Source organism: Miniopterus natalensis, chromosome 22 (assembly GCF_054644295.1).
Source record: "Miniopterus natalensis isolate mMinNat1 chromosome 22, mMinNat1.hap1, whole genome shotgun sequence".
Classification (NCBI taxonomy): domain Eukaryota; kingdom Metazoa; phylum Chordata; class Mammalia; order Chiroptera; family Miniopteridae; genus Miniopterus; species Miniopterus natalensis.
Genome location: NC_142102.1, coordinates 5,163,837 through 5,389,255, shown reverse-complemented (window position 1 = coordinate 5,389,255; position 225,419 = coordinate 5,163,837). Strand labels below are relative to the sequence as shown.

The 225,419-nt window shown below is 43.3% G+C and overlaps 2 protein-coding genes across 3 annotated transcripts; one reads left to right on the top strand and one right to left on the bottom strand.

The window, feature by feature from the left end:
* The first annotated feature begins 14,787 nt into the window (after window positions 1–14,787).
* AKAP13 (A-kinase anchoring protein 13) lies at window positions 14,788–216,574 on the top strand. Of its 2 annotated transcripts, XM_016209595.2 has the most exons (38): window positions 14,788–14,881; window positions 60,746–60,789; window positions 77,627–77,774; window positions 87,525–87,821; window positions 96,320–96,503; window positions 106,105–106,303; window positions 108,828–111,951; window positions 115,475–115,611; window positions 145,739–145,814; window positions 149,841–149,977; window positions 153,281–153,648; window positions 155,852–155,905; window positions 159,901–159,966; window positions 161,784–161,976; window positions 164,459–164,567; window positions 170,096–170,135; window positions 171,002–171,134; window positions 177,376–177,544; window positions 184,802–184,869; window positions 186,528–186,594; window positions 190,405–190,540; window positions 192,154–192,266; window positions 192,856–193,008; window positions 193,602–193,852; window positions 196,149–196,274; window positions 196,394–196,511; window positions 197,249–197,497; window positions 200,554–200,630; window positions 201,203–201,384; window positions 201,508–201,590; window positions 203,776–203,970; window positions 204,610–204,771; window positions 205,203–205,273; window positions 205,744–205,788; window positions 208,215–208,265; window positions 208,994–209,443; window positions 211,038–211,371; window positions 212,117–216,574. In XM_016209595.2, exons 2-38 carry the CDS (start codon window positions 60,757–60,759, stop codon window positions 212,164–212,166), a joined length of 8,448 nt encoding a protein of 2,815 aa, XP_016065081.2. In that variant the 5' UTR covers window positions 14,788–14,881; window positions 60,746–60,756; the 3' UTR covers window positions 212,167–216,574. The 2 variants fall into 2 exon arrangements, with proteins under 2 accessions (XP_016065081.2, XP_016065086.2); XM_016209600.2 differs by lacking the exons at window positions 14,788–14,881; window positions 60,746–60,789; window positions 77,627–77,774; ... (5 more) ...; window positions 155,852–155,905; window positions 159,901–159,966 and adding an exon at window positions 138,871–139,657.
* Window positions 216,575–222,432: 5,858 nt separating this feature from the next.
* On the bottom strand, window positions 222,433–224,313 carry KLHL25 (kelch like family member 25). Its single transcript, XM_087829242.1, has one exon. The coding sequence runs from the start codon at window positions 224,310–224,312 to the stop codon at window positions 222,543–222,545; it is 1,770 nt and encodes a 589-aa protein (XP_087685368.1). The 5' UTR covers window position 224,313; the 3' UTR covers window positions 222,433–222,542.
* Between the last annotated feature and the right edge of the window lie 1,106 nt (window positions 224,314–225,419).

The window sequence follows — 225,419 nt, the reverse complement described above, 5'->3', positions numbered from 1 at the left end:
CCGGGGCATTTGCATGAGAAGACAAAGGCTTTGTTTCCGAGAGGGGGCAGAGCCCAGGACAACTTGGGGCAGGGGTGACGACTCCAAAGGCAGGCAAACAAAGGGGGTCTCTATTTACACGCAGAAGAAATTGGGGTGAGGCCGAAATAAACATGATATCGGCAAACAAGCAGGCCCGATGAGTCATGAGATAGGTGACAGGGAAAGGCCCAGAGTCCTTCCTGCTAATGTGGGGATGTGGTTCGGCCGTGTTCATGGTAAAAACATTGAACTCAGGATTAAAAGGCTCGGATCAGGTGCCCAGATTCAGCCTCTATTTGTTATGCGACTCTGAACAAAACCAAGTCTCGGTAAACTTCACTTTCCTCATCTGGTAAGTGGGTTTAATAATACCTACCACGTAGTGATGTTGGGATACCAGTAAGGCAGCGATTTTCAACCCTTTTCACCCCATGACACACATAAACTAATTACTAAAAATCTGCGGCACTCCACAAAATATGTATTTTTTGAGTATCTGACCAAAAAAATAGGTATAATTTTTATTTTTATTTATTTTTATTTTTTATTTGACAGTCCAAGGGAAAAGAGGTCAGTGCCTCTGACTAAGTAGTCAGGTATTGCATGTTTTAAAAATTCTTGCGGCACAGCGGTTGAAAATCTCTGCAGTAAGATAATACGAGGCACATAAAAGGGTTTCTTCATCCCTGGCCAAGCACTTTAAAAAAATGTCAAAACGGTCGATGGTGTTTGTCTGTGCTAGGAAATGCCCAGTTATATTCTGGATGGCAGTTCTCCTCACTCGCTGGGTGGCTTCTCCTAGAAGAGGCCTATCGGTTTTATAAACGCAAGCAAACAAAATACTTCACCTGGGAACAGACGATCCTCATGGATTTTCTTGAGATTTTTTTTTTCCAGTAACCGAGCTCGGTTTCAGAGAAAGCAGCCCCGGGGAACCTGTTTGGGAAGCGCAGAGGAGAGGCCTTGCTTTCCCCATGACTTGCCTTCTGTGACACATCCCTCACCATCCCAGGGCGGCCCTGGCTGGGAGTCAGAGCGGAGGGAAGCCTCTTCCATGGTGTGGATTTGAAAACCAGCTCAGAGCACAAGAGAACAGCTCGGCCAGACAGTGAAAAAACGTTTCACTCAAACCTTGGGGCTGGGGTGTTGGAGGCAGCAGAGGGCACCGCCTCTGAGTCATTCAAGACCAGACTCTGCATCCCGGATTTAGTGACAAATTTTCTCATTTGCATTATTAATCTGGCTGAACTCTTCCCTGGCCCTTTCAGAAAGCCAGAGACATTTCATAACAGAATGAAGCAATCTCATTTTGGCATTTCTCTAGTCCACTAAGACCACGTCCTTCAGCCAGGAACCAAGTTACACATTCGCGAAATTAGAAAAGACTAGAACTTGGGAGAGGTTTGGGGAACATCAGTTAGAACCCATGGAAGCTGAGATCCAGAAATGAAGTGACACGTCCATGGGAAGCAGTGAGTGGAACCAGAACTTGGGTGTCTTCGCTCCCAGCCCAGATCTACGGAACTCCACCCTCGCAGCCTCCCAGACCACAGCCTTGAGAATCCAGATGCTTCCATTTGTCGGCCACAGTGCACGGAGAGGGTGGATCTAGGTCATAAATGCAATCTGCTAGCCAAACAACCTCGCTCCGCTGCCAAGGCCATTGACTCCGCAACCTCCTACCAAGACAAGCTGCATGACGTCGTCATCTGTCTGAAGAAGCTTCCCGTTGTCATTACATTCATTAGGATTGCATCAAGGACCCACTATGTCACCCGTCTGGTTCTCTTCCTCACCAAGTCTTCCCCAAGCAGGCTCTCTCCCTCTCACCTATAATTCCTTCCAAACTGTCCTGGAGCGTAAAGGAGCTGGGTAAGATGCCAAGACTTTGTTGACGATGCTCTATATCCCAGTTTAACTTTTATTTGACATCCGAAGAAAATTTTAAAAAGAAAAGAAATACTGCTATGTGCCAGGCGCCTGCCTTTTGGTGTCCCACTTAATCCTCACAACAGCCCTGTGAGTTAATTCATCCACAATTTGCAGCAGGGGAAGCGGAGATAACTTTCTCCAGATCACACACTTAGCAAGAGGTAAAGCCACTGCTCAGTCTCCCTGTCTCCTGTGGCACCGGGTCCATCCCGCTGAAGATTAACGAACACGGGTCGTTTATGTACATTATAAACTGTGTATATATTACTTTATGCCTAACAGACGTATATATAAAAGGTCTGTTTCTAAGCAATGCCTTGAAAAAGAAACTGCACTTTGGATACTCAGAAAATAACGTGAACATGCACACAGGCCTCTGTGTCACTGAGTGTTTCTGCGAAACTCCTACAGGAGAAAGTTTTGAACATGGAAATCACCGTAAAAGTAAAGGCAGAAGATTCTTCATCCTGCTCTGCTAGGATCGCATCTGGATTTACCCTGAGCTCCAGTCCATTCCGGGCCACAGAAACCTGCCCTCTGTGAGGGACAGAAATACAGCATCCCGACGTCATCAAACTCCAAACTAGCTGACAACAGTGGCAGGTTACTGTTTAGCAAGTGACTGCTGTGTGCTAGACACTCGTATGCCTTTGGAGTTAATTACTTCCCAGCAGGCATAGGAGAGAATTACCACCCTTAGCATCATCTTTATATTTAGCTGGCTAAATTCCACCCAGCAAGGGAGAGACAGAGCCGTGCCCATAACTGCCATGCTAGGACTTTGGTCAGCTGCATTGAAAAGCGCAGAGGAAGGTTCTGTTCAGAAGCTAAGGGAGGCTCGGGAGAGTGAAACGGCAGAGCAGTCACAGACGGGAGCCTGGCCTCCAGCGCCCTCTGTCCTCAGCCCTGCAGGTGACAGACCCACTACGTAAGCTCCAGGAAGAGGTGGCACCGTGAGTTGTTCCACCCCGACATGGGACAGCTGAGGGGGCGCCCGTTCTCGTTCAGTGCAACCCTATCCAGAGAAAGGCAGCCTTGCCACTGTGTAAGAATTGCCAGAAAGGTCACACTTAGATAAAACCATGATGGCAGGGATGGTCCCCACCTTGCGTGGATGAGAGTTTCAATTCTTCTTCCAACCGGTCAGTCTGGGGAGATGATTTGAATTTGTTTTTGTTACCAGGGCCAATAGGAGCAGGTAATAACACCGACTTTCGATTGACTTCATTCAGTTGCCCAAGAGCCTCTGGACTTATCTCGCCTCCTCCCCACAAGGCCTCCCTGGTATGCGGCTGGGAGGGAGGCACCGCCCCACGCCAGCAGATCTTTCTTTCCACTCCTGGGCTTCTGCTGGGGCCTCTGCTCCCTGCTAACCTCTGCCCTGAAGAACCTTCCTGACTTCACACCCAGCTCTGGTCATGTCTCCGTGGTCCACCTTGGCATTTGGCAAACAGGCTGTTATTTTATTCGCGAGTGTTTCAAATGGCCTGTTTTGCATGTTTTTATTTCCCTTAGTTAGGTCAGAAGCTTCCCAAGAACAGGATCGTATCTTTTATTTATTTGGCTTCCCACCCAGAACACATATCATCCTCTTTATGTGCAACACGTCAGTGCACCTTTGTTGACTGACTTTTATTTCCCCTGCCCAGCCTCCAGCAGGAGGCAAAGCATGCATGGGCAAAAAGCAGAGGCCTGGGTTTGCCGGCCTTCCAAAATATAGATATTCTCTCGGGGAATTTTCATGTGACTTTCTTGACTGCCAGTCAAATATCACTCAGGCATTAATTACTTTTGAAAACAGAACTAAGGCTCATTGAAGACTTCCGGGGCCAGCTTCCTCACGTACATTATTGCAATTAATCCTCACAACAACCATAAATAGCAATAAATGTTTTTCTCATTACAGAGCTGAGATGTTGGGGAATTTTCCCAAGGCCTTCTGGGTTCAAAACCCACTCATTCCAAAGGCTGATTTCCCGAGCAACTGCACAGCCTCCAGTTCTGCCCAGGGTCCCCTTGCCTGTCCCTTTCATTTCTTTTCTTTGTATGTGACAGGTTTTTCTGCAAGCTGCATAATATGGACTCCAAGGGAGACTGATAGTAAACTCACAGGAAAATGGACCAGAATAGAGGAAAAAAGAAGAACATTTTCTGAGCCCCCACTGTATGCCAGGCTGTATTAGGCTAGCTTCCTTCTACAAGGTCTTTTATTTACACTTCTTAATAACCTCATTATACAAATGACAAAACCAAGGCTCAGGAAGTCACATGACTCGCTCAGGGTTGCACAGCAAGTAAACGGTGGGGCCAGGATTCAGCCCCGCGACCATCTAACACCAAAGCACAAGCATGGAACTTCCTAGAAAAATAGTGACATTCTACTAAAGCAGTAGGCTCTGTTTTTTAGAATTTAGCACTGTGGCCTTAGCATGCTGTCAGGCCCAGTGGGTAATATGTCGGTATGAATGGGCCATGACTCTAAAAGCCATGCATTTTTGACATTGGTGACGTCAGGCACTTATGATGTGGAGCCCACAGAGGAAACACAAGGGGTCACGGGCCAAAACTACACATCCAGCCATCTTCCAGGGGCCGATTGCCCATCACTACACTGTTCACACCTTCTGTAAGGTGACAGGGGACCCTAGAAACCACCAGTCCCACTGAACAAGCTTAAACTCTGCAGACCATCTCCTTCAGAGAAATCTATGCTTAACCATCCTTTGGGCATGGAGCACACTGAGTCAGCATTGCACACAATGGGTTAAAAAATTCCTTTTCGAGCAGAGAGGTAGTGGAAACTCATTGCTTTCTCCATCCCGCAGTCAGTTTCCATCTGGCCACACCCCTAATTTCCTTTGAGCCCCACCCTCCCCTGCTGTTGGTAGACTGACTCTCCTCTGATGCCCAGGGTAGGTCAGTGACCAGATGCAGCCAGTCAGAGCCACGTGTTCCCTTTCCGATCACAGTAATGTGTCCAGATGACATTGCGACCCAATGAGATGCAATGAGACTTTTGCTTGGACTGTAGGTAGAAGCGCGGGCACTGTCTTTCCTTCTGTGTTTGAGCCTGGCAGGAGGTTGGCCTGGAGCTGCCAGCAGCCTTTTTATGTCTGTGTGAAGCTAGAAAATAAACTCGCCACAGAGGAAAGCAGAGAGACTGCCATGGACTGAATGTTTGTGTCCCCCAAATTCGTATGTTGAAGCCCTAACCCCTATGTCTATGCTATATATATATATATATTTTTTAGAAACAGACTTTTTAAAAATATATATATCTTTATTGATTCCAGAGAGAGGAAGGGAGAGGGAGAGAGAGAGAGTTGAAACATCAATGATGAGAGAGCCATTGATCGGCTGCCTCCTGCACACCCCCGACTGGGGATCGAGCCCCCAATCCGGGCATGTGCCCTGACTGGGAATCGAACCCTGATCGCCTGGACCCTAGGTCGATGCTCAACCGCTGGGCCACTCCTGGCCGGGCTGTCTGTGCTGTTTTTGATACAGCAGCCCAGATGGAGTAAAACCAATGTAAAACGAAGCAGCTTGTATCCTAATGACCTTGTTTGACCCCTGAATCCAGCCTGGTCTGTACTTTTCAATTCCCTGATGTAGTAAGTGCCCACTTTTCGCTTAAGTCAGTTTGAGTCTATTGTGGTATCACTTGCAAGAGAAAACATCCTGACACACCATGGCTTTTCAAAAAAAGCCACTGTCCCTGGAGCCTTTGGGGCCTGCCTCCGAGTTAGTGAGTCTGACAAAACTTAAGCTTTTTCATGCCTTTGCTTAACTGTCTCCTTTGTAAGGTCTTTCCTGACCCATGTATTTTCAACTGTGATTTCCTCCAGCCCAGTTATCCTTGCCCCTCTCCCCTGCTCTATTTTTCACTTGTCGCCATCAAATCCACTAGCTATTTTTTTTATTCGTTTTGTTCACTATCTGTGTCCCATATCTGAAAAGCAAGTCCCAAGGGCAGGGATTTTTTGGCCTGCTTCATTGGTTACTGCGTCCCCATTGCCTACGCAGGGCCTGGCACACGGTAGGAGCTCAGTTCAATGCGCAAATGGATTATTTGGACAAGAAGGGATTCCAGATACACTAAAATCTTCCCAGGTCGTTCATGAGAAACGAGTAATTCAGAATGGCTTAAGTAAAGGGGGGAAATTCAAGACAGAGATGGGCCAGGTGCTGACAAGCCTAAGTAAAGCGTTTATCCCGAGAGCTGCAGGAGCCCTTGGAAGGTTGTGAGCAGAGAAGGTCTGGGTTTCTTGACAGCGGCTGCCAGGAACCCCCATGAGGGCTGCTCATCTCCATTCTTGGGACTTTCCCTGGATGCATTTGGCCCCAGAGCAGCAGCTGCAATTACTGCCGGCTAGAAAACAGGGTCTCTCTGGGATGGAATTCAGGCGACTGTAATTACAGATAATGGGCCTCAATTTGCCTGTCAGGAATTTGCACAGTTGGCTCTATCACTGGAATTTAAATATTTTACGTCCTGCTTGTGCAACAAAGACAGCAGAAGCAGCAGAAGAGGCCCGTTTCCTATCAACTCAGAAGTTGACCTTGGAAATGGTCCTGGCCCTACCTTGAGGAGCAGGCTTTCCCTGAGCCAGCCCATTCTCTCCGTCACCCTGCCACTCCCCAGAAAGGTTTAGAGCCACTTTTCTCAGGTACCAGGCCTGGGAGCTAAGGAAGGGGGGCCTGCAGTTACCGTGACACGATGCCATACTCCTGGGGTCCATGGCTAGTGGGAAGACCCCACTCCAGGAGAGCGCACAGCAAACTGCCACAATCTCAGAGGAGTGAAAATATATTTTTTTAACCTTCACTCGATATTTTTTCCATTGCTTTTCAGAAAAGAGTGGAAGGGAGAGAGAGAAACATCGATGTCAGAGAGACACATTGATTAGCCGCCTCCTGCACACGCCCAGACCAGGGCTGGGGATCGAGCCTGCCCTTGACCGGAATCGAACCCGAGACCCTTCAGTCCAAGGGCCGATGCTCTAACCACTGAGCCAAACCAGCCAGGGCTCAGAGGAATGAAATTTAAACTGGCAGCCCACTGTGTAAAGCCACGTTCTCACTGTCTCAAAGGGCCTCTTAATAAAAGAGCTGTAACGAATTATATTTGTCATTTATGAAATGCTTTCTGAGGTGCCAGCCTCTTTATATAGAATATTTCCAGTCATCATGACAGCCCTACAAGGTGAATATTATTATTGCTAGTCCACAGACTAGGAATCAGGGGTTCAAAGAGGTTAAATAACTTGCCTACCATCACATAATTCTTCAGAGATGCAGTGACATCTGCCTTTCTCCTGTACCTGGCTTCCTTCCTTTTGAACCAAATTCAGGATGAGCCTCTCCAAGGGCTTGGGGGAAATATACGCAGGGCGGAAGAGGGTTGGGGGGACGTTTATTTCTTTTACTTTTTTTATTCCTTTCTCCTGCCTCCTGCCCTCCTTCCTTTCCTTCCTCCCTTCCTCTTTTCAATTAAGAAAAACGACACAGTAAATAACAAAGCCAGCAGAGCCCTAGACTTGGCCTCCTGTCATCTTCTAAATCCCAGTTCCACCCATGCACAATTATGACCGCTGACAATAAAACCCCGACGCAGTGTGAATCAGCAGAGAGAAAATGCGAAAGAGGGCAGGGCCGGGCCTTGGCGCTCAGAGTTGGCCCCAAAGTTGTGAGTCAGAGAAATCTCCAAATAACCTTGGGCCAAGTTAATCCCAGGGCTTGCCAAGGCACAGCTGGTTTCACAGATTCCAGAGGACCGGAATGGGCTGCCCGAGAGAGATGAACTGGGCAGGCCACTGGGATTGTGGTCAGTGACTAAACATCCTTGGTGTCACTAGGGCAGGAGAGAGTCCTACGGTCGCACAGGTAAAAGAGTGTGTACTGAGCCCTGCTCTCCACTCTACCCAGGCCCTCGGTAAAAGTGTGTACAACTCATCCAAAATGGAAGCCTAGGTGTATTTATATTATTATACAACATCTGCCACGTGAACTAGCCCAAAATGAAACGTCAACACAATGACAGCGTGCTGTACTGAAAACAATAGCGTGGCTTTGTAGAGACTTAAGCAAAATGAACACAGGGTTGTCCCAAGTTTGTCCTTGGTCCAGGTCCTGTGCATCATCTCCACGGCCACCTCTCTCTCTCTGGATCTGAACTTTGTGAGTAAATTTGGGGTGGGGGAAATCAGAGGGTGTCAGGACCACCTTGTGCTTTAGACAGACCTAGGCTCCTATAGGTCTCAGGAATATGTGTTTCTTTCTTTCAAAAGCCAGAGACTAGGAATTGTTCTCCTTACTCAGGCTCCCCTTGAGAAAGAAGACGTTGTGCATCCATGCTATGTGGACAGAGAGAGGATTTTATTTTCATTTTTTTTTTTTCATTTTTAAAAAATACATCTTTATTGATTTCAGGGAGAGGGAGGGAGAGAGAGAGAAACATCAATGATGAGAGAGTCATGGATCGGCTGCCTCCTGCAGGCCCCCCTGCTGGGGATCGAGCCCGAAACCCGGGCCTGTGCCCTGACCAGGAATCGAACCCCGATCACCTGGATCCTAGGCCGATGCTCAACCACTGAGCTGCTCCCAGCCGGGCAAGAGGGAGGATTTTAGAATCATGAAGATCTGTGAACGAATCCTAACCCTGCTCCCTCCTGGATGCATGGGCTTTACGCAGATTATTCATCAGTAGCAGTGGAGAAATCAGGACAGATCCCGGCAAGGTGTTGAGAGCATTAAATGAGAAAATACACGTTAAAGTGTGCAGGACAGTGTCTGGCTCGGGGTTAATTACATCTGGGTCACCCCATCTCCTGGACCGACCCGGACTTCCTTCTCTATTACCAAGTTCTTTTGAGAGCCCTAGAATCTTCTCTTCTTCCTAACACAGGACTTATTGTTCCAGAAACGGAATGGGCGATTCCTTGATTCTTTTATGCAACCAAAAGGGCAGGCACATTTCTCTGGGTTAGGGACTGAACCCGGACCTGGGGAATATATAAATGAGTGTGGGTCTCGGTTTAGAGAGGGAAAAAAACAATAGGACTATTGTTGTAAGATCTATTAGGGCAAAAATAGTGTTGTGCAAGCCCCAGGAAGAGTATCTAAGTGGGGTGCTCAGGAGATTCTCAAGGGGGGTGTGTGCTGGTAAGTGAGGCATGGTGGGGAGGGAAGTAGGGGCGCCAAGAGCCTGAAAGGCAAATAGGAGTAGCCCAGGTGACAGGGGAAGGTGGGGACCGGCCCTGCCCACGGACAGGCACAGAGTGTAAAGTCACCACTGGCTCTGGCCCAAAGGACCAGAGGGATTGTTGGGGTGGGAGGCGGGGGAACCCAAGCAGAGGCTGGAGAGGTGCTCAGAGGTCAGAGGGAACGAAGCTATGCAATTTGGGCTTTCACATGAAGTGTACGGAGTCTTTGAAGCAGCCAAAGCAGGAAGGTAACATGATCAGATTTGCTTTTGAAAATTGCCATGAAAATTTATGTCCGCAGATGGCCTTGTTTTTATGAACTCATGACACTACCCAACCCCTACCCCCACCCCCAAGGAAAAGAGAAAGTTACATCTTCAAAAATTAAAATTGTCGAAGACCTCATGCTGGGTGGGATTTAGGATTTGTTTGTTGGGGGTGGGGGAGATTGGACGTGAATAGAAATATTGACCCTAGGGCTCAATCATTTGGCCGCCTTTTTATCCCCAAAGTCAAATCTACGGTTCTCACAATGTGCACTGGAGTTTTGAGATTTTTACCTAATCTGGAGACAACGATTTTCACTCTGGCAAACAGATTCTCAGAGGCCTCTCGGGCATGAGAGAGCTGAGGGCTGTAACCCAGCCCTGAAATTTATTAGCAGAAGCGGTGTGGGACTATAAAGTCTTGCTGTTAAGGCACCTCAGTGCTTGCCTTCTATTTCTGGCTCTAACTAAAGCTGTCAGCTTCTCACTTTCAAAAGCATGTAGTTCATTTAATTAAAAAGATATTACGATTGTGAAAAGTCCACAGACGTGCCCTGAAAATCTGATGACCTCATTTTTTGGTAGCTCCACAACATTTGTGAACATTTGTTTTTAATCACGGACACTTCTTTTGATCAAATTTACTGTCAGGGTTTTGGAGTTTCAAGGGCAGTTTGTCCTACCAATCAGGATCCATTTATCCGAGGCTCTGGTTCTAACCTAAATACAACACGCCCGCATATAATAAAAATCCCACTAACCCCAGCAACAGGCAAGATCTGGAAAGCAGACTTGGAAAGTGGATTAAAGAGAAAAGCCCAAACTTTCTGTGTTGCTCTCCTGTATTGCCCAGAAGGCTTTTCTAACATGTCATTTGCCTTGGCAGATAAAGTGTCACATACTAAGCAGGTGATAAGTGGCATAACTCTATGGGAGCATTTGGGAAAGCAAGTCAGGGACAAATGACAAGTTGGAATGTGTAACTGTCAGCACGGACAAGCCAAGGGCCCAACACAAAAGTTATTTTGAAGGCTCCTCTCTGACTTGGCAACCCTGCAGAAGCGAGACAGGTCTGGGCTTACTTTTAAAATCAGTCTCCGTGTGTGTGTGTGTGTGTGTGTGTGTGTGTGTGTGTTTTATACAGTTGCTGTCTTTCTGTCGCTGAATAAAGTAGGAAACCAGGAGGTAGCGTTGTACTTAAAATGAAAAGAGAGAGACGAAGATCTTCGAGAGAAAAGCAAAGGAAAGCAAAGCAGGTTTCCAAATAGACCTGATATCCACTTTAAAAGACTTGCTAAAATTACCCCAGCTAAAGAGTGTCTAGTGTCACAAGCTTTGTTCCTAATGTATGCTGAGGCCGAGGCCTCCCCTTGTGCAGCTCCAGTCCCTGCTCAGCCGGGAATTATACACCCACTGGGGTCTGCAGGTCAAGATTTAAGTGCATTAACAGAGGGCCTCCTCAAGCTAATGTGACAGAGACCCATCAAAGAGAAGCGAGAAGGGGGACAGAAAACAAAATTAAATAGCTCTTTCATAAACTTCGATGAAGTTTCACAAATAGAGACACAGATGCGAAATTTGAAAAACATTCTTTGATACCTTAGTCGTGGATGAATAGGTTTCTACCTTTAGGCAATTTCGGCATTTGCAAGGCACTCACTTTGCGTGAGGGGACACAAATGTGGGGACAGAGGAGAGGGAGGAGGGGAGGTGCAGGGTCAGCTTTTAGCCTGTATCCCCCAAGGTTTTCTAAGTTCCAAGGGTCTTCGTTTGGAGCTATTTTTGACAGTGAGAGCAGCTCTCAAGTAAAAGTGAGACCCAGAACTGTCTTCCTGAGATGAACCTGACTCTACCCAGGTTGGGAGCTTCATGGTGGTGGGGTTCTTGAGCTGGCTTTTGGGACCTGGCAAAAAAGCCAGGACAGATACAGTGGAAGGATATTCTGGGTACAGGTGAGCGTAGTAATGGGGGGGGGACAGAAGCCAGGGGACATGTTCTGCTGTGTGACACTAGAGAGTCGAAAGCGCTTGGCATCAGCCTGGATGTTTGGGGCCAGGCCGAGGACCATGCCACAGGTGCCTTACAGGCTCAGCCCATGTCGTAACCTTTCCTGCAGGACAGAACATAGAAAAAAGAATGAATTTGGGAGGGAAGGTGACTGAGATGGGCGTCTGCAGATTTCGCCCTCCCAGCATTCTCCCACCTGCTTCTGTCCACAGTACTTCAGTTTCCCTCAATGAGATACCAATGTGCTTTCCAAGAGAAACAGGCTTCATGATCAAACAAGCTCGAGAAATATGGGATTAAACAAAGCTAAACAGTTGTTTTTGATGCAGTGCTTCTCAGGGCCTTACTATGTAGTGATACTGTGCACACTGAGGGCAGGAATAGAGAATATAAAGCATTTCTTGTATTCCCTTAAACAGACAATGCTTTTCTAAGGAATAGATATGGAAACTGATGTTTCAAGGAAATCACTTTGAAAGACATTAGTCTACTAAGGGTCAAATGGACCCTTGTGTCGTGATGTGATCGAAAGGATATAACGCCACCTATGATGTATTCTTGCAAAAAAATTTACCCTGATTCTACCAGGGAGGGACCAATCAGACAAAACAATTGACTTAGACTAAGTCAGTGCCATGGGAGATGAAAAGAAAAAGAAAAGAAAAAACAATAAGGAGCCAGGCTGGCGTGGCTCAGCTGTTGAGCATCAACCTAGGATCCAGGAGATCGCAGTTCGATTCCCGGTCAGGGCACAGGCCCGGGTTGCGGGCTCGATCCCCAGCAGGGGGCGTGCAAGAGGCAGCCGATCAATGATTCTCATTATTGATGTTTCTCTCTCTCTCTATTTCCCTCTCCCTTCCTCTCTCTGAAATCTATAAAGATATATTTAAAAATAAACAAAAGAAAAGAAAAAACAATAAGGAAACCTTTCTAAATTGAAGGAATCTAAAGAGACATTATTAATAAATGCAACACATGAGCCTTGATAAGATCTTCTGGGGGAAAAATAGGCATAGCCCTAAAGATCCTTGTTGGGACAAATGCTGAAGTTTGCATATGAACTGTACATTGCATAATAAAAAGTAGGAAAAACCAAGATCCTGACTCAATTATATTCTAATGGACCAGCTCTTCCCTGAAGTGCTTTGGTATCTGGGAATTAACATACGGTAAGACCCCCCCCCAAAATTACAAGTGCTATGTTCGTTCCATTAAAAAAAAAAAGCTATTTTAAGCTGTGCTGAAACTATAGTTATTGGTAACTGTTATGTGCAAATAAGGACTTCTGTTTTTTAATATTGCAAACTCCATATAATCTTGGGGGAAAATATTGTATTAGAGATGAAAACAGAATGTTTTAAAAATCTCCCAAGAAAACCTGAGTTTAGGGCTCACATGAGTTGTTGGAATCCATTTCCATTAAATAGTGTTTAGGGCTCAGAAAACATGGTGTTTCTCTAACTCTAGCTTCAAAAACCCACTATTATAAATAATTGGGGATAATTATGAGAGCAGCTGAATAAACTGGAAAAGGCTGGGCATAAAGAGAAAAGCAATCGGATGAAATGTGCAGTTCTTGAGCCAGCCCATAAATCTCCTTGGAATCAGAATAACAGACCTCATCTTCTACACTGGAACCAACGCTTAAAGTAAACACCAAACGAAACCTAACAAAATTAAAATAATGTTACCCCAAAAAGTGACTCTTTTTTTTTTGCAGTGACTGGGAGGAAATCTCTGGACTCTTACATCCTAAAAATAAATCCCCTTGACACTCGACTAAGAAATATGGCAATAACTTATTTTTGAGGATAGGGTGGTTCCTTAATCCTGAGGCTTTTGTGATTCCCTTCCTTCCACCAATGCAGCAGCCCCTAACTCTCCTACCATTGGAACTATAATGACTTTAGAAGCTTGCCAGGATCAGGGTTTCCCAAATGGAAGTCGTGTTTAAAAATGGAAATAAAAATACCTGTGTAGCTCAGCTGGTGTGGTTCAGTGGTTGAGTGTGGACCCATGAACCTGGAGGTCATCGTTAGGATTCCCCCTCAGGGCACATGCCTGGGTTGTGGGCTGGATCCCCAGTAGGGGGCGTGCTGGAGACAGACTACTGGTGATTCTCATCATTGATGTTTCTCCTCCCTTCCTCTCTCTGAAAGAAATAAAAACATTAAAAAAATACATGTATAAAATGTGTAAAGTGCTCTAATCTTAGGTATACAGCTGGATGAATTTTCACGTCTATACCTTTGTTATCCACCATTCAGATAAAAATACAGAACGCATCCAGCACCCTGCTGTTTTTCCCCAAAAACCCTTCTCCCTCTCAACCATTGTACATCAATAACTATCAGTTTGCGCATTCTTGAACTGCATAGAAAGTGTTTCCACTTTTCTTTAATACTTTTCTTTAAGCAGACTCATTTTTTACAACTTTCTATTTGATCTAAGAGAGAACGTCTACGCAATAGTGGTTTGACGCGATAGGCATTTCCCCCGGCCCATCTCCCATCCGCATTAAAATAAACACACAACTATAAAAACGAATTCGTTTCTTCCTGTACCAACAGACCACATTTTGTTTCTCAAATGTCCACCAGATGATTTCTGAGGTCCTTTGCAACTCGAAGATTGTATGATTTTGTGGCTACTGAGTAGCCAAAAGTTCCTGAAATACATTGTCAAAATCCTGATGCGGCCATAGATCCCATCCATCATCCATGCATCCATCCATGCATCCATCCATGCATCCATGCATGCATGCATGCATCCATGCATCCATCCATGTAAAACACTTGTTGAATATCTAGCAATGACTCTCCTAGACACTGGACACACAAAAGACTTTACCCCTTCTGATTGTAAGTGGAGGGAAATAGAAAAGTAAACCATTTCAGTATGCGTGGGGAGCGCCACAGGGCAGGTTAGCACGAGCACACAGAGGAAAGGTGGTTTCCGGAGCTGGGGCGGAGAGGCGAGGGCGGCTGGGCATCTTCCAGGGCAGCTCTGCCAGCCGCCCCACTTCCATCACTTCGCCGCGGCGCACCACAGCCTTGCAACCTCAGCTTCCCTTAGCAACCCGAGCGCATCGCCCAGCCGCAGCTGTCTTCCTATTGGTCGTGTGGAGCTTGACGGACAGCAGTGCTGTGCAATCCCAGCTCGCAATCCTTGGCTCCGCGCTTAATCGTTCCTGCCCCTCCCGGGGAGCCCGCCCACCCGCGAGCTCCTGGCGGCGCATGCGCCCGCCGAGGCTGTGAGCTGGGCCAGCGCGCGGCCGGAGCAGCTGAGCGGAGTCGCCGTGAGACCGCGCGTCGTGCTTCTCGCCTCAGCCGCCGCAGCCTCCAGCCGTCGCCGTCGCCGCCGGGAGAGCGGCCGCGCGTTGTTTTTCTCCGCGGCGAAGGTGCGGAGCTGCCCCGACTCGGTCGGTGGGGGAGCCCCGGGCGCCGCACGGTGAGAGCGCAACTTAGTTGGCGGAGTTGGGGAAGTTTTGTGATTTGAGGAGGGGTCGGGCGGGAGCGCGGGCCGCCCCCTGCGGCTGCGGTTCGGCTCGCGGGACGGGAGGGGGCGGAGGGGGAGGGGGCGGCGGGACGCGAGGGGGGGGCGCGCGCGGGCTGGCGGGCGGGATGAATGGGCAGCGGAGCGCCCCCCGCCCGGCCCGCGGCCCCCTCCTCCCGCCCGCATTGTCTGCTCCGCTGCCGCGGCGCCGGGCCGCAGCCCGACCTCGGGGGCCGCCCAGTTCCCGGGGCGGGGGGCGCGGCCGCCTCACGGCGCCGTGCGTGCCCCCTCCGGGCCCCCCGCCCTGGAGGCCTGGACCCCAGCCCCGCGCTCCTCGGCTCGGCTCCGCAAGGGGCGGGGAGCGTCGGCTGCACCGCGGGTCCCTCTCGCCCGACCGAACCCGCTTTCCGGTGCCGCGGCCGCCTGCGGGGGGCGCTTTTGGCCCCTGCTCCCGGGGGCGCGGTCGGGGACCCGCGGCCCGAGGGGACCCGCAGTGGGCGCGACTCTGAACTGACTTCCAGCGCAGCCCTCCTTGAGACCAACCCAAACTTTTTATTATTTGTAAACACGGTTTACGGACACTTTTTTAAAAAAAAGACGCCGGCCAGTGTGCGAAGACTTTTAAAGCCACACGGGGAGAGAACCCTCAGTGTTTTTACCTCAGGAGAAAGGATACACAGGTTTTGTTTGTTTCTTAATTAATTTCTTTCTGGTAACTAGTTCTTAGAGCAGAATGATTACATCATACTTGCCCTGCTGTGAATTTAGGACTCCCAGGGGGAGTTGGAGTGTACTTCTGATGAGCTTTGTGCGCTCAGTGAAGCTGTTTTGAGAGTTTATTGCCTCAGGAAAAGGCAACGTGCCCTTTTTTTTTCTTTTTCTTTTTCCGCTTTATTTTCAGAAGCAGCCGCTTACTCTGTTTTTCTAAAACATTGAGTTGCCCAGATGAGGACAAGTGCTGCTGTTTTTGAACGATGATTTAAAAAAATTTTATTTTATTTTATTTTTGCAAGTTTGTAAAGGAGGTAGGATCAGTTGAGACCAATCACTGTTGCAGTTCTTGTGTTTCCTCCTGGCCTCTCGGGGATTTGCAGGCGGCATTAAGAGCGAGCCTTGTCAAGTTTTGAGTGCGTGATTCTTCTGAAAATGGTTCATTTAGCTTATCATGTGAGAATAATTTATTGAGATCCTCCAGCTGGAACTGGCTGAAACGTTGATCAAATTCCTAGTGAAAGGAAATGAGTAGGACGTGTGAATGTCAGTTGTTACATCCCTTTGCTGTCTGCTAAATGAAAAAGAAGAAATGGAGAAAGTGTGTGTGTGTGTGTGGCAATTGCTTTGATTGATTTCTCATGCTAAGAGGAGTCTAGAGAAGTGTTCTGGGTTTTTCTGGTTGATTGGCCTCATTTTGCTTTAAAAAGGCCAACTTTCTTCACCTGTGGGAGCGAAAGAAAAATCTCCTTATGTCTTAAGCATGGTGCTTCTTTCTTTAATGCTTATATCAAGTGTAATGCATATATCAACAAATAAGCGTTGTACTTTTAAACTACAACAGTAAACTGCAACAAAGTGGTCACTTTTTTCCTTCTTGGTTGTGTGTTCCTGTGTAGTGGGATGGTGGGGCAGGAGATTGACAGGGTTGGACGGGGTTGCCAGGGAGGAACGAAATGTAAACACACTCTTACAACACAATGTGACAAGTAGGCCAGTTGCTTTCCTTTCTGAGCTGTGATAGCTCGTCGTTCGTTCATACTTTTCTTTTAGGGTTTCTCACACGTAATTTATTTGCCTGACTAATGGTGACTACATTATATGCAGTATAAGTGGACTCCTCCTCTAGTCTGACTCCTTGAGGCTTGTGATGGGCCTTATTTTTGTACCCTCTTTTCCAGGAAGGAGTCTTAAAACAGTGCAGGTGTTCAAGTATGTGTTTGAATTGGGTGATGTGCTTCGTGCTCGCTGGTGGTTGTGCACATAGAACCACTAACCCTGGGAACTTGTCCAAAATGACAGTTCCCTTGCAGATCTCTGATGGAATTTAGTTTACTTTAGAAGGGTTTCCAACTTTTCTTTTTAATCTGTTAATTCTTGAAAAGAAGTGAGGTTGAAATAGTGCGCTACGGGTTTCAAAAAGTGGTTCTGGTTCAGAAATTATCTCCCTTTTTTGGTGAAACGATTAAGACTGCTGGACAAATTTATTCACACTCTGCCTATTTCTCTGTTGCGAAATGGGGAGGTAGCATAGTTTAGAAGAACACATTCTGTGAAGCTAGGTAAATTTGAGTTTAAATCCCCACACTTTCATTGATTATTGTAGCCTTGAGCAGGACACTTACCTTCTCAGAGCTTGGGTTTCCTACCATGGAAGGTGTGGTAGTATACTAACAGTGTTTTTAGGGATAAATGAAATTGTGTACCCAACATTAAGTAGGTGCCTATTACCTGGTCACTGTAATGATGAGAATTTTAATATATTTTATATGACTTAAAAACGCATTTTTAAAAATCTATTGCTTCTGAGTATAGGAGTTTAGCTGTTTCTTTCATAAATAAGGAATCCTTCTGAGAACTGAGTCTTAATCAAATACAATATTTTAAAAATGCTAGTTGAACTGAATGTTAATAGAAACAGCTTTTACTTTCGCAATCACTTGTTAGTCTTTTTGAGTGGGACTTGCAGAGTGGCTTGGCAGGGTAGAACTCTGCATTTATAGTGTTTAGGAAATGGATTGTTTTCAGTTTTTATTTACACAGTTACAGCTTTCCTTCCTTATTTTACCTTAGTTTTGAAATATGGATTTGGAACTGCATTTCTCAAACTTGCTTAAGATGGAACCGTACTAGAGGTTAATATAGTGCTAGTACAATTCAGAGACATGAACAAATCACTCACTTCCCCTTCAAGATAACATTTTTTTTGAAGGTGTCACCATTTACGGAAGGAAGCAGTGATTTAAATCAGTTCTACCAGCTTAGTTTAGAATAGTCACAATACCAAATGTAATAGATACATTCTAGACATATTAACCTGTAATGGGCATTTGTGTATATTGAAGCTCACTTTTCCATTAGTTTTCTTATAAAATAAGGATTTTATATCTTATTTTGTATCCTAAATAAGGATTTAAAAAAACACACATAAGGATATCAGTTGGTTTTCTTATAAAGTGAGGATTTTAACCATGAAGGATTATAATAAACTTTAAAAATTACATTTGATCAGACTCACAGATTGAAGGGAAAAACATCATTGACAAAGCTAGATGAACACACTTGGAGTTTTGATAATCCCCTTTTTGAAAGTTAACATTTAAGTGCACTTGAGTGGCCTTGGTTCTTTCTGACGGGGATAGGCATCCATTTGGAGGCAGTGCTCCTCAGTCACTCACTGGGCTGTCTTACCTTCTGTAAATGGGGAGAGAGGAAGCAGCTGCTAGTGGAAGTTTGTTTCACTCCCACGTTCTCCCACGTGTGGTCTTGTAGTCCTCGGGCTCATCGGGATGTGAAGAGTAGAAGATGGTGGGGAAGGTGGATATCAGTGTGTCTGTGTGATGTGGGTATGAGGATGTGTGAAGGAAAAGGTCTGAGGGATTTACGATTTATTTCACTCTGTACACTCTTCTGTTAGAAATCAGTCCTTTTCAGCTTTGACTTCTGACTGTACCAGATACCATATTTGGCCTCAGCCTCTGGCCGGCTATTCCCGAACGGTTAGGAATTAAGAGAGTATGTCACACTGTAATTAATATGTCTTTTAGATAACTAAAGATTTCAAGTTAGGGACGTGCACCTAGGAGTTACGTAAAAAATTCCACAGAACCCAAGAGAATTCTCTGGTGATGACTACTAAAAGCGCATGATACGGAGCCACATATCTGACTTCCGATCCAGACTTTATTGGCTGTGTGTCCTTGAACCAACCACTTCATCTACCTCAGACTTAGTATCCTTAATTACAAAATAAAAACAAATTTAATAATTATCTTATCTGCTACGTACTACTGTTGTAAAATCACATGGGATAAAGCGCTGTACAAATACTGTCATTTTTTAACATTATTGGTTGGCTTCTGGTTTGGATTAACTTCAAATCATAGTCTAAAAGGGGAAAACATCCAGCTAACTTTTTTGGCCTTTCTTTATAAAAGGTAATTAAAATATTATGCAATTTCTGTTGCTAATCTTCTTGCTTGGGAAAATGGATACTTTTTACTTCTGGCTCTTTGCATATTTCCTTTTACAGTATTTATCATTAAAATGTTTTTCTAAACTCTAAACAAATTTTAGTTCACAGTGCTTGCTGTTAGACCCAAGTTACTGTGAAATCACAGGAACTGACTGGATACCAATGCTTGAAGTCAGGTGAAACCACAGTAAACAGTGAGTGAAAGAATGTTAGACTATTTCAGAAGAGTACAAAAGAAGATAGTGTCATCTGCGCTTTACTCATTTCCTTAAGTTATTATTTTTTACATTGGTTTACTCACATCAGGGGAGTGTGCATCTTCTGTGCCAGATGTTATATTTTGTGTCTTACCTACATTTCTTATTTAATTTAAAAAAAACTATGAGGCAAGTGTTAGTAACCCATTTTAGGATGAGGGAACAGACCCAGAAGTGATTTGACTGGTCACGTAGCTATTAAACTATGGTGCTAAAATTTGAACTGAGGTTATTTTGACTCCAAAGGCAGTCAATGCTTCTCACATCATTGATCCTCTCAGCTTGAAAGAGTACCTTTTATAAACAAGTCAACTTTATTGAGATATTATTTATATGCTCATTATAAGTATATAGTGTTTGATGAGTTTTGTCAAATGTATCCGTGCATGTAACGGCACAATTAAGACAGAGGACATTTCTATCACTCCAGGAAGTTTCCCCCCATAGCCCTCATCCCGTTGCCTACCTCACCATGGGCAACCACTATTCTGCTTTCTATCACGGTAGTTTTGTCTACATTAGGCGTCCGCAAACTGTGGGCCACAGGCCAAATCTGGCCTACTGCCTGTTTTTATAAATAAAGTTTTATTGGGACACAGTAGTGCTTACTTGTTTATATGTTGTGTGTGGCTGTTTTGGTGGGACAGTGACAGAGTAGGGTAGTCACAAGATACCTGTGGTCCACAACTGCTGAAAATATGAACTGCCTGGCCTTTTATAGTAAAAGTTTGCTGACCCTTGCAACAATCACATCTAAGAAAATTAAGAATTCTATAATGTTTAGTGCATATGCAACTTTCCCTTTTGTCCAATTATCTTTTTATAGTTGATTAAAAATTTTTTTTTAACCAGGGTAAAATTAAGTTTCACTGAGTACATTGTTATTTTTATTTTTAATTTTTTAAAATATATTTATTGATTTCAGAGAGAGGAAAGGAGAGGGAGAGAGAGAGAAACAACAATGATGAGAGTCATTGATCGGCTGCCTCCTGCACTCCCCCGACTGGGGATCGAGCCTGAAACCTGGGCATGTGCCCTGACTGGGAATCGAACCCCAATCGCCTGGATCCTAGGTTGACACTCAACCACTGATCCACACCCGGCCGGGCCATTGTTATTTCTTTAGTCTTTATTTTGTCTCTATTTTATGTTTGCTGGTGCTGTTGTAAGTGATCCTTTTATAATTTCAATTTCCTAACTGTTCAATGCTAGTATACAGAAATAGGATCGGATTTTGTATGCTGACCTTGTATCTTACAATCTTGCTAAACTCACTTTTAGTTCTAAAAGCCTTTTCCTAGATTCTTTGGGATTTTCTACATAGATAGTAATGTCTTCAGCAAATTCAGGTAGTTTCATTTCTTTCTTTGCAGTTTGTGTGCCTTTTATTTTTTTCTTTATTGAACTGGCTAGGACCCCCAGTATGATGCTGCATAGAAGTTTTGAGAGGACATTCTTTACTAATATTAGGGGGAAAACATTCAGTGTTTCACCATTAATATGTTATTTATAGTTAGTTTGCTTGTTTTTGTAGATGTTCTTTATCAATTTGAGGAAGTTCTGTTCTATTTCTAGTTTGTTGAGAGTTTTTACCATGAATGGATATTGAATGTTGCTAAAGGCTTTTCCTACTTCTATCAAGATGCTCGTATGTGAGACTTTAAGTGAAGATATTAGTAGGTATTTGGGTATGCAAACCTGGAGTTTGGGATGAAGCCTGGACTGGATTGTAAGAATTAGAAAATTGTAGAGAAGGGAGGGTGGGCTGGAGGTTATTGTGGGAATTAGGGATATGTAAAGCTCCTAGCACAAGGAGGGGCACATGGCATGGTAGCAAGTAATAATAATGACAGTGGTGAACAACAACAACTAGGTATAACTGTGAAGGATTAGGTATGAATGAGGGAAGGTAGTAGTGACCTCAAACAATATCTTGTATCTTATAGCAGTTAGGAGTCCACACATGCTGAAAACTTTTCTGAGCATGATAAAAATATTATTAGTGAAATGTGTTGTACATTTCCAGTCTCTAAGGCATCTGATTTTTATTTTTTTAAAATTTATCTTTATTGTTGAAAGTATTACAGGTGTCCCCTTTTTCCCCTCTGCCCTGTACCCTCCCCAAGGATTTATTTTTTTATATTGTTTTTTAGAGATAGTGGGAGGGAGGAGGGAGAGAAAGAGAGAAACATCCATGTGAGAAACACTTCAGTTGGTTGCCTCCCGTACATGCCACGACCGGGGCCGGGGATTGAACCTGCAACCCAGGTACATGCCCTTGACCGGGAATCAAACCTGTGACCCTTCAGTACGCAGGCCAGTGCCCTATCCACTGAGCCACACGGGCCAGGGCCAGGCTATCTGATTTTTAATGTGATGCAGGGTTGCCTCACATGCGTGTACTTCACACACATGATACACACAAGATAACCTGGAAGGAGCCTATTACTAAGTATTAAGTTATGTTTGAGGTATGAGATGGTAGGTAGGGTATTTTTTGATCTTCCAAATATTCTGCAATGTATATATATTCCTTTAACCTTATTTTTAATAAAAGGAGTTAGTATTTTTAGATAGTTTGTTTAGTTGGTGAGTTTCTGGGCTGATGAGTTTCATTTGCTTGTGGTGGTTAACACAGCTTTCTGTAAACTATGGTCTTTTGAAAATTGGAGCCCTGATCACAGGAGAACCAGGTTAAGAGTATGGGTGGTTTTGTTATGTCCATTAAAAGCTCCTGGGAAAATTTTAGGACATGTTCTCCCCGCCAGGGTAGATGTGACATTTTGTTCAAAGGGGACATCATTTTGCATTTTGATTGTGGTGGGCTGATCATTTCAGTTAAAGTGAACTGAACATGAATATTTTTCTAAATCTGAATTATACTGTCAGCATCAACTTAGATTTTTAGGTGCATTCCTTTTCCCAGGTGATGACTATGCTAAAGGTGGCAGATATGACAGCAGCTTTTTGCAGATTTCACATTTTCTGTAAATTACAAGCCACTTCTAAAAACACTTAGTGTAATTTGAAATGGTATGTGTAAACAACTCACCTACCTGGTCTTGCCAGTTGACTTCTGCCCTGTCTAAAGTAGATAGGTTTCTGGAGTGGGGAAAGGGCGGTCCACTGTGGCATTGCATAGAAGTAATTTGTTACCTTTTAAAAGCTGGAAGAAAGTGTTTTTTTGCCTCTTGGATACTTTGTGCTCAGAATAACAAGGAACTCTGGATGTGACCTTGCAGTTTGCAAGTTATTTAGGGGAAAAAGGGGGCAACAAGAGCTGAGAAGACGACTTCTGATTGTTTATTTGGTCCCATGAGGCCTTGGAGCCTGGCTGAGGAGCGCTCTCTGAGAATTAAGGATATATGTGAGTCAGTGGACAGGAATGACCAAGGTTTTGCCTGGGCCCTTCTGCTGAAATGGTGCTGTATGTATGCTTAGAGCATAGGATAGTGTGTATTTAAAAGACTCCCAGTCTAGAGGGATCTTTTGAGGCAGGCTGTTTCCTAAAAGGTGCTCTCTAAAAAGTGAAGTCACTATAAAGGGAAGAAGAAACTTGCGCTGGGTGTCTGCCTGCACATGGTGTGTTCATTTACAGTCTCTTAATTCCTTACAATAACTCTATAAAATAGGTACCCCCCCCACCTTTTTTATGAGGAAACTGGGGTTCAGAGATTTTAGTTTGCTCCTCTCAGGTTAGTTAATTATAACTTTCATCCAGGACTTTGTGACTGTCAACATACTCTAGTTTTATTGTGTATGCCTTAAGTCACATTTCCCCCCCGCTGATACAGTTATATCCAAAACAGCCAGTTTAAAATTCCAGCTTGTTCTTATTGTAAATAGAAAAATCATTGTGGTTTGCCCTTAAAGTTTTCCTAGAATTCTTAAAAACCTGCAGGGCTTTTGTGTTTGTGGCTTGAAAGTGGCAGAAGCTTGCCAGTATAGAATTGTATTTTCACATGAGGGAGCTTTGCGGATCAACATTAATAATTAACATTTACACACATCCTCGAAGTGCTTTTGCAAACAGTTAATTAGTTCATGTTTAACCTATTTTGGAAGTTGAAAAACCAGATTTTTGGGTTCATTTCAGCAGTACTGAAGTGTTAGGGGATAAGGAGTGGGTCGTCAGTGAGAAAATGCAGATATGCACCATGCAGTATTAAATATCTTTCTTCAGCCCCCAGCTTTGTGCCTAATTTAGCTCACATCAAGCATGTGTTTTTTTGGGGGGAGGGGCGTGCATCTGCTTAATGCAAAGGGAATGGAATTGTGTGGACTGAAAGACACTGGGTTCAGGATAGTTGGGGAAAGACGTGGGTGATTCAGTGAACCGTGTTGCAGCTTTCTTTCCTGTGGTCCCTTAAATGCAAATTGCCCTTCATTAATTCCTGTGGGGCTTTTGAGGCTCAGGAAGTGACTGGCAAATGAACAGATACATGCTAATTTCTGGGGAATTTTTTTCTTTCTTTTTCACTCCTTAGGAGATAATAGTAACTGTAGCTGAATCCTTTGCTAGTTCCCTCACCACCACTTGCCACCTGATTCCCCTGCGCCCCCAACACAGTGGCTTTTACTTGGCAAAGTTGTATAGTTGGATTTGGAAGGAGACGCTGGTCCCAGTTCAGCCCCGTTTCTGTCACAGAGCTAGCTGCGTGACCTTGAGCAGGTGGCCGCGTTCCTTCTGCCCTCGAGTTCGTTTGTTCTGTGAAATAATGTGTTAATGACTCACTTTTCGGTGAGTGCTTAGAGGGGTGGCTGGAGAAGGTTGTAAAATTGATGATTTTGGACATGAAATGGGCCACAGGAAATTTTCAGTGAGGATTCCTCAAAGTTGCAGTGACTTCTTCCTTCCTACTTTGGTTGGAATAATTGATTTATTTTCTTCCTGTTGTTGCCAACCACATCACTACAGACATCTTTCTTTTTCTAATACAGAGCAATAAATAGAACCATTTAATAAATATTGAGTCTGGGCGACTTCCTAAGACAGGACACGCAGGTTCCTTTTCATCATTGTGTGTAGTCCGGCCATTCAGAGCAACCTGTTCGTGGATCTTTGTCTGATTGACCTTGCTGGAGAAATCTTAGTAAGTGATGGCACAAGGAGAGGAATTCTGAGAGCTTGGCGTGTATATTTAATTAAGTTTTTATCATGAATGGGGATCTTTTTATTTTAGAGAGAGAGGAAGGGAGAGAGAAACATGGATTTGTTGCAAATTAGTAAGATTGTGCCATTCTCTGTATACGTATTTTTTAAAAAGTTTCATTGAGACATAATTCATACATGATAAAATCTACTCCTGCTTAACTTTAATATATTTATTCTAGTTGTCTTGAAAGTCACTACCAAACTATTATCTTCTTACTCATGATTTTTATATGGCATATTTACCCCAGTGTATAATACTGTAAACCATGAAATGTCTCTAAATCATGGCCTGGTATGTTTCCAGGACATGGAACAGACAACTTCAGCGTAGAGCAAATGACTGCTGAGTAGCCTTTTTTCCTTTCAGCAGAATCATTACATGAATAGGACCATAAACCTATATTAAGCACTTTTGTATGAAATCTGAGGTTTCTGTCAAAGTAGACATGGAAAATTAAACAAAGCTGCACAAATAACTGATCTGTGCAGTTTTGGGGTTATTCTCGCATATGTTAGGGTTTTTTTTAAATAATACTAGTACAAGAATGTTATGATTTATAAAAAAATTATTTTTGGTTTTATGTGGATAGTTTTTTCACCTCCCCCCATAGATTTTAATGATTTCTTTTTTGCCCCCTGAGGATCTGTTTTTCTTCTTAAAATGCATTCCCGTTTATTTTGATTTTTGTGAAGAAAATAGTTTCAGGTAATTGAATACCTTTATAAATTTTGTACTTCCTTAATAATTCATTTGGCAGCGTATATAAAAAGTGTTGCTTCCTAATTCAGATCATCATCTTGAAAGCTTTCATTTGAAGCCCCAAGAACAATTGGTCCACTGTTTTTCATGGCCTCATTTGTATACATTATGTCCTAAGCTCATGGATTCTCTGAAATACCACACTCCCCCCCCCCCCCGCCCCCTCCCCCAGCCCTGTGGTAAAGTACTATTTTGGCTGCTTTGCCAAAAGTGCTTATGGCAGCCTGAAGATTACCACTTTAATAGTTCACTAGGATGTTTGCCCATAATGGAGAATTTTCTTTCCTGAGTCCAAATAAGAGTAATGGTTCATCCGCGTCATACCTCAGGACCCAAATACTAAAGGAAATTCAGAGGAAATACTAAAACTGTTCTCTCCCTTGAACCCTGATGCCTGTTGAAATCCACAGGGGCAAGTTCATATATATATATGTATATAAATATATATATGATTGTTATTATTTTTGGTTTTTTAATCCTCACCTGAGGATATTTTTTCCATTGCTTTTCAGAGAGAATGGAAGGGAGAGAGAAACGTCGATGTGAGAGAAACACATCAGTTGGTTGCCTCCCGCACGCACCCCAACCAGGTCAAGGGATCGAGCCTGCAACTGAGGTACGTTCCCTTGGCTGGAATCGAATCCAGAACCCTTCAGTCTGAGGGCTGACGCTCTAACCACTGAGCCAAAATGACAATTATTTTTAACCCTCACCCAAGGAGAGGGAGAGGGAGAGGGAGAGGGAGGGAGAGAGGGAAACATCAGTGTGAGAGGAAACATCGATTGGTTGCCTCCCATATTTGCCTTGACTGGGGCTCGAACCTGCAATCTGGGTATGTGCCCTGACCGAGAACCGAACCCGAGACCCTTAGGTGTAAGGGATGACGCTCGAACCAAGTCACACCAGCCCGGGCATTGGTCATATTTTTAATAATAGTAATGTGTAGTCCCTCTAGAAATTCAGAAATTACACCTAAACAACAACAAAAAGTGCATATATGCATAAATGACACTACTTGAAAATTTTTGGGGGTACAATTTCGTGTTATTATTTCCAAACTTGAAAATATGTAGAGGGTGTGTGTGTGTGTATGTGTGCGCACACATATGTATATGCCATATGTGATCATATCCTATATACTCTTGACTATGAGATTATAAAACATTTCATGACTATACTTTTATATGCTATAAGTAACCTAAGTAATCATTATTATTATTTTAAAATATATCTTTATTGATTTCAGAGAGAAGGGAGAGGGAGAGACATTGATGAGAGTCATTGATCGGCTGCCTCCTACACTCCCCCTGCTGGGGATCGAACCCACAACCGGGGCATGTGCCCTGATGGGGAATTGAACCGCAACCTCCTGGATCCTAGTTCGATGCTCAACCGCTGAGCCACGTGGGCCAGGCACCTACATAATTATTTTAATGGCTTTATAGTGTTTCATTTCATGGATTTAGGTTCACCATTAGTTGACTGATTTTCCTCTTACGTGCGGATAAGGTTGATGATGTTAAATGTACATTAAGTGGCAAAGTTCCTTTTTTAACTGTCATCCATTTTATTCTGTCATTATTCTTGCAGAAGCGCAGCTGTGGCCATATCACTGCCCTGTGTAAAAACATCAGTAGTTCCTCACTGCCCACAGAATGCAATCTGAGTAAGGCTGCCACAGTTTGGTCCTGACATGCCTTTAAAACTGTTTTTTTCCTAACATGTGCTTTTGCCCACTCATGCATTTGAGAAATATCTATTGATCCCTTTGCATTGCCAGTGCTGAGGTTGGACTCTGGGGACACACTGAATGTTCCTTCCCTTCCCTGTATGTCCAAATTTGACGTAGCTTTTGATATGAGCTCTGAAGGATATTTCCTGTATAAACCCTCCTTTATTCTTACAGTTGTATGTAATCTCTTTTTCTTATTTCTCAAACATTTTGGCATGCTGCTTTCTATCTTTTATTATAAATTTTATTTCTTGTCTTCCTTTGCTGGGCTAGTGTCACACCTCTCCCAGCCCCTACTCCCCTGCACATGGTAGGGACTCAGTAGTATTTCATGACTGAATGGTTAGATTGTGGCTGTGTTGAAAAGCCAGTCAGTGAGTTATTTACTTTTGTTGGGCAAATTGTTAGGTACCTTTGAAGTTCTGCTTTCCTTGGTTGCACTTGCCTCCTTCCGGCTATTGTCTTCGTGTTTGTACATTCTTAGTAACCTTACGTAGGGTTATATAGCAGGGCTTTATGTGGCAATGGCCTTTTGAAATAATTGTATCTAGAATGCTCTATGCTGTGACACACTGGTGAGTCTGCTTTGCCATTGTGTAAGGTCTGTTTTGTGTTTCCTTAAAGTGTTACCATAGGGTTTCTTAATGTGACACAGGATGAGTCTAGGTGAGAGAGAAACATCAGTCAGTTGCCTCCGGTATGTAAGCTGACTGGGGATCGAACCCGAAACCTGGGTACGTGTCCTGACCTGGAATTGAACCCACCACCTTTTGGTGTACGGGACGGCGCTGCAACCAACTGAGCCACCCGGCCGGGTCCCAATTCAAACTTTTTGTCTTGGTGTTTTGCTGTCTCTACTGATACTCTCCTGAAAGATACGTGCCCTGATTCAGTCAAATTAAGTGCCCAGTCTTTGAACTGGGTGGTTAAAAACACCCAGATTATAGTCTGGTTTGGCTGCCAGCTAACTGTTAATTTTGGCTGGGAACTTTGTATCCACAGAACATGAGGGATTGACAACAATCTGATTTATCTTGATTGTACAGGGGACCAGTTTAGTTATTTGAATTCTAACATAGTGTGGATGCAAAAATTGGAGACAAAATTCTGGTAGAGTTGGGACAGGCTGAAGGAAACTTCAGATTTATTGAGTGCTTACTGTATGTTGGATGCTGTTTACTTTATTCACTATCCTATGAGGGAAATTTTATCTCCATGTTTCAGTTAAGCAATCTGAGGTCTAAATAAGCTAGGATGCTTATATAGGCTGTATTGCTCATAAGAAAGGACCCAGAACATTGGCCAAAATCATTCTCACTCTAGATCCAAGGTTCTTTTGTTGTGAATTGCAAGCATTTCTAGGTTTTGCTAACAGAGTAGCCTTTAAGAAAGAATGAAGGATGGTTAGGATGTCTCTGGAAGGAAGGATTGTATGCTGCTGCTGCTACTATTTACAGAATAATTTAAAAATACAAAGGAGGGTGACTGGATGAACTGTTGTTCTGGATCTTCCATTAAGACCTGTACTCTTTAATAGTGAAGTAATTCCCTTTGTTTGTTAGTGTGCTGTACATCCTGAAGTGAAGGGACCTGACTGAAATCCCCACAGCATTGTGTGGCTTTGTGAGCGTGGGTTCAAATCTTGCTCCCTCTTAACCAGTTTTTGTGATGTTGGACTAGATAGATACTTAGCCTTTTTTGAGCTGCAGTTCTCTTGTATGTAAAATGGAAAAAACAATACCTACCGTGTATAGCATGTTGATAGATTTCACCTGTAGTTGTAGCTGTTACTGGAAAGAATATTTTAAAGCGTAGATCATGGTATGGGATGGGGCATTGGGAGGTAAAAGAAGACCTGCACAGCAAGTATTGACCTTCCCAGTGTATGTTCCTATAAAGAAATCAGTTCTCGTATCTTCCTGCTTTAGGATACATGAGTTATTTAGTGCACTAATAAGTTATTTGCATCTCCCTTTGCTGTGTTTTGTAAGTGCAATTAAATTTCATAATCAACATTTTGTATAAACAGAGCGTAGAAACTTTTAGGGGAAAGTATGTAAGCATGAGGCTAACTTGATTTGTTTCTAGGACACATTATTTTGGGACTCTGTTCAGTAAACATTAGAAACAGCATATTATGGGCTAGGCCCTGAAAGAACCAATTATTGTTGTATCATATAGTTATTTTGTTTTTAATTTTTTTGAGGAGCCACCATACTGTTTTCCATAGCAGCTGCACCATTTTTATATTTTCATCAGCAGTGCATAAGTATTCCAATTTCTTCGCATTCTCCAATAGTTATTATTATTTTAATGGTAGTCATCCTAATGGATATAAGGTGGTATCTCATTGTGATTTTGATTTACATTTCTCTGATGATTAGTGATAAATTGAGCATCTTTTCATGTGTTTATTGGCCATTTATATATCTTCTTTGGAGGAGCGCCCGTTGAGATTCTTCACTCATTTTTAAATTGGGTTGTTTATATTTTTGTTGTTGGGTTGAAGGTGAGCAGAACTTCAGAACTGACCCTTACTGGAAGTCTGTAGGCTTAATCTCTTAGAGATTAGTAGTAGTTAATGTGTACATGTAGCTCAGGCTTGGGGAGATTTATAGGATGGTTTTTAGTTCAGAGGCCACTGCTTGCATTAGTCACCCTTCTTGATTTCATTCAGGGATGCAAAACTCTTAGATCCTCTGAAAGTGTTGTTTTGGATCAGAAAGACGTTTTCCCATTGGGAGAAAAGGAACTGGGAATGGAGTTGAAGTCAGGTAACAGTGAGGAACAGGAGCAAAGCACTGCCTGTCTGATCCCAGGCCCTTGGGTTGCCGAGAAGACAGCGCGTGTGGAGGCACAAACTGAGAAAAGGGGCAGCCACTCGACCCAGGCACGGTGCTCGGGAACACACGTTGCTGTGGTTTCACCTCTGGGCGGAGGATGGCAGTGTGTGGTCAGGCCCTCTCATTCGGGGTCACTTTCTGCTCGGTGGGTTCGCTGACCAAGAGAATGTCACAAGTGTTCTTATTTTCAGGGTCCCACATGCTTAAGCAACTTGACTTTCTACTACTTAGATAGTTTAAAATTGTCTTTGCAATTTCTTTTTGAAATCATAAGAGTAGCTTTATTTACATTACACATTATACCTCTTTATTAAAGAATATATTTTTATTATACTTTATTATAATTATTAAACTGTCATTGTTTTCTCTTTCATTTTTACCACCTCAATGGAAATGGAAATACAGGCACCTATTTTAGCCCAAATTGGGGGTGTAATTCCTTTTTTATATTTTGATCTTGATGAACTCAAGGTTTATTTCCAGACTTCTGACTTTCTTACTGTGCCTTCACAACCAGCCTTCATTTCACTCAGCACTGCTGTGGCCAGTGTGTAATTGGAACTTGTCTTTCAGATTTGTATTATGTAAATAGACTTTGACAGGGGCCTAATTTAAACTGTTGTAAAGATTGCCTTTCATTTGTAAAACTGTATTTTGTGGTAGAATTGAATTGCTAATGTGTGGAGCTTTAAAATGAGGGGAAAACAAAACGAGAACTTGTGAATAGTTGCACAGTAAAAATATAGAAGAGAAATATGATCATTTTGCATTTCCTTTCTCTGAAATAGTAGCTTTTATTCCAATCCTAATTAACAAAAAAGATTCCCATACATAAATAAAAATATTGTAGTGAGGTGTAGCTGGTGATAGAATGATGATAGGAAATAGACTATTAATATAAATGTTACAGGTACAGAGTTTTCTTTTATTTAGCAATTTGGAAAGAGTTAGGGAGCTGCAAAGTTGGATAAGTTGGTAGACTACATGTTTTGTTAATTCTGACATCAAAATGCTTCTCTTGGTGTGGATGCATTTCTAAGATGAATGGTTAATTTGTTCTTGGTTCTTTTCAGTGTCTGTCTTTGAACAAATGACAAATTGAAAAAGATGTCCTAACTGTGAGACTGCTGGCATCTGCTTGAGACTTTTTCTTTTTTTAGCTTTCCCATTGTGTTCGGGAAGTATGTGACTGGATGTGACTAAAATGGTCTGGGACCTTGGTTGTATCATGTGGAACGGCAGCTTTATGATGGGGGAAAACCTACGGAACAGCAGCTTTATGATGGGGGAAAACCTACAGAATGGCAGCTTTATGATGGGGGAAAACCTACTGTAATCTCAGAGCCTGACAGTGTTGTGTGAGTTTTTTTTGTTAAATTCTCCGGGGTTGGAGTGTTGTGTTTGTTAAATTTTAGTTTCAGGTTTGGGCTGGTTAAGAGTTAGTTAATTTTTCTTCGCTTAGTCTCCTGAGAAATTTCAGAGAGAAATGAGTTTTTAAAGTGAGACATAAGCATATTGAGTATTAGCTTTTAAGACGTGACAGGAGGTTCAGCACTGTAGAATAGCATGTGTAGCTCTTTTCCTGAGCTTAGAATTCACGGATCGAGGCAGATTTATAAACATAAAAATGAGCCAGTATGGTAAATGTCATTAGAAAGACTTGAACAAAAAGATTTGAACAAAGTTAGGTAGAAACAGATGATAGAGCAACTGTATCTGCCATGAGGAGTTGGGGAGGAAAGGACTTTCTAGAACCTTGAGAGCATTAATAAAGGATGGGCTGGGATTACCCTTCTGTAAGCTCAGAGCTCATGGACTGCCCATTTATGTAAGTGGACACTTAAAAATCAGTCTAAGCGACGCTCATTGCGCAGTTTATGTTTAGCACTGTACTAGGTGCTTGGGGAACGAGTTAAAAAAAGAAATACCTTAGTAATTTTTGAGGGGTGCTTCGTGAGCAGCTTCAATAATGTTTGGTTCGAGATTCAGCTATGCTCCCAGGTACTATGGCAGGCTGGTACCTTTTTCTTCATTCTGTGTGTCTTTTTCCCCTCCCTGCTGTTCAGCCACTTTGGAAATCACCCATCTCATTAATTTAAAGTCATACCTTATACCTCTCTCCCGTGGTATCCAGGGGCATGACTGATAGCCACAATAATTTTGGGAACTCCAGTGATTAATGAGTATGTCCAAGGTGCTTAATTTCTCTTACAGCTAACTAGTTTTTAGCGGAGGCAAAAGGAAATTTGATAGAAGTTGGGTAATTTGCTTTAACTTGCTGGACATGTGAAGTATCAAATTACATCAGTTATGATCATGGGAATGTTGGTGTATGTTTGAATGTTTGAGGTAGAGTGTCACGGTCATTCTGCCAAAAATGAACCCTTCTGAAAACCAGTATGTTCACTCTACTCCATCCCCACCAAGGCCACAGTTTCCTGCTCCGTTAAAAGATAGTACATTTTGGGCATCCTACGCACATGCTCCCTGAAAATTGTATTGTAACATGAAAGATGGTCTGTCCACAAAGGGTTATATACTTATAGAATTGACATTTGTTATCTGTCATGGAGTTTGATATGTTAGAGTCATAGAGATGTTTCAGTATGAAATAAGGGATTTTAGTCACCAGTTTAACTGTCTTCCTCGGTTCCTTATCAAAAGAGAATTGATGCTTAACTTGAACAACTGATTTTTGCATTAAGTTTTCCTTCTAAGCTCGCTAACTTAGAAACAAAAGGTATTTTTTTCTTGCTTTTTATCCTGTGCTGATTGTTTGATATTAAATTCTAGATTGCTATTAGAAATACTAATATGTTCTTCCTCGGTAGGGGCCAAGCTTTTTTGAATGCATACCAGGTGAGCTTCCAGTGGTTTTTGGACTTTGAGATTCCATGCTTTTCAGATAACTTCACTCACATAAAATAGCTAGCCTCTTGACCTCCAAAATGTACCTCTGGTTCCTAAATTTTGCCCTCAGCAAAATTTTCTGGCATTATGTTCTGGTGAAATAAGGTATGCCTCTTCTATACCCCAGTTAGGGTATGAGTTTTTTTTGTTTTTTTGTTTTTAAATCCTCACCCAAGGATATGTTCATTGATTCCCTCCCTCCCTCCCTCCCTCCCTCCCTCCCTCCCTCCCTCCCTCCCTCCCTCCCGTCATTTTTTTCTTCTTTTTTTTCTAAGAGAGAAACTGTGGCACATGAATGAAGTATTGTTATTAGCTACTAGAGCTGGAATTTGAATTCAGTTGTGTCTTGGTTCAAAAGATCTTGTATGACATTTATTTTATGACCACAGAAGAGATTCTGTTTCTCTTGTGTAGAGTGGTCTAATGACCACCGTTCTTTTTCTACCTTATTATTTACTTTCATACTCCTTAGGCCCTTGATCTGTGTTTTCCCTTCTTCCCTAGTGAATTTTCTTGAGTTCTTGATTTTCTTGCATTTCTAACTGAGGATCATGTGCTACTTCTAGAGTTTCCCCAGATGATCTTCTCTTCCTTTCTCCCTCACAAGACTAATGGTCCATCTGGGAGTTGTTTTTCAGGTCAGGGAACAGGAAAGCATGGGAGGTAATTCCCTAAGCTGTTTCTTAATATTTTGTTTTTATTGGACTAAGTTACTTTACTGGTTGACCATCTACTAGAGTACTCTTGCTGACATGATTTGGTGCTAGGTGCCCAGGAAAATAGTAACCTTCCTTCTTGCCCTCAGGAAATTTAGGGTCTAGTTTGGAAGTTAAAGCATGCACAATTGGCATTGTGATAAGTGCCACAAGGTCATAGATTTTTCTAACCAACCAGCCAGCAAGCCAACCAACCAACTAACCAAAACCAAACAAACTACTCTTTGTTTAGAGGAGGAAGAGAGCAAAAATTTATATAGTTACTGCAGGGAGGCTGTGGTTCTCAGTCCTGGCACAGAATCAGAATGTCCTGGGGAGGTGTTAATTCACTGGGTCTGGGGTGGGGCAGGAATCTGGAATTCTGATATACACCATAATTTATGCCATCAAGGAGATTCTTTTATTTTCTTAGTTCTCAGAAACAGGTTTGTTTCTATCTTCTGAATAAACCTTTGCATTTTCCCTAGACTTTATCCTGTACTTTTACTGTATAGTGGGGATAGTTGAACTTGGGGTGCCTTTTGTCTAGCTAGATCTGTGAATGTAGTCTATGATTGACTTAAGTAGAATTTCCAATGTGGAAGGAAATTGTCTTTCTAGGACTGGAAATTGTAGGATTTAGTAAAGTAGACTTCATTTATATGTATATCTTTTGGGGTAAATTTGTGTATTTAATAGCAAAGCACCACCGTATTCTGTAAAGTTGCATTAATTTTAAGTCTTTTGATTTAAATTTGTATTTTGGAGGCAGACTGGGGTAAAGTTTATTTTAATTACATGTTTTAATTATTGTAGAAAGTCACTTAGAATCTTTTCTTGGCAGTGTTTTTTTGGTTCATAGTTTCAACTTACCTACATTATTAAAGTAGTAAACTTTCTTTAGTTTGTTAACATTTGTCACTAAAAATTATCTTTCATAAGCAGTTTGAAACGAATAGAAGTTGTACACTCTATTCTTTGTATAGAACATTCTGAAACTTTCTCTCCATTATAGAGGGAGATTTGTGTGTGACTCAGAATCCTTCCCATCAGGGGAGATGAGTCACATGCATGTTAGTGGATTTGTTTCTTAAAAATTTTCATTTGTGTTTCACTGAACGAGGCTGTCTCATTTCCAGCTGTAGTTTCATTGTCCTGAAGTTCCTGGTCGTTCCTATTCATGTGCGTGGAGTGGTGCTGTGGGTCCATGTAGTGTTTCTGTGTTTCATCCTGTTTTAATGTGTCAGTTACTGTTTGTCCAGCCCCCTTTACTCCTGTTCTAATAATTTCATGGAACAACTAGCGTTTAAATACTTGCTCTATACCAGGCATCAGGCTTGGTGGCTTTACACTTCTTAGCTTAATATTTGTAATAAGAAGTATGTGAGTGGTACTTTCGTTACATGTTTTGCATATGAGAAAGTGGAAGTTTTGAGGGTTTAAATACTTGCCTTAGATCTTAGACTGTTAAAAACTGTTTAGGGGGTAACATGCTTTTGTTATATATTGTGGTCAGGTCAGAGAGGAGGAAATGTTGAGTGAAATACACGGGCGGATGGTTGGAAACTTTTGGGTGACTTTTCTGGAGTGACGCATATTCATAACTTTCCCTGCACCAAAAGGTGACACAGCACAATATCACCCCTGTCTTAAGTTCTTTTGTACTTAAATTTATGTCGCATTTTTTACTGCTACAGCAGAAATATTCTTCTTTGGTTACATCTGGATCAGCTGATGGACTGGAGCAGATGATTTCTAAGAATTTTTCTAGGTCTAAGATTTTATGATTTTTTTGTTGTCATCTGACAGTAGTAATGACTGAAATAATAGCTGAGCACTTGAGAAGAAATTTCAGAAGTTCTTCAGTTGATAGAAATACTTCTTTTTTAGTAATGACTTCTGAATGTCATTGGGAGGCAGTTTAGATGAGGGGCTCTTTCCAGCTCTTTCTGGGATCCTGTATTTGTGAGTATTGCATGTTACATACCAGATTAGTTATCATTTCTTCATTTTCAGTGGAATATGTACTTAAGCTTAAGAACAACAAAAAACAGCTTTCTCTTTTAGCTTTCTCAACTCATTCTAACCTCATTCCTAGCTTTGCCTAACTTTATAGTTTATTTTGGCTGCAAAACACTGCCCACTTTTTATCTGTTATAAAAATGTATTTTTCCTTCTGTGAGGGGAAAAAATGCAAGCTAACACATACTTATTTTGGATTATCTTCTCCCCCATTATTTTCCTAACCCCTTGAGCTCTGTTCATGCCTCTGCCAGTCTTTAAAAAAAAAGTTGGTTGAGTTTGAGGGTAGCTGAAGTGTAGGAGTGGTTTGTGAAATGTGGGAGATTTCTACTGAATTCTCTTTCAGGGCATCATTCAGTAGCAGCTTACTGGTGATAACAGAGATTACTGTTGATGTCTTTACTATTCTGGGAAAGTTGTAGGTTAGGGAGTCTGTTAGGAGTTTACTCCAGTGTAGAAACCAGGAAAAACTTTACTTTGTTGTCTGTAAAAGACCTAGGTGAATGTAAGTCTCATTATACAACTAGATTTTCATTCACTTTGCTTTGCAAAATTGGACTTTATTAAGCTATTAGAAGGTTAAAAAAAAGAGATCTGTGATCCTATCAGTGTTGCCACAGACTGATCGCTGTTATTTAGAATCATATTATTCTAAAGGAGCAGAAGACCACTGAAATAGGCTCTGGGCAGATTTCTGACAGTCCTCCCCCCCCCCCCCCTTCTCTCTTTCTTTCTCTCTTTCTTTCTTTCTTGAGGGTGGGGGGAGATTGATGTGAGAGAGAAACATGGATCAGTTGTCTTCCACATGTGCCCTGACTGGGAATTGAATCTGCAACCTTTTGGTGTATGGGATAATGCTCCAGCCAACGAGCCACCCGGCCGGGGCAGCTTTGTTTCTCATGGTTGAAAGAATTCGGCATCATATTTTTATAAGGTAGTGTTGGCGGGGTTATCTCATCCCCCTGCCACTGTGATAAATAAAATTTGACAACTATATAAAAGAGGGCGTAATTACCTATAATTCCTTTACCTAGAGAACCATTTTTGTTTCATTCTAACCATTTCACTCTTATACACAGTTTAAAAATATATAGTTGAGAAGATCAGATTTATATACAATTTTCTGTGTGTTTTTTTCATTGAATAATGTGGTCTTATTGTACAGTTTTATTTTGTTTTAATTTTCCTTTTTTAAAAAAAATTTTAAGTATGTCTTTATTGATTTCAGGGAGAGAAACATCAATGATGAGTCATTGATTGGCTGCCTCCTGCGCGCCCCCTGCTGGGGATCGAGCCCGCAACCCCGGGATGTGCCCTGACCGGGAGTTGAACCCTGATCTCCTGGATCATAGGTTGATGCTCAACTGCTGAGCCACACCACCTGGGCACCTTACACAGTTTTTTATTATTTTAAGGGGTAGCATAATTCTATTATTTGGAGCTATCGATTTTAACTAATTCTCTATTAGTAGACATTCAGTTTTTTTCCAAAACAAGTTTTCCCCTCAGTTCTATCATTATTTGCCTAATGTTAATGTAAAATTATTTGGTTGGAGTTTGTACATTTTCAAGTTTCTTTGCATAGATTGTTAAATTTGTTAAAGTTTATCCAAAATGCTTATACTACTTTATCTTTTATGTCCATCGTCTGAGTATGGACTGTTTTACCACATCTTCGTCAGCACTTTCATTTTCCTACCCTTTCTTGATTTAAAGACGGAAAAATAAAATGAGATTATACCTGTTTTAGAAATGCTATGACTACCTAGTCGGTTCATAAGCTCCTTGGCCTTTGTTTGGTCTGAACTCAGTTCTGGTGACTTTTTGATCACCCCTCTATATTACTAGCTAAACTTCCTAAACACAGGAATGTTTGTGTTAGACCCGGTCTGGAGTGGTTTTATTAAAACCAGGGTGTCACTAAATAGTTAAGCAATCATTTGGAAATTCCCTGTGAAGGGAAAGGAACACCCAGCAGAGCTCTCCATGCTTACGGTGTTCTGTGGCCGTCCTTCATGTATTTAGCAATTACTGTGGCCCAACCAGTTTGTGGCTCCAGAAGAACCAGTACAGAGCTCTCTAACCTTCTCTTCATCAAAGCAAACACCATGGCCATCTGTGGCCTTTTCTTTTGACATGACCAGCAGATTCTCAGCTAGCTTATGGGTTGCAGACTTGTTTATACAACTTTAGCTTCATATTTATTGGGCATATTTCTGTTTTGTAGCTGAAACATTTTCTTTTTTTAATTTTTAATTTTTAAAAATATGTTTTTATTGATTTCAGACAGAGGAAGGGAGAGGGAGAGAGAGAAACATCAATGATAAGAGAGTCACTGACTGGCTGCGTCCTGCATTCCTTCGACTGGGGTTCGAGCCTGCCACCTGGGCATGTGCCCTGACTAGGAATCGAACCATGACCACCTGGTTCATAGGTCGACACTCAACCACTGAACCACACCAGCCAGGCAAAACGTTTTCTTAATATAAATTTCTCTTTTTCTGGAATTTATTTATGTCCCGTAAATGCTCCTGTTACTGTTACTGACCATATTGTAAACTCATGGATCCTACCCAGGAGGGACCTGACTGATACTGAAGAGAGAGCTGATGCAAAGTCTTAAACAGGCAGTTGTCATACAGATAAAAGAACTTGCTGCTTCTGATTCATAGGGAGAAATTGTTCCGTCTGGTATTGAATGGGTAGATCTTTTCTTTAACTTTAAGTTTACCTTGAGGTTAATCAGGTACCGAAAAGGGAGGGGAGATGCAAAGCAGTCACGAAGATGTCGTCAGGGTGCCTCAAAGCTCTCTCACACTTTCCTGTTTCCTAGGAAAACTTTCTCAGAGCCATTCCATTTTGCCATGTATACAATTTGAAGAAATTTAGTTGTCTCTTCCTAGCCTCTGACAAAGTAATCATGGCCATTGAAAAGCCAAGGAGTAAGTCTGGGGATGGCTTAGTGTGATGAAAATTTTAAAAAAATCTAGAATGGTTTAAACAGTGCAAGTGGATTTCACTAACAGGGTTGATACAGCAGTTATAAGAGCTATATATTCTTCTTTTAAATTTTTGAGTATATTTAATGAAAAATTTTAACTTGAGATGTGTGACACATGTCCAAATTATCAGAAATTCAAATTAGGTGAATATCAGGTTCCTAGGGTGGTTGTAACAAAATACCACAAAACTGGGTGGTTTAGAACAACAATAATGTATTGTCTCATGGTCCAAAACTTAGGTGTCAGTAGGACTGTTTCTCCCTCTTAAACTTGTAGGGGAAGATGCTTCCTTGCCTCAGCTAGCTTCTGGTGTTCCTTAGCTTGTAGACGCATCACGCCAATCTTTCCCTTTGTTGTCATGTGCCATCTTCTCTGGATACAAATCTTCTATCAGATACTTCATTTGCAAGTATTTTCACCTAGTTTCTGGCCTGCCTTTAGTTTTAGCTCTTATGTTTATGTCTTTGATACATTTTTGGGTTAATTTTTACGTGTGCTGTGACGTAAGCGGTTGTTTTTTTTCTTTAATTTATTTATTTTTATTAATGTGGGTATCCACTCGTTCTAGCATTTGTTGCAAAGACTCGGAAAAGTCCTTTTCTGTGAAGCTGTGTCACTACGGCCTCTCAGTCTCGGATGTGCTAATGAGCAGAAGCCTCTGAGATGGGAGAGCGGGAAGGGCTTTGTCCTGGGGCTTAGCCTTGTTGTAGGGGGGTCTTGTACCACAGTTTGCTTTGCTTCGTTCTGATTCTGTTAGGAAGACATTCACAGAGTCTTTGTAAACAATGAATTTTAGCCAGCTTGGCTTTAGTTAAGAAATCACTGTTATCTTCTCCTGAGGGTGATTATGAAATCTTATTTTAACACACAATTTGGGTCAGATAAGCCTAGGATAGGGTAAGCTGACTTGAACATTTGTTAAAAATAGTTCTAACGCAAGAATGATGAAGCCCTTCTGAAAACATTTTCTTTTCTTACTCTAAACAGTTATTTCTAACCATGAAAGTAAATGATGTTTATTAGAGAAACTTTTCAAAATGCCCAAGGTGTACAGGAAACTGTTTCTCCCCCATTGCTGCCATCCTGATTTTGGCCCAGCAGTAATTTCAATTCTGTGTGGTTGGTATATGGACTCTGGACAGCATATTCCCTTGGAACAATATTTGGATTCACTGATGGATTCAGGCCTGTTTTCTGCACGAAGAGAAAAGGTTAGAGCAAACATTGGATGAGTGGCTGTTGTAAGCCAGGCCTTACACTTTGCAAAGCTGTACGAAGTATTAAAATTATCTTAAAACACTATTTAAAAACTTTCCCTTTCTTCAGACTCTCTCTTTTATAGGCTTGGATTAATTAATTTGCCCAGTGTCGTTCAGCTAGTGAGCGATAACCTGAAAATCAGCGGGAAAACTTACGCACCTTTTGGTTGATATTGTTACTCTGTGTTTTCTTTCATGGTTTGAAAGGCTGTAGAAGAAGAAAGGATCAGGTAGGTCTCCTTTTCTTTCTTTTCTGCCTCATGTGGCCTCTCTTTTATTCTGAATCAAAATTAGAAGTTCTAGGATCACCTTATGTCTTGCTCAAATTAGGGCTTGTTTCTCTTCTCCTTTCTGTGCTGTGCTTTCAGCTTTGAGAGCCTTAGTTTTAACTTTGGTGTTTGTTAGCTGAATAGAATAAAGAAGAGAGCTGGGGTCTTAACAACCAGATGTCCTTCAGTTGGATCCATTTCCTCAGCAATTTAAATTTTTTTTTTTTTTTAAAAATATCTTTATTGATTTATGAGAGAGGAAAGGAGAGGGAGAGAAGGAGATAGAAACATCAATGATGAGAGAGTCATTGATTGGCTGCAGCCCACAACCCGGGCATGTGCCCTGACCGGGAATCGAACCCCGATCGCCTGGATCCTAGGTCGATGCTCAACTGCTGAGCCATGCCTGGCCGGGCAGCAATTTTAATTTATTGAGCACTGACTATAATAACTAGCTGTGCATTACTAGGCAAGCCACTCAGTCTCTTCATTGCTGAAATGGACCGGCACTCCACAAAGATCCCTCTGGTAGACCAGCATTCCTCATTTCTTGGTAGTGGAACCCTGGTGTTATGGTCAGAAGTATCTGCCATGGGGACCAGTATTTAAAAACCTCTGTTTTCTAAGTACCCTTAAATCATCAAACTATTTGCATTAGTTAATAGGTAAGAAGCATCAATTGTCAAGTACTTTCCTTTTCATGTAAGCAGAGTGTGTGCGTGCGCGCGCGTGCAGGACATTTGTGATTCTGGTGCCTAGCTTGCTTCCTCTCCTTTAGGAGGTGTTTTGACCATGAGGGCCTTGACAGCCAGAACTTCCCATCCACGCCTCCACTTTATCAAGCATCATGACTTGCTCTAATCTGTTGCTTATGCTGTTGCCATAGCATCCTGTCTGGAAACAGAAAGGTGGATGATATGTTTGCACAGGAACCCAGATTCCCCGCCCCCCATTGACATTTGCCAGCAGAAATTTTTTTCTTAATGATTCATGCTAAGGCTTGGGGGTATAATGAGTGCAAAGGGAGGTGGAATGTTTGGACTCTGGACAGTTATAAGAAGAGATCTTTATATTAACCTAACCTACTCTGTTAATCACTAAACTATTTTGTTCAGTGATTCAGGGCTTTCCACTTAAGCCAACGACTTGTTATATAAATTGTATTTATTCCTGATGAGTGTTTGGTTTGGGCTGAACCCTTGGAACTCAGGCTAGAGTGGAGCTCCTTACTGCTACACCAAGTGCATTAAAACAGACAAGCAAAACAGAAAACAACCAAAAGTCACAGGTTCCAGTGATCATCTTAACATATTTGGATCAGTTAATCAGCGTGCATAATGATAAAAGGTGGCCTAGGAGGTGTGGAAAAGAAACCCTAAAGGAAGTAACAAGTGAATTATTTTCATCTCTCTTACTCTAATAGTGCCAGTGAACCTTTGACTTGGTTGCAGAAGAAATCCACACAGGAGTAAGAAGTTATTTATAGAGCAAGATTTTAGATGTGCATTGATTGTTATTTTTGCTTTTCACTTGTTCAGAAAAATTGGAAAGAGAAGCTGTTAGTGGTTGAGTGAAATACTGACAAACAAAATGTAATCCTTTTAGGATATCTAGGAGGGACTACAGAATCAGTTTTAATCTTTTTCAGAATACGGGGCCACCTAAATTACAATTCAGTTAAAACTCAGTAAAACTCTGTGAGGTTAACACCGGGATTTCTGCAATACTTCCTGGTGAGTGATCTTGCTCTCGGTGGCCTTCTGCTTTCATTGTTGGATCGCTTACTTCCTGGAGCCTTTCTCTCCCAGCTGCTGTGTGCCCTGGGGTATTCTTTTACCACAGAAGTTAACTCTTCATATGGTACAGTCATCATAGCTGTTTCGAAAACTGTTTTTACAGCTGAGGACATTAAGGTAGAGAGAATTTGCACAAGGTCATGTGTATTGTTTTTCCATTTAATGTCTTGTTTTCTCCTATAATATGAAAGACTTTATTTCCCCCCCCCCTAAAATATATGAGACTTTAAATGACCTCTTCTTTTTCCTCATCTTCCGTATGCTTACTCAATCAAAGAGCCCTTGTCCTCTGATCTTGGTAGGTCCTTGGGATATTATCTAATCGAACAGTTCTTTGGAATGAACCTCCTTGGGGTGTCATTTTTAAAAAGGTGGTAGATCATTTTAAGGAACATTCACTTAGCACGGTTTGTGGGCCTTGCTTTGAGACCCCTGGGATACTGAGGAAAGTGGTGATGGCACTGGACACTGAAAGAGCTTACAGCGACAGTTGTAGGCTGTGATGGCATCCTTGGCCCAGAGAAAACTGCCTGTGTTCTGATTTTGAAGACAGAAACGGAAACTAATACATCTTAGGATTTTTATTGATCACTGAAGGAAGAAGTTTTTATTTAGGATATTCTGTGTCCTGAAATACATTCAGTTTTGTTTTCTTCTCTGCTGGTCTTATTATGGAAGTAGTTTATATAGCAGTGTGCTCTGTTGAGAATTCACTTAATTGCATCTTCCTTTGGGCTCCCATAGACTGTTATTTACCTTTATTATAGCCTTTACCTATGGCTGACTTGGGGAGAAAGATCATTAATGAAATTCAATCAATTAATGAAATTAAGCCAGGGATGCAGAGAGCCAGAGGTTATTGGTGTTTGTCTCGTCGTAATAGCACTGTACCTGACGGTTTTCCTCCTGAGTATTTTGACTTAGTTGTAGAAGTGCCATGATTGGTGAGCAGCGTGCTATTGCTAGAGTTGTGATGGGATCCTGCACCCCAGGTACGTGCCCTTGACCAGGAATCGAACCCGCGACCCCTTGGTCTGAGGGCTGACACTCTTTAACCACTGAGCCAAACCGGCCAGGTCGCATTTTTCTTTTAATCCTTCATATTCAGCTACTCTCTTTTGCTAGGTTCTTTGTACCTGAAAGATTCTTCTCTTTGTTACTTGTTTCTTAGTTCCCAGCCCAAACATTCACTTTCTTGGAAAACTTTTCCTTGACTTCCCCAAACAGGTAGAATTCCTGTTACTTGTTTTTGTAATACCACGTACCCCATCTTTGTAATGTTGTTGCTCCTTTCTCTTTATTCATGTGATTGTTTAATTTTGTCCCTTGCTAGACTGGAAGCCCTCTGAGATTATAGATAAACCTTCAGAGGACTCAGCATTGTCTCCACTGCACCTGGTATGTCTCCTAGCATGTGGTAGGAATTTTATGATTATATGTTTAAGGAATATGTGAGCTTCAGGTAATTTGAGGTCACAGAAGTACCATTCTCATATGTATAAAGTACAAAGTTGTGTGATGTGCATAGAAGTAACCATAATTCTGTAATCAAGACAGAGAAATGGAGCTGCAGAATAGTGTAGACTGGTGACATTGAACTTCTGTGTTGGATAATGTTAGTGTAGACTGTGCAAGTTGGTCTTACCCTTGGAAATGCAAGTCAGGTAAATGAGGTTCCTTTTTTGTTTTGGAGCAAAGTCAGTGCCAAATCAGTGTGGGAAGACTTGAGCCTAGTTTCCTGACTTCATTGGGTTTGGTGTGCTTGTCGACGGGGCTTTATGTTCTTGATCCTGCTTTCTGCTCTGTAAGGCAGGAACGGGGAAAGGGTAAGCCAGAGCAAGGGACTCTTAGTCAGGAAATGACAGAAATTTTGTTTTACTTTTTAAAATAATAAGAACTCTTCAATAAAATGGAAAAGGGTATGGTCCTGGGTTTGATTCTTAATTCTCTTTTAAAAACAGCTTTGTTGAGATATAATTCAAATACCATATAATTTACCCATTTTTTTTTTTTTTTTAATATTTATCTTTATTGATTTCAGAGAGAGGAAAGGAGAGGGAGAGAGAGAGATAGAAACATCAATGATGAGAGAGTCATTGATCGAGCCCGCAACCCGGGCATGTGCCCTGACCGGGAATCGAACCCCGATCGCCTGGATCCCAGGTCGACGCTCAACCGCTGAGCCACACCCAGCCAGGCTAATTTACCCATTTTAAGCATACAGTTTAATGGCTTTTAGTACATTCAGAGTTGTGTAACAGTCCCTACGTTGATTTTAGAACATTATCATCACCCCTGCACCCAAGTCATCATCTTAACCAAGCATTTAATAACTATTTTATCTTGAATTAACTCACCGAAGCTCTCTGAAGCTCAGTTCACTTTTTTTTCATTTGGCCTTTTAACAGCCATCAAGAAATTGAGCTAGATTATCCCCTTCTTTGACCCAAGAACCTTAATTTATCTTGTTGACAGAGGAGAGATGGCCGGCTAGCAAAAGTCACAGGCCTTTCTACATATGCTAATACGACAGGTTTCTTCTGTCTTCTCTCTGATCACTTGGGTGTTTTGATGTAAGTCGGGGGTGTTTTGATGTAGAAGTATTGGATTCATTTGTATCCATAATAAATTTCATCTTGATGCATTTAGCTTCCCATGTATATCCTTTCAGGGATTTTGGATCTTTAGTCTAGCTTTCAGTATATTAGTATTCTTAATCCCAGATAGTCTGTATATTTAATCATTTTTGTCATTAGATATTTCAAGACCTTGGTATGAAATAGCAAGAGGTGGGTGGGAGAGTTGCATTTGCCTCTGATAGAAAGCTTGTTTCTTAAAGGTATTCGTCAGTTACTCTTTTTGCTTTGTTGAAACCATTAGAGGGTTGGGTGTGGCAATAGTGGGATTTGGGGCATATGTTCTTCCTCCTGGATTGCTTCCCCAGATTCCTAGAACAACAACATACTTTAACCTAGAAGCAGTTCTGTGGCTTTGGAAGCACAGACAAAAGCGTGTGCTGGGGGAGAGACAACTTTGGTAACACTGAAATCCAAATTTTAGTCATATACCTGCGGCCAAATGTCCTCTTAACCCAAATTTATTCACTTTGTTCACAATAGTATCATGGGAGATTTGGAAAGTGTTTGTTCAAATTTATACACACCGTCAAGCCAGTGGATGAAAAAAGTTACTAAGGAAAAAAGAACTCTGCTTTCTTATTGCACACACATCTTCTATCTCTTTTATTCTTGGCCTGGGACAAACTCCTTTAAGTCAGACTCTGAAACTTTCTCCATGTTTTAGGCTGTTAATTTTTTTTGGCTGTTATTTATTCTACTTCATGTAGTCTGAAGTTCATTCTCATTGGTAGAAAAAAAGGAAATGAAATAGATATGGAATTCTTCGGTGTACTTCTTTTTGTATACACCACCCTGAGCAGTAGTCTTAGATCTTTCTGTATTTGTCTTGCCTGACACATGGAAAAATAGAAAAGTCCTTTTTATAGTCCACGGCATTATTCTAAGCCTTCAGGTCATTTTTGGAGTAAAGAATCATACCCTTCTGCCTGTTCACTCTAAACTATGATACATTCTTGTAAGCAAAATCAGAAGTGTTTAATTGTTTGGCCATTCGGATACATACACTGACCATTTTAGTGAAACGTGCCTTTCTGCTTTGGGTTGGAGATGACTGTTAATGAGGTGTTAGAGATGAAAACTAATCCTGACCATTCCTTCTTAATCAGAATCCAAATAATAAGGACTGCACTGCCTCCAAGTCTGTACAAAACTCACTTCCCCCACTTTCTGTTTTCTTACGGCTCCAGTTAGCAGCTTTCTGCTCCCACAGTGAGTACAGTCATCTCATGTTAAGTTATTGGCTACGAACTTTACCTGAGCTTATGAACCTTCCCTGAAAGTTCCACGAGGTTATGGCTCTGGAGAGGTATTTCTCAGTTCATTCAATACTTACAACAATAGCTGTAATTCATTATCTGCGGTGTGCCAGGCACTGACTGTAGCTAAGCATTCTACTTACATTTATTGCTTAATCCGACCCAAAGTGTTGTAAGCCAAAACGATCTGCTTTTTTTTTGACTGACCAGGAACCTGGAGGTTAGAGAAGTTAAATGAATTGCTCCAGACCTCATAGAAATCATCTATATCAACATTTTTATCAATCTTTTAAATTATCTAAAACAGCAAGAGACGCACTTAGAATTCTAATCCAGGTCTGTTTGACCTTGAAAGTGAGTGATTTTTCTCACTGCTATTGAGGGCCTGCTGTGGTGTGGTACTGTGCCAGGTGCGTTAGACAATATAAAGTTGAAGAAAATACATTTTTGGCTTTTAAAGGCTTTAAAGATAAGAGTGAGTTGGGGGGAGGGGAGAGGTAGGTGGGGAGCCATTCAGAGTATTTTAGAAAGAGGGACCTGTCACTCTTTTGGGAAGCGGTGGGTTGAATCTGTTCCTCTGTGTTCATTCAGAGCCATAATAGAAGTAGGTGGAGGAGATTTTCTGTCTCAGCGCCATGGTGTCTAGTTATAGTCCTTGACTCCTTGCAGTGATCTGTATGTCACTCTCTACTTGGACACAGCTGTTTCCTCAGGCCTTGTCCATGGCAGACATCCGTTGCGTGGTAACAGACAAAATGATTTGCTTTTATATTAGGTATTTCCATTTGCTATGTCTGTCTTCACATGGAGAACTGTAGCCCTGGGTGGAGGATGACTTTGAGTTGTGACTATGTCGCTTAATTGTAGTGAATGTCCTGTTTGACCTTTCTAAGTCAACTGTCATGAAAAGTGATTTGAATGTTTGTCAAATAGAAGTAGGTCCCTTCAAGGGGTGAGGCATCTGCCTTAAGCGGTTATGAAAAAACCCACTAACCTTTAAGTATCCCTTAAAAGTAAGTCTTCTCTTTATCCTGACTTTTAAGAATATGTGCTCAATATGGAAAGTCTGAACTGTATAGAATTTAACTCATTATGGAAAATTTAGAACTTGAAGTAGAAAATAAAAATTACCCATAATCTCACCTTCCAGAAATAATCACTGAATTATCTGTACATGAACTGGGCAGCCAACCTGTGGCTTAAACTGAATGGAGATTGGGGCTGCCATCTAAGAGCTAAAAGTTTGCCATGTGAGTTTAATTAATTGCTTAAACAAACAAAAATTAAGATTCTTTGGAGAAATGGAACAGTCCAGAGTCACTCCAGTATCTGGGATTCCATCTAAAATTAATCAAAATATGAAGAAACGGGAAACTGTGGCCCATTCTGAAGAAAAAGCTGATCAGTGGCCATTGCTCCCCGGGTGACAAGCGTGGGATTGAGCGGATGAGGGTTTGAAAGCAGCCCGCGTTTCTGGACGCAGGAGGGGTCTGCTTGTAAAGAAAGCTCCAAAATCTCCGCACAGAAGTGAGAATGTGAAACAAGAAAAATTACCTGAAATAAAAATTCTACAGGATATGCTTATCAGAACAGAGATGACAGGGAAAAAAATCACTGAGCTTTTAGATCAATAAGAATTATCTGATCTGAAGAGCAGAGGGAAGAGATTGAAACAACAAGGAACAGAACCCTAGAGACCCGGGGGACAATTTTAAAAAGGTTTATAATACACATGTGATTGAAGTTTTAGAAGGAGAAGAGAGGGTGAGTGGAACAGAAAAAAGTCTTTGAAGGAGTAGGGATAAATATTTTCTAAATGTAATGAACGAATTAAGTAGAAATCATTACTGTTTGACCTTGTTTATAAGGAGCAAACGGATGAGCATAGAGCCTCGGGAGAATTGAGGCTCGAGTGTCCTCCTTTCCCCCAAACGTCCGGCCTTAACAACCTGACTGATTTCCATCCCTGTAGTGTTTCTTTCTGGGTCTTCCAGATCACACTGTTATGAGATCGGGAGATTAGGTTGCAGCCGAGACTAAATTGCACAAAATGGTAGAATATGATGGTGGTTTGAAATGTGCCAAGGCTGGCTCCTTTTGGCGGTCTGCGGCGAACACTGGCTTTTTGTGTGCGCTGCTTTTTCCCCTTTGCCTTTCTTCTTTGCTTTCCTTTCCTGCTACCCTCTTCTTGTTTCTGAGAAAGGGCAACAAGGAAACTGATGCATCTGAGCTGGACTGTCCGCATCAAAGGCAGTGAGTCCTGTTGATACCAGAGTCAGCTTTGGCAGAGAGCAACCTCTGGGGAGGCTTTTGTTGGGTCTTTGCTTTTCTTTCCTAGATGATGATGTTGGTGGCAATGCTGGGAGTCTCTTGGCAATGAGTCCTTGTGAATGTGCCTTGGATGAAACGTGGAAACCAGAGTCCTCTGATTCTGACATTAACCTTTCAGAAATGCGTGCTCACACACAGCTAGCACACACCGGTGAGGCCATACTGATTGTTAAAGTTTGAAATACTGCCCTAAGCCCCTGTTTCCTCTTTGCTTAGCCCTCCCCCAAGAAGGTGCCATCCCATACAAAGACCCTGTGATCCAGCAACCAAAGGGTTAAAGTCTGGCGTGAGGGCTGGATGCTTCTGTTAGGCTTTATCAGACCAGAGAGTTCCCTGGTCACAAATATCCAGACATCTTTCTCGCTAGTCCTTTTGTTCCTGTGCCCATCCATGTTTGTGCCCCAGTGTGTGTCCTACATAGGGGTTAGGAACCCAGTTACTGATTTCGGGAGGTAGTACAGTCCAGGATTAACAAAGCCAGAGCTCTGGGGTCAAATTTCAGAGTTTACCACTCTTGAGCAGGGCGTCCTTACACGAGTTCATTGAACCCCAGTGTCCATTTTCTTGTAGAAGAGGGAAAGTATCTACTCAGGAGTTTGGGAAGCTTTTAAAAAAATCTCTGTAGAGTAATAAGCCTTCCACATGATTATTTATTCCTTTGATTTCCATTTGGTTTCAGCATTATCGGGTAATCTAGGTCATATCTAATTTTGTGCATTTTGTTGGCCATTCTGTTGTAAGGAATGAATTTTACAGAGGGAATTGAAAGCTGGTAGTTTCTTACTCATGTTTCACAGAGAGAAGACCGAAGTTCAGAGGCCCAGTTGGGTTGCCCAAGATTGTATGTATAGTAAGTGGTGAGGCTGTTGTCAGCCCATATCTAAATGTTAACTAAGGAGTGTCTCCTTGGAGACTTCATAACTGAGTTTTTAGATCCCCCAACTCTGTGGTATACTTTCTTCTCTTATCTGCATTCTTTATTTGTTCCATGGTCTGATCTGGGGTAGTGATCAGCGTCTGATGGAAGGTTGTGTGTGTCTTTAGTCTGTCCATCTTGCTTTGTAACTGCTTTGTTTTGTGACTTTCTGTTTAGCTTTATAGCAAACTTCAAGACTGCGAATTTCCTGTGGGAAAAGCCAGTGTCCTTTTCAGTATGTACAGTGAAGTGATAGGCTGGTCTACTCCTTGTTACAGTTTGTGAAATTTAATATAGTATTGATAAAGTATTCCCTTTCACTGCAATTTTGAACATGAAAGACTCTGTGTTCACTCTCTTTAAGCTTGGGTATTGGTTTTGAAGCTTTATTATTACAGATTTTTGTAGACTTTAGGGGGAAAACATTCTCAGAAGTTCCTGTTGCTTCTGTAACAGCAACTAAATTTCTGGGGCAGCAGATTTCAGCTGGTGGGTGTTGGCCTGTGTTTGTGCAGAAGGGAGTCCAGTCCATTCCCAGCTGATTCTCAAGCTTGTAAATATTTCCATTTGGATGTGGGTAGGAACATGCTGGTCTGCTGAGTTGCTTTACTTGTTGTGTAACTATGCAGCTGACTTTTTCTATAAGCCATTTTCTATTAGTATGGAAAAACAGTATTTCTGTGTGTGGAATTGTGACAGGATAGAGATGGGAGGAACTTGCGCGCTTACCTAGTCCAACTCCTTCCATTGGCAACGTAAGAAATAGAGGTCAGGAGTCTTGCTGCAGGTTACGTGAGGCAGCACTGTAGTAGTTAGAGGATAAGAGCATGGATTTTTGAGTCAGATCTGGGTTTAAATTTTGGCCCACTGTTCATAAGCTCTGTGACCCTAGACAGGTAATTTTAACCGTGAGTCTCTTTATTTGTAAAATGGATTCGCGTGAGGATTAGTGAGGTAACTGGAACAGAGTAAGTGCCAGTGAAGATGATGTTGGTAGTTATGTCTTTGTAGTTGGTAAGCTATAAGATGTCAGAACTATAGAATTAGGGTGTTCACTTTTTGGGTGAAATACTGAGAAGAACATGTATTGAGGTGAAACGAGGCTACAACTTACCTGTCAGTGAGTTACATGTACATTGTGTGGTTTTTGAAATGTATGAAATTCGAAAGCCAGTGAGTATGTATATTTCCAGTGTGTGCTTAAGGAGGAGAGAGTGAGGGGCAGAGATATTTCTTAAAATGCCTTTGACTTTCAGAAATGAATTTTAGATGCCAGGAAGCAGCTTGTAACAAGAGGATGAGATCAGTTGGTATAATTGGAACTTGCTGCTAATCCTTTCACTCTGTTCTCTGAACATTTACAGTGTCCCTATTTCTGTACAAACAGATGAGATAGAAAATGACCAGGTCTCTCCATAGAAATGTCATGTGCCAGGCTGGGGAGGGTGGAGCCCAGGGTGAGGAGAGTGGAATAGAGCAGCAGTCGGTCTTCAGCCTTCATCTTTGCTTAGCGGTTTCCTATAGTAGGTACTGGGGCAGTTGGGTTCTATTTAAATGCTTCTGAGGTGCTTTTAGATTGTGATCTTTCGTGTGGCTGTACCACCATTTGGGAAGGGGAACAGAGGGAAAGAAAGAGGAATCAGGAATATATTTTTAAAACTCTGAGAAAAGTCGACCTATGAGCTTTCACCTCACGGGGTGGGCACTGAGACTGGGTTGGCTTGTGGTTTTTGCCGTTCTGCTTCCTGCTGATGGCGAGCCAGCCACAGAGACAACTGTTTTGAGCCAAAGTTTGATAGTTGGAAACACCTTTTTCATCTTAGAGGGAGAATTGGTATTGCTGAGGTTTTCACTTTAAACTTCCAAAGTAGTGGTTATTTGAGTTAGATCTGTTTTTTAAGGGCTCTGCTCTGGCTGCAGGTAAGGAGTAAGGATTTTGCTTCCTAGTTTTCCATCTTGCATGACTAATTTTTTTTTCTTGTTGGGTTTTCTAAGTCACGTGTGACTGTTTGCTGGGCTACTGTCAGTAAGACAAAGCTTGTAGAGCATCTACTCTGTCACCGCGCACCATATTAGTATTAGTGCTGCACAGATTTGTTTGAACTACAGCAGTTCTTAGAGGCGAGTGATTATTTAACTGAGTTTCAGACAGAGGAGAAAGGCCCTATAGCTAGCAGGGGGTTGGACTTCAGCTTCCCCCTCCCATATTGCCCACCTACAATGGCCACAGCAGTCCATCCTTTCCTCAGTTGGCATTGGATGGTCAAGGTGTGATTCTTTGCTTTGGCCGGCTTAGCTTTTTGGAGCAACTTTAGTTCTTCTGTCTTTTAGATCAGTCTGAATTTTGGCCGACTTCTAACTATGACTGTTCTAGCACTGAGCCAACTGTTTGCTGGAGAGAGAGAGGGAGGGAGGAAGGGTGGGTGGGTGTATGTGGCTGCTGTGGGGCCTATTTAATTTAAGTGGGGAGTCAGAAAGCCAAGATCTCAGAGCTCTCTGGAGAGTTGATTTGGACTATTTATAGTTTGTTGTTCTGTCCACAATATTGGTCTAGAGCACACACTCGAATATTTGTTGAATTGAACGATATTCCCCTTTGTTGCCTTCTATATATCCTTCGTTGGCATGCTCTATATCTCTTTTCATCCCTGCCCATGTTGAACTGCTCTCTGAGGACACAGGCGGCTGCTTCTCACTTCTACCCTCACTCCCAGTTAACGTAACCTGCAAAGCAGCATTTTTACTTTTAGGACAGTATGCCTGAAAATCTTCAGTCTTTTTTTTCCCTAAATTAAATTTTTTTTTTATTGTAAAGATTCTCAGGAAAAGTCACCAATTGAACTGCTCATTATGAACAAATTATTAGTACTTGAGGCATTCTATTACAATATCGATTTTATGAAATACCTATGTTAGGTATTTTTTGAATTTTGAAGTGTTGTGATTTAAAGGCAAGGGTTTTGTGTAGTAGATGCCTGACTTTCTCTCCCTTAAATATGTTAAATATTTAAAGTCTCATGTGTATGATAATAGTGTCTGTTTCTGCATTTACAAAAAAATGATAATCATTATGCATTTCTGTTATGTGCCATTTATCTCCTCACACACAGCTAGAAATAGTAAAATTCTAGCACTGAGCCAAAGTGTTTTAAAGCAACAAGTTTGTATTTCTTATAACTTTATTTTTTAACTTAGTTCAACTGGGGAAATTAATTTTCCATCTGTGCAATGTTTGATAAGTTATGAACATATGTGGTCCTCTAAAAGTTTCCTATTAAGAGGAATTCAGAACATTTGAAATTCAGGGAATAATCTCTAAAGTTTCTTGAGTATCTGTTCTTTCTAATTCCAGAACAAGTGTACTACCACCCAAACTTAGACTGACAGTAATTTTTAAATAACTTGATGAAAAGCTGCTTTTTTAATCATTCTTTTAAAATCATTCTTAATGAATTGATCGAGGTAGGAGAAACTGCAGAACATGATTTTTTAAAACCTGGTAGTTGATTTTAAACTCAGTTGAGTACTAATCTTACCCATTATCTTAGTATTGTCAAACACTTGTTATGTTTGTTTTACAAAGTAGTGTGTCTGAATTGAAAATGAATTATCTATTAATAGCCAACAGAATAAGCCCTCACTCTTGTAAATTAGCATTTTCAAAATGCATAAAATCTTCTCCACGGTAGACGTTAGGAGTGCAGCATGTTCAGGTTTCTGTAGCAACAGCCTACGTGTTACTTGCCGGAGCGGTCACTTCAAGAGTCGAGTGACAAAGACAGGCCTGAGTGTGGTGCGTGCAGATCTTGGGTGGGGAGACGTATCCCTTTACCATGTAGTGAGAGGTCGAGAAATAGTTCGATTAGTTCATTGAGGACAATGCCTTAAAATCCTTAAGACAAAATATCTATTTTAACAATTTAAAACATGGAAAGGTTTCTGTTGTCTATTTCTAACACCTCTTCTCCCTGCCGCTTAGGGGAATAATCTGATAGTGCTTTTGTCATGTAATGTGTCCAGGAAGGTGGGCTGTGTGTCACTGGATGATTCCTAACAGAGTAGCCACGCCAGGCCCTGGACTTGGCCAGGTAAGGCTAGCCAGCTCAGTAATGTCTGCATTTGTGTGAGGCCGACTTGCTTATATTTAGTCCAGATGATTTATAGTTAACTTGGTTGATCTGTTGGGCTGCTTGCTGTTTGGACAGTGACGGCTGGAAGAATGAAGGAAGTCTAAAGGCTTGAACCGGGCTGCCTCTTTGCCGGGCATCTATTTTAACCCCCTCTGAAGTTAATTCACATAAAGCCCAGCTATGTACAAGTTTTTCTAAATTTAAAGTCTCTTATTATTACCATAGGGATAAGAGTGTTGGCACTTTCTGAAATTATGGTCTTGCTCTCCTGTGTCTGGACCTCCTTGCAGCTTAAGTTCCGTTTCCTTTGGATACAGGATACAGCTGGTGGCAGAATTCTCACCTGTGGAATAGCCAGCCATTCGGAGTTTTCTTCTCCATCTAGATGGGTCTTTGCAAAGCAGCATAAGCCATTTTTTTGCAGGAAACCACAAGCCTCTGTTAAACACCGAAAGAGAACTGAAATAACATGTGCATGTGTTCCTCTTCCCAGAGGCACCAACCTTCGTATTTGAGCCTAAGTATAGTGTTAAGCAGCTCTGCCTTTCCCTTTGCTTTGAGGTTGTCCAGTCAGATGCTGCTGAGTTTTCCCCCACTCTGGTTCCTGTTACATCTCTCTGGCCCATTAAGTACATCGATCAGGCTGGATTTCTTAACACTTAGTAGGATCCAGTCTACCTTTAATGAGCTGCTAGATTACACTTCTGGGACTAGACTGACTTTAGATGTTTTGATTTTTGTTCTTATAGCTATAGCTGTGGATCCTTCACCATCAAATGGTGCAGAAAAGCTGATTATTTTCCATTTCTGATGTTCATACCAGTCAAGTAGGACTTTAGTGTTTATTGTGCTCAGCACTGTGCCAGATGCTACGGCAGGAGCAGCACTGGTGTGGAATGCTGGAGGCAACATCTGCAATGTGGTAGACTAGCATAAACAAGTAAGGAGAAAAGGCAAGCACAGAAATAAAAGAGAAAAATACAAGACATTATGTGATTTATTGAGGATTGTGTGGGTTAGATGATCAGCAATAATTCTAATATCAAAATCAGCAAAGGTGGAGGGCATGGCACTGTCATGAATCGAGGGGTGAGGACAGGACTGAGCGTGGTGCATGCAGATCATGTGCAGGAGCTGAGTGGGAGGTGTGGGGAGGGGAAAGGAGTGCTAATGAGGCTGTACAGATAATGCACTGAACGCTGTGCAGGAACAGCAGAAGGGGAAGTGGGGGAGCTTGGGTGGCTTCTGAAGGCTCACCAGAGTTACAGGGCATGTTTAATAGAGCGCCATCTCTGTTGGGGGTGGTCTACATTTCCCTCATCAATAGCCTTTATTTAGAATTAGGAATCGGCACAGGGATTAGGATGGTGCAGGAGATGTGGGACTTGAATGTGATAGAAGGTTAGTGCTCATACCAGGATTAAGAACAGGAACTTAATTTTTGAGTATTTTCATATTGCCTACCACTGTGTTAAATGGTTTATAGACATCTTTTATTCTTATTTTCCCCCATTTTATGGATGGGAATAAAGCTTAACAGTTAAGTAACTTGTCCAAATAATGCAAACTCGAATCCAAGTCTGTTTCCCTCTCTGAATTGCAATGCCATTCTCATTTTTATCTTCACGTTTTTCTATTAAGGCTTGTTAGGAATTCTGAAATTCTAGAAGTTTGTGTGATTACAAGCTAGATGAGGACTGTGCAATCTTCTGTTCCTTGAGGATCTTTCTTATTCATCAAAGTGGCTCATAGAGACTTGGTGTAAAAGAAATATGATTAAATTTTTTACAAGGGAGATGTAGTGAGCTTAACCTCTTGCTGGCCACTGGCAGTCCTAGTGTGCACGCATGTGTCTATGGATGCAGGGTCTGGGCTTAGGAGCCCCAGGGTGCAGGGCTCCACCTTTAAGCCTAGGAGGTTGGAAGCCCTAGAAAAACCTAAGATGTGTTAAATGTGTTCCCCAAACTGATCACAATTTATTTTTAAGCTTTCCTCTTCCTGTCTTGACTCATGGCAGATCTTAGTGCCATCCCTTAGAACTTCCTAAAGAAAAGAGGTCAGTACCTCAAGAGAACCTTTCTCAAAGGTTGCTTACTACTGTATTGGCAGAGGGAAGCTACAGAATGGAAATGGCCCGGAGGAAGGTTGAGTCAGTGGTGCAGAGGCGCATGGAGAGATTTTCTCAAGATGATAAGGCCCTGGCACTCAAGTCTGCAAGCAGAGGCAGGCAGACTGGCAGTGATTCCTGCTTGCGGAAGACGGGTGGTGTGGGCTGCTTCTGAGACCCCTTGTAATTGTACAGCTCTGGGCCGACAGGGTTGGCTGGGGTGTAGGATCAGGACCCCCGGGCCTGTGGGAGCTGATGGGGAAGCCAGCCCTCACTTGCTGTGCCTCTGGGAGGCCGTGGTGGGGTCCCGCCTGGCCTTACTGGCTGTAACACAACAGGTATTTGCTCTGTCTGGGTTTGAGTTTAGGCTACGTGATTACAAACTTCTCCCAGTGCTACCTTTTGTGAATCTTTGAACCTCCTGTTGTGAATGAACAAAAATTCGAGCTGGGCTTTAAAAAAAAGGGGGGGAGAAAGAAAAGACGAAGCAGGGATTTGTTGATGCCATAGCTGTTGTGTGGCTGTAATTTCTTGAGGGTAGGTCTGTGCCTCTGTGGTTTGTGTATTTTCTTCTGTCTCCCTTTTTTGGCTTCTAAGGCCAAGCAGCTTTGAGGTTGTGAACCTGCAGGAGCGTCTCTCCCGACTCCTCTCCCATCGTCTCCTGCTCGCACTTCTCATTCGTCTGCAGAGATCTTAACAACCTGCTGCTGTGTTGGCTCTGGACGGGCTGTTCCTTCTGCACTATGCTTCTGCGTCCACTTGGTGAAACTTGCCTCAGGGTTGGCCTCCTCCAGGAAGCTGTCTGGGCCTCCACCTTCTAGAGAGTTTATTGCTCCTTCCTGATTCCTGTAAACTTTTTGTTATATTTATCATACTACAATATACTTATCTGTTGACATGCGTATGTCCCTTATTAAGTTGGTAGTTGCCATGTAGTATTTATCCCCAAAGTCCAGCAGCTGGTTGTATACATGTAATATTCTTGGGGCTCAGAAATATGAGATTAGCTAGTGTGCCAGGTGAATATTATACACATATATAAAGAAAAGGAGACTTTGAGCACTGAGAAGGTTATGGTGAACTCTCCTGTTTCAAATAGGCTCTAAAGTGAGTGTAAGAAAATCAGAGTTCTGATTTTTAAATTAAATGAAATTTCTTTAAGTATATTAATTATGGAAAGAGTTCTGATTTTTTATTCCATGATAATTATTTTAATTATGTGTGTGTGTATGTTTGCCCTAAATTTAGGACCGTTCTGCCTTTTGGGTAATCCAGCACTGATAAAGAATAAATAGTGAATGTGGGGGTTAGTGTTTTTGTTGTTTGGTTATTATTTTAATTTGCTGTGGTCTTTTATTTTACTGTGAGTGTTGCCCTGTGTTGGACTCTCCATTCTCTTCATGTCCTATCTACCTGCCGTAGGCTCCTCTCCCTGTCTCACCCCAGTTGTGACCAGTGCTTTTCTTTTTACTTGGTGATTAAGGAGCACTATGTCTTGTGATCCTGGGACAGAGCAAAGCTAACTGCCATAAGAGACATATTATGGTTCTCAGCACTGTTGTTTTCCTAAAGTGAGGGCCATGATTCCAAAGCAAAAGCATCACCAGGTCTGCTCTTCTGCTTTGGACTCTGTTGGGGGGGCGGGCAGGAGAAGAATCGCCAGTATTTAACGGGGCCTCCAGATGATGCTCATGTGCACTAAGGTTTGAGAATCACTGCTTACAGCTCAGTTATTAATGAGTACAGTTTTAAACAGAAGGAGTCATACATTTATGAGGCTCCTATAAGATTTTCTCAGTTCCTTATTTAGGAAATATTTGCTACCTGTAGTATTTTACATTTTTTGTAGAACCTGACATCCTCACCAGAAAAGGCCTATTTGCTCCTGTACCCTGCTTTTCCCATTGTTCAGAATTCCCTGTTTTCACCCCAACCACTGCATAACATGTTTACATCCACCAGCCCAGACTTCTTAGGAATGAACGAAAGAGTCTTTTTGGAAACTTCCCTGTTGTGAATGACAAAAATCATGTCCACTGAAGGTGATCGGTTTGTCAGACCTGGAACAGCTGGTTCTTAGGAAATGGGCCGAGATTACCAAGCTAACAGGTTCAAGAGAGTTTAGTTTGCAGTATAATTACCTGATACAGTGTTGGGAACCTATGATTCTGACAACCTTGGACATTTCATTAATTGTGGAGTCCCTGTTAAAGGCTTCTGTAGTGTAATATGTGCGAATGGCTGAAGAATAGTGAGTTTGGTTTATGTTAACATGCATCTGGGAGACATTTTTTTGTTTTAATTGCCTTTTTAAAATTAGCTTTAGGGACCATTAATTGTAGATTTCTTCAGTTTGCCCATGTAGGGAAAAAAATGTTCTTTTTACTCATTTTCAGTTCAGTTGTGATACATTAATGGCAGAGGACTTAAAACAGATGTGCTGTGTATAATGTCTTCTTCCTGATTACAAAAGTAGTATCTGTTCATTGTTTGAATAGTTGTGATTAAGAAACCGATAATTTAGGCCTGGCTGGGTGTGGCTCAGTGGTTGAGCATTGACCTAGGATCCAGGCGATCGGGGTTCAATTCCTGGTCAGGGCACATGCCCGGATTGCGGGCTCGATTAATGACTCTCTCATCATTGATGTTTTTATCTCTCTCTCCCTCTCCTTTCCTCTCTCTGGAATCAATAAAGATATATTAAAAAAAAAAAAGAAAAAAAAAGAAACTGATAATTTAGGAATGAAAATTCCCTGTAATTCCCAGAAAAATGCATACTTAACATATTGGAATTTGTTCCTCCAGATTCTTTTCTATGATTATTTTGTTATATATTTGAATTGTAATTTACCCACCAATGTATTTAAGACAGAGATACATCTCTGGTGTACCTGAATCCTTTCATTTAACTGTGAGGGTTTGCAGTGTATTTTACTTGGTAGTCGCCACTGAGACCCAGAAACTCTCCAAGGAAGAAGAAGCTGTCGCTTCTACTCTGTGCCTGGCAGTGTGCTGAAGTGTTTCACTTGGATGATCTCTTAATTTTTCTGCCCACTCCACAGTGTAGGCAGTAGTTACTATGCTCTTTCTACACATAAGGAGACAGTCTTACTTATCTGTGTCATTCCTAGACCAAGCTCTCTGAAGCATCTGTACCCTCAGTGTCTTGAGGGGTGTGACTCCTGGCGCCTTGTAGATGCACAGTGATGGATGAATTAACAAAGCCAGGGAGAGTCCATAAGGTTTGTAGAATGAGGGCTAGAGGGGCAAGTCAGTTTGTAGATTATCTTTAGCAGGAGATCCTCTTTTGATTTGGGGAAAAAGCATATGCTTTCAAACTGGGCTTGAATCTGGGCTCTCCCACCTACTGACTTGGGGATAAAATAATTTAATCATTGAAAGACTCCATTTTCTCACCAATGAAATCAGGAAAATATCTTTTTCTGGGGATTAAATGTGATATTGAATATAAAGCTCTATAAATGTTAGTCCTCTCTTTCCCTGTGTTTGGCAGCATTGAAGAAGCCTAAATGCAATCTGAATTTACCAATCTGTTGGTTCTGGTCATTGAGGGGTGTGGCGCCTGGCACATTGCTTCTGGTCATTGCCTTGATGAATTTTGACAGATTCTTTCAACAGCCTGTGTTGCCGGCGTAACAATGATCTGTCCCTTTGACCAGTGTGGGAGGACAGACTCTTTGCCATTCCTCTTTAATCCTGATACCAGAACAACTTGCATGGGTTCTGGCTTTGAAATATGTTTAGTGAGTTTATAATTCCAAACTGTTCAGATGGCATCAGCCCCTTCTTAGTAAAGCCATATGAGTTTCACCACCTCTTTTATACAAATGCAGTGGGAGCCACTCACATAAGTTGATGTTTGTGGTCCTTACATAGTCAGCTTACATTTCTTGGCAAATCAAGAAACATCAGAGGACTTGTAAGTCACTAGTATGTCTCCATAGGTTTCTCCAGTCCTTACGGATTACCAAGGTTTTAAGCCATGTTTCAGTTTCCACTGATACTTCTGGTTGTGACGACAAGAACACTTAAGTTAGTTCAGGCAAACTGGTTCATAAATTTATAGGTTCTTTGAATTCTTTGTTCCAGGCAAGTCTGAACAGGACCTGGAAAGCTGATTAAAAGGCCAGTGAGCACAGCGAGCTTAATTTTAAATTAAATGGATATTTAATGCGCAGAGAAAGTACTCAACTGCTTCAGTTTCTCTTTTTAATCCATGCTTGCTGTTGGAATCTGATGGGCTGGAAATCTTTTTCTGCTGCAAGAGTTGGTTATTGTTATGTTTCTCAAGCTCTGTGTTCGTTGTGGATTTTTGCAGGTGATTTTAGCACCTAAGGGTACAAAATTGTTAAGCGAAGGCAAGCAAGAAGGAAAGAGTGCCCTGAGTGTGTGGGATGGACCAGAGAATGAACTAGGGTGCGCATGAAGGTGGTCAGTCAGTGTGAGGGGGCCACCTGGTTGTTAGCATCCTTCTGCCTTTGTCCAGCAGAACACATTGAAGCCTGCATCCTGCTACTAGTTGGAGATGAGTGGGTTTAGAAGACCGGTTATAGATTCCCCTCTCTGAGTATGTTAACTGCTTTTTAGGTGAGTCTTAATCTCAGACGCATCCCAATCCAATAGGCAGATCCGTGAAGATTTTAATATTGAGAGGATTTTGTTCTTTAAATTATGTGCTGTTACTAAGGCATTGCTCTTTATTCTAAATATTTGGTCACCGATAACCACTTATTCTGTTTGGATTTCAGTTAATTCTCAGTGAGATTTTGTGACCTGATAGAACAAAAAATGTGAGGTTTTATCTATTTTTTGCACGTCTGTATGACATTTCTGTACTCTTCATATTGCTGATTAGTATGTGCTTCAATGTAATCACTTACCTATTATGGATGGGTAAGACTTCTTTAGACCAAATTATAATGAAATTGCTTTGGTCTGCTTCTTTGACTGTTACGAAGATGGGATCAGTTTATTCTCAAATTTAGGGTGTTTGGCAAAGGACCTGCCCTTCTGAAGTCCACAATTCTGGACCATAATATTTTAGCTTAGATGAATCACCAAGTTAAACTTTTAAGATCATGCTATTCTTAATGTTATACAATGTTGGAAACCTTCTTTAAAGTTCTTCGTAAGATGGGACTGGTGGGACTGGGAGGAGCCTCTGGTTAGGCAGAATTGTGTGAATTTGGGGGATTCTGCAAGAGTGTAACTAAACATACACTGTTTTTGCTGTAGTGATATCAACTAATATTCTGTTGGTTGTTGAAACTTCTTTTATGACAGTGGAGCCTTTTGTCTTTATTTTTCAATTGGAAAATCTTTCTCCCCACATGAAAATATTGAATCTGGGCTACAAGGAGTTTTGCAATCTCTGACCTTCTTGGCTTCCCAAACCTTTAAGGAAAGCTGGGTGGGTATCCAGGAATCTGATTGTGCTCAGATAGCCACGCTTGGCATCTAGGACTTTAGGTGGTTTTTATATTTTTGGCAATAACTTTTAATTTTATTCTAATTCTCTTTTTTTCTTTTTCAGTGTCCTGTGTCATGAAACTTAATCCACAGCAAGCTCCATTGTATGTGAGTAAATCATGAAATTTCTTTTCATTTTGTATTTATCTATCCTGTTTACTTGTTATAATAAACCCCAAAATGCTGTTGTATTATTATCAGAGGAATTTTTAACCATCTACACATGAATTTATCGGCTTAATGCACTTTGGAAATTGAATTGATTTAGTAAATTGTAAATGACTAATACGTGCATGTTTGTGAGCTGAGTACAAATAATACCTAAGACTGTGAGCTAAACTACTCAGGATGATAAGATGCACATGTAAAACAGTTGCATTGCTCTGCAAAATGGTTTTGTGGCTTCTTTAAGTACATTTCTGTAAGGGCAGTGTGATCTTCCTACTGCCCCTGTAAGTACCCTGTGTTGCCACTAGGTGGCGCTCTGTCATCGGCGAGAGTGCTGTTCACTCTAGGAGTCAATGAAAAGCTGATGTACCATCTCCCTAAAGTGAGGGACTTATAAGATGAAATGGATAAATGAATGAATCTGAAAGTAAATTCTAGGTGACTCTTTTTTGTTTTGTTTTGTTAGTCATCGTGTGACTGAGTGCTCTGAATTGGGGTGGTGAAGAGTGCCTGTTTAGTGAGGCGCCAGCTAAGAGGCATGGATAGTTAGAGCTGTGAGAGACCAGTGGATTTTGGGTTGCTGTAGTCTGGAGAGTTCAAAAAAACAGATTCATACATTATGTGGCCTTTTGTGGCTGGCTTTTTTCACTTAGCATAATGTTTTAAAGCTCATATTAGGGCATGTATTACTTGTTCCTTTTTATTGACTAGTAATATTCCATTGTATGGATATACCACATTTTATCCATTCATCGATCGATGGATGGGCATTTGGGTTGTGTCCAATTTGTGGCTAGTATGAATAATGATGCTTTGAACAGCAATTTTTTGGTGTAGGTATAAGTTTTCATTCCTCTTGGGTATATACTTAAGCATCTAATTGCTTCATTACATGATAACTTTAACATTTTGAGGAATTGCCAGTTTTCTACAGCAACTGCACCATTTTACATTTCCCCGAGTAATGTTGAAGGTTTCAGTTTCTCTATATTCATGACAACGCTTGCTGTTACCTGACTTTTTTATGGTAGCTATCCCAGTGGGTATAAAATGGTATTTCATTGTGGTTTTGATTTGCATTTCCCCAATGGCTGATGATTTAGAGCATCTTTACATGTGCTTATTGGCCATTTATATATCTCTGGAGAAGTGTCTACTCAGACCCTTTTCTATTTTTAAATGGGGTTATATGTCTTTTTATTAGTAAGTTGTAAGTGTTCTGTTGTTTTATTTTTTAATCCTCACCTGAGGATATATATATATTTTAATCCTCACCTATTGCTTTTTCAGAGAGAGTGGAAAGGAGGGGGGGGGTGGAGAGGGAGGGATAGAAACATCAATGATGAGAGAGTCATTGACCAGCTAGCTGCCTCCTGCACGCTCCCTGCTGGGGATCGAGCCCGCAACCCAGGCATGTGCCTGACCGGGAATCAAACCGCGATCCCCTGGATCATAAGTTGATGCTCAACCATTGAGCCACGCTGGCCGGGCCTGAGGAATATTCTTAATAAAGTCAGTGCTTTAAGTATGATTGTGTGTTCAGTTGGGAGGCTCTACTGAAGAATTTCTAAATTTCAGATTTCAAGTATGTCTGTCAGCAATAACACTTAATGGGGCAATTTGTTTTCTGTTTTTTACAAGGAGAGTGAATATACTTCATTCTGCATGAACTAAGTCAGGTCACAGGGACTTAGGCTGTTTTGGTGAAGGAAAGTACTCACACGACAGTTCATTGGCGAGGGCGTCAATTTTCTGCTCTTGGAAGAGTAAGTCGTACACAAAAGGACAAGAAGAGTGTGTTTAAGTTTTTCTTTCAGTTTATGTTTAGGATCTCCTAGGGGTGCGTATCGTCAGCAGATGAGAAGAAGCTGTTAGTAAATAAGGAAAAACACTGGATCCTGAGAAATACAAAAAAACACAAGTCCCACAGAACTTAATGATAGAGACTTGCACGATTAAAGTCCTTTTTAAAAATAAGTAACCGAAGTTTAACCTTCCGTTTTATGTTTTTAAAATTTTTTAATGTTTTACTTGAAATAAGTTCAGATTTACAGAAAAGTTGCAGGAATACAACTCACCTCTGTTTATCTCTTACTAACATTTAGTCACATTAGCTTATCTTTCTCTGTATTACATATTTTTTGAATTGCTTGAAAGTTGCAGACAGCATACCCTATTCGCCTAAATATTTCAGCATATATTTCCTAAGAACTAGGACACTTTCTTTCATAACCTCCTCCCAGGACTCACTCCAGGATTACACACTGTATTTAAGTCTGTTTAGTCTCTTAATCAGGAATAGTTCTTCTGCTTCTCTGTCTTTCATCATATTGACATTTTGGAAAATGATTGTTTAGTTACTTTGTAGCAGTTTGGGTTTGTGTGATGTTTTCTCCTGATTTGGGCAGGAATGCTCCATAAATGGTGTCCTTATTGGTGTATCATGTTTAGGAGAACACGTGCTATATTCTTGTCCAGTTACTGGAGATGCAAACTTTGGCCCGTTGGTTATTGTGGTATTGAGTTTTCATAATTTAATTTATCTGTTCCCGAGGAATTGGGTATTTAAAGAAGATGGTGTAATTATTCACTTTCCCCCTTTAATGTTGTTTCTGGTTTAGGAGTACCTTTTGCATATTGGAATTTCCTAACATGGGGCACACTTCTTCTAAGGTGTGCCCTTGAATATAAGGAAAAGGGTTGACATCAGCAGAGAGCACATTGTGAGTAATTCATTGCCTGAGGTTGAACAGAGTATTGTCTCTGCCCTTGTGGATACACACAGGGTTTTTCAACAAGTGTAATTTTCAACTAAGCTGTTGCAGCCATATTTAATACGGACCATAGTAGCCACTCTGTGAACATTTGTTGAGTGAATGAATGAAATACAATTTAGATAAGGCTATAAAATTTTAGTTGCTGATTTGTTTCCCAAGTTTCTTTATTAATTTACCGCATGTGGGCTATGCATAGTTAGTGATGCCATCTTTGTGATTGAAGGTGTTGCTAACAAGGAAATAAATGTGATAACACTTTCTTTTTGTGCATGTATAACTTTTCTTTTATAGTTGTAAGGAAATCTGTACAGCAGATCTGATAGATTTTTTACTGTAGACATGTATTCTGGTGGGATAACTGTCTTACCTAGCAAATTGAAAAGGCATACTAGAAATAGTGCCTGTTATCTATCCTGAATTACTAGTTTTAATGAAACTTACGGTTTGAGTCACTTGTTTAAGTAAACTACCCATAAGAAACCACGTGACTGCTAATATGTTTTTATGAATACAGTACATGGGCCCTTTGGCTTCATGGCTCTTCTCACTGTCAAGATAAAAGCAAAGACTTTTCCCAGAATGGGTAGGGGATAAGGGATGCTGTCAGATGATAAAAGAAAAAGTCAGGCAGGTGAAACAAATGCTGGTATTTATTTATAAAACAAACAAAATAGGCCCTACCACCACCCACACACTAAACTCTACCAACCTAGCAACCTAACAACTGGGCACTAGTAACAGTAAACAAATCCTCCCCCAGAGTAACAGCTGAAAAGGAACTAGATTTTTAAACTTCCGAAGAGTAGGAGGAGGGAAAGGGTCTTTGGATGCCTCTTATCTTAGGCCCCAGGCTTATTCTAGAAGAGATCTGTGGAGGCCAGGCCTGAATCTCTGCAAGGTATAGTCTGTGTCAAGAATAGAGACCTGAATTAATCTCATAGTTCACATGCCAAGGGAAGTCACTTTCTTTTTCCTGTCGTCATTGTACTCTCAAAAAAGTTATGATGATGCACCCAAGTGAATGTCCCACAGTCAGGTCTCTGTGTAGAAGTGAACTCTGTGGGAGAGGTCAAGACTAGAGAAAAATGTGATGAGTCATAGGAATCATTGTTATTTTCAGTGTGGTTGAACCCAGTCTTCTGGAACAGTGAAGAAACTGAATTACAGAGAGATTGAGGGATTAACCTAAAGTTTCATGGGGGTTGTGATAGATCTGGTCAGGTAGCAGAATCTGCAAAGAATTAGCTTAGCCAGTGTTATAAGAGGCAGGCCATTAGTTGCCTTGAATTTATTTATTTATTTCAATATATCTTTATTGATTTCAGAGAGAGGAAGGGAGAAGAACAGAGAGATAGAAACATCAATGATGAAGAGTCATTGATCGGCTGCAGCCCGCAACCCGGGCATGTGCCCTGACCGGGAATTGAACCCCGATCGCCTGGATCCTAGGTCGATGCTCAACCACTGAGCCACACCTGGCTGGGCAGTTGACTTGAGTTTAAAATGTAAAGTACGTGTGTGGAGAAGTTATAGTATAAGAGTCAATAAATGCACTAAGTAACAGGAAACACTAGTAGCAAAGGGAAGGCCAGAAGAACAGAGAAAGATTTGAAAGCTAGCATTGGAGTTCTCCTTTTCAGAGGAGTGAAGAGGTAATGTCTTTGTTGTTGTTACCTGAGGATATTTTTTCCATTGCTTTTCAGAGAGAGTGGGGGTGGGAAAACATAGAGCTACATATGGCCTGACCAGGGGTGGGGAGCGAACCAGAAACCCAGGTATGTGCCCTTTACCAGCAATGGAATCAAACCCTTCCATGCCCAGGCTGACGCTCTAACCATTGAGCCACACCGGCCAGAGCAACAGGAAATGTCTTTATGGGCTGTAGACACATCGGAGACACATTCCAGCTATTACTTGGAATCCCTCTTAAGTGGAAAAAGGAATCAAAATAAAACACGTAGTGTGTGTGCGCGTATGAGTTTTTAAAATTTTTCTTTGCTTGATTCCTTCACCTTTTTCACCCAGCCCCCTAAGCCCCTCCCCTCTCACAGCTGTCCGTCTGTTCTCTGTATCTATAAGTATGTTTCTGTTTGTTAGTTTATTTTGTGCATTAGAGTCCATATATAAGTGAAATCATAGGTACTTGTCTTTCTCTGACTGACTTCACTTAGCATAATATTCTCCAGGTCTATCCTTGCTGTCTCACAGGGTAAGGTTTCCTTTTCTTTGTTTTACGGCTGAGTGGTAGTCCATGGTGTGAATGTCCCACAGACTTTTTATCCATCAGCTTCTGATGGGCACTTGGGCTGCCTCCAGATCTCAGCTACTGTAAATAACGCTGCAGTGAACATAGGGGCACATGTAGTCTTTCAAATTAGTGTTTCTGGTCTCTATGGCTGTATTTCCAAAAGTGGATTTGTTGGGTTTAAGCCACTAACTTTTGGGGCAATTTGTTATGTTAAGCAATTGATAACACAAAATATGTTATACACTGTGTGTGGGCATGTGTATGTGCATTTGTGTAGAGAGAAGAACCACATCTGTATCAGTTTTTATATCTGCCTCTATATATGACTGATGTTTGTCAAGGCCCTGTAACAGTGAAGTCTTTTTCTTGTAAATCCCAGTTCCTGCAGCTCTTTGATACTTTCCTGTATTAGAATAATGTTTTTTTACTGGTTTCAAAGTGTTCCCATGGGCATCGGGCACTTTATGGCTAATAATACTCCAGAGTGGGTGGCTGTGGCTGACACTGACCAAGAAGGTTTATATTGCTGGTGGTTCGCTTACTAAAATGACCATAAGACTAGATTTTAAAAGGGAAAACTTGGCGTGCATCCGTCAGGTTCTTCAGTTATAAACTTATTTTTTTGTGTCCCCAAGATTTGTAATCTATTGAACACATCTCTAGGTCTCCCTGTGGAAAGCCAAAAGGCATTTTCCTGTACAGATTAAATATTTTTTAAAACCAGAGAGATACTCAGATGTAAGATGTAAATTCTGCTGCAGGGTTATATACGGAATAATTATCATTACCTGCCATATGTCTGGTATAAAACCCACATTTATTAGTTTCAAGGAGAGAACCATTCCAATTACAAAACAAATTTCCAGACCCCCCCCCCCCCCCAATCTGGTTTATTGTACCCTTCCTTTTCCTTAGCACTGAATGTTATTGCACGTATCTGCTCCTGGGAGGAGGCAGAAATATCCTGGCCATCAAGGAACATCAGAAGAAAGAATATCTTTTTTTCTTTACTTAAAATGTACAAAACAAAGCAATATCTAATGGTTATGATGATTTCTGTTAGAATGGGGATCATTTCTTATGATAATGATGTTCTCTGTTTTCCCAAGGATGGGAAAGTAGGTGAGGGGACTGGAATTGGTTGAGAACCTCCTCTGGCAGGGTGGGCACTTAGTACACATTTCCCTGATTTAATCTTCACAACAGACATACAAGATTTGGTAAACATTTTCACTTTACAGCCAGGGAAGTGAGAACTCAAAGGAGTAACAACTTGTCTAAAGTTGCACAGCTCTGGTGAATCTCTAGGGGTCCAATCCCATGCGTGGTGTCAAAGTCCATGGAATGAAGGGAAATCAGAGGAGCATATCCATTTGACTCACGTGTAGACCTTGAGAAAAGCTTGTGAGACTGATTTCTTGCCACCACTTGGATTCATGTTGACTCTGGGCTTATGTTTCCAGCCTCAGTGAAGACTTGGCCTCTGAGGTGGATTTATGTGCTCTGTGTATGCTAATCCCTCAAGACAGATTTCAGAGCCCAAACATACCAGAAGATGAGAGTGAGGATGGGCTCAGAAAGAAGAGATTTAAAAACTTCCCTCAATTAAAAAAAATTGTTTTTGAATAAGTAGAGTTAATATAAATAATCAAATTTTTGAAGGTGACTTTAGCTGACCCCCGCTTACTGTTCTCAGGTGCTTTGTTGTTGGTCATGGTAACATTTTCTTATCCCCCTGGGAAATGTGTTTCCATAGCCGGAGTTGAAATAACCTGGCTGTGCCTCTTTGTTTGGCTGTTAGGCTGTATATTGCTTACACAAAGAGAGCTTTATCAGCCTTCTGATCTCTTAAATGAATTACCTGCCATCGCCTTAACAATACATGTCTGATGGGTCAGCTCCAACATTTTGTAGACTGGTGGCCCTTTCCAGCCAGATCTGAGGACTGTGTTTAAATAAGGACACTTTATCACTAGTGCCAGAAGAAATAAGGAAGTCAAGTGTTCCTCAATCTAACTCTTGATGGTTTTACAGAACAAGAACTTCAGTTTCCTTCTGTTGGACTTTTTACTTAGTCTCCAGAAACTTGCTTGGAAGTTGATAAGCTTTGGATTTGCAGGTAGCATTCTCTTATTTTTCCTTAGCATTTTCAGAGCCGATGAAGATCCATAGATCCGTGACTTCAGGGCCTGTCTAGAGGATGCTTTTGCAATAACTTGGTGTTCCTCAAACGTCGGAAAAACTGTGGGGAGGGGGGCTGGAGTTAAAATTTTGATTTGGTTCTAGGGAAGAGAAGTGTTGCTATCCAAGGAAGACCAAAATGTAACGCTCTGTACCTTTAATTCATTCAGTAAGTATTTGTGAAGCACCCATTAAGCGAATGGAGGCTCTGGTCTTAGAGGGATAGATTCTTTCACGGGGGCTGCGATGCAGGAGTTAAGTGACAGCACAAGCAGTACCTGTTTAAGAGCTAGATGAGTCATATCTGCAGTGACAGTTCATAGCAGAGTGAGAGATGTGATATTGGTAGAGATGACTGGGAAGCCTTCAGGAAAGATGGGGCCTCTATTGATCTGGATAGATAGACTGTGGAGAGAGCAAAGATCAGAGTGAAAGAAGGAAATACAGTCTTTGAAGTCAGCAGGGACCTGTGTTACCAAGGGTGTGGTGAGGGATCTGGCTTGACTGGAGAGGACAGTTCACACGGGAGAATACTTGGAGATGAGATTATATAGATAGAGCTGCTCTGGTCAGATAGTAGTCACTAGCTGCATGTGACTTTAAATCAATTAAAATGAAATAAAATAAAAACAGTTCCTTCATTGCAGTATGCTTAGTTGCCACACGTAGCTAGTGGCTGCCATTCAGACGGTGCAGGTATATACTATTTCCATCACTGCAGAAAGTTCCGTTGGCCAGCACTGATGTGGGGAATATGGGGTTTTACATAGCAAGACGAGGAGCAGCTGGAGAGCTTCTGACTGGGCAGATGGTGGCGTGGTGAAAGTAGTACCCAAGGAACATTGACAGAGGTGTCGAGGGTAGAGGAAGAGCAGCGAGGGACCGTCAGGTGAGTAGATCTGTTACTTCACTGTCACAGCACACTGAGTGGGATGTGAGAATGATGAAGCTGTTCCATAGCAAGAACCTAGGATGACTGGAAGCATCCCAGAGGCACAGGGATGACCACTGGGGATTTTAATGTGCGAGGCAGGAGGAGAATGGTGGGCCATCAGTGAGTGGGGAGTATTTAGGAGAAAGAGCTGCCTGGGAAGCCTGAGGGAGAGCAGCCCCATCTTGACAGCGACCTTAGAGGGTGGTAGTGAGGGTTAAATGAAGTGTAATATGTAAAGCACATTGCAGATGACAGCTGGAAACTTAAAAAATGTCTATTTGTTGAAGAGACACATCTCCTTTATTTTGACACAGTGAGAAAGCATATAAACATCATATTGTGTGGCTCCCTCTTCCAGCTTCTGCATGTATTCCTCTTGTGCTGGCAGCTCTTTCCTGTTCTCTCAGAACCAGGAGAGAAACTACCATTTACCGAGTACCTTCCGTGTAAGGGGACTTAGGTGTTGTATCCTCACCCTTGCATGGCCTGTATTATAAAGGAACAGAGCTAGAAGAGGCAGGGATTGGGACACAAAACTCCTGGTCTTTCTATCTAATCTCTACAAGAAGGATGGTTTCTCTATCAGTTCCTCAAACTGGTACCACCCTCCCTTGACCTGGTAACTTGAAGCCTGCTGTTTATATCACAGTGACATTTAGGGCTTGTCTTTAGCACAGAATCCCACTTGCTGTTCCTTTTTCAGATGTAAGATATAGATCCTATAAAAATTGTGTACTCACAGCAATAATTGGTGTGTGGGGTGACCTGGACTGACTTCTGGCTAGATTGTTCTGGAACACTGGTTTTCAGATTTGGTCCCTAACCAGCAGCATAGCGTGAGCATCAGTAGGAACTTGTTAGAAATGAAACATTTCATGCCCCACCAAGATCTGCTGAATGAGTTCCTGGGGATGGGGCCCAACAAGCCATTTGTAATAAGCCCTTCAGATGATTCTGATGCACCCTAAAGTTTAAATATGAACCAAGTGAACAAAAAGGGTAGTTTTAAAAGTCCCTTTCTTATGAATTAAATTGGAACAGTTTGGGTAGATATAGGACTTTCAGCATGGCTATTAACCCATCGGCAGTGGGTGACCAAAGATACATGGGAAAGTATACATGTTAAGTGGAATGTTATCTCAGAAGGACAGATATGTGACTTTTTTTAAGGGCTAGATTGCCAAGTAAATCATTACTAGGTTATTGACTGGAAATAATATCAAGATGTGTACACTACCACTGGACTAGCTACCTCTTATTGGGAGCGGTAAGATTTTCAGTTAAGGGAGTTAATGCTTCATGTTATTTTTCACACTATTTTTCTACAATTCAAGATTTCTCATAAGTTCTTACATTATCAGGAATAATTAAAGCCAGACCTGCCTTGTAGTTGGTTTAGCAGAGCAAGTCATGATGCAAATGGAACTGCCTAGAGTGCCAGGGTTTTGGAATGAGGTGGCAGATAGGCTTTTGTAACTTAATTTCAGACAGCATAAGTAAAAACAACATTTCGAAGCCAGCGTTTGGGAGTTCAAGACCCTGTAGCTGCTGGCCTTCAGCCGTGTGAAACAGGCTTCACATCTCTTCTCCCTCAAACACTGTAACCGATCCCTCCCTCCCTCCCCCTCCCTCCCTCCCCCTCCCCTCCCCCTCCCTCCCTCCCCCTCCCCTCCCCCTCCCTTCCCCCCTCCCTCCCCCCTCCCTTCCCCCCTCCCTTCCCCCCTCCCTCCCCCCTCCCTCTCTCTCTCCCTCTCCCTCTCTCTCTCCCTCTCTCTCTCTCTCTCTCCCCCCCCCCCCACACACACACACACAGAGAAAGAGAGAGTGCTGTTCATCTTACAGGATTCATTTCCTGTCACTTTCTGTCACTTGTCTCTCTGGAGCCAGTCCTGAACCTTCAACGTCCTGTGGAACCTATCACTGCTCCTACCACGCTCCAAGTACTCTGCACAGAGTTTATTGTAAAACCTCAAGCACTTCACATCAGCACGCTTTTGTTTACATGCCTTTTCCCATTTATTTTACAATGTGTATCTTGAGGGCAGAGACTTTATATTTGAATGGTTTTAATTGCCTTCATTTTAATTTCAGCTTCTATCATAGTACCTTACACATATCAGGTGCTGAGTGTTTTTGATTAAATAGAATTAAAGATGCTGTTGAGGAAGGAGTTTTGCCCCATGCATGGATGGTTATAAATAAATGTCTCATTGGCCAAAGATGAGATCTTTTTGGGTAAGATTTATGACTCCAAAGGGAAGGCCACTGTAAATCATCAGTTAGGAGATGAAACCACACCGGGGCTTTATGACCTGGAGCCAGTGACAGAAATATCATTTTGCTTTGACCCCTGAGACAGAGACTCTAGGAAAACTTTAGGCTGATACTTGGTGAAAAACTGAATTTCAATCCAAATCATTTAATACTTCTCAGTTGTGTATGGGCTGTTTACTTAGAATTTTCTATGTTTGCTTCATTGTATATTAATCTCATTTTATTTCTCTGTGAATTAGGAGGAATTGTTTTCTTATTTTACAGATGGGGGAGTGAAGACAGCAAGATTTATAAAGTTCTAGTCTGTTCAGTATAAGACTAAAGATTTTCATTGCCCTCTTTGGAATTTGCTGTGTCATCTGAGATGAGACTGTTCGGGAGATTCATAAAGTCAGCCACTGAATCTGTAATTCAGAAATCTATAAATAGCTCCGTCCAAATAGAACATTAGGAATATCTATCATTAGGGATGTAGAAGTTACATTTTTCTGCAAGGTACACTAATTTATTGGTTGATTACTGGACGGGTGATTGTAAGGTCCCTGTTCTTAGTATAGAGAATGTCATCTGTACTCTCAAGAGTTTTGTTTGTTTGTTTACTCTTTTTTAAACTAAGAAAGAGCTATTGGCTCTTGTGCATCCTCGGAGTCCTTCACAGAGCTCTGTGTTTGGATTAACTGCTGACCCCATCAGATACACGGAGCATCTGGCAGCTAGGGTGGAATTCTCAGCTGTCTCTCTTTGTTATGTCCACAGAAGGAAATGTGAGTTTTATCTTTCTACTCAGGCAATGTTACATTCCTTTTTAGGTCCATGAGACCCACCAATCTGATTGTGGGCTCATTTCCTACCATTCTTGTCATCTTGCACTAGTTGCAGGCCAGGGATGAGCTTACCCTACTCTCACGAATATGAATTCCTTTTCGGTCACTTCCTGCATCCCTAAATTCTACTTTAAGTAAAGCTTATTAGGTTTTGCCGACATACATTGTCTAGTTTGTCCTATCTTGTGTGGTTAAGGGATCCTGGCAGCATAATATTAAGAAGCGATTGCTGTGGTGTTTCTCTTAGCCAATAGCTTCCCTCCACAAATCCCCATTTCCGGATCTCTTTGAAATTGGTTATTTTATCCTTGACACAGGATGTGCGTATGATTATATGTTATCCATATTTTACTAAGTGTTAGAATTAAAAGTGGATCATCTCCTTCACCATGAGCCAAAAATGGGCTGCATTTCTAGTAAGTTCCCCAGGGGCAGGGCGTGATGCTGCTGGTTCGTGGATGTCACTGTGAAAACCTATGTAGAGAAAAGTTCAGAGGCTTGCAAGTCCAGTGGGTGTGGGTTTAAGTTTCTGCGCTAGTACTAACCTAGCTATGGGAGCCCAAGATTCTTCATCTGTAAAATTCAGCAGAGTACTACCTATATTATAAGGTTTTTGTGAGGATTAACTCTGGTATTAAAATGACAACAATATCTAGCATTTATTGAATACTTACTAAGTACCAGGTACTTTGAGAACTGCTTCACTCATTCACTCTTCAGCCCTTAAATATTGTCCCCACATAACAGTCAGTGTTCCTGCCCTTTCCTGTCCATATTTAAGAAGGCCGGGTAGGGTGTAAAGCACCTTAGATAGGTTTTCATAAAGCTAGTTTCTTTTTTAAAAATTGACACTTTGAAAGGAAAACTTTAAAAAAAACTGGATATTTATGGGAAATGGTTTTATCAGTAATGTTGGATAGGAAAGATGTTCCTGTTCTCTGAAATGATAGAATAGTTCTCCTAATTACCTTCAGGGTTTTTAAGTATTGTGGATTGTTTAATGCCGAAATAGCTATTTGTTATCAATTGGAAAGATTAGTCAGCTTTAAGAAAGCTCTATAATCTACCTTTAAAACGAATCATTTTTTTAAAACTCTTTCTACACGCCCTATAGGACTGCTTTTTAGAGTTTTATAAAGCCAGTTTTGCCATCTACTGAAAATTCTTCACCCATAATTGAATAAATCCCTAAAATAGTAGACTTTGTTACTTTATTTGGCTTTCTTTGAGAAGTAACATGTTTTACACAAAGAGATTTTAAGGAAAGTACAGACATGGGAATTCTGAAATGTGGGATATTTTTATTTACCTGGGAATAGATGGCAACATTTATTTTGTGCCTGTTGTTTGCTAGATACTTGACATACCTTGTTAAAATACCAGTACTTACTTTATGTGGTTGTTGAGGGATTCAGTGGTAACCCTAATCTGTATAAGACATTGAAAACAGGACATACAGTTAGCACTTGATGAAAGAGCCATTATTATTGTTACATGCACTTCAGATATGTGAGTATAATAGAGTTTCTACCCTTACAGGGCTTAGAGTCTAGCCATAGCCAAAAAGCATTAGGGATAGTTCCTAAAACAGTCCCAGAGCTGGTAATAAGTGAACCTTGCATTTGCAGTCTCCCTTCTTAATCTTGTGTAGCTGACAGTGTCGTCCTTGCCAGCTTCGAATCTCTCTTTTCTGTGGCCTGACATCATAGCTTGTGGCACCTGGGTTGGGCATGAGATCTGAGCGATGTGGTTCAGCTTGGCCTGCTGGGCTCCCCTCCTTAGGCATTGCCCGTTTACTTGCCCCAACTGGGCAGGCTCAAGGACACCTTGATGAACATGCAGTGGGGGGGAGTGGCATAGTATGTTGGGTCAGGAAAGGAGGCCTTTCACCGGAGGAAGGGGACCAGGTGTCTACTCAGGAAGGAAAGACATTGTCTTGTTGCATGGTTTACTCTCACCGTCACCACCAGTCGGGGAGAGGAGGGTGTGACAGGTGAAGGGAGCAGCGTGGCCGGCAGTGAGACAGGCAGTAAGAGTGAGGCTTAAGCACCTTGGTATGTTCTTGAACCGGCAGTGCTGCGCTGTGTCACAGTGAGAGTGAGGGAGTGAGGCGGCTCCGTGAGGGAGAGGAGGCTGGAGCGGTCAGCAAGGGCTGGGTTGTGGAGGGACTTGTTTGCCACAAATTGAAGGGACATGACCAGCAGTTAGGATGTTATCCTGTTGGCCATTCAAGTGTCTCAGGGGAGTGTCCCGATCACATTGTATTTTAGAGACTCTTCCATTGTTTCCTAGCGTGTGGAGGGCTTCCTAGTGAAATCGGGGCTCCTAGAAGCCTGGAGACCCTATTTCATGGGCGATGTTTCGAGGAGAGCCAAGGGGACTGAGTGGGTGAGATGGGTGAGAACAGAGGTCAAGCTGATAGATTTTAGTTGCAGATTGTCCCCATTTCAACCAGCTGCCCTCTGGGAGGGGACAGAGGAAAGAGAGGTTGATTTATTTAATCAGTTTCAATTCTTTCATTAAATTTCTACCAAGAATTAATAAAAAATCATATATTCTCTGCATTTTAACCAAATATCCAGTCCCGGTAGCAAAGGGAAGACTCTCTCTTTAAGTGTTGACCTAATTATTCCAGCAGTTCCAGAGAGTTGGGAAACGTTTGTGGGAGGGAGAGGCTGAGTGTTTTTTTTTTTTAAGCCACCAGCCAACACCCTCCTACCAATTGAGCTTTGCTTAAACAAGAGTAGACTTTGAGAAGCAGGGTGGTACATTGAAACAAAAAGCTTCGACTCTTAGGATTTTTAACAATTCTCTTCTTTTTAAGGAAGCTTCCTGTTGAGGGAACTGTACGTTAAATGATTTCCAAATTTTTGTAATTTAGTTCCTTTTCCAGCTGAAATTTCAAGATTCTTCCTGGTTAGGGAGCGAGGTCTGTAAAGCCGCAGAGAACCCAACAGATTTACTGAGCGCCACCTGCTGGTTTTATTTTAATGGTCCAAATAGGTGGTGCTGGAAATCTTTTAGGATTTGCATATATCTTAGTGTTACAAAATTACGAAGCTAGAAGACAGTATGAATTTTGGTTACTGTTAGTAGTAGTATTTAAAATAATCATTTTGTGTTAGCGTTGGGAAAGGTACTTACCTTGGGTTTGCTCTTGTGGCAAGCCCTGCACTTTTATGCCTCATAAACAGTGATCCCCTTGATTGGACTCTGCCTTCGCTGACCTGGTCTCCATGATGGTTAAAAGGGGGCAGGGGGCCTCTTATTTGTAGCATTTGTCGGTTTCAGTGGTGTCAATACTCCCATGATGGTTGGTTTTGGGCTGTCAGTGCTACATCGCTGAATGCACCTTAAATGAGGAAAGATGGGAAAACTGAGACCCTAGCTACCATTTAAAACCCTGTTTTTATTGGCAAATAAGTGATTGATCAGTGGCATTTGGGACTACAGTGCTGTATTTTGGACACTTACAAAACGGCGCCTCATATAGATTTTCTTTTCTAATTCTGTGTCGTCTGTCAGAGGCATAGATGCATTTTCTTTTGGGGTTGGGTCAAATTAAAATTTTAATCAAGAATGTCTTGAAAGTTTCCCTTGTTAATAAGTTTATCTATGTAGTTAGAAACATAACTGGACAGTCAGATTGATTTATCTATTTATTCTGTGGGGCTGGTCCGTTCTTTGGGCAGCAAAATCATTTACCCAAGGGTATCCTGCAAGGAGGTGTCATCAAGGCAACTATGTCAGCAAAAACTCTTACTTAGACCTGTTTTTTGTTTTTATTTTTTGATCACCACTCCACTTGCTTTATCTTTCAAGGCCATCTCAGGTAATACTAGGTGCCTGGCACTTGTGCAGTAAAATGGGACTTACGTGGTGGAAATGCAGAGTAAGAGTTTCTGTTACTTGCTCTCAGTGACTTTGTCAGAGTGCAGACAGTACTCCTCCGGGGAAAACAGGTACTTTAATTCCAAGCGCCTTTGGAATCTGAATTTCACGTGACTTTAAAAGTGATTGAAGCTTCCGTGTTCCATTCTATTTCATATTTTGGGTAGTTTGACTTAATGTAAACCGAAAAACTATTAAACAAAGGTGTGAAAGCAATTTGAAACTTACTTTCCTTTGTCTTGGGAATGAAAAAAGAGGTTGTTATTGAGAGCTTTGTAAAAGGATTCCGACGCCCATTAGCCATCTTCCCTGTCCCCAGTTAGAAGACGGCAGGCCCCAGAGAGGAAATCCTTGATCTAGAAAAGGAAGATACATTCTTAGAATGCCAGGTTAGATACCGAAGTGGAGAAAACATTTCTTTTCTGTAAAAGTCCACATTGTAAATCTTTTAGGTTTGAGGGCTTTACAATCTCTGTGGCAACCACTCAGCACTGCTGTGCCTGCCCATTCTAGTGCAAAGATAGCTATAGACAATGTATAAGCCAGTGGGTGTGACTGTGTTTCAATAAAGCTTTATTTATTCACACTGAAATTCGAATGTCATATAATGTTCACATGTTGAAGCTATTTCTCTTTTATTTTTTTTTCCAAACATTCAAAAATAAATTTTTTTCTCAGCTGTGAGCCGTACAAAAACAAGCAGAGGGCTGGATTTGGCCCATGGGTCATAGTTGATCAACCTGTGCTCTAAAGGAGGAAGCTTTAGAACTTTCACTTCCATCTTTACGTCAGGTTGTAATGGTATTTCAGCACCTTGAGAAATTGACTCATCTCACGTGCTGCAGACATTTTAACTGGTTGTGGTTTATTATGGCACAGGATATTAAACATTTTACCAGCCTCAGCGTTTCAAAAGTGTTTCCAAGTCTAAAGCATAACTGTAGTGACTGAAGTCGGTGCTATTCCTTTTAACTTTGGAACTTTCCAGTTCAGCTTTTATGGTAAGTTATAGCTTCTGTGTAGTTCATTCTGATTTCTGACATTGCTGCATTCAACAGACCTGAGCACCTACCGTGTGCAGGGCTTCAGGATATATTTTGAACTCTGTTTCCACAGTCAGCCTATTGAAGCATTTCTGGTAATAGCCTTGATCCTAAGTTTGACTTTAAGATTTTTGTTTTCAGTGTTTGGTAGAACACTGCCTGCAGCTCATTGTGCTGCTGGGCCGAGTTAGTTGTGGCCACAGGGTGGCACAGTTCCCTTGTTGGTATGACTTTCTTGTTGCCAAAATGGAAAGGGAAAAACATATTGTAAGTAATGAGAATTCTCTCCCCTACTTAATGCTAGAATGGCATGGCCTTCTCTAAATTGGTTTTCCATAGTGTACTGTTAGGATTTATACAATACTGAACTGCAGTACTTTAAATCTCAATGCTTTAAAATCTTTTTTAGGTCATTTTGTATTCTCATTGCCTAGAATGCTTACTGGTATATAAGTGCTCAGTCAGTGTTTGTATTAGTTTAAATCTCCTAGAATGGGGCACAGTTTAGATGATACACTTGATTTTCCCTTAAATGTGGTGTTTGTAAAGATAGACTCCCAAGAGGAAGCTCTCTCATGTCCTTGCCCCACCTTTCCCTTTCCTAGGGCGATTGTGTTGTCACCGTGCTGCTGACTGAAGACGACAAAGTTGAGGAAGATGCAGTGCTGTACTTGGTATTTTCGGGTTCGTCCCTCCACCACTGTGCAAGTACCCGGAGGATCAGTTCTCATACGCTGGAGACCATTACTCCTGGTGAGTGGAATCTTTACTAGTTCGCAAACGTTTTTATTCTGTTTCATTAGTATGGCATGACGGGAAGAGTGTATCAGGGTGATAGAACTATGGTCACATCTTTATTTATAAATACATTTTAAAATTAAGTATTTTGGTCATATCTTGCTTGTTTCACAAAAGTCTGAACCTAACTAGAAATAAATGAAATAAAATGGTGTCATAAATTGAAAGATAAAAATCAGGGTCAGCAAAAATGTTAATTTACTGGAATGTTGAGATTCGGGGAACACTAAAGCATGCATGGAAGGCGAAAACCCTCATGTGGTTACTGTGGTGTGACTGCATATTTGATCTTGACATCAGAGTGGCAAAGCTGAGGTAGAACAGTCAGTAACACATTCCTCAGTATCTGTGGGGGGGAAAGACTTAAAAAAATCTCTATAAAAGCTAAAGCTTCCCCAGATTAACAAGTTATAGTTCATGGTGGAATGAGTACTTTTTCACTGTTGCCTTTATAAGTTTAACAGAGTTAAAAGGAAAATACTTATTAAATTTTTTTTTAACAAAGTCATTAAGTTATTGCTCTATCCACATAAATGGCTGATAAAGTAATGACTGTCTCTTGACCTGCCCTAACATCTGAAGATGCACTGATCTGTGTTTGCAGCTGAGCGTCTTTCCTTCATTGGCCTTGCTTCACAGTTAGCAGTTGGCCAGTTTTTATCAGAGTACAGAAGCGAGCACATTTACAGGGACCCCTAAAAAGTGCTGAGAATTGAACTATTTTCCTTTCGAGAATAAAATGAGTTTAATTTTTATTGAGACATTTCTTTTTACTAGTGTTTATATGTAACTTCAGTTTCACTTTATTAAAATAAATGGTGTAAAAAATTATTCAATATTTGGTCTTGCCAGTATTGGATCAGATTGCTAGTTTTTCGTTGCTGTGCCATTTTATATAAATTAACTTCATGTCTAATACCTACCAAATCATGGAAATTACAACACATTCAAGAACTGGGATTGTGACAGTTGAAGTCCATATTTATCCTTCTACTGGGCAAAATTATTTTTAAAAATACAGGATTTAAAGATTCTTGATCATCCTATAAATATTTCCCCCCAGATTTTTAGGGTTAGGAAATTTAACAAGGACGTCAGGATAGATACTGATTTCTTTTCTAAAGAGCGTTCAGTATCCGCCTTTGTGACTTAAAGCTGCGCTCATCTCCTTCCTGCGATGTACCCGTGTCTGAAAGGCTGATGTGGGGATTGAGGGCTGCACTCTGGCAGGTGTCTGCAGTATCACCATTACCCAGCATTTATGATGTGGGGGTGACCGGGAGGAACAGCTCCTCAACTGGGTAGGAAAGGAATGGAGGTGATTTTTATAAAATTACTCATTCCTGAGTTATAAATACTTTAGGAGTTAAAGTTTGGGGGAGGGGGGAGTGTGTGTGTGTGAGTGTATTGAGAGCGAGCCCGAGCAGGAAAGCATCATCTAGAAGGCAAAGGCAACTAGCTATGAGAGAAAGGACAAATGTGGCGGATGTAGCCCCAGGCCCTAGCTGTGATCCTCAGTCACAAGTGCCAGCAGAGTCCAGCCTCTGGTGGAGGCGGATATGCCCCGCAGCGCCTTCACCGTCTCTGACGGTACTTCTCTTAGGGTTGGCTGCGGGAGCTTCATCTCCTTGGACTTACAAACCTGTTGTACTTGTGTGATAGCCTAGAGCTCTCGGCTTGTACCTGATCCTGTATTCTGTCCCCAGCCCACCTTTTCTGATCCAGTTCCAATGTTTTCCTTTTCCTTTGGTTCTAACACCTCTTTCATGTGTCTCAGTACCAGTCTTTTCCAGCAGTTCCCATATCTGGTGTCCTTTTGTTTTGGGGACTCTGAGTACCCATGTGCTGCCAGTCAGCCGGAATGGATACAGTACTCTGTTCCTTTTCTGTAATTTGATCCAAATCCTTGGAAGTAGTTCCTGACCCATTTGCCTTGGGCCTGGAATCCTAGTACCTGCTTTCACTTTCTATTAATCAGCTCTCCCCCCCTTATAGTGTGATCTCACCCACTTCATCTATCCTCTGTTATACTACAGTGCCCAACAGCTTGTCCCCTTTGCCCCTCAGTTGGCCTGAACATGCTGCTACACACCTAAGTTCAGTCAGGCTGCTGCCATGAGATGCTTCATCACAGCAGAGGTGACAAAGGATTAGAGTCCTTGAAAGACCCTCTTGTACCAGCAAGCCAGGTGAACAGCAAGGCAGCATGTTCACGTGTGCCTTTGATATGTGCCAATGTCCGCAAGGGTACCAGGGAGGTCCCTAGTTGGTGAATTAGAGCTCTGTTAACTGGGTAAGCCAAAGACATCTCTGAATGGACTCTCGTGTTATGGGCATTAAGTATGTGATTTTTCTGTTTACTTGTCTTTTTAAGCTGCTACACCTGCTGCAGTAATTTGTGAAAGGGTAGGGATGGGGCATTTGGGGGTTAAGTGAATTTTGAATTTCTCATTCATATCGTGGCATTAATATTTTAGTCTAGACTTAAACTGCCTGAGTCTGTTTTTATGGACGTCTAGGACTTGGTTCTTACCTTTCTTCAGTCTTTTTTCAGATAACACTTCTTCAGTGAAGCCTTTCCTGTCTGTCTTGTAAATATACAACTGCCCCCTCTCTATTCCCTGTCCCCTTCTCGGCTTTATTTTTCTTCACGTGCTATCAACTTTTAACACATTGCCTATTTTATTTACCTTATTTTCTACCTCCTGAAGCATCACCTTCATGAGGCATGGATTTTTGTCTGTTTTGTTCACTGGCGTATGCTTAGGAGGCTTGTTCTAGGAGCCCTGGCCAGGTGATGGCACAGTGTTCTCACTGTGTCCAGGTTCACCTAGGTTCTCAGAAGTCACTCTTCTAGAAAGGTGGTGCATGTGTGCGGGCACACAGACATCCACTCTTTTTCACAATGCACAGGAGTCTCTGCCTTCTTGAATTGAATTCTCAGCTTGGGCAGGAGTCTGTGCCCCCTTTCCAGAGCTACTTTTGATCACTTCTGTGCGTCAGCTGTATTGATAGCCTCGGATTTCCTGTCTGCTGAGGGCAGTGTCCGATTAGTCAAGATTCTTCATGGAAAGCCTTTACTTTGCGCATCCCAGTTACTGGACAGATGTGCAGTCTGTTTGCAGCTGCTGCTGCTGAGGGGTGTCTCTGCGTGCTTTCTGCTCACGTGTGGGCCTCGCTCTGCGATTCCTTTTCAGTTTGGCTGACTGTGGGCAGAAAAAGAGCTTTGTGCCTTGTCCTTGCTCTTAATGTCATGTTTCATACACACTGCTGGTTCTGATTTTTCTTTGAGTTTTCTGCGTGTTTTGCTGTCAGTGTTTTGTAATATTTTAGTTTTTACTAAAACCAGATGATAGATTGACCTTCCAAAAGACAGCTAGCTACTCCTTGATGTTAGTCTGTAACCTTTTATTCGGAGGGGAATGAGACATCCCTCAATTGTCTCCTTAAAAAAAACGCCTCTTTGACTTCAGATATTGAGATTATTTCTTCTATTTTCTCACTATTTTGCTTGCTTTCTGGTGAGAAGTTCATAATGAATTGTGTGTGTTTAATTATAAAGAAATTGTAAAGGCTTTAAAAGTAATCTTTTCTTGACTTACTGCCACTGAAAGGCTGTGGACATGATATTCATCCTCCTTTTTTTAATAAATTATCTTAAGCGTAGTAACCTATTAGGGGACAGTTAGGTGGAGACTTGGCTTGTCTGCTTCATCTGCCTTTGAATTGTTTGAATGCTCTTTTACAGTGAGCATGCTACTTTTAACTTATATAGTAATTTAAAATAAAAACATCTTGAAGACTTTTTGAAAACAATGCTCTTTCTTTTGAAAATAAGGCCTCCTTTGTACTAATAATGAACTCTAGCCAAAGACAAGTTTTATTTTAAAAGATCACATTCAAAGTACCTGTGAATTGGCTGGTTTAAGAATATAATGTGCCATAAGTGCAGCCTGAAATGGAAATGCATCTCCAAAAACAAAAGGTGTCATCTTTGCTGTAAATGAAAATACCTCCATTTTCTTCTCTTCATATAAAAGGATCCAACTCAGATCCCACTTTAACTAAACAGTAACTTTCCTCTACAGATGAAGCTGAGATTTTTTTTTTTTTTTGAAAGACCAGTATAGGACTGGTGAGTATAAAGAAATCTGAGTGTCCTTGGGAGAAAATTCTTGGGGAGATATGGAACACTGTCTGATTGTGTTCACGTCTATTAATTAAATGTGAATTTAGACCAAGCAAACGATAATTTAGAATGGAAAGTAAGACGGGGATATTTAGTGGATGCTGCATACTATTTCTGTGAAAGGCCTTGGGCAGAAATCTTTTTTCAGCATGTCTATGAATTACTTTTAGAATCCACAGCAAGGGATCTGTTTGACAGGAAAATTGCAGACATTCAGTGACCCCAAATTTGACTCAGCTCTTTTGTATTTTCCTTTTCTTTCTCATCAGAGGGAAGGTACTATATAAAGTAGATTTTTCATTTGAAAAATAAAAACTATATTTACCATGATCAGAAGTCCTTTGGGGCTTAATTAAAAAAAAGAACAGCGCTTACCGCCTAGGTCTCAGCAGGTAGTCCCAGTTATATCACAGTGTCTCAGTTTTTCTGATCCAAGCTCTGTTTCTAGCAGCAGAGGCCCAAAAGTTGCCAAATTGAGTAACACATTCGAAAAGAAGTTGTAGGCTTTAAACTGGCCTAATCAAGAGAATTATTATACCCTTCCTCTTTGCCAAAGTAATGTTAATTTATTTACTGGACTTTCTCTAACAATCTCCCTATTCTAAAATACTCTTACTATGAGACCGACTTCTAGACAGATGTGATTTTATATTTTAAGTGTCCCAGTGCTAGTCAGTATATATAGTGGCTATCCTGGAGAAACACAGTGAGAACAAGTTGAAGGGAAAATAGAGCTCTTGTCTACTGTTTCAGTTGTAATGCTTATGTGGAAGTTGTGTATTTCATCACCTTGGAGCTAAGGATGCAGCACTGGAATCCTAGCACATGCATCACACTGAGGGCAGTAATCCCCCCAAGGACGAAAATTGGCTCTTGGTGGGGGGCAAAAATTTACTTTTTATATATAAAGCACAGACATACATCCACAAGTATATGGTATAATTATGGTATTAAAATTTTATGGGATGGGGCAAATAGAAAAGTCTAAAATGCTTTTTTTGGGGATGACACTGAATAATAAAAGGTTAAGAAACACTGCTTTAGAGTAACAGGCTGGAACATAGTGGATCAGATTTTTACCATTAATTAGTCAAAATGTTCATGATGACATTTGTGTGCTTGCTGTCCCCCTCCTGCTTAAATACTCATGTACATACAGAGACGTTTACACATACACCGAATGTGCACATCTATCGTTAGGCCACCAAAAACTTGCTGTGGGTGCATACCTCTGCACATAGTTCTATCTCCTGGTAGAGTCTGGGTCTGAAGACTTAAATTTTCCTTTAACGCTATTTAGCCACTTCAAAGAGAAGAAAAAGACACCAAATTTTTATTCTTGGATGCCAAAGTAGTAAAATACATTTTATATTTTCCACTATTGCTGCTTATGCAATCTTTCTGTTAGAGGATGGTAGGAGCGGACTGGGCTTGTCTGGCCCAGCAGGCACTTCCAGGGTTCCTTTTCAGAGAGCCGGTCAAACAAAGTCTCAATTGTTTCATCCTCAGAAGAGAAGGCCCGGATGGGATGTGTGCCACTTTTAGCTTAATAGGAAATGAAGTAATTCTTGGGTCGTGCTTCAGCAGTATGTTTATCTGTAGCTCTGTTTCGTTTCCATGGGGACGGGTGCTTCATGGAGTGATAAGAAGCCTGTGGAAAAACTTGCCCAACCTCATGAGCATACACCTCCTGACCTGTAGGCTAAAAAAAGGTTTGGATTAGATGCTTTGAAGAGGACCATCAGCAGTTAAATTTTTGTTTCTCACCAAGGTGCTCCTTGTGTTTTTGTTTATTCTGCATTCTTCCCCCTTCCTTTAATTTTTTCAGTCCTGTGGTGCCAAAGGCAACATTCAGCTCAGAAGCTTCATTGGGCCATGCGCAGAAGCTCTTTCTAGTGTATTGGGGCTCTGTTTTCCTTGAGTATGCTGAACAGGAGCATTTAGTAGCCGATAATAATAACAGTTTTAGATCCCTGTTTTATGCTTGGCAATGGTATGCTTTTGTGTATAAGCAAATGGGTTTCATGGTTGAATGACTTTTTAAGGAAAACCCAGACTCTGCAATGGAGGGTGAGATTCAGACCTAATATTTTCTGACTCTACAGCTACTTGCCAGCATACTTCAGGGCCCTTTACATTTATTTCATTCAATTAGGAACAGATCTCTCCCACCCCATAATTTACTGTATATTTCTGTTGTAAATGAAGACCTCATTGTGGGGTGAATTCAGGACCTAATTTAAAAAATGGAATTGAAGTTTAGGTCTTGTTTCTTTATCAGTTTATCTCTCTTCTTTCCCTCTCTAAATTCCCTGGGTGTACTTCTTTTAGAAGAGGCTCGGCCAGTTTTTCAGAACTTCCCTTTTTAAAAAGACTGGTGATTTTTATTTTCCTTTGTTACCAGAAAATTGAGTGGAAGAAAAACACCGTGGAACTGGCTGAACACCTTGCTACTCTTCTGTCCATTGCAGCGTCTGTTTTCACATAAAAAGAAGTTAAATGGTGGTTATTATAGGGAATTGGATGTGACTCCCCATCTCACGTCTTTGCAGTGTGGATGTAGATGTCGTTAATACCTTGCATTTTTGTGTGCACAAAGGCAGTCAGAAGACTAATGCCCCCGCAGATAGTCACGTCTCCAGCTAATTTATGGTAGCAAAGGTCTTATGTGTGCATATGCAGTGATTTTAGTTTCATTACTGGGCCTATGTTATATAACTTTGTTTTTAAAATGTTGATTTTTCTCTCTCTAGATGCTGTATCTGAAAGGTTATAAGGATTAAAAAATAATCTTAAGAACCACTTGAGCCTAATAGAAAACATTAATGTGAGAGAGGCACCCTGCCAGCCTTGCAGTGGTTGATTTTCAGACTGGAGGGTGGGGTACTCTGTTCTTGATCAGTAGTAACTCTTCCAATTCACTCTAAATTTAATGGAGACTAATCCAGGAAACCCTCAGTTCTCCGTCCCTCTTTTAATTCTCAGTTTTTCTTTTGAAAAAGAAGCCTATAATCATATCAAACAAATTCCAGATTTATGGCACAGTTCACTTAAGATGATTCATAGTTTCTCCTTTAGATTGTGAGTTCATGTCTGAAGGGGAAATATTGGGCTACCTGCCTACTCCGTGTATCTATTTACTGATCTAATTTAATTGGAAATGAAATGAAGCTATGTATGTTGTTTTGGGAAATAGTATTAAGGAATTTAAGAGGATTCTTTTAAATTATAGCTCCTCACTTACAAGGCTATGAGACTATCTAGACTTAAAAGCGTTAGAGAGCTTGTTGTGTACCTCAGGCCACATAGCTAATAAGTAAGAAAATGAGTTGAAACCCAGGTCTGTCCTCTCACTAAGCATCTAGATGTAACCAAGTTAATATCTTCCTGCAACTGTGTTGTAGTAATTATTTCATCCCTTCGGCTTACCCTCTGCTTCCATTTTTATGTTTTTGAAACTGCCCTACTCCTGGAATTTCTTACTAGCATTCTCTCCCTTCTCATCTGCCTGGTAAAACCCACAGGCTTTTCCAGTTGGACCAACGGTAGAGCCTGTAGAGTCTGCTCCCTCACGCCATAAATGAAGAAATTGAGGCCTGGAGAAGCAGAGATGATCTGAGGCCACATAACTTAGAAGCCTTAGGGCCCTTCAAAGGCGGATTAAGATTTTTTTCTAATTTTATTGCATATATTAATTGCATGAATTCAAAATAAATGAGTCGAAATGCATACACGCAAAGGGGTGCTTCAGTTTCTTATAGCCGTCATAGAAAGACTTCAGCTCGGAAGGCATTGGGAGTATCTGGGAGAGATGTGTTTATAGGGAGACTGATTTTGGTGGTTCATGAACCTGTTATCCTTGCCCAGTAGTTATACTGGCCCCTCATTCCAACTATTGGGCCCCTTTCAGGAGGCACAAAGCTGTCACCCTTTCTCCTTTGTTTATAAGCAATGTGGTATAAAACTCTTGCATCAGGATACAATAAGGCGACCTTTGGCATCAGACTTGAATTTGAATAATGGATTCTGCTTCTTAATCTGTGTAACCTTGAGACTCAGTTCTCTCATCCATAATGTGAGAACAAAACATACCTCCTGAATTTGTTGTGTAGAGAAAATGCCTGGTATGTAGTAGGTACTTGGTTAGTAAATACTACCGCTCTAAAATTACACAGCAGTGAGAGATTTCTTTTGTTACAAGGTAAAGGGCTTGAGGAGGTCAAAGTATGTGGAAAATCAATTTTCTTATTCTCATTGGAAACATGGAAAAAAAAATTACTCTTTTTTCTTGCAAAGATAGCAGAAAGCTTAGTTTGTTCTGTCCAAGTCTGAAACCTCGGCCTGTGTCCACAGTAGGAAGCCAGAGTCAGGGGCCACATAGAGGGTTTCCCTGGGCCTCACTCCCTGGTGGAAAAGCAGGCCTCGCGTGGGAATGGATCCGGGGGAGCCGTGGGTGCACAGGGGCCTGCGGTTAATCAGGCAAAGCAACAAGAACATCAGTTCCATCTTTATTTTGTTCTCATCAGAAAGATATTACATGCAAGAAGAATGAAGATATTAGGAGCCGAGTTTTAGTTGAGATCAGTGTTTGAAAGCTGAGGAAAAACTCTTTAACAAATACATTCCGCATATTGCAAATACTTAATTTTGTGAAGATAAAAATCCACAAGAAAGTCTGATTCCCCAAGAAGCCTCACGTGCAGAAACAGCCTTGTCAAACCTTTCTGGTTTTACTCCAGCGGAGCTCTTTGGGGTGGCGTGCAGGTTGCTGCCTCAGGTCACACGGTGCATGAGGTGTCTGCCCGCCTGTGCCTTGGGCACCACTGTTGGGGGCATGCCTGCTTTTCCTTAGCCGGGCTTGCAGCCCTGGCACTGTGTCATCTGTGTGTGAACCAGGCAGTTTCATCGAAGGCCTCATTACCTTACAGATACCTGAGAGCAGACATTACTTTCTAGGCCTTGACTTGCTAATAATAAAAGAATAAAATAAAGTAGTTCTATACTTTTCAAGGTGCCTTGTTTGATCAATTGTATTGTGATTATAAGGTAAGTGCTGAGGAATCTGTAAAATTCCTCCTGTGTATGAGTGACCTTTTCCGTGTTGGGTTTTCTGATATAATTCAGTTCAGTGGGCCTTCGACTTCCCACTGTACCAGGCCTTACAAGATCCTTGAGCTGTCATGCTTTCCTTCATTCAAATTGACCAGCTGCAGGTCAGTGTATATTGAGACACTCAGACTGTTCAGTGCCAGACACTGCAAGCATGGAGACAGCTGAGATACAGAGGTGTCCGCTGTTTGGTAAGGCAACTGCTTTGTATTTGTAAACATTAGAGCTGGAAATGGAGTTTTAAGAAGTTTGGGAGATTGCTGTCAGAGCTCAGAGCTCAGGGGAAGGAGGGGCTTCTTCCAGGAAGGGGAACTTGAATATCATGCAAGAGCAGTGAGAACTCACACGTGTCCCTTTCAGTAGGAAGACTCTGATACCGTTGTCTTTGTCCCATCTGTTTTCTCTAGGTCATGATTGCTGTGAGACGGTGAAGGTGCTGCTGTGTGCTTCCAAAGAGGGCCTTCCAGTGTTTGTGGTGGCCGAAGAAGACTTTCAGTTCATCCAGGATGAGGCTTATGATGCAGCTCAGTTCTTGGCAACCAGTGCTGGGAATCAGCAAGCACTGAACTTCACCCGCTTTCTTGATCGGTCAGGACCCCCGTCTGCAGATGTGAATTCCCTTGATGAGAAGGTTGCCCTGGCATTCAGACACCTGAAGCTGCCGGCAGAGTGGAATGTGTTGGGGACAAATCAGACTTTGCATGGTAAGAACTTAAATTACACAAAACACACACTGAGTTTGGAACTTACAGGTTTTAATGGGGCTGCTTTTATATGGTCATTGGCATCAAGTCTTCCACAGTGGCTGAAAAAAAACCTCACAATTGCTGTAGCCAAGGGGCCTTGATGGCATCTCTGCTGGGTTTTCAGCTGAGCTGGTAAACCTGTTCCTGTGGTGAAATGACTGCTGTTGCCATTTTCACTTCTCATTTATTGTAGAGAGGGAGCAGCACAGCACCTTTCCGTGGGTCCCGATTTCAGGCTTGGCCTCTCAAGTGGAGAAAGTGATCCACCCTTCACGAAGAGAGCAGTAGAGTAGCTTTTTGTACGTTTTTTGGTATTTAATGATCAGACAGGGTTTTTATTACTGTATTCTGAAGTTCTCTAGAGATTTCATGGAGTCTGAGGAAAAGAAACTTGGGGGTGGGGTGTGGGGGGAGCGTGAGGGCAAGCTGAGCTCTGAGAAACCCCATAGCTTTTTTTCTTTGTGTTTCTTGTTATTTGATGTTTGTTTGTTTATTATTATTATTGTTTTTAACCCCACACTTTTTAAACCAGATTATTTTCACTCTTACTTACTGGCTTTCCATGTGAGAGTTCATTGAAGGGCTCCACTTTTTAAAAAACACTGATGTAATAGGGATCTATATATATTTCTCTGAGTCAGATAGGGGTTTTCCCACATAATTATTCTTGTGGCAAATGACATCTTCTAGATGTCATGGTTTCATTTATATATATATGTGTGTGTGTGTGTGTGTATTTATTTATGTATTTAAAAATATGGGTTTTTTTGTTTGCTTTTTAAAAATATATCTTTTTCTTTATTGATTTCATAGAGAGGAAGAGAGAGCGAGAGAGAGAAACATGAGGGATGAGAGTCATCGGCTGCCTCCTACATGCCCCCTACTGGGGATCAAGCCCGCAGCCTGAACATGTGCCCTGACTGAGAATTGAACCATGATATGGTTCATGGATCGACACTCAACCACTGAGCCATGCCAGCTGTGCTATTTACATATTTAAATGAAGCAGTACATACCTGGGGTCCAATAAATAACATCCTCTTTTCCTCCTGCGTTTAAATTCAGTTGAAAGATTTAGGAGTTAAATGGCTAGAGGGGAAAATATTTTTTCTAGTACTGATGAAAGCTAGATTGGAAGATTGACATTACACCTCCTGCCGGAAGGGTTTGCTGTCCTTACTGTATCTCTGAAAGAGCTGGACAGTCACAGGACTGCCCTTCAGGGTCTGCCCAGCTGTGGTTACTGTGTTATTTAGGGAGAACATACCAGAAGTCAGCCTGTCTGCTGGTAGCAGATCCTGAGGGGGATGCCCAGAGGGTACTGAGCCAGGGGCATGCCCAGTTCCTGCTTTCGCAGACCCATCAAATAAACATATTTTTCCCCTATGGAAGATTGGTGAAGGGGCATTTGCCAGCTTTGCCTCTCTTATAGCCACTGAATTTCACAGTTAAACCTGTGATCAGCAGCAGGAATGCCATCCCCTAGCATCAAGGGCTTACTATAAATATACTCCCAGGGCAATCCTGCCCAGGTAGAATACAAAGGAAAGTGAAGACTCTAAAATCAAATCAGGAAGAAAGCATTTTTCCATTTCTTTTTCTTACTAATATAGTGTCCAAGAACCCTCTATAGTGCCAAGACCTAGAAAGCAGACTATTTGCCATTATATAGGGCATGAGCACCTTTCCAGAAACCAAATGTTGGGGCTTCATACCTACAGTCCTACTGTTTCTGTGGTGGTGTGGGAATGCCTGTTCTGATTGCCATTCTTGAATCACTGTCAAGATGGGTTGCAGTAGTTATTTGTGGAGCTTATGACATTTTTATTTATTTGTTTGTTTAAAGAAGGCACAGGAGTTAGATAGTTTGTTCATGTTACTATGTTAAGAAGAAATGCAATTCACCCTGAACAACATGGTTTTCAGCTGCACAGGCCCACTTACACACATATTTCAGTCCACAGTTGGGAATCCACGTATGCAGAGGGCTGACTTAAGTTACATGCTGATTTTTCACTGTGTGGGCAGTGCCCGTAACCCCCTCATTGTTTAAAGGTCAATGTATTAGAAAAAGTACAGGTCTGAAACTTGAGGCGTATCATTTCCCCTCTCTGGGCCTTAGCTTCCTTGTCTTTAATAGGGAACTGGCCAGCTTTAATATTTTTGTGGACTTTCCATGTGCTTTCCAAGCAGTGCTAGTACAGGCTAAATCAAATATTAACACTTAAGGAAATGCATTAAAACCCTGATAAGGTACCATTACACACCTATGAGAACAGCTAAGATTAAAAATACCAAGTGCTGGCAAGTGTGCAGAACATCTTGTATATTACTGTGGGAGTGTAGAACGTTATTGCTACTGTAGAAGAGAGTTTGGCAGTTTCTTATAAAGTTAAATGTATGTTTACTATATGACCCAGCAATCTCACTTCTGGCTATTCATCCTAGAGAAATAAAAATCTTACATTCACTCAAAAAAAAAAATCTTCCCACAAATATGCCTATGGCAGCGTTATTTATAACCACAAGAGACTGGAACTAACCCAGATCTCTCTCTCTGACTATGTAAATAAGTCGTGGTACATCCACATAATTGATTATTACTCAGCAGTAAAAACTACTGACATGTGCAACAACTCGGATGCTTTTGGAATGCATTGTTCTAAGTAAAAAAGTTAGTTTCTAAGGGGTATTTACTGTATGATTTCATTTATGAGACATTCTGGAAAGGGCAAAATTATAGGCACAGAAACCAGATGAGTAGTTGCCAAGTATAGGAGGAGGGGAGGGTCTGACAGCAGAAGGGTTTCATGAGGGAATTCTTTGAGTGTTGGAGTGGTTCTGCATTGCGGTGGTGGTGGTTGTAAGAACCTGTGCAGGTGTTCCAAACCATAGGACTGTACACCCCACAAAAGTGAATTTGTACATACATTAAAAATAATTAAAAGAACGAAAGAAAGTTAACAGGTTAGGGGTGTACTTTGCCAGGAGAAATGCATGGAAGGGTCTTGATAAGACTTGCCTTTGAGCCCGGCCGGGCGTGGCTCAGCGGTTGAGCGTTGACCTGGGGTCCAGGTGATCAGGGTTCGATTCCCAGTCAGGGCACAGGCCCGGGTTGCGGGCTAGATCAATGACTCTCTCATCATTGATGTTTCTGTCTCTCTCCCTTTCCTTTCCTCTCTCTGAAATCAATAAAGTATATTTAAAAAAAAACACCAAAAAAAAACTTGCCTTTGAGTCAACACCTGGGATCAGGAATCTGATTTTCAAGATCGAGATTCATATTCTGCAGTTTTAACTGTTCAGTTAGTTGTGGATTAGAATCTGCAAACACTGAGTATTTTAAGGGCCGAGTAGCTTCAGTTGAGGGGCCCACGCTTGCTGTTGAGGGATGAATGTAGGGGAGCATTCTGCTCGAATCGAGCTGTACGCCAGATACTTTTAAAAAGGCATTTAAAGACGAAGGCACAAAGTAGGCTTGTTGCCTGGGATAACGAAACAGGTAAACAGGGCACTTGTTACATAACAGGACTACTTGCTGTCGAAAGTGAGGATGTGTACTGGTGTTCCAGCCTAATGCTTGTACAAAGGAGTTGTGTAGGATTTATGCTTAATCCTCATACTAATTGTTTGGATGGAGAGCTTTTAAACATTTTTTTTCAGGTCAGTGACTCCTTTGAAAATAGCTCTCAGATTTCTCCTACTGAAAAAATACATAGAGGCCTGCAGAAATTTACATATAATTTCAGGGATTCATGGCCTTCTTGCACCACAGGAATGAACATGAAATTAAGAACTTCTGGTTTAGATTTGATATTGTAAAATGGAAAGAACATAGGCAGTGGAGTCAGTTTGTTTATATCCTGGCTTCATTGCGAGATTTTGCAGAAACTAATCTGTTTCTCAATTTCTTCATGTATAAAATAGAGGAAAATATACTTGGATAGTGTGTGCTAGTTAGCAAAGCTGTTCATTTTGACTAAACCAGGACCAATATCCAGTCACCTTTTAGAGACAAAACTTTGAGCTCTGACGAGGGAAAGTAACATGTCTTATAAAAGGAAAGAGCAGGACTGCATAAAAAGGAAAGGCACTTGGAAGCATAATGAGACTGTTTTTCTTTTGCTTTAACTTACTTCTAAAGTTAATCCTCACTTTAAGCATGAGCAAGAGGGAGTTTGTCCATTTCAGTTCTTCCAAGTGCTCTTTAATCTCTAGTCACATAAAGCAGCCTATACACTGTTCTTTTTGCCTTAAATGCAAGTAAGGATTCATATGGGTGGAGGGTGGATGGTGGGGTAAGGATGCCTCCCCTCTGAGCTACCAGGTCTCATGTAGTTGTAGCTTTTTCGTGCCTTGGTGGCTGGTGAAAATGATAGATTAAGATGTTTTTTCTCCTGAAAGAATCTTGTACAGTAGAAATCAACATACCTCTCAGTTAACAGAGTTGGCCCATTGAAGACTCTAAGCAAGGAGGAGAAACATGCCAGGGGAACTTGCATTCTTATTTGATCATGGTATCGTAAAACTAAGTGACACTCGGGGTGGAAATTCTCCCCACAAAGAGAAATTGAGGTGGGGAGGGAAGGATGAGGTAGGACTAAGAAAGACTTTGCTGAACAGCGCCTGTGCGTTCTCAGTTCAGTGTATCTGATGTTGGTTAATAGAACCTCAATCGTAATAATTTCCTGCTTTAGTTTCACAATTGTTTGATAGGTTTTCATGGAAATTTGTGTGTTTTTTCAGCTGTCATAGCTACTAAAAAAGAAAATATAAACTATGAAAAGACTGCTAAGGGGAATTTTTCTTCATAGAGGCTTACTATCTTGACTACAAGACAAGCAGTGTCCAGTAATGGCAGGACTTTAGCTCCACAAGGTTTTGTTGCCTGTCAAACCTTGATTCTGTCACAAGATTACAAGTGTCATTTTCCTGAAAGCCCATGTCTCATACCGGCCTTTTGTTGTCCTTCCCCACAGGGTGTGAGATCTCCTGCGCCATACGGGACTTAGGAGTATTTGAGAGGCAGTACAGGATAGTAGAAAGAGTGGTCTTTTGGAGTGGAATTTTGGAGTCTCAGAGAGATTAAAAAATTACTGTGGGTGGGTCGATGGGGTAAGAAAAGTACACATAGTCTTTGATCACTATGTTGTTCACAGAACTTAAAACGTTTTGCTTAGTCAGAAGATCTGACAACTCGAAGCAGCAGCCATCTAGCATCTCATCAAGGCTGAATGCCCACCGAGCACTTCCGCCTTCTCTGCAGATCTGGGAGAATGTATGGGAGCTGCTTCCAGCATATTAGTAGACAGCAAGTGGGGCTTTAGACATGTCCTACTACCTTCTCTGTGGGTAGGAGCTGGGGCTGTGTAGGGATTTTTCCAATTGAGTGCGGATGGTTAACCAGGAAAACCAGCCAGCCAACATATGGCCTGTGAAATAACATTACAGCATAAAGGAAATGGGAAAGTATCATGAGTATTCAAATGGAAGGCTCTCTGAGGATAATGTTCTTTAAGACACTGAGGGAAAATTTAGAAGAGATTTTCCATTTGTCCTTTAAAAGATGGAAGGAGACAGACCTGTAATGAAATTAGAGAAGGAAGCAGCATGGAGGAAAATAGGCTTAATGAGCACGTCAGTCAGGTTTCAACCAGAGAATCACAACCCGTAGGAGGAAGAAATAGGTATTAAGATTTATTACAGGGAATGGCTTGCACGATTGTAGGGGCCGACTAAGCAAGCCCAAAATTTGTAGGGCAAGAATAGAAGATCATGGGCAAGCTCAGGTTCACCAGGGTGAGGCGCAGCTGTCATCCTCAGTAGGAAGAGGGGACCCTGAGCAGTATGGACAGACACAAGGCCTCCTCCACAGGCGGGACTTCTCTCTCCAGGGGAAACCTCAGCCCTGCTTCTGAAGCCTTCCAACTGATTCAGGCCCACTCAGATTATCCAGGATAATCTTCCTTATTAAATCAACTGATTAGGGGCTTTAATTGCATTTGCAAAAAAGCCATCACAATGAGGGCAAAGACGGGAAGGGAGTTGGCTGACATGATGCAAGGGCATCCAGAATCCCATGGCCTAATTAAATTCAAACTGGGACAAAGGACCCAATTGACATCATAGGAAATGCAGTTAGTGATCTGAAAACACAGTTGAGTAACTCAGAATGGAGGAAAAATACAAAGAATCATCAGAGGAAAAAATATATAGATATAGAGAGGAGAGAACAGAGATTGATCCTAAATTGTAGGTTTAAGCTACAGTTTAAACTGATAAAAAAAAGGAACAAAATAACAGAAACTATAGTGGGTAAAAATATTTTATTATTGGAGGAAAACATATGACTAGATGCTTTAAAAACCACAACATGATCTTGATTTTTACAAATAAGAGACAGGGTGGAGCAATGGAAAGGGTATGGTTTTTAGGCTCAAGACAGAATAATTTCCAAATCTTGTCGATTCGTGCTGTGGTCAGGTTATTAACTTGTCTTCATCTGCAAAATGAGATGAGACCTCATAGGGCTATTGTGAGAATGAAGGAAGTTAATACAAGCTACTTAGCCCAGTACATGGCCCTTAGCAGCTCCTGCTAGGGACCTTAGACTGAGATTTAGGGGGATACAGGTGCCGGAATCGGGGTGCTGGCTTTGAGCAGGTGTGCGGTTGTCGGGACTCTGCTCTTAAGTGCTGAGCTGACTCAGAGTAAATAAGGGATCATAGGGGGTGGGGGTGTGGAGGAAAGGACTTTGAAGAGGTGTCACCCAGCAAGGCCAGAATTAACCAGGCTAAACAACCACATAGTTCCTGGCCGGTTCCCGTTAGTATTTTTGATGTTGATAAGGCCGTCAGGGTGCTGGTGAGATGGTGATATTTGATCTTCTCTGAAGGGTCTTTCTGTCCTTTTGTCTGGCCTTGCCACCTGCTCTGAGATGTTGATTATTAAAATTGGTGCCTGTTCATGCAGTGGTTTCTTCCGGGTATTGATTTCTTTCCAGCCATGTGTCTCTGCTGAACACCCTATAAATCCTGAATTAGTCATTGTGCATAGTTCTGTAGGGAGATAAAAAATGAAAGGGAGCATTTGCTTCCAAGACCATTTACCTTGGCAAGAGGGAGACTAGAGCAACCCACACATGGCATTAGAAAACAGTGCAGTTCAGTGTAAAGCACAGGTTCGGAGGTGCACACATTCTTCCTGTGCTCTGCACACGGAGAAGCAGCGAGGACTTCAGCGTAAGGACACAACAGTGGGGCCCGAGAGGCCTGAGGATGCTCAGTGAAGGAGCTGAAGCCTGAGAGAGGCCACGGATGGTGAATGAGAGATGTCAGCTAAGCTGACATGCGCACCTCCAGGTCACCGTTCACAGCCCAGTCTCTGAGCTGTCCTCCCTGGCACAGAAGTGCACAGCCTGGGGGCTGCACACCGCAGCCCTGCAGTGGCATCAGCTCCCGCCACCCCAGGTGCAGACCACAGGGAGGATGCCTGAGGAAGAGAGACAGTGTTGCCAGTGAGCCTAGAATGTAATCTGAAATCTGGAAGGACAGAGGAGAGCAGGGAAAGGGAAGGTACCTGGCATTTAATGAGTACCTACTACAGCCAGTCGGCATACTGGCATTTCACCTACCTCCGCCCATTTATTCCTGCAGCCCTGGGGGTGAGGTGATGGCACTCTGTTCTAGGGATGAGCAAAGTAAGCTCAGAGAGGTTGGAGGGGCTCTGCCCTGTCCCACGGATGGCAAATGCCAAATTTGAACCCAGATTTGCCTGACTCCAGAGCCCCTACTCAGTTCACCACTTTCGAAGTGACTCCCTATACCAAGGAGCCTTCACTTGAAGTGACATAAGCCCAAACACATGTTTTTCTTTCTGAAGTTATGAGTGCATTATCTTAGAGTTAGTCTTACCTATTATGCCTGCAGATGCATTTCTTTCTTTCATTAAACAAGCAAACAAAGGAGCTGGTAGTGCCAACAATTTGATTTGCCCTTAATGTGGGGGAATAAAAAGACTTGTGTGTACTTAACAAGCAGAACCTGTTTTTAGTGTTTAACTAGTCAACTCCTGTCTGGGTGTTACTTTTTTTTTGAAGTAATTATACCCTTTATGATACACCCGTCTAAGCCCTAAGCCCAACAGCTCTTCCTCTTGGATCCCCATGTTGTGAGGCTTCATCCACTTTTTGTTTTTTGGTACGGAAAAGAACGTGTGTGTGGAGTCACCCTTATAAATTAGCTTATTTGTCAATTTGTTTTAGTTTTATTTTGATTTTACTTGAGACTTGTTTCTCTTTGGCCACAATAAAATTGTTCATGTTGTGTGTTGTAGCCTTAACTTTAGGATCTTAGGTACTTGAGATAATGTTGTTTACCTAACTTGTGTTTTTGTTAGTTTAATTTTTGTTTTCACATTTCTCCTCCACTTATTTTTATTTTCTCCCCCATCTACAGATGGTGGCCCCCGGGAGACGTTGATGCATTTTGCTGTGCGGCTGGGACTGCTGAGGTTGACGTGGTTCCTGTTGCAGAAGCCAGGTGGCCGCGGAGCTCTCAGCATCCACAACCAGGAAGGCGCGACACCTGTGAGCTTGGCCTTGGAGCGGGGTTATCACAAGTTGCACAAGCTTCTGACTGAGTAAGTGCTCCTTCTCCCTTTCTCCCTCCCCTCCCGGCAGCCCCACCCCTGATTCATGGTAGTACCACCCACTTGGCATCTCAGTGTGTTTGCCACAAATTAGAACCGCAACTCCGTGCCTTGCCTTCTGTTGGGGGCTTGTAAGCCTGCTCCTGCTCACCATTTCCCCATCTGAGAATGACATACGTAAGTCACATCACTACTTTCTCTCACCTCCGCCTTCCTGCCTTCACTGCTGCTTGCCTCTTACTATTACTGAAAACTCAGAGTAAGTCTTGTCTGTGAGGGTAGCATTCCATTACCATGTATCCATTTTATCCCAGTTTAGTACAGGGGGAAACAGTTATCCAGTGCCATGTATTTTTTCTGGTATGTCTTCAAGACTTGAAAGAGTTAATGAGAAATGGATACTTTAGTATAATTGCATGCGGAAAATATAAGGAACCGCTGAGGTTTGGTTTGAATGTAATTTCTGTGAATGAAATCAAGAGCAATAGTCTCTTCGTATGAGTAGCAGTAAAAAGCAACTGAGTTGTCCTGGAAACGTGCAGTAGGAAAGCCTGTCTGTGTGGCTGTGGGTTCGGTTGTCATACAGTCTGGCTCTTCAGAGTCTTCTGAAGGAAGGCTGTTAGAACATTCGAAGAATTCTTTTTTCTTGTGCAAAGAGAGAAATAAATGCATTGTAGCAGACAATGTTTTTCATTGGAATATTTATAAAAGGCAGAAATTTCAAGTATAGTTTTTCTTGTTTAATATATTTTTTATTTTATGATCATTGTCATCTTTCTGCCACATAACAAGAAAAACCTTCTTGGCTCTCTGTTCTTTAGCAGTTGAGGGACTCTTGTAAATTAAGGCGTTATTCCCACATTCTCAGATGTTCTGCTCATGTTAGACTTAATTTAGTTGCAGTTTGTATTTTACTGTTTTTAGCTGTGAGTGTGGGGTAGTCTGCAAAGGCCAAGAAGAGATCTCAGAATGTAATGCTACTTACTGTTACATAAACAGGTGTTTAGTTTTGTTTGTTTTTGCTTTACCTGCCAAGCTTGTAACTTTTTCCCAGTCAAGCCAGACAGAGAAGGTTCTTTGCAGAAAGCTTTCTAATGGATGCTGCAGATACAGTGACGGTAGGAGGGGCACCCTTCATCTCAGATGAGCTTTGGATACTTGAGCTCTCCTATGACAGTATTCCAGGACACGATAGGCTCCATTCCTTCGTACTTCCCATCTGGCCAGCGATTGGATTCCCTCTGCTGTTTGCCTCATGCCCTTAGGAAGACAGGCCTGGTTCCAGAAGTTGAAGCAATTAGCTTAACTATTATGAGATTCTAATGCAGTTCCCCTAAATGTGATCTTATAGCTCGGAGTTTTTGCTGGGAAGCAGGATTGGTTAAGGATTGTCATCCAAATGGGGAAATAAAGTGATTACAACAGCTTCATTATATGCTTGGTGAGGGTGTCACAAGACTTATTGCAGCACAGCTTTAAGGAAATTAGAGTGTGTGTCCTTGGAGAAGAGTGTTTGGCTTGCTTCATAGTACCCCCTCTGTTACATGTGGGACGACCACTCATCTTGTTTTTTGTTTTTTTTAAAAAAAATAATATCTATTGATTTCAGAGAGAGGCGGGGAGAGACAGAAAGAGAGAGGGGATGGGGAACATTAATGATGAGTCGTTATTGATCGGCTGCCTCCTGCAAACCCCCTGCTGGGGATCAAGCCCGCAACCCGGGCATGTGCCCTGACTGGGAATTACGCCTCCATCTCCTGGATCCTTGGTTGATGCTCAACCACTGAGCCACACTGGCCGGACATGACCACTCATCTTAGGAAGGGAAATAAGTCAGTGAAAGCGAGCTTCCAAAATCTCCAAATAGAGGACTGCAAGAGGAGGGCATGAGCATGTGGCTGCAGATCTAGCCCTGAACTTGGATTCATATGGCTGTTCTTGTAGGTTGCAGCTTTGTAACCTAGAAAAAGTGCTCTGAGCATTATTTAGGGATTTTAAAAAGGTTATGTGGTGATTTTTACTAAACCCCTCAGTCTTACAGTGGTATTAGTCGACTTTGCTTTGGTTTCAAGTATAAAAGGGGCTGCTTTGATGAATAAATGGACTGCGTGGAGAGTGCATAGCACAGTGACTGACAAAAATGTTTTCTCTTATTGCCCTTTTCTTAATTTTTCTTTTCTTCTAGGTATGTATCAGTTTTTCATTCATTAAGGAAATTTTTCCAAAATCTTGAACTGTTTTCAGGCAGCATCTGGATCACTCTACTTGATAAGAGTTTGAAATTATTCCCAATTGTAATAGATAACACTCCTAAAAAATGAGTTTGGCTCTGACACAGGCTGTGATGTCGATGCCTCTTGGTTGATGGAAAGGGAACTCTAGATGGTTAAGGAATCACTTACAGTGCTGCCTCCCTCACAGAAAGACTATTTCTTTTAAGGATTTTAACTGTGGTGTGTGGACATGAAAGTGGTGAAATACTCCACTTGCCCAAAGTGCCAGTGCAAAAATATTTGTCCTCATAACTTCATTTCATTTTCAGTATCAGTTCAACAAATCTTTATTTATCGAATGCCTGCAATGCATTGTTGGTACATTATAGATATTTCATTTCAACCTTATGACAACCTTTCTGAAATAGGCATTATATATGTTTCACTGATGAAATGTGGAGGCTCAGAGAACTAAAGTAACTAGTTCAGTGCTTTCTGGAAAAGTGGTAGAGCTGCTGTTACATCTGTGGGATTTGGAGGCCCATGTTTGTCCCCCTACAGACATCTGACAGATGGGGAAAGACGCAGGAAGATGCCACTGGGATAGGGTATGAAAGGGCTATAAGCTTTCCGTTTAGTCCTGGCCTCTACTTTCCTGAGGGAAACAAGATTCTCAGTACCATAATGTGACATTTATATTACCCATCATATGGGCTTAAAAGTATTGTTGGTTACACTTAGCTGGTCTTTTTACATTTCATTCTCATGACAGCTTGAGTGAGTAGGCTAGGTGTTACTATCCCTGTTTTGTAATTGAGGAAACTGAGTCCAGTGAGTTGCCCTAAGTCAAAAGGCTACGAAGTGACAGAACCAAGCTAAGGCTCAAAGTCCAGTGATCTCTCCAGGTTGGGATGACACTTGTGCACATGCAGAGCACTGACCCAGCCTGGCAAACCCTGGGCCGTCAGTCACGGTCTACTGTAGTGGGCAATGTTGGTCCCTTCTAAAGAGCTTGTGCCTGTAGTTTCTCAAGTCCTTCTTTTGACACATTTGCACTTGAAACCTGGGTTCAGGGTCAGAGGGTAGGGTAACTACTTAAGTGTACATATTTCACAATGGAGCCAAGTACAATTGAGCAAGATGTTCTGTTAACACAGTGATCGCCTTTTTAGGGTCCTTTTCAAGTACTTGACAAGTGGGTCCTCAGTAGCCCATCTGGTGCAAAACAAGTTTGGAGCCTTTGCTTTTACTTAGGAGGGGAAAGAATGAAGTAAATGTACAAACTTAACCTTCAAACTAATGGCCAGGATTTTTTTTCTTAGTTTACATTCAACTGTCATAAGCCCCATCCATCTGTCCGTTTGTCCGTTCATTTGTCTGTCCATTCATCTACCCATCAATTCACCCATCCATCTTCCTACCCTCCTTTCTCGCTATGTGGTCGGGCCCTTGTGTTTGGGTAAAGATAAGGTGGTAGAACTGAGTGGAAACTAGGAAGTGGGAGAAGGGCAGTGACATTTATTAAACAGTGAATATTGGCTACCTTGGTGCTTTACCCGTGCTCTCATTTAAAACTTCTCAGCAAACATCTAAAGTGCCGTTAGGTTAGTAAGTCAGTACTGGGTTCTTCAGATGAGAAAAGTAGACCCAGAGGGGGCAGTACCTTGCCCAAGGCCTTGTAGTCAGCAGTTGCCATTACTCACAAGCTTGTTGTTCTTAAACTATGGATAGAATTTTATGAGGAGTTAAGTTTGGTGACATTGTCAGTCTTTTAACCAAACTAACTTGGTTATGGTGATTCATAGATCTGGCTTTCAGTGACGTTTTTCCCCTCCTTTTTTGGTAAATTTTCCACTGAAGCATTTTAAGAATTTTGACATTTCATAGTTTTTTTGTTTTTGTTTTTGTTTGTAGGCCATTCAAACAGTAATTTCAGGATTTCCTCATCTGGCAACATGCTGGAAAATTGCAGAATGCACTTTCTGAGGATAGTATTTGTATTTATATACCAGTAACACTAGTTGCTATTTATTGTATTTTTGCCAGACATTTTCCACAAATTCTTGTACAATTTATCCTATTCCCCAACTCTTTTTTTAAAAATATGTCTTTATTGATTTCAGAGAGAGGGAGGGAGAGGGAGAGGAAGAGAGAGAAACATCAATGACGAGAGTCATTGATCAGCTGCCTCCTGCATGCCTGCTGCTGGGCATCGAGCCGGCAACCTGGCCATGTGCCCTGACCGGGAGTTGAACCGAGATCTCCTGGATCCTAGGTCGATGCTTAGCCGCTGAGCCACACCCGGCTGGGCCAAAATTAGTTTTTATGTAATCTCATATCTTTAATTCTTTTATCATTTATTTTTATAAGTATTTGTTGGCTCAAAAAAGATAAAGTGTTCTTCTGAAAGTTATTTAGCGAATGCATTATCAATATTCCTATTAACTGTTAACCTATTTCTTTATTAATTTAACCATTTGAAAACTTGTTTTTGTGCATAGCATGTAAGTGTTCACAATCACAATTGTAGCATTTTGCTTTTATGGTAAATACACATTTATGCTTTAACTGGCCAGCAGAATTTCTGCATAAAAAGCATATAAGGAGATCTGCACTTTAAATTATGTAGAGAATGCTTATGGAATACTCCGTATTTTCACAGTACTTTTTTTTTTTTTTTTTTGTAATTCACATTGGTTTTTTTTTGTTTTCTTTATAAACAACATATCATACAGTTTAATCCAAATTTTGAATATAATATAATAACTGATACTATTCTATTGTTGAATTTAACAATACTTTTAGTGTTGGTGTTACTGCTTCACTGATAGAGGATGGTAACCTCTGCAATCACTTGGTTGTTGCTCATATACATGTTCAGTAGACATTAAGTATTTGGCTTTAAAAAGGGCAAAGCTGAACTTGAGTGCATTCAAGTTTATCACCTGTGAGCCTCAGTTTTCTCATCTGTAAAATGAGAAATGACAGCATGTGCTTCATAGGTCTGTTAGAATTAAATGAGAACATGCTTGTAAAGTTCTTAGAAACGTAGCATGTCCCTTTATTTGGAGATCTAGGAAAGATTTGTTGGAAATAAGGTGATCACTCAGCCTTGTATGACTCTGATGTGTCTGCACCACCACCAGTTTCTGACATACCTTCCTGGTCAGCCCCACCCCACAACAGTAATGCTATCCCTGCAAGCATTAGGCAACTAAAGCCCTTTTTTCCTCTCAGATTTTTTGAAGTAAATCGTGGTAGGGTGATGTAGGGCGAGGTGCCTGACGGTTACCCCACAAGCAAGGTTCCTGTGCCTTTTTTTTTTTTAAATGCCACATACTCAGAAACTTCCTTTTTGTTCATTAGAACGACACCAGCCCAATATTCTACCATATAGTCACAGTGTACTGAGCACTTTGGGAGGGCCAAACACCACGCCAACACTTGTTCACTTGATCTCACAACAAGCTTGGTATTCCCACTTTACAGACGAGAAAACTGAGCTTTAGAGAAATGTAGTAACTGTAGTTCCTCCCCCCCCCAAAAAAAAGGGAAGAGAGAAGCTAAAAATATCAGTGCTAAAATGTGCAGTGAATTTGCATGTGCATGAATGCATAACTAGCCTAGCAGTGGGTTCCCTGCAACCCCACCTAAGATAGTGAGTAGCCTCCTGTTCATTTTGAGGTGGTCAGTGACCCCTCCCTGCCCTCACCCTCCCTCTGCATTTAGCCTCTCTCTCCTGCTCCAGTTTAGTGGAGTTGGGGTTGAGTTGGTAGGACTCCCTGAGGTTTGGCACTGTTATGGTGGTGTGGTTTCTTGAAAGATACTGCAGTGGCCCTCAAATAAGGAACTAGGTGCTGCACTTCCGTCTGAAGGAGACAGCAAAGCACGCCCTTGGGCAGGGCCGACCTGGCTGTGTTCTCTCCTCTTAAAGCTGCAGTGTGAAGCCCGGAGCCACGTAGGATGGGCTTGCGGTGCTCGTGGTGCGTGGGCAGCCGTGAGTGAGTACAGTGGCACCTTGTCGGTCTTCATTGCTTGTTCTCTGGCACTGGATCTGACTCTGTTGTACCTCGACAAGGTGTAGCTTTGAACTTCTCCCTTGAATGACCAGTGTTGTTAGTACTGGAAAGATGTTTTTTTCCGTGCAGTTGATGTTACCGGGTTTTAGAGTACGTTAACCTTAAACCTGAGCTTTTTGGTGAGTTGCAACCTGCTGGACAAGGTAAGCAGCACAGGTTGGTTGAACACAGTTGATTGAACACAGCAGCTTGAACACTGGGAGGTTAGTCGAAATTCACTCTGGGCTTACAGAATTTTGCTGTACCACATACATCAACCTTGAGTTTAGGAGCTAACCCCAGGCTCTGAGGAATGGCCTCTTAATTTGTGTTTTTCTACAGTTAAAAACTTGGTACGGATCCTATAAAATTTATGATAACAAAACCTAATTAACATCGCTGATCAGCTTCTCATAAAGATCCTATCAGACTTATAGTTTGTATTATTTGAATGTGGTCAGAGTTAGAAACTGTTACAGGGTAGGTATCACTGTGGAGGTGGAAAGTCGGGGTACAGATTCTGGCTTTTCGTGTATTAGCTGTGCACTGAAGCAGGTTGTCCTTTAAGCCTCATCTTTCTCACATGAAAAGTGGAAATACCCTGATAACTGCATTAAAGTTGCTGTGAGGAATAAATGTAAATGATCCACATCAGGTACCAGACCAACAGTTAATAGTTTTATTGTTTTGTTCTACATTCTCTTCATTCCCTTTGCTTTCTCTGTGCAGCTGCGCTGGCCCTAGCCACACTGGCAGCGGGTTGGCACCTCAGGATCTTTGCATCTGCTCTCCTCTTTCCACAATACAATCTGTCCCAACAACTCCACATGCTGGCTCTTTCATATGATTCAGGTTAGTTGTTAAATCTCAGAGATTTTCCTGACCACCAATCTGAAGAAGCCACTCCCCTCCAAGGAATTTTTTGCTGCAAGCAGCCTGATTGATTCTCTGTAAAACACTTATCTTGACTTGTAATTATACCCTACTATAATATAAGCTCCATTATAGTAGGGACCTTGGCTGTCTTATTTGTTCATTGATATATTTCTAGTACCTGGGAGCATAGTAGATAACTGTGTGAGTATTTGTTGAATGTTTGAATGAATAAATTTATAACCTAGACCATTCATTTTCTGGAAATGGGATGTTTTGAGATATCTTGAAATATGAAGTTAGGAACAACATAAAGAAGATCAGATGCCAGGTAGAATGCATTTTTAGTGCAGTGGCATACCATCTGTAGTGTTATTTTTTTCACTGGCCTTTGGAGAAATTTTATCAATAATACAAAAATACCTATGTCAATATTTTAATGCAAGTATTCATATACAGCCTAGTATTTTTATAATTGCCTCATGTAGACGTAGTTCCCTCCTGTTTCTTAGGATTTAGATTTGCATTTTGAGTTTATGCAGTGTAAATTATGATTCTGTGTATACTTAGGCTATAAATATCTTCTGGAGTCTTTTGTATATGCAGACACTTGTAGAGAATATGTGCTAACATGAAAATGATTTTTTTCTTTTAAATCCTCACCTAAGGATATTCTTTCCATTGCTTTTGAGAGAGAATGGGAGGGAGGGAGAGATGGAGAGATAGAGAGAGAGAGAAACATCCAACTTGAAAGAGAGAGACACCAACTGGTTGCCTCCTGCACTCGCCCGGACGGGGGAGGGGGGGAGAGGTGCGGGGCCTGCAACGGAGGCACACACCCTTGGCGGGGATTGAACCAGGTATCCCTCAATCTGCGGGCTGACACTCTAACCGCGGAGCCAAACTGGCCAGAGCTGAAAATGATTTTAATAGTTAAGATATAAGTGTTCAGGAGACTACCTCTCAGTACCTTTAAAAAAATATAATGTAAGGAAACATTTTGCTTTTAGCTTTTCTTTAAGCTCATCAATTCACATAAGTTACTGTACTAGATTGTTCGGGAATAGATTGCGTAGAATGAATGAACAACTTTATGTTTTAGCCCCCATTCAGCCCTTAGTTGTACGAAACCTTGGTCGGTTTACCTAAACTTGGTTCTCCATTTGTACGTAGAGCATTGGCCTTGTTACTTGGAAGATTAAAAATGATATTTATGATGAAAGTGCACTGAAAAACTAGATATTGCTTCACAGTGTGTTATTTTAATTATGTGCTGTGATTAGTTTCCGGTATTTCATATTTGATTCAGGGAAATCACGTCAGTAAGTGACCACTGCCCTTTCTGCTGCCGAGGCTTTCATCGTTCTGATGGGCGGGAGGGAAGGGGCTAGCCCAGGGCAGGTGGGAAACGGCAGGCGTCAGGGATCGTGGCTGCACCAGCTGCCTAAGGAGAGCAGGAGCAAGCAGGGCAGGCCCACCGTGTAGGAGGCATCCTGGAGCTTGGGAGGGATGGGCACAGTGTCATCGAGCGGATGGAGATTGTTAAAGCTCCTGTCAGATGGCCTTGAGCTTCTCACTGAGAAGGGAGTAAAGGTCCCCTGGCAATTGAGGAGACAGGGCTCAAGGTGGGCCACTGAGACAATTATGGAAAGTTTCAGTAACCCCTGTGGGGTTGGATTAACACACAGGTGAGTAAAAACTGAGCAGCAGTGAGGCCTGGCTGAATAGGGACTTTAAAAAATTATTAAAACCATTTAATTAAAATCTAAGGTCTGTCTCAGAAATGCTCTTTTACATACCTGTGCCTTTGTCGGCTTTATGTTTGTAATGATATGAGTTGAGCAAAATTCTGTCTTTTAATGAAAAAACTATAACTTGAAGTTCTTGGAACCGAGTTCTTCGTTGCGGATAGGGTTTGATGGTTATATTGCCGAGTGCACATGCTGCGGCCTGTGGCGGTGCTTCCTCCTCCTGCTGTTACCACAAGTTGGAGGGCCCTTGTGTTGCATGGAGGAGTGATTGGCTCTTCCTTTCCCAGTACAGGGGACTGGAATTAGTGTACTGTGGAACCCATTTTAGGAGAAACACTTAATAAGCCTTGCTTTTATTGAAAACCAGACTAGAGCTGTCCTCCTTCCATTTCCTCATTATTTAGTTGTTAGCATAACATTAACTATTTTAAGATCCCAGACTTCTTTTTATCTTGATCAAAATGACATCCTTAGGGAGGAATCCTGTAGTTTTTATTTAACCCATTTGTGGCCTCTTGTGAGGAGGGTGGAATCATTAGTTATATGCCCGAATCATTGGGGAACTATCCAAACCAGATTTCTCCTGCAGAGCTTCAAAGAGCAATCCAGTGGGCAATACTACGTAAGACTTGGAGGGTTAAACCTGTGCCTGAGAGGTAGGACGTAACTATACTAACCAGAGATTACTTGCTTACAGGGAGAATGCTGGAGAACCAGATTCCTGGAGCAGTTTATCTTATGAAATACCGTGTGGAGATTGTTCTGTGAGGCATCATCGAGAGCTGAATGTCTATACATTAACCTCAGAGTACCAGTCACATCATGAACCCCTACTTCCTGCGGACAGTTGCTCTGGGCACATTTTTAAACTGATGAACATCCAACAGCAGCTAATGGTAAGGAAGAAAATTTCCATTTTAAGACTTTTGTTCCTTCACTCCTTTCCCCAATGAACCTTGCTATACTAAAAACAAAATGCTTCCCTCAGAGGTTGCGAAACCTGTAAATAAAGCAGTTTTAGCAATATTCAGTGTTTCCGCTTACAGATGCAGAACTAGTATTGAGTTTGTAGCAATAGGAGGCTGTGAGAATTTTTCATTGGATATTGCCAGGTTTTTGAAAAATTAAAGATACACAGACACATTGCAGATACAGAAATATGTAACAACCAGAACTAAATTTTCCTGGCAGGAAAGGAAATTCATCTGTTTATCTTTATAAATTTGTTGGTTTAACTTTATAAAACTAAATGAGCAAAGTAGCTTCTGATATTGTTGCTAAAGTGCAAGAACCAGATTTACTCAGAAAAAAAGCCTTTTCACAACTTTTTCAGTGAGTGATGACAGTGCTGCTATATTTAAATCGATAGTTGTATGGTAAAAAGATCACTAAAAAAATTAAGATTTCATAATCCACTCAAAGCCTTCAAGATGAAGTTGTTGCCAGACATAAAAACATTACAGACTCCCTGATAGCATTTGTTATGGATAATATGAACGTCATGTGGGTACATCTCTCTGGGCCATAACATCTGAAAGGCTAAGTTTAGATCATTTTTCCACCCAGTTTATTTCAGAGATGATTTGATTTGGAAAAAGCTTGACAATAATTTCATTTAAGGTCATCTAGGGTCAGCTCAATGCCAGAGGCTTCTTTAGGAGCAGGCATTACTCTGAGGCCAGCAGGCCAATGTACTTCATAGTAGGGTTGTGTGAGGAGCCTGCCTCTGCCTGTCCGAATCATGTTTATTCCAGAACAGGTGTCATTTTATTTTCCTCTGAATGACTGCCAGGAAGTCAGGTTTTCCTTTAGAGCTTTTCTTACGAGGTGAATCATAGCCCAATTGAAAATATCAGTTTGCAGGTGTCAAAGCTACCTGCAAGGTATGGGAATAGTTGACAGGAAGTCATGAGATACTAAAACTGGCAGAGGATGCATGTGTTAGGGACATTTTTCAAGAAACATCACTTGTTTCTACAAATCTCTGTTCTGTAATGTTTACATTTTATTAAATATAATGAACTGCTTTTGTAATTTTTAGGAAATTGTTATGCTTTCAACAGGAACCAAAAGCAAGCTAATTTTGAATATGCCATGGAACATAGCGTAGAAGCTTTTAGTGGAATACATTTTTCTAGGGCTCTTATTGGAAGGACTTCACTGAGCACAACACTAAACTTTTACAATAGACCCAGTGGGTAGGCAGAAATAGTCTGCTGACAGAACACTCTAAGTACTCAGTGTCTTTCCTGGGTGAGCAAATGATCGAGAGGACAGCGGACAGGAAATATGCATGAAGTTATTGCAATAGGCCAGATAATGAGTTAAGAGCAAACCAGATGGTTTAAAAATAATTTCTGAGCACTGAACAAATAGGATTATTATAAGAATTCCTGAAATTGTGATTTACAGGCAAACTCACCCTAAAGATCATTTGTATTTTTTCTTCTTCATTTTTCATAAGCCTTGTCTACATGTACATGTGATTTTGGCAAATTATAACCTTGGATTAACTAAGGACTTATTTTTTTTTCTACATCATGTTATAATTATTATTTTTAAAAAAATTTTACTTTGGTCTTCATAGTTTTAACATTTGTATATGGCATAGCATTTTCTGTCAGTTTGATCAACCATAATTATTTTAACCATTACCATGTAGTGGTTATATCTGTTTATATTAAAAAAAATACTTTAAAATTGCAAAAACTGTTTTTGAAGATGACCTAGAATATTCTCAAGCCATCTGAGAATAAGGAATTAGGTATTATTAGTTTGATATTTTATTTTTTTAATATTTAGATTAGACAACAGAGGAACTGCTGTTATCAAAAAGCAAAAGAATATCTACTGTTCTTGAAATTAGGACCCATATCTAAAATCGTCAGGCCAGATTGAATGGTACCTACTTTGGGGATTGAGGGACACCGTGCAACTCCTCAGTAAGAATTTAGGGCACAGGAGCTTCTGCCTGTGCCTTGTGATTAAAGAGCATTTACCCAGCTGGTGGGGATTTGTTTTTACTTGTATACGTGAAGCAGGATAAGAGCAGCCTCTGCCCTTCTAAATACCTCCTAAAAAAATCTTAGTTGCTCATTTGAAGGAAGTCACTGTGCTTTTTAAAAAGAAGGTTTTTGATGCTCACTTTTAAGTTACTTTCTAAGTTTATAATATAGAAAATAGTCATCTTGTATATTCTTGGTTGTTTTTATTATTCCAGCAGATATGTAGCTACAAGGGAGGAAAGTGATATCAGGAACAAACGAAAATTTATTTGTATTTATTTAGATCAGCTCATCGTGTGTTCTCAGAAGGGCTGGAATGGTAGTGAGTTCTCTCCAACAGCATTTTTGTGTATAGGTGTCAGTGACGTCTTTTCCCTTGAACAATTTAAAAAAAAAATTTTTCATTTCCTTTTAGAAAACAAACCTCAAAGAGATGGACAACTGTATGCCCTTAACGGTGACAGCACAGGATCTTTCAGGTCTGCCCACTGCCCAAGATACAGATGGCTCATTTCTTCCCTGCGCATTAGTGTCCACGGACAGCCAGCAGTGTTCCTCCCCTCCTGCAGATGCTGAGAGCTCTCCTGGCTGCCCAGGGAGCACGGCTGGGCAGATTGAATGTTCCTCCGATTTATCCAGTGTGGGTAAGGAAGAGAATACAGAGGGTTCCCGTAGGAAGGAAAATAAAGGCTTGGAGAGAAAAGAGGAAGAGGCGGAGCCAACAGCCACTGTGGACTCTGAGAATGTGGCTGATCCCCAGAGCTGCCTTCGGAGCATGTCTGATTGTGGAGGAAAGGGGACAGAAGGCCTTCCATCCTATGAAATCAGAGGTGAAGAAACTGGAACAAAATCTGCTGCAGTGGCCACAGCCCAGGAGTCTCTGAGCAGTGGAGGTGCTGTCCTACTGGGAGTCCCAGGCATGGAATCAGGCACAGCCCAGCATTTCTCTGGAGGTGAACTGGTAGGCAGTTCAACAGTAGATGCCAGTGTCCCAGAGACTGCAGGGGGAACGGAACGCGGTCTCGTGAACCCAGATACCACCACGCAGAAGAAGATACCCAAAGTAGGGGAAAGTACAAAGGAAAGATTCGAGAACTCTAATGTCAGCACAGCTGGAGCCTCTGACGTGAGGGACACAAAGAAGCCTGTGGATAAAGCCATTGTTCCGAACTGTGTTTCTGCCACCAGCTCCCTGAATGGTGACACACCTGCTGAGTCTTTACTTGCATTGAGTAATGGAGAAACCCTTGTTGAAAAAACTGCCGAAACTGAAACTTCAAGATGTTGTGAAGGGAGTGCTCGTGCTGCAGATCAGCACCCTCTCATCATTCCAGCTGCTGCAAATGACAAGATTTCAGACAGCTTAGAGGCAGACACTCCCTTAGCCAACACACGTGGGGAACTGTCGCCCTCTGACTTCACCTTCCCCAGGCCACAAAAAGATGTTATGCCAAACCAGAAATCAGAAACGAATTCGTCTCATGTTCAGAGCCAGAGCAGCAAACCACCCGTCTGCTCCACGCCTGGAGACAATAAACCTCATGCTGCCTCCGCCTGTGGACAGAACGCGGTGACTTCTAGCAGTGCGTTGGCTGCAGAGCGTTGTGATGACATAGTCACCCAGCCTGGAGGCACCACCGCAGGACTGCCCCACGCACAGCCTCCGCCCACTGCCGTCTGCTCGGAAGGCCCACAGACTAGCACAGTCACCCCTGACCCTGTAAGAGACACCCAGGAAGATGTGGGTTTTTGTCCTCTTGAAGTTTCGGGTAAAGAGGGCCAAGCAAGAGATTTGAACTTAGAAACATCTTTAACAAATATGCTTGAGGTCTCTCATCATCCACCTGCTGTTTCCCCCAAAGCAGAGACAGAACCAGCGCCGGACCAGGCAGTGACATCAGGCAGGACTTTCTCTCTGGCAGGCGGCGAATCAGTAATGAAAGATGACGTACTCTCTCTTGTCCCCTCCCAGAAAGAAAAGGGAACAGCAACTCCTGAACCACATACCGCTACACATTGTAGAGATGGCGGAGATTGGAACGGTCCAGATGAGCAGCCACTAGAAGACAGTGCAGCAGGCCTGTTTACAGCCTCCACTGCCCCGGACCTTCAGCCTAGCATGGGGAATGCCAGTCCTGTAGGATTTGGTGGGGAGCAGGAGGGTCCCTGCCTCTCAGCAGCCCCTGAAGTTCTGAGTGTCGAGGGGGGCACCGACTCTTCCCTGCTACATGTGGGTAAGGCCCCTTTGGCCTCTGATTGCAATTTGACTGAAGAAGGAAAAAATCTGGTGGTTCCAGAAAGCTCTGCAGCTCAGGGACAGGACGATAAATTTAAAACAGTGATTTGTTCCTCCATTAAGGAAGATACTTTTCCTTCAGGAATGTTGCAGGAAGAGCAGGGAACAGACGCCCCTGGACAGGAGTTACCAGAAGTCCAGGGAGAACCTAGCTCAGCCGCCTGTGCCCAGGACAAAGCACTGGAACACGGTAATTCACGGGGCACACCCTCGGCCTGTCTGAACGCAGAAACCAAACATAACAAGGAAGTGGCCCCACCAGTCTCACTGGTGACTGAAGGTGGGGCTGCACAGAGCCCGGTGCCACCAGGAGCAAGTCTGGCTGCAGACTTGGGCCAAGAAGCTGTGGGTGCAGAGCAGAGCAGCTCACCTCTGCTGCCAGGGCTGTTACCAGATGGGTCTAAGGCTCTTAATTGCAATGGATCTTTTGCTATGGATGTTGGAGTAAAATACACTCAAACCCAGGGAAAGACCACTGCTTGTGCGGTGAGTGGAGATATGGCATTGGATGTTGCAGTGGATAGTGCTCTGCAAGGAACTGTTGAAGCCAGAAGAAAGGATTTATCGCACAATGTCCAAGACGACCTGATTCCAGAAGTCTTGCGGAGCCAGGAGGGTATGACCCAGGGTTTGCCAGGAGCTTTACCAGATAAAGGTGCCACTGACCTCCAAGGTGCTGCACCCCCAGAGATGGTGCCTCTTGGTTGGGAGAAGGGGAAGCTGGAGGGAGCTGACCTCAGCTGCAGCATGGGTGACTCTGAGGGGGCCCAAATCAATGACGACGCACATCATGTCCCACTGCAGCCCATTGCCAGAGAGCTCCCTGCAGAGAGAGGGCTCTCAACCGGTGATGACAAGGCCCCGAGCAGGGACGGGGGCACTCCCTCTGTACCTTATGCTGTGTCTGCCAAAGCTGGGTATCTGCCTAAGAGAGCAGACTCGATCGAGGAGGCTGCGAGTCGTATAGTGGATGCTGTCATAGAGCGAGTCAAGGCCTCAGGAGCCCTGCTGGCAGAGGGGGAAATCAGTCACATGCCACCAGCGAGTCCTTCAGAGTCAGGTCCAGGGGCTGAACAGCTGGAGAGCACTTCTCCTGGGAAAGTGATCGCTCTCCTGCCTGGGGAGACTGCACCAATGGGCAGCACTCATGAAGAAGTCCTTGGAAACCCTGCAGGATGTTTTGCTGGAAGGGAGGAGCCAGAGAAGATAATTCGGCCGGTTCAAGGACCTGAGCCAGCAACAGGTGAGCAAAGCAGAATACAAAATTAGCAACGTGAGAGACAAATTCCCTTAGAGTCTGTGTGATGTGCAAGTAGAAATCCAGGCGTCTGTTGTTTAGAGGTCTTGCATTCCTTGGGTCGGTTGCCAGGTTAGTAGTCACCACCATCAGGGAGGCACATCACTTCAGGGTTGAACACACTGTGCTTGCTGTATTGCAGACCCCTGGCTTGGTTGCTTAAGTCCGTAAATGCTCTGTCCGTCACGCTGGAGCTGTTGCAGCCTTACCCTGGAACAGTGTCTGCCAGATCACTGGTGCTCTCAAACGATAAAGGAATTTAGCAGGTGTTTGCATCACACGGCTTAGTCGTTTTCTCTAGAGCCATCAAAACAGTGCTGAAAAAGTGTGTTTTATTTATAAGCCTGAAACTCCTCCTCCAGCCTTAGTCTGTTCTGAGCAAAGTAAGAGTAGAGGTTTTGGGAGCAGCTGGCTGTAAGGATGGTTCTAAGTCAATGGCCCGCATCCCAGATGGTGGGATGAGGTCGTCAGGGAGGGGGAGGGCAAGGGGACTCCGTCCTAGGGCCTGTAGCTTTCGGGCAGCAGCCTGGGAATGCAGGAGCCTGCACCGTGCAGGGATAGGATGCAGGATTTCCGCCCCAGCCCAGTCTGCCGAGCTGCTGTCATAGGGCAGACGTGGTGTCTGCTTATCTTGGTGAAGCAGCTGCACTGAGCTGATTGCTCACACAGCAGCCTGTTCCATGTCCAGAGAGCAAAGAGAAACCACTACTGCTCAGTGGAAATCAGCCCTCCGAGTAAAACTTCTCACTGGGAGTTGATGCCAAAGCTGAAACTGGAGTCAGACTCGGTATTACTCCTGAAACCTTTCAAGGTCAGTTTGATTCGCTCAGAAACCGCCACCTGTTACCAGGTATAGACAGAGGACCTGTCTCAATGTTTGCTCCCAGGCTTTTGTAGGTAAGAACTAGCCTGTTTCGTTTTTATTGTTTGATTGTGTTTTTGATGTTTTTTCCTAATTTTTGAAAATTCCTTTAAGTGTAGTACAGGTTAAGAGTGTGGGGGTGGGGTGTGTAGAGAAATGAGCAAACAGAACAGGAAAAGAAGTTGCTTAGGAAGCAGAGCAATGCAAACACAATTGTCATTTTCCCCAATTAAGCATTTTTAACCATTTATAATCTCTTTTTTTTAATTCAGTTGAGGGATTTAAAAAAACCTGCAGTATTATTTTTGGGTCATTTTAGTTCTATTAATGTTTTGTATTGTAAGTGGTAGAAATTTGTTGGCTGCTAGCTCAGAATTTAAATGAGAAGGTCTCTAATTTTTAAAATAAGGCACAACAACAAGTCTATTTTGGGGGCCGGGCAGGTTGACATTTCAGAAGAATGGGAATGGCTGTAAGCTGATGCCTGGCTCTGTTCCTTTCATTTGGGTGCCGTGTCTTTGGCCACATGGGCTGGACTTATTTCTCTTTCTGGCTCAGCAATCAGAATTTAACCCAAGGCAGTGTGAACTATCTGAGCATTGTTATCTATAGTATTCTATGAGGAAAGGTAGAAACCAGGGAGAAGTTCAGACTTTGATAAAGATGCTAAGAAATGATTTTTAAGATCTTGAGGTTTTAGGAAGGAAAATGAGATGAGCGCCATTTCAGCAGTATGTCTGGGGTTGTTGGGGTTGGTTGATATGTGTGGGCGAGTTACTTGTTCTGCTACTAAGAGAAGTCATATGTGCTCAGTGCTCATGGCCTCAAATTACAGAGAGAAGTAGCCAGTGATAAAAATCTGTGCTTTCTTCAGAAAACAGCCTGGATTGGGGAAAGTCCCTGGTCACATTGCCCTGGAAAAAAAGCACCTGAGTGTGATCTCATAGCAGAAGGGTATTTTCTAGGAAGTTTATATTCCATTCATGAGTATAACTACCCTGTTTTACGAGTGAAGAGACATGAGTTTAACTGTTGATTTGGAAGGAGCCCCATGGCACTGGCCGCTGTTTTTATATGCTACTGTGGATTAAGCCAAATAGAAATTGAAATGGGGAAAACACACAACTTCCAGTTAGAAAGAGGGTTTGTGGCCCTTCACCCATCAAGAGCATTGATCACAGTGTTTTGGGAAACTGGTTGTACATGAGTGAGCCAGGCCAGTCCTGTAGAGGTGCCAACACCCGTCAAGTCTCAGTAATCACTGTTTACCGTTGTGACTGGTCGCTGCTTGCCAGAAATACATATCATCAGTTGATGGGTATAGGATAGCAAGGTTTTACCAAAAATCACATCCCCAAATAAATAAAACTCGAAAACAATAAAAGAAATTACTCTGACTCACTTTGAAATATCTTGATCAAAGAATACTTCTAAGGGTAGTGTTTAGTAAGATTTTAAAATTTAATCACATTTTTTGAAATAGAGGACAGATTTTGGTTCTTTGGGTTTCCTTGCCTATTTTAAATTGCTAGTAAGATTATGTACTTATAAGGGCAAAGAAAGAAGAAATTTATAAAAGTTTATTTATAGAAATATAACTTTACGAAATGTAAAGTAGACCTTTGTACTTGTCACAATGTTCTGTTAGAACAAAACTTTAATATAATTTATTCTTTGCTGAAAGGAACCTTTCTGCTCTTTGATGTAGGGAACAGCTTTCTCTGCCCTAGTAGTGGCATGACTAGATTAATAACAACCAGAGAAAATTTTCCATGTGAAATTGAGATGATAGTTCCGTTTGTATTTGGATTATCAAGGTGAAGGTTGACTGTTCAGTCATCAGTCCCCTTCACAGAAGTGCCAGAGCCTAAATTTGCTTCAGGCATTATTTTATCACTCCTTTCCTGTATTTGCTTGACCATATGGTGATCAGGTAACCACTGCTGTTTGGTTTGTATTGAGCATAATTCTAAAGAAGACATGTGAAAACTTTTTCTTAGAAAAAGGAATTTCTAGTTTGTGATGAACAAAAATTAAAACAGAAAATAACTTACTAGTAGAACAGTTCACGCTTATCAATTGCAGTTCTGGGTAAGTGAGTGTATGTAGTATTTTTTAAAGAAAGCCTCTCTTCCCAAATGCTTTACTTCATTCTCAGAGGTTCTTTATTTTTTGTCCTGTACAAATGCAAGCATCTCTTGCCTCTTTGATGATGGTCAAGATGGACCATCTAGCTCCAGCTGTTAATGTGTTACCTTGGAGCGTGTGATTTTATTTTTCTATATGTAAGTCAGCACCACACTCAGATTTGTCATGAAGAGTCAGTGGTGAAAATGGAAATTCTAGAGACATTGAATTGGACCTTCCTTCCCTTAGCTACAAACCTATCCTGCTAGAGAGAACCATACAACCATGTAATAAAGGAATCGCTCAGCACAGGGTCAGAAATGACTCCAATTCCTGAGAGCAAAAGAATACTTTTCCATTTAGCCCCAAAGTAAAAACAAACAAAGCACGTGAAACCTGGAGCATGTTGTATAAATAGTGAGGCACAAGAATCAATTTTTCAAATGTACTTTGTAACAACCCCCATGTTCTTCTCTTCAGAAATGCCAGACACAAAAGCTGACGATGAAGTGGATTTTCTGAGTAATATCAGGGAGAGTTCAGTTTCTGAAGAGGTGGCTGTAGGCAACACAGGTACTACGCCTAAGGTGACGAGACAAGGCCTGAAGACCCAGGCGGTAAGTGACCTCAAGTCTCTACCAGCACAAACTGTGTTTAGCGTGATCTGGTGTGTCTGATTTACAGCCTTGTTGTTTTGTTTTGGGAATTTTTTCCCCCACAGTATTTTCCCCCTCTCTCTTGTTCCATGTGGATATGTTGTTGCAGTTAAGCTTTCATACATGGTGTGCACCACAGGGCAGAGTTCTAGAATGGACCTTCCCGAATGGATCCCTGGGAGATTGTAATATGAAAAAGATTTTTCCCTGTGAGCACAAGACCTTTCAGCTTGTCATCAAGTTTAATGTGTCACAAAATGAGAATTAGCACCAAAGGGATATTTTGGCCCTTTTAAAACCTGACTCTTTTTTTTTCTTTATATAGAAACTGATAGCAGCAAAAATGAGATTTTAACTTACAGCTCAATATTAGCTGTCTACAATATAAAGTATGTCATTTTTAGTGATGGAAAAAAGTTCAGTAGGTGTTTTTTCATAACAGATTAATTGAAGTGTAGTTCACATACCATAAAATCCAGTCATTCAAGTAAAGAGCACAGTTTAGTAGTTTCTAATAGATGTACAGTCGTGCAACTGTCATCACTGTCTAATTTTAGAACAGTATCATTACCCCACAAAAGAAATCCCACATTTATTAGAAGTCATCCTGTCCTACCCCCTTAGCTCCTGGTGATCACCAATCTTCTCTCTGTCTCTATGGATTTTCCCATTCTGGAACTGCTTATAAATGGAATTATACAGTATGTGGTCATTTCTGACTGTTTTCTTTCACGTAGCATAATGTTTCAAGGTTCATTTTATTAAATAATATTCCCTTCTATAGCTATACCACATTTTGTTGGTTGTGCCACATTTGGATTGTTTCTTGGCCATTGTTAGTAATGCTGCTGTGAACACTTGTATACGAGTTTGTATGGCCATATGTTTTCATATACCTGGTGGTAGATTTGCTGGATCATATGGCAATTTTATATTTAATATTCATTAAGTTTTAAAATGTCTTCCTTCAGGTTCTTGAAATTACTTCTTTTTTAAAGCTTTTTAGGGAACTTTAACTTGTAGACAGAAATGTTGCTTTCAGCTTTAGGTTCCACCCTGGTTTAAAAAAACCAAAACCTTTCGGAAGCAGAAAATCAAGTTCCTGGACTAAATGATATTGCCGCTCAGAAAATCAGTCCTCCCTGTCTAGACTAGATGGTGCACTGTTTTTGTTCTTCAGAGGGCTAAGTGGTATATTTTCGTAAAGCTACACTAGTAGGTAAACAACACTGTACCCTCCCAAACTGTTTCAAGTGTATGAACTGTGATAAACAAGCCTCGTTTTATTGGAGTGCATTGGTAGGGAGGTGCTGACTGTTCTAACCCACTCCTTTTACAGATAATATTCATGACTAATGCCTGGGTGGCTACTTGTATAGCAGGCATTATTCAGACAAATGTTGCTTTTGCCTCTGGGGAAAGAAAAGAGAACACACCCTGCATGGGTACATGTGTCTTTGTTTCCAGAAGCCCCTAAAAAAAGAGAAGGAACAAACTCATATCCTTGAATTCAAATGCCTCTGTTTCTTAGTCTCCCATCTTAACATGGCAGCGGCTGGTGTCACTGAGCACAGCCCGATGCTTAGCCATAGACCCTTTGCTTTCCCATGAGAGAGATCTCTATCTAATTGTATCTTGTCTATTATAAAGAAGAAAACAAAGCATTTAAAAAAAAAAAGTATCTTTATTGATTTCGGAGAGAGGAAGGGAGAGGGAAAGAGAGAGAGAGAAACACAGATGATGAGAGTCATTGATCGGCTATCTCCTGCTCGCCCCCTGCTGGGGATCGAATCCACAACCCAGGCACGTGCCCTGACCGGGAATCGAACCTCCATCTCCTGGATCCTAGGTGGATGCTCAACCGCTGAGCCTTGCCCGGCCAGGCAACAATTTTTTTTTAAAAATAAATTTCCTCGGCTCTTTCCCAGTCTCACTTTTCCTCTAGTTTTAGGCGCTGAGAAAGATAATATTCCTCTGGTTGGTCAGCATGCCTCATTTTATAAATAAAAGAATTAGCCATTCAGAGAGTCACATGACCGCCTGAAGCTCAGGCCCAGCTGGAATGAGAGCGTGGAGTGGGATTTCTACTCTAGGATTCACGCCCAGGGCACATTCTCTTGCCTCTTACCGCTCTGACACTGGAGGAATATTCTAAGGAGCCCTGAGAGGTTAGAGCCATGTAATTTGGTTTTTTGTTTTTTTTTAAAAATATATCTTTATTGATTTCAGAGAGAGGAAAGGAGAGGGAGAGAGAGAGATAGAAACATCAATGATGAGAGAGTCATTGATCGGCTGCAGCTCGCAACCCGGGCATGTGCCCTGACTGGGAATCAAACCCCGATCGCCTGGATCCTAGGTCGATGCTCAACCGCCGAGTCACGCCCGGCTGGGCGAGCCATGTAATTTGTTGACGGAGGGCACCTATGGCTCAGCTTTGTGTCTGCTGCCACTTTATATAGTTGAAGAAAACATATGTTAAGGGAATCTTTAGTTCTTGAAGATCGTCAGGTCTAAGTAGTGGAGCTTTTCGTGTTGACAGCATTGTCATGATGTGGAATCTGACCACCTACCTCTCCTCCCTGTTGCTCTGTTGGACCTGTTCTCTCTGCTTTGAATTCAAAGGATAAAGTGTGGGCACGCACTTTAGTTCTTTCCTCTGTTCTATTTTCTCTTCTTTCCCCAAGTAACTCTTCATATGCCACATTCACAGTGTAGGTTTTCACTAGGTCAGGAAACAGAAGCCACAACAGATAGCAAATATTTTAGGCTTTTGGGGACTAATCAACTGTGCTGTTATAATGTGAAGGCTGCCATAAGCTGTATGTAAACAAGAGTGTGATTGTGTTCCAGTGAAACTCTGTTTATAGACACTAAAACTTGAATTTCCTATAATGTTCATGTGTTATGAAATAATCTTTTTTGGATAACTGTTTTGAGTCATGTAAAAATGGAAAATCTACTTTTAGGCTTTGTCATAGGCTGTACGAAAATAGACAGTGGGCCCTGGCCTAGAGAGTACTGTGTGCTAGTGGGTGAAGGGGAAGAAGCAGCATATAGGCTTGTTTTCTGAATTGCTGTGTTGGTTTCGTGGTGAGGGCCCTAGTTATTAACTGCAAGCTGGAGGGCAGAGTTCCAGTGCTGTGTCTCGGAACTAGCCTTTTGACTTAGCTTCTCCACGGTTCAGTGTCCTCATCTCTTGTTACCTTCTAGCTTTAACCTCTGGCATCTGTATTTGCAGCCTGAAAAGGGTTACTTGAGCTTATGGTTGTAGTTGAGGGTGGAGCGGCGTTTGTTAATATTATTTAATCCGATCTTTCTGACACATGCCTAGTCCCTGTGTTGGCCTTGGGAATAGGCCAGTTATTGCTTCATCGAATCATTGTTTCGCTGAATCATCCCCTTCCAAAGGTAAAACAGGAAGAATTTGTGTATCTTACGCTTTGCTGGTGCATTTATGGCAGTTTCCTAGTAGACGTCAATAAAGAATCTATTTTAAATTCTTTTAGAAGTCTTCCTGTTTGGTAACCTTCTCTAAACATATTTATTGTCAGCGCATAGGGACCTCTATTGAGTGTGGCACTACCAAGTATTGCAAGAAAAGTACAATTGGGTTCCTGTTTTCCTCAGTCCAGCGGTCTGATGCCTGTCATGCAAACTGAGGAGTGAGTGTTTCAGCCTTTAATCTACTTGACACGTTGTGCTGTAAATGAACTCGCTCTTTAGAGGTTAATAATGCTGCAGATCATGAAGGAATTCGGCAATATCAAGATTAATGCTCGTTTATTTTCTCAGAGTAAACACATTTATGTGGTAGCTGCTGCAGGCTTCTCCATAGACGATGATGGTCCTAACAGGTATTTCTTTACTGGGTTGAAAATTGTTCGCAGTTTAGGAGGCCAGGTCATTTAGTCACACATTGTGGTCCATTCCCATTAGGAGTTTTATCAGCATTTTATGGTTGTGGTTTGTTATTAAGTGTTGCCAAAAATGGAATATTAAGTTCCAGTTTAATAGTCAACATTATCCCCTCTTACATACTTCCCTGGTTTCAAGATTCTCAGATTGCCTTTGTTCTTGTCTGTTTGCCCCTCATTGAGTTAATAATATGTCAGGCACTTAGAGCCTGGCACACAGTAAGTACAGTTTAGCATTATTATCATCAGTTAGTTTCATAACTTCGGAGTCCAGTGTTCTCACTTATTTAAGTAACCGGTTTAAATAAGTAACTTATTTAAATAATCAAGACTCAGTTTCTGCTTCTTCAACATTATTATGAAAGTTCAAGAATAGCATCCGACCTTAATTTAAGATGGGAGACTTGGAGCTTGTTTTACCTCAGAGACATTTAGAATTTTAATGAACCTTAAACGTGATCTGAAGTTCAACACCTTTACTTTAAAGAAGAAATGAATTTAGCATGGTTAAGTGACTTGACTCATTTCACTGGTTAAGCCTGTGGACTAGAACCTCACTTCTATGTTAGTAATGTTTCCACTATACAAACTGGTCTTTCAGGAAGAGTCATTCTGAGGGTACACTTCTGGGGAATCCAGTTCACTTGGATGGCTTTTAGCATTTTAAACCCCTGATGGTTGCATAGACACGCCAGGATGCTCACCCATTTCGTTACCCTCCCATGCTCTCAGTGATAGTTGGAGAAATTCCATTGGCCATTTTAGGACCAAAGCTGATTCACTTTTAAACAAGTCTCATGTTGTTTTTGTCTGTTTAGCTCCAGCGAAATACCACCAGGATGTGGTGTTTGTCCAAAGAGTTTGTTTTCGGTGCAGAAATTATTAAGATTTTCCAGATCTGCCTTTTGTTCTCTAAAGAATGACATGACTGGGTATAGAGATGACATTGAACCCTTTAGTCCAGAAAAGAAGCCTTCATGGGTCCTTCACCTTGAAAATATCCTCCATGGTGACCAGGAAAGAACCCTGACCCCTGCTTTCCTGCCCCAATGCTGCAGATCAGCATGCTCCATGTCTTGTGTAAATCTTCTCTTTAGTACATGGCAAAGTTCATTAGAAGGAACTTGCCTCCCTGGGGTTATCAGTTCACTGAGGTATCTCTGTAATAATTCCTTTTCCAGATGCTCATTGCATAAGCCTATTAGCCAAATGGAACAGTTAATTCAGCAAGCTAGTATATCTTGTCAGGAAGCCCATGGTCCTAGCAGCCGAATACTCAAGAGCAACTATGTTCAAGCACAACTCTAAACCCTGTATGTTGAGTATTAGGTTACTGGGAAAGTCTACTCTTCATTTAAGAAAGCATGCTCTTCAATCAAGAAAGCATTTTAAATCAGAACCCCGCTCCCCTTTTTTATAGCTGTACAGCCAAACATGAAAGTAACTTGATTTCCATTCTTAATTATTTTTATAACAATATTTGTCTCTTCAAGGTTGTGGTAGTTAATTAGCGGGGTTGGACAGTTTCTGCTAAATGTATTCTCCCTGATTCTCGCTACACTTTTAGTATTTTCAGCGGAACGCTGTATTTTCTTTCTCTTGTCTCAAGGGGGCAAGCTTGCCTTTCCATCCCTAGTCCGAGTCTGGATATAAGCTTTTGTTTTGTGCGGCTCCTCGCAGCCCTCGTGCTCCCCTGCCAGAGGGAAATAGGGCAGCTTTCAGGCTGTTTGGTAGCTAACTTGACAAGCCACAACACTGCTGTTCAAAATGGCTTACACATCCTACCCTCTTATTTAACAGTTTTCAATTAAAAAAAATTCCTTTAAAAAATGTCCCTGCTATCATATTTACATGTATAGTTTTGTGGTGTGTGTGTCACCTAGAAAAGGCAAATTGCCTTCTCTATGAATTGCCAGTAAGACTCCCCCTAATTATCTGTTTTGGGTCCAAAGCTAGAGCTAGTTTCAACCACAGGGAAACTTATTCCTCAGCTCTTTCATAAACATTTTTTGGAGATACTCTTTCTTTATGTCTCCTCTGAAATGGAGTTACCAGGAAATTTCTGCATATACTCTTCTAGAGTAGACACTTGCAAGACAAAAGTGCCTCTAAGAGGAACCCCAGACCATGAAGCCACAAGTGGAAAAATGATAACCTTAGTGTAAAAATATCTGTAGGACATATACATGTGAAGGTGTAATTTAATGACCTGGGTATATATTTTTAGGTAACCTTGAGCTATTTAATTTCTGTGGTCTCTGTTTTCTCCTTCGATAGCGGTTAGGCAATCTCTAAGTTCTCTGCAGATCTTAAACCTTGTTGACGGGCTATTTCAAGCCAGAACTCGCCCATGCTACCGGTTGCTTTGGTCAGCAAGGTGTTGAGAATTACTTAACATAAGTCCAGACATGAGTTATCTCGTGACTGGTCAGCAGCGTTCGGACACAGAAACACGTGTATACTCTGGACCTGTCAGCAAGGTGTTAAGTCTTGATCAGTGTAAAATGATTGGAATAAATTAATAAATGTTAGGTTGTATATCTTATGTGTTGGACCGAAAGGACAATCATGTGGGACTTTTAAAATCATACTTTCTTTATTAGCCAAACTCTTAACAAATCACTTTCTTATGAACATTTTCCAAGGTATTTTGTTTGTTTGTTTGTTTGTTTTCCTGGAGTCTTAAATTATATTAGTAATCTTCTTTCTTCTTTCATAGAACTGCTTAATTGTAGGTCGTAGGTCTTTTTTGGAGGGGTTTATGTAACTTTTCTCCTCCTTTTGTGACAGAAGAACCAAATCTGATTTTTACCACTCTTTTCACCCATTTTTTACACTCCTCATTTCACTTCTGTTGACTTTTTAAAAAATTCAGTTCTTTTAAACAAACAGGAACAATTCACCCATCACCTCCCTATCTCTGGCCCCTGCCTCTGGCAGCCACCAATCTGTTCTCTGTATCTGTGAGTTTGATTGATTGATAGATAGATAGGTTCATTCCACACATAAGAGAGGTCATGCAGTATTTGTCTTTCTCTGTCTTACTTATTTCACTTAGCATAATGCCCTTGTCCATCCATGTTGTTGCAAATGACAGCATTTGGTTCTTTTTTTGTGGCTGAATAATACTTCTGTGTCTGTATCTGTGCAGGGTGGGGCAAAAGACGTGTACGGTTGTGAATATGCAGAAGTTTATTCTTGTGTTATTATTTATTAATTGTATTATTTTCCATATGAACTGTAAACCTATTTTTGCCCCACCCTGCATATAGATATTTGTATGTGTCTATATATATATCACAGTTCCTTCATCCATTCATCCATTGATGGACACTTAGATTCTTTCTGTGTCTTGACTGTTGTAAAAAACTCTGCAATGAACCTTTTTTGAGTTAGTGTTTTGTTTTCTTTGGATAAATACCCAGAAGAATTGCTGGGTCATATGGTCATTCTGTTTTTAATTTTCTGACGAACCTCCATGCTGTTTCCCATAGTGGCTGTACCAATGTTCATTCCTACCAACAGTGAACAAGGATTCCCTTTTCTCCATGTCCTCGCCAACACTTGTTACTTCTAGTCGTTTTGACAGTAGCCGTTCTAATAGGTGTGAGGCAATAGCTCATTGTGGTTTTGATATGCATTTCCTTGATGATTAATGATATAGAGCATCTTTTCATGGACCTATTGGCCATCTGTTTTTGGAAAAAATGTCTTTTTACATCTTCTGCTTATTTTTTAATCAGACTGTTTGGGGGTGTTTGTTGTTACTGAGTTTTGTGAGTTCTTCACACATGTTGGATATTGGCCACTTATCAGATACATGATTTGCATTTATTTTTCCCCATTCATTTTCTTGATGGTTTCCCTGCCTGTGCTTTTTAGTTTGATGTAGCCCCACTTGTTTATTTTTGCTTTTGTTGCTTTGCTTTTGGTGTCGGATTAAAAAAAATCATCAAGACCTATGTCAAGGAAGCATACTGCTTCTGTTTTCTTCTAGGAGTTTTTCAGGTCTTATGTTCAAGTCTTTAATCCATTTTGAGTTTTTGTGTATGGTGTAAGATAGTGGTGCAGTTTAATTATTTTGCATGAGGCTGTTTAATTTTCCCAGCACCATTTATTTTTAATTTTAAAATATATCTTCATTGATTTCAGAGAGAGGAAGGGAGAGAGAGAGAGATAGAAACATCAGTGATGAGAGAGTCATTGATTGGCTGCCTCCTGCATGCCCCCTACTGGGGATGGAGCCCGAAACCCAGGCATGTATCCTGACCAAGAATCGAACCTTGATCTCCTGTATTCTAGGCCGATGCTCAGCTGAGCCACTCCAGCTGGGCCCAACACCCATTTATTGAAGAGACTATCTTTTCTCCATTGTATGTTCTTGGCCCCTGTGTCAGAAATTAATTGATCATGTATGCATGGGTTAATTCTGGGCTCTCTATTCTGTTCCACTGATGTCTTTGTTTGTTTTCATGCTTGTACCATACTGTTTTAATCACTGTAGCTTTGTAATATGGTTTGAAATCAGGGAATGTGATACCTCCAGCTTTGTTCTTGTTTCTCAAGATTGCCTTGGTTATTTGGGGTCTTTTATGGTTGCATACAAATTTTAGGAGTTTTTTTTGGGTTCTATTTCCTTGAAATATGCAATTGGAATTTTGATAGAGATTGCATTGAACCTGTATGTTGCTTTGGGCAATATGGACTTTTTAACAACATTAATTTTTCCAATTTGTGAACACAGAATAGTCTTCTCTTTGTATATTCTTTTCTTTCGTTAATGTTGTACAGTTTTCAGTATACAAGGCTCTCCCCTCCTTGATTGAATTGATTCCTAGGTGCTTTCTTTTTATGGATGCAGTTGTAAATGGGGTTGTTTTCTTGATTTCTCTTCCTAATGGTTCATTATCAGCATATATAAGTGCAGCAGATGTTTGTACTGGTTTTGTGTCCTGCAGCTGTTTTGAACTTGTTTGTTCTTACAGTTTTTGAGCATCTGTTGGGTTTTCTCTATATAACATCATGTCATCTGTAAACAGTGACAGCTTTACTTCTCCCTTTCTAATTTAGATGCTTTTTTTTTTTTTTTTTTTCCTTGCCTAATTGCTCTGGCCAGGACGTTCAGTACCATGTTGAATAAAAGTGGCGAGAGTGGGCATCCTTGTCTTGTTCCTGATCTGAGAGGAGAAACTGAGCTTTTCATCACTGAGTATGATGCTAGCTATGGGCTCATCCTCTGTGGCCTTCATTGTGTTGAGGTACATTCCCTCTTTACCTGCTTTGTAAATTCTTAAATGGATTAGAAACTTGCAATCATTCTTACCTTATTATATGGACAGCAAGAGATAGGAATCAAGGCTAATGAAGACGTGGAGTCTAATAAACAAAGATTTTAATCTCAGATCTGCCACTTGATCTGCCACTTGGACCTCTTTGTTTAGAGGCTCAGTTTTCTCAACTAAATTCAGGATAATGTCTACTTCAGAGGTTGCTTGTACTAGTGTTAGTATACTGTCCAGCATGTAATAGGCATTTTATAAGCAGTAACAGGCATTTTATAAGTAGTAGGGGTAATTCTTATCTCATTTTAAACTAATTCAGAATGATCAGACCCACTCTTAAGAGTTTGTGAATGAATGATTTTAAATAGGTGATGTTAAAATAGTCTTGGAAGAAATTACCAATTGTATCAGGCCTTGGTGGTACTCACATATATTACCACGTCACTTTATGTTTATTCTGAGCATGCCTCAGCTGCAGGCCTCTTGAGATCGGATCAGGGCCTGGACCTGCCTGGAGGAGGGTGCATGACAAGAAGCACCAAACTCCATAAATGTGTAACCTCCACTTTATGGGCAACAGGACATTCATTCTAAAAGGCTCAGGAGTTTTTCTCTTAATTCACCCTGTGAGGCCAGGGATTGTGGGGAGTTACAGGCTGACTTGGCAGCAGGGGAGTGAGCATATGTATATTCACGCATGAGTTCCTTACTTTAAACATAAAGATTCCAAACTACATTATGCTGTTAGAATGGATTCCCTTCCTGTGGGAGTTACTGGCATGCATTTCCAAAAGTAAATTGAGTCTTCACACACACACTGGCTTGTGTGTTGAACATCATATTAGAAACTGAGAATGCCACGAAGGGTAAACTGAGTAAGGGTAAGATGTGTCCTTAAAGAAGATCTCTTGAGAGAGAAAAAGTAATGAACTGGGAGTGACACCTCGGTCATGGGACCTTGCAAGGAATTATCTGTTGTTTAGGCCTATCAGCACCAGTGCTCTTTTGCTATTTACTTTTGGTGGCATTGTACCATCAGGCATTGAGTGGAACACTAAATGCTTCACTTGAGGGATTTTTCCCTGTTGATGGCATTGCTGGCCTTAACATAGGAAGTCGATCGTTTTATTCCAGTTCCAGAAAGTGATGCTTGTGTCATGATTGTGTTGCCATGGAGCACCTCCTGTTCCTATCACCATCGTACACACACAACACAACACAATAGGCTGTGTTCCTTCCTAGGAGTCATTAGGTGTCCCTAGTGGGATCCGAAGGAGGAAAACAGCTCTGGTCCTCTCCCTCCTCCCTCGTTAGTGCTGAACCCTGGTGCTGCGCCTGCATCAGCGTCACATCAGGTTCAGCGGTTGTTTTTCTCCTGGTCTGAGACTGTTCATTTCTCCTTGACTCCGGGAAAGGACTTAAATCCTGCATTTCTTGACATGGAAATTTAATGCCATTGCTGTTGCAGCTACACCTCAAGCTGTGAGAAGTACAGATTGGCATATAATATAATGTGGACAGTGCTCTTAGGTCTGCTTTTTAAGTCAGAAGATGTGTCCTATAGACCTTGCGAAACGGTTCGTCATTGGACACCTCGCTGCAGCCCCCATAACCCCCAGGCTTCCGTGAAGCCAGTGGAGGTTCTTAGGAGATGCTGGCCCCTGGTGAATCCACATGATTGACAACTGCTGCTTAGTGTCTGGGGTGCAGTGTATCTGTACCTGCTCACTGTCCCTGGTAGGAAGTGTGGGGTGAGTTCATCAGTGCTTAACAAGGCTGAGTTTTCTTTCTTTTTTTATTTATTTTTAAATATATCTTTATTGATTTCAGAGAGAGGAAGGGAGAGGGGGGGAGAGAGAGAGAGAGATAGAAACATCAATGATGAGAGAGTCATTGATTGGCTGCAGCCCACAACCTGGGCATGTGCCCCGACCGGGAATAGAACCCTGATCGCCTGGATCCTAGGTCGACACTCAACCGCTGAGCCACGTCCGGCCGGGCAAGGCTGAGTTTTCTTATCTCTGTTTCATTCCTGAGAGGGATAGTGTCTGTGCAGCCATGTGTCCGTTTCTTGGCACGGCTCTCAGGGAAGGAGTGGGGGTTAAATAGAAAACAAAGTAATGCGTGCCCTTTTAAGAATATGCTCTCTGAACCAATCTCGTTGTTTTTTAAAGCTTAGCGTCCCTCTAGGGGTTATCTAATACCAGCCATTTATTAGTGGAAACATAAAGGTGCCCTGAACTTGCCTGATGTGAAAAGTTGCCTCGATCCTTCCTCCCCAAAGCTCTAGGCGGCGGGGGGTACTGAAAAGGAGAGGGAATCTGGAGGCTGTACCGTCGTGGGACCGGGGGAGCAGAGGGTAACCAAACATGTTCCTTCACAGCATCTGCAAGTGACCCGAACAAGCCGTGAAAGCACAAACTGCAGCAGCTGTGACAGAGCCAAGAAGTCTAATTCTTCCAGCAGTTGTTCATATAACTTCCTGTAATTCCTCGCCCCAGGATAGAGTGGGGATATAAAGTGAGATTTTAATAAAAGAAGGAAGGGCTGGTTGACTCGTCTTTCTCCGAAAAGGATATTATCACATAACTTAGTGTAATGGAGGGAGATAATTACATAAATCTATATATAAGTTAAAAAGTGGAAATTATCAAATATTTTTAAAAGCAAGTCTCTTGCTTTTAGATACACACAACTACTCAGGAAGTTTCAACTTCTGCTGCTGAGCGGAGGCACTGCTGGGCCATTTTTAATGTAAAAGACAGGACTTTAAATATTGGCATTTATTTTCACAAAACGAATGTTCCTTTAGGAAGTTCTTTTTATAAACAAATAGTAATTAAAACATTTCACAAATGCATGCTGTTGATTTTTACAGTTTAACAAGGCAGCCTTTTAAAAGGGGTGTATTGTTCCCTACCCCTGCAAAGTATATATATTTTGATGATCACAAGGTGTAGCTGAGCTGAGAACTCAGCTTTGACAGGAAGAGTGAAGTCTTCTGCCATGTGTTTTTAACTCTCATTCCTGAGGACTGTGGCTTGTGAGACCCCGTATTACCTGTCCCAGGAGGAAGACCGTCTTAAAATTAGATTAGAGCATTTCCTCTCCATGGAACCTTGAACAAGTGAATCTTTTTGGACTGGCAGAGTTTTCAGGTAGCTGGAGGTAAAACCGTAAGTGTGGAGCTTTGATTTCGAAATCTGTGTTGTAGAATATTTCTAAAATATCTATGCACTTGGCTGGCTTATTAAACACTGAATAAGGCTTTCCTCCTCTTGATGCCTCAGAAATATCATTATGGCTGTCATTGCCTGTTATTTAAAGATGTACATCAGTGGATGCTAATCCTACTGGTAACACAGTAACTTGTATTCAAGAATCACTCCTGTTGGTTTATCTGTTGGTCATTTTCCCCAGTCTCTAAAAAATGGAAAGGCATATATTCAGCCCAGTGGCCTCTTAAGACGTGCCTTTCAGCTAAATTCATTTGCACCTATATCATGGAAATAGGCTTCCTAAAGAATTTTATTCCTTCCTTCCTCAGCAAACCACCTTTGCTTTCACTTCTGCTGTAGTTATTCTTAATTCATCAGCTTCATTCAAAATATTATGAAATTGTTTGGGCCTCACTTCATATGTAACTAAAGGCATTGGCTTTCATACATAGTCTTTTTTTTTTTTTTTAATTAAAATATATCTTTATTGATTTCGGACAGAGGAAAGGAGAGGGGGAGAGAGAGAGACAGAAACATCAATGATGAGAGATCCATTGATCGAGCCCACAACCTGGGCATGTGCCCTGACCGGGAATCGAACCCCGATCGCCTGTATCCTAGGTCGACACTCAACCCCTGAGCCACACCCGGCCGGGCCATACAGTCTTTTAAACTAGAAAGCTTTCATCCCAGATCCAGTTGTCTTCCTCTCCCCTCTCCCTTTCCACCATTTTTTTTCTGTCAAATTTAACTTTTTAAACTCTGATTTAGAGAGTTTCATGCCCTCATTTCTCACCTTATTCATTGATGTCCTTACTATTAATCTCTTTCTACCTAATAACCAGTAGTTCTCAAACTTTTTGGTCCCCAGATATCTTTATACTTTTAAAAATTATTAGGAATTCCAGACAGCTTTTAGCTATGTGGGTTGTACCTACAAATATGTACATTAAAAATGAAAACTGAGACATTTAAAAAATAGTAATTCATTTATAAAAACAATAGTAAACCCATTACTTAATATAAAGAGCATTTTCTATGACATTACTTTTTCAGAACAAAATTAGAAGGGCGGCATTGTTTCATTCTAAGTTCTGGCTTAACAGAAAACAGATTCTTACAGCTCTTATGGAGTCAACCTGTTGCAATATGTTGTTTTGGCTGAAGCTTATAAAGAAAGTGCAGGCTAACACGGATATAGGGTTGGAAAGGGAAGGAATATTTTAATAGTTTTCTCAGATAATTGTGATGTTCTTATTTGATAACTAGATCATAATCGACAACTGATAGGTTCTTAAAAGTTATTTGCAGTGTGGAATCTGACATCATATCATTGAACTTCTAATGTTCTGGTACTTTGAAATCCAGTGGTCTGTCTTGTACTTTGAATGGGCCTTTTGAACGTGCATGATTTTCTAACATCATGTAATCAGTCATTTAGAAAATACCGATTTATTGAGTAATCCAACTCTTCCAAATGTTGAATTTTTAAAAATTCTACAATATCAGAAAATTGATTTGTTGTTATCACCACCAATTTCATCAGAAATATCTTTATTGTATTTGTCAATGGACAAGATCACAGTGACAGATATGTTTTCCAAAATTCTCATTTTCACTTGAAAGTCTATATTTTATCATCAGTGATAAACACCACCAGTTGTTTGTCTTAAGAGACAGGTTACTGTGTTCATTTTCAAGAAAATACCCAAGTTCTGAATGAACATCAATTATTTGTCACTCTTTTCAAGTAAAAATGTTCATGAGAAAGTGGTTAGCTCAGCTCACAACTTAAAATAGTGCACAAGTAATTTCCCTCAAGGTAACCATAATCCCTTGTGTGCAGAAGTATTTCATCTGTACTTCCTATTTGTCACAGATTAAAAAGATATGTACCTGAAGGTTGATATTGAATGAAATTAATCTTTACAGCTTCATCACAGACATTCTATGTGAAAATGTTTTTGTTTTGAACAGGGAGTGTATTGCATTGAAGACTGTGACACCTGGTTCACTTTGGCAATGCTTGATTCATGCTAAGACCCATCAGTGCAAAAGTCAACATAGCAAATAGGGCAAATAACATCTTAGCATTACCATTAAAATAGTTTTGACCCCACAGATGCCCTGAAAAGGTCTCTGGGACCACAAGGTTCTGCAGACCATACCCTGAGAACTACCGCTTTATCTCATGTTGTAGATTCTTGCTAAAAGCAAATGAAATAGCTCTTTCCTTTTTAAACTTTCTGGTGTGGCGTACGGTCTGGTTCCTGAAGTTATGTGTATGGTCCCATCAGCTACATGTTCCAGTCTCTGACCCAGCTTCCAGCCACACCGGATTCCTTCTTTCCATTCAAATCCTTTATCTCTGCCCGAAATGCACCCTTGGAGTCTCCCCAGGCACTGCTGCACGCTTTAGGGTCCTTCGCTGCACTTTTCACTCACTCGGGCCTCCTGTGTTCCCTCCACACTGGAGCCCAGGGCGTGGGGTTGGGCCCTGAGCAGAGCCCTGCGCGGCACCGCACGGGAGCTCCGCTGCCTTTGCCTTGTTTTCCTGCACAGGGACCTGCCACATTATCTCGCGCGCCAGGCATTTATAATGTTGGATGGTGGTGAGTATCTTGAAAGAAAAAGGAACACAGGAAGAACTTCAGCAGGACCGATTTCTAGTTAGTTTGACAGTTTTCTGTGATCCTTCAGTGAACTTTGCATAAGAACATATTTACTTAATCCATTTATTAATTTCTCCCCTTTCGGGCACTGATAACCTTAAATAGTTCCCGTTCTTTTTAAAATCCTATTTCTTATTTTCATAGCAGATATATTTGAAGCTTTTAAGTTTTGTTGGCTGAGATTTTAAAAACCTGGTTTAGTCAGTATAGCAGGAGTTGCAGCTAAAAGTCAGGTGGAGAAGAGGAAGCTCCTCATTGATAAGCCATTAATCTGAGCACTTAGGGTTGAACCAAGAAGAATGTTTCATCTCCGCCTGCTTGCAGTTTGGATAATTGCCTTTGTAGTGAAACAGAACAGGTTAAGCTTCAGGTTTTATCAGTGTGAGAATTGGAGACCTAGAACTATTAGAATTCAGACCCAGAAAACTCTACTCGTATGAAACAATAACAGTAAGCGGTCTTAAATAATGCTGTGCTCCTTTGAAGACCACTTAGTGCTTATTACAGCATCCCCATAGGGGAGGCGGAAAAGAGGTATTACTACTAGTCTTGTAGAGGGCAAGTTGGAGGGGCAAGTGTGTCCTGCTCAGTGCCGGAATCTCAAGCTGGCCCTGATAATACTTTATGATCTTAACTGTTATTTAAACTATCTCCTTGGGTTACCTGGTTTATTAGATGTACTGCCCTTAACATAGCTCACCACCTGTCAGTGCTGAACAGTAGAACCAAGCCAAACTAATTTATCTTTTAAAAAAAACATTCAGAGTAGGCAGGGAAGTCCTTCCACTTGCTGAGTTACTTCTGACATGTCCCATTTATTGATAAGGTCTGACTTACCTGTGCCATTTGTTGGTAGTGAGCAGAGTGGAGATGCTCTTTTCCTCTAGTGCATGTCTCTGTATCCAGAAGTCCATGGGTAATTTAAATTTATGAACGAAGGAGCTTCTGAATCTAGATTGCCTCACTAGTCAGATCTAGTCCTGAAAATGTATTGCGTTACCTAAAGGATTCTTTTTAGACAGAGATGGCTATTTTATTCATTCACACAGGAACCATTTGTTGAACATAAAGGCCAAGAACCTGTAGGAAATCCAAAGAAATAGGAGACGTCTTACTCCAAGAGTCTTGTACAACAGGTATCCATATAACCGTGGTAATCAGTGGGTGCTTTAAGTGTAATAGGAGTGCCAAAGGTGGCATCAAGGACATGGAGGCAGCCAGGTGTCAAATCTAGTCTGAGCACAATAATTTGACTTGTGTAGAGCAGCAGCGGAGTCTCAGGAGGAGAGTGGGTGAAAAGACCACAGAGAGGCTGCCATGGTGCTGGGCTTCTCTCCCGGAGATGTGGCTGCGAGCCGGATGAGTGCTTGTTATCCCAGTGGGTTGCACTGGTATTTCAGCTTTCTGGGTGGGGATTGTTCAGGACGCTAGAAGTTCGGTCCAAATTAGGCACTTGGGGATTGGCCAGGAAAAATCTATAAATATCTGTCTTTTATTACTCCTTTCCCTTTGCCTCAGATGAAGAGCCTTTTTTCTTTTTCCCAAGGCTGCTTCCATCTGCGTTCCTAGTTCACGTTGACCTTTTTAAAGAACCACTGCTCCATAAAACAGCTTGGTGCTCGGATGCTCCAGTCTTAGCTTAGCTCCTTTAGTCCTAGCTTCCGGGGGAGCTGCCTCCCTTCTCCACTTACAGAGAAAAGAAAACTTAACTTTCCCCTTTCTGCCTTCTCTTCCCATGATACAGAACATCTTCAGAGGGTGATCTGGTTCAAAGCAAATGTGTTTTGTTCTTTCAGTTCTAACAAGTCAGAATTTCACTTACTTGGTATTTATCTCATATGCACCCTTATAAGCTGGTTTAAATATCTCTTTGTCAAATAAGGCAAAAAAGTAATGATAATAAAAATACAGCAGCTACACTTACAGTACTTGTGCCATAGACACTATACAAAATAATCTACATGTAATTATCATAACAACATTTTTTTCTTTTACTATTGGCCTCTATTATTTTTATCCCCATTGTACAGGTGAGAAACTAAGGAACAGGAAGGTTATGTAACTTGCTCAAGGCAGTCTGGTTCCAGAGTCCCTCAGCTTAACCACTGTGCTGGGTAAATAGAGTCATACCCAGTCAGTCCTCCCACGCCTCCTGTGATGTGCACTGTAGGGAACATCACTGTTTGTGTGTATTTGAGTAAAGGGACATTTCTCCCCCCTACCCCCATCTTCAACCTATTTTTGTGGCAGCAGCTCTTCCAAAACAAATTTTCACAATTGAATCTGAGGTCAACACAGTTGGTTGTATTGCCTTAACATTTTTTAGCACACTAGATTGAGGGACATGATCAAATTTGAATTTAGTAATTCTTGAATGAAATGATCAAATGCAGGCTCCAAGTAGTAGTCGCTAAATGAACAGAAGCAGGTTTACTTTTTGGGGGGTGAGTGAGTGCGAAAATCGACCTGGCGGTAGTGTTGAAAAACAGGTTTCTTTTTTTTGTTCTTGAAGGATTTTCCTCTCTTCCCTTTGCCTTGTCTTTTGGACAATTGATAAAAAAAGAGTACGTTATGCCTCTATTTCTTGGGATGTGTTTTCGCCTGTAGGGATGAGGGGCTTCTTCCATGGGAAACTGAGCCATTTCTTGGCTTGTCTTAGCGAGGGACTGTGCTCAAGCTGAGCTGTTCTTTCTGCCGTGAAGTCAATAAGGCAAGTGATTTCCTAAAGTAATTCGTTTTCAGTTCATGTGAGATGTCCCTTAGGGGACATTTATTCCGAACTTGAGCTTTCATGTCTAGCCAGGACCTCGTTTAGCCTTTAAATTCAGAAACGCTTTTAGGCTACTTGCCTGTGCGTACGTTAACACTGGCAAAATTTTTCTCTTGTTGTTTGGTAACTATTTCTGGTCAGCCCTTGGAAAAGCCTTAGGATTGTGATCGTGATGATAAATGAGTGTGTGATCAATCAGTCACCTACAACACTTTTTGGTGTTTGGGCACTCTCGAGAGAAACTTAAGTGCCTGTTGCCATCTGCTTAGAGTCGGAGCAGCGTGCTGCAGCACCAAGGGACAGTACATTGTTAACATGTGACTGTACTGAGATGCTGTTGGAAACAGAAATTTCGTCCTGGCCGGGTGGCTAAGTGGGTTGGAGTGTCATCTGGTACACCAAAGGGTTGCGGGTTCAGGTCCATTCAGGGCATGTACCTAGTTTGCGGGTTCGAACTCCGGTTGGAGTCTGTATGGGAGGCAACCGATCGATGTTTCTCACATCATTGATTCTCTCTCTTAAAAAAAAACAACAATAAAAACATATCCTGGGGTGAGGATTATAAAAATAAGAAACTGAAATGTCAAGTAGTAAAATGTTGACAAAGAAGTTGTGTTTAACTTAATGATACTTTCTATAATTAAGAACCACTCATTTTTTTTTTTTTTTTAAATATATCTTTATTGATTTCAGAGAGAGGAAAGGAGAGGGAGAGAGATAGAAACATCAATGATGAGAGAGTCATTGATCGAGCCTGCAACTGGGCATGTGCCCTGACCAGGAATCAAACCCTGATCGCCTGGATCCTAGGTCGACGTTCAACCGCTGAGCCACGCCCGGCCGGGCCACTCATTTTTATTGAAAAAAATAACATCTCTTTCTGTCCTTTGGCATTTGTATAATTAAGAATATCGATGATATGAGTAATGAATTCTAAGTTTTCTTACCTTAAATTTTAACTTAGATTTTCTCCGTGATAGTTTCATTTTTCTTTTTTTTTTTAAATTTGGGGAACTTCTCAAGTGGCAAAATAAGATGTGTAGTGGGAAGAAAGATTTACAGAACTAAGTTTAATGCCAACTCATTTTATGAGCTGTGTGACCTTGTACAGCTGACATAAACTGTGAGTGCAACTTTTCCTCATCTGTAGACAGTGTTATTTACCTTATAGCTTTTTATGAGGAGTAAATGAAACTGTACATGTGGAAGCACCTGACAAACAGAAGAACTCAGTAAATGTTAATAAATCTTGCCCCAGAAGACCTTGCCTAGACACTAAACTATCCCGCCACTACTTTTCCTACTGAGGTGATGGTTCTGCTGTCTCCCTTTCTTCCCTCCTCCCTCCTTTAATTTCACCAAGCTCTTGCTAATTTTAGTAAAGTTTAACATCTGTGGGCTTGTTCTGCGAGACCTATTTCCTGTAAGGAGCACAAGTTTGGGAAGAGATATTTTTATAGCTTTTTCTGATTTTTCTCCCATCTTAATTTCATTTTGCCATTGTTAGCTCCCTTAAATTGTCTTAAGGTTTCTTCTTGCAAAGGCAATAAAGGGTTAAAGCAGCTGCTTTAAGGGTTAAAGGAAGTTGCTTGCTGCTGTCTACTACTGATTCGAAAAGGGCTGCTGGTCGCTCACCCTTCCTCTTCTCTTTTAACCTTCTTGGAACCTCCAACTCTGCCAGCCGAAGAAATGCCAGGACCAGCAGTGCTGGAGCAGCTACAAAAGTGAGAAGAAAAACCCTAGGTGGAGACAGTGTCTTTGCAGTCCTTGTAAATAATTGTCTTCGTCCCCTCTCAGGCACTCAAGCATCATATGTGAAGCATTCTGTTCTTTTAAGCAGATTGGAGTTGCTCAAGTGGAAGCTAATGTTTCACCCACCTTCTAGTAAATTTTGCCACCAGCAAATGTGTTACTGGATTACTCACAATGTTTAAATTAATGAAATCATAGATTAACGAAAACTGTCAACTCTGATAGACCTTTCCTTCCTTCTCATTTCATGTGAAGAGTGGAGGTGGCAGATACAATTATGCAAGAATATACTGCATGTTTTCCACAACAGGAAATTTGAGCAAATTTGTCACAGAAAGTGCTGGCGGACGTACCTGTTCATTTTACCCCTTTCCTTGTTCTTTCTCCTGAGAGTCTCCCCACATCTTGTGAGCCAGTTATATGGCGGGCGATAAAGATTTCTTAGTCTTAGGCTGATGGTATCAGATCAAGAAGGAATGTGAGGTATGATCCAGTATCCATACCCTCTCGTTTGTCAGTTTTGGAATCCTAGGTCCAGAGAGTCAGAATCATCATCCCAGGTTGCTAAGGGAGATAGTGGCGCCCTCCCCCTTCCCCCCCCCGGAATGGAAAGAACCCTTGATTTTCACCCTACTAGCTGGTATTCCCTGCAGAGAGAGACTAAATTAATCATTGGTGAGTCACTTAACCAGAGCCCAGTCACCTGCTGCTGTTTTGTTTACTGGCCTTGAGCATTCTGCTTGGATCCTCAGCACACCCACTAGGTGGTGTCCTAATGCAGAAACTTTGCTGGGGGCTTTAGGCAGGGTTCTTCTGCCTGACCTGGAACGGAAGGAGCCAGATAGAGGTGCCCTGTAGTAATGTTAAATAGTTTGGGTAAGGTGTTAGATCTTGTAATTGAATGAACCAGGAGAGAGTTTAATTCATGAACAGAAATGCTATAGTTAAATTATAATGCATAAAATATTTTTATACTCCATTTTCTGGATTTTTAAGAACCTGTGTTGGGCCTTTGTCTCTCTGCAGGGAACCTGTGGGGTCGGAACAGACTAAAAGCACTGGTTGCTTCTGTTGGACTAATTTGGGATTCTTTGTTGTAGATAGAGAATGGATTGAGGACACAGAGAGAAGGGAGATTTAATTAATCTTATAAATAACTACTATTGTAAGAGGTTGTAAATAAAATATAGATTATTATATAATTACAAGTTCCCAAAATTAAAGGAAAAGAGGAAACAGCCTCAAAATGAAAACTTGTAACTCTCAGCTCTCGTTTGGGTTTAAAATCATTGGTTGTCATGTTTCAAAATTCTAACAGAATAACTCTTCAGTGGTTCCAGATGTTTTTGATAAAAACTTGGAATTTTCACATCAGCAGCAAAAGCACAGGACTACAGATTCTGTCTTCTGTCGGGAAGTGGTGGTCAGATCCAGAGGGGAAAGAAAAACGGACTTTTCCCCCCCACCTGGGGCATCTGTTCTCTAAGAAGGAACAGAATATGTAAGGACAGTTTCAAATCGCTTAAATACATTTATGCGTCCAGAAAAAGTAAGAAATCTACCTTTGCATCCTGTAGCCGGCAGACAGTCAGAAATTAAAAAGGTTAATCTATATGTCTCAAAACAGTAATCTGGGCCATTTCAGATAATTATATTATTTTGAAACAGATTCCTCTCTAATTATATAAACTTCTTGAGAACAGAGACCTGGTTATTTATTTTGTTTGCCTCCACTGCAAGGCACAAAATAGCTGTTACATCAATATAGATTATGTACATTTAAGTCAATAGAGGAGGTTGGGCATACGCAGAAAGGCTTTACTGTGATGAAAGCATTTGGTCCCTAGAGAGATGCCTGGGAACCTTGGGAGCAGGAAACATTTGAATCTAATTAAAATGAGGGAGCAGCAGTGAGGGATAAACCATATTGAGCACAAGGGGAGGCAGCTCTATGTTCATATGGGCAGGAGAGCGTTCTAAGTTACAGCTTGGTGAAAGCACATACAGAAAAGATAATAAATTACTAATTTTTCCATACACTAAAGCCTAAACCATCTTCCAGTTTGCACCTCAGATCACATAGTTTCAAAGTATTTGTCAATTGCCGACCAGGTCCCCACCCTTTTGGTAAGGCCTAGCAAGAATTTTATTTACAACTTTTTAACCTTTCCCTAGTCATCTTGTTTGTACTGGTTTCTGTCGGCACTGGCACCGTAATGAAAAGCACCCCTTGTTTCCCTGTACATGTTGGTAACATCACAGAGCCCAGGCCCCCTGGGGCATGTGGGGCAGGGGAGGCTGCCCCCTTTCATGGAGCAGTGAGGGGTGGGGGCCCAGGGCTTCCAGGGGTTGTGGCTGTAGCTGTGTTAACAGATGGGGGGAGGATGCTTGCATCATGGCAGGACTGGCTGCGTTTCTCTCCTTTGAGCTAGTTAGCTCGAACGTCTGGCCCCGAGGAAATGGTGACTCATCAGACCTTCTCTTTCCCTTGTCCATACAGTTGCTGCAAAACCTTATCTCCGTCTCTGTTGTAATATGGTCAGAAACTCGGGTATTAAATCTCTTTCCTTCCTTTCTGTCGTGGCATCTGAGCCCCTCGTTCACACTGTCCAGGTCTAGCTAGGATGCCTGGCCAGTTGAGGAAAATCAGCAGCCCAGCGCTCCTGGGGGAAAAATCTATTTTTTCTTTCTTTCTTCCCCCCCTCCCCCCCCTTGCTTCCCTTAGTCCCTCCTCTTCCTCACCCAGATCATTTTCAACCCAAGTGAGGGAATGTCTGAAGTGAGAATGAGTTCTGGAATAGCTCCGGCCCCGAGAACAGTCCAAAGGTGGGGGCTGCTGGGGTCTGAAATGGTGAAACCAGGCCAGGGGAGTAGCAGCCGCGCCAGGCTCCGTGCCTGCAAATAGGCTTTGACGGAGAGAGGTCCCAGCCAGGTGACTTTCTTAGTCACAGAAAGTGCTGGCGGACGTACCTGTTCATTTTACCCCTTTCCTCTTTAATTTTCTTTAAAGCCCCCTTCCATGCATCACCCCCACGTCCCCGCCAAAAGAAGAAGAAGAAGAAAAAAAAGCTGAGCTCTCAATGATCTTTAAACCTTGTTAGATACCTTTGTAGCCACTTCTGGATCCTAGAGAGACAGCCCTGAAATGTTTGGCTAACATTTTTCTCACGTTAAATCACTGGTTTGCGTCTGGAAGCGAGCTCCAGTGTGTGCCTTGGGTGGTTTCAATTTTCTGTTCTTGGTGGAAAAGATAAGCATGTTGTACATGCTCGTGGTGTTTAGGATGACACCCCCTCCCTTTATTACCATACTGCCCTGACATCAAAGCCCTCCTTGCATCTGGGACCGCCTGGCAGAGCCTGTTTCGTAGGGACACTTGGAGGCGGGAGCGGGCTGGAAAAGGAAGCCTTGTTTTTCTCTCCTTCCTTCGTGGGTAAATCATATTCCCATCCCTGCAATTAGGTTTTCAGACCTCCAAGGCTGTTGGTGCAGAGCTGAAAGGGCAGGTCGTGACGTCCTTGTGAGTGAGCGGAAAGGGGGACCGGGCTGGGGTTGGGCAGGCCAGCGCCCTAGGAGAGGGAGGGAGTAGAGCAGGAGGGGCCTTCCCCCTCCCTTTCCTCTGCTGTCATTACATATTTTCAACTTAAATCAGAACCAAGCCCGACTGCCTGGTGAGCAAGACACAGACTGGAAAGGCTGTTTACTTGAGACAGAATCTCCAAGCTTTTGCAGTTTCTTTTCCATGAAGAAAAATTGACTTTTCTTGTCTTTTTTTTTTAAACAAGAACAGACAGGATTTAATGGGAATTTTTTTTATGTCATCCCTTTGAAATAGAGTTGCTTCTCTTTTTTTCTCTTTTTCCTGACAAAGTACATACTGGATTTTTATTGCCCTCTTTGGTTTTTTCCCCCACGTGAGTCAGCCATTATGCTCAGCCAGTTCATTCTTATTTTTCCTACTGGAGTTATCATCAGTGATGGAAGCGGCGTCTGCTTCTCTTTCAGTCAAGATCTGCATAAAGTATAGCATCAGGAGGCATTTATTCTTTATATTATGAATTATAAATTCATTATTCTAGTGCTCTGAAGTTGTTAGAAAGTTCTGGGCCAGTCCAAGGAATTGGATTCTGCTTGGTTTCTTTTTAGTTCACTTTTTGACCCTTTGAGGGTTTTACATAGAGAGGAGCCTGGAAGGCACAGATCTCCTCCAGCTCACCGTGAGAAACTGGGAACTCTGGACTAGTGCAAGTGCGCTGGTCCCCCAAGTTAACAGTGGGCACATCTGCATTGTGTTTCCTCTCGCCTGCACTTGGGCAAAATGTATGAACGGCACAAGAGGCGCTACAGCCTGTGTGACATCTCCAAGGTGGACAGGCCCGTGGACGTGGTGTTGCTGAAGGTAAGGGGCCGCGCTTCATACGCTCCCAGCTCTCAGGCTCTTACTCCTCTCGAATCCGAGAGCTGGGTCCCTGGCCACCTGCACTGGAAGAAGGGCTGAGAAGTATGTGGGAGCACTGCAGGATGGGGGGTCGGGTTGGTGATTTTAGGGTTCTTAAAGGAATATCTGAACAAAAACACTGGGACTGAGAATCAGCATTGGGCCACTTACTGTTTAAATGTTAATTTACGTGCTTTAAAATGCATTCTTATGCTCAGGAGAACCTCCTGCTCTTGAAAATCTCAGAGGGAGAAATTCATCTTTAGAGTTGCTCTTTCCTGTGATGTCTCTGTCTGTCCCTCTGTCCCTGTCATGCCCACACCTCGGCCCCCATCTGTCTGGGTATCTTTCTTTGATAGTCTCGCTCTTGCTGCCTCTGTCTCTGTCCTTTGTCTGAGCATTTTCTGTTGTTTCTGCTGCCTCTTCATTCACAACTCTTTAGGGGAAAGATAGACAGCATTTATTTCCTTTGGAAGGTTCTCCAACCAATGTATTTAGTAAAGTGGCAGAGTGGTCCTTTTGGCTTGGTTTCACTGCTTTTCAGGTCTAGCCTCAGGCTCTGCCGATAGCTGTATTTGTTTTCTCAGTGTTAGGTGTCTAAGCAGGATGGGGGTGGAGACTGTGGATAGCTAATTGCTCACAGATGGCATCCTTGAATCTAAAATTAGTAAGGACTCCTCCAGTCATAAGATGGGAGTCTGGGAATATTGGATGACTTAGGAGTGCTTTTTGGAAGTTTAGCAGTTTTCTGGCAAAAGCAGGGGAAATTGGAAGCCTACCAAGTGCTTCAGAGGTGCCAAAAAGAACCTCAGTACCTAAACTTGTGAGAGTATGGAGCTGGGGAAGTCTAGGCAAAGTGGTAATTATTGCCCCGGTCAAGGAGATAGTGGAGCTATTTTGTTAATTTATCAATTCAGTTTTGTATTTGAGACTCCCTAATTTTTTTCATTTGCCCATCGAGTACAATAATGGGCCCAGAAGGCTAGACACAGGAGCCAGTGAAATACCATATTGGCTGAGGGGCTAGGTACAAGAATGGTGATTGGTGGTGGAGTGGTGTCATTGTCCCTCTGTCATTGCTATCAGGCAGTGGTTTTACTTGCCAGGCATAGACTGAGAACAGCTGGTTACTTGGCATTTTGAAGATAACATCATTGAGAACCATATATTAAATCAATATTAAAGACCTATTCGATGCCCGGCATTGTGCTAAGTCCAAGAGGCACACAGTTCTTTAAAATCCTCATGTTGATTAAGGACAGGCAGTAAATCGAGAAAAAGTACAATTTATTGTAAGTAGTTGGACAGAAATAATCAGCGAGCTGTATAGGAAGTAATGGGAAGACCTATTTTAGTTAGAGATCCTTCTCAGGTGCTGACATTTAAACCTGATTTCTACAGGGTATGAGTATGCTCACTCTACCAAGGGAAAGGAGTATCAGAGTCATGAACAGCAAGTGCAAGGCCTGAGGCAGGCGAGAACTGACAGGCCCTGTGACAGGAGCATCCTGAGTAAGTGGGGAGGGCAGGAGAAGGTTGGAGGCAGAGTGGGACCTGGCAAGGCAGCGCCTCGATAGCCATGGTGAGGAGTTGGCTTTGTTTGGGTACAGTACTTCTCAGTTTGTGTGTATACAGGATCGTTCGGGCAGTGCGGGATCTGTTAGGATGCCATTGTGGTTGCCCAGGCGCGATAGGATGGCTTTGTGGTCTGAAGTGGGTCGGTGTGAGATACAGGCATTTAATTTTTACATTCCTGGTCTCATTTTACCTATTGAAAAACAGATTCAGATAGTGATTTTCTGACGATCTCATAGCTCATACGTAATAGCTGACACGATGCAACTCCAGATCTGATTGTTTTCAAAGTCCATGTTTTTTCTTGCTATTCTAGACCTTTTCTTTGAGTTGACCAGTTTCTTTTATTACATGAGTATGTTTATCAGTTTTTATTTGTATATATAAATGCGTATTTTTTCTACCTTAGACTTATTATATTGGAAGAAGTCTTAGGCATTAACTCAGTTACTTCCTTCTCAGTGCAGGAATGCCTTCTGTAAGACTTTGGACAGGTGCACAGTCTCTTATACTTTTAGTTTGTCACACAATTTGTAGCAGATTTTTTTCTACAATTCTTTCTAAAAAATTATTCAGAAGTGTTCTTCAGGTATCTTCTATTTTGAATTTCAGTACCTTTAATCAGTGTTTTTAAAAAATAATGCTGTTGGGTATATATGTTACTTCAGTTTTCAAGTGATCGTGTATATGTTCTCAATCCACTTTTATCTGTGGAAGTTTGCTTTTTGTACTAAGGAGTTTGAAATTTTTTCATGTGGTCATTAAGTATATGTAAGCGCTCAGAGCAGTGTCCCTAATTCATGTTAAATATGCGATAAGTATTTGTTAATTGAATGAGTTAATCTTTTAAGATTTGTAAGTATGGTCTCATAAGCATCATGTTATATAAACTGTATTTAATATACTTATAAGGTTGGTATAAGATCACAGAGATGAAGTATGACAATAATCACAAAATTTAGACCTTGAGCCTGTCACTTTGGTGTTCCATGTTTATAGCTCCAGTCCCGTCCATTGTCATCCTGATAATCCACTGTCGATTAGCTTGGAAATTTCCATCCTGGGTGCCCACACTTCTCTTGGTGTTCTCTGCATTCCCATCTCTTCCTTTCGTCAGATCTGTATAGTTAGTTTCGTGTTAGTGCTGCGTCAGGGCCTTACGATTTCCCTGAGGCTATATACATTGATCTTTACCTTCGGATCAGCTCTTGCTTCCCATCATTCCTCAAATCTTGACTCCTTTCTGATCTTTTTTCTAAATAATAACATGTAAGTTGATAATATTCCTTGTCACCCACCCCTCCATCCCTCATCCAAGCACACACGTACACAGTCCTCCTCCTCACTGTGTGACATTCCCATGGTTATTGCCCCCTAATGCGTATGACTTTTGGCTCTTAGGACAAGTGGTTGGTAATTATAAATCACATGCTCAGAATGGGATGTGGGAGATTTTAATTGTTAGCACAATGCCCTTGGTCTCTCCATGCCTATTTTTTGAGCATCCTTCAATAAGCTAGTATTGACCTCTCAAGTTGGTGAATGAGAGGAGCTTTTGCCTAATGCAGTTCAGCAGTTAATTCATGATTAGCATCCCTGGGACCATTCTAAACACAAGAGGATAGCAAGTATCAGAAATTTGGCAAAAGTACCATACCAAAAAGAAGGGGGTCAGAGTCTAGGATTAACTGGTGATCTAAACTGGTTTTAGTCCAGGGGCCATTTTTGTTTTGCTATAATTTCGAGTACCTGGTTTCTTATGTTATTGATGATTTATCCAGAGCATACTTTGTAGCTAGTGATTCATACTTTGTAGCTAGTAACTCAGAATTTCAGATGAACGGTTTAAAGATTTGCAGCCATGTTTTGCGTACACGGAATGAAAGTGTTTACAGAGGACCACCTCCTCCCATTCATGATGTTTGGCAGGACACTCACCTCATTAGCTAAAGTCAAAAGTAGTCGTTGGTCAACTCCAGTGTTATTTTCCAGAGAAATATACATCTTTGAAAAAGTTTACTTGCTCTAAGAGACTTCCACGTTGTATCAAATAAAAGATAATGAGGCTGAGGATTGAAAACTACAGTGTCTGCTCAGTTACAATCTGATTCCCTGAAAAGACTTTGACTCAAGTGTTGGCTTCCATGTCCGGATGGTGGGTTTCGCTTCCTTTTGTTCAGCCTTGGAACTCTGGCTGGATCTCCTGAGACAGTTGCAGAGGAAGTAAATACGGGCAATGGCTGGGAAGGCTGGGTGTAACCTTATGAGCCGTATTATTAGGATGTTCGGTTATAAACAGTAGCAGAAGCACTGCCAAAAACAAAAGCTAGCTCCCTTTGCTGAAAATATGTACAACTCTATTTTCGGACTGATGGGAACACAATGTGGGTGTAGTTTATGTAATCACAAGGGGTCCCGGGAATGAAAAATAATATGGGGGCGGAGGGTGGGAGTTCTGGCATTTCTTCTGAAGTAACTTCTGCTGTCTCACGTGGCACATGCACAGTAACTTACCAGAACTTTGGATGTTGAATACCTGCAGTATCCATGATCTGCTTGTCATGGAGATGGCTGTGAACAAAAGACTAACTTCGTGTTTTTAGCTAAAGATTCATGAATGTGGTCAGAGCCAGAAACTGTTTTGGTAACTTATCCCTCCAAAAGATGTGAATATTTAATGGCAGAGTTTGTTTTCCTTACTTCGAGCTACTTGCTACACACAATTTGTAAATGATCTAGAACTATTCCTTCCCCCTCCATTCCGCCTGTTGCCAGTCCTGTATTTGACTGATAGCTAAAAGATTCCATCGCCAAAAATCCATATAGAGGGGCTCATCATCATCATCTCCATTTTTCTCTTAAAACTCAAGTTATTAGCAGTCTCTACACTGTTTCTGTTCTGTCTCCCAGTCCTACTTTGGCACTCAGAATATTTTGCCAAGCCTCATCTCAGAGCTGGCTAGAATGTTGATAGTACAAAGAACCAGCTTATTTATTAATGTGAAAACCTGTCTTAGAGGTCACCTTTTGGAAAAGAGACTAACATGAGAACAGATGTGTTACCATTTTTGTATTCTGGGCCATTCTTCTTTCTTGTTTATACACCTTTGTGCTTTCTATGCGCCTCAAAAATTTCTAAGGAAAAGGTCTCTAATTTGGGTTATAATGATATGCAGTAAAGTTCATAATATTTCTTTGTTTCCTTTTCATTGTCTATAGGATCTGTAATAATGTCCCCCTTTAATTTCTGATACTGATAATTTGAAACTTTTCCTTTATCCTTGCTCAATCTAACTAGAGTTTTACTGATACCATTGATCTTTTCAAGGAAACCATCTTTTGGGTTTATTGATTTTATTGTTTATTTTCTATTGCACTGATTTCTTTCTTTCTTTTTTTTTATATATCTTTATTGATTTCAGAGAGAGGAAAGGAGAGGGGGAGAGAGAGAGAGAAACATCAATGATGAGAGAGTCATTGATTGAGCCCGCAACCCGGGCATGTGCAATGACCGGGAATCGAACCCCGATCGCCTGGATCCCAGGTTGACGCTCAACCGCTGAGCCACGCCCGGCCGGGCTATTGCACTGATTTCTGCTCTTTGTTTTTTTATTATTTTTTTGAAATTCTGTTTGCTGTGGGTTAACTTGCTCTCTTTCTAGTTTCTTAAGGTGGTAGCTTATAAACATTTTTAGAATGTCTTTTTTCCTAATATAGACATTTAATATTTTAAATTTTGCTCTAAGTGCCATTTTAGCTATACCTCAAATATTGTAGGTGACGTTTTATTTTTATTCTGTTCAAATATTTTCTATTATTTAACTGTTTAATGTTTCCTTAAGATTTCTTCTTTAACCATGAATTTTTTTAAGAAGTTTTTTTAAACTTTTAAATTATTTGGTGTGTTTTTTGTTTTTTTCCAGATATATTTTTGGTTTTGATTTCTAAATTTATTACTGTTTAAGTTAAAGAGCATGCTTTTTAATCCTCAAATCTGAGACTTGTTTTATGCCACAGAATATGGTCTATCTTCCATGCACACTCAAAAAGAATGAATTCTGCTATTGTGTAAAGTGGTCTTTATGTGTTCATTAGATCAAATTGGTTGATAATGTTTTTCAGGTTCTCTGTATCCTTACTGATTTTGTGTTAACTTGTTTTATCCGTTACTGAGAGAAGACTGTTAAAATCTCTAATGGCAATTAGAATTTTATATTAAATTTAATAAAAATAACTTTTGTATGCCTAAGTTTTATCAAAAGCCTCTTTAGAGCATTAATTGAGTATCAATTGCCCTGATTGTACTGTAAAAAGGTATTTTTTCTTAAAATAATTTTATCCACTTTGCAATAAAATTGGAAAAACAAAGATGGGAGTGATGGCACAGTAGATGAACTTGCAGCAGCTGGAAAATCATCCCATGTGACTTCACTGTCTGAAGCTCAGCCTGCTTTTCTTTTCCTTCAGATAAACCAGGAAAGCTGGTGCACAATAGAGCCGTGTCCTGATGCGGCATCTCTCTTGGCTCCCACACAGAGCCCAGGTAAGCGGGGATCTTCCCACTTCCAATTTGCTTGAATACCTGCTTCCAAAATACAGATATTCTAGAGCTGCAGTCCCCCTCTAACAACAGATCATTCGATTTGGAGATCTGTCCTTCCTTAGCATGTTATGCAATAACATGATAAAATTGTCTTAATATAGTAAAACTCTGAAAATATATTGTAAAGGACTAAACCTGTGGCTCTCAGTTTTGACACACATGGAAAGCATCTAGGCAGGGTTGGGCCATGGGGCTTGGGCAGAAAGGTGAGGGGCATGAAGAAGCATCAGCTTAACAGTTGTAAGTAAGTCGTGGGCATGTAGTGCACAGCGTAGGGAGCACAGTCAGTAATACCGCAGGCACTTTGTGTGGTGACAGCATGGCTACTAGACTTCCTGTGCTGATCACCTCATAAGGTATATACATATCAAATCACTGTGTTGTACCCCTGAAACGAATATAACATTTTATGTCAACTATAATTAAAAAGAGCTTTCCATTCCAGAATGAAAATTAAAAAAACAAAAAAAGTATCTTGGGAGCGCTAAGATACATTGATGCCTGGGTCTTATCCCCAGAGATTCTGATTTACTTGTGCTGGGGGTGTGTGGCCTGGGCACCAAACTCTTTAAAAACCCCTTTGGTTATTCTCCTTTGCAGCCAATCATTAAGAACCACGAACTTCAGAAGTATTGTCAGGAATTGAGTCTCTCCTGAGGTCTTAGTAACAACAGATGAGGGTAACGTGCTCTTAAGACCTTGCTTGGTAACAACACAGCACGTGGCTTGCGGCTAGTTAGGATTCCCAGCAGTTCTTCTAGGTTTAGCCACTAATTCACTGTGTTAAAGGCATGTTCCCTCATGTCTCCGTGCTCTGTTTTCTCTGGCCTCCCAGCATGACTAGCTTTTTCACAGGGATGTCGCCTGAGTGCCATGGCGGATAACCGTAAGTCCATTGCCTGTCCCCGCAGCTGCCATGTGAACACTGGCTATTTACCTCCTGAGCCCTTAAGTCCACTTTACCACAAGAAACTTCTTTTTACAATTCCAAAGTTTATTAACCTGCTTTAAAAATGACTGATTCCTCATTTACTGGTCTTTCTGGAAACAGTTTAGCTGTGGATATCCTGTGCTAGTATTAAATTTAAAGATGAACTTCAAATCCTTTGTCTCCAGAGGGTTTTCCTACTGATTCTCAACTCTCTGAGTTTACTCCAAAGGAAATGTTGGAGCCCGGCCGGCGTGGCTCAGCAGTTGGGCATTGATCTGTGATCTAGGAGATCATAGTTCGATTCCCGGTGAGGGCACATGCCCGGGGTGCGGGCTTGATCCCTAGCAGGGGGCGTGCAGGAGGCAGCCGATCAATGACTCTCATCATTGATGTTTCTCTCTCTTCCCCTCTCCCTTCCTCTCTCTGAAGTGAATAAAAACATTTTAAAAAAACAAACAAAAACAAAGGAAGTGTTGGAAACAAATGTGGAAAGGGTTTTTCTCTATGTTTGTCACACATGGAGAAAGTGGTTGAAGGATATTAAAGGCTATAGTTGTGTTTAGGGTCTCGCATATTATAAGATGGACCCTGTTCACAGATTCAGCTGAAACTTCCCCCATCCAGCCCCCTAGAACCTTTTACTTAAAAGTATCTACTTATTCCTTAAGCTGTCTGGGGCTTTTTCTAAAAGTGTAATTACTCCCAACCACCAAGCAGTGAAACTGTCTGCCGTAAAGGTTGAATGAGGTGGCCTCATAATATGAATATTCACAGGATGCCATGTGCTATAGTTTAATTTACTTGTTTAAAGAAATGAATTTTGAACCCCTGAGCATTTCCCCCGGGCATAATCTTGAATTTTGTTGACCCCTCCTACTCTAACCCCGAACATAACCCCTTTGGGTGTTTTTAGAGTGATTCTTTTAACTTCAGTGTAACAGAATCCAAGATCTGGATTATGCTTCTAAACTTCAGACATGAGATTTTTTATTTATTGCAGGCATAAGTTTCTTGGTGAATTCTAGGCAGGCTTCCTCCTTTTGCTTTATGAACACAGCTCAGGGCAGCAATAGTGTTAGGCCAAATGAGAGAATATCCTTTAAAATTACTTTGTATATTTTAAAATTCTGAATAAATACAAGAAAACATTATGATTAGCAGGGTTCAGCAAAGCACAGTGAGTGCTGATGGTATATTCCTACCCTGCCCCAACTATAATTTGTTTGCATACATATAATTTTATACCCAAATGACTAGATAGCATCTTTAAAAGTACACATTTTGCTAGCTGTTAAAAAGCTAATGGCTCAGGACACAAAAGTATTGACATTTATATATGGGTCATAAAATGGGCCTGGCCCACCTCAAGGTAATGTCCTTACTGGATGCTCGTTGAGTCACACATTATAGGTTAATGACGCCTTAACTTCATTAGGCGTGTTTATCACACCCCTGCTGTTTGTGGAGGGGCAGAGTTCTGGTTGCTGTATTTATAAATTAGTTCTAACTTTCACTACAGCTCTTTGAGGGAGGTCCTCAGCATCCCATTTCACTGGTGTGGAAATGAAGACTTAGGGGGGTTAATTAATTCTTGCCTGGGATCTTTCTGCTAATAAGTAGCCAGACCTAGAGGAAGCCTCATCAGCCTAACTCTAAAGACAGCACCCACTCTTATACCTTCATGTGCTGCTGTTTTAGTCATTAGGAAGGAGACTTGCAGGAAGAAAGGGAAGGATTTCATTCATTTTGAAAACTTACCAGCACATGTGAGTTAGGGTGTAGGAGAGCTTCGCCTTTAGCGCCCCTCGCCCCATTTGTGGGGCCTTTGTAATGGCTCAGAGTCCTTTCCTCTCGCCTTTTCCTTGTTGCATGCTCGTCTCTCCCTCCCTGTCTCAGCAGCCGGCGTATACCACACAGCCCACTCTTACCCCGAACTTGGTTTGTGGTCCCCGTGGTGCTTGGAGTTCTTTTCTGGGCAAGGCGTTCCTACGAGGGCTGAATCTGGAGCTTCCCTGTGACTTTTCCATTAGAATGTCTTGAGCTCTGTGTTTTCCAGTCTGCAATTGGGACGTGGTCTGTTAGGCTGCCAGCTGGACTGCTAGAGCTCAGCATAGTTGCTGTGACAGCCCTTTCTTTTCCTGGCCAGCCCCCTGTTTTCCCCTCAGCCATGGGTCGGAGGTTTTCATTTTTCCAAGTGTGGAAAAGGGAAGAAGTGGAAAGATTACACCCCCCAGCTCCACCTAAGGTAGCACATACTCTCTGAAATGTGGGCACTCCAGGATACCAGGGGTTTCCAGTATTTTACAGGTAGGGCTATTTCCATTGAAATATCACAGTCAGAAACATCATTGACACCAAGATGGAAATGAACTAAGATCATTATTTTCTTTATCTGGAACATTTTCAGAAACATCTGTGGGCCCAGCCTCACTTCCTATGGCATCCTTTGTGTACTTCTGTGTTGAAATTGTCTCTTAATATGTTTGTTTCCACTCCAAGATTGTAATCCCTGCCTCCTCCACACAAGCACTAAACTCCCTCTCTCTTTTTTTTTTTTTTTTTTGGACACCCCCTGGTATGTAGTCAGATGCCTAACTAATGGAAGAGGTAATTTTATTGACAGGCGATTCATGACCGATCCCAGTGCAGTGCCTCTTTGATTCTTCCCCTAAGATTCCTGGCTAATCCAGGGCAAATAATTGATTAATGATAAGTTATTAATTTAGGTAAGAACAACTTCTCATTATCTCTGAGCTTGCACACCCTCTCCACAATTATTGTCCAAGGATAGACTCTAAGAATTAAAAGAGACACAGGGTAACCCAGTTCAATCTTCACTTCCCCTTCTTTCCAGAAGCCTGTTGACACAGTCATTCAGCCTTTGCTCCAGCCCCTCTGGTGAAAGTGAGGCTCCTCCGATTGCCCAGCAGCCCAGCCGCCTTGCAGTGAAGCCCTGCGCCTTCCAGTCTGATTGCTGGAATGAAAAGAAACTGAATTTTAAAAAAAGTATTGGTTGAATAAATTTTCTTTTTCAGAATGTGAGAACTTCCTGGATGTTGGGCTGGGCAGGGAGTGTGGCCCCAAACATGGTGGACTTAAAAGAGAATCTGGGAGTGACTCTGACCTATTTCACTCACCCAGTGAAGACATGGACAGCATCGTCTTCTCCAAGGTACTGTATGTGCTTCCCGCTGAGGGCTGTGACCCTGTGAGTCTTCCAGGGCTTCTCTCTGGCTCTCACACGACCTAAGAGAAGTGTAAATGTTCCCTTTCAGAGAAGGAAGCTCCAGGTTTCCAGGGGCGTAGAAAAAAGCTTTGGCCACTATTTTCTGCAGAATCATGGCTGGTTACATGCAATTTTTGCAGCTCACACTGAAGACTAAAGAAATGGAAGTGAATTAAATCAGATGACAATGGGTACTTTTCAGTGGGCAGGAAGGACCGCAGCTCAGACTATATGATGTCATGTGTATAAACTAACCACAGAGTCATTTCTGACTAATGTGTTCTAGGCCCGAAGCTCACTGCTGAGCTTGGTGATGTCAAGCTGCTTTTCATATAATTTGAGGCCCTCTAAGGGTGGGGGTGGCGTGGTTTGCTTTTTTTGGGGGGGGGGGGCCTTATGTTTGCACCTAGTTGCAGCGAGCTCTGCTTTGTTTCCTGAGAAAACTCGAGGGCTTTCCCACAGCAGAGTCCGCAGTAGCGCTCAGTCCTGTGCCACAGGAGGTTGTCTTAGTAGCAAGGGGGTGAGGGGCGGGCGTGGCAGCTGTGAAGACGCCTCCGTGAAGGGCTCGTGGTGACTCGGGGGAAGTGACGGGAGCAGCTGTGTTAGTGGGTGATTATGTTCCCCTGGCCTGTGTGAGGATGTTGTGCTATAGAGTTTTGATAGAGGAGAGGAGGCGTAAGGTTCTGGGGTTCTGGTCCAGATTTATTCAGGCCTCTGTGACTGTACCTTCAAACACTTCATTTTTGTCCAAGTGGCTCTCGTGTGTCCATTTGTCCTTCCCAACCCTTTTCCACCTAGCTCCTTTTCCTTGTGCTCATTATATTGAGGTCCTTGGAAAGATTTATAGAACTTCAGGATTCCTATCATTATTGCTCATAGTGGACTCTTTGACTCAAGAGATTGTGTCAGGCAAAAATCCCACACACTTGGGAAGGTCTGTCTTTCTCTGAGGTTATTTAGGAAGAGGGAAACCAGTAGGATTTTTTAAAAAAAGAACCAAACAAATAGAATTTGGGTAATTTCCACTGTGATTTAGAGGTTTTCATTATAAGGACTTGCATAGTCTTCCCCACCGCCAGCACCAACCGCCGCCCCTGTGGAATGCCATTCTGGAGATGCTTGTCTCTGCAAATAAGTCCCTTTTGTCTGAGATAAAGAGATTAGATAATATCTCCAAGTTTCAGCTTTAAGTTTGAATCATCAATAATCACTGAACGGTGTCATGGATACACACGTTTTGTTAAACATTTCTGTCTGAGAATTTTCATAGTGAAAAACTTTAAAAATGGAAAAGTCTTCATTAAGAAATGCTCGCTGCCTACTAGTACGTGACACCGTGTCCCTGGATGCTCCACTGTCTGCAGAATACTAGTGATTTCTGCTCACTGAATCGAGTGATTTCCCTAGCCACGCAGAATGAGCATTTCCTATATTTTACCTGCTTTTCAAACTGCCAAAAGCATTTATAAGATTGTTCATACCGGTGGCCAGTGCTAGATTTCGCAGTTTTTTTTTCAGGATGACTAGATAGATACAATTTTTACTCCCCAAGTTAAGTCTTCTCTGTATCTCACACCCGAGTGCCTCGGGAAACCAGAAACGCCGTGCACGCTTCACCTCGCCCTGTGCTTGCCAGAATGTCCAGTGGCCTCTCCGAGACCTGGAGGTTCTTCCTCTTAGTAGTTCCACTCTCCCAGTTTGTGACCCAGAGAGATTTGGTAATAGATGTTTTCTCTCGCATTATTAAGACCAAGGGTTTCCACGTGAACGGAAAAGGAGAGAGACAGACTAATATTTACAAAGTACTTGCTATACACTGAGCACTGAACTGAATTTTTTATATGTATGATCTCATTTCATGATCCCAGCAATGCCGTAAGGTGGGTGGGTGGTTTTATGCTCATAGTCCTGAAGAAATAGAGGCTCTGATTGGTGAAGAAGTTTACTCACAATTCCTCAGCTGGTAACAGAATCGAGACTTGTCCCTAGAGCTGACTCTAAAATCTGTTTATTTTCTTTGCTTTCAGTTACTTTGCTTTCAGTCTCCCAGCACCTCCTTTAATAGCCACTGTTTTATATAGAAGCACAGCAGTGGCAGACGCCCCACCAGCCACTTAAAAGTCTTGCTCGGTGGTCTCCCGTAGGATAGCCATTGCAGCCTCCTCTGATGTGAACTGTGGTGTGCGTTAGGTCACTTCCTGCAGCCATTGCTGTGACTCTGGCCTCACAGGGGCCCCCTTAACAGCCTGCAATGTTTGTCACAAACTTTTTTTTTTTTTTAAAATGTATCTTTATTGATTTCAGAGAGAGGAAAGGAGAGGGAGAGAGAGAGATAGAAACATCAATGATGAGAGAGTCAGTGATTGAGCCCACAACCCGGACATGTGCCCTGACTGGGAATCGAACCCTGATCGCCTGGATCCTAGGTCGATGCTCAACCCCTGAGCCACGCCCGGCTGGACTGTCACAAACTTTTTGCCTTAACTTTATATTTCCATGCAGCCTGCTTCCTGGTAAATACTAGGATTTTCGGGGGAGTGTTACGAGCTTCATGTTTGTTCTTTTTTTCCTTTGTCCATCACTTTATCAAAGACTCTGGTGCCAGGACTTACTATTTTATGTATTGTTTGACCTGATAACGCTTTGGCCAATTCCCAGTGAAGTGAGAAAAAGGAATAGATTTCTTGTACTTAAGTATTTGTGGACGGAATTTGGGTGTTGGTGGCAGACTTGAGGTGGGCACATAAGCTGACATTTTTCAGAAGGCCACTAAAAACCATCACAGGCCTGCTTCTGGAATATTAACTTGAGCACATTGTTCTTGTAGCCAAGCAGACAACCTTGCTTTTAGTTACGGCTTGTGAAAAAAAATTAATATGATGTGAATTTACAGTTTTTGTACAGCAGAAACCCAGAGATGTAAGGGTTCCTTCCCTTCATTTCAGTTGGTGGTATTGACTGAAAGAAGTCACCTGAGTTTGATTTTTTTTCTCTCTGTAAGAAAGGAAAAATTAATGTCCATCTAGTCTAGTACCTCTAGTCAGAGGGTAGAAAGAGCATATGTCCTAGACCATACCTTTACTGGCGGCTATTTGAGTCCAGCTATGATTATGCTTTAAAAAAGAAATCTCTGCAGCGAGTTGTGATCTTGCCCATCCTACGCACCATGAAGCCATTGGCTCCATCGGGAATAACTGAGGCTCTGCTCGGTCCTGTTTTTCAACCGTATGCGCTTTCTCCCCTTCACAGCCCGAGGAAGAGCAGTCGGTCTGTGATATCACTGGATCCAGTTCTTCCACCGATGACACAGCGTCCCTGGATCGACATTCCTCTCATGGCAGCGATGTGTCCCTCCCCCAGATACCAAATTTGAACAGGTCCAGAGATCAGCAATCTCTCGATGGCTTCTACAGCCATGGGGTGGGAGCGGAGGGTCGAGAGAGTGAGAGCGAACCTGCTGGCTCAGGTGAGATGGAAGAGGAGCTGGACAGCGTCACCGAAGTGCCTGCCACCTGCTCTGTCCTGAGGAGCTCTATGCGCTCTCTGTCCCCTTTCCGGAGGCATAGCTGGGGTCCTGGGAAGAATGCTGCCAGCGATGGAGAAATGAACCACCGGAGGTGAGATGCTGGGTTGCTTGTTTAGTCTCTCTGTCTGCTTGCTTTTGAGAAGTGTCTGATTTGGGGTTCTCAAGGGTAAAAGATTTGAGGAGACACCATGGTATAGCAGAACAGAGTAGGCTTTGGAAATGGGAAAACCCCTATTCAGACTCCATCTCTTGACCTTTCTACGTAGATATCCTTGGGCAAGTTGCTTGACCCCTCTGAGCTTTAATTTTCTCATCTGTAAAATACCTGCTTTTCAGAGCATCCGTAACAATAAATATTACAGGTGAAATGTGTCTGTCACATAGAAGGTGTTTAGTAAGTGGTAGCATTTATTCAGGCTAGATTTGTTAATGAAATTCATAGATTAGAAAAATTCATAGATTAGAAATAGTTTGTCAGTTTTAAATTAAGAAATCAATATGAAATCTTATAGTTTGAATACATCTAAGTTTTAAAAGCACTTCAAAGGAATTGCCATCTGTTTCTAATGCAGAGTTTTGATAAAGTCTAGATTGTTAGTATTTAATACTCTCAAGAGACTGTTAGAATCATTGAATATCATTAAATTGTTGGTATTTTCCATGTGTCATCTGGTTTTCGGGCACTCAACTGTGTGGCCCAGTTGCAGACCTTCAGACCTTCATTTTGGAAGCAGTCTGTGAGAAGATAAGTTGGATTTGATTTCTGACCATTGGCTGCCTAGATGAATTTAAGCAGATGGTTTTAGCTCCAAAGAATAAGTGCCATGAAACCTGCTCTGTGCACAAAGGTGGACACACTCCAGAGCCCCTTCTTAGTGCGGAAAGCAGCTAAGGGAGGAGGCCGACAGTTGTTTTAAAACAATTCACATAAACAGCCTCACTGGAGCAATATTGCTTTAAAAAATATATATATTTTTTTCTTGCCCTCTTTATAATATTGTGGCTCTGATTTCCTAGCTATAAGTACATGTAATCTGACGACCTCTTTTATTCAACTGACGTATATAGTGCACCAGCTACCTGCCAGGCATTTCTAGGTTCTGGATGCACACAGGTGAAGGAGACCAAGTTCTGCCCTCATGGAGCTCACAGTAATACCATACACTTTGCTAACTTGCTCCTCTTTTCAGACTCCTTAAATAACAGATTATCTCATGTAATTTTCCAGTCCTCTTCATGAGCCAGGCAGTATTGTCCCCATTTTTGCAGACGGGACTGGTGCACATTGTATCACCTACCCAAGCTCAGGAGAATCCTGCTTTCCGGTCTCCCAGTCAAGGGCTCTTTCACTAATTCCATATTACCCTTGGGTGGAGTTCAGGATGCTTACCATAAAAATAAGGGCTTGCTGGGTACTTTTTGTATACATTTGAATACCTAGGCTATATAAAAAGTGATTCCTAAAAGCTTGGCTTTTCAGCTTTAGCTTTATTCATGCTGTACTTTTTTTGTCTTTAAAGCATTTACACCAATAGAAAAAGTAAGGATTTAGGGGGAGCTTCTTACAGCGGGACATTCTTAGCTTAGATGATAACAGTGTCAAGAAATGAGGGTTTATTTTATATATAAACCTTTTTTAAAAAAAATAACCCACTATGGATCCTTTTGCCATGACCTTGATTTCAGACCTCGATGGAACTTTATGGATCATTTAGCTCAGATGAGGAAAATTGAAGCTCAGATTGAGTGATTTGCCCAAGATTACATAGTGATCTGTTGACTGAACTAAGAGTAGAACCCTATCACCTAAGTTATTTATATTTTCAACCTATTAATATCATGGAATCTCCTATTTGAGCTTAGTATTAAGGATTACCCCACACCACTGTCCTGATACCTCTGAAGATAATGGAAGGGGAGTCGGGTATTACTATAACTATTTGACTAAATCTTCCAGTATTACCTGCATACTGTGCAACCTGAAATTTCAAATGTTAGGAAAACCCTTTGTAAATTTTGAATGGCCTTTCTTTTTTTCTGATCCTTTTATAATTTAGGAAACCTCTTCTTTGTTATCTGATTAAGTCCTTGGAGCAAGGAGGGAGCAAAGTAGATAGAAACCGTCAGGCCCTTTTGGTCCTGACATTTTTTTCCTTCCACGTTCCTTCATTCCCTTCCTGCACCGTTTCTCTTTGGGGATTGTATGTCTTCCGAGTGTGATGTCTGGATGTTTCATGCGTTTGTATCCATTTTGTCTCACCTCAGCACTGACCTCTTCCACCGTTCATTTTCAGTTCAATGCGAGTTCTTGGGGATGTTGTCAGGAGACCTCCCATTCATAGGAGAAGGTACAGAGTTCACTCATTGCACTAACCTCGTTGCCTCTGAGCATATACTAACAAGCATCTCTTACTCTGCTTATTCCATGATTAAACAGCTGTTTTTAAATAATGTCACATCTGCTTCAGGCAAATAAAATACAGGTACTTAATTGCCGATGCCCCTTCCATAGGAAATGGTCTCTTGAATTTGAAGTTTTGATAACAGGGTCTCCCCAACTTTCTCCAGAAGAGTTTGAAGAAATGTTTATGTAGCGTCTCTAATGGACCCCAGGGAGGACTTTTTCTTTCTTTCAAAAAAAGAAGGGTGAGGGGTGGAGAAGAACCAGAAATACATGCTTAAAACAGAATTTAAAAGCATTAAATTAAGACCCTAAAATATCTTCAACACATTCTTTAATGTTGTGCTGAGAGTCTGTGTCCCTAGGCCACCTGGCAGTTGCCTTTCCCTTGTAGACTCCTTCGTTCCGTAAAGCAAGAGGCCTCTGCTTACCTCTCAGGGGCCCTCGCACTGTCAACTCTAAGTATTTTTTGTCAGGTGAAAGTGTGAAACTAAAAATTAGTGATTTATAAGCTGAAAAGACAAAAAGTACTGATATGCTTCAAATTTTTCAAAGGCTGAGTTTTATTGTCCAGAAGCCATTAGTGACCTTTTTCCCCACTACCTGGAAAAACATTTGGAAATCCAAGAATGATTGTTAGATTTACTGTTAGCTTCTCCCATTAGGAGACATTTGTGAAGAGGTATTTTTAACATTAGCTGAAGGCGTTTGTTGGGAAGCAGGCAAATAGTGAGCTTTTCCATTGTGCCTTTCAAGTGGCTGCTTCCGAGTTAAGTGCAAAATTGAGCTCAGATACAAATATTCTCATGAATCTCAGATAGTCATGACTCTGGTTAAGTTTTTCTTCAGGGGAACAAGTTATAAGTCAAATCCGGCTCATTAATATGAATTATTAAAACCATGCGCTTGAAGACCCTGGAAGACAGCAAGTTGCTGGATGCCTTCCAAGTTAGCACATAGATGCAGCCGGCCTGGCCACTGGTGACATTGTCGCCCTTAGTCATTTTCTGTCAGAAGAAGAGGAGGCATCCTTTTCAACGGTGTATTAAGCCTTAACTAGAAAAATTGAAACATTCCAACAAATCTTAAAAGGTGAGAGAGAAGGATAGTTTTTTTTTAAAAAGCCAAAATTTCCTAAATTTTGAAAACAAAGCCCAACAGCCATTAAATGTAAACCCCCACTAACTGAGGAATTAGAGACATTAGGATGCTCTCAAAAATACTCTTTATTATGAAGGCCTTTGCTGCTGCAAGGAAGGGCAGTGTTTCTGCTCCTGTAGGACCATCTGCAACTTCCCTCATCCTTGGAAAAGCCTGTCCCTCTGTCTTCCCTTTGCCCATCATGCTTTTCATCTTAAATTTCATCCCAGTCTCGCCCGTCATTTCTGAGAGAAAAGGGATGTTTGAATCTGTAGGAGATTATTTTTATATGATAAAATTATAGTTTTCTAATTTGGCAATGTATATTCAGTTACCGATTAACCACATCCTTTTTTTAATAAGTTGGATATTTAGATATAATATGCTTTTTTATTAACAGTTTGGAGATTCACAGTTATAAGTTAACAAGTTTAAAGAATGGACTTCTCAGGCTTGTGTGTGTTTGAAAATTATATCGAGCTTACTTCTTACATAAGCGAATTATAAGTCAGTCTGATCTCACTTTCCAGACTCGAGATGTGCCTCAGCCTTGTATTTCTATTTTCTGCTTCTGCACTTGGGACCTTTATACAATTACTTTAATCTGATTTAAAATATTTTACAATTTAAAGTATTTTATTTATTTAAAAATATATATCTTTATTGGTTTCAGAGAGAGGAAAGGAGAGAGAGAGAGAGAGAGAGAAACATCAATGATGAGAGAGTCATTGATTGGCTGCCTCCTACATGTCCCCTACTGAGGATCGAGCCCACAACCCTGGCATGTGCCCTGACCGGGAATCGAACAGCAATCTCCTGGATCCTAGGTCAATGCTCAACCGCTGAGCCACGCTGGCCGGGCTATAATTTAAAGTATTTTAAAATGATGTTAAAGATTTTTACTTTTAGAAGAGCCATCGGGGTAGCTCTTGTATTTTCTGCATCTCGTCTCCTCTCACAAACCCCCATTTGTCAACAGAACAAAGTTATTAGGTGTACAGTAGGTGCTCCCCATCCATGGGGGATATGTTCCAACACCCCTAGTAGATGTCTAAAACTATAGATAGTACCAAATCCTATATATACTGTTTTTTCCTATACATATCTATGATAAAGTTTAATTTATAACAGGCACAGTAAGAGATTAATAACTAATAATAAAATAGGACAGTTATAACAATATACTATAATAGAAGTCATGTGAATGGCTTTGAGACCACTATTAAGTAAAATCAGGGTAACTTGAACACAAGCACTGTGATAACTAGACAGTCAGTCTAATAACCGAGGCGACTGCTAAGTAGTTGACTAATAGGCGGAGAATGAGAACGGCGTGGAGAAGCTGGACGAAGGGATGATTCACCTCTGGGTGGGATAGAGTGGGCCGCTGTGGGATTTTGTCACACTACCCAGGCAGACACATACTTCAGAACTTATTATTTGTTTGTTTATGGAATTTTCCATATTTTTAGACCCTGGTTAACTGAAACCTTAGGAAAAAAAAATCACAGATAAGGGGAAGACTACTGTATTCAAGATGGGCGGGCCTTTTGGTGTCTGCTGGTCTTCCCGTCTCCAAAATTCAAGAGGGAGCTCAGTGGTTTTACTCTGTCCCCCTTCTGAGAACAAAGGCATGTCACATAGAACTTCAAGGCCCGAATTATAGCTGTTTGTTTGTTTATTTATTTATTTATTTATTTATTTATTTATTTATTTATTTAATATATCTTTATTGATTTCAGAGAGAGGAAAGGAGAGAGAGAGATAGAAACATCAATGATGAGAGTCATTGATCGGCTGCCTCCTGCACGCCCCTGACTGGGGATGGAGCCCGCAACCCGGGCCTGTGCCCTGACCGGGAATCGAACCCCAGTTGCCTGGATCCTGGGTCGACTCTCAACTGCTGAGGCACGCCCGGCCGGGTGAATTGGTTATTTTTTGGCCGGGTATCTTTACTTAGCCTTTCCAACCCCAGATTTTCTGTCCCTGCTGTTTGAGAATAAATATCAGTGCTGAGACAGTCAAGAAAGTAGACGAACAGTAGACGAAAGTAGACGAAGTGGATTTTTAAATTTTTGTGTGGAAATTAAAAAGACAAATTTCTGAGTATGATAGAATTCCTTTTTTAAAAAAGAAAATTAATCCCTTCGTTATCATTAAAATGAGAGGAAATGTGACCATTCTATACTTTATCTTTAGCACAAGATCCTTGAGAGTAGTAGGGTTTGAAGATGGATGTGAGTCTTGACTGGGTATCGTTATTATGAAAGATTTATGAAATCGTGTGGCTTAGATGGACCCTTCCTGGAAACACATGAAAAAGCTGATGACTCAGTGAGCCTGCTGCCGCAGTGTAGTCTGTCATTGCTCTTAGTTAAGGCCTAGAGATGCTGTGGTGAGGGAGGAGTGGGATATATGGAGAGGTTGTTCCTGGTACTGAAGGTTGAAACACCTCCGTGAGGATGGCTGCACAGGAGGCCATGAGTACGGTGGGCTCTTTATTCAGGGTTCTCTAGAAGGAATTGGGTTTCAAGGAATTGGGTTTCAGATTGGATTTGTTATCCTGTAAAGAGCTCACATAGTCATTTCCAACACATTATCTAGATAAACGTCAGTAGAACAATTTTAAGATTCCATGGCTTTTGTTTTAGCCTTTTTTCTAAATTGGTGTTGCATTTCTAATTTTTTGATGTTCAAATAAACCCGTCTGTCTCTAACTGTGCCTTTTTAAACCCAATAACCCCATCCCTGTTTCCTCTTTTCTCCCTCCATTTCTGTTTCTGTCATTGATGTCATCCCCAGTATGAGCTGGTGTCCCTCTGGTGTGCAATACTCTGCTGCCCTGAGTGCTGACTTTAATTACAGAAGGTATGGTATTGTTATGTGTCCAGCCATCAAAGGGGGAATCAGAAAGTGTGGCACGTGGGCTTTGGCTTGGACTGGCTTCTCTGTGTGGCTGGATTGCATATGGCAGCCTGCTTTGTCTGTGAGCACACTGTCCCCATTGCCTCTGCTGTTGGCATCACTAATCCGGTTGCAGGGGTACAGCCCAGAAGTTGGATGGTGTACACTGATGCACCCTGTTGGTCTCAAGTGGCTGTAGGGTTGGTGTTCTCTGCAGACTTGTCTCCATGGTGTGCTAGACCACGTCTCTCTGTTTTGGTCTTCTCGCATTCCCAAATCCTTGGAATTCCCACATCCCAAGGAAAACTGACAGAAACAAGGCAGCTCATAAGGTCCACTTATTTCTGTTATGCTACCAAATCTGCCAGTCATTTTAAAATGCTTTCAGATTCATAGACTCCTCGTTTCATGTTCTTTTCTCTACTAAGCATCCAGATTTAATTACAAAAACATTTTCAGGGTTAAGTTTTGTGGTAAGCATAGATCTGGTTTTCTCAGGCATTACAGATCATTCACAATAGAAAACTAAATTTCTTCTTCATTAGCCTGTCTTCTTATCCCTGGTATTAAAAATGACTTTTATAAGAGACATTACTTGTAGTTAGCCATGATTTCTATTGTCATATTGAAATAAGAAAAACAAAATCCATTGTTTAATTTACCCACTAGAGAAAATGGAGACATACGGTTTTAATTCATAGTAAGTAGTTTGTGAAACAAAAAAGCAAATTCAACCCTTTCTGGACTGGCATTTGTCAATTATTTGTAGCAGTTAACTGTACAGTTTGAGCAGAAATAACTAAATAGCTTCAGAGTCCCTTCAAATACAATTCAGCTGCTCATGACTGAGGACATGGTCAGCTACAGCTGTATTTCGAGGTCTTGCCTATTTTAAAGAAGCTCCCCCTGCAGTTGTAAGAGATGTGAGTCATCCTGGCTGGCAACCCCAAGAAGGAAAGAGGCTCACCTTTCCTTGTAGCCATCTGCTTATAGAAAGTGCTTTTTACTCTGCAAACCACAAAATTCTTGGGGTTCCCATTTTGGATACCAAACTCTAACTTTCTTTTCTTCTTTTTGCTTTGTCAATATCAGGACAAAAATTAGAACTCTTAGACTTAGTAGCTTCTCAGCTTTTGTTCTTTAAGGTGTCCTGTGTGCCTGTCTGCAACTAACAATTGCAGGAAACCTGTTAAGCAGTTGTTGTCCGGCCAGGTGTGCACGGTTGATAATGCTCATAAGTGACTCTTGGGTTTTCTGGGGTGGGTGTATACCTGTGAAGTTAGAAAGCTCAATTAGACTGTCATTGAACGTAAAGTTGTAAAAGCCCACTTAATAACATTGGGGGCAAGTCTGAACCTCCTTGTATGCCTTCTGAAAGATACTTACACTCATGTTTTCTCTGTGCCATTTAATTATTTGGCATTAGCAGAGTTCAGTTATGGCAAAGATCAAGGGAAAACACATCAATAAAAGATCAATAAGAGCATATGTTCTGTCCATATGATATAATGAAAGAAATCTGAGAAAATGGCCTTAGATAGTTCAATATTTAAACAGTTGAATGAGGTAAGAAAATCTAAGTGCGCTTTTCTTTCTCCGCATACCAAGGCCTGTGAGGGGAAAGGTACGTGGTGCTCATCTGTTCCATGCCCTTGTAGACAGCATTGTTGGGTGATGTAGAAATAATACACAAGCAGGAGAGATACCACTAAAGGGGCTTTCTATTCTTTTTGTCTGAGACTCGGAAACGGGATGAATTAACTCTTGTGCTCTATGTTCAGTTTCAGCCTAGAAGGCTTGGCAGGCGGAGCTGGCGCGGGAAACAAGCCTTCTTCATCTCTGGAAGTCACCTCTGCAAACGCCAAAGAGCTCAGGCACCCGTTCAGTGGTGAGGAACAGGGTGATTCTTTGGTGTCACTTTCAGAAGAGGATTTGGAATCGGGCCAGAGAGAACACAGTATGTTTGGTCATCAGGTAAGGCTGAAATGCGTGTATGTTGCTAATTTGGAAAAACGTTTATTTTCCTAAGTATATCCTCATATTAGGAGCAAAGGAGGCAATAGTTATGTTAATATGAGGCTAGCAGCTATGATTACTTACCTTCAATCTAGCTCAAAACCAGTTTTTAGCACTTAATACTAATTAAAGAATATTAATCTGCATAGATTGGTGGGTTTTTTTAAATTATTTTTTTTATAATTCTCCCCTGAGGATACTTTTTTCTTTGCTTTTCAGAGAGAGTGGAAGGGGGGAGAGAGAAACATCGATGTGAGAAAGACACATCGATTGGTTGCCTCCCACACTCATCCAGACTAGGGTAGGTATGGAGCCTGCAACCGAGGTACATGCCCGTGGCCAGAATTGAACCTGTGACCCTTCAGTCCGGGGGGCCAACTCTAACCACCGAGCCACACCGGCTATGGCTATTAATCTGCATAGACTTAAATGCTCCATCAAAGCAGCTTCTTTTTTTTTTTTTTAATTAGGAAGGTACCCAGGATATTAAACTGATTTTTCCCTCCTTTCTGAGAACTTGTTTTGCCACTCTAATAGTAAAGTGAATCTCGAAGTGTGTTACACACCATGGTTAAACTTTCCAGTTCTCAAAAACATCACAAGTTTCTCTTTCTTGGAAAAAAATTCTTATTCTCTATCTTATTACGTTGTCTAGGAAAGGATTATTTATTCTCTTCTTCCTGTCACTGCCAAAATTCTTGGGAGCATCTGCATTCCCTGTCCCTCCTCCTCACCCCCTAATGACCCCTTACTGTCCACCACTGTCACTCTCCTGAAAGTCCTCTCTTGAAGGCCATGGATTTCCTTTTCTCCCAAATCCAGTGACCTTCTAGGTTCTCAGCTTCTCAAGCCCTTCATTATCACTCACCACCTCTGACAGTCCCTCGGGGAGTTTTTGAGTTGAGAATTTGAATTATGTGCTTTTCCAGCATCCTAGGCTACTCCAGTCCTCTTTCCTCATCTTGGGCAAAGGAGACTTTGGAATAATTTCTGAGAGGATTTCAGGACACGTATCCAAGTGAAACATTTCTAACTAAGCAAACAAGTTAAACCTCTGTCTTTAAAATAGGTGAGGGGAGTTTTAGGTAGAAATATAGTGAAACATTTCTTTTTCCCTTTTTTGTTGAATTTATTGGGGTGACATTAGTTAGTAAAATTATATAGGTTTCAGGTATGCAGTTCTGTAATACGTTATCTGTATATTGTGTGTTCACCACCCCAAGTCAGGCTGCCTTCCATCACCATTTGGCATCAGGGGATTACCTTAGTAATCAGTGTATCACCATGGTCATGGGAAGGCCTAAGAGAATTTAGGCGTCATGAAAATCAAATTGAAGGCCTACAGGAATTTTGTTGTACTTCACCTTTCTGGAATTTTTTTAACCTATAGTCTTTTATCTTGTGTGCAACCTTGAAGTCTTTATTCAGGCTGCTTGTATCTCTGATCTGGACAAGTTGTCTGCAGCCAACTTCCTGTTGGAAGTCTCTGCCTTTCCCTGAGGTCATTTTTCAGACCTCACAGTTGTATTGGAAACATAGCAACCGTGCCTCAGACTCCATGGTTACACAGGAAACAAGCTCTAAATAATCAGAAGTCTTCAGTGCAGTCTAGTCGAGTTTATGCTGGTAACAGGTTTTCATTGCTTCCCTTTCAACATGTGCAAGTCAGACAGAGGCAGATTTCAGCCGACCATGAAGGGAAGGGATTTATAATAAAGTTAACAATTAGGATGGGCTCTCAGAGTGTGCTGTTAAACACCAATTGACTCTGTTTGAGGGGTACCCTTGCAGGAACTTCTGCAGTCGGGTGGATTACTAATGCCTTGAAGCCACTATGACTTTACTGAGGGAGTTAAATGATCAAATTTCAGTCACCCCCATGTAGAGAAGCAGCCTGATCTTAGAAGAGGAAATGAGATTTAGGCTTATTTCCAGATACAGGGCTGCTTTGCTTGTAATCTTGAAACCCTTTTTCTTGAATGTGTTTCCAGTTCTTCAAGATCAGAATATTACCGTTATACTTCTGTAAGAGATATTTAGGTTTTCAAAGAACAAGAACTGTATGTAGTTTGATATTTCCAGTGAAATTTTTTTAATCTGATTATGTATGCAGCAGATGTTAATTAAGCACTTACTAAGTTTGAAACGTTATTAGGGGTTGTTAGGGATAAAACCACTGTAAGGGATGGATACTCTAATTATCCCCAGTTTACAGATAAGAAAGCTAAGGCCCAGAAAAGCTGAGTCGCTTCTCTGCAGTTGAGCAGCCTTTAAGTGGTGGGGGCTGACTTCAGTCCAAGTCTGAGTGCAGAGCCTGCGCTGTTAGCCCTGTGCCACCTCGGTTGCCCAGCGTGGGCTGGATTGCAGAGTTCTCTGCTCATCTAGAATGTGAGAGCATGTACTTAGAACCTGTTCCTCACTTTTCTTTTTTACTTTACAGACATGTCACAGATCTAAACAACAGGGATTCAATTACTGTACATCAGCCATTTCTTCTACATTGACAAAGTCTGTCTCATTAATGACAATCAGCCATCCTGGGTTGGACAGTGAGTATACTACTTTTTAAAAAAATGAAATATCTTTGAACACTTTTCTATCATTTTTCTCACTTTAAGACCCTATAACATTACCTTCCAAAATTGGCTTGTCTCTTCCTCTGAATGAATGGCCACCATTTAAACAGAAAAGGTGAGATAGATTTCAGTTTTGTGACTGTCCTCCTCTTACTACCTAAATATCTCCTTAATTCTTTAAATTTATTATATTTGGGGGGGGCTACACCTGACACATTTTTTAAAAAGTTATTTTGAAATAATCTTGGACTTGGAAATTAGTCGCAAAAACAGTAGAAAGAATTACCGTATATTCTTTACCTGGAGTCCCCAAATGTTAACGGAGATGATGCTCTAGGTCTCAAGGATACTGTCTTATTTTACCACAGTACAATTACACAGATTTTATCCGGTGTTATTTTCCTGAGCTCTTCAAAAATGTCAAGTTAACGAAGGACAAAGAAAGACTGAGATAGGGTTTTAGTTAACTGAGGGCTAAGAGCATTATGTCTGAAACGGATTAATGCAACTGCATGCAAATTCAGGGCCCACTGGCTGTGAAATTATATGGAGACATCTGGCTTCCACAAGCACAGGGCGTTTGCATATGAAAGATGCACAAAAAAATATTTGCATTGAATCCCAATGTGAGTCACCGAGAGGCAGTTTATTCTTTGAGAAATACCACTTTTTTGCATTATTTTTGAAATACTAATTTTTTTCATGAGTGTTGTGGTGTTTCTTCAGTGTCCCCTGGTAATAGTCATATTCAAGAGTTAGGGACAGAAGTAGCTGCCCTGTATTAATGGGATATTTCCATTTATGACTTACTGGAGGCCTACTCTCTTTATTTTTTAATTTTAACTTTTTTATAATATGTTCTTACTGATTTTAGAGAGTAAGGGAAAGGGAGAGAGAAACACCCATCGGCTGCCCCCTGCACGCCTCCTCCTGGGGATCGAGCCCTCAACCTGGGCACGTGCCCTGCCTTGGAATTGAACTGGCGACCTCTGGGTGCCTGGGATGGTGCTCAATGAACTGGGCGGCACTGGCCAGGGCTGATCTACTTTTAATTTCCACAGTGGGACTAGACATGGCTGGTTTTATTAACTTTGTTCTCCTTTCCATATGATTAATTCTTCAAATACAAATCTGGCCTGTTTGACTAAAGCTACCTAATGCGACTTATTCTCAAAGATACAGGTATAACCTCACAGAACCGTAAACAGAAATAGCTTTTCCCGCTTTTGTCTGGATTTGGGTTTTGTTTTGATTTGGCTTTGGGTTAGAATGAAAATTATTTTAACAAAATAGTTTATATTGGATTTGATGCACCTGGAGTACCAGGGACAGACAGGAAAGCACCCTTTGTGAGACAGCTCTGTGTACCCTCCCCCAGGATGAGCAGTATGGTGGCCTGGTGGAGACTCTACTCCAAGAGCAGCAAATAACGCAGCACCAACAGAATGTGTCTCACACAGAGATCTTTTTCCTATGTTTTGTCACACTCTCTCACCTAGTGCGTGAAACACTTCATTATTTTTTCTCCAGAATGCAAGATGGTGTTTTACTGGGTGTTCAGTTGCTAGCCAAACACTATAAATAATGCAGCTAACTCCCAAGGAACAGTGTCCTCGAGTGCCAGAGGTGCTGACACACGATTTGCTTCCTGTTGCTGGGGGCGTTTCGGCTCGGCTCGCTGAGGCAGAATGACCCCTGTCAGAGTAGAGCTTTAAGCAAGAGGTCAATCCTTTCATTAACATAGGGTGCCGTCATCCTGATTTATAGGGTACATTTCATGCAGGTTTGAAGGGGCGGTCATAAACTTGTTGACTAACCCCACTTAATTCCCTGAGTTAGCATGTACTATATATAATTGGAGGGCTAATGACGCTATTTCTCCTTAGTCCCTCCCTTTATACATTTAAGTCAATTTTCCCAACTGGATTTTTTTATTCTGCACTGGAAACATGATAAATTCTTTGGTAGATGTAAAAATCCTGGCTGTTGAACAAAAGACTAAAACTTCTGTTTCATGTGTTGAATCATGTGCTGTGCCTTTAAGCATCAGGACAACTGGGTAGTTCTTGATTTGTCACACACTCAGATCTTCAATTCCAAATAGCTCAAATGCTGCATGATTCATCTTTGGTCACGGTCTTCCTAGCGGAAATTATCATAATTAATATCTATACAGTGATTTTATAGCCTAAAATGTTTGGTACACTTCACATGTTTTGGGTTTGATTGTAAGCACACTTAGTGACTGTGGGACCTTGGGCTAGATGCTGAAACTCTGCCTCAGTTATTTGAACTATTAAATGGGTAATAATGTGATGAGGCTTAAATGTGAATGTTTTAAAGCCCTCAGCAGAGCCAGGGTCCATTTGTCTCTGACAGGTTGCGGCAGTGTCACAGAAACTAGGACATTGTCCTTCATTTTCTTTAAGGGGCTTTGTCTCATGAACATACTTCTCTAGGAAAAAAATGCTTTCTAAAATCAACCTTCTCTCACTACTTGCCAGCTTTTACTTGTGCTCTGTCCTGTTCCTTTAATGAAATTGCCTGTTTCCACCACAGTCTTTCACATTTGAACATTTCTGAAAATGTGCATTCCCTGAGCTGCTGTCTGGGACACCGTGTATCATTTGTTAGATTAGAAAAACAGACAAGCTCCAGCCTTATTTCTACGCTGGGACCCTTTGCAAAAATCCATTGATGTAGAGGGAAAGACTGAGTAAAGGAGGTGACTCAGATATTTCTGAATCATTTTCTGGGGCTGAAGAGTAGACGGGCGATGGCTTATGTAGGAGCCACAATGGGTGGGAAAGCTTCCCAACTCATGTCTCCCATTCGCTGTGTCCACGGAAGAACATGACGGTGCATCTTGCTGGCTTTTAGAGAATCAGTGGCCCTGACGCTGCCTGTGTCATGTGGGAAACGCCAGCAGGACGGCCCCCAGAGAGTCCGCTCCAGGAAATCAATGTGTTGCAGCATTTCTCCTTCCTGCGTCAGAGAGGACTGGGTGGAGGCTCCCAGCCTGCCAGGAGACTTACATGGTTTCCGGGTAGAATTTAAGAATAAACCTCATTTTTGCTCTACAGAATCATTTGGTTTTTAAACTTTTCCTTGCTTGCACCCACCCAGAAGATGCCTGCAAACGGTAGAGAGACTGCCAGATTGATTGTTTCCCTGGAAGAGCTCTGGCACATTAGTGGCGATGATATTAAAAGGAGAGTGGTGCCCATGTGATGTTTTCACTTCATAGGCTTCTTTAACGAGGTTTCATTGCCCCCTTCATTTTGCATGGTTATCACAAAGGATCGTATTCACAGGTGCCGCTTGTCCTTCGGATCATATGTATACCATAACTCCTCGGGTGGGAATTGGCCGCGTTTCTTATACGTGCCTCGATGGGAACACAGGCGTGTAACTGAATAGTTTGCATTCGACTGTGCACAGTTCAGGTCTTCAGAGCTGAACTGTGCCGTTCAGGTGTATAATATGCACCAGATCTCAGAAGATACTTAATCCGTGTGGCCAGAGTTCAGGGTGCGCCTCTGAAAAGCCCGACATCAGTGCTGATGAGGATATTTTCTCTCTTTTCTTAGCTCATTTTCTTTCTTTTTTTTAACCGTGGACATTGGGATGAGAATTTATGGGAATACATTCATTTTCTTACAGTAGTTCTGTTAGGAAAACGTAACATGGACAGAACAAAATTTAGTCAGGCAAATAGAGTTTTTCTTACTGGTCTTTGGTTAAACTGCCAGGCTGGAATATATGCATAGTTATTAAGTGTGTGTATGTATGTTATACTCATACATACACACTTTAATTTGGGTTAAGTATATCATAGTTGAGACCCAAAGAAAAGTAGGAATTTGCTGAGTGAATTAGTATGTGGGAAGCAGGGTGGAGGGATTAGGCTGCTTATCTGAGCTCAGTGATTTAAGTTGATTGAATTGATTAATTGAATGAAATACTTCATAGAGACCACGCTGACGAGCTGCGGGGAGCAGAGGCAGGCAGGGCAGGGCTCAGGTGAGCGTGTTTGGCGGCCTGACCCCGGGCCCGGAGCAGTGGCAGCAGGGGAGACGCTAGGTTCAGAGAATCCAGACGACAGAGTCAGAAGGACTGAGGCGGAAGTCATGGTTCAGGGATGGTACCCACGCTTCTGCTTGGAATAATGAGTTAGATTTGGGTACCACTCACCAAATGAAGGGGGGCGTAAGGGGAGCAGCAAGTCTGGAGGAAAAGGTAAGTTTCCTTGAGTACTTGTTCCGTTCGAGCTGCCCGAGGGACACCCACCTCCAGGTGAGCAGCGAGACGAATGAGCCTGGAGCTCAAAGGAGAGAGCTGGCCGAAGGGAGAAGTTCCGAGCCACCAGTGTACACCGTGTGCAGGTTGTAGTTAAGAGGTGGGTGGGGATGAGATTTGGGGTGAGCAGGAAGAGAGCCAGGTACAGAATCCTGAGGGGCGCCACTATTCCTGATGCTTTTGCTTTGAAGGGAAAAAGCCCTCCAGCTGTAAATTATGACCATTAAAAATAATTTGCTTCCTGTTTCATACGCTAACAGGTACATATTTGTTGCATGAATTTTTTCTAAGCTATATGAGAATTCTCCATATTCAGAAATAAAGAGGGAAATGTGAATGAATTGCACTGGTCGCCTGGGGAGCCTTTCCGGGAACCACACAGGCTGGTGCCATTATTGTGTTCCCTGTGGGCTGGCCCTTTTCCTTCGTCCTGGTGTGATCTGTGCGTGTTTTTGGAACCACATCTAGAAGATAATAGTAAATGAGTTGAAGTTTTTTCAGCAGTGAAAAGGCAGGGCACCTTTACAGGAGTCCTAGGTTCTCCCCGTGTTCACTTATGGCCTGTTTGTGCAGTTTTTAATTTATTCGACAGAAATCTCCTGGGACCCTGTTTTCGACTATGCTCTGTGCTGGTTGATATTTTTACAGATTTTATTTTCAGTTTGTTCACGTTACTAGTGTGGTAACTTACTAGATAATCGCTTAAGTGTACAACAGGGTCCTGGCAGCTTGAGAGAATTTAATGCTGCATGTAACATTCAAGGCTCCTTTGGGTGAAAAAAGTTTTAAAGCCACTGATCTAAACCACACTTTTGGGGGATTTTGTTTGTTTTGTTTGAGTAAACAAAAGCCTCCTGAGATTAAAATGCTGATGATTTCACACCCAAACCATGCAGAACTGAGGGGCAGGTCCCAGGTCTTACCCTTACTGGGCTCGTCTTTCCCTCTCACCTGGCTGTTGGTACCATGCATTATAAGTGAACTGGAAGAACACCAGATAGGTAGAAGAAAAACTGTAGAAAGCAGTCTTTTGGAGATTTAGCACTAGTCCCACCTGGTGGCTATTTACGTAGTAGTAACTACAATTTTGATTCTCTGTTCAAAATCTAGAACAGTGTCATTGTAAACATTTTAGACATTTCTCTGTCCTTCGGGAATAAGCCTTTTGTTCTAACTTTTTCTCTGCTGTTTTTGTTCCCTAGACTCCCGGCCTTTCCACACCAGTGCTAGCCTGACGGAGAGGTACTGTACATTCGTTTGGCGCTCCTTTCCCCGCAGTGAAGTGAAGGAAATCCACAATGTGTCACTGTATTTCACTAAGTGAACTGAGTGAATTGAGGTCACTGGGTTCTTCCTTTCTCGAGTAATAAATTCAGAACGCTGGTTGGAAGTGGTTTGTAATGAAGCCTGTATCGTTTTTAAATAATGTCTTCAGTTCTTTCTCCATTTCTACTCTTTACACCGTCCTAATGGTAAAAAGATTATTGTTCACATTCATTCATGTGAGAAACACTTCTGTTTGATGTTATGAACTTTTTTGCTCTTTGCTTTCGCTTATGGGGATTTTTAATTCTTAAGTCTAATAACATTGTGTGTGTGTGTACACACTAGTCCCCCTTTGTCCAGAGGGTTACGTTCCAAAACCCCCAGTGGATGCCTGAAACCACGGACAATACCAAGCTCTCTATATACTGTATATTTTTTGTATACATAAATACAAATGATGAAGTTTACTTTCAGCAAGTGATTAACAATAATAAGTAGTATAGTTATTGTTCTAGTTGTATGAACATGGTCTTTCTCAAAGTCTCTTACTGTGCTGGACTCCTCCTCGTGATAATGAGAGATGATACAGTGCCTTTGGCAACAGAACACGGGCATTGTGCGATGCTGTTCTCACATGTTACTGTATCAAACTATTTTGCGGCCTCTGTCCCTCCCTTACTCCGCCTCCCATTTTCATGGGAGTGCATGAGGTGACTGGCTTGTAGCTGAACTAATATGTTACCAAAATGGTGACAAAGAATTATATAGAAAGTGTTGTAATTTTTAAAAGATAACTTCTCTAGTCTCTTTTTAAAAATACCAATCTTTTTGTTTTTATGTAGTATAACAGAAGAGAGCTACAGCTTCCTGCCACAGAGCCCCTCCAAGAAGGATTCTGAAGGCAAGAGTGGAACGAAAGTCAGTCGTACTTTCAGCTACATCAGGAATAAAATGTCCAGCAGTAAAAAGAGCAAAGTAAGTACCATCACGGGCATTCCTCGTGCGACTCCTGTCACAGCCCGCCTATACCTGAGAGCTAACGAAATCAGGAGGAGGTATGGAAATAAATTCAGAGGTACTCTCTGAAATAGCCTAATATTAAAAAAAATAACAGCAAGAAAAATAAGAGGTAATACCACTAACTGAGTTTTCACCATGTGCTGTGAGGTTTTCATACTTTATCTTATGTAGTCCTTTCCGCAGGCCTGTAAGGTAGAGATGATCTCCCTTTTGTAGGAGTGAGACACTTTACCTGGGTGCATGTGTGCCCCTCATGTGGAGCCAGAGGTTCAAATGCCACACTCTCCACCATGGTGCTTAAATCAGTCATCAGATTTAAAATGCAACTGAGGGGGTTTATGCCAAGATCAGGGGGTTGAAAATATTTATATTCGGGTCTGGAGGTTAGGAAGATTGGCCCCCAGGAAATAACAGGAACTTCTGAAACAAATGTGCCTTCTTAGCTCTGTTCCAATCGAGGAACATGTTGTAGCGTCTCTTCTTCAGTGCTTAAATGGTGGACATAACCTGTACACGTTTTTGTATAGTTATTAATTTTTTTCATGCTCATTATAAGAATAATAAAAATAAGAAAAGTCACCTGTAAAAACCCCATGCAGAAATAACTACTCTTCTTTTTTAAAAAAAACACGTATTTTGCAAAGAAAAAAAAGAGGAGATAACTTCCGTGTCCCCCTTCCCGGGCTGGACTCTGCCTCCCGCCCCCGCGGCGCTGCGTTTATCCACCCACCAGCCGCCAGCGAAATGAGACCAAAGCAGAAGTGCTGGGCATGGGTTAGGGAGCTCTTGCCGAGGAAGTACTGCTACACACACGTGTGGGCGTTGTGGGGTGGTATATAAACACACAGGGACATTCTAACACTTAGAAGTAAGGGAGTGAACAGGCCCTGAAGTCAAGAATCCTGTTGTAAATGTGAAGCTCCCCACAATTTTTCCCCCCAACAAACAAAACTACAGGCTTCTGAGGCCCTCGGTTAAGTGGGATGGTAGAAATATAGCCAATGTACTTTACTAGGTCTGTGAATAAAGATCTCTTTCTTTTAGCAACCACTAGGTTTGCTCATCCATCAGAGAAGTGTTCCGCTCAGCCTGCCACCGGAATGGGTTTTTCTCCCTTCTCCGGCCCAGGTACAGACTGGACAGGCGTAGGGCACTCAGGAAAGTTAGAAGACAGTGCCGAGAGCCTAGCGAATTGTTTCTAGAATAATTACATATTTAAGTATTGACTTCACACTTCGCCCTGTTTTGTATGTCAGAAATAAGGTTATAGAGGGAAGGATGCTTGCTGGCATTCTCCGTATCTGCAGCCAGGCTTGAAACAGAGCCTACTTATTTTACTTAACACTGCTGGCTTGGACACTGGTTGGCATCAGCAAAAAAAAATTGGGAAAGGTCCACATAAATTAGCCAAATGTTAGTGATTTCTGTAGTCTCAGCATCCTGCTAGGTGCTAACAAGCTCATGGTCTTTCCCTTGAAAAACTTTATCATCTGTTTGGATGATTTCAGAATGCTTTTGTTGTTTTTTAGTTTGTTATTAAAGTCGAATATTTTCCTCAGACAAACTTTTCACTGGAAGAGCAGTGAGTGAGTTGAGATGCCCCCCTCTGTCATCTCCCAGTGACACGGACTTTTGGGCACAGCAGTGAATTCGCTTGTCGCTTGGGCGAGCTAATACAGACATTAACAAAATGATGTCAGACTGAACTTAGAAACTGCAGCCTGACCTTTAAAAAAGTCACCCCATCCTCATTGTACAGAATGAAGCGCAAAGAAGCGTGCCTCAGGTCACAGAACTAGATTATATTAAGGCAGAACCTCGTGGTCTGACTTCCAGCAAGTAGGATTGCATTTCATGCTTACCCTTAAACAAAATCTGTTACTAAACAGTAGCTTTTTCTTTTTAACGCCTTTAATAATCTCATAGGCCTGGAGTTTTGCTAGTGGGAGGATGGCGAGAGAGGGCAGGAGAAAAGAAGGTAATTTGTGGTAGAGGGAAGTCTGTCATCACTGGCAGAAATAATATCTGTTGACCTCTGTCAAAATGACAACACTCTTTTGCAATGACATGGTTCCTCTTTCCCTCTTGGCTTCAAGATTCGATCTTTGGGGGCTTGTGCTATGTTAGCAATGGAAACCCAAAAAATTGCAAGTCTGTAACCCTAGATTGCAATCTATTTCATATTCTCAAGTGTTTAGAGTACCCCAGTGGCCATATGTATTGCGAAGTTTAAGAGTCACCTTTCATAATTGTAACTGGCTAACTTTAAATAAGATTGTTTTAGAACCTCCAATAGAATAGTTTAGCTTTTGTCCATGTACCGAAAGATTGTAAGAAATAGGGGAAATACTGAAGCAATACATACAGAAGCAGTACATTTTTAAGTTATATTAAATACCCTGTTTTTATATGTCATTGCACCAACATTAGAGCGTTACCATGCAGAAGTGTTTTATTCTCTAAACCAGCGATTTTCAGCTGTGAGTCAGAAGAATTTTTAAAACATAACAATACCTGACTATTTAGTCAGAGGCACTGACCCCTTTTCCCTGAGGCTGTCAAACAAAAAAAATCACAACAGCCAACACAACAATAGCCGTCTGGTGTGAGCGAATCAAAATTATACCTATTTTTTTGTAGTGCCACAGAATTTTAGTAATTAGTTTATGTTTGCCATTAGATGAAAAAGGTTGAAAATTACTGCTCTAAAAATAACACAAAAATAAATGAATAAATTCTTAGTGTGATGATACTAACACTACTGATTTTCTTAGTTACTGAATGTTACTTTTCCATAATGTTAAAAAACTAGAAATCCTTCTTTCATGAAAATGATACACTTTTACTTTTAAATTATTTTTTAAACAGACACTATTAGAACTCATTTAATCTGTTTTTAGTAATCTATTGTGCAATGTAACCACTCCTGCTACCTTTAAGCATTTACTGAAGATTATATAAATCGACACCTAATTCTTAGTCTAAGAATGTTCGGAAATTTCTACTTTCCTTATAATTAAGCATGATATAGTTATTAACTGAGATATATTACAGTCAGTAAGTAAATTGCTATGTTAATTTAGAATATGTGATAATGAACAATTGTTAAATAATATTCAGAGGCTCCCAAAGCCAGCCGCAAGGTGGCTGGCAAATGGTTCACATTCCTGGATAATACAGTTTGTGTGTAGCACTGGCCTAGATATGTGTAGGATTAGAAATTGAGAGTAATTCTTCACGTGTCCTCTTCAGAATTATCAATAAAGTGGCATGAGTTATTAGGTAAATATATTGGACGTGTTTTTGAAAGGCGGAGAGCGTAAACAGGAAGCACTTGCAGTTTCTGCTTTTGTCTGTTAGTGCCTCTGGGAGAGAGTTTGTTTCCTGCTTAGTAAGTTTGCTTGCTACAGTGTTCAGATGCCAGTCACACTAATTTTCTTTTTCCTAAGCCATCCTCTGCAGACAACTAGGGCATGGGTAGCAACGTTTTAGACAAATTCTTAATGTCACTGATGCCTTCTTTGATTAGAGACCAGCAACACGACAGGTTGCGTAATCATAGCATGTTTCACAGTTGTCCAGAGTGTTCTCTGATTTTTTAAAAAAGTTGTTTGTCTGAAACAGTAGGTTTAGAAACGTGAAGCAGTATTTTTCTTCATATCATCCTCATGTAGTTGTTACCTGCATCTTTAATCACTTTTGGCTTCACAGTGAGAGCGTTTTGGTAGTTGTTAAACATGGAAAAGTCTGATTTCAGAAAACAGCCCATCATCACTTTACCACAGGTGACTTCACCAAAATGTTACTTAGGAAGGGAACTACTTTTTATAAAATGAGGCATCTGTTTTTAAATAGGTAAGATGTATTCCTTAGCTCCCACTGTTAAAAAATTGGCTTCAGTCTTTGCCAGAGTTCCCATCTTGCAGCCTAAGCACCGTCCTCAAGCACCGCTTTGCTGGCAGCATTCAAATAGTTAAGCTTGTGTTGAGGAAACCAGCAGCCTCAGCCCTGCCTCCTTCCCTTTCTCAACCAGTCCCCGCTTCCTCTGAGGCTTCTCTGATGGCAGCGCGGAGCTGCTGGGCTCGGCCCCGCGGCATGAGCCCCTCCTCCTGTGAGAGCACATTTCCTGGCATGGGGGTCAGTCATGTCGGTAAAATGGGGTCGGTTTTATGAAGTACCCCAAATAACAGTGAGATTCATAGGATCAAAACATGGGGAGGTAAGAGCCTGGCTTCTTTAAAGCACTAAATTCTAATAAACACAGAGAGAGACAATGGAGTGTATTTTTGTTTTGTTTTGTTATGTTTTGTTTTGTTTTTATCCTTGGAAGAACTGCTTTGGGTTGTTGCAAAGGATGAGAATATTATTTATTATTTATTCAGACTTGAAAATCATTGCCGGGTTTGAGGGAGTAAGTTGCCATAGATTTGTTTTACTCTTGGAGCTTGCGTTAGCTTTCTTGAACAAAAAGTCAGGTGCATTTCAGGTGAATATTTTATGTGTGGAAAAGCCTTCAGCAAAATTGAGCTAAAAGAAAGAAATTACTTGAAAAACTCAATTTTTGTTACTGATTTTTATTTTATGTACTGTAGCGGTTACTAATTTCCACTCAAAACAGTTTCCTGTTTTGTAAACTAAAGTAGAGTAGCTTCTCTCCCTTCCTCTCTTGTAAGTTTTTATAGTTCTAAAGTGTAGCAGTTCAGTGCTTAGACTTTTATCGTGCGTTCTACTAGAAAGGACTTTATGTGAATCTTTGACTTAGCAAACATTCATCGTTTCAGTTCTGAGGAGGAAGTTGGAAGACCTGGGTTCTGCCGATCATTTGCTGTGTGATCTTTTGTGAGTCAACAAACCTCTCCAGTCTTGGCAGGAGAAAGACGTGAATGGGAGCCGAGCTTTAGAGTCGGCCTGATCTGGGTCGTAATCCCAGCTGGGGCATTTATTAGTGTGTGTCCTTAAGTGCAGAATTAGACGTCTCTAAGCCTCATACTCCTCAAATGTAAAATAGAGATGATAAGTCGTACTTAATTCATTGGGTTGTTATGAGAAAAGGCATGTAAATTGCTTGTGCCAGTGCTTGGCACATAGTAACTACTCACAAATCGAGCTGTTATTTATCTTTATTTTCTCAGTTGTAAAAGGGGCAGCATATGGCCACCCTACCTACTTCAGAGTTGCTGAATCAGATGAAATAATGTACGTGGGGGTGTTGATTGAGAATGTCAGGCATTCAGTACTTGTCATTGTCACTGGCTTTGGGGCACTCATTTCCAGGAATTCTTTGATTGCAGCCGTGGTAGTATATTCCCTGGAAAATGGGTGCCCCACAGTGAGTGACGATGACAGCCACTAAATGCATGCTTCCTACCTCTGTGATTTGTAGTTCATGGTCCAGTCGGTTTGAAAGTCAACTACTCAGTTGATATTGATGAACCAGCCGAATGCTCTGCCTGACGGTGCTTCTGTGGGACCTTTGATGGCGAGCACAGGTGCCCCCACGGCCCTTGCCTCCTAAGAGGGGTGTGTCCCTAAAACATCCCTGACTGCTTTAGCTATTTTTTTAAGGGTCTAGCACTCATCGCTGTTTATTAAGTTTTCAAAGTTTAAATTCCTCCTCCCCCCAGGTTGAAAATTGGGCCAAAGTTAATGTCTGTGGACCTTGGAATTCTAATGAGTAAAAACGGCACATGAATGAGTGGGGGTGTTTCCTCTCTCTGGCCAGGGTGAAGGAGACAGCCTCGGACACTGCCCTCACTTGGGGTTTGTGACCGGCCTGAGGAGGCCGAGAGGAGCCTCAGTGATTTTTCTTGCTGCTCGGTCACCTTCCCTCTGCCGTCCTGCCCTGCTCCCTGCCCGCAGCCGGCCCTCAACTCCTTGCGTGTGGCTGTGCCGAGGAGCCTGACTGAGGGGGGCTCTCGCCGCCCCCACCCCTCCTCTAGCATAGAAGCCTCTTCCCGGTGTTGGACCTTGGCCGTGGTGGCTGTCAGTCTAAGTAGCCGCTGAATAAGCCGCTGACAGACCTGCCTGGCCTGACCAGTCGTCCTGTGGTTTTTCACAATTAATGTTCCCAAGTTAACTTGTAAAAAATGGCCTCGGCCAGTGTTCCTCACTTTCATTCAAAGTGTTCACCCAGGTCCCTTGGGGAAAGGGAAGGCCTCCCAGGGTCCGACTGAGCACTGGCTCTTTGCTTTGGCAGGAAAAGGAGAAAGAGAAAGAGAAAGTCAGAGAGAAGGAGAAGGAGTCCAAGGAGAAGGAGAAGAAGGTCCTCAACGGCCACGCGTTCAGCCCCATCCCCGTCGTGGGCCCCATCAGCTGCGGCCAGTGCGTGAAGCCCTTCACCGGCCGGGACGCCTACACCTGCGCAAGTAAGAGGCGCCCTGCTCCCCCCGCGCCGCGGGCTCGCGCCTCCTCTCCTGTGCATCCCACCCCCTCTCCCTCGTCCACATGGAGGCGTCGTCCTTTTCATGTTTCCCTTTAAGCGTCGTTGAAGAAGTGCATCGAGGTGTGGCGCAGAGAGCCTGTCTGTTTTCTCAGAGAGCCCCAGTTTCAAACATTCTGTTCTGGTTTCCCTAAGCCACTGCCTATTCCAGAAGCCTGTGTCAGCGTCGCAGCAGCCTCGTAGGCCCCAGCCGTAAAGCCACCAGCAGGCCCATGGCAGGCCATCGTGCTCGTTTTTGCTGTGGTGCTTGGGTATAGGCTTCAGCCACCTGCCAACAGCGTGTCACGCAGACTGCCAAGGGAGGGTACCTTTGTGCAGGGTGTTCCATGCTGACCTATCGCCGACCTGCCGAAACCACCTGGAAGCCAGTCTGTTCACTGAGCATGGTTCCGGGTGTTGATAAGATACTGCCCTGAGACAGAGGTCAGCTGACTGTTTCTGTCAAGGACCAGATAGCAAGTATCTTCGAGTTCAGGGCCGTGCTGGTGAACTCTGCATCTTAGTGTAAAAGCAGCCGTAGACAATGCATAAACCAGTGAGCATGTGTTCCAGTAAAACGTCATTGATGGACAGTGAAATTTGCATTTCATGTAATTTTCATGTGTCATGGCATATTAGTTTGTTTTTTCCGACCACTTAAAGATGTTAAAACCATTGGTAGGTCAGGAGCCAGCTTTGACGCACAGGCAGTCACTTGCAGATCCCTGCTCCAAGGCACTATGTCTAAAAGTTTTGTCATTACACAGATAGAAAGTAATCATGTTTGTAGCACATACCAAGGTAAGTTAAGGAGGCTGTTGTGCCACAAGTGACCCGTCTGGAGATCAGCTGCCAGTCACCCAGAGGGCTCAGGCAGTTAGCATCATGTGGTACCTGTAAACAATTCAGACTAAATGGTGACTAATCAGACTCCAAGAAGCACTTCTTAGACCATGATGTCATGACATTATCTTGTTTTTGGTCATTTGTATGGAGTATCCCCAGTGATTTGTTACAAGAAATAGTTACCTTATTGAAACTGGAAATTTTTTAAAGTTTATTCTAGCAGATTCAGAGTTACTGCAATAACAATTTCGAGTCTCTTTTTCTGAGTAGAACAGCTAACACATAGCCCACAGTGTACCTTAGCTGTGCTACAGTGGCAGTGACTTTTTAGGACTGGCTATGTCATTCACATTCTTATAAAATGACTTCTGTGTATATATTGTACCCCAAATGTTGTCTGCAGCCCTATTTGCTTTACTCTTCTATTTAAATAATAATAATAATAATAATAATAGTAGTAGTAAACCTCTTGGGGACTCTCATCTGAACCTTCAGTCCTCCTTGTGGGCAGATATTACACACATTTTTCTCCCTTCGTGTGTGACTTACCAGCAAATTGAGAACTCCAGCATAATAAGTTTTATGTGACCTCTAGGAAATGAGAGCCTGTCACTGTCCAGTATCATCCAGTGTTTTTTATTGTGGAGCCCGGGTTCTAATAGGACTCATTCCGAGGATGCCCTTTGAATGTCTCAGTCAGCTTCTCAGTAATGGAATAATTTGGTTGCCTAGGGCAGTAGTCACCAAGCACTTTTTAGTATGCTTATCTGTCATTAAAACATTCTTAGCCTTTACACACAGGGTATATGTATTTAACATAAAAAATTACATACAGGCCCTATCTATACTTATAGAGAGCTCATTCTGGGAATAAGAGAAGTCAGATTTGCTATTTTCTTGTTTGCTGGTTATTAATATTGTTTATATTCGCTCTTAGAGTCATAGTTTCTTTGCAGGAATTTGGACACTAAATATGATGCATAAGTTCACTTATTCAGCACCTATAAACTTCCATTCTCATAGCATCAAGTGCAAAGAAATGAGGAAGTGGGGGTGCCTCTGTCACACATCCCAGCCCCCCTCCAGGTGCCTGTTCTTCCCTCTGGAAACCTCTAGTGTCACCTGTAAAGTGGAGCTGCCCAGCAGACAGGCTGAGTGAGGCACCAACATATCAGCCCATACAGTAACTCCATTTCTCCTTAACCAGGATGAATGAAAGCTGTAAACTTTGCCTCCTGTCTTCCAGAAAAATCACTTTGTGAATCCCTCCTGCAAAGTACCTGTTCTCCATGTGGGGAGCACTGGTCTTGGAGAAAAACATGGAGAAGTCGTATATCTTGGTTGGCAGTATGAAATCGAAAGACTCAGAAAGGAACAGTTTGGTAGGGCCTAATTGTTACCATTATGCACCTAAGGTTCAAAAATACATTTTAAATTTGCATACCAGCGCCCCTCAAACCGAGGCACTCCTTGCCTCAGCTGTAGCTTAGCACTCAGTTCCAGAGGCAGTGCTGAAATGGGCTCAGCATTTACTGGCGGCATTAAGGTCGGCATGTGACAGTGTGCTCAGCCTGCCACTTAAAAAAGATGAGGGGAAGTCAAGGCTTGAGAGGAAAGGAACAGCGTGTGGTCATGTTCCCAAGGAAGCAAAAGCAGTAATGTAACTCGCTGATTCTCTCCAGCTTCCTGAAGAACAGCCTGCAGTGAGTACCTGTGTGTATGAAGCACCGTCTCTTATCTCGGCAGGAAATGGAAAACATGAGTACTGTGGTGACTCGTATCTTTTTTTCCCTTCCCTCCATCCCCTCTCATGTTCAGGATCTTCCCAGGAGTCTCAAGAAACGTAGCAGCCCTCCAGTTGGTCATTTGCCTCCCTTGTGCTCTCAGCTTCCCCTCATATAACTCTTTCTGAGCCCTGAGCCTTGTGCGGTGAGCAGCTCTCAGTCGGGTGTGACTCGTGGTTTAGAAAGATCAGCTGTGCAGCGTGATGGTGATGTGATGGTGGGCACTCGCCTGCTGCCAGATGTCTTTAGTCCACTTTAAGATTCTTTTCTGCATGCAGATACTAAGTGTTTCAGTAGGACATCATGTTTTAAAGCAAATCAACATCTCTTGACTCCACTGGAATTAAAAGCTGAGTCCCTTATGCAGACTTAGGTGGAAATGGTCATGATCACAGACACCGGGAAAGGCAAGGAGCAGAGCCTCCAACATAGGTCCTTTGGAGCCTACTCTGGGGGGCGGGGGGACAACAGAGAGCAAAGACTGAAGCCCCTCATCAGGACCTCAGAGTAATGTAGGAGAAACCTGGCAGGTTTTTTGTTGTGTTTCATTGCTGTTTTTTTTTAGCCAAAACTCAGCTCTTGATTTAGTATCAGGTCCCCTTAATGGGGAGAGGAGAGCAGAGCCTTCAATTCTCCTTTCTCCAGTTACGTAAAGCTTCCCTTGAGCACGCGGCTGTTCTTTCCAGCGGCCACAAGTAATGTGGTCTTTGGAATGCTTGGCGGAGTCCTTCAGAGGAATCTGTTATGTTTGGGTTTTTGGATCTGGCCAGTGGTTCTGTTTTGTTTGCTTTAAACAGATGTAAAATGATATTGAGATTATTGTTGATTCATTTTCTGTTGTGTTAGCAGCTTCTGAGTACTTTTGTGGTCGGCTGTTTCTCTTGATTAAAAAAATAAACAAGTAGACCAGCTGCAATCTAAGTAGGAAACCTAAGAGTTTAGACTATGTGTCATGGTTGGGGTTTTGCTTTGGGTTTGATCTGGAAAGACAGCTTTCTAGATAGACGTTTTCTGATCTTTCCAGTATCAGGACTACGTTCCTTACGTAAAATAGTAAAATACAAGTGATTGATTAAAGAAAAGAAGTCATTGTTTAGGGAAAAGGGAGATTTGAAAGACGAGCCTAATAAAGTCATTTTTTCCTTAAGTGGAGAGGGCACTTTCATTTTGTGTTCTTTTCTAATTAACTGAATTTTATTTATTTTCTCTTAAAAATACCAATGTACAGGTTGAAGTCCTAGATGTCTGAACTTGGTGATGATCCTTAGCCACAATAAGCCAGAAAAAAAATGTTTCTACATGTTTCATACCAGCTCCCCATCTCACTGCAGCATTTTGTTTCATTTTTGTTTACCAGCGTTCTTATGAAAACTGCTGTTTCATGAGCACTTCAGCTCAGGTGATCTGGCTCTGTTTTGTGGCCTTCCTCTTGGTCTGTACATTGGCACTGTGGCTGCTACCCCAGCTTTCAGGCGCATCTGCCAGGCCTTTGTATCTAAGCTCTTTTCGTCCAGACCAGGCAACCTCTCTCCCCGCAGAGATGTTTAACAGGACGTGGCAGAAAGAATTTTAGAGCATGCATTTCTAAATTGCTCATATTTAAGTGTTTTTTGTTGCTTGTATTGTTTTAGTTTGTGTGGTTAGATTGGAAGGATGCACCTTTCTCTCCATAAGTAACGTAATTCTTTCTTTAACCTGGATTTCCACCGGATTGATTTTGCTGCTCAGATCTGTCCACTAAGTAGAACAATGAGAACTAATGATCAATGGACGAGTTATCACAAAACCCCTTCCTTCAGGGCCCTGACTTTGTAGAACTCAAGGAGGTGAGTCCTTCCTTTGGTGGGCAGCCCCTGAATGTTCGCTCCCGTCTGGAACTTTAGTTCATTTCGGTCTGGCCACTCCTCTTAACCGTTATAAAGCCGCTTTTCTTAAGAGAGTCTCATTGATGGGCTGTTTTTTTTTCTGCTGAAAGAGAAAGAATGTTCAGTATATAGCAGTTAACCAAAGGGTTGAGTTGGTTGATGGCAGAGGTTGAAGAGAGCAAAAAAGCAGCAGTTCCCCAGTGCTGCGGGGTTTCCTTTCTTCCCTTTTGTTCGATGCTGCTTCTCCCACTGGTGGCAAAAGAAGTTGAAGTTTGGGTTGTTTGCTTTTTAAGTTGAGAGGAGTCTAATTAGGATTCGGCTCTGTTCGCATAAGCCTCTGTGCCAAGACCTCTTTGAAGAACTTTGAAAAATGAAGGCATATTGCTTACTGCTATTAGGAAATCGTCTGTAAAAATAAACAAGAGGCCAAATAATTCTTTGCCCTCCCTAACAACAAGATATGGTTTGTGGCACAGAGCTTGAAAATGTATTAGCCTTGTCTCCAATTCTTGTGTTCTTGGTAAATGTCTATTTTCCAAAACAGAGAGTAAGGTTTTAGCCTCATGACTTTGGCTGATGTCGGCGGGGCCACAGTTTCTAAATCACCCACGCACACCACTAAAACCCTTGCTGTGAACTGAGTCCAGGGCAGCTTGGAAACAAGTTGAGTGGTTTTCAAGTAGGTACTTGAGTTTGTTAAGCAGATGTCCATCCAAAGTATCACTAAGATTTGTGACCATATTATAGAGCATATTAAAAACTCACCTGGGTTGTGGTTTTGGGGACATGTCTCAAAAAAGTGAACATGTGTGAAAAGTTGTTTACTAGAAGCTTTATTTTAAACATCATTTCTGCCTTTATGATTCATCAGTTGGAGTTGTCTTGAACATTGGCCTGAGAACTTGAGTATTGCTGATGTCTGTTTAAAGCAACAGCACCACTCGCTCAGAGGCTGTGTCGCTTGGTTCTCTGTGGGATGATGGAACTCTCTGGGAGGAAGGAAACAGATGCAGCCTGACTGCAAGTGCTGCTCACAGTGTGCTCGTCTTTCAGTTTTGTAGATGAGAATTGGTGACAAGTTCTCAAGCAAGTCCACTGCTTCCTGTGTTGCCCTCAGATGCCTAAAATACTGATTTTCATCAAAACGAAAGAAAATGCACTTTTGTAACTGGAACATAAGACAAGAAAACCTAATTGAAAGTTGTTTTAATTTATCACAAATGTGATTGATACGTTTTAAAGAATAAGGAACTGTTTATAAAGAAATACAGGAGAGAACTGGGAGCAATAACAGAGTTTTGACTGAGATAAAACCTTCCCGGTTTCCCCTCTTGTTGGTTTCCCGAGTGAACCTTTCCCAGGAGCGTGTCTCCTCATGCTGCTATTGCTAAATGAACTTGGGTGTCTCTTTTGGTTGGTTAATGTTAAAAAAAAATGGCTTGTGCTCCTTTTAAAAAATTGTTGATATCTCACATACTGTAATCCAAATTGTGTCGTGACAGTTGGCTTTTGGGTAGAATTAGACTGCAGTCTAAAGTGGACACTTGAATCGGCGCCATGAGCCAGCACTGCACTAGAGGGTCCCTGAAGATTCGGCAGTAGATGAAGGCTCCCTGCCCTGCAGGGGCGTCCAGGGGAGGAGAACCTGTAAGATAATCACAGTGCAGTGCGAGTGGTCACGTTAGGGAAGAGACCTGTGGACCACGTAGGCACTGAGGAGCAGCTGTTGAGGAAGGGGTGGGGGAAGGCCTTTGGGGTCTGGGATTCTGACGGTCTCCGTCCTAGTATCATCCCCTCCCCATCACTCTATTCCCCCGCCCTCCCGCTCTGCTCCATCCACATGTCTGAGCTAAGAGAACGTGTTGACCCATAGTTAGGGAGTTGACAAAGGCAGGAGCTGTGGCACTTCCTGAATCTGTGTGCAGCGTAGCTTAATGAATGGCATCTGGTTGATTTTCTCAGGCTGTCTGTTCCCTGGAGAGGCGGTTGTCATTGGGTGTCCCCACAGACGGACATTTTGCTTCTAGTCCACCTCTGGCCTTCCTGGCACAGTTCTGGTTTCTCACTTCATGGCTGCAGTGAGCGCCGGTGACCCTTCTGAGGCACAGAGGGCTGGGTTTCTACATCACTGGCCGTTAGGCCCAGAGAGTGACAATAAGAGTTGAGATAAAATCGTGTCCTTGGCAAACTGTGGTCTCTGCTTCGTCTTTCAGGAAGTCTCCCATTTTTCCTTGAGTCAGGGCTCCCAGAGGTGCTTCGGGTAGTTCTCATGACCTTTCTTCCGGGCCTGTTTCCTTGGGGTGGGTCCCAGGTTAAAGGACCTAAACAGATTTTCCAATTCACACTCTGCCTTTGACTTAGCCTACACATTTCATAGCCCCTTTGACGGGGGCTTTATTGATGTATTACTGTGGTCAGACTTGCATATTGATGGCAGACACTTTTAGTTTTAGTTTTGGTAGCCTTTCGGCTTCCTGCCTGAGGAGTTCCAGACTTCTGGTCTTTGTTAATCAGAAGTCACATCTGCTCCTGTTTTCCCTCCTCCGAGTGACATGACACGCCTGCTTCCCAGAAGGATTGCAATCTGTGCTGTTGTCAGTCACATTCTGACATGTGAGGACTTCACTCTACTGGGGCCACAAGTCAGAACCTGGGATCTGTTTGTCTTCTTAATGTCACCTTGGTTGTTTTTTTTTTTTTTCTTTTCAGATTGCAGTGCTTTTGTCCATAAAGGCTGTAGAGAAAGTCTGGCCTCCTGTGCAAAGGTCAAAATGAAGGTAAGACATTTCTGACTAAACCAATAAAATCTTCAGAGCTGGGAGAGTTGAGGTTGTGGGTTTTGTTTCTTTTAATCACTTGGTGCTTTTTCTCTCTAAAGTAATTTACTCTCTTTCCAATTAACACACTTGGGATTCTGTGGCTTTTGGAAAATAAAATGTTTTCAGAACTTCTCCATGTTCAGTCTGCATTTCTCTGAGGTTCTCTTTGTGGCACCGTTAGGGTGGTTTTCTTAGCCTTATCTGCAGACCTTCTCTGCTACTCACACACTGGCTTCCTCGTTCAGGACCCTGAGGGCGGCAGATGGGAGTCAGGGGCTTCACCGTGCTGGTGGACTGGGGAGTGCTGGGGTTAGATGCTTGTCCGGCAGCCCTTTCCTCGCAGGGTTCATAGAGATGGCTCTGATCAGATGACCCGGATGGGAAGTCCCAGCTGCCTGGTGGTACCTGCTTGGAGCATGCATGCTGAGTAACTGTGTAATCATGTGCACTGCTTCTCAGGCAGCCCTTAAGAGAAGAGTGTGGGTTAGGGGGATAGCTTTCAGGCAGCCTGTGTGTTGGAGTCACCCACAGTCCTTTTGTTCCTCATCTGAAGAGTACTGGTATCTGGCTTATCAGTCCTTAAATGTTGAACAGATGGATGGCAAGTGGTCACCCACTGGAGCTGAGGGACTGCTGCCTCCTGTAGGCACAGTGCCACCTCCCCCTACCCCCACAACTTGCCTCTGTCATTTGTTACTTGCCTGACACCATAGGGTTTGAGTTTGTGATCTCAGATAAGACTTATCACTATTGTGAATGTATGAGGTTCTGTAGAAAAATACGGAGATATAGTATCTCCCGTATAAGAGAGTATAACCTAAAAGGGGGATTTCCTTTTCAAATTGGAAGTGACCTGTTTTCACTCATGAATTATCTCAGACTTACTGCTTCAGTCTGTAATTTCTTAAAGTGTGGCTGTTACATGCTACAAGAGTCTTAACTAAAAATAATACTTCACCTAAGAATTATTTAGCACCTTAACCGCATGCTAGTCTAGTCACTGGAGAAGTAGAAGAAAAAAAAAAGGCATAGATGTAGGTGCTGAGGGACCAGCCTGCTAGTGGGGACTGTGGACGAGCAGACAGTGTGCGCAGGATGCCGAGGGGGTGCCAGTCACTGCCGCAGGTGAGAAGTGAGAACTGGTGGATGGCTTTGCCATGGAGACCATACTCAGATTGTCATGAGATAGAAGAGTGTCCTGCCTGTGAAGGCGAGATCATTCTAGGTGAAAAGAGCATCTGTGGAATCAGTGTGGCAGGCTCAGAGGAGAGCCGGTGGCGGGGACCGTTGGCAAGGGGCAGAGCAGGGAAGTAGGAGCAACTGGCTGTCTTTCTCCTCCGGGCTTCTTGAAACTTGACAGAAGGTAAATAAAAAATGCAGCCCTTCCCGGCCAGGCGTGGCTCAGCGGTTGAGCCGTCGACCTAGGATCCAGGCGATCGGGGTTTGATTCCCTGTCAGGGCACATGCCCGGGTTTGCGGGCTCGATCAGTGACTCTCATCATTGATGTTTCTATCTCTCTCTCTCCCTCTCCTTTCCTCCCTCTGAAATCAGTAAAGATATATTTAAAAAACAAACAAAAAAACAGCCCTCACGTGTCTATTTTCTCTCTCTTCAGCAGCCCAAAGGGAGCCTTCAGGCGCATGACACGTCCTCGTTGCCCACAGTCATCATGAGGAGCAAGCGTAAGTAGCTCAGCCTGCCCCCTCGTAATTCTTCCTGACTCTGGGGTTCAAGACTTAAACATACTTATGTCATACTCATTTGTTATTAATCAAGATTTGAATACCTATTTGTAGTAAGCTATAGAAGGCTGCAGATTTACTGACCAGAAGCTTTACATTCTACCGTCAAACTCCCTTGGAAGGCTATCTGGTTAACGTGTGTATTAGCTTGAAAGGCAGCGCCATGCCCTGTGGCCCAGCTGGTTGAAGCTTCGTCACATACCCCGGAAGGTCGCAGGTTCAGTCCTTGGTAGGGTGCATGTGGGAGGCAACCGATCGGCATTTCTCTCTCACATCAGTGTTCCCCTCCCTCCCTCCCTCCCTCCCTCCCTCCCTCCCTCCCTCCCTCCCTCCCTCCCTCCCTCCCTCCCTCCCTCCCTCTCTCTTTCTCTCTCTCTCTCCCCCTTCCTCTCTGTCTAAAAAATAATCTGAAAACATATCCTTGGGTGAGGATTTAAAAAACACAAAAACCACCGTGGCCCTGTGTGTCTAAGCAAGTGGTCCCTGTGCATCTTGAAATTCCTTCAGTGAGGAAGTTGACATCTGCTTTTTATGCCCCACAGTTGCATGAGCCAAACGAGATCTTGCTTATTAAACTTAAAAACTGAAGTTTTTTCTTTTTCGAAGACTTCAGGTGGTCCACGTAATAGCGGAGATCATACTCCCATTCACATTGGGAGATTTCCACCAGTCTCTGCAAGGCTCCGCTGTGGTTATACTTAATATATTTCCCTCTTTCTTATTAATAATTTTTTATTTTCCTATTACAGTTAACATACAATATTGTTACATTTCCCTTTTTTATCCTCCATCCCCTGGGACTCCTTTCCCCTCCCTAGGGCCTCCTGTAGTATGTCTGATATATATCTTCTAGTCTGTCATATGGATATCTCTGAAAATATCCATTCTGCTTTTCCCCCCACTCAATATCATTTTGAGATCGATGCATGTTACAGTTTGCAAGCGCTTGTTTCAGACTGCTGCTTGGTGTTCTTTCAGAAAGATATACCATATTTTAATTACCAGTTCCCCTCAAGACAGATATCTCAGTTGTTTCCAACTACTGCCATAAATAATGCGGTGAAGAGTATCATCTTAATTGGCTCTGTGGGAACCTGTGTGCGACTTACCCTAAGGTGGCGTTTTTCAAGTGTAGTGCCTGGATTAATTGGAAGTGCAAATTCTTGGACTCTACCCAGACCTACTAGGTCAGAAATTCTAGAGGTTTAGCCCAGTGGTCTGTGTTTTAATAAACCCTCCCAGTGGTTCTGATGCACACTCAGGCTTGAGAACCACTGCTCTGTGCAGGCTCACCTCGTTTTATTGCACTTGGCTATATTATGTGCTTCACAGATGCTGCCCTTTTTACAAATTGAAGGCAAGACCCTCCACAACAAAAAGATTGCAACTCACTTTGTCACGATACCCACTTTTTGGCGGCGGTCTAGAACCAAGCCCACATTATCTCTTAGACCTGCCTGTAACTATTTGCTCTAAGCACTTCTAGATAGCTCCAGCAGGGCTGTACCAGTCTGTACTCCCACAGAGGAGTGTGAATTCCCTTTAGATATACAAAGTCCCAGTTACTGTCAAACTTTGCATGCAGATGAATGAGAGAGAAGTTCTGTCACTTTAGCCAGTGATCCAACCCATTCTAACACCTTTTACAAGTCTCGTTTCTTTAACTTCTTCTTCTGTAACATCCCTCATTTTAGAAGCCTGTTTTCTTTCACATTAGATAAAATAACATCTTTTTAAAAATACCTGTTATTTGCCGTATTATGTATATCATCTCTGACTCCCGCAGTATTATTCCCGTGTCACTCTGCCGAGGCAGTTTCGTGGTTAGGAGCCCAGACTGTGGTTTCGGGCTGAACGGTGGGGGTCTCCGCATCTCCATTGAACAGCCATGTAACCGGGGGCATGTGCTAAGCTCCCCCATGCCTCACTTTCCTCTGTAAAAGGGTGAAATAGTATCAGCGGTGGGGGGCAGGTTTAAGTGAGATCAGCCCTGTGAAGTACTTAGTAGTTGGCCTTCTGAAGTCTTAGCTTTTGCCACTAACGCCATCATCACAAATAGGCAGGCTCAGAGGTACGCAGTAACTTACCTGAGTGGAGATGGATTGGTTTCAGGCGAGGGAAAGCTGGTACTTTCACCCTCTGTGAAAGTAAAGTTCCGTGTAACCTTCTGTGCCCTGCATGGATGACTTCATCTTGCTCTCTGGACTTCTCACCCACCCCTTTGGCACATCCCGCTTGCCGCCTCCTTACCTCTTTTACCTTAATACTCAATGCTGCATGGTTATTTCTGCCTGCGTTCATTCAGGTCCCTTCGCCAGAATGGCCTTTCCTCCCGACCTGTCCATACCCTTACTGTTCCTCAAGAACCAGGGTTTCTTCCTCCATCAGATTCGATCTGGTCGCCAACTCCCTCCTGACACACCAGGGTGTGCTCCAGGCTCTTGCACACTTGAGTGGATTCTGGTTTCTGTTCATTGCCCTTAGTCTCTGTTGGGTCAGGGCCCTTGTGTGCTTCCTGCAGGAAGGATCTGGTTGTGTTATAGTGTAGCATGGTTCTGGTATTTTATTGTGCCACTTTCTAAATAGAATTTGAATTGGAAGTTAATGATTTTGTGGATATTTATTAAGTCAAAAACATCCTGAAATACTGTGAAGTCATAACAGCTGCCCCAGTCTTACTTCCTTCAGCTCCTGACGCTCCTGGGGATGGAGTCATAATGCAGTTCATATCTGGGGCAGGAGCTTACTTACCAAGGAAAAATCATTTTCTACCCGAATGCCAGTGTGACCACTTTAGCATAAAATTAAAGCCCCAGGTTCCTCTTTGGTCGTGTTCAGGAGAAATTTGCAGTTTGAGAACAAATGAGCTATATGATGTTAAACAAGCTTTGCATTTCCCTCATCTGTAAATTCAAGGATTCTGGTCAGAATCTGTGTTCTCGAACAATGTGCGGAAGAATCATTTGTGGAGCTCGACCCATGTGTAGACCTCCTGTTCCCACCCCCAGAGGAAGAGGGGGCTGGGAATTTGCATATCTAAGGGCAACTCAGCTGCTCCTGGCAGGCACCCCCAGAGAGCACTGGCCTCAGTTATCTCTAAGGTCCCTTTTATCCTTACAGTTCTTTCAACCTTACTTTAGTTTGAATTAGCTTAATGTTCACATATATAATATTTTCACACAATTCTTCATTCTCGCTGACTAATTTCAGTCCCACCCTATAGGTAATAACTCTTTTTAGTTTCATATTTACCGTCAAGTTTCTTTCTTAAAAATAAAGGAAATACCTATTTGGATTATTTCCTTTTAAAAAAAATCGCAGTAGCCCATTGTGCATTTTATTCTACACCTTGATTTATTTTCCTCCTTAATATATTATCTTTGACATCTGTGTGAATTCATGGAGGGTGTCCTCATTTTTAAAGATCTACATACTATTCCATTGCATGGCGTACCATGATTTATTAATGCATCTTCTTTTGATACTCATTTGTGTCATTTCACACACAAACAAAGTATATCTTCTGGAATAAACATATCCCGAAATGAAATTACTGGATCAGAGTGTACAGGCATTTACAATTTTAATAGATACTGTCGAGTTGTCCTCCATAGAGCTTTTCACCCAGTCGCACGCCTGGGGCACATCTGCGTTAGGGCAGTTTGCTTCTCTTCGGCATTTGTCAGGTGAGTGCGTCCTGGTGGGCGTGGCTCAGTGAGGCATCAGTTGGTGTCTTCTCTTCCTTTGCAGCCTCGCAGCCCAAGGAGCGCCCTCGGTCCGCAGTCCTCCTGGCTGATGAAACCATTGCCGCCCCTATGTTTGCCAACAGACGGTCCCAGCAGAGCGTGTCGCTGTCCAAAAGTGTCTCCATACAGAACATTGCCGGGTGAGTGGGGATTCAGAGATAGCACAGTTGACATCTAGGTGATGAGTGTAATCATACCATTTGACAGTTTCATTTTTTTACTAAAAATGTGTAAGATGATGGGTTGTGGAACAGCACACTGGAGTGATTCAGATGAGTATAGGATTACATTTTGATCTGTCAGGGCTGCCATTCTGTAACAAGGATCCCCTTTAAACACCATCATTGGGCCCGGTTATCCTCTGCTTTTGTACGTGATTACCCCGCTTCTAAAGCCCCTGAGTTTTGAAAGGGTTATTCCTAAATCAAAAGAAAAAGTAGGAATAGGAAAAAAGATGATTTAGTTCTGAATAGTTAGTTGCAACCACTAATGTTTTAGACATCACACTTTCCTATTGGTTAGATGAACCTGGTCTTTTGGTTTCTATTTTAATTTGTTTTCTCTCCTTGCCTCTGGACTCTTAGGTCAGTTCTTTGGGCCTGAATAATGGGCCAGTTATTACTTGTAGGTTCCCACCCACTCATGGGCACCGGCTTCCTTCTGGGATCCCTACAAAAGTTGCTATGACCCCTGAGTGTTGATGCCTCATGATTAGCGCAGGGCTGATTGTGATGTTACTGTTCTGGGTGAGATGCCTGACTTCCCATGAAATGTAGGACTCACAAATCTGGCATCTCTCGTAGCCTAGGATGGAGGAGAATCCTTACCCAAGGATGTAAATCTCCTTTTGTCTTTCTTTTTTCTTTTTTGGTGTGTGTGTTTTATTTATTTTTAAAATATATCTTTATTGATTTCAGAGAGAGGGAGGGGAAGAGAGAGAGATAGAAACATCAGTGATGAGAGTCATTGATCGGCTGCCTCCTGCACGCCCCCTGCTGGGGATCGAGCCCGCACCCGGGGCATGTGCCCTGACCGGGAATCGAACCTCGATCTCCTGGATCCTAGGTTGATGCTCAACCGCTGAGCCACACCGGCCAGGCTGTCTGTATTTTTGAACCTCTGTGTTGGCTATTGTTTCCTCCTCAAAAAAAAAAAAAGTTCCAGGTATTTTTATTTTTTTTCTTTATATTGTCATTATGTAAAAGGCTTCTTTTCCAAGGCATCAAAATTGGTTTACATTGTGACTTTAAAGGCTTGCTACTGTCTCATATCACAGACAGTTACTGGGTGCCTACTGTGCTCGCTTCTGTTGGGGTCAAGAGAACAAAAGAATAACCAATGTCACCCCAGTAAATTTAATAAAAATTTTTTAATTAAAAAAGAATACAGTTTATTATAAGTGCTCAGTCTCTAGTTATTTAGGGAACAGGAGGAAAAGCGCGGTGGTTAGACAATGAGTTTCAAATAGATGTTTCTTCTGTAATTTGTACACCGTTTGCGGGGAGAGTGTTTTTCCTACCTATCATTTAAAAAAAAAATCCAAGGCTCAATAAGTTCAAGTTTGCAGCGATGTTAAGTGCTTTTAATCATTATAATTCTTGTTGCTGGGCTCCCGACATAAGCAATTTGTTTGCGCTCATGGTAGTGCATCTGGCCACCTGTCACTGTAGAGTTGTCCAGGCCCCAGGACCTCACTGGAGAATGTATGCTGCACTCAGCCGAGTGTACCTGATGTGCTTTTCTTTGTCCCCAGAGTTGGCAACGATGAGAACATGTCAAGCACCTGGAAGTTCCTGTCGCATTCAACAGACTCACTCAATAAAATCGTCAAGGCCAATGAGTCAACAGAATCCCTTACTGACGAGGGTAAGAGGGAGTTATGCCTATACTATATTTCCTGTAGAGATTGTGCCATTTCATTACCTAGACTAGAAGCATTGTTGGAATAATAGTGCCTGTCTCTTCCTTACTCCTGTTTAGATTCTCTAAGTTGTCTATAAAGCATGCAGTGCTTTATAATAAATTGGTGATCAAACATACCCAGTTGTTAGGTAGCTGTCCTTTGAAAGGTGCCGTTGCCTTTAATACGGTTATACTCTAGTGCAAAGGCTTCTTACCCTCCTGGACTTGAAGGTCTAGCTCTTGGCACAGTTGTAAGCCTGCCGTCCTAAACAAGCAGCGTTACCAGGCCCCTTCCAATTCCTACTTCTGGTAGGAATCGCGCCCCAATCACATTTGAGTTGGGTGATGTTTATCACTCTTGGCTGAAGCCTTGAATGGAGCTGGTCGCTCCCAAACAAGAGATGATCCTTTACTCACCCTGGAGTGTGGTTCTATGACTACCCCCGGGATTGGTGCAGCATTTGTGTCCTAGGAAATGATCACACCAAGGAAAGCACAGGCTTTTTAGAGGTCACAGACCAAGGTTCTGATCCTGATGTTTTGATACTCTGAGGAGTAGGTACAGACATGAATGAAGGACAGCTAATGGGAGACTTTGAGATGGAATCCAAGCAGCTGGAAGCAGAGTCCTGGAGTCGGATAGTAGACAGCAAGTTTCTGAAACAGCAAAGGAAAGATGTGGTCAAGCGGCAAGAAGTGATCTATGGTGAGATTCTTCCTTTGCTCTGCCAACATTTGATGTGCATTGTCCAGAATGTTCTATCGGGTAATTTATTGGGCTATGGAGAGTCAATTTTCAGCTGTGTAGCATCTCAAAGATTTTCTCATGAAACTTGGAGGTGTAGAGACAGACCTTCTTTCTGTCCTCCTTCTCTCTTTAAAACAATCCTGTTTAACGTTATTGAACACTTTATTTAATATGAGTGCTTATTTATGCACCAGGCCTGGCAAGACATCTGTTGGGCAGTTTGATTCCTCCACTACACTAGGGGCTAGACACTGTTTCCTGTTTCTAGGAAGTAGAAACACAGTCAGTTATGAAAGATTTCACTTCCAGTGAAGACTAATTTGGAAACCACCAGAGGGTGAGGGCATCCAGTATGCCTGCAGCCAGTCATGTGAGGAAGGGAGAGAAAAGAAAACACTTCAGGGAAACATAGCTATTGACCCAGTTTTAAAGTTAAAATTGGGCTCTGAGTAGCCATGAGACGAAGTGGGGCTGATCATAGCAGCAGGCGATCTGGGGGTGAGGGTCCTTGTAGCAGAGTCTTCCTGACCACCAAGCTTTGTCCCCGTCAGAGCTGATGCAGACAGAGCTGCACCACGTCCGCACGCTCAAGATCATGAGCGACGTGTACAGCCGGGGCATGGTGACGGACCTGCTCTTTGAACAGCAGATGGTGGAGAAGCTGTTCCCCTGTTTGGACGAGCTGATCAGTATCCACAGCCAGTTCTTTCAGAGGATCCTGGAGCGGAAGAAGGAATCCCTGGTGGATAAAAATGAAAAGAACTTTCTCATCAAGAGAATAGGAGATGTGCTTGTAAATCAGGTGAGCGGGGGGCGGGGGGCGCTGTGGGCTTCGGCAGCCGTGCACTCACATCTCGCTGTAACATTGATTACCCTTGTGCACCCAGGCAAGTGGGTTTTCTCTCTGAGCCTCAGTGGCCTTTTCTGTAAATGAGGACAGTAGCTTTTCTCTCCTGCTACTGTGTTTAAAAGTTAAACGGGATGTGTATATAAAGTACCTAGCATATACAGTACATACTCAGTAAAAGTCAGTTTTTCTTCCTCAGAGTTTATACCAGGAGAAACAGTATAGCTTAAATTAAAAAATATTTGTTGGAAGTCTCAACTTCCCCCTCTGCCTCAAATCAAAAGGAACTCATTTATCTGAAAACCACCTGAGCCTAGAAAATTGAAGGAAGAACTGTCTGTAAAATATTTCTTTTTTAAAAAAAATATATCTTTATTGATTTCTCATGAGAGAGAAAGGGAGAAGGGAGGGAGAGAGATAGGAAGATCAGTGATGAGAGAGCTATTGATCGGCTGCCTCCTGCACGCCCCAACTGAGGATCGAGCCCGCAACCCGGGCATGTGCCCTGACTGGGAATTGAACCACGATCTCCTGGATCCTAGGTCGACGCTCGGCTTCTGAGCCGCTCCCGGCTGGGCTATAAAATATTTCTTAAAATATATCTTACTGGTCTTTTCATCAAGATGTAGCATGGTTTTAGTCCTGCTCCAAAAACAGTTTGGCTGAAAATTATTTTGGTACATGTGTTTAGCATAGATAGTTTTTAATGTTTAAGCTTGTTTGTGTGTGTTTTTTAAAGTTTTGCCAGTATAATCTTAATGGGCAGAGGGACATGATCTCCCATCTGACTAGCTCTTTTTCCCCAGAAAATTTCTGCCCCATGGTAGATGCAAAGGCTTAATTGCTGGGACATGTGCCTGAGAATTGGAAATTTTGACCTTTCCTTGTATTCATGCACTCATACCCCTCACCCCATTAAGTTATTAGTAGATTTATTTATTCACTTTTCAAGTATTTACTGGGCATCTATTAAATACCAGGTGCAACCATGAAGGTAGATATGCCTCAGAACTCTGCCTCATGGACTCCTGTTCTAGAGGTAAAAACAGGCGTGTTATGAAATAAGTGCAAGTATTTAGCACAGGTCCCCGCAACAGGTAGGGCCTCGCAGTGGGAGGGGTTGCTTGTTGAGTTCTCCAAGTGATGACCTTTCCTCCCCAAACCTGCCAGCATTTTCCGTGTCTCTCTCTGCCCTCAGACCTGCACAGGGACCTCGTCTAACCTTGATTCGTGTTGTTTCTAGCTCCTTGGATTTGTGTACATCCTCTAGCAAGTTCTTTGGTGGCAGGATTCATATCTTAGCCCCATGGTGCACCAGGGCTAGAATCACCCTGTAGGACACTTGCTTCATGATGCCAACAGATCACCCACAATCTCCCTGCCTCAGTTTCTCTGTGGCAAAGGGGAAAAGGAAAAGCTTCTAGTGAGCCTCCTTGTTTTATTACTGTGGTTATGACACAGAACACATTTTGCATTTCTTATGTACACAGCACATAGCTATGTTTGTGTTCAGTTTTAAATAACGTCTGTAACAGCTTTATTGAAACAATTCATATGCCATATAACCCACCCTTTGAAGGTGTACAATTCCGTGGTGGTTCCTATATCTACAGAATTGTGCAGCCACCACCACAAACAGTCTTGGAAGATTTGTAGGACCCCACCACCAACTGTTGTGGCCCTAGGCAGCCACTATGTACACTCTATCTCTCTGAATTTGCCTATTCTGGACATTTTATAGACATATAATGAAGCAGTGGGTGTTATTTGTGATTGGCTCTTTCCATTTAGGATAATGCTTTCAGTGTTCACCAGTATTGTAGTGTGCATGAAATCAGAATTTCTTTTCCTTTTGTGGCTAAGTAATAGTCCATCTCATTCATTTATATATATATATATATAAAATTCACATATATATATATATATATTTCATTTTATTTATCCATTTATCCTTTGATAGACAGTTGGGATATTTCCTCTTGGGGCTGTTTGAATATTGACTAATGAACGTATGTATGGAAATTTTTGCGGGGACACAGGGTTTATGTTAGGAGTGAAACTTTTAAGTTACTTGGCTTTTTGAGGAACTGCCACACTCTCAAAGCTGCTGCGCCATTTTAATCTTTTGGGGCAATTTATGGGGAAGTGCTCTCGGGTTTTACAAATGGACTGGCAGCTTTGTACAGAATGAGGTGAATTCAGCCCCTGCGTTACGGCCTGACTTCTGCTCTGTTCTGTCTGTTGTGTGCAGTTTTCAGGCGAGAACGCGGAGCGCTTGAAGAAGACATATGGCAAGTTTTGTGGGCAGCACAACCAGTCTGTGAGCTACTTCAAAGACCTTTGTACCAAGGATAAGCGTTTTCAGGCCTTTGTAAAGGTAATGACCTGAAACACGAATGTCCCTGTCACTGTCCAGAGCGTCATGCCACTGTCGATTTAGCCGGAGACTTCCTCCGGTGGTGGGCAGGTCCTGACTGGTCGTTTGCTCCCTTGCAGAAGAAGCTGAGCAGTTCAGTCGTGCGAAGGCTTGGAATCCCAGAGTGCATATTGCTGGTAACCCAGCGGATCACCAAATACCCTGTTTTGTTCCAAAGAATATTGCAGTGTACCAAAGGTGAGTCTCCTTTTCCAGGCAGCCTATGGAGGGAGCTCTCTTTCCTGCTCTAGTGGGTCCAAAAGAGACCCTGGGCTTTATCTTAAAAACTGTGGCGTTTGTTTTTCTAATGAAAACTTGAAACACTATGTCAGCAGAATTAGGGTGGATGATAGCAACAAGGGAAGGAACCACTTACTGACTCCAAGAGTTCAGTGACTTGGGCACATCCCCCCCCCCCCCGCCAAGCTCCAAGGGCCCTTCTTTGGCCTCTGTAACTTGTTTCCTTGAGCCCATTTCTTCTACAACTCACATCTACCTCTGTGACTTTCGAAGTAAATTTTCTCTCGTAGTTTGCAGGGCAGGGAAAATAGTTCAGTGATCTGAGTAACTTCTCCCTTGTCACTAGACCGGGTGGTGATTGCCACTGGTTCTTCCTGTCAGTGCTAGAATTGCTGCTCTGCCTCATTCACTCGTACTTGCCAGTTTCTCTCCCGGCTAATCCTGCCTGTAGGCCCTTACAGTGAAGATCAAGTACAACAAAGATAAACAAGAAACTTTCTCTCTTCTTCCTCCCTGAGGATTAAACTTACGCCCAAGAGAGGGATAGGCATGTGACCTTTGGTCTGTGGGTGTTGCTGTGACAGTGTGCCTATTTGGGGGGGCGGGGGTTCGGTGGCACGGAGGAGAGGGCAGGACCCCTCCTGCTTTGTGCCTGAAAGGCCCCAGTGACAGCAGGCTTCTCCTTTCCTCCTAAGACAACGAGGTGGAGCAGGAGGACCTGGCTCAGTCCCTGAGCCTGGTAAAGGATGTGATTGGGGCTGTGGACAGCAAAGTGGCAAGTTATGAAAAGAAAGTACGTCTGAATGAGATTTACGCAAAGACAGACAGCAAGTCGATCATGAGAATGAAGAGCGGACAGATGTTCGCCAAGGAGGATCTGAAGCGGAAGAAGCTGGTGCGCGACGGGATCGTGTTTCTGAAGAACGCGGCGGGCAGGTTGAAAGGTGAGCCTGACGTTTCCTCCGAGCCTGAGCAGGTGCCAGAGGACAGCAGGGAAAAGCCAAATATTTTTGTTAAAAACTCACCACCAGGTTTTTCCCAGGGAGCCCATATCCAAATATCACTCAGGAGCACAACCATCATTTAATTGTTCTTAATTTTGTATCAGAACAGACCAGTTTGAGAGAGCTTATACAATCATGTAAATTCAGCAAGTTTATAAGGAAATGTAGTCGGGAAAATGGAAAAGAAGATTTTAAGAAACAATGCAAGGGGTAAGATTAACACAGAAACACAAGAGAAGGGAACAGGTTTGGGATTGGGATCTCTGGCAAAGCATTTGCATGGAGGGAAACACCCTCAGACAGTTCAGAGTCTGAGATTAGAAATATGTACATCACTGTTACAAAGAGATGATAGAGGGATTTTTAGCTCCTGAGACCTTAGCGAAATGTAACATTAACTCATATCAACTAGATTTATTAAACTTTATTATGTTCATACTTCTAAGCAAGAGAGATCATAAAACATTTGTTTTTAATTTGGTTTCAATTTTTAGTTTTCAGATGATTAGCTATATCAAGGTAAGGAAGTTATGAGGTTTGTTAATTCATCTGTACATTTGATTAAAAAAAAAAAAAATAATTGTTTTCATCAAACCTGTAACTCTCTGGGCCTGTATGGCAGCTCTGACTTCACCTGTGACCTTGAGTGTACCCAGTCTCCTCCCTGGCCTCTGCGCTGCCAGTGCGCCCCCCCCCCCCCCACGAGGTGGTGAAATGGGCGTCTCTGAGCTGTGAGGTGTAGACATGCTTTAGGTAGCTGCTGTCAAGAGAGACCAGGGGTCCTTAGCCAGAGTCCCCCTGTGCTTAGGCCACACAGCGAAGCCCCGGGCGATCAGATGGTGAATGAAGCAGCCCCCAGCCCACCCCCTGCCCACACCCACGCACACTGGGAACAGGATGAAGAGGCTGCTCTGTGGTTGGACGGGTGCTGGAATAGAGGCCTGGACTGAGGGACCGGGAAGGGGTGAGGAGTGACATTTGAGTTGAGCCTTGAAGGATGGGGGGGTGCTGGTGGAAAGGGCAGAGTCGGCGTGGAGTTGAAGCCAGGAGTTGAAGGGCCTGGCCCACCCCGAAGGGCAGGCAGCTGGGGCTCTCAGGCAGGCTGCAGAGTGAGTGGCAGGCGGGGTGGGGAGTAAACCGATAGAAACTGCTGCGGGCCAGGTCGTAAAGGGCACACTCCAGACTAAGAAGTTGACGCTTGATACTGTGGATGGGGATGGGGCAAAGAATGTGTTCAGAATGGAGCGTTTAAGCAGGAAAGGGACGCAGTTGGCTGTTTTTTAGAGCAGACTGGGGGCGGCTTCGAGTGCAGCAGGGGTGAGGGAGTCTGGCAGCAGGAACGAGGAGAATCGCTGCTGTGGGGATTTGGGAAGAGCTCCTTTGGCCTGAATTCCCATAAACGGCCTGAAAATGGAGGACAGGGTAATTTCAGAGAAAAGAACTCTTCTGGCCACCAACCAGATGTGCATCTCACTGGGCCACGAAGAACCTGAACCAAGTGATCCCCAGACATCAGGGCTGGAGACTCCTGCCTTCCAGCCCTGATGCCTTGTGATGTCCTCAGGCCGCTGCCTCTAAGGGCCTCTCCTGTGAGGATCTGAATCTTCTAGAGCTGCTGCCACTCGGAGCTAGCTCTTTATTCTTTCCTTTACAAAGCAGTTTATCCATTCCTCAAATAAAAACTAATAGAGTCCAGCTGTTGGAATAAAGTTGTGGTCCAGCCCATGGCGAAACGATAGGTTTTCTGACCTGAAAGGCCGCCAGTGGAGACGGGAGTTGGTGTCATTCTCACCCCAAGTGAACTTGTGCCAGGAACAGCCCGTACTGTGTGGGTGCCCTTTGAAGGGATGGGGTTTGTTCCGATACCCTGAGACTGCTCATACAAACTTCAGGATCCAGTGAAGGTGAAACTTGTGTTTTAGAATTTTTTTTTTTTTTTTTTTTTGGCAGGGACCTGAATTACTTAAAAGTAAACTTTAAAAAAAAGGGGGGGGTAGTGCATGGAAAATTACTGTCATCTAGGCTGAAAAACTTGACCTCCCTAGAAGGGAGACATCCTTGCCCCTGTTTTCTTCATGGCTTTGCAGTGATGACACAGAGAGGGGGTTCTAGGTGTGGCAGAAACGGCAGGAGGGGCCTGACCACCAAGGAGGGCTGCACGTGTCAGTTCCCTTCTTTCCCAAAGGAATCGGAGGCTCCCCTTTCCAGAGAGCGGATGCCACAGAGGGGCCAGCCTCTTAGATCTCAGTAGATGGCTCACCTGCAGAGATGTCAGACTTTGTTCTTAAGATGTCACTCTGTGCTCCTAGAGAATTAGAGCAAGAGTGTGTGGCAGTCTTTTGATTCCTAAATTCAACTACAGATGTTCATTTGACTCTTAGCTCCAACTAATGTTCATTTGGGTTTGGTTTTGTTTTAATTGAGAAGCAGAAAAGGCTATTTTCATGGCACAGAGAGGCTGAGGTGGACTTGATATAAAGCTGTGTATTCCCACATGCCTGTGAAAGCAGAGGGCGGTGTGTAGCCCTCTCTTCTCTCGTTAGACTTAGATATTTTTCTACATCACCTTTTGGCAGCTTTCCCATCTGCTATCCCACGCCTTTCCCATCACTATAATCAGAAAGTGAGAAGTTCTGTGACCTATATTTGTGGAATATGTTGCTATTCATCATCTGTTAAAGTCCTGCTCTCCAACTGTATTCTTAAAGTATTTTATTCCTAAAATCTTGTCTTATGGAATATATCCAGAACTAAGTATTTAAACTTTTATAAGACAAGGCATTGGTGATAAAAAAAAAAAAATTCCCATTTTAAAATGCCTTTAAAAGTCTAATGGCCAGGTCTGGATCGAGCAGAAATGTGTAAAGGTTGCCTTAGAGGAGTACAGTCTCTGATCTGGATTTGCTCGGTGGTTGTGTTGCCGAATTACTAATAGAAAGGCTCTGATGGTGCTGGACTATAAGTCATTTTTTTCTGTTCTCTTTCCCACTTTGCAGAGGTCCAAGCAGTTCTGCTGACGGACATTTTAGTTTTCCTTCAAGAAAAAGACCAGAAGTACATCTTTGCGTCATTGGTAAGCCGAATTGTTACTTTCTTCTGTTTGTAATTAATAATGGTATTCAGAACAGTTAGGGATATTGAGTGTAAATTAAACACTGTATTGTTGGTCTCCCACCCTTTTAAAATTAATTGGCTCAGAGCATATGCGTCTGAATAACTGCTTATATACCCTTACAGTTTTCTGTCTCTCTCCCCTGCCACCCCAATATTGTTTTTCTGTTTTCTTACAATTTTTTTGGGAGCCTTGGACATTTGAGCACTGGAGTATTTCTCACATATCCCATAAATCATGCTCATGTATGATACTGCCAGTCAGATTCTGTGAGGAGCGTGGAAGGATTCGTCATGTAGAAAATCTAGTATGACTAGAACCTTCATAGCCATAGATAGTCATTCCCTTTATGGAACTGTTTTTCTGTTTGATAAAATGTAAGTGAAGTAATGAGATATTTCTCTTTATCCTAAGTCTGCTGTTGTTTGTTAAACCATGTGCTTTGAAAAGGCATCTGGTCTTACCCGACATGGAAGTTGTCCTTAAGAGCTAGAATATTGTGTACTTATATCTGCCCTCTCTGCCTTTTCCAGGAGCAGAAATCAACGGTGATCTCTTTAAAGAAGCTGATTGTAAGGGAAGTAGCACATGAGGAGAAAGGTTTATTCCTGATCAGCATGGGGATGAAAGACCCCGAGATGGTGGAAGTGCATGCCAACTCCAAAGAGGAGCGGAACAGCTGGATTCAGATCATCCAGGACACAATCAACACCCTGTAAGCCCACCGCGGCCCATCCCGGCCTCCTCGTGCCTCTGTTATTTCAGAATAGCCTGGGAAGTCCCCAGAGTAATCAGTATCTTAGGAGTTTTTTGTTTCGTTTCGTTTTGATTGGATTAGGAACAGAGATGAAGATGAAGGAATTCCTAGTGAGAGTGAGGAAGAAAAGAGAATGTTGGACACCAAGGCCCGGGAACTGAAAGGTAAAGCTATTAGAAGTGGTCTGGGACCCTGGTCTTTGGGGTGTCTACTGTCGCTTTCTTCCGGAGCCTGGGTTCCAGGCCTGCCCTGGCAGGCACTTGAGAATGGGGACAAATAGCTTTTAACAAAAGAGAAACCAAAGTTGAGCTGACATGGTCCTGATACAAAGCAGTTATAAGAGTGTATCCAACCCTAGATCAAAGGAACGTTGATTCTCTTGTCTCAGTGTCAGTGTTCTTGGACCCTTTGTCACAGAAGAATTGCAAAAATCAAGGTCACAAACAAGAAGGAAAGGTACCTGAGGAAAATAATTTTCCAGTTAATCTATTCTTATTAGTTGCCCTGGCTGCTGGGCTGTATGATCACAAATGAGTTGTGAGGTGGTTTGGGGAGAAGTGTGCCTATTGATTATGCTTGACCTCTATTAAGTCCCTACTGTTTTGTGTGGTCTTGTCAATATCCCTGCAAGACTGGGATTCTCATGCCCGTTGTGCAAATGAGAAAGCCAAGGCGTACTAAGGCCGAGCAAACCAGGGCCCATCCATAGTTTATGGCGGAGCCAGGATTTTGCCCCCAGTCTTCTGGACAGCAGAGCCTAGTGCTCGTCTCTCTTTGTTGGTGCTTATTTGTTCTGGAGTAAAGCCTGCTTTGGGTAGAGTCAAATGAATGTAAGCACCCAAGTTAGTCCTTCAAGCTGGACCAAGTGATAACACTCGATATCTCAGTGAGGGTGGGGAGAGGGACAGATTTAGACTGGAGTCTGAGCTACATCAGATTTACTGACCCGTGGTGAGGATGGCGGGGATAACTTCCTCCTTTTCACGTGTATTAAGCACCTGGCCACCCGTGCTGCAGGGTGCTAGGGACGCAAAGATTCCTAAACCAGAGTCCCTGGGTGGGGAAGCTCACACTTCCGCAAGGGGGACACACATGAATGACAGGCCACCAAGAGGATCACTAGGCCAGAGGCACATGTAACATGTATGGGACCTACTAGTCTTGCCTGTGGTAAGCCTCACAGAGAAGATGACACATGAGTTACATCTAAAAAAATTACTTCACCAGACAAGACAAATAGGTGAAATGTGGAAAAGGCCTTGACATATCTGCCAAGGAATGACAGGTTTAGTCTTTCTGGAGGGTCAGGCCTAAGTGATGAGAGATTAAGGCACCAGGTCTTAAAAAGCAACAGGGGAATGATACAATGTTTTTAACAAAATTTAGACTTAAATTTTTAAATTGGTATTGAAGCCAATTGGGAGACTTGCTTGAGGGGATGGGGGAGCCTCTGGCTGTGGCAAGACCAATTGGGAGACTTGGGATAGGTTCAGGGAGAGGTGGGCTGGAGAGGGATGGATGTAAGAAGTGAGGGACTGATGTGAAAGAGAGAGAGAGAACAGGTGAAATCTCTCCCAGGCCTCCAGCTTGGGTAAGCTAGAGGCTGATGTGTTGGCTGAGGAAGGGGTCGCAGGCTAAAGGGAGGAGGTGGCGCGGCAAGAATGAGACCAGGTTTCTGACATGCTGAGAGCAGACGTCTAAGTGGAGATCGCCCCTTGACAGTGGGACTCATTTGCCTGGTGCTCAAAAAAGGGTCGTATACGGGATGCTTTTTGTGGATCATGAGCACCCAGGAAGTCGTTGAAGCCACGGGAGTGAGAGACCCTAAGAGGGAAGTATGTAAGGGGCAGACAGCAGCCCAGGATAGAGCCAAGGGGACCCCAAATATTCCATTGCAGATGATGGACTGTTCCTGAGAAAGGATTTTAGGAAAAGAACCACTGGTGTCCTGAAAGGATGTTGGAAAGCAGTTTAAAGAGGATGGAGGAATCATCTGTGCTGGAAAGGGTGACATAAAAGACCTCCTTAGAGACAGTAATGAAGGGTGACCTTGGAAAGAGGAGATGGTGTGATGGGCCAAAGCCAGAGAAGAGGGTTGAGAAACAAGCTCGAAGTAGGGGAGTGGAGACGGAGTGCTCGCTTGTGATGTCAGAAATTCCAGAGTTTGCCTGGAAAGACTAGGGTGGGTACTAGGTAGAAATTACAGAAGGAAGACGGAAGGGGTTGGCGAGGGGGCCAGACGGGAAAGCTGTGCTCTTTGCCGTCCCACAAATAGCCACAGGGTGGCGCGCGTGGCCGTAATCATACCGAGCAGTCACATGCCCGGCCCTTTTCTCCATCATCCTGCAGAACAACTTCAACAAAAGGACCAACAGATCCTGCTCTTGCTGGAAGAGAAGGAGATGATTTTCCGGGACATGACTGAGTGCAGCACCCCCTTGCCAGAGGAATGCTCCCCAACTCACAGCCCTAGAGCCCTTTTCCGCTCCAACACAGAAGAGGCTGTCAAAGGAGGCCCTTTGATGAAAAGTGCAATAAATGAGGGTAATTTACATTCAGTGTTGCCCCTTCTCTTTCCCCCAATGTGGTTTATACAGCATTACTTTTTATTGTAACACAAAGCGCACATACAGAAAAAAACCCCAAACAGATATTTTGCTTTAGTGAGTTATCAGGTGAGCATCTTTTTTTAAAAAAAACTGATTTTAGAGGGAGAGGAAGGGAGGGAAAAAGAGAGAGAGAGAAACAGATCAGTTGCCTCCCATATGCACCCTAACCAGGGGATTAAACCCGCATCCTAGCTATGTGCTCTGACTGGGAATTGAACCCGCAACCTTTTGGTGTGTGGGACGATGCTCCAACCAGCGGAGCCACCCGGCTAGGGCCAGGTGAGCATCTTGTAGCTACTACCCAGGTCAAGAAATAAAATGTGGCCAGACACCCTAAAAGCCCTTCCACATGTCCTGTCCCCATCAAATCTCTCTCCGAAAAGAGCAGGTACTGTGACTTTTACAGTTATCACTTATGTATCTTTATGGTTTTATGTCCAAGTACCTCTTTGTAGACATTACAGTTTAGTGAGATTTAATTTACAGCCCCCCTCCCAGCATCCCTTTCCCACACAGTTTATTTTTGAAGAATCTGAGCTTTTTAACACAGGCTTTGCATATTTCCTGTTTCCAGTGGAAATCCTTCAGAGTTTAGTGAGTGGAAGCCTGGGAGGCACACTCGGGCAGGCTGTCAGCAGCCCTGCTGGGCAAGAAGGCATCGTTGGCCCTGTTTCCTTGCCCCGGAGAGCGGAGACTTTTGGAGGGTTTGACAGCCATCAGATGAATGCTTCCAAAGGTAAGGAATGTTGAATTTGTGCTTTTAGTGGCAGTCCTCGCCTGTCACACAGAACTAAAAAGGGCCTGTACTCAAGTAGCTCCATCTCATCTGTTTCAATCCATCAATAAATGTTTTAGCAAGATCCTAATAAGTATCCAGCTGCCAAAACACTAAGAACCTCTATCAGTGTCATGTTCACTTTGAATAATAATGATATTCCTGGGACTGCAGCTAAGCTGTAGCTGAAGGACTAATAACACCTGTCCTTCTGTTTGCTTTGGCTCTTCTGTGTCTGTAAAAATGATTAGTAAGCACTTAGCTGCCTCCAGCAGCTTCCCGTTCGCTGGCTTTAGTGGGATTCAGAAATATATCCCTAAGCTCTTTATATTGTATTCTTTTCTTGGCGAATCTGTTTTACAACTTAAAAATAAAATCGTTTGTTTGTGTAGGAGGAGATAAGGAGGAGGGAGAAGACGGCCAAGATCTTCGGAGGACGGAGTCGGATAGTGGTCTGAAAAAGGTATTTTTTCCTAAAATACACTAAGACCTCCTCTGCACTTCTCTCTGAATTCACAGTCTTTGGAACTTGTCCACTTTGATCTTGTTTTGGATGCCTGGCTTGCTGTTTTTATTTCCTACTGTATTTTAAGAGGAAAGACATTTTTAAAATAGTACAACTAGGGGTCCCCATAATACCAGCCACATGGCCTCTCAGGCTTAGAGCTTCGTGTTCACATTCATAGAGCGTGTTGTTCACATACCACGGCCCTGGCAGGACCAGTTTCGTCAAGAGGTTTGTTTAAATGGCCCAAACCAACCTGAACTCTTTACAGGGCTTGAGTAACAGCCTCGAATCTTTATTACCCTGCATCGAGAGGCTGTAGTAGGACAGGATGAAACTGGGGCCGCAGCGTAGCCTGGGCACACGTCGGGTATAATTCCTGCCTCAGGAGCTTCATATCTTTAAAATGCATGGTTTTTGTTTTATAGGGTGGAAATGCTAACCTGGCATTTATGCTTAAAAGGAACAATGAGGTAAGGACATTATGAGCTATTGACAAGTGTGATTTTATTATAATTGCTAGGTTAGGAATACTCCTTTTTTTTTGCTGGTATAAACAGGCTGGCTCCTGACTGTGTTCTGCACACTTCACGGGCAGTTGTCATGCCCTCCGCCCACCTTCCCCCGCCCCAGGCTCCACCTGGCATTGTGCCTACAGGGACTCAAGTTTTCTTCCTCGAGCACCACTTTTTACTCACCATGTGTGTCCCTCTGAAAGTGGCCTTGGGGTCCTGCTTATTAGTGCAGAGATCGGACTCTGATTCGAGTCTTCTCCACCTTCCTTCAGCTGGGCCCACCCATCCTGCAGGTTCACTACACTTCTCTCACTGGCTCCCCCTCTCCCTGGAAGTCGTCCTTGAGGTTTCCATTCCTCCAAACTCGATTTGCCTCTGAGTGTGTGCTTCTGTGTGTAAGTGGACTGGAATCATGTACAAGAGTGGCCTGGTAGGGGTGTGCCTCTCACGATCATCTTTGTGTTTCTTCTGACTTTCAATGTAGTATCTTATATCCCTGAGGAGCTTTGTTTTGACATTTTAAGTTGATGGAATCGTTCCTCTTTTCCTCTAAAATAGAGAGGGATATTGTTTTCTATTTGTTGGCATGGAAGCCCCCATACTGTGGTCTCCTGCAGGAAGCCCCTGCAGCGTTTATCCTTAAGTGAAATAGACCTGCTCGCACACAGACTGTTGCTCTTGGTGTCCGCTGCTGCTTAAAGTTTAGCTCTTTGTTGAATTTTCCATTTGGTGACTACAGCCTCTATGTTCAGTGAGAAGAGTCAGGTAAGAGAGAGTTCAAGACCCATGTTTTCTAGGCATTTGAGCAAAGATTACATACTCCAGATGCTCATCCAGACTTTTCTCACTCTCTCTTTCTCTCTGTTTAAGAATAAGCTTAAATGGGTAAAAAGTATTCTCAGAAATGCTGAGCCTGAGAATTACGTTTTTTTTGTTTTAAGTATTATAAAAGGAATACATATTCATGGTGGAAAATTTGAAAAATGTCCAATAACATACACACATGTATATATATATATATGTATGTATATATATATGTATGTGTGTATGTTTACATAATCCCACCATTGAGAAATAACTAGGGTTCAGTGTTTCAGTGCTTCTATTTCTAGCCTTTCCTTCTGCATGATGTGTATTGATGAGTCTTAAGTTTGTGGGAGTGTGAACAGTGTAAAATAGTGTTACACAGCTTACACAGCTTGTATCACTACTTCTCGGAGCTTCATGTCTTGCAGCTTTCTCCTAACACACACCAGAAGCATTTCCCCGGGACACGTTTATTCGGACGTGCCCAGTAACAGTTGCAGACTATGGCGTGTGTACTGTAGTCTATTTAATCTCTCCAGTGGTGGCTCCCTACTTTTTTTGCTTCGTATATGATGCAGCTGAGAAATCCTTGTCTAGGCTTCACTTCTCAGCGTGCACACTGCTCCCTCGGAGGAAGGTGATGCCGAGTGTGTTCCGCATGTTGCCAGAGACTCGTGCCCATCTCTCCTTCACCAGCATAAGGGGTTTTCATTTTTTAATTGACATTTTGTTGGCTTGATGAATTCAAGTGATATTTCTTTATGTGGCGTTTATTTAATTTCAAGGCTGAATCCTTTTTAACAGTGTTATGTGATTGGCTGTTTCTATTTCTCCTTTTTTAAATTGAGGTTTGTGTCCCGGCCTGTTTTTCTAGGAGAGCATTCATTTCTCACTGATCTGTGAGAAAAATCAAAGATCTTTTTGTCTGACTTTCTGTTCAGTTTGTCCTTTCTGCCTTTGAATTTTGTACTCTACATAATGAAAGTTGAAGATTTGCGTGTGTGGTTTCCATCATTGCTTCTGCCCTTGAAAAGCATTTCCTATTTCCAGATCAGGAAAACATTTTCCTATTTTCTTATAGCTCTTATATGGTTCTTATTTTCAATTTTGCATTTTAATCTGTATGGATGTTTTTTGTGTGAGCCAGGATTCAAACTTAATTTTTCCCCAAAGATTTAGCTAATTACTTCAGCACATTCATTGAATATTCTCCCCAGTTGACTTAAAAATGCTGCTTATGTCATGTACTAAATCCTTATGATTTGCTTCGTGGCTTTTTGTTCTGTTGGATTGGTAGGTGTGTCACTATTGTACCACTCATTTAAAATAATTGGAGCTTTATAATACATTTTACTACATGCTGATGTCCCTCCTTCATGCACAGTTACTTGGTTTTGTTTTGTTTTTCTTGGCTACTCCTACCCATTTATTCTCTTTGGTGCTTTCTGTTTGAAAATATTTGTTTGAATGCAAGCATCTTGCTGCGTGTTGGGAGACTTTCTGCTCAGATGACAGCCAGCGTGGTGGGATGTGAGGCTCAGTCCTGATTCGAGGTTTCCCTTGTGTTTCCTGTACAGCAGGTCGTCCAGAGCATCGTTCACCTCCACGAACTCCTCAGCACTTTGCAGGTATGTGCCTTTCTCTCTTACCCCTTCACTTCTTTCCAGAAAAAACAGTAAGGAGGGTGGGTATATTGTTGGCCTGGATCTTTGAGTTTGTAGGTTGCTTATGGGTAAATGAAGTCCTCGGGCTGGAGAAGACTGGCTCTTGTGGCGAGGAAGGTCTCAGAACACAGCGGTTGGGAGTACTGTCAGCCTGCTAAGACTGGACTTGATGACAGGTGTCAGGCAGTAGCCCTTACGTGGCCGTGCTACAAAGCACATTAGGCGGTGACATATGCAGGCAACCGTTTCAGCCTAGAAAGGCTTCGGCACGATGAGTCTCCCTGGCCCGTATCTGTGCAGTGAGTGGGTAGCATGGCTTCCCGAACAGCCTCTCGTTAGCACTTTCTGGGAACATCCTCCAGTTCTGCTCACTTTCACTCTTGACCATCTAACCAATCCCATCCTACCTGCTCCCACCTCCAAAAACACACACAGTCCCCAACCCAGGCAATGCCAGTGACTGCAGACACACAGGACCAAGTTTGACGAAAAACAGTTCCCTCTCCGTTGACGTCCCTGGTTGATAACTCCCCATGGTTCTCTTGGAGTGTTTTCTCAGACCAGCTTAAAAATGAGGGCAGAGTATAGTCTGTTGGTGACTAGTGCCCCTGGGTATGGGGTCAGGCAGGACAGGAAGTTTGCTGTTCTCCCGGCCAGAGGTGCATCTGTCTCTTCTGGGTGTGTCTCTGCAGGGGGTGGTGGTACAGCAGGACAGCTACATCGAGGACCAGAAGCTGATGCTGACAGAGAGGGCGCTCACCCGGAGCTTGTCCCGCCCCAGCTCCCTCATCGAGCAGGAGAAGCAGCGCAGCCTGGAGAAGCAGCGCCAGGACCTGGCCAACCTGCAGAAGCAGCAGGCGCAGCACCTGGAGGAGAAGCGGCGGCGGGAGCGCGAGTGGGAGGCCCGGGAGCGGGCGCTGCAGGAGCGCGAGGCCCGGCTGGCCCAGCGCGAGGAGGAGATGCAGCGGGGGCAGCAGGACCTGGAGAGGAGCTGGGACGAGCTCCAGCAGAAGAAGGGCTCCTACCAGCATGACCTGGAGAGGCTGCGCGCTGCCCAGAAACAGCTCGACCGGGAGCAGGAGCAGCTGAAGCGGGACGCGGAGCGGCTCAGCCAGAGGCAGGTGGACCGCGACCTCTGTCGGGTAAGGAGGGCCAAGAGCAGAAGGGGTTGGCTGTACCTGGTGCTGATACAGCCAGGTGACAACTGACAACATGAAGAACCCTCTGTGTTCTAAGCGCCAGGAGAGTAAGTGGAGATATAAAGGCTGCTGTTCTAGAATCTCCTTTTACGTAGAAGGGACAGGTGAGGGAAGTGGGTCCTTTTCTCCTTTTTCGTCTCCAAGACGTTGATGAGGAAGGTAATGATCACGCGGAGCTGACGGGCATGTCCTCTGCGTGTCTGAGAGAATGGTGGCCAGCCAGCTGGTATTTCAGGGGAACCCCTCTGCTCTGTCCCACATGAGAAATCAGAAAGGCCCCGCCTAAGGAACCTGTAGCCGACAGAGGAGACACACACCCACACACCCACCAAGGATAAGTGACCACGCCATGCCGGTCAGCATGAGGTGGCAGTAAATGGCTCTGATGGGCATTTTCTGAAAGGACCCGGTGGTAGGCTCAGAGGTGTCAGTTTCAGGGAAGACCCCACCCCTGGGAGGGAGGCAGCCGCTCTTCTGCAGAGACAGTAGCCGCGCTTGGGATGCCGGCGAGGATTTCCTTTTTCTGTAGCTGCTGCTCGGGGGAAGAAGGCTTTGCCTTGCGTAGCACTGACTCCCAAGCTCTCAGTGGGGTGGGCTCTGTGCTGATTCTGGAACGCGATGCTTGGGCGGGTGGAAAGCCTGGGCGTGCACAGATCGCCTGTTAGGTGCTCATGTCATGTTGCCATTTGATTGATGGATCGACTTTGACCATGAAAGAAAATAAAACTGACAGCTTCTGGAAGGGGCAATTCTGCTCCCTGCAGAGGTTGCCACGTGTGGGGAGCAGCAGTGGCTCTGCACTGCTGTTTTTGACACAGGGGGGTTCCTCCCTCTCCCAGTCCAGGCAGTGGGTCTTCCACAGACACAGCATGGATTAGGCTGTCGTCATCTCGCTTTACCTGACTAGAATCTTGGTGTAAACTCCACTCTCCATCTGCCTTCTAACCTGAATAGGCTTCTAGAATCTCTTAGTTCTGAAATAATTACCTATATCCCTGTATAAATCACTCTTCAGACCAGCAGCTCCCCTGTTTCTTCTGGGAGTGGGAGATCTTTTTTTAAGCTGCCTCACCTATTAATTTTTTTTTTTTTTTAAATATATCTTTATTGATTTCAGAGAGAGGAAAGGAGAGGGAGAGAGGGAAATAGAAACATCAATGATGAGAGAGTCATTGATCGGCTGCAGCCCGCAACCCGGGCATGTGCACTGACCGGGAATCGAACCCTGATCGCCTGGATCCTGGGTCGACGCTTAACCACTGAGCCACTGCCGGCCGGGCCTCACCTATTAATTCTTTATGATGCAGACATTAAGTGCATGAAGTAAAAATAGTAATGGTGTCAAAGGTGATATTTTTGACAGTTTCATAGATACTGCTTGGGGGAGGGCAGTAAAGGAGTTCCGAGTCTCTCTACATTGAGGACTGTGGAGTCCAGGGAAGTGTGTCCCGCCGAGCTGACCCCCCCGGCTGACATCCACCGAGTGGGCGCGGGTGCTGCAGCCTCTGAGTAAACCCCTTCTCTCGCCCATGTGCAGGTTTCACATCAACACACCAAGGTGCTGCGGATCCCCTCCTTCCTCCCCAGCCCTGAGGAGTCCCCCTTGCCACCTGCACCTTCGATAGCCAAATCAGGGTCGTTGGACTCAGAACTCTCAGTGTCCCCAAAACGGAATAGCATTTCTCGGACGCACAAAGATAAGGGGCCTTTTCACATACTGAGTTCTACCAGCCAAACCAGCAAAGTGTCCGAGGGTCCAGGCCAGACCCCGGTGCCCACAGCTGCTCCCTCCCGCCTGTTTGGATTAGCGAAGCCCAAGGACAAGAAGGAGAAGAAAAAGAAGAGCAAAGGAGGCCGCTCCCCGTCTGGTGGTGAGTGTCCCACCGTCTCCCTGGGTCCTACGCAGGGGGGAATATTAGTGGCCTGGGGCAGGTTCATGAAAGGGGGCATTCAGGTGTATAAAAGTCAAACTGTTCTCCTTCTCACCAAACCCACTTGCTGCTCCCGCAAAGGACCGAGGCATCAATGGGGGGGCGAGAACGCCAGCTGCTCAGTGTGGCCCGTGCGCGCAGAGTAGGGGGCAGGGCTCGTTTGTGGGCGTCTGTCGTCTAGTGAAGGAGAGCAGACCCGCCTGAAGGGAGCAAGCCCCGTCTTCCCTGCCTTTCTCAGCCTGTCCAGTAATTGATCCTAGTAACTCGCACTCGGTAAGCATTTCCGAGATCGCGCTGACTCCTGGAAGTGATGTGAGGGAGGCGTTGCTGACTCCAAGGCAGATCAGGAACTTGAGGCTCAGAGAGTAGCCGCCTCGCCTGCTGCCACAGCTTGTGATTAGTCCGCAGCGAGGCCCCTCCCTGGATGCTGCTCCGCTCCTCACTGGGAATGCGCTCCCTCTGGGAGGGGAGGAGACGTTTGTTTCCTGGCCTGTTAGGAGTAGGAAGTCTAGTGCTGCCGCTGAGTTAAAGGAGCAGTGGAGAGGGAAAGATGTCACAGCCTCATTCATGGAAAGTTGTCGGCCCACCAGCCTATCATGTTTGTGCCTCAGAAGACTTGTGTTTGGGGAGGAAAAGATGGAGTTTTTTCTGAATTTCTTTTTCCTTATTGTGTCCCCTTTTCCAGATGGCCCTGCGTCAGAAGTGCCGGCAGAGGGTGAAGAGATCTTCTGCTGACCCCTCTCTCCTGCTGGCTGTGTCATTGACCCCACCTCTCTGGCTGTCCCTGCGTGCTCGCACTCTCATGTTCACATCATGCTGTTCAGGTGTCCCTCCTCCGCACTGCTCAGGTCATGGACTTGAGAAACAGATGGCCCCGAGCATCTGGGTGGGTGGGGAGGCCCCAGACTTACCCACCCTGGTGACTGCCAATGACTCGTGGGTTGGGGCCAGCCCTTCTGTGGATGTTACACTGAGAGTAGTGTCCCCAGAAGTCTAGGTGATGGTTTTGCCATGTCAGGAATTCCTAAAAGCTGAAAGAATGTTTCCAAATGAGGTATGAAATGCTGGCTGCCTTCCATTTTGGGGAACAGAACTGAAAATCCAACAACAGGTAGTGTGGACTTTGTATGTGTGCACATACAGTAACCTGTCTGTGTACACACCTGGAGTCGGCAGAATCACGCAGTCTGTCCCAGAGCACTGCTCAGGCGGCGTGCGGGTGCCTGGCATCTCGCCTGCTAAGTGTCTGTGGCAGTGTCTCTCTCCCCCCCCCCCCCCCATTTGCATGTGTTTCTCATTTCATTTTAGAAGGGATGATAAACACTTGTGGAAACCAGTGAGAAAAGACTTGATATGTTTAAAAGCATATGATCTGTACCATCTTGATTTTGATCTTTCATTTGCCCAAAGAAAGTATCTAATTTCAATAGTCAATTCTGGAAGAAATTCTGCACTGGCTTTCCAAGGTGTTTGCCCACGTATTCTGAGCGCATATGAAGTAGAGATGCCGCCTCATTTTTATCCCTGCAGTGTGACACTTTTTGGTTGTCGCTGACCATTCGGAAGTGGCCATAGCCTTCTGGCAATATTCCTGAGACCTTGCGATGGCTCCGCAAGGGAAGCTGTTCCTGCCTGGGCCTCCCTGTGGGAGACGGTGGCCTCCGTCGGCTCTCCACCCATAGAGGCCACCTGCTTCTGCAGCGAGCTTGTCCCCGCCCCTGCGCTAGGACAGCCGGCCGAGACATAGTCAGCTGAAGGTTTTGAGCACATGCGTAGTGGTTTCCACCAGGACATACGAGCAAAGGCCGGGCCGGGAAGGTTCTCATTCTGTGTCAGGAGGCCTCGGCAAAATTGAATTCCTTACAATTTTTTTTAAAGTCTAAAGGTCTGTCGGTTACTGTTCTGTGCCCCTTGAAGATGCCTCAGATGCTGCCTGTTTTATGTTTTTTCCTTCGCTCCTGCTTTTCCTCTGTGTTTGGATCTGTGTTTGCCTTCAGCTCGCCACTAGCTGGGAGGAGACGACGGTTCATGGGCGACGTTTTCCTCTGAGGCGCCACACCTGCCGCGCCGGTAGCTCCCCAGGAGGGGACACACTGGGAAATCTGTGCTTTCCATGTGGCCTTTGATTCCTGCTTTCGGCCCCTCAGGAGCATGAGTCTTTGACCATACTTTTTAAAAAACAAAAAATCTGTAACTTGGTGCTTGTTGATGAATTGCAAGCTGGCCTTGCAGGTGGAGATATTTATCTTTCAGTTTACTTGAAAGAGGTCTGGTTTAAAATTGTTAGCTTAGACTTGTTTTATTTATTGTGTGTGTGTGTGTGTGTCTGTGTGCTAAGGGTGAGCACACTGTCCCAACGGTTCCAACTATCTGATCACTGCGGAGCATGAACAGCGGCAGCTGCGCACTCCTCAGAGCCTGCAGGGTGCCTTGAAGGCCCCAAAGAAATTAAGGTTCAGGAAGGATTCCTTTCCTTCCCCCCTCCTACCCCACCCCATTCTTTGACCAAGGGATGTCTTTTTGCTTGAGAGTTAAGAAACTTGCCACCTGTAAGGGACATTTGCCTATTTTTATCATCAAGATTTCTTACCCTTCAATAATAGAGTTGAGGAAAAAAACCAACTGATTTTTCTCTCAAAATCATGTGTACACCCCCCACCCCAAAGACCCTAAACAGCAAAAAGCTAAGTTGCTTCCTTCCGCCAGTCCCCACAGCTTCGAGTTACGGCCGTGCCTGCCCTGGCTTGCTTTCCCCGGAGCTGCGTGGAGCTCACTTGTCTGTCCTTCTCACCTGCTGGAGTTACCCCTGTGGCTTCATGTCACACAGAGAGACCGCTCTGCTAGGAAGGAAGGCACTGGCAGATGAAGACTCAGATTCTTCCTCTGGGTGGATGTGGGCCAGGCCCCCTGTGTTCTGGGCTTGAAACAGGAAGGGCTTCGTGCCGATGAGATTGGCTGTCACACATGCTCCTGCAGAGGCGCCGAGGACACTGAGTTCTGTGTGTGGCTGCCCAGCTTGATTTCAGAGTCCCCGACCCTTGCTTCTCCATGCCTCTGTCATCTCTCCCCTTTGAAATTGAACTTGGGGATTTTGTTGCTGTGCTTGAGGCACTCCCTGGATTTTTGCTGCTGTACTTGTGCTAATGACCTTGAGAACTGCTGGGTCACAGAGTCTAAGCTCTGTTTGGGTTTCTTTCCTGTGGGAAGGGGTTGTCTTCTAGGGTGACTCATTCAGTTCCCTGTGGCGTCCTCAGAGAGGAAGCTATACTTTTCCATCAAGCTCAAGAAACCAGGTGCCCAACAATGTGTTTAAGTTTTGGGGGGACAGGAAGACACCTTCCAGAGTCCCCAGGTTTCCAGAATCTAGTGAGTTTTCTGGAAGGAGGATGCACCTTCTCCCAATTAGATCATCTCAGTAATTGTCATCCTATTTGGGTGACACGTGCACTTTACATGCTGTCTTCAGCTGGCTTCATTTTTGTGACAACTATGTCAACTATTTACTGTTTTGAAAATGGGGGGCTAAAAACATGCAAGTTGCCATAATTCAGCCTTTGCCAACATCCCATCCTCTACCTGCATGACAGTTACCTGTGGGCAGGAAATCTGTATCAAGATTTTTTTGGAAAAGGTACGAATCCTACCTTTTTTCCTCTTAAGTCTCAGGGTGATAACCACTGAAAGTTGTCCCTTTGCTCATTTGCTCCCTTGTCTGTTACCTTCCCAAGCCCCCGGCATTAGCAGCAGTGAGCACAAATGTTTAAGACCCTTGGGGTTTGTTGGACCTTTACTGGGGCAGGGATATAGGGTGTAGGGGTTTAATAAAATAGGCTCTGCCTTAAATAAAAGTTAGAACCATAACCTTAGAGGCCAGAACTTGGTCCAGAAGTTGCTGTTCACAGTAGTTTCTGTTTCAGCCTTTTCTCTCGGAGGCTTTTTTTCCGTAGCTGACTCTTTCTTCCCAAGGATGTTGGTATTGACGTTGGAGCAGCAGTGTCCTCCCGTATTGATGGGCTGCCAGAGGTGCCCACAGGACAGCCAAGCCCTGGGAGGGGTTTAGAGAGACGGTCCTGGTGAGTGGGCTCAAGTGGCCGTAAAGAAGGTGGCTTGGAGGGGACAGTGACAAAGGGCATCACCCCCTCCTCTGTCATGTTTGGGTGCCCTTGGAATGTGGAGCCCAGAAATCAGCTTGCAGGGTGAGTGGTGCTTGGCAGAGGTTGAGAGGGAGGTGAGCCTCCTTCAGCAGGACCCTTTGACACACGACAAGGGTCCTGACTGGCTTGGGTCCAGCCCAGTGCTGTTGCTCTAACTGACCTGAAGAGACAGGAGGGGGCAAAGAGTTTCTTTCGCGTTGGTTCTTCCTTCTTTCAACGTAGCATAACATTCCTAGTTAACCAGAGCTTCGGAGTCTACTGCCTGCTGGCCAGGTTTTAAAATGAAAAGTATTTTAATGCTGCCGTAAAAGGAAAAAAAACAAAACATCTAATTTAATTCGTCAAAAGCTGTCAGGCCTTGGAATTATTTTCTCCATCTTGCTGAGGTTTAAAGATGGGCAGACCCAAGCAGTTCAAGTCTCTCTTGCCACAGACCATGCTGACCTGTTCCAGACACCAGTCCGAGCCCAGCCTGTGCTGGGGGCCTCCCTGCTGTGAGCCGGAGGATCCGGACCTCCGGCCTCTGCGCACCCCGGTTTTCACCGCGCTTGAACTCCTCTGCTTTTTGCAGCCGCCTTACAGGAAGAGCAGCGAGAGCACACTGACAGGGACCCGCCCTGTGGTCACGGTTCAGCCTGTGGTTTCCTGTGTGTCACGTACCCCGTAGGGCACGGCGGATGCCAGGGTATGCAGGAGGGTGACTGCGTACACCTATACCTCTGCTTTCGTTCGTTCCAAATGCTATGTGAACGTTTCTGTGCTCAATCCTATTAAATAAGGGGTTAAAACTCAGATGCTGTATATTAATTTGTAATTATGTATAAAGTAAAGCAGTTTTAAACTGTAAAGATTTTTTTCAGTGTTTTCTGGGACTTTGCCACAACATACTGGCTTTGTATTTTATTTATCTCCCTGTCTAGTTATTGGCTTTAGATTCTTGTAAAGTCCCCCTCAACCTTTTGAAAAAATAAATAGTCTCCAGGTCTCGACTGTGGCTGATGTGTTCCTGTCCGCCTGGGTCCGGGCTTCCTGGAGAGATACCCTGGGTTCCTGGTAAAGGGGGGAGCGCCCGCCCCAGCTGTGCAAGGAGAGCCTTCTCCCCAGTGAAACCAGTTTCTGTGTTGGAGACAGGAACCAGAAGGAGATCCTGAAGCACTAAGTGGTTCCTTAGGGACTCCCACTCTTTCTTACAGCCGGGCCCCAAAACCCCGGGGGTGCCAAGTGCCATAACTCTTTCCAGTTAAATCAGTGTAGTAAAACGTGTCCTTTGACATAGATTCTACTATGTAAAACTATTAATGTCAGTTTGCCTTTGCCAACTTTCCACCCCATCGCACCCCCAAACGGGGCAGCTGCCAAAACCTCATTCCGGAAGAGCAATCTTATCTGCCTCCAGCTCCGGGGGCATTAACTCGATTTGCTCGGAGAGTGCTGGGGGCCCCACCGAGAAATCGCTGAAACACCCCGGCCTGTAGGAGCCCGCGCTGCCTGCTCCTGAGGCTGAGCATGCTGTACCTGCGAAAGGTCCCCGAGTCCCCTGGACCCTGGGGACTGTGCCCCATGATGTCATGCAAAGCTGCCTGGGACCTGCCCCTTGTGAGCTCCTCACTCAGCCATGAAGAAGACGAAAGTCCTTCCAGAGAGCCAAGCATCTTCCCTTTTCCAGTGAACTTGGAAGTGCACCGATTTCTTAGGAGTCTTCTCTCACCTTGGCAACGGCTGTCTCCCCACAAGCCAGTGACATACTGGTCCCTTCTCGCTCACTCACTACCCTTGCCTGTCACTGCCGCCGCAGCAGTCCCCTACCCTCCTGAATGCCTGTCCCACTCAGCAGGCCGGACAGCAGCTCCCCTGACCTCCCATGGTTGTGGGGTCAGAGCCAGGGACGGGCTCTGCCTGGGAGGCAGAAGCGAGGAGGTCCATCCATCGTTCCAGAGCAGCAGACGCGCAAAGCGCTCAGGGTTCCAAGAGCACTGGACAGCCGTTCGACAGGGCTGTGGGTCCCTCCTGCTCCTGAGGGACACTGCTGTGCCCAGAGCCTCAGCCGCAGTGCAGACCTGCCCACTGAGTGGCTTAAACAGAAGAGGCATTTTCCTGTTTGCGGATCCCATGCCCAAGGGAGAGCCCGTGGTCTACAAATGGCCTTAGATTGGGTGTTGCAGCAAAGGCTGTGCCCGGACAGGAAGTGTGGTAACTAATGCCACAGGACAGAAATCTGAGTCAGAAATAAAAGGAGGCCAACGAGTCCAGAAAAGAGCTTGCAGGGGATGGGAAAAAAAAAACGCAGTGCACAGGTTTTTTTTGTTTTCTGCAGAAGCAGAAACAAGCAGGACTGAGGTCAGCTGAGCTGCAGAGCATCAGAAATAAGATTGGGAACTCCTGTCACTGGGGGGCATCAGTCACCTCATCCCTGAGAAGCCTTGGGTCCTGGATGCCACCTTGTCAGTGAGAAGCCCCTCCAAGAGGCCTCCCCCACCACAGTTCCTGTTCTTGGATGCTTAGGAATTCCTTTCGGGTCACCTTAGGATGGTGAGGCAATCCCTGCCCACCCCGTGGGTGTCCTGAGAGGAGGCGCAGTGGGAAAGGGGGTGGGGGCTTGGGAGGAGTTGACGTGTGCCCCAGATTCAGGGAATGTGGGTTGCAGGGCCCCACTGGCTTCCCCGCCCAAGTCTCCAGCCACATTTGGTATCTAAGTTACAGCCTGGCCTGTCCCCAGGCCCCGCTGGCCTCCTTTCATATGCTAATTGCTGCTCTACACAGCTAGAAATAGTCCCCACTGAAGTTGGGACTGCCCCTGCCTCCTGGCACCTTTGTGAAACTTGCCTTCTTCCTGGGAAACCGTATCTGGAGGGGCTGTGGGAAGAGGGTCCCAGGAAGGCCTCCGTGGGAGAGCTGATGGGGGGGAAGGGGAGTGACTTGAATTGGCTCCTGGGAACAGACCAGCTGAAAGCCAGGCCTGCTTTGTTCTTTCTTCCTCTTGCCCCTCGCCTTTGAGGGTTCCTGAACTTCCCACCCCACCCCCAGCTTCAGAGTTGGAGCTGGGCAGTTGCCTGGACAACTTTGCTTTGTCTCTGTGCTCAAAGGAGGGGACACTGGCCACCTGAAACATGCTCCCTGCACCAACTGGAGTGGGGCTGTGGTGAGGAGCTTGGGAGGGGGCCAAGGGGGGGTCCCCCGCCGAGAGGGGGCTGTGGACAAAAGCTGGGAGACCACTGGGTGCAGTCAGCCTCTCAAAAAGTCTCAAAATCAGGAAGCCAAAGCCAGTTTCTTAATTAAGACTGCACTTTCCGCGTAGAAGCTGGGTCCTCTGATTGCAGTAACCATGTCCACAGGGTGGCTGGGGACATGCAAATCCAGGCCATGGAAGGGGGAGGAATCACTGGTGCCAAGAGGGAAACCGTAGCCTCTGTGCTGAAACTCAGTCGGCTCTGGGCTTCCTGGCAGCCAGGGCTAAAAGGCAAATGTATTTCTAATGGGGTTTCCTTTGACTCCCCCTCCAAAATCTGGACTACTTTCTAGTTAACTTTTCTAACACACGAATTAGCTGGAAGCTTCCATCATGATGGCGCAAAGGAAGCAGACATTGTTGAAGGAAGTCTAGTAACCTCTTCATGTACCTGAGGAGGGAAGGGACCTTACAAGCAAAGTCGCCCGCATACCAGGAGAGCTGGAACCTGGGCCCAGCCGGCCTCACCCACCTGGGTGGGAGAACACACGTCGTCTGCAGAGGCGCCAGCGGGAGCCCAGGGCACAGCTCAGACTGCTTCTGGGAGGGGATGGCACGGCAGGGACAGTGCTGGCCTGCACGGGGCCTGGACGTGCCTCCCCTGTGCACACATTCTCGAGTTCACAACAGCCACGAAGGCGTGAAAGGGCAGCAGGTGAACAAGCATTACACGGGCTGTGTTGCGGTAACTACCGGAGTAATTGCGCCCGCCTTAATGTGCTTATTTTCACACAAATGAGTGTCACCTGGGAGCTCCAGCACATTATCAGGGGCATGGAGATGAATGGAATTAATTTTCAAGTGCGAGCTCACGACATGAGTTTTCCATGAGAGTGACTCTCAGGAGAATGGGGAAGTGTCAGGATTCTACAGCAAAAGCCACTGAAAGGCTTCTGGGCCTGAAATAACCTGAATAAAGGGGAGCTGTGACGTGGGAGCCTGTGGGTCCCTGGAATGGGCCTACCCAAGTCCACAGGAGGGGGAGACCCCGAGCCCTGCCTGGTGGGGTGAAGACTGAAGTCAGCCCGTGACTGTGTTCCCCAAGACAGGCCCCCAGAACCGAAAGAAAGCAAGAATGTTCTCAATTCATTTATTAACTCAGAAACAGAAAAAATAACAACAGTCAGGGAAAGCACCTCGAGGTACTTTATGCTGTGAGGAGTGTGCTTAGCTCAGCTCAGCACCCCACAGGCCCCCCGCCAGCCAGCTCCTGGGACTGGAGCCCGTGGCTGCAGGGAGGCTCAGGCCCGAGAGCGTCTGTGGGGGCTGAAGACCGGAGGTGTGCCTTCTGCTCTCAGAACATGCCCGAGTGGCAGCTGGTGCTCATCAGTGGGTGAACATTTGAGTCCCCAAGAGAAGGCCAAAGGACTAGTGCCCACGTGGAGGTCCTGTGAGGGGCAGGGCTGAATCACGGAAAGCAGCTGGCATGTGATGTGGCCCCGCTTTGGTGCCTGGCCCTGAACCAGCCAGGGAGCACTGCGCAGAGGGCAGGCGGGAGCCACAGGTTTTGGCCAAGGCACCAACAGCCCCCTCCCCGACTGGTGGCACATCGGGGTGAGCAAGGGGTGAGCCAGAAACTCTCACACTAGGTGTCAGGGTGGCCGCTAGGAGGTGCTGACCTCTCCAGATGAGGATATGCTGATGAGGGAGGGACCCAGTGACTTGGAAGGTAAAAACGGTGAACAGATGTCTGGCAGTTCTCATGGGACTGTGCTTGCTTTGTGAGCTTGGGGGGCAAATGGGCCAGATCCAGTTACCAGCTGGAAGACCGGGATGCCAGAGGCCAGCGGGTGCTGACTGGGCTTGGTGACCTCATTGCTGGCCTCCACACACACACGCGTCCTGCACCAGTGGGCACCCTGGAGTCCCTCTGGGTCGCCAGCTCCTATCTGCTGCTCATCTTGAAGGGGAGGGCCACAATCTGAAGATGGGTGTGGTCCCATCAGGAGACTGGTCACTGCTGCTCCTTGTCTTGTACTCAGAGGAGAGGAGGCGATGGGGATGCCCTCAAGGGCATCCCCTTGTCTAGCAGCATATGTCACCCAAGGTCCTGGGTCCTGTGTGGACTGGGCAGGAGCATGTGTCTGCACCTGGGCATGGCCAGCCTGACTGGGAGGTAGCAAGGACACCGAGGGCAAGCCCAGCTCTGGGGAGGGACCCAGAGACTTACTTTTTAACCCGGCTGTGGCGTGGGTGTCATCTGCTATTGAAGCCTTGTGGATGTCACTGAGGACACCCTGCAGGTTTCTGTCCATTATAAAATGTATCCTCGGTTTTCTCCTTGGTAACTTCTGCTGGGTCCTGTTTCCCTGAGACCTGGGATGTCCTCTTTGGGTGACATTAGGACTTGGTGGAACAGGTGACCTCAAAGCTCTGCAAACATGTTTTCCTCCTGGAGTCCGAGAGAGTCCTGGTGTCAGTGCTCGCCCCTCTGGAATATCTTCTCCCCCCAAACCACTGCAAAGTAGAAAAAGCCTCAGGCAGACACACTGGTGCTGGAGACGGCTTCTCTCCTCTTGTTTAAAACTCAGAATAGCTCCCCAGGCCAATGCTCCCAGAACTGGTGGGGTCGGCTTCCGGCCACTCGGAGTGCTGGCCCAGGGCTGGCTGAGCTTCCCACCGTGGCGGCCAGGGCCACTGGGACAGGGCTGCAGCCGTGGGGCAGGGAGAAACGCGCAGAGCCTGCAGAGCAACAGAGAAGGAGTGGGAATCACGCCCCATCGCACGGACGCCAAGGAAGGCCTCACGCTGCCTCGGAAAGGGCAAAGAAAAGCGAGCCCTCCGCCCGGGCAGGCTGGGTCCTCCGGGAAACCTGCGTCTCCATTCATCCAGCAGGTAAGAGGCAGTGCAGCCCCAGGCGCCGCTGCCTCAGTGGCGCAAAGCCCCACAGCACTAGCATCTCCCCTTTCCTTTCTCTCAGGACCCGGGGGCGGGTCTCACCTTGGCTGCACACTAGAGGCCCTGGCTCAGCTGGCCTGGGGTGTGGCCTTTTGTGTGGCAGAAAATGAGTCCTTGTCCAGAAGTCTGGCCTTTGCCCCTGGTTCTGGGAGGTGATCTATGTCACACCTGATAGCAGCGTGTTGGCTCAGGGTGGGGGTGGGGACATCATGTGATTTAGGGTGGGGGCTCTAGGTTATGCTGTACCAGTTGACCTGGAGACAGAGTAACCAGGGGCAATCAAGTGATCCTGCCTAAGTGCTGGGGCCTTGATAAAAACTAGATATGAAGGCTTGAGTGAGTGTTGCTGGTTGGCAACATTCTGTGCGTATCATTGCTCGTAATAAACCATAATCGTGAACATAACAGCCTCAGTGCATTATGGGAGGCCTTCCAGTGATGCGTGAATCTGAGGGTGGTTCTGGGAAGCCCCTATCCTGCAGCTGGTGTCAGAAGTGAGGACACTGTCGCATGGAGAGAGTGCCCTCAGACTTGGTGGGTTGGCCTAAACAACTCAGAGCTGTGGAAAGCCCCCTGGTGATTGTGATGTGCGGCCATGTCTGGAAGCCACCTCGCCAGCCTAAGACCGCTGCCCCACCTGGCAGAGGGGTCACCTGCTTTGCTCAAGGTCAACTGCAAGGAAGGCGCAAAGCCAGGCTTTGGCTCTGAAAAAGGGTCCCAGAGCCCCCCAGTCACCTGCTGCCCCACCTGGCCCTCCCGGGAAGCCACTGACCTCTACCCGGAGTGGGAATAGGCCCGGGTGCTAAGGGCTCACCTGGCTCTGCAGGTGCTCCTCAGGCAGGCAGGTGCTTCCAGGTGCTGACGAAGGCCGTCGGGATGAGTGAGTAGGGCACGGTGGTGATGCAGCTCCACGTGTCCGCAGTGGGGTCATAGCAGTCCAGGGTCTTACATCTCTGGGTCCCGAAGTAGCCCCCCACCACATAGAGCTTGTTGCCTGTGGCCAGGGCATGGCAGGACATGCGCTTGGCGGTCATGTCCCCGATCCTCGACCACTGGTTGGTCTCGCAGTTGAAGCGGTAGGCGGAGGCGGCCGTGAATTCCGTGTCGCCTCCCATGATGAAGATCTGGCTGCCCAGCACGGCAGCGGCTGTGTACCGCCACGGCTGGGGGCACTCGGCCTTGATCGTCCACCGGTTCTCCGAGGGGTCGTAGCACTGGACTTTGGACACCATGTCCCGGTGGATGCTGGTCCCTCCAAAAACGAAGAGCTTCAGCTTGGCGCTCACCACCGCCGCGTTGCTGACGCCGTCCCTCAATGGGGCCACCATCGTCCACTTGTTAGCCCCGGGGTCGTACTTCTCCACCTGCTTCAGGGACACAGAAGGGGAGGCTGGGAAGACGCCTGCCAGGGACGTGTGTCCCCCTACCACGTAGAGACAGTTCTCCAGCTCGGCTGAGCCGTGGCCGAAGCGGGCAATCAGCATGGGGGCCGCCTTGGACCACTCTTCGTGGACAGTGTCGTACACCCACACGTCCTTGGAGACCCCGTTCTCGGAGCCCCTGCCCCCGGTCACGTAGACCTTGCAGCCGATTGCCGAGGCGCTGAACTCCTTCCGGGGACTGGGCAGGTCCGCCTTGGGGATGATCTCCTTGGCCTTGTGGTCCACCTGGTAGATCTTGTCGCACATGAAGGTCTGGCCGCCCAGGATGAGCAGCGTGTGGCCCGCCTTGCGTGGCCGGGCGCAGGGGCTGGTGACCACGCCGTCGTTTTGCAGGATCTTGGTCTTGCAGTGGAGAGCCTCGTCTATGATGGGCTTGGTGTGCTCGTCCGCCATGAGCAGGGCCTCGCTGGACATGGCCTCCTTCAGGCAGTCGGACGGCAGCAGGGCCAGGCGCACGCTCCGGAGCAGCTCGGGCAGGTGGGCCTTCCGCCCCTCCAGGTCATGCTTCACCCACTGGAGGATGGCCTCGAAGACCAGCCGCTCGTCCTCCGTCTCCAGCTCGTCGCTGGAGATGAGGTCCAGCAGCTTGTCCTTGGACAGGCTGTTGAAGTCCTCGCTCTGCCGCACCGTCTCGAAGTGCACCAGGCACATGCGCCAGGAGAACTCGTACAGCCGGCGGCACTGGTGGGCGTCCGACAGCAGCATCATGCCCAGGCAGTTGGAGGGGACCAGGTTCTTCTCCAGGAACTCGGCGGCCGCGTCCCGCACGTCGTGGAACTGCAGCATGTCACCCGCCTCCAGCAGCGACTCGGCGTTCTCCTCATTGATGACGATGCGGGATGAGTAGGCGAAGTCCAGCAGCAGCTCCAGCACCTCGGGGTGCAGGTTGTCCTGGAAGTTGACCGTGTCGTCCCGGCTCTCCCGCAGGCCGTGACTGAACATGGCCTCGAAGTAGCGGCTGGAGGCGGCCAGCACGGCGCGGTGGCAGGGGAAGGCGCGGTCGCCGGCCCAGAGCGTGACATCCGTGAACATGCAGTGCTTGCGCAGCGTGTTGAGGTGCGCCAGCACGCAGTCGGGGTGCGACGCCTTGTGGAAAAGCGTGATGTTCATGGACCCTGTGCTGCTCCGCGACTTGCGGGTCTCGTGGACACTGACCGACATGCTGATCCAACCTGTGGGGACAAGGCCACAAGTGAGAGGGGCCACTCCAGACGCAGTGATGTGGGATGCACAGGCCCTGGCTCCCCAGCTGCCTGACCCTCTCCCACCCCTCTTCTCTGCTCAGCTGTCCCTCATGTCAACTGACCATATCGCTGAGGACCACGCAGCAGCAGAGGCTGGCTTCACCTTGCCCTTAGAAAACTGGTTTTGTTCCCTTGAGTTTGGACCAGCTCTGGAACCAAAGGTCTTTGGCCTGGATGTCAGCCACCCCTGGGCGAGTTCAAGCCAGCGTCATGGCAGTGCTAAGTAACATGTGCCCTTGACATCATCGCAGCCAATGGGACGCTGCTCTTGTGGCCCATCCCACAGCTTAAACCAGGGCCCAGAGAGGCTAAGCGCTGGAGCAGGATTTCCACTGGGGCTGTCCAGTTCCACGCCCTGTCTCTACTCCATTGGCCCAAGAAGACTGATTCCCTCAGGGGGACTTGAAACATTTTCAAGGACTGGGGCCCCCTGCCCCAAGCACAGCCTTGCTCCCTGGGGGCTTCCAGCGGGCCCTGCAGTGAGCGGGGCTCCAAGCCGCGCTGGCCAGGCCCCTCTCATCCCTTTTGCTTGGAAAGATCTCAAGAGCTGCTGGCATAGCCTAAGCGCTGGCATAGCCTAAGTGTTCTCAAGACCTGGGGGTCCCCAGAGGCCTCCTGACCCAGCTGGGATGAGCAAAGGTGTGGGGGGAGGCCAGCTGACCACTGGCTCACCCACGACACACCTGCTCAGTTTGGAGGTCCCACCGGGAAGCCAAGACAAAGGCTCGGGTGACAGTAGGGCCTGCGGAACAGTGAAGCCTCAGCCAAAGAGGCGGAAAAGCCTGCGGCCTTTGGGGCCTCGCCACCTGACAGCGGGCCCCAGGCTCCTGGACACTGCGCGCACCTCTCCTACCTCCTCGGACTGTCCTCTGCCGGGCCAGGGACGGGGCTCAGAGTGCTGATCCCGTGAACACAGACACAGCCTCGTCACCCATCTGAATTTGGGAGATTCCAAAGCGCTTTAATTAATTAAAGTGCAGCTGATGGAATGACCCAAGACCTCATTCCACGGTGCTGTGGGAAC

Coding starts and splice junctions, on each gene's coding strand:
- KLHL25 (XM_087829242.1), bottom strand. CDS start 224,312: ATGTCGGTCAGTGTCCACGAGACCCGCAAGTCGCGGAGCAGCACAGGG.
- AKAP13 (XM_016209595.2), top strand. CDS start 60,757: ATGAAACTTAATCCACAGCAAGCTCCATTGTAT. Junction 77,775..87,524: donor GCTGGAGACCATTACTCCTG/GTGAGTGGAATC, acceptor TGTTTTCTCTAG/GTCATGATTGCTGTGAGACG. Junction 171,135..177,375: donor CCAGCAGTAAAAAGAGCAAA/GTAAGTACCATC, acceptor TTGCTTTGGCAG/GAAAAGGAGAAAGAGAAAGA.